This window comes from Lutra lutra, chromosome X (assembly GCF_902655055.1).
Source record: "Lutra lutra chromosome X, mLutLut1.2, whole genome shotgun sequence".
Classification (NCBI taxonomy): domain Eukaryota; kingdom Metazoa; phylum Chordata; class Mammalia; order Carnivora; family Mustelidae; genus Lutra; species Lutra lutra.
In genome coordinates this window covers 4771562-4976569 of record NC_062296.1, presented here as the reverse complement: position 1 = coordinate 4976569, position 205008 = coordinate 4771562, and the positions used below count along the sequence as shown (strand labels likewise).

Below are 205008 nucleotides of genomic sequence, written 5' to 3'. Positions count from 1 at the left end.
TTCTTGGAGTATAATTGTTCAGAGTATTCTCTAACAATCCTTTTTTATTTCTTTAACATCTGTAATACTACTCCCATTTCTATTTTTTTATTTTAGTAATTGACTCTTATTTTTTCTCTTGGTCTTACTAAACATTTATCAATATTAGTGATGTTTTCAAAGAAACAGCTTTACTTAGTGATCACCTAGTGATATGACAGACATTTCCTTAAATGTATGGAACCAAAATTAAAATCACAGTCTTCACAGGTATTCCTTTTTGTATATGTTGGACCACACTACACCACGCCCCAGAAGGTAACCTAGTATACTGTCCTCATTTACAGCCAATTTGAGAGTTCTTGTGAATACAGCAATACCTTAAACATTCATCTAGTATTATTATGGAAAAGAGTCATACTTTGCACAACAGCAGAGTTTCACAATAGGCAATTTTATGCAGTTTATTTTAGGAACAGCTTGAGAGTATCATTATTAATTGACTGATCATAATTGATCAAAGTATCAACTCATGATTTCCCATGATGTCTCACCTTTAATCTGAGAAATTGAAATCATTTCACAATTTTTTTAAGATTTTATTTATTTATTTGACAGAGAGAAATCACAAGTAGGCAGAGAGGCAGGCAGAGAGAGAGGAGGAAGCAGGCTCCCTGCTGAGCAGAAAGCCCGACGTGGGGCTCGAACCCAGGACCTGGGATCATGACCTGAGCCGAAGGCAGCGGCTTAACCCACTGAGCCACCCAGGCGCCCCTCATTTCACAATTGTAATTAAGCTTTCCAACACTCACTGGAGAATGTATATTATTATATAAATCAGTTTTAAGGATGAGAAAATATAACAAGTTCATCATCTGTTGAATCTGAGGGGCTCTGTTTTTCATGCAGCTATCCTGACCACACTCTGGGTGGAGTCTAATTTCCAGCCTTGAGGAGCTTCCCAGTGAATATTCAAACACAGAATTGAGAAAGAGAACTGAGGCACAAAAAAGCTCATATAACATGCCCTGAGCCACACAGCTAATGAAAGGTCAGGAAATAAAAACTCATCTTGGGGTCTTGCTTACTCTGTATCTCATGCTCTAGTAAGAAAGAAGTACTTTCCAGACAGATTAGAATGACCAAACTTAGTTATAGGTGGTCTCAACCCCCAAAAGCATCAAGAGTTGGATTGTTTGTCAGTTTGGACACTCAGATAACAGATACTCTTGACCTTTCAGGAGCTTCACAGAAAGGGGCCAGGTAGGCTTCTCAGAGTCCAGAGCCTAGAGGGAAAGCATAACTTTGATGAAGTTCTACGGGGTTCTGGAGCTGAACTTCTGCTTTGCAGGCCCACAAATTCTATTTTAGCTGCCCCACCAGAAATAACCAGGCCTTGGGGGATACCCAGCAGAGACAACAGGACACTGACACATAACTAACTTGTAAAGCTCCAGGTTTTTCACTGTAGAGGAGGAGGCTATAATGATCTATTTGGTGGAGGATTAGAGCCATAGATATCAGTAAAAACCCTTATTTAACTTAATACAGATATAGATGATTACATATAAAAATATTTATAGAATTATGAATACACACAGGGTAGTGAACACACATGTAATTCCTTCCTCTGTCAGTCAAGGAACCCTAGAAGCAATGACACCTCAGTCGCAATGAGCATACTTAGTACACAGATCTAGATTTCTCATACTGTTTTATAGTAAAAGGAACAAGGGGTCCACGGAGAAACTGCTGATTCTAGAACTGGGGCAGGAAATACACAAGATGAGCCTGAAGCATCTTGTAATGCCTGAAAATAAAGACGTGCTTAAGAAACAAATAAAAACAAACACAAACATTTCCAGGGATATGGCAAAGGTAATATACAGAGGGAGGTAACAGAAAGAGCTCCCAGTGGCCAAATGTGGAACAATTTAAACAACAGAAATATATGAAGCTGTGTTGGATTTTAACCCAAAGTGTACTATAAATACCCATGTGTCTATATTGAAAAGAAATATTTGACTGATTAAATACATAAACATGGGAGAATAGGCAAATCTCCAATGGAGAAAAATTCCAGTTTATGCAGATACTTCCACTTCAAGATAGAGCCTAATTCTCTAGCCCTGAAGTATGGGCCACACATGGTGACTTTCTTCTGAGGACGACAATATGAACAGGGGGCCAGAAACAGTAACGTTACAGTGGAGACACCTAATGGGCATTAACTCAGCCAGGTGATCGAGGTAAACATCCTTAGTGATAAATCATGCTAATAGCATGTGCTATTGATATGATGTCCTGACTCTACCGCCACAGTCTTTTTTCCTAACACACAACTCTAGACTAATCATGAGCAAAACATCATAAAAAATCCTGACTGAGGGACAATGTATGAATAATCTAATCATTCCTCCCCAAAACAGTCAAGCTCATCAAAAACAAAGAAACCACCCAGCCAAGGAAATATTACAAATAATATAACCTAGTACGTTGGCTGGGATCCTTGATCAGAAAACAGACACTAGGTAAACATGGCAGACCTCTGAGTAAAGTATGACTTCAGCTAATAATAAATAATGCATCAATATTAGCTCATTAATTGTAATAAACACACCATATAAATGGAGGCTGTTCATAGTGGGAAACTAGGGGAGGGGCATGTACAAACTCTGTAATACCTTTGCAAATTGTTTACAAATCTAAAATAAAATAGTTTAAAATAAATAGTTTATTGAAAATTTTAAATAAAAAGGACAAAAAGAAACTGAACAAAACATAATGGGTAGGTGGAAAAAGAAAGGAAAAAAAAAAGTAAACACAAGCACACAAAACCGGTGTGGAAAAAAACGCTGAATATTCTTTCTTTCCTCTCCTTTAACTCCCAAGCATATTATCATACACAAGTCTGGATTCTTCCGTCTCATAAACATCTCCAGAATCCACTCCTTTTCTCAAGCCCAGCCCCGCTGCCTGAACCCGGCCTCACACATGTCTTCCCTGGATTAGAGCAGGAGGCTCCCAATGATGCCAGATGTAGGCCTGCAAACACGATTTGCCCAAGAAGGGCTTTAAGACATCTGCAGTGGTGTCTGCCACAGGGAAGGTCTGGCAAGAGTCAGGAGGAACTCAACTCCTTGCAAAGAAGACTAGAACACAGAGCAAGTTTAGCTACACTTGGAGGAAAACATCAGCTCCTCAGAGCAGAAACACAATGACTGAGAGTCCTCGGGCTGGGGAGCTCCTGTCTGATTTGCCTTGCCCCGGTTAGGGTAGCTGAGGGCCTGGGTGGCATGTGCCCACGTAGCAGGCTATGGCTAAAAAACTGCATTCTAGGAATGACGCCAAGGAAATGGGTTGACGGCCTGGGGCACGTCCTAGCTGCTACACTGTTACACCCTTAGAGCTGGGCCCATCAGTTCCCCACAAAGGAACATGGGAAGGTCCTGTCGGCAGAGGAACCCCCGCTTCCATCCTGGAGAGCCCCACGGGCTCCAGTCCTGGGACTTGGGCCAAGAGCACCCAGTTCACGAGCTCAAAGAGGCTCCAGCTCACCTCAGCCTCCTCTGGGCTCCCCTGACCTCCCCTGCTCAGCCCAGGGCAGTCCAGACGGGATGCGGTGGGGGTGCTCCTCCTTCCACCTCTCCTGGGGCGGCCAAGCCTCTGTACAGCCTTCCGCATGGGAACCCGAACCCCGTCCTCCATGGCTGCTTTTGAGACTGGGGGTATCTGGGGTGAATGGGGGGGGCATCCAGGTGGCCACGCCATCCCCTGCTAAGTCTCTCCTCTGCTACAACGGCCCGACTACAGACACCAGGGTCCCAGCAGGCTCTGGGGGTGGCTGACAGGAACACACGCCCTCTCTGGCTCAGCCTCAGGAAGCAAAGCGTCAGAGTCACCTGCACAAGGCCACCAGCTTCATGAAGCAGTTGGGGTTACACAGGAGATCTCCGAAAGTAACACAGCATTGTACACGGTCTCACCCAGTCGCGGGGCGATGACGGTCATCCGCGGGCCCCGGGCGCACTCGCCACCAGGGTGTTGAGTCAGCTCTAGCGGACGCACGGGCACGCTGAGCGGGATTCGTGGCTGGGGCCTCCCGAGGGAGGATGAGTGTGAGAGGACTGGGGAGTGAGGGCTTGGCAGCGGGGAGGCAGGAGGACGAGACCCCAGACATTGCAGACCGAGGCCAGGGTCAGGACAGGCCGGGCGGTGCACGAGGCATGGGGGCTGCGGGCCGGGCCCCAGGAGGAGGACCCCCGCCCTGGTTCCCACAAGGCCCACATGCAGCTGGCTGCCCGGCTCCCAAAAGACTCATGACGGCCCCGAGGGGACCGACGGGGTAGCTCAGGGACCGGGCGGTGCAGGGGGCAGGAAGCATCCCTACAGCCCGTTTCCCGAGCGGGGGCTCCTGTGGGGAAGGACGCCCGCCCTGCACAGAGCAGTAAGGCCCACGCGTCGGGCATGACACACACGCATGAGGGTCCGTGGGTCCGACACCAGTGTCTGGCTGAGGACGCAGCGCGCTCTCTGTTCTGTGCTGTCAGGGCAAAGAACGGATCCGGGTCCCTGGGGCGCCTTCGATAGGAATGCCTGTGACAAACAGGATTCTGCCACGGGAGCCTTCCTAAGCGCAAGAGGACTGGCCACGCTGTTTCCCCCTTAGCCTGGGGGCAGGAGGAGCACAAGAGGGGCCCCAGCACTGGGCATCGCTCTGATTCACTCTTGCGGACTACGTTCTCAGCCCAAAGCGGCATTTCTACTTTTCCGAGGCAAAACCCCCTCATTTCTGGGAGCGGTTCCTGAGAAAGTCAAACTTGCCTTGAAAGTCTCCGCCTTTGGATGTGCCCAAAGACCAAGGGGCAGGGGCTTCAAGTGCGGGATCGCATCGAATGTTCACGAGTTGGCACACGCACGTACGTGGCTACCACATCTCAGCGGGGCCCATCGCCCTACTCACTCCCGAGCCCCTTTCGGCACTTCCCAGGGCCATAACCTCCAAGATCTCAGTGGGCTGAGAATGTTCGCTTTCCTCGGATGCACGGTCCGAATCCTCTCTAACCCGTGAGTCTCTGCTCCTGTCCCGCTTTGGAAGAGGCCGGAACACGTGCACGCTGGCGTCTGAGGGTCCGCAGTGCTTGGGACAGCTGTCCGGTGCTATTGTGACCGCCCCCCCACTCTCCCCCTCTCTAAATGTTCCGTTGCCCTGACAGATCACAGACGCGGGGTTCGAGTGGAACGTCAGAGAAGCGAAGCACGCCGTGCTCTCTGCCTGTGCACCTCCGGGAGGACAGATGGTGCCCAAATGGGTGAGGGTGGGGCAGGGGGTCCAGACCAGCTCCGTGCAAGGAACCCAACGGTCCCCAGGAACAGGCAGAGACCACCTCGATGCCTCTTTTCAGCTTCTCTCCCATGCAGACCTCTGAGCTTCCTTCCTTCCTTCCCACGAACACCCAGCCACTCTTCAGGACTGGCCGTGGACAGCTCCGGGGAGCCCCGATCCTTTCTCCTGGCCGAGGAGGCAGCGAGGGCTCCCCCAGTCCAGGGGGAACAGGGCTGTCCGGGACGTGCGCATTCCCCGCTGTCGTCCACAGGACGTTCGTGGAGACGGTAGGAATAAAGCCACTGAACCTTCACCGCGTTCAGATACCCTGTGACAGGGCCCGGCACGCTGTCCCTTCAGGCCACAGGACACTCACTCGGCCTTCCCCACAGCCCAATGCAAACTGCTCCCAGCATTTATCCATTTAAGACATCTCTCCCGCCCCCAAAGCACCCGATCCCCAAAGAGGGCCACTGTCACCACCCGGCTTCCCCGTGACCAGCAGCACAGAAGCGATCATGGGGCCCCTCAGGACACAGCCCTGCCACCCGGGCTGGGTCAGGGGCATTTCCAGGGCAGTGCTCGCCTCGGGAGCAACACCCCCTCACTCTGCTTCCGCTTCATCTGCAGCTCCAGGGCCCGCCTGCCCACCTTCGTGCCAGGACCGGGACTGCCACACACGGTCCCCTATGGCTGGGACGCGTCCTGCTTCTAGCGTCCTCCGCGCTCACCCGCAGGGCCTTCCAGACAGTAGAACTCAGCCCATGTCTAGGGATCGAGGAGCCAGTGAGCAGAGCTCCCTCTGTGCCGAGAGGACGCTTCTCCTCCTTTCTTGAAGAACCAAGCCAGGGCAGGAGCCCCGTGTGCGTGTGTGCCTCTGGCATTTACACCATGACCGCCGGCGGGGCGTCAGAGAGGCCAGAACCCACGCGCTTCTCTTCCCCCATTCCTGACCCCCTTCCCCTTCCCCTTCCCTTCTTTCGCCTTCCCAACCCATCCCGAGGCCCAGCCCTGTGATTCTGGCCCAGAACCCAAAAAAGGAGGCAAAGTGTCTAGGCTGGTCTCTAGGACATGGCAAAAATCCTTTGTGCTTCAAGGCATTTTATTTATTTATTCGAGAAACAGCACACAGAGAGGGAGAGGGAGAAACAGGCCCCACTGAGCAGGGAGCCCGATGTGGGGTGAGATCGCAAGATCCTGAGATCCTGGCCTGAGCTAAAGGCAGATGCTTAACCAACGGAGCCCCCCAGACGGCCCCGGGACATGACAAAACTCGTAACTCTTGAACTGGGTCAGGACAAACGCTGTGTTGGGGGATGTCACTCACACACTCAGCCGCTGAAGCCAACGAAGCCTCCTATAACAAGGAAGCCCCCTGGAGAGCTTCGCCAGGGACACCAAGCTCTGAACTTGGGAGGCATCGCAGGGAACCGCCCCCCGCACCCCCCAAAGGAGGCTCTTTGCCCTGCATTTCCCCCCAACCCTCCCTGGCCCTGCACTGCTTAGAAATCCCAGGGCTCTCTCTTCACACACACACAGGGAAGAACCAAGAAACGGCCTCACTCCGTGCCCAGCGCCCCGCAGGACAAGCTGCCGACCCCGCCGGAGCCGGGACCGCACCACAGCCGCCCCTGGGCCTCAGGCCCCCTCTTCCTCATGGCTCACAGCCTCTTCAGAGGGGGCCAGGGAGGGAACCGGCAGCCCGGGATAGACTCGCAGCAAATACTCCAGCACCTGCAACCTGCTGGTTTCCGCGTGGGCCCTGGGACCCCACAGGAACTCGTAGCGGGCAGGGTCACTGCCGGGCACCTGCCGGTACTCCAGGTACCCTTCCTGCACCCAGACATTGGTCAGGAGCTCCCGGGGCTCCCCATAGATGATGTGCTCCTCGCCGGCATACACCCCCATGACCCCCAGCGCTTCCCACACCACCTCCTCGAGGGCACGGTCGCCCTCCAGGAGGATCGCCCCCAGGAGCACCACCAGGAGGCCGGTCTTGGGCGCGCCCTGCTCAATGCTCAGCATCGCGTCGCAGGTGAGGCCCAGGACGGGGACCAGGACGTAGGAGTGCTCGCTGGGGTCCACTTCCTTCACCTCCACGCCGAACACCAGCTGCATGCACTTGGACGCCTGGCCCAGGATCCCGGGGAAGGCGTCCTGCTCATCCTCGCCGACGATCGCCAGCATCTCCGCCTGGCTGGTCGGCTCCTTGGTGAGATACTTGAGGAGCAGGAACCCCACCAGGTCAGCTGTCTTCTCCTGGAGCACGTCTGAGAGCCGAGGCTCGGCTTCTTCGGACTCCTCCCAGGTGCTGGACCCCTCCTCATCTGAGCTGCTGGAGCCCTGGTCGGGCAGGCTCCAGACAGTGGCTGCCATGGCCGCGGGCGAGGGGCAGGCCCTCTGAGGGCTCTGGGGAGGACTCGGGGTCCCCGCAGCAGACCCCTCCTCCGGGGGGCCCAGAGACAGGGCAGAGCAGGAGAGGGACGGGACGGTGGACTGGGAGGAGGCAGAGGCGGAGGAGGGAGGTAGGGCCTCCACCCCTCCAGCCCCGCACTGCTGTGCCTCCTCCAGGCCCTGGCCTGGTCCTGGTCCAGGGTCTTCCTCCAGCTTCCTCAGCTCACTCCTCTGACCCAGGGGCATGGCGTTGGTGTCGGGCTGAACCTGAACACACATGTGCGCGGCTCCTCAGGGTGCAGCCCAGCCAGCAGAGGCCCGGACGTCCCAGAGCCGACAGTGGGCTGCGTCGCCCATGGGTGCCCAGGGTTCCCCTCTGGGTTGGGATGGGCGAGCCCCTGGCTCCAGGCTCAGAGCAAGTACCTCACCTTGACCACTGGCACTCACCTGCACCGTGATCCCAGGGACTCCTGCCTCACACCGAGGGCTCAACAGCCCCTTCTCGACGACCCTGGGGGATCAAAGGAGGAGGCACCTGACGGTGCAGACTTACAGCACAGGCCCGGGGCCCAGGGCACACAGGAGGGCTGGGTTGGACTCCCTGAGTGGGCCACCCGTCCAGGCTGGGCGGTCCCCTCCTTGGCCTCTCGGGGGACTTCTTTCCCCTGCCAGGACCTAAGCCCCACCCCGCTTGGCCCAGAGGCCAAAGGGTCCCAGCAAGACCACGCAGCCCTGAGCCTCCGGGAAGGAAAGCGAGGGGGTCCACATCTGGACCGGCCTGCATTAGGTCTACAGGGCTCGTCACGGATCTCCAGGGATGGCCGAACGTCGGGTTCCGTCTATACTGGATGGGTGCGACCCGCTGTCTATACCTTGACCCCTCGGAATGCCTGGGAAAACTCCCTGTGCTGACTGGAGGCCACCTTCCTGGTGTCGAGGCCTCATCTCATGGAGAAGCCAGGAGGAAAAGCGAGGAGAAATCAGTCTGCCCACCGATGCCCCGTCTCCCCACCGACCCCCGTGTCCCCATGGCTGACAGAAGTGTGAGGGCAGGCCTGGGCCCTGGGGATCCAGTTGTGGGAGGCATCTCCTCATTTCCCACCTCCACCCGTGCCTCCTCCACTGACCAAAGTCCAGACCCTCAGGCACAGGCCCTCCCCTCCCAGAGCCCAGGGATCTGGGGACCAAGAGGGGCTGCGCCTGACAGACCCGGCCAGGGTTCTCAGGGCGGTCAGGGAGAGCTGGCCAGATTTCTGGGCCATCCCCTCCTTGTCCCAAGGGGTGGGTTGGGAGCCCTCGCTCCTGCCTCGGGGGTCCCCACATTGACTCTTGCCAGGACCAGGGCCTCCTGTGTGTCTGCCAGGTGGGCTTCCTCGGATGACCCGACTCCGACCTCTCCCAGCATGGCCCTCGCCTCCCTGAGAGCTCCCAGAGGAGGGTGAGGAGCCACCACGCCCATGTCCGAGGGTCCATCCCCCACCGTCCGCTTCCAGCAAGATCCCAAAGGGCTGGCGGTGGGGACCGACCCCTCTGTCCTGGGATGGGGATGCCCTCAGGCTCCCGGGAGGCTAATCCTCCTTCCTGCCAGGGCCGGCCCTTCCACCCAGCCCCCAACCTGAGATAGAGGCCAGGTGCCCCTCAGCCCGAGACCTCACTCCCCGAGGTCTCCCCACCTTCCAGCCCATGAGACAAGTGAGCATGCCTGCCACTTTGGGCCACCGCTGACCGATCCTCCCTGGGCTGCCAACAGGGCAAGGCCGGACTCCGGGGCACTGGCTTCTTTGCTGAGAGGGGAGGACCGGGTCCGGCCAGTCCTCCCCCAGGGTCCTCATCCTCACTCCCAGAAGGACCTGTGACCCTCCTCCCCACCCCGTGCTCCACACTCACACCCTCACGCACACAAGCCCACCACACCCCAGGCCCTGTTCCTTCTCACCACAGCCCGCAGTCTCTCACACCCGGATGTGGACATCAGGACAGGCATGTGCTCCTCCTACACTGGGGCCTCCTCTCCGAATTGAACGTGCTGGGGACCAGGATGCCTCAGTCCTCCCTCTGGTCCTCACCTTCCAACACAGCAGGCCCGCCGTCCGCCCGGGAGATCTTGAAGCCTGACGCTCCCACCCAGACCCCCGGGTCTGGGAGACTTGGTGGGAATGCAGGGCTCGCCCTATGCGGTCATCTGTCCCTGGGGCCTCCTGGGACCAAATCTGGTCTCTGTCCCCAATCCTGCAGTCCTCCTTGCAGTCCTCGCCTTTCCCCCCAGCAACACACGGCCCATCTCCCCCCTTACGCATTCTTGAGCGGCTGCTCCATCCTTGTGACCACCGGTCCTCAGAGGCCCTGAGGCTGAAGTGGCCATGCACGGCGTGGGATCGCCCACCCCAGGAGCCTCCCGTGGCTGAACCAAGGCGCGGTCCAGCGGGCTCCCTGGGGACTCCCTCAGGTCCTCTCGCCTCGAGCCCTAGCGGGTCCCGGGCCTCTCCTGTCTGCTGTCCCGGGGCCGGTGCTCCCACACCAAGGCTATCGCTCCCCTCAGCCCACTGGCTCAAGTCTGTGACCACGATGTGCAGCGGCGAAGCCCAAGATTTCCCAGGGCTGACCGCGGGGGCTGAGATGAGGCGTCCAGGTCTCTCGGGCCTTCTTCCCCTTTCCAACGGGGCTCCCTGGTGCCTATGCCTTTGTCTGCTGTACTGCCTGTGGATCGGCTCACAGACAACGGGGCATCCAGCCTCTGGGAGACCCAGGTGGGCGAGTGAGGGACACACACACACACACACACACACACATGCACATACGAACACAAATGAGGAATCCGTGTCCTACACTCAGACTTCTAGGGGCTGACTCTGGTTTGGGGTCCAGGCTCCCTCAGACCTCCCTCTGCATCCTCACCGTGAAGCCCAGCAGGACCTGGGCTGCCCCCTGCCCCTCTGAGCAACCGAGCCTTCTGCCAAGGTCCCCAGTGTCTCTGAGAGCTGGATGCGGAAGTCCGGACTCGCCACGTGCTCCCATCCCCCTCTCGGAAATTCCCCGACTCTGGGCTAGACTCCAGGCTCCCTCAGTCCTCCCTCTGCATCCTCACCGTGAAGCCCAGCAGCACCTGCCCCCACGTCTTTGCCCACCCGAGGGAGGCCCTTTTCCTTCGGCCAAGGTCCCCAGTCACTAGAGAAACCCTGATGCGCGAGTCCCACCCTAGGGGATACGAGACCCCCATCCCGCCCAAATGCCTTTCTAAACTGACCCTGGTAACAGAATGCTGTGAGGTCCCCTCTGGCCTCCCTCAGGGTTCATGCCGTGACTCCCATTCGCGCCTGAGCCCTGCCCTCTGAGGACCTGAGATCTGTGCCTTACACCAGGCCCTCCGTCACTCAGAGACCCGGATGCGGAAGTCCGGACTCGCCACGGGCTCCCATCCCCCACCACGGATCTTTCCTGACTGACTCTGGGCTGGGGTCCAGGATCCCTCAATCCTCCTACATCCTCACCATGAAACAAAGCAGGACCTGTGCCTGCCCCTCTACCCCACTGAGGGAGGCCCCGCTCCTTCTGCCAAGGCCCCCAGTGTCTCTGAGACCCGGACTCGCCAGTCCTGCCACGCTGGCCTCGTGTCGCCATCCCGCCTGGAGAACTTCCCCAACTGGCCTTGGGACCTGACATCAGTGAGGTCCCTCTGTCCTGCCTCAGGGTTCATACCTTGAATCCCATTCGTGCCTGAGCCCTCCCCTCGGACGACCTGAGATCGGCTCCTTACACCAGGCCCTTCGTCACTCAGAGACCCGGATGCGGAAGTCCGGACTCGCCACGTGCTCCCATCCCCCACCACGGACCTTCCACGACGGACTCTGAGCTGGTGTCCAGGGTCCCTCAGTCCTCCCTCTGCATGCTCACCGTGAAGCCCAGCAGGACCTGTGCCCTCCCCTCTCCTCGCCCCCCACCCAGGGAGGCCATGTTCCTTCGGCCAAGGTCCCCAGTCACTAGAGAAACCCTGATGCGCGAGTCCCACCCTAGGGGATACGAGACCCCCATCCCGCCCAAATGCCTTTCTTAACTGACCCTGGGAACCGAATGCTGTGAGGTCCCCTCTGGCCTCCCTCAGGGTTCATACCGTGACTCCCATTCACGCCTGAGCCCTCCCGCTGACGACCTGAGATCGGCTCCTTACACCAGGCCCTCCGTCACTCAGAGACCCGGATGCGGAAGTCCGGACTCGCCACGGGCTCCCATCCCCCACCACGGATCTTTCCTGACTGACTCTGGGCTGGGGTCCAGGGTCCCTCAATCCTCCTACATCCTCACCATGAAACAAAGCAGGACCTGTGCCCGCCCCTCTACCCCACTGAGGGAGGCCCCGCTCCTTCTGCCAAGGCCCCCAGTGTCTCTGAGACCCGGACTCGCCAGTCCCGCCACGCTGGCCTCGTGTCCTCATCCCGCCCGGTGCCTGCCCGGACTGATCCTGCGGCCCGACCTCAGTATCGACCCCTGTGTCCTGGGCTCCCAACTCCCTCGGTGCTGCCCGTGCTCGGGCCCGACCCCGTCCCCCCTGGACTCCCTGGGACTCCCTGGGCCGCGGTCTTCCTGACCCGGCATCCTTGCCCTCCGACCAAGCTCCTCAGCCCCCTCGGGCCCCCCAGGCACCTTTCAGCCGATGCGCCCTGTGGCCACCCTCCCCAGGGGCCCCAGGGCCGGTCCGCGGCAGGGCCCGAGGGGCTGCACCAGCTCGGGGAAGGCTGAGCCCCACCGATCTCCCTCAGGTGCCGACACCCACTCCAGGGAGGGCCTGGGCCCGTCCCTCTGGGGACCCGTGTCCCCTGCCCTGGCCCCGGCGGGAAGGGCTCAGCCCGGTGGCGGTGCCAGGGGCCCCCTGGATCCCGGGAGTCCCCCCACGTCCCCCGCTCGGGGCACCCTCAGGGCAGGGTCTACCTGCACGCCTGGCTGCCGGGCCTGGACTCCTTCCCTCCGCCAACCTGAATCCGGCTTCCCACACGCAGGGCCTCGCCTCTCTCAGGCCTCGGAGGCGGAAGTCGGCGCTCGTCACATCCGGACCCCAGAGGAAGGGGTCCCCTAGGGCTGACAGCACCTTGGGCGGCGATGGGTCCCGGGTGGGCGAGGTGGGAGCAGGGGAGCGGGGAGGAGGGTCCCTCGGTCCCCCCTGGGCGCCTCGCCTGCCCTCTGGCAGCACTGGGCCCCGCTCACCGCAGACCTGAGCCCCAGCGGGATGGTTTTCGGGGCTTGTGCCGCACCTGCTCCCGGGGCCCGGGGTGTCTCAGGGCTGCTGGCAGGGACACAGTGCGCTGGGACATGGGACCCCTCGGCCCTCACCCAGGAGGCCCTCCTCTACCCTTGTGGGACACACGCAGTCACGGGACAGATGCCTGATGTGGACCTGCAGCGCCCGTGACCGTGGGGCAGGGTCGGAGGAGAAGCGTTCCTTCCAAGGGGTCCCTTCGCCAGCGGCCAGACTTCAGCAACAGTCTGAAGATTTTATAAAAACATTTGATTTACTGACGAGGCTGAGCAGCTGCAGGAGGTTTGGGGTTCGGTCCCAGGGTTTTAGGGTTATCCACTGTTGCAGGGTCCGCTGCAGTGAGTTTTCCTTGGTCGTACTCGTTCATTGTAAGAAACACACTGGCAATAGGTACTTTTTGTACTATATATGAAATGGTATATAAGTATACACAATGTGTAGATTATATGTTTTTAAATACACATGTATGTACATATCACATAGATGTGGACATGGACGTATATATGCATGTGTGGTACTTTATGCATTTATAAATTATGTATTTATTTATCTGTAGAGTTTATATACTTTATGAAAAATATCTTCTCTTACTATATGATTTGCTTTGATATTCGCTAATGTATTTCAGGTGACTCTTTGTATTATATTTAAATCATTTTAGATGGAGCATTCCTTACCACTATGTTGATTTCAGGTCGTTATTAGCACAGAGTCTGGAATGAAATGCCTCATTCATCCCATCTTTTCTGTTTCTGGTTCTTACACCAGGGCTACTATCATGTGTGTTCTGGGATCCTGCCTCAGGTCTGGGCAGGGAAGCAGAAGCAGAAATTGAAAATTGGTCCCCCTGTCAATCCTGTCGTCTGCATTTACAAAGCCTACATTCCCTCCCCGCATCCCTGATGTTCCTGAGTCTCCAACCCAAACACAAGTACCAGTTCCTCAGTCTTCAGTTTTCCCCAGGGCTTTCTCCTATTTTATTGTTCAGACATTGTTACTCATTCTCTGTGTCTTTTTCATGACTTCAGTTTTTAAGAGTAGTTTTAGCTGCACAGAAGTGAAAAAGAAAATTCCTTTCTCATCTTATTCTGATCAAAGTTTTTTCCATTAACTAGTGTTGAATTTCTTTGGGAGGACTTTTCTGTACCCATGTGTAATCCGATATTTTTAGTTTCATTATTTTGTCAATGTAGGTAAATATAGTTGAAAGATTTTTCTTATGTTAAGACATATATTTCTGATCACTGGGCACAGCCTATTGTCTATTTAGTTCACTACTATGTTGAATATGCATACATTTACTTAGGATATTTGCTGCTATATGTGTAATTTTTGCTTAAGTGTTCTTTCAAGGTAGGTTTCTCCTCTAGCATTTACATCCAGGAGCACTAGCTTGGGGAAATGAATAGAAAAAAATTTCCCATATTTTTCTCCACTTTGAGTTTACCTAACATAAGTTCTCCCCAACCATTTGGTAGAACTAGCCTTGAAAACTGCCTTGCCCTGGAATATATGATGGTTGCTTGAGCTCATAATACGGTTTCAATTTATAATGTTCAATTAAGGTTTTCTATTTCTTTATGGAAAATTTGTCGATTTTTTTTCTAAAAACCACAATCCATTTTACTTAGGTTTTCAAACTTAATGACATGATATTTACAAATAAAAAATTTTATTACACAAAGTCTCAAACGTGTAAACAGTAGGGAATAGAATAATGAACCCCATATACCTGACACCCAGGGTCAACAGTCTTCTATACATGAGCAATCAGGCTCCAAATATACCCCCACCTACCTGGTATCTCAGATGCTAGGATATTGTAAAGTATATCCAAAATGTACCTTTTCATTACTCAGTACTTTAGTATGAATCTCACAAAGATAAGTACTCTTTTATAAAACATAAAGCCACCATGATTATCACTAAATAACTCTTTAATACAGTGAAATGGGTTTGTTTTTTGCACTTTTCAGGCAAGCATATGTTCCTTTTTAAATGTAGTTTCTTTGAATCAGTATCAAAATATGTTCTATACATTTTGATTATTCACATCCCTGATTCATTTCAAATATATAGGCTCTCCCTCATCACCTCTTGCTTGGCAAATATTTGGTTCAAAATAAAACACCCCTTGTCTTTTGTCCAGTTTCCCACTGTGTGCATTTCACTGAATGCAACTTTTCTCTCTTTGACATTATTCATTTGTCTTTCCATGTTTTCCACTTTTTTTTCCCAGTAGAGCCTCTTGGCATCTTAAACATAGTTATTTTACATCCTCTGTTAGTTCCAAAATTGTTGTCATATTTGAGTCTGTTAATTCCAACATATGTGTCATATTTGAATCTAGTTCTGATATTTGTATTGTCTGTTCAAATCATGTATTTCCTCGCCTTTTGGTCTTGTAAATTTCGGTTTAGAGTTGAATGCATTGTGTGGGGTAATAGTAACAGAGGTCATTATGTCTCATGTGTAATTTATGTTGATCTGGCTGGGAGTTGGGTGTTATTTCTTGTAGCTATAGATGCCAGAAGCTTTGATTCCTCCAGTGTCCTTGTTTTTGTTTTCCCTCTCGGATTATGACAAGTGTACAATAATAACATAAGATGATGACAATAGGGGAAACTGGATGCAAGGTATATGAGAATTCTCTTTACTATCTTTATGATAATTTTGTAAATTGAAAACTTTTTTTAAGATAAAAAATGTAATAAAAGTCATTCCTTGGACTCCATTGGAAGTAACAAATACAAACACTTCTTGCTCTAAGAATTGACCCTCCAAGGGAAAGAATTAAGGTTTTATCTTGCTTTTCTTCTACTAACTGTATTACTACATAATGCAATACCTGTAGTAAATGCAGGGGAGTTCTTACTGGAGGATTCCAGGTGAGGAAAGTGTAAGGCATGATAGGAAAAAGGAAATGACCATTTGCAAGCCCAGGAATGTAACTGATGTAGTTCATGATAACTGATGGGTGCAATCACTGGGTGAAAGTTTGATGATGTACTATACAATGCAGGCATGAGGTGTCACCGCCTGAATCCTCTGTTCAGTGACCTTCTGAGCAACAGTAGAAGAACCTGAAGTGATATGCCTTCTGTTAGAATGCCCTAGGAAGCACACAGTACTACCTAGGAGTACTTTCCTCCCAAAAAACTTGAACTTGCTTCTGGGCTCCCACTGAGGTGAGTTACAGTGACAGGAAATACAGCTCTCTGATAAAGTGACTATGCCTCTCAGTGAAGGCACAGGGTCTTTTCTGCGATAAGAGCTCTAGACATCAGCAGAAAGGTGTTTACTTTGTTCTGCACACAGTCTGCTCAAGAAAGGCACCATTTTCCTGTCTACCGCAGTGATGCCACAACAAGACAACAGCCTTGCCTATTCCAAGTCAATGGTGTCTGTCTTTTCCTTTATCCTTAAACCTGCATTTGCTCCCTATCCGCCAGGTCAAGTCAGAAACCTAGGATAAAAACCTCAATGCAACAAGTCAGTTCACAGTACCAGTGCCACTGATCTTGCTGCAAGGCTACCCTTGGGTCAGAGGATCAGGCCCTCCAAACTTGCCTCTCAAGAGCTCTGCCTCCTACTCTCTGTTGCAGAGCCCTGAGCTACTGCATGTTTTGTTCTCCACTGGGCATTTGCTTTTGTCAGGCTGCTAGTCTTCCTCTTGAGACATCTTCAAGTCTCTCCTTCAATGTCACCTTTTCCATGAGTCCTTCTATGTATACTTAATCCTAAATTGCAATCCCTCCTTCCACCCCATCCCCAACACTCCTTATTCAATTCTGTGGATTCAATTTGTTTCCATAGCATTGATCACTATTCAACCTACTTCACCTTTTACTTTGTTCCATGGTTCATTTCAACTCTACAGCTTTACACACACTAGATTATAAGCACTCCAGAGGCAGCAAATTAGTTCAATGCTGTATCCTTAAAGCCTCGAGCAGTGCCTGGCACATAGTACATGCTCACCACTTATTTTGAGAATGAATAAAGAACTTCCAGCTCTAAGGTCCTAGTATTTGGAGCCCCTCTTCCCTAAACCCTATTGGCATTTCTAACCCCCACAACTACCCAAACAGGCAAAGTTTGAATGCTTTCCACCATCCTCTAATTATTGGATCATGGACAAGGTAAGCAACTGAGCTTTCTGGGGACTCTGGAGACCCCTTGTCCCAGTCCCTGGTTGGTGCTCCTGGTATTCTGGTGAAGTCAGCATGTCAGGATTCCAAACTATGGCTGACTGCACACTCTCTCCTGCCAGCAGGTGGCTATGGCCTTCATGCCTATGCTTTTCTCCTCTTTCCTGTTGGCTCGGATCTTTAAGTTGCTACGGTCAAGGACTCATGTATCCTTGGGTTTGGGTTGAGCCACAAAAGGTTTTACAAATAGCCAGTTCACACAGCACATGCCTATTGATTCCTGGGTATGGTCTGGAGAGCACACCCATATTCACCAACGATCTTGATGAGACTTCCCTAGACAGAGTAGGAAGGGGAGTAGCCAACATAGTTTGCAAGGTTACCTTCAAACCAAAATACTCCAACCACTAGGATTTCTCCCCATCGCCAAATACAGGTGCCCTCCTTGCCTTTGCACATACTGTTCCTTGCATCTGAAGGTGCTGGAGATACAGTACTTGCAACAAGAAAGGCTTTTTCTCATTGTGCTGTCCTCCATGATAATGCCAAAGGACATCCTCATCATGAGAAGACATCAGACACACTCAGACTGAGGTACATCCTAACAAAACTGGACAAGTAGTCCTCAGAAGTGTCAATGCCATTGATATAAGCAGAACACTGGCCTCCCAGAGATGTCTACATCCTAATGCCCGGAGCTGGAATATGTTAAGTTACACATCAAAGTGGAATTAAAGTTGAAGATGGAATTAAAATTACTAATCAGTTGACCTTAATATAGGGACATTGTTCAAGATAATCCAGGTAGACCCAATGTTAATTCAACGGTCCAAATGTGGAAGAGGGAGGCTGTGTGAGAAAGACTCAACCTCCCATTGCTGGCTTTGAAGATGGAGGAAGTGTGTATGAGCCAAAGATCATGGTCACCCTCTAGAAACACCTATCTCCCCAGAGAATTCCAAAAGTATCACAACCCTGCTTATTTTAGCCCAGTGAGACTATTTTAGGACTTCTGACTTCCAGAAATGTTACAGAATACATTTGTGTTGTTCCACTAATAAATTCGTGTTGTACCACTAAGTTTATGGTGATTTGTTACATCAGCATTGGGGAAATAATACAGTTTCAATGAAACTGGAATTACTAAGAAACTATCACAGATTGGAGGACATTAAGGGGACATAACAACTGCATATAATGTGGCATCCTGGGTTGGAAAGAGAAAGCACACATCCCTGCCCCTTTGCTCCCAGGGGTCTTGGCCACTCTAAGGTCCGTCCAACTGTACCACCACTCAGGACAATTGCAGGGGCCCAAATGGAACATACACAGGGGTCTGTGGCTGAGCTACAAAGATAAGACCACCTATGAGGACAAAGTACTCCTCTCCCCAATTTCCTTCTTATAGGATCAATCATCCTCTTCACCCCAGTGAGAGAAAATGAGTGACAAGTTTGGGGAACTGGGTCCTGACAGTTGGAGAATGTTGACTATGAAGCTGGGGGGCATAGGAAGCTGCATGAGGCTGTTTCTATTTTAAAAAGCATCAGGAGCCATGGGTTTCATTACCACACCATAAGATCACAGAGCACAGTCCACCTGTTCTCATACTCAGGGACTTAAGTCATGCATGTATTCTTTTTAGGTGTGAGACTCCAGATTCTGCACCCTTAAAGTGCAAGGCAGGAGTGGGGGTGTTCAAAAATGGAGCTGCCCTATAGGAAGCTGTTTGCAGGAATTGGTGGGGTACTATCCATACTCTCTAGGGACAAGAGCTGCACCCATCAGTCTCCTGAGAACCATAACGTCCAGGGAAGCTCAGGATAGGCACCCAAGTGGCCATGCTAGAAAGGGGTATCCTCTTCCCGGGTCCCAGCTGGCAGCCCCTGTCTCCCTTGCTGCCCACACTACCCAGTCTCTCCTGAACCTTGCTTCAGTCTGGAGAGCTTGGGGGCTTTGTCCTCCTGTCTCCCCACTGCTAACCTCTCAGTCCCCAATGCTGATGTTCATAAGCAGTTACCTCCACTTGACAGTGAATGGGGGAAAATGCTCTTTCGTAATTGCTGTGGTTCAGGAAGAGACAGCATGACTTGATATAGCATCTTGGTGAGTCTCCTAGAAGTTGGTAAATAATAATAATTGCCATGTGATTGTGTGACAAATCATTATGATTATGAGTTATTTTCTAATAATTCCCTATGTAACACCAAATGTTTGATTAAACTGATGGCCTTGTGAGGGTGACTCTGAGATTTTGCTTCCTGAGGCTGAGCCAGAGAGGGCGTGTGTACTGGTCAGTCATCCCCAGAGCCAGCTGGGACCCTGGTGTCTGCAATCAGGCCTTTGGAGCAGAGGGAAGACTAGCAGATGATGGCGGTGGTCACTGGGATGCTCTCCCACACACCCCAGACACCCTCAGAGTGAAATGAGGACTTAGAAAGCAGCCGTGCTGGAGGGGGCTTCAGGTTCCCAGGCAGTAGGCTGTTCAGAGGCTCAGCCACCCCAGGAGAGGTGGAAGGAGGAGCACCCCCACCGCATCCCATCTGGACTGCCCTGGGCTGAGCAGGGGAGGGTCATGGGAGCACAGATAGGGCTGAGTTGAGCTAGAGCCTGGATGATATCATGAATTGGATGCTGTTGGCCCAAGTCCCAGGACCAGAGCCTGTGGGGCACTCCAGGATGGAAGCAGGGACACTGCATGCTGTCCTTGGAGGGAATGGACTTGAAGGTTGTGAGATGGTGTTTGATCCAGGCCATCATGGACTGCTGGGATGTAGCACTCATGATGCCCCACACACCACCATGGGGGTCCCTCAGGGAGGCATTTCCAGAGTGCAAGGTTCTCTCCAGCATTGTCTGTGCTGACACACATCACCCAGGTCCCTGGCAGTTGTGGCCACGGTGGGGCATACCAGACAGGAGATTCTCTGACCATTAGCAGGAAGATCTGATGTTCTGTAGTTGCCCTGAGCCTGCCCCTGATAGGCTGGTGTGAAGCATCTCAGCCATGGTCCTGCTTCTCTGAGAAGCTCCCATCCCCCAGCCATGACAAAGCCTGCTCTAAACTCCAGTCTCCTTGGCAAGGGGCACTTCCTGCCTGGCTCTCACCTGCCCTCGTCTGTGGCAGATGTCACTGGCAGCTGCCCTAGGGCTCTTCATGAGCAAGTATGGGGTGTGACACCAAGGGACATCCACAAGACAGCATCCAGGCAAAGTCACATTTACCTAGCACTTGGATGAAGGGTCTTCCCAAAGACCCCTCTCCCTGTGGGCAGGCAGTGAGAGTCCTTAGACCTCGTGGGTGGGTGTTTTGAACTGCTGGCCTGCTGTGTGCCTGACGTCCAGCCTGCCTGGGGAATGAGCCTGCAGCAGAACTTTGGGTCACCTAGCCACCTAGGAGAGAAAGAGACCAGACTGGACAGGTGAATGGGAGAGCAAGGGCCATGCCTGAACCCCAGAGCAGCCTTCAGTGGCCATAGTTCCAAAACTCACCTCCACGGGAAACTTTATCCTTACACCCTCTATCTTAGAGTGCACCACTACTCGTCTCCATTTCAGGATAGATAGTGATCTGATGGGGCTGGGAAAATACACATGGGCTGGTCCAATATATGGCTCTCAGTTCCCTCTTCTGTAACATAGGGAAGATAAAACAGTACAACCTCTGTGCCTTGATGTGTGATTATACTCATTTCCTGGGACTGCCTACCAAGATACCACAAAGTGGATGTGGAGGGATTTCTTCTCTCACATTTATGGATGCTCACAGTCCACAATCAAGGAGTTGGTATGGTCATGCTCCCTCTGAAGGCTCTGGAGGAGGCTCTATTCTTGTCTCTTCCAATATCTGGTATCCCCAAGTTTTCCTTGGCTCGTGGTCACATCACCCCAGTCTCTTCCTTCTCACATGGCTGTATTCCCTCTGTACCTGTGTATGTCCAGCTTTCCCTCTTCTTATGAGGACACCAGTCAGATGCATTATGGCCCACTCTAATGACCTCATCTGAACTTGAGTACATCTGCAAAGATCCTATGTCCAAAGAAGGTCACCTTCCCTGGTCCTGGGGATTAGTAGTTCAGCATAATTTTAGGGAAACTATAATTCAACCCCTAACAAAGATTATGGAAGGTGTCATCTGTCTATAAAATGACAAGCTCAAAGTAGGTAGTCAGTAAGAAGAAGCCATTATTACTAGGCATCTAAGATGTATGTTCTTTCCCACATTTTAATGTTGCTGAATCAGTTTATGTCTTACAATCCCCATGTAAATTGATCGATGCAAGGTTTTTTCCTTTGACAATCAGTTACCAATGGATGACCCATCTCAAATAGATGGTCTTGGGCAAATACGGTACAACTTATTCTATGACAAGACTCAAAAACCCTCAGCATGTCGGGGCACCTGGGTGGCTCAGTGGGTTAAAGCCTCTGCCTTTGGCTCAGGTCATGATCCCAGGGTCCTGGGATCAGGCCCCGCATCGGGTTCTCTGCTCAGCAGGGAGCCTGCTTCTACCTCTCTCTCTCTCTCTCTGTCTGCCTCTCTGCCTACTTGTAATCTCTGTCTGTCAAATAAATAAATAATAAATAAATAAATAAATAAATCTTAAAAACAAAAAAACCCTCAGCATGTCGATAACCTGGAGAATGTGGTAGGAAAAAGGGAGAATGGGAGTCCACAGATCATGCCTGCTGCTACTACAAACTGAGGAATAATAGATCATTGTTCTGGCAGATGTTGGGGGCCCAGTTTGAGGTATGGAGAAGGGAGGCCTACTTGTTAGAAGGGATCTTGGGATGGTCTGACTCCTGCATTCATTTCATGAGCTCTCCCTGAGCAAGCTTCCTCAGCTAAGTCCTCACTGCCCATTGGCCTAGGGTTGCAAGTAGGCAGGGCAGGGGAGCATGCTGTACATCAAGCCAGAGAAAACAATCATCGTAGGAGGCCACAGGATCCCAGGATAGACTGGAGACTGAAACAAAGCAATCTTCCTGTATTTGAAATGTGTGGAACAACCTCACTGAAATGTTGCATGTTGCCTGGCTCTGTATGCTGCGTTTACACACAGACTCTAGTACAGCCTCGACTGAGTCCTGTTCTGGTCTGGGGGTCATTCTGGGTAAAACATTTTTGCGATGAGCACTCAGACCCCAAACTAGAGGGCCTACCTGAGGGAAGGGTGTTCCAGAAACTCCACAGAGAATGAACATAGAGGACATTTTTCTCCTGAAAAGTCCAACTGCCTCCACTTGCTGACTTCTGCACCTTTGAAAGGGTTGTTCCCTTTGCCTGCAATCCCCTTTCTTTTCCTCCAGACTGGAAATCTTCCATGGCCTTTCAGATTCAGCTCAGCAGTTCTCCTGCTCTGGAAGCTTATCGCATACAACACTAAGTGTTAGCAGTGCTTTCCACAGTGCCCGACATTAGCTGAGGCTGACAGAGGAGTGAAGTTTGCAGACTGCCCTGGCCAGAAGGGTACATCAGGAGAAGACATGGGGAAGAAGGGGACATCTTATTAGTAAAGGCAGAGGGTCCCAGAGAAAGGTGACAGAAAGCCAATGTGCAAGCACAAAGGGCAAAAGGCAAGCAGGGAGTGGAGACACAGGAATGAGAACAGGACAGTGGGGAGGAGAGAAGGGACTTGTGTGGGCAAGTGGTTGGTGACCTCTACGTTTCTTCCTGCCTTCCCAAAAGGCCTGGCCCTTGTACCTGACCTGGGCTTTCCAGGCACATCTCATTGGAGGACAGGATCCCAGGAGTCTCCTTCCCCCACATGGGAAGCCTTCCTGGAGCCCCTGGTGACCGCATAGGTCCAGGGGGGATAGCACAGGGACACCACGATGGCTCTGTGGGCCCAGACACAGTCTGCCCCCTCCACCTTCCAAAAGGAAATAGTCCCTGCTTCCTTCACTGGGAAGCTTGCTCCAGAAAGGATGCTGACCCACTTGTCCTCAGGGAAACATCTATGGTGAAGAGAGACTCCTTCTGGGCTCTTGAAGAAGACCAGAGGCAGCTATAAATCCAAGTAGAACCATACATATTACCTTCTTGGTCTCTTCCATTGCTCCCAGCCTCCACCCCAAGCTCCTTGAGCCCCCAAATCCAGCTATGTGTTCTATTGTACCCTCATCCAGACTCCAACCACCTCCCAGGGAGATCTCAGGAACAGAAAGACTACACACTTACTCAGGTCAACTTTAAGTAGCTAGAAACAAAGGGCCCTCTCAGGAAGCAAGGGGTCCATTTCGCAAGTGGAGTCCCCAGTGATTTCTTATTGGTGGAATTCGGGGTGTGGACTTTGGGGAACTTAGAGTGGAGAATTTCAGGTTGAGAGAGGGTTAGCCTTCAGCAGGCACCTTGCATCTCCCGGCTGAAAATGTTGCCAAGCTGGTCCCCCAGGAAGTTTAGTAGACCTGCCAGCCTTCCCCAGGATTGGATCCCAGCTGTCCCTCCTTCCACGAGAGCAGTGATGAAGCTGGTCTGAGTCTTCTAATTCCATGCTCTCCCCACCCTGCTGTGGCCCAGGGGAGGAGCCCCAGTGGTGTGAGAGTTGGGCCACAGCCACTTTTATCCCCTAATCCAGGCCCTCCATGACCAAAGTGTTTGTAGGTACCAGGATTCTCTCCTTCACAGCCCTGTTCCTGAGAAGTCTTACCTCCACCCCATCATTTTGGAGACAATGTGAATTTTTAATTGGACAAGCCACCAACTTAACAGAAGGGTGTTACAAATCCAAGGTAGTCTTCAAAACCATGGTCCAGATACACACTGATGCTTCTGGGACATTGTAACATGTACCCATTCCAAAGCCACATGAGTGTGCTTTCTGGCTTATTTGGGGTCATGCTTTTTCAATCCTGAGCCATTTCATGCCTTTATATAAGGAATGTTGATAGTCTGTAGTAAGCGGGCCCTGAAATTTGGTGGCAAGTCAAAGTTGGCTAGGGGAGATGATGAGGGCATCAACCTGTGTACGGCCCAGAGTCTTTCCTCAATATCTGGGTCACTCACGCATCTGTACACGCAGGCCAGTGACGTTTTGGGCCCTTGCTCAGGGCGGGCCACTGAGTGAGGGGTCTGAGATTGGCAGGAGATTGGCAGCAGTGTCTTTTGCACTTGCTGGAGAGAGGACAAGAGGGACACCCAGATATTCTGATGTTTTTTACAGAACTTATTTATTCATTCGACAGAGAGAGAGAGAGTGAGCACAAGCAGGGCGGAGGGGCAGAGGGAGAGGGAGAAGCAGGCTCCCCTGTGAGCAGGGAGCCTGAGGCGGGCTCAATCCCAGGATCCCAGGATTATGACCTGAGCCGAAGGCAGTCAATCAACTGACTGAGCCATCCAAGTGCCCATGGATATTCTGATTTTTATTTCCATGACAGCACTGGTAGAGTACAGGGCTGGACCTCCAGTGAGGCTGAGGCAGACCAGGTACATCCACTTCATGAAGATTAGTGATACGAGGCCTTCTCTTCTATTCCCATGGACAGGTTTATAAGCTCCCCTCGGCAATCTGGCTTGTTGGAACAAAAGAATACATTGACAACCGGTTTGTGTATTGGTTTTCTGTTCCCTGGGCTGGGCATCCCTCACAACCTAGTCATGTCTGGGGGACTGTGAGCTGCAGAGCAGTGGGTCAGCTCTGGGACTCCCTGGGGCCTCACCAAAGTAGCGCCTGCCCTCAAGACTCTGGACTCTGAGCAGCCTGCCTGGTCTCTGCTGGTGAAGTTTCTGAAAAGGCAACAGTATCTCCTGTTCAAGTATCTTAACTGACAAACAATCTCAGTCTTAATGCCTGTTTATGAGGAGGTCATCAATAATGAAGATGGTGCTGGTCAGTCTGGCCACTGGCAACTACCTCTTCTTTGCAGAGTGCGGGCTGCAATTTCGGCAGGAACCCCTGCTGCCTCTTTGCTCCTGTACCTCTACCAGCTGGGTAGCTCAAGGCACATCAGACAAGCTTCTCTATGCCTCAGCTTTCTCCTGTGTATTTAAATGTTCACTGGGAAACTCCTCAGGGGTAGACACTGGACTCTACCTGGAGGATGGGCAAGGGAACTGACCAAAGACTCTGGGACGGGGTTCTGGTGTTTCAGCAGCTGACAAACCTGATTCAGGTTACTCATATTGAAAAGCAGCTCCTACAATAATATCCATTCGCCAGTGGGTTTGGGAAGCCTAATTACCACTTGTGAAATGTTTTCAGTCTCTTGGAAGAAAGGTGATACATCACGGCAAGGTATGACTATTATAATTGTGATCTTCTCAAGCTGCCCCCAGGGCTAACCCATATGAAAACTGCGATTCATGAAACTCTGTTATTGTAACAAAGTGCAACTATTACCCATAATGATACTAGACTAATGTCTAAGGTATTGCTGTGCTCATGGAAAAGTCTTAAATAAGCCGGAAGTGAGGAAGGTAGACTAGGTCACCTGCTGTGAACTTGCCCAGCTAATTCCAAGAGTAAACAGACTTTTGAGGAGGTAGGAACTGGAAAGAGCACGAGAGAGCAACTACATTCTCTGAGCACTTAGTGTGAACCAAGCAGTGTTATTTATGTACGCTCTCTTACCCAAGTTTAGGAAGTCGGTTTTATCATCTCCATTTTGCAGAGGAGAAAAATTGAGGCCAAAGATGTTGACCTGTGCAAGGGAGGTGAACCTGGCAGTTATAAGATGGCCTGGAGTGGAGGAGGAGGCCAGGTGGGAAGTGACCACAAAGTCTAGGCAGGGGCCAAGAAATCTCTGAACTCAGCAAACAGGAAGATGACTACCAGATTTCCAGTTTGGATGCCCCCATGAATAGTTGTGCTGCCAACGGAGAGGGCAACCCAGGACGGGAAGGCGGTTGGGAGGAAAGATGACTGTGGCACTAGGTTACCTGAGTGTGGGACCACCAGCACGTATCCATGTGCTGGGCTGGGCCTTGGGAGAGAAATGGAGATGCAGACTTGGGAGTCACCGACAGATCTAACAGGTGAAGTCTGGGATGAGAACGCCAAAATGCAACGAGTCACCGTGGCCACTATCCCCCTTCCCGCCCAGGCTTAGGGGAAATTTCCCGAAGGCACCGCAGGGCGAGGTGACAGATGTCCGCGAAGACCTCCCCGCGAGATTCCCGCGTGGCGCGTTTCCTTCCCGCAGGCCTGCGCCGAGGGCGCTTCCCCGCTCGGCTCTCCGCCGCCTCCTCCAGGCTCCCCATCTCTCCCAGCCTCCACGCCCCCCGCGGGCCCCAGGGAAAACCAGGGCCACGGCCTCCTCCGGTCACCACCAGCTAAGAGGGCGGCGTCGCACGCGGCTCGCAGCGCTTGCCCGGACGGCGGGGCGGGGCTCGGGCGCATGCGCCGCCGCCGTACGGAAGCCTGGAAGGAGGGGCGGGAGGCGGTGGCTCAGGTTTCTCCGGGCGGCGGCGGCGGCGGCGACGGCGGCGGTGGCGGCGGCGGCGGCGGCGGCGGCGGCGGCGGCGGCGGTGGGGACGCGGCTCGCGCCGGCACCATGAACCCGCTGTAACGCGCAGGCTGCGCGGCGCGGGGGGAGGGGGGAGGAGGAGGCCGCCGCGGCGAAGTTCTCCGCCATGAACCTGAGGGGCCTCTTCCAGGACTTCAACCCGAGGTGAGGCACCGCCGGGGGAGGCGCGGCGGGAGTGAGGCTGCGGCGGGCGGCGGGGCAGCTCCCCGTGGTGCGAGCGGCTCTCCGGGCCGTGCTTCCCGCTCCCGGTGCCTTCAGCACCCCCACCTCCGCCCTCGGCCCCGCGGGAACCCCTTTGCTTTGGGGCCAGCCCACCCTGGCTGCTGGCCCAGCGCCCCCTTCCCGCCCCCCGCCGCCTGTCCTCTGTTCCCCGCGTCGGGGCCGTTTCGCTTGACCCCACACCCCTACCCCCCGCCACACACACACCCCAGCTGTTTCCTCCGGTTCCTCTGAGCCCTTGAGGTTTTCCTTGGATGTATGCCCACCTCTAGCTTGTTTGCTGCTTTGTCGAGTGATATCTGAAACGACGCTGAATCCTCGGAGTCGGTGTCAGGGTATGGCAGTCCCTTACATAATGCCTCTGGGGGGTGAACCTGACGATTTCCCATACACGGTGTCTCCTCAGTCTTCACTGTAAGTTTATTTGCAGGAAGTAGACACTGTTGTCCTGTTTTCCAGCTGGGGAGTATCCATCCAGTGGACAGTGTGGAGAGAACACTGATTAAGGAATCAAGCGCCTGTCCTTGCACTTGCCCAAGTATTCTGTAACTCTGTTCCCTCCCCCATGCTGTGTGCGCCCTGAAGCAGAGACCATCCCCTGCACACCTCATTATCCCCAGCATCTCCCACAGCGTTTGAAACAGAGCAGGCCCTTATAAAATGTTTGTGGGACTACACAACTGTGCAGTGTTGTACTGGGGGAACCCAGTGGAGACCACTGCCTGAACTGCTTGTGGGTGATGAAGGGAAGTCTTGGGAGAGATGGAGAGAGAGTATTGGGAGTGCAGTCTCCCTGAGGACAGTGACATTTTAAGTTACAAGCCATTGAGGCTTCCTAGGTGCTCTGTTCCTCTTCTAGCACTACTGAGTTCCTTTTCTGGTCTGGAGTGCCAATGTCCCAATCATGGTGCAGTCGTTATCACTGTTGGCCTTGAAGCTGTTCTGCATCCAGGAGCGTGTTGAGAGGAGGTAAGGGAGGAGGGACTGCAGCACCTTCCTTTGCTACTCCTAGGGGGTGAGGAGTGATCTACAGGGTAGCAGGATTGGTGCTGGAGTTGGAAGGGCCTTGTGTGTCTACATTGTTTGGTGAGGGTGGTAAGAAGAAAAGTAAAATCTGAATTGTTTTGTGTCCTTGGGCCACTTGCTTATGTGTTTTATCTGTAGAATGAGTATAATCTCAGCCGGATGGGAAGCCAAATTCATGATTGATTGCATAGTGCTTTGCACATAGATGGTTCCAGGACAGTTTTGCAAGGTGACAGATAATTCAGAACCCAAGAACTGTCTCAAGTGTTCTAACTGGCTAACAGTTGCCAAGCACAGTAGTGCTGCACAGATAACATCCTTAACCATTTTCTTTTCCTGTGGCTTCTCCCCCACCCCCTAAAATTTGGTGTATGTAAACTACAATGAAATATTAGGTATCTAAACAGATTTATAGTAATTATCAATATATTTGTCAACACTTTAATTCTACTGGAATTGAAATGCATCTCTAAAGACCTTTTGTAGGGCACCAATGTCCTGATACAGTGTTGCTTCAGTAGAAGTGAGCCGTGTTGCCTCACAGTGGTGACTGCTAAGACAGTGGTCAGGTAATATTGGCAAGTCTGACTTTTTAGCTAACGATGTGTCATGTTTCGTGGGTACACCTAGTTTTTGATGTTGTTCTTTAGTCTTGTTCCATGCTGAGGAGGGCCTTCTAGACAGCTAGAGTGCAAACCAGAGGGTGTAGACAGGAAGATACCTTGTGCCAGGGCATCTAGCCTTGGTGTTGCTGCCTTTCTCTCTGCCTCTAATTTGGAACCACTTCAGTTTCTCTCTCCTACCCCAGGACCTTGGCACATGCTGTTCTCATTGCCAGGAATGTTTCCCTCTCTTCTCCTCCTGACCTAGTTAATTAACTCTTATTTATCCTTGAGATCTCAGCTCACTTGTTGCTTGCTGAGAGGAGCCTTTCTGACTTGCCTGAGCCCACTGATACCTGTTTATACAATCTCTGTAGCATGCTGAATTCTTCCATCATAGCACTTATTTGTACCCTTATATTTGTGTGTTTATTTGATTAATGCCTGTCTCCCCTACTAAACTATAAGTTCCGTGGGACCAGGGCCATGATTCTGCCCATTATGTATCTTGTGCACCTGCAATGGTACCTGACTCATTAAATATTTGTGGAATGAATGGATGGATGAATGAATGAATGACTCTCCAGAGCCTATAGGAGAAATCTAAAATGGCTTCTTCCAGTCACTGCATTCCTGATGGTCTGTGGCCTGGTCCTCTTTCTTCTCATCTTCTCTCCTTCTGAATACAGCCATTCCATTAGAGAGACAGGAAAGACCATGACACTAAGGCAGAATGTGGCTGCCTTTACTTTGTGGAGTACGTGTGTCACAAAAATAGCCACTATCATGGTTTTGTGAGTCCCAAGGCATGGGCCATAGCTCCAGCTCTCCTTTCTAACCTTTTGATCTTGGTGAGTCTAAGCCCACTGCTGTATTGCCAAAGGTTTAGAAAACTGCAATAACAGAATGATTTACAAGTGGCAGCACTCAGATGCACAGGGCTGCCAGCTGACCCTCCGCCTATTTCCATCTGGCACAGAACTGGTTGATCGTGAACTTTTTAGCGGCACAGGTTAAGACTCGCTGCAGTAGGCACACTAGACCCACCAAGTCCTTTTCTGAATGCCTGAGGCTTCCTCAAGGGAGCCTTATTCATTGAGTAGGCAACTCTCAGCAGTATACAGAACTGGCAGACTGATTCTGAGGTAGGAGGTGGGGATCTGGGAGGAGATGACATTAAGCCAGCACCCTGGTCACAGCGTGGAGCCTTGGGATTTTCTGCTAACTTGCTCCTGTTGCTGGCTTGGAGATGGCCTTCAGGCCTGGGAGCCAGGCAGTGCTGGAAGCTGTGAGAACTCTGCTAGGCCCTGATCATTTGATCATCTGCAGTGAGCACTGACAGTGAGGTACATCCCACAGGTGTGCTGGGCTGGGACGAAGGCTGAGGGATGCTGCTCTGGGTGTTCGGTCATGTGAGCATGGAGTACTAAGGAGGTCAGTAGCGTTTAGAAAGTTCCATGTGCTGCAACTTCTAAAACCATTCTACATAAGTTATCTTGTCTCTTCTTGGATTTTAGGAAAAATGGATGTGATTTCTAGTAATTATTAACAAAGGACGGCTACCTGGCCTTCACCAGTCATTTGTAAAATATTTATATTTATAGCATTCGTTCATCCAGCATTTCCTGAGTTCCTACTGTGTGCCAAGAGATGTGCTAGGTGCTCTCAGTACAAAAATAAGAGAGATATAATTCCTCTCCATGCTCAAGCCTGGCAAGAGAAGCAGAAATGGGAAGAGAAATTAAAATTCAACACAGGAAGAGACATGCCAGAGAAGGGAACTAAATGCTGTGGGAGCACAAGAGGGCAGAGCCACCAATTGTGTCAGTAGTCAGGGAAGCTTTCACAGCTCAGTCTTGAAGAATATAACTGTAGGGTTTCTCAGACGAGAGGGCAGGAAAGGGGAGTTAGGAGGGGCAGAGGATGGAGAGGCTCGGGGTTCATGAGAGAGCCCGGTGTGCTCAGACAGCGGTCAAAGGCCAGTGTGGTGGCGGTGCTGCAGGTGGCACGTGTCATATGATTTAAAAATAGTACCCGTGGTGTGAGTGATCACTGCAGATAGCATTTACGTATTACTGGGGTTTTTGTTTAAAGCCGCTCCGGGTCTAGCGGTAGTGAGTGTATGTTGGTACTGTTCAGGAACTACTCACCCACCACCTGAATGTCTGTTTATCTGTTGTTCTGTCATCTTAAGTCACCTAGAGTAAGAAAAACCTCTTGATTCTATTGAAGTTGTTACTATGTGGGTTTGACTTCTGGGGCACCTAGCATGGGTTGGGCACAGTGGCAGTGCTTTCAGCATTATCTCAGATCTTTGCAACAGCCCTGCACGTTAGATGATCAGCCTTGTTTCGCAGAGTCTCAGTGAGTTTGTGACTTCCCTGAAGTCACACAGGCGATAAGGGGCCAGGTCAGGATTCTAACATGAGTCAGCCGGCCTCCTCCTGAAGCCTGTGTTCATTCCTGCATGCCGTGGCACCTCTCGAATTTAGTGACAGGCCCACAGTGGGTCTCATATCCCAAGGAGCCTTCTGTTTATGAGTTGTGATGGCACAAAGCAAACCTTGTATCTGAGCTTACACATCCAAGTGAGTGTTATCCCTCAAAGAAGCCACTTGGGAGAAAGAGGAGTATGTGTGTACCTACTCACTGCTCAGATTCCTTGTTACTCATCTGAAGTTTCCTTTGGAGTCAGATTACAAAACATACAAGGAAATCCATCTCATTGCTTCATAATCATGGATCATTTTTGAACCCAAAGAGTGCCACCTAGTTTGATCATACATCTTATTCACTAAACTTGGCTCTGACTGACTTCAGGCCATTTCCAAAAATCGAATTCATTCTCAGTGAAGAGTTGGCATCATTGAGGATACTCAGAAGGACTGACTGCAGGCTCTCGAGGCGATTCCAGGAGGAAAGCTCCAAAGCTGGTTTGAGCGATGAAGTGGAATTAGCTCATTGCCTCCCAGGGGGACTGTTTAAAGGAGACAAGTCTCATTTGAATGCATAATTTCTGGTTTTAAAAATACCATTCCCATTACTTGATAATCACACACATATTTTTCTTGTCTGTGAGCTCTTTGAAGTCCCGGATGTTGAGGCATTCAATAAATGCGCTGAATGAGCAGATGTTGAGTACAAATAGACATGTATCATCGGAGACTCTGTTGTGAGCGAGAGACAGCGGGTGGGAAGAGTTTTAGATGGTTTCCCAGGAGTCCAGGAGTTAAGCTTCCCAGTACTGAGCTTGGGGTTTCTAATTGCCTTGCCTGATCATAGGTTGTACCTGTTCTAGAATTCAAGATGAAAGCCTTCAAATGAACTTGAGATAGGCTTTCATATCTAATGATTCGTACTTTATCAGCTATGGCCTAGTCGTAAGAAAAATGATTGCTATGTGAGATTGTTACAGCTTTTCTCTTGTAGAATATTAGTAGCAGCAAAAAATAGGTAGAATTGATCACTTACACAGAGCTTGTGCATCCCCCAGTCTTAGGGAATTAATATGTTAGCAGACTCAGGAGTAGGTAGGCTTAGGGAGAGAGTGACGCCCCCTCCCCTCACAACTGCATAGCTGAGAAACTTCCAGCCTGGCCTCATTCTGGTCCTCCTTTTTTTTTTTTTTTTTTTAAAGAATTTACTTATTTGACAGAGAGAGATCACAAGTAGGCAGAGAGGCAAGCAGAGAGAAAGAGAGAGAGAGAGAGAGGAGGAAGCAGGCTCCCTGACCAGCAGAGAGCCGGATGCGGGACTCGATCCCAGGACCCTGAGATCGTGACCTGAGCCTCAGGCAGAGGCTTAACCCACTGAGCCACCCAGGTGCCCCTCATTCTGGTCCTCCTTAAGAGTGATTGGTTTTTATTGGGCTTTTGTGCTTTCTTACACTTTCTGGTTAGATGCTCTTAAACATTTTTCATCAAAATAAAACCAGTTAAATTGCCACCAAAAGAATTTAAATTTTGTCAGTAAGGCTCTGCTCAGCGTAAGAGATAGAGCCCCTTTAACAGTCTGGGAGTGCGTCAGTTAGCAGTTGGTCCATTGGAGCCATTCTCTGAAATCATAGAGAGGTGCGAACGGGGATGTGTCACCCAGCGCGTGTGCGTGCCACACATGTGTGCACACGTGTGCATGCATGTGCATGCATGTGTACATGCCACATTTAACTGGAAAAGACTGATGGCTCCAAACAGTCCAGTTGCATTATTTTGGGGTTTTTTGTTTTTAAAGATTTTATTTATTTGAGAGAGAGAGAGACAATGAGTAGAGCTGAGGGGCAGAGGGAGAAAGAGAGAGGAGTAGACTCACTGCCGAGCAGGGAGCTGGATGTGGGGCTTGATCCCAGGATCTGGAGATCATGACCTGAGCGGAAGGCAGAAGCTAAACGCTAAACCCAGTGAGCCACCCAGTCGCCCCAAGTTACATTCTTTGGATTTGCAGAAAACAGATACTAGAACTTTTACATCAGAGTCATCTGTTTTCCTCGGTATGTTCTCTCCCTCCCTCCACCCCTTTCCCTTCCCTTCCCAGCAAAGTGGAGAGAGGGAATTTGAGCCTCAAGCAAGAACCTCTATACACATTTCAGGGAGGACACTAGCTTTATAGACTGACCCCCGTGACACTATTTCGTGATTGTGTATCAGCATTACAGATTCATAGAGTGGAATACATCCATTTTAAAGGTGTAATTGGAAAAGTGAAATCGAGGAAGTAGTGGTTGATGCCACAACATCCAGCAGAACCTCCATTTGCTGGTTTGTGGAGAATTAAGTAAAGTCTATTTTTATACTTGGACTCCGGTTTAAATGTTTCTTGAAAAGTGACTCAAAGTAGTTTAGGCTTTGACTGCAACTTTTTAAAAAATAAATTTTCTTGTCACTGTGTTATGGCTGCATCATATCCTCTGCTTGCCAGTCAGGTTTGCAATTCCCGCTTTGATATGTGGTCATCTTTTTTACTTGCCTCTCAAATGTGTTGGTGTAGTTGACATACTGTTCCTTCTCCCCCAATTACAAATGTGTGTATAAATTACATCTTCTAAAATTTCTGAGTGTATTAATTTATTTGATCAACTTTGTAGTTGTTCATTTTTCCAGAGAACCAGCTGTTGGTGTTAGTGATTGGTTCGGCTTTTGTATCTGTATTTCTGCTTCTAGTTTTACAATTTCGATATTTTGGCTCCTTTGGTATTTTTTCCTCCTAAATTTCTTAGATAGAAACTTAGTTCAGTAGTTTTCCCTTTGTCTCTTTTTTCTTTCTTTTCTTTTCTGCTTTTAGTTCCACTTTCGGAGTGGCTGTGTTTTCTCTGAGTCTTGCTTTGGCGGCGGCCTGGAAGTTTTGATATTTAGTTGCGTTTTACTAGTATTTTAAATATTCTTCAATAGTGTTCTGTTTCGTCATGATTTAGTCATTACTTAAGGAGGGAAACGAACATTTATTGAGCATTACCTGCTTGGCGCCAAGCCTTGCAATAGGGCCTTTCTGATAGGTTATTTAATTCTTACCTCAGCACCACATGGTAGAGGTAGTATTATCAGCATTTTGCTCACGAAGACCAGAAAGTTCAGAGTTGCACAAATGATCTCTTTAGCTCTGTTGCACTGCTTCACAAGCGAACATTGAGAAAGATCCATATGGTTAGGCAATGTTAAATCCATTGTTGTCAGTTTATTATGAGTTATGTAGAATTTCAGCTTCCAGTCTCTCCCAGTTACAATCTACCTTACACATTCTTCTATGCCTTCTATACCTTTCTTTTGCTCAGAAAATCTTCAGTGGCTCCCCATTGCCAATTAATAAATTCCAAGGGCTTTACCTTAATATTCGAGTCCCCCTACCTTGTTGCCGCAGCATACTTTCCCCTGAATTTGTCTGGTGCCTTTCCTCCTGTCTGCCTAGCTCCTCACACCCCAAGATTTATAGAATTCATTCTGCATGTCCCAGTCCTCTGGGGTACAACGAAGCTGTTTCATACTTTTTTTTTTTAAAGACTTTATTTATTTATTTGACAGACAGAGATCTACCAAATTACTGTACTAGTAAACTGCTTCTCTCTTCCTTACCCAAACATGATAAACCTTTGTCATCTACTTTCTTGTAGTTGCTTTGACTTGATATCGGTTGCAGATGTGACTCTTGAGTGCAACAGATTCAGATTTTATTTTTTAATCCAGTAAGTGAACTTTCTTATTATAGGTCTCTGGTAGGCAGAATAATGATCCCCCAAATATACCTACATCCTAATTCTAGGAACCTAGGAATATATTCCATTACATGGCAAAGAGGAGTTAATGTAGCAGATGGAATTAAGGTTGCTAATCAGCTGACCTGAAAATAGGGAGGTTATTCTGGATTCCCTGGCAAGACTGATAATCACAAGTCTTAAATGTAGAAGAGGGAGGGCAGAAGAGGAGATCAGAGTGAGTCTCTATAAGGAGAACTGGACTCTCCCCTACTGGCTTTGAAACTGTAGCAAGGAGCCATGAGCCAACGGACTACAAGACAGCCCCTAGAAGCTGGTCAGGCAGGGAAACAGTCTCTCCTAGAGTCTCTGGAAGGATCTCAGCTCTGGTGGCATCTTGATTTTAGTCCAGTGAGAAAACCATTTCAAACAGATGAGTGGATAAAGAAGATATGGTCTATATATACAACGGAATACTATGTGGCCATCAAAAGAAATGAAATCTTGCCATTTGCAACAACACGGATAGAACTAGAGGGTATTATGCTGAGCGAAATAAGTCAGTCAGAGAAAGACAATTATCATATGATCTCTCTGATATGAGGAATTTGAGAGGCAGGGCAGGGGGTTGTGGAGATAGGGAAGGAAAAAATGAAGATGGGATCGGGGTGGAGATAAACCATAAGAGACTCTTAATCTCATGAAACAAACTGAGGGTTGCTGGGCAGTGGGAGGGTAGGGACAGGGTGGCTGGGGGATGGACAATGGGGAGGGTATGTGTTATGGTGAATGCTGTGAAATGTGTAAGCCTGATGATTGACAGATCTGTACCCCTGGGGCAAATAATACATTATATGTTAATAAAAAAAATTGTTAATTAAAAAAAAATGATTTCAGATGTTTGATGTCTGGAACAGTAAAGGTAATGAATTTATGCTTTTTAAGCATAAAATGGTGGTAACTTTGTATGAAAGCAATAGGAGAGTAATACAAGAACATTTCATCCTATTTATAATTTTTCAACCCCAGTATTTGAAGAAGGAATTACATTTTTGTATTATTATCTGTCCTGTTCATCATGTTTCTATTTTTCGTTTTTCATGTAGTAGACCCAGAACTTTTAATTTCCTTTTAAATTACATAAAAAATTATAAAGTTACCACTTTTCCAACACTTTAAACGTTTTAGTACTTCTGTTTTCATTATATCTACTATTTTCTTCAATTAAATTAAAAAACCCTCTCCTTTAGGGAAGATCATGAATTTAGTTTAGCTCAGAGGGTTTACTCTCCCTGCACCTCATCTATTTTTTGTTTATAGTTTGAAAATCCTTTAGAAAAATTTTACCTCTATGTATTATTTAATTTACCTACGAGTCCTGTGTTTACCAGTGTCCTTGCATTTGTTAATATTCTGATGCAGTTTTTTTTTTTAATTGTCTGTTTTCAAGTCTATTGTTTCTGGTAATGATATGTGTAGCCATAGGCTTTGGTTGACAGATTGGTTCTGGTTTTCTGGTTTTCACACTAGGCATCCCCCTGGGCTTTCAGAGAGAAAAAGTTGCTTCTGCTGAATCCTTTCTCCATGGTGATCACTTCATTTCTATCAGCTTGTGAGTCCCCCTCAAGCCTTTTTCTTCTCCAGAGTCTAGTGGTGAGGTCATTGTTACCTTGGCCTCTTGAACTGGTAGCTCTCTTTGTCTTTGTAGCAGCTCATAAAAGCCTCCCTTGGTTTTGAGCATTAATCATCATAACTAACATGTATGCAGTGCAGCAGTTATCAAACCATTTTTCACAGACCCCTCGTTAGGGGCGCTTGAGAACCTTTCTAGGGCTCTGTGAGGTCACGACTGTTTTCATAACACTACGACGTTCTTTGCCTCTCTGTGTATTGCCATTTGCATTGACGGTGCAGAAGCGGTGAGGGGCCAGTGGCTGCCACCTGAGCACAGAGCAAGCCAGTAACGTGAAACTGTACTGGTAGGCACTGGATTCTTCGTTGCGGTACATTTGCAGATTAAAAAAAAAAAAAAAAGCCAGCTTCTCATAGGATGTCCTTAATAAAGCAGAAAAAAAAAGGTCTCACTAATATTGACCCTTGAGTATACATCCCTTTTAATATTCTGTGTGACAGAACGGGAAGAATGCAGAGAGGCTGTCTGCTGTGTACAGAAGTGCGGCGGTTGACTTGAGGGAGAACACTGGGGGTGGGAGGCGTGGGGCACCCGGTTGGCTCAGTCAGTAGAGCCTGCTGACTCTTGATCTCAGGGTCGTAACAAGTGCAAGCCCCACGTTGGGTGCAGAGTACTTCAGCAGCAGCAGCAACAACCAAAACCCTGCTCGTGTGCCTGGGCTGCAAGCCGCCTTTTTCATGGAACACCATTTTTACCTGGGAAGACAACTCACAGACAAGACTGTGGCTGTTTGTACTAGGGCACTTGGCAGACGTTTTTCTTGCAAATCCAAGTGAACTTTTAACTTGGAAATAACAGCACTGACACACAATAAACACAAATCTAACTTAAAATGTACGAAACTGTTGTTGGAGTGCTTTCAATGTTTTCAACAAGAAAAACAACTGATGGTGTTTTTACAAACAGTAAAATTTGAGCTTTCAAGGGAAAATAGGAATTTTTAAAAAGTTTTATCTACCCCCATGAACTTGACAGCCTCCCAATACTAACATATTTCTGAGGAAATAGGTTGTGACAGTAGCTAATTTGATTTTTTGCCTTTGTATAGTGAAATGTGTCAACATTTGGAAGATCTTTGTTACTCAGTGAACTGATACTTTTCAGTCAACCTACATGGTATTATAATTACAGAGGGATGAATAACATTCCTTTGAAGTGCCAGAGAGACCAGTGGATTTTAATGTAGCAGACAACAAAAAGTTCAGTGATAGGGTTTCAGATTCCACATCATGGTTAACCTTCAGGAAACTACCACTGGTTGACTTTTAGTACCCTGTCAAAGAAGAATATCCACCATTATCGGAAAGAGCTATCAAAATACTCAGTTCTTTTCCAACTACGAATCTCTGTGAAGCTAGATTTTCTTCATATGCTTGAACCAAAACAACATATTGCAACAGAATGAATGCAGATGTAGATATTAAAACCTGGGTGTCTTTTATGAAGCCAGACATCTAAAAAATTTTCAAAACGGTACATATTTTGGAAAATGATTTTTTCATTGAAATTACGTTGCTTATGTTAACATGTAGTGACTTTATTGTTATTTTTGAATTAATTAATAAGTATTTCAAAAATAGTTTCAGAATCTGATAAAGTGAATAATAATAGGTATAACCCATATAAACAAAACTCTTTGAGTTCCTCAGTAATTTTTAATAGTGTAAAGGAGACCTGATACAAAACATTTTGAGAACCACTAATGTAGTGCTCTGCACAAAGCACTTTCCATATTCATTATCTTGTACTCACAACCACCTTATGAGTTACATATTACCCTGATTTTATAGATGACAATACTACAACACAAAAAGGCAGTATATATATTCTAGTTAGCAACCTTTCCAAATCTGATGGTCCTCCCAGTGTGGTTTACCTTCTTGGTGGTTTGCTTCTGAGCTGACTTTTGTAAGTCCCATCTCCATACAGCCTCCCTGTTCCAATTGATGTTTCTTACATTGTTTTTCATAATGCAAGTACAGTACGTGTACTTTAAAAAAAAGTCATTCATAAGAATGTAAAGACTGTCCTTAATCCTCCCCACTGGAGATCGTTGTTAATTCTTAGCGTGTATCTCTCCAGATACTTTTCCAGGACTGTTGAATTATCATCGTAATGCTGGTATTAAAAGGACTTTGGGGTCAAATGTCAAATAGATCTTAGTGTGAATCCCAGCTCTCTGAACTGCTAGCTGCTTGGACAAGTTATTTAACATCTAAGCCTTTGTTCCTCATCCCGTAAAATGGGAATAGTGAAGGTGCCTCCTTTGCAAGGGCGGTTCTGAGGCTGAAGTGAGGTACTGCGTGGAAAGCAGCGCAGTCTTGACATGTCATAAACATCCTGCAAATGCCAGCTACTGAGGTGGTTGTGTACACACAGGTAGATCAGTACATATGCACAAATATATTGGAGTATATTTTACATGCGGTAAAATTTACCCTTTTTTAGTGCACAGCCATCTGCATTTTTTTTTAGATTTTATATATTTATTTGACACAGAGAGAGAGAGACATTGAGAGAGGGAACACAAGCAGGGGGAGTGGGAGAGGGAGAAGCAGACTTCCCGCTGAGCAGGGAGCCCAATGCTGGACTCAATCCCAGGACCCGGGGATCTTGACCTGAGCTGAAGGCACACGCTTAACGACTGAGCCACCCAGGTGCCCATCCCTCTGTGTTTTGATAAATCCATCTATCTGTGTAACCACCACCCAAACAAAGATCTAGGTATAACACAGTTCATCAGTGCCAAAACAATTCCCTCCTGTCCCTTCATAGTCCACTTTTTCCTCCCACACAACCACTGGTAACCACACTGACAGATTTTCTGTATCTACACTTTTGCCTTTTCTAGACCCTCAGCTATATGGAGTCCTACAGGATGTTGTGTTTTCAGTTTGTTATCTTACCTAGCATAGTGCATTCGAGGTTTATGCATGTTGTTGCATGCATCCCTACTTCGCTCCTTTTTTCTGCTGATTAGTATTCCATTGAACAGGTGTACCACAATTGGTTTAACTGTTCACCAACTGATGGATTTGGATTGGTGCCAGCGGCTATTACAAATAAAGCTGCTTTGAACATTTGAATATAAGTCTTTGTGTGGACATAAAGTTTTCGTTTTCTTGAGTAAATACCTAGGCATGGATTGGTGGGCCATAGAATAGCCAAAGAATGTGGCTAATACCACATTGTCTTGATTATTGTAACTTTATAATAAAGCCTTGAAAGCATGTGGTGTAGATTCTCCAACTTTGTTCTTTCTCATAGCTATGTTGCCCATTATGGGTCGTTTCATTTTCACATAACTTTTAGAATCACTATGTCAATTTCTACAGAGGGATTTTCCCTGGAATTGTGTTGAGTCTTTAGAATAATTTGATGAATGTGGTAGGCTAAGTAATGGCTGTCAAAGATAACCACTTCCTAATCCACGGAATTTGTGAATGCTACCTTCTGCAGTAAAAAGGTAAATATTAGCTTATGTCATAAAATGTGTGGTTAAGTTAAAGAGCTTGCGATGGAGACAGTATCTAGGATCATCTAGTTAGGTCCTAAATGCAATCGTGGGTTTCCATATAAGCAGAGGGCAGAAGGATGTACTGTTAACACAAGAAGGCAATGTGATGTGAGCATAGAAAAATATTTGAAGATGCTGTACTGCTGGTTTTGATGATGGAGGAAGGGGCCTAAGGAGTGCAAGGAATATAGTTATAGAAACTGAAAAAGGTAAGGAATGAATTCTCCCCCAGGTCTCCAGAGGGAGTGGGCCCTGCTGACACCTTAGTGAAAATAGTGAAATCTATTTTGGACCTCTGTCCTCCAGAATTAGAAGAGAATAAATGTCTTTTATTTTAAGCCACCAAGTTGGTGGTAATTTGTTACAGCAACCATAGGAAATCAACACAAAGAGTATGTAAATATTAACAATATTGAATTTTCTAATCTATAAACATGGTATATCTCTCCGTTTATTTAGATCTTTAATTTTTCTCAGTAGTGTTTGGTAGGTTTCAGTGTACAAGTGTTGCACATATTTTGTTACATTTATTTCAGTATTTCATATTTTGATGTTTATAAATGGCAGTTTTTTCACAAACTTTTAATTTTGGAATAATTTTAGATTTATAGGAAAGTTTCAGTAAATGATAGTTTTTTTATTTTTATTTTTTATTTTTTTTTAAAAGATTTTATTTATTTATTTGACAGACAGAAATCACAAGTAGGCAGAGAGAGAGAGGGAGAAGCAGGCTTCCCGCTGAACAGAGAGCCCGATGCGGGGCTCGATCCCAGGACCCTGGGATCATGACCTGAGCCGAAGGCAGAGGCTTTAACCCACTGAGCCACCCAGGCGCCCCTGATAGTTTTTTTTAAAAAAAAATCTGTGTCCAGTTTTTCATCGCTAGCATAAAGAAATACAGTAATTTTTTTTGTACATATATCTTGTATCCTGTAACTTTGCTAACTCACTTATTTGGTTTAGAAGTGGGTTTTTTGGGGTAGATTAGCTAGGGTTTTTTACATAGATAGTCATGTTGTCTGCAAATAATCAGATTTACTCCTTCCTTTCAATTCTTTATTGCTTTCATTTCTTTTTTGGGTGTTATTGTTAGGGCTAGGACCTCCAAAACAATGTTGAATAGATGTTATTGAAGTGGAGGTACTTGCCTTGTCTCTATAGGGAAAGTGTTTAGTCTTACACCATTAAACATTATTTTCATAGATACTCTTCTATGCCTAGTGCGTTTACAGCTTTTATTGAATGGGTAGTGAGTTAAGTTAAATGCTTTTTTTGAAACTGTTGAGATAATCATGTTTTTTTTTTCATTCTGTTATAATACAGTGAATTACATTAGTGGTTTCAAGTGTTAAGCCAAGCTTGCAATCCTGATTAAACTACACTTGGCCATTCTGTAATATCCTTTTTATATATTGCTGGATTCAACTTGATAATTTTTAAAGAGTTTTTGCATCTATATTTATGAAGAGTATTAGTTTATAGCTTTCTTTCTTGGTCAGATTTTGGTATCAGGGTAGTGCTGGCCTCATAAAATAAATTGGGAACTATCCCCCCTCTCATTTTTTTCTATAAGAATTTGTGCAGAGTTGGTACTATTTTTCAATTATGTATTTGAAAGATTTTTCAGAGCCCGACATTTTCTTCGTGAGAAGGATTTTAACTACAATTTTAATGTATTTAATAGATATGGGGATGTGAAAGTATTTCTTTTTGTGTGAAATTGGATGATGTCTTCTTTCAAGAAATTTACTTGCATACAGTTCATAATATCCCCTTCTAAACCCTGTAATGTTTGTAAGATTTGTGGTAATGTCCCTGCTTTCATTTCTGATATTGATGATTTTTGTCTACTATTTTTTTCTGGTCACTCTGGCTATAGTTTTACTACTTTTCTTGGTCTTTTCAAAGAACCAGGTTTTAGGTTCTTTTTTTCCCCCTGCACTTGTATTTATATCATTTCCTTTCTTCTGCTTACTTTTTAAAATTTCCTTCTCTTCCTAGTTTCTTTTTTTTTTTTAAGATTTTATTTATTTATTTATTTGAGAGAGGGGGAACCAGAGAGAGCACAAGCAGGGGAAGAGGGAGAGGGAGAAGCAGACTCCCTGCTGAGAAGGGATTCCCAACATGGGTTTCAATCCCAGGACCCTAGGATCATGACCTGAGTGAAAGGCAGACACCCAACCAACTGGGTCACCCAGGCGCCCCCTCTTCCTAGTTTCTTAAGGTGCATCTTAGATCATTGACTTTAGATCTTTTCTAATGTAAGCATTTGATGCTATAAAGTTCCCTTAAGTACTGCTTTAGCTGGAGCTCCATAAATTTTAGTAGGCTGTATTTCTACTTTCATTTCGTCTGGAATTTTTCAAAATCTCCTTGTGTTTTTTTTTTCTTCTACATATGGATCATTTAGAACAGTATTGTTTAATATGCAGGTATTTTGAGAATTTTCCAGATATCTCTCTGTTGTTGACATTTAGTTTAATTTCATCGTGTATGGAGATTTAATTTCTATGACTTTGATCCTTTTAAATTTGTTGAGTCTTGTTTTATGACCCAGATTTCAGTCTGTCTTGATGAGGCCTTCTCCTTCCTTGCCTCTCCTCAGCCTGCATGTGCATTTGGAAGGAATGTGTATTTTGCTGTTGGAGGAGGAATGCTTTATCAGTATCAGTTAGGCTATGTTGGTTGATAGAGTTATTACGTTCTTGTGTATCCTTAGTAATTTCTGTGTGTTCTGTCAGTTATTGAGAGGTGTTAATTTTCAATAATTGTGGATTTTTCCATTTTTCCTTAGTATTTTCTACATGTATCATGAAGTTTTGTTATTAGGTACACAAATATGTAGTTGTTAGATGCTTTTTGACAAATTGACCTCTTATCATTATGAACTGCCCCTATTTGTCACTGGTAATATTTCTTGTTCAAAAACACAACTTGTCTTATTTTGTGGCAGGCAGAGTGGGCCCCCAAAGATATCCAGGCCTTAAGCCCTGGAACCTCTGACTGTTGTATTACATGGTAGGGGGTACTTGGCAGAAGTGTCTAAGGTTATAGTACTAGTTTCTATTGTTTCCATGACAAATTAGCACAGATGTAGTGTTGTAAAACGACACAGAACTTATTATCTCACATTTCTGTGGGTCAGAAGTGTGGGTATACCAGGGCTAAGTTGAATTTTCTGCTTGGAGTCTCACAAGGCCAAAATCAAGGTGTGGGCCGGGCCGCATTCCTTTCTGGGGCTCTGGGGATTAATCTGCTCCAGACTCTTTTGGGTTGTTGTCAGAATTTAGTTCCTTATAGTTGTAGGACTAAGAACCCCATTTTTCTTGCTGGCTGTTGGCAGGAATCATTCTCAACTTCTAGAATCTGCCTGCATTCCTTGGCTCATGGCTTCCTTCCTCCGTCTTCAAAGCCAGCAAAAGCAGGTTGAATCCTTCTCATGTTTAGAATTTTTCTGACTTCCCCTTCTGCCTCATCTCTCCTCTTCTGCTGGGTCTCTCTGACTCACTTGTAGGCCTCCTTTTTCTGCCTTTAAGGATTCATATGATTACATTGGGCTCACCTGGATAATGTGGGATAATCTCCCTATTTTTAAAAAGATTTTATTTATTTTTGAGAGAGAGGCAGTGAGAAAAAGAGGGAGAGAGCACAAGCAGGGGAAGTGGCAGGCAGAGGGAGAAGGAGAAGCAGACCCCCATCAATCAGGGAGCCCGATGTGGGGCTTGATCCCAGGACCCTGGGATCTTGACCAGAGCCGAAGGCAGATGCTTAACCAACTGAGCCACCCTGACGCACTAATATCCCTATATTAAGGTGACCTGATTGGTAACCTTAATTCCAGCTACAAAGTCCTTTCATATTAGTACCTAGATTAGTGTTTGATTAACCAGGAGACAGGAATTTGGAGGAACACCTTTAGAATTCTGCCTATCACAGTTCTGCACTTGATAGGAACAGTATCCTGGATTACCCAGGTGGACCCAGTCTGTTATATGAGCTCCTCTAAGCAGAGAGCTTTCACTGGAAGCAGGAGCAATGTGGCAGAAGTCAGAAGAATTCTAAGTGTGAGAAAGATTCCATATGCTGTTGCTGGCTCTGAGATGCAAAGGCTTATGTGCAGGGATGAGAGAGGGTCTCTGGGGTCCAAGAGCAGCCGCAAGCTGACAGCGCATGAAGAAACTGAGACCTCAGTCCTACAGCCACAAGAAACCAAATTGCCGGCAACCCAAATGAACTTGGAAGCAGATTCTTCCCGGGATCCCTTGATAAGAGCCCAGCCGACTGACGTCTTGGTTTCAGCCTTATAAGCATCTGAGCAGCCAAACCAACCAAGCTTGTCTGGACTTCTGACATATACAACTGTGAGCTAATAAATTTGTGGTGATTCATTAGAGCAACAATAGAGGACTAGAACAGGTGTTAATATGCCACTCCAGCTTTCTTTTGGTTAGTGCTTGCTTGATATAACTTTTTCTCTCCTTTCAGTTTTAATCTGTGATTTTATAAATAGATGAAGTGTGTTTCTTTTTTTTTTTTTAAAGATTTTATTTATTTGACAGAGATCACAGGTAGGCAGAGAGGCAGACAGAGAGAGAGAGAGGAAGGGAAGCAAGGCTCCCTGCTGAGCAGAAAGCCCGATGCGGGACTCCATCCCAGGACCCTGGGATCATGACCCAAGCTGAAGGTAGAGGCTTTAACCCACTGAGCCATCCAGGTGCCCCAGGAAGTCCCTTTTATGTGAAATGTGAGTGTGCATGTATAATCTGTTCAGTCACAGAAAGTATAATACGGGTACTAAAATGTTACTGTATCTGAACACGGCAGATTAAAGATGCCATACTGGGGCGCCTAGGTGGCTCAGTGGGTTAAAGCCTCTGCCTTCAGTTCGGGCATGATCTCAGGGTCCTGGGATCGAGTCCTGCATTGGGCTCTCTGCTCCGCAGAGAGCCTGCTCCCCCTCTCTATCTGCCTGCCTCTCTGCCCACTTGTGAGCTCTGTCTGTCAAATAAATAAAAATCTTTAAAAAATAAATAAAAATGCTATACCTTTTAAAAAATAAAATCAAATGATTAGCTGGTGACAAAACTTGACCATATCTAAAACATGTCAGCCTTTTTCAGTATCCATGTTTTAGTACATCTAGTTCCTTCTGCTTGGAATGCTCCCTCCTCTCACAGTCTTTCTTGCCAAGCAGCTTTCCACATATCTTCTGGAACCAGCTCCAGGGGCATCACTTAACCTGCTTCTTCGAGTCCCCAGACAGAATCCAGATTTCTTCTTCTGGCTTCCCATCACACTCTATCCTTGCTCTATTCTAGCACATACCATGCTGTATTATAATTCTGTGTTTCTGTATGGCCTCCCTCCTACCAGGAAGCCCTGGAAAGCCGGGAACTTATTTTAGTCTCCTTTATGTTTCGCTAATCCCCTAACATAGTATGTCTATGACATAGAACTTTTTAATACACGATGTTGAATTAGTGACTCTTTACACATGCTCAAAAATACTGCTGTTATGACTCTCCATTTCAGTATCACATATTTGTAAAAGTGAGTCTTCTTTAATCATTTTACTTTTCTCCTAGTAAATTCCTCATCTACACCTGTCTCCTGCTGTTCTCTGTGCTGCTGGCCCTTCGTCTGGATGGCATCATTCAGTGGAGTTACTGGGCTGTCTTTGCTCCAATATGGCTGTGGAAGTTGATGGTCATCGTTGGAGCCTCAGTTGGAACCGGAGTCTGGGCACGAAATCCCCAATATCGGTAATACTGCTTTATATAACTCATTGACCTCTACCCCAAGGGAACAGTGTCTTGTTTTTCACTTTTGATTAAGTAAGGACTATTTTTTTCTGCCTATCTGTGGTTTTATAGGAACTATAATACAAGCAAACTGGGTTCTGTTCTAAGTTTTTTAAAAATTAGGGGTTTGATAAGCATTTTAAAATAAAAACAGTGTCATCTGGGGTGCTTAAGATCCTAGCCAGCCCACAAAAGCCAGTGTAATCGAAAATGCATCCAAAATATCGAACTGTTGTACCATGCTAGGCTAGGAAGCATAAAACTATCATGTTTGCAGGAGCAGTCCTATAAAACAGAAGCCTGGCTTTGGTCATCAGGGATCTGTCTGTCTCCTGTTTTGTCCTGGAATTGGGGTTCCCCTTGTCCCAATCTCCTAGTCCTGGGGTTTTAGGACTGTTAGTGGTATGTATGTTGGGGGGTAGCTTGGCCAGGAAACAGTGAGTCAGCGAGCCAGGAAAAGAGGAGGCCCAGATGCTGTGAAGGAGAACAGAGCCTTTGGGGGGGCAGGGCAGGCAGAGGGGTAAGTAAGCTTTACCTTCAACACCCCTGTGCCTTTCTTCTCAGGTGCCTCAACTCGTTCAGGTTCCTAGAGTTGGCTCAGCTCTGGAATACAGCCTAGTACTGCTGGGGCCCAAACAGTCTCTGCCCCCTCACAGAGGTTGGCACTTCAGAAAGGGAAAAGGGAACCTTGAGGGGCTGTCCTCAGCGTTCAGCAGGAAGACAGGGAGGGGAGGAGTGCCCGGTGGGCAGGCGGGACGCATGCAGCTGCTCACGTGGGAGAAGTGCAGATGTTTCAGTCTTGACTAGCTTTAAAAATAAGAGTTAGCCCATGTCACATACATAGCCAGATGCGTATCTAAGAACTTTAAAATAGTCCAACAGAGAGCCTTGGCAGATGGGGGACATTTGTGTGTAACTGTTTTAAAGTCCTTAGACTTTCCTATTTCTTTTTTAAATTACCTGTGCAGCTGACAGATCTTTTCTTTTTTATAAAATATTTTCAGATATCTAATATTTTTTGTCTCAAAGATTGAAAAGTTAAATAACTAAACCATTTAGGGTCCACTAATTGATACTGAGAACCTATTTGAGCTTTGCCATATTGGTTTAAGTTAAGATTTTTTAGAGGGAGGAAAGGTGCTGTGTGTGTGTAGTTGAATGTAGTGACTGTGGAGGTGTGGTCATTCAGCGTTGACATTCTCCGGTGGACCGTTGCTAGGTCCTGTACGGGTGACCACTGGTTTCATTTTCTCTGTGTCCTAACCTCGGATGTATTTATCATCAGGAATATACATCATAAAATGTTTATCTGTATTTTGAATGAAACACTGTAGACCTTCCAAATGCATTTTTAAGCATTTTCCTGATTAACGGCCTAATTTTTCAGTTGTTAATCTGATAAGTTCCTGCATGATACTTTAAATAGCTATTTAAACTGATTTTGTTTAAAAACAGTTTTAACTGCTCTTCCTTCTCTTTAATCTGCAGGTGTTAATTCATCTTCATGGAATAGAAAAGAAAATATAAAGATGTTCATAATTTTATCAGTATTTTTAAATAGCACCTAACAATAGTTACTATATATTCTTAAAATATAACCCACAGCTTATTTTAAAAAGCCAGTTACTTGTATAGTATTGCATGGAATGTGATTTACATGGTTTTTAATTTATTAAGAGATGAGTATCTTGAGATTTAAGGGGTATTTGTCTGTTTTTAGTAGTAGAAGCAATCAGCTCGAATCATCTTAGAAGTAGTTGAATTTAAAGATTTTATTTATTTACTTGTCAGAGAGAGAGAGGGAGAGAGAGCAAGCACAGGCAGACAGAATGGCAGGCAGAGGCAGAGGGAGAAGCAGGCTCCCTGATGAGCAAGGAGCCCGATGTGGGACTCGATCCCAGGACGCTGGGATCATGACCTGAGCTGAAGGCAGCTGCTTAACCAACTGAGCCACCCAGGCGTCCCAGAAGTAGTTGAATTTAAAGTTATGAATAAAAGCATTTATCTTGGGGTGTCTGGCTGGCTCAGTGGGTTAAGCCGCTGCCTTTGGCTCAGGTCATGATCTCAGGGACCTGGGATTGAGCCCCACATCGGGCTCTCTGCTCGGCGGGGAGCCTGCTTCCCCCCCCCCCCCCCGCCTTTCTGCCTACTGTAATCTCTGCCTGTCAAATAAATAAATAAAATCTTAAAAAAAAAAAAAAGCATTTATGTTTACTGTCAGGGAAGGAATAACTCCGGCTGTTACTTCTGAGAATGTCGTTATCCAGTTAAAACTTTGGTTTGGCTGTGATGTTCCTTTACCGTCATGTAATAATTTGGGGCATTTGAAAGATTGCCTACTAAAGATTAAGTTTAAGTTTTCTTTCTACCTAACTTCCTTTGCTTTTTGTCAAATTGATAAATATCGCTTATAGCATCAACATAAGTTGGTCTTTGCCCTGGACGACCTGCCTGTTTTGGAGATTCCGAACTGAGTATTTTTCTTCTTCTGATGTCCCTTTTCAGAGCAGAAGGAGAAACATGTGTGGAGTTTAAAGCCATGTTAATTGCCGTGGGCATCCACTTGCTCCTGTTGATGTTCGAAGTTCTGGTCTGTGACAGGATCGAGCGAGGAAGCCATTTCTGGCTGCTGGTCTTCATGCCGCTGTTCTTCGTCTCCCCGGTGTCCGTTGCAGCTTGTGTCTGGGGCTTTCGACATGACCGGTCACTGGAGGTGAGATTTCATGCATTTAAGAAGGTTTTAAAAAGTCAAATCTTTTGGTCTGTTATTGTAATGTAGATTTCTTGTCCTTCATTAGGAAGAGATAAGTCATTAACTCTAGATTATGGTGTGTAAGGAAACAGAAGCTGATGGGAATAATCATAGTTCTCTCTTTTGACTTAGAACGCAGGCTTTTCACCCAAGCCTTCAGGCTCCATCCAGCTCCGTGGTTTCCCCTAGCCACCTGTGTGGGTCAGGCTTCTCCTGAGAAATGGAGCCAATGGGAGAGGTAGGGAATGGGAGAAGGGAGGGAGAAAGGAAGAGAAAGAGGGGGAGGGAGAGCATGACTGATTACTTCTATGGAGCTTGGCTCACACACTTGTGGGGCTAACAGGTCTGAAATTCATGGGGTGGACCAGCCGGCAGGAGACACGGCCTGAGTTGGTGCTGCCGTCCTGAGACAGAGTCTCCAGGAAACCTCAGGCCCTCTAACTCATTTGATGAAACCACCCAGTACCGAGGGTGATCTTTACCGGAAGGCAGTCCTTCCACTGCAGTACCTTGACTCGTGCCTGATCCGGGAAGCGGTCCTGTGTGGGCCCAGCCAGTGGGCCCCACAGAGCCCGGGTCTGGTGCTTTGTCTGCTCTCTCATTGGCTTCAAGCCCGACACAGGGCAGACACGACTGAATACAGAAGCAGTGCTAGCAGCCCTAACACTAGGATCGGAAATGAGTGCAGGTCACATTGGCTGAGCCCTCACTGTGTGCCAGGCACCTGGCTGGTCCCTTCCCGCGCAGCAGGGCCTTCGTAGAGGGGCACCACCACCCCGCGAAGCAGGTGCAGTGGCCACCCCTGTTTTGTGACGGGGAAGGGATCTGTTCCTGGCCATTCGTTCAGGGGCAGGGCTGGGGCCAGGACCCCGCATCGGTCAACCTCACTCCAGAGCCTGCCCACCGACCCGCATGGAAACTGAGGGCCCAAAGCCCTCTACAGATGGGGCGAGGGGAGACCTGGCGCTAGGGAGGCTCTGTTCTCAGCTGGGTGAGTAACAAGCGGAGGAAGGAGAATGGCTGTGGGGCTGGAAGGCTCCCGGAAAGAGGGCGGGTGAGAGAGCAAGGCTCCGTGGGAACCCATGGGAACAGGACCCTGAGTGCCAGGACGCTTGGTCTTCACCGAGGAGAGGGCACGGGCATCAGGGTAGTGTGGCTGCTCTTCTGCCATCTGAGGGCCCACTCTCCCCTCCCTGCCCTTCCCCCAGCCTTCCATAGCCCGGCCACTTGTCTGCAAGGCTCCTCTGGCTGCTTGCCGGTGGGAGGAATGCTATCATAAAGGAGTACAGTTAAGAAAAAAGTTGTCTGGAAGATTCCCTGGGTGACGGTCAGGAGAGCGAGGTGGGGAAGCACAGAGACCCTCCTTGCCCCCTGGGCGACTTGGTACCTGTCCAGCCTCTGCCCGGTGCTCCTCCCCGCTGCAGGCAGACCCTCGCCCCTTCCTGTTCCTCGGTGCATTTGCTCCTGTGCTCATCTGGTAACTTGGGCTCTCTCTTCTGAAAGAGAAAGTAAAATGACAGCAGCAAAAGCTTCTCAGTCCTCCGTTTGGCTCTTGTGCCTTTCTCGTCGTTTAAGAAAGGCTCCCTCCAGTAGAGCGCATCTGACCTCGGGCTCCCTGATCAGCCTCCCACCCGCCGGACACTGGCCAGACCCAGCAGGCCTCTCAGTCCGTTTTCTCCAGCCACCAGCCATGCTGTGGCTTCTGACACTGCTGGGCCTTTGACTAGACTGGCACCCTCTGCTTTGGCTCTGTTGTTGCTGCTGAAGATTTTAGGCTTGGGTTTTCTGTCCTCGCTGGGCACATCTGTGAGCCACACTGCGGATGATGTCACTTACTTCCTGTCTCAGCCGCCACTTCCATGCTGTCGTCTCCCGCACGCGGTCGAACGCAGATTTCAGTGTCAGCTCCAGACCCCTTCTCCAGCGTCACCTGAATCTGTATCTCTGTGCGGGTCAAAGGCACCATTTCCACCCAGTCACCCTCACTGTTCTCCTTTATGCCCCTGTTGCTCTGCATGGTTTCTCTAGCACCTGTGCCCATGAAGCAAAACCAAGCTTCAAAAATCCTTTGCAAAAAGCTTATGTTAAACAGGATCACAGCGATCACACATTCCACACACTGTTTGGCTCAGCGTGTCTCAGTGAGGGAGGGACATGTGCTGTTGGCCTCTTGGATAGGAAACGTTTTGTTCAATGGGACTGCCTCATGCGTGGCTGGACACTTCTGCCTGACCTCTGCCGACTAAATGCTGGTGGAGGGGTTCTCCCCACAGGTGTGTGAGAGACCCAGGGGCACTGCTGCACCATTCCTAGCCTCTTCCTGGGGTGGGAGCTCTGTCGCCTAGGTCGAAAAGCTCCAAGAGAGCCATCTAAATGTAGTTGGATAGGGACCAAGGAGGAAGTTTCAGGTACATGTGAAAAAGTGGCACTTTGTTTCTTAGGATGTTAAAGTGTATGCAAGTGCTAGGACTACATTGGGCATGAAACCATCTTTTCCTCATGTGGAGTTACAAAATGTAAGCTGTTCATGTGGTCATGCTTGGTGTTCCTACCCAGAGGAAGCAACGTCATGTCAGGAGTTGAGCTCCCTCTTGGTGCTTGTGTCCCAGGAGGAAGAGCGCCACGTTTGCTAGGGGGTGGCTGGGCAATGGGCCTGCGCAGAGACATGAAGGAAGAGCGGGGCTTGCCAGGGCGCCCTCTGCAGGTGGGGACGGGGATGGTATTTTCCAGGGAGAGGGACTCATGCATACAAAGGCGTAGAAGCAGAAGAAAATCCGTGTTACGCTGAGTGAACTCTGGTGACCCCAGGTGACTGGAGCATGGTTTTGCAAGATGCAGAGACTTCTGGAAATGGATGTTGGTGACAGTCGCACACCAGTATGAATGTACTTAATGCTGCTGATCTGTCCAGCTAAAGATGGTTTAGACTGTAAGTTTTCCCCTGTATGTATTTTACCACAATAAAAAAAATTGCTAGGAGCATGAAGGGGAAAGGAGGGCTGTACAGCGGAGCTGGGCCGAGTAGGGGCCAGGTCCTCAGTCCTCAGAGCATGTGCTGAGCTGCCCCAGGGCGCCATAATGCCCTCCCAGGGCACCGTGGGATACTGGACATTTTTTGAGGGAAAAGCTATGATACCAACCGGCAGTGGGGATACCTCCAAGTGGTTTACAGTTTTATTATTCAGTCGCCCTCCATTAGTTTCGGTGACAATGGAGAAAAAGCTGGGCTGTTGCCAGTTGCTGTGAGGAGGTAGTGCTCTGCAAGAGAACTGTCTGGAGAACAGCTCCTGAGGGTGGTGGTGTCTTTTTTTTTCCCCAAAGACTTTTTATTTATTTATTTATTTATTTATTTGTCAGAGAGAGGGAGAAAGCACAAGCAGGCAGAGGCAGAGGGAGAAGCAGGCTCCCCGCTGAGCAGGGACTGGATCCGAAGACCCTGGGATCATGAACCGAGCTGAAGGCAGAGGCTTAACCCACTGAGCCACCCAGGCGTCCCAAGGGTGACGGTGTCAAGGAATGGTGCAGCACCCAACAGGCACACACGTCCTTGGAGGAATTAGGTGTGGTGATTTAGGAGTGAAATAAAAATCATACTTTTCTTTTGATTTATGGGAGTTATTATTTTTTTAGATGGCTACTTAGGGCATAAATACTAAGTTTCGATCTAATTACTTGACCCAGTGGAACTGTTAAGGATTTCTTTCAGCCCAGAGCCCTAGGGAAGAATTGCTCCCTCACAGAAATGCCCTGTGAATGGAGCACTTCAGGGAAGCTCTGGGCCAGACAAGACAGCTTCCTGTGATTGTCCGTTCACAGGCAGCGGCAACCCAGGGAAGAGCCGCGAGTGCTGCCGCCAGAAGGACGCCGGCCTGGGGTGTTTGGGAGCGGGGAGCCTTCCGGATTGGAGGCTGGGAGGCTTGTCGGGGGGCCGTTGGCGGCGTTGTGTGGGGTGGTGAGGAGAAAGGCCTGATGAGGCAGCTGTCGTTGGGGTGGTAGAGAGGACAGGACGTGGTGGCAGAGCATGCAGGAGTGGGAAAAGGAGTATAGGGTGCTCCCGGCCGTGTGGCTTGGGTCCTGGGCTGCCACGGTGCCTGACAGCAAGGCGGGAGGCTCTGAAGGGAGGGGGACAGGGTAAAGGTGCGAGAGGCTGATGGACTCAGTCTGGGACCGGCTCTGGCGGATGCACATCTAGCAGAGCTGGGTCTGGGCCACCGCGGGAAGGCTGGGTCAGAGACAGAGATGGCTGGAGCAGCCCGGAGGAGGTCACCCGAGCCCAGGGCTGTGGATGCAGGGCGACCAAGTGAAGGCCTGTGTGTTTGCATCCGTGTCTCTCTAGTGGGGACAGAAGACCAAGTTGAAGGCTCTGGGGGGCCTCGGGGTTCAAGGAGAGGAGGAGACTGAAGAGGAGCCTCAAGAGCAGCAGGAGGCAGCAAGACCGGGTGGGGCTCCTGGCAAGAGATGCCGCGTGGGTGCCCCGTAGGGTGGTCTGTGCCGTAGAGGTTACTGTCGACCTTGACAGAGCAGTTGCTAGTGGTCGGGGCTGGAGGCCAGATCAGGGTGTTGGGAGCTCGGAATGCCAGGGGAGGCCACAGGGGCTGGTGCGTCCACGCTGTGTCGCGGAGCTTGATGGCAACAGAGTGCTAGGGCCGGGAGGGGCCGTCGGCTCCAGCAAGGGATGGGCTTATTTGGTCTTGGGGTTCTTTTGTGTTTAATGGGAATGAGCTGAACTTGTTTCTGTGCTTCTGGGAGGGATCAGTGGAACAGGAGGGGTTAACGATGCAGTAAAGAATCCATAATTGCTGTCTTGATGGGACACGGTCCTCGGGTCCTCGAGGAGCCAGAGAGGAAGGCGTGGAGAGCTGAGCCCTGGGTGCGAGGAAGAAGCGCAGGTCCGGAACAGGGATGGCTGTGGGGGGGCAGGCGGGGCGCTGCGGCCACTGATCGCCTCTGCCGGCCACTGATCGCCTCTGCCGGCCGCCCGGGAACAAGGTTACTGTTCGGGAGAGCGCGAGGGGCAGGGCGGCCGCGAGGCAGAGGGATGAGGCAGGAGACCTGCTGGCAGGCTTCTTGCTGCCGCTGCGTCCCTTCGCTCCTCTGGTGTGGAAAATCAGGAAGTCCCAGTATAGCTTCATAGGACTTTTACCATATTATAATTTGCATTGCCTCTTAGTGTGTGAGCCAAATAATTGCAGTATTGAATACAACTTTGACTTTGTTTAACTGATTCTTCTCTTCATTTTTAGTTAGAAATACTGTGTTCTGTCAACATCCTGCAGTTTATATTCATTGCCTTAAGACTGGACAAGATCATCCACTGGCCCTGGCTTGTATGTAACTTTTTCAATCCTTAAATAAACTTTTCTTTTTTTAATTATAAAAGTAATTTGTGTTCATTGTAGAAAAGTTGGAAAAGACAGGCTTGGGTAACAGAATGATAATTCCCCATGACCCACGGGGAGGGAGCGCGGCTAGTGTGCGGGGTTCCCTGTGCCAGACGTTACCGCTTCTGGAGGGCGGCTGAGCCCGCGCCGTGCGTGCACGGCTATGGGTGCTGCTCTCTCATCCTGACTCATCCTGAGCAGCTTCCCCCCCGGCAAACAAAAGGTCCTTATAAGCATAACTTTTAAGGTTTAATTGATGCAATATTTTTCCAATGCATTTACCAAGCCGTCCCCTTCCAAATATTGAAGTTGATACTAGTGTAATTATAAATCATGATGTAACATATGTTTTTGTGCCTAAAAATCTTTGCCTGATTTTTTTCATTGTTTTCTTAGGAAAGTCTCCAGAGACAGTATTACTGGGCCAGAGGGTGGGAACTTCTTGAGATTTTGAAAGACAGACTGCACTCCCAACTTGCTTTCTGAAACAGTTGTGCTACTCTACCCTCATGCAGAGGGCGAGGTCTAAGTCCTGCTCAGAGCCTGTGGCTTCAGTTCCTGGGCGTTTGGTTGAAATTGGCTGCGTAGATGGATAGAGGGGGGTGGTGGCTAGAGGGATGTACATGGCAGGCTGTGGCCAGAGAAGCCAGCAGCACTTGCACTCCCGCCACAAATGCCTAGAAGGCAGGTGAGAACCAACACAGAGGAGGTGCGTGGGCTCTCAGGGGGGTTGTGTTGCGGTTTGGGCCCCCCCCCCTGCTGCTTGATATGTACTTTTACATATAAGACATTTTCTGTTATGAACATGGTTTACCGTTAAAAAAAAGTACCAAGTATAGCAAAAAGAGAAGATATTCATTTGGTGACGGGGAAGAAAATAAAGGAACATAGTCACCACCATAATCAATGAAGGCAGAACTCATCGCCTCTTCCCAAAGTCTTTGATAAAACAGCCATAATACAAAATGTTTGGGTACCTGCCCTCCATCTTTAGGGTGCTATATCTGGAGAGGGGTAATTGGGTACAGCATTTTCTGTTGTCATGTGAAGGAAACTAATCTGAGTAAGACCAGCATTTTAGTATAAGGCGCAATCAGAAAAAAAAGGTGAGGAATTATGAATGTTTTCTGCAGGTGAGCGGAGAGATTTTTCCAGCCCCAGTCCTGGGCAGGCCCCAGCAGATGGAACAGTCTGGTGGCATGCTTCCGGCAGTGAGCAGGAGAGAGCGAGGGAGGCCACTCTGATCGGTGGTGGGGGTGGGGGGTGCTAAGTGAGCGCTGCTAAATGAGGGGCACAGGGAAGAGACCCTCTATAGACTGTACAGCAAGACCTACCATCGGGAACTCCAGGCTACTTAGGAGGTTTAACAAGCACACACCAACTCAAGTCATAGGTCTCAAAACAAAATAGAAAACCAAAGAACTGGCTGAAGAAAACATAGGAGAAAATCTTTGGGAACCTGGAGTTAGATGAGGAATCCCTACAAGTGGCACTAACAATAAGGTCCATAAAAGAAGCTTAGAATTGAAATGAGAAGAATGAAAAGACAGGCCACAGAGTAAGAGAAAATATTCGCAAAGCACATGTCCAAACGAGGACTTGTATCCAAAACATCTGAACTCTCAAAAAACAAACAACCTAATTTTAAAATTGACGGAAGACTTGAAAAGACAATTCACAAAGAGGATATACATATGGCAAATAAGCGCACGGACAGGGCATCATTACCCAGTAGGGAAAGGCAAATCAAGGTCAAGATGAGGTCCTGCGAGATGCTCATCAGAAGCAGAGCTTACACAGGATGCAGGGCACAGAGGAGGGTGGGAAGGGATGGGGACACTCACGCATCGCTGGTGGGGAGGCCGAGTTGGAGAGGCACTTGGAGAAATAGTTTGGCCATTTCATGTGAAGTTAAGCACAGAGTGGACATAGGATTTCGCAGTGCCGGTCCGGGGTGTATCCCCTAGAGGAATGACGCTGTCCGGCCACATGAAAACCCACGCCTGAGTGTTGGTGGCAGCTTTAGTTGGGACAGCCAAAAGCAGGAAAGCACCCAGATTTCCTTCCGCGGGTACTGGACACACAGGCAGTGGTGCCCCCACCCTCTGGAACGTGGTGGCAGGCCGTAAAGAGAAGCAGCCTGTGGTCACGCGCAGCAAGGGGAGGAACGTCACAGGCCCTGTGGACAGGAGCAGGCCGCCTCGGGAGGCAGCGCTGTGCGATCCTCTGGGGACAACACAGCGTAGTGAGAGGCGTCAGTGGGTGCCAGGCGTTGGGGGTGGGGTGAGGGGATGATGCCGTGTCGGACGGCACAAGGGAGTCCTGTGGGTGAAGCGGCTGTCCTGTGTCCTGCCTGGGGACACACAGCTCTGCACATGCGTGTGTGAAAGGTCATAGACATGTGCACCAAGAGAAGAGTCAGCTTACTGTTAGATAACGAGACAGAGGGGTGCCGGACAGACCCATGGGGCAGCCCAAGAGGGAGAAAGATTACACAGGGGAGCCAGGGAGGCCCCAGGGCGTCTCCGGTGTGCTCATGTGGGGGCAAAGCAAGGTGTTTCTGGTGCGACAGCAGCAGGTGTGGAAGTCGCCCAGGCGCCGTGGCTGGGACCGGGCGGCAGAGCCCTCAGAGTGTCCATGCGCGTGTGAGTGGAGGGCAGCCTCGGCCGGGGTGGCCAATAGCCGCCGAGAGGGGATATCAGGGTGAGGTGGGGTGAGTGCGCGGGGTGGGGGGCAGGCCGCCCTGTTTCCCTTGGGGTAGAGCCAGGTGCAGGCTGAGTGAGGTCCTGTCCTAGGAGGACAGCTGCCAGGCTCGTCATCCTGAGAGTGGCCCACAGCAGAGCATGTCCCGGAGCAGGTGGTGGCCCCAGGCCATCCTTGGTGCTGTCCTGAGGGCTGTGGGGCAGCGGTCCTCGTTCGCACCGTCACCGTCTTAACTGCAGCATCTGCCGAGGGCGTGGCTGTGCCTGCCTTCAGGTGCTGGGCGCAGAACATTCAGACTTGGTTCTCTCCTCCTTCCCTCAGGTCGTGTGTGTCCCTCTGTGGATTCTCATGTCCTTTCTGTGCCTGGTGGTCCTCTATTACATCGTGTGGTCTGTCCTGTTCCTGCGCTCCATGGATGTGATTGCAGAACAGCGAAGGACGCACATAACAATGGCACTGAGCTGGATGACCATCGTCGTGCCTCTCCTTACTTTTGAGGTGAGCTTCCGGCAGCAGAGGTCTTCAGGCCCTGAAGCCCACCCTACCCCGCGACGGCCTTCCGAGGGCCTGGGAGCCACAGCACGGGAGAGGGTGGAGGGGTGGAGGGGGTGGGGGAGAATTAGAGCGGCCTGCGTTTCGGGCGGGGTGAGAAGTAGTCCTGTAGCCGGCGTGCGGCGTGCAGCGGCGTGTGTGGGCGGGTTTGCCTCTGGGAGGAGGGACTTGCTGGGTTCTCGTATTGAGTTCCCTTAGAGGCGGACTTAGAGGCCGTCATGGTTGCCTCTAGAAGGAACCCCACCCAGCAGGAGCTTCCCGTAACAGTCCTGGTGTTGGAAACTTCCCGAGTGCACAGATTTTGCTTCATCCTGAAGTGGGATAAGTTTGTCTTGTGCTTCCCCCCAGAATAGAGGGTTTCTCTCATCTCCTGTGGAACTGACCTTTCCTCTCATGAGACCCGACGAGGGAAGGGTGGACTAGCCTCCGACGGTGTCCGTCCTCAGATGCCTTATCAACAAAACCTCAACTATTTCTCTTTCTTTAGATCCTGTTGGTTCACAAACTGGACGGCCACAACGCGTTCTCTTGTATCCCAATATTTGTCCCTCTCTGGCTTTCCTTGATCACTCTGATGGCAACCACATTTGGACAGAAGGGAGGAAACCACTGTACGTACTCAGCACTTCAGAAGCCCTTGACCTGTGTGTGTGTGTCTGTGTATCTGTGTGTGTCTGTGTGCCTGTGGCCCCAGTCTATGACAGGATGAGCCTGAGGGTCCCAGTTAAGGATGTTGCCCAAGGAAGGCCTGGAACCTTCTAAGGGAGGGGTGAGCTGTCAACCTCGCTCTCCCTGCCCTGCACTGTGACCTCCCTAGTAGTGTACTCTGCCATCTGAGGTAGGGCTGACCGTGGCAGGTAGCTGCCCAGACCTGTCCCCCCTGCTGCAGAGTGAGGGTCAGGACACCTGCTTCCTGGGGTCTCCCAAGGACTAGATAAGCATCCACATTGCCCACCAAACCCCAGGAGTGCTCTTACGGTCTGCGTCCTGCTGGCTCTCCCCAGGGACATTGTTGACATCACTATGGCTTGTCAGTGGTGCCCTGCTTGCCCTCTCTTCTCTTCACCTGCGTGACGGCATATTCCGTTTTGAAGCGATCTTTCCTTCCTCACTAGACTGTAAGCTCCTTTGCAGGTAGCCCAAGCGTGCCATTCTGGAAGCCAGGGAGCTGGAGGGGGGTTGTGCCCTGGGAGAGCCGGCACTGAGCTGATGGTCCTGTGGTAGAGCAGGAGCTTTGCAGGGCCCGTGAGCTCGGGCCGCCTGCAGGCCTGGACCAGCGCGCCTGCCGGCCGCTGACGGGAGCCCTTTTTTGGCTGCCATTCTTGCCATTCTTTGTCCTGTGGGAGCGTGTCCAGTGGGGAGACGACGGGACGCTGATGTGGTTTGCTGCTGCAGGCATCCATCCGAGACGCACTGGAGCCATCCCACCACCGGAGCCCCCGTCAGAGGGCACCCCTCCCCGATCTCTGGCAAGGTCACAGTGCTCCCTGGGGTCGCGGCCCATGCGGGAAGCCCACTCAGAGAGCCAGGGAGCCACAGGCCTTTCTTCTTCCCTCAGTGGGTATCAGGCTTCGCTCGATCTTCATTGCTAAGGCAGCAGGAGAAAGCGTTACGTTGTACGAGCAAAACTTCACACTCAGGAAAGGAAAGTGACAGGAGAGTCGGTGGAGGCCAGTGTTTGAAAAAGTGCATCCTTCCTTTTCAGGGTGGTTTGGTATTCGCAAGGATTTCTGTCAGTTTCTGCTTGAAATCTTCCCATTTTTGAGAGAATATGGAAACATTTCCTACGACCTCCATCATGAAGATAATGAGGAAACTGAAGAAACTCCAGTTCCAGAACCTCCTAAAATTGCTCCAATGTTTCGGAAGAAGACCAGGGTGGTCATCACCCAGAGCCCTGGGAAGTATGTCCTCCCACCTCCCAAATTAAATATTGAAATGCCAGATTAGACACACTCCCTCGAACAGAATGCAAGTGGACCGGGACGCACGCTGTCTTCTACCCTCCTCTGCCTCTCTGTTTACCCCACCCAGAACTGGAACTGGAGCGGGGGCTCCAGGGACTTCCATCTCATGCCTTGTTTGCACTCAATGCCTACCAGTGACTCACCATGACGGGACGCACACAGGGCAGGGGACGGGCGTGTGCAGTGTGGGCTGGGGGGGGGATTGTCAGCGGCTATGGGTGTGATGGAGGGACCACAGGTGAGAAGGAGAAAGTGATCCCCTCTGGGCAGGTGCCTCAGGAGCTGGCTTGGCTCTGTTACGGATGGCTGATGAGGCCAGAGAAGGAACTGGTTTTCAAAGTGCTAAAATTCCCATCAAAAGTGTTCTTTGAAAATGTTTCTTTAAACCAGGCTGGCCTCACCACATAGCTTCGCGTCTGCCATTGGGGTGCAGTCAGTGGGCGCTGTCTCGGAAGCTCCGGGGCCCCTTGCGCCCGCACCGCCCTTTCTGTGTAGCTCCTGCGGGGGGCGCTTTCTCCCTAGGCAGCGCCCACAGCAGTTTTTAATGGCCCCATTGCTGAGCCCTTTCTAATGGAGTGACTCCGTGCCTGTATAGTATTTATACAAATATTTTAGCATTGTAATATACCGTGTCAAATCCTAGTTCTGTACAGTATATTCTGTTAAAGTATTTTTTTACGAGCTTGTATTGGAGACATAAGGTGTTCTGTTGCGGAAGTAGAAGTTGCTGGCACACCTGTCCCGCGGGGGGCGCGATGCCATCAGGGCACATCACCATTTCCCCCGTGAGATCCGTACAGTAGCTGCTGCCACCGGAACAGCCACAAAAAGCAAGAAGTGGTCTGGGCTTTGCCTATGTCCTGGGAGTACCGGCTGTCAGACAACAATCGCGCGTGACCTGAAACTAGAAATGCGGGACAGAGTGGCTGAGACGGGGAACAGCCACTGGAAGGGGGAATTATTAAGGTCTGAGGCCTTGTGTCTGCCCTTGACAGAAGCCCTTCCTGCTGGTCCCAGACATTTCCTGAAGAGAACAACGGCTCCCAGAGTGGCGAGGTTGCGGGGCGAGCCCTGACGCAAGGCAGAAGCAAGCAGCCCTCCAGGCTAAGAGCCTTCGGGGAGAACAAGCAGCCCTTTGTTCCGGGAGGGAAAAGGAGCACCAACATGCTCACCCAGGACGGGAGGGAAGGGTTTGACATGTGCAGCTGCTGCCGTGGCTGAACCGGGCTCAACGGGTGTCCAGCACACACGCGTGCGTGAGACCACCTGGCACGGGCTCCCGCAAGCCTGTGGTCTCTGCGGTAGAGGGAACGCTCGGGATGGCGAAGCATTACCTGCTTGGTGTGGAACAAATGTAGCGCAATCCACTATTTTTCCTCCCTGCAGCTGTTCAATAAACTGGTTCCTCCTTTTCCATGGTACCGTGTGCATCTGACTTTAGATGTGGTTCAGGCCACAGGGATGCTCTCAGCCCACAGGGAAATATCCTCTAGCGGCTAAGGGGGGCCGGGGTGCATGGGGGCGGGTGAACATCTCTAATGCACGTGCAGGGACAGCCTGAACACGGAGCATGTGGAGGGAAAGACGGACGCCCTGGAGCCTCGACCAGTGGCCTGGGACACCCCTGCCGACACAGCGACAGCTCAGGAGCCTCACCACACTACTCTTGAGCCCCAGGCCAGTCTGAACCCGTGACGGGCCCTTGTCGTGGTCCCGAGGCAGCGCCCGGTTATGAGAGCCGCTGGTGCTGCTCCCGCCTACATCGGTTGCCCTGGGACCTCTGTCTAGCGGCCCCGGCTGTCTCGGCATTTTCCCGGGCACTCAGCTCGGGTGGCATTTCAGCCCGCGGTTTGTACCTGCTGGGGATGGAGTGAGGCCCCGCGGGGAGCCCCAGGCCACAGACTCTATGTCCTACTTGCTGCTAAACAAAATAGCCTCCAGTCTGGCGGTGTCTCTGCTGCGTGGAAATCTCTGGAAACTCACTGAGTTCCACGCCCACAATCGAGTTGGGGAGGGAGTGCTTGCGGGGAGGTGGGCCTGCACGTGGGGAGAATGTGCTAGAAGGCTTCTCTGCATGGCCCCCTCTTCTGGATCCTCCAGGCCCCAGAGCCCAGAGAAGGATCCCGGAGTTCAAACCCTGGCCACCAACCAGGACGGGTGTCCCTGCCATCGTCAGTGGAGGAAAGAAAAGGAAGCCAGCCGGTGTGAAGCCAGCAGCCCCGGGCCTGCCCCACAGTCTGCCTGGGAGGTGGTGGCAGGGTGCAGAGGGGGGCACGTGCAGGCTGAGGAGAGGCAAGGAAGGAGAAGGCCGCCTCCTCCTCCCCTCCTCCTCCTCCTTCTCCCACCACCACTGCCCTCCTCCTCTTCCTCCTCCTCCTCCATCTGCAGGGTGGTGGTGGGACACCTGGCTAACCTGTTCACCTAAGCAGCCATCGGCCATGTGGCCTCTGGGGACCCACAGCGTGGGTGGACTAGGAGGGTCTCCGAGGAGGACCTCAGCACCCTGTTGGGATGATGCTAAAAGGCCCGCGTGGCCCGCACCCTTGACCGTGGACGCCCGCCCCAGCCTCTGCTCCCTGCTTGAAAGCGTGCGTCCCGTTAGGGACTCTCGAGACCCACGGGCCCGGAGAATGACCTCTGACCTCTTGAAGGACGCAGGCCAGTGGAGGTCAGCCGGCACCCGGGGAGATAGGTGCGGGATGGAAGGACAGTTTGGGGTTGGCCCCGGATGTTGGGTGCGTTACTTTAAAGCCATAGACGAGGGTCCCCTTGCCCAGGGAAGGACCGGGTGTGACCAGAAGGTTGGCGTGCCGACAGGTCACTCGTGTGGCTGGCCCTTTATCAGGTCACTGGCTGGCTGGCTTGTGATGTCACCCCCCAAGTAACCGGAGCCCCTTTGTGATGTCCCCGGGCCACCCTGTTATCAAGGGGTGCGGCCGGCCACGCCGCACTCGCAGGTCTACAGGAAGGAGGGACGTGCCGGAGCAGAGTATGGCCAGCAAGGAGAAGCGGGGTCCGCTGGGCCCGGCGCGGGGCTTGGGGCCGCCGCCCTCCCCTCCAGAAGCTGGGGCTCCTGCCGCCGCCGTGGGCTCGGAGAGCAGCGCTCCTCCAGCACAGCCTCCCCTCACCCTGGTGCAGCCGGTGTCCCCTGGGGACCCCGGCTTCAGGCTGCTGCTGGAGGAAAACGCTTTCCAGGCCTTGACCCAAGAGCCTCTGCTCAAAAGGCCACGCACCTCCCAGGACGCCCTGTCGGTGGGAGAAGGCAGCCTCCTCTGCCTGCCCTTTCCCAAGAAGCTGTGGGCCATCGTCAACAGCACCCAGTTTGCGTCCATTTGGTGGGCCAAGGATGGCACCTGCATAGGCATCAACGAGAAGCTGTTTCAGAAGGAGGTTTTGGAGAGGGAGGGTCCGGACAAAGTGTTCGAAACGGACTGTATGAAGAGTTTCGTCCGCCAGCTCAACCTGTATGGATTCAGCAAACTGCGCCGGGACGTCCACACATCCATCTGCCTTACCAGCTTTCTCACCGGAGGGGCCCCTGTCCACGTCCTGGGCAAGGTAACGGGGACCGAGCCGCCAGGCTCTGGGGTGCTGGGGTTGGGGCGGGGGGGGGAGGGAGCCCCCGGGGCCGCCTCCTGGGCATCGGGGGCCCGGGTCTCCCTCTGGGCGATGGGGTCGGCGACCGAGACCCACTGTGGGGAAAGTGCCCAGGATGGCGCCAAGGGTGTCGGGGGTGCCTTCTTCAAGGACCCGCGCGATGGGCGCGCTGCCGACCCGGGCGGACACTCAGCTGGGGGCGGCGGCACTGGGAAGTGGTAAGAGAGTAGACGCTCAGAGCTCTCCTCACAAGGGAGAAACGGTCTTCTCCTTTTTTTCCCCTTCTTCCTTCTGCGACCCTCCCCTCAGCCCCCGGCTTTTCCCGTTTCTCTAGGTTTGTGTCTTTTGGTTGGGTGTGTCTGTGAGGCGATGGGCATCCGGGGATGGCCACACGTGAGGGAAGTCGTTGCTCTGGGCACCCCCAACAACGGCGTGCTGCCTGCCCGGCCCGTGCCCGAAACCTCTGCAAACACTGGATCCTCCCGCCCTGCTGCTCGGGGGGTGGGGGAACCCCACGTCACCAGGGGCTGTGAGCGTGCCCACGCGGGGCTCCCGCGGCTCTCAGCCATCGCCGAGGCGGGTGGACGGACCCCCTTCGTGAACTAGCGGTGTCCCTGGGCGTCTGGGGGCTGTGCTGCCCCAATGCCCTTTGGAAGCCTGTGGAGGGCTGAGCGAGTGGGCGTGCTTCGCAAGCCCAGCGGGCCCCTGGACGCCCAGAGCCGGGGACTCCCAGCCAGGGCGCGCTTCTGCGGCCAGCGGACCTTGGCTCAGACAGCCGCCCAGTCTCCCGCCCCCGTCTGCCAATTCTGAGCCTCCCTCCCTTGGACTCCAGGCCCCCCTCCTTTGGACGTGGATGCTGACCCAGTAGGCCCCTTGGAGCCTTGGTCGCAGGGGCCGTGGGTGTCCTCAGTGAGCGAGGGCGGACGATGGGAAAGCGAGCACACGGCTTCCTGCCCGGACCGGGACCTTCCCCCAAGAGGCCTCGGGCCTACGGCTGCCTCCGACCGCAGAGCGGCCCCGATCCGGCTGCCGCTTGCGATCAACTCTGTTGTGACACGGACTCTCTTGTCCTCTTTCCGTTTTGCCCCGCAGTTACAGTTCTACAGGAGCCCCTTCTTCAAGAGAGACTGTCCTCACCTGCTCCTGAGGATGAAGAGGAGAGTGGCCGTGAAATCCACAGTAAGGCAGATGGAAAGCGAGCCCGAGCCCGACACCCTGGGCGTCCCCCCGGCGGCACCGAGGCCCGGCCTGCGACACGAGGGAGTCCTGTCCCCTGCCGGGGACCCGCCGGAGCCAGAGAGCAGCCCACAGGGCGAGGGCCCCACCATCCGGGTCGGGAGCGAGTCGGCCCCTCCGGCCATTCTTGGCGCGGCGGCCAGGACCACCGTGCCCGACACCCACGCCGCAGCAGGCCGGCCCGTGGACGGCCAGCCCCAGGGTGCCCAGGCGCCCATGCCCCTCGCGCCGGACGTGGCCCAGCCCTCGGCCTTCCCCTGGGTCTGTGTCACCCTGCCTCCCGCGCAGATACACCCTTACGCGTCGGTGCTGGGCCTCGCCCCCGGGCCCCCCGTGCTCCTCCCCGTGCCCACCGTGCAGCTCCCCGTGGCTGGGCTGCTGCCGCTCTACCACCCCTGGGTGCCCGGCGTGGCCGCTGTGCCTGGTGTGGCTGCCGGACCCGTCACCCCCGTGACCGTGACACCTCACCCCCCGAGCCCCTTCCACTGCTGTCCCGACTGCCGCTGTTTCCCCGAGTACCTGCCACGGGCCGCTTGGCCCCCCGATTACCCCCCCTAGGCACACCACCGCAGCCAGGGGCCGTCTGGTTGTCGGAAATCAGGCAGGTTAATAAAATGTGTCAGAAAGGGAGCCCCTTTCTGATGAACCCCCGTGCTCTTGGCCTCTGCGATGTTTCTTTCTTAGCAGCGGGCTAGGCCTCAGCTTTCTGCTTGCGCGGTCAAGAATTTGGCACGACACCACTCCCGGTGGATGCAGGGGCCCAGGAGACCCTCGGTCAGGCCCCTCGGGGTTTCCGCCTCCGCTCCTGAGGAAGGCCTCCGTGTGGCGGCGCCTGAGGGGTCCGAGAAGCTGGCATCGGGGGCCGAGGGCTCACCACGGCAGGGTTTTCCTGGCCGGGCAGGCGCCCTTCCCTGTCGTGCCGGGGCCCTTGTATGACAGGACCTTCCCTTGACCCACGAGGAGAGGTCAGGTCGCACCTCGTAGGAGGGGGAAAAGGTGGCCCTACCGTCCTCCAGCACCCAGAGGTGGGTGGGGACAGTCGCCGCCGGGTCCTACGGGTTTGCAGCGCAGAGGCTGCCTGCCGGTGTCTGGAGGACAGGATGCATGGGTGGCTCTTCCCGCCCCTGTCAGAGGAGCTGGTGACTTCTCCCCTTTGTTCCCAATCCCCCTCTTTCTCTTCTGAACTCAACATGTCGAGCGCATCATGCTCCGACTTGGGAGGAAACAACCTCTGGCTCCTGGGGTGTGCAGTGCCTCGAGAACGCGCACACTGCACCCCGAGCCTCCTCAAAGACTGATTGTCTCAAGGGGCACAGGCAACGAGCACCCAGGCTCCCACCATGGCCTTCACGGGCCATAGACCATACCAGATGGGCTCTGGAACCAGGCAGCGGGAGAGAGGGGGGAAAGCAACCATCCCCAGAACCGAGAGACACCGCTGCCCTTAATTTTTCCACTGGGCAGGAGTAGGGAGTCCCCCCGAGCAGGGGGAAGAGCCCACAAGCGAATGGACACATGGCAACGGCAAACAGGGGCCCCCGTCACCCCGAGGCTAGCGCGCCCCTGACCGCGGCCCGTCTAGCCTGTCCCAGGCTGCTCCCTTGGGAACTGACGCTCACCAGTGGGTCCTCACCCCCTTCCAGAGAGTCCTTAACCTGGGAACGCCTTAGCTCTTGGCAGGCGCACTTGTCTCTTCATCCCTGCCTTGGACTCGCACGTGCCTCCGGATCCCGAACCACACAGCGTTCTGAACCCCACCCCCCTAAAAAACCTCCACCCGCGGGAAGCCTGATGACATGCACGTCTCCACAGAAAGGGGCCGAAGGGCCCAATGGTCACCTGGGTCATCTGCTCTTCAGACAGGGCGTGGTTGCATGGGCACAACCTAGACGTCATGACCTCGGGGCCAGACCCATCCCACACTTCTTCCCACCGCTCAGTCCTGCTTGCGTACCAACCCTAATAGCCTCTGCTGAGGGAACCTGGCTGGCCCGGAGCCCTCCTGGGCTGGGCTCCTGCTGAGCACTCTGAGCTCACCGGGGAGGGAACTGAGCATGAAAGCGTCCCGCGGGCTGAGCCGAGGCGGCCAAATAGGTCTTGGAGGCAACCGGGGCTCGGGGGGAACAGGAGAGGCCGTGCTGCATGTTACTCTCTTTTCTTTTAAGATTTTGTTTCTTAGAGGGAGAGCAAGCCAGAGCTGGGGAAGGAGCAGAAGGGGAGGCAGAGCGAGGGGACGGAACCTCAAGCAGACTCCATTCTGAGCGGGGAGCCCGACCCAGGCAGATGCCAGGACCCTGCGATCATGCCCGCAGCTGAAACCCGGAGTCAGACGCTCGATCCACCACCGAGGCCCCCAGGCGCCCTTGGCTCTTCCTTTGGTTCCCAGGATACCCTCCTAGGTGAGGCCATCTGGGAAGGTGGAAGGGCAGGTTGAACAGCAAGGGTGGCCTAGGGAGGGCCGTGGGCAGTGTGCTGCAAAGTTCGAGAGCCGGGACGTTTGATACCCACGTGGGAGAGCCGGGAGATTTTGGCGGCGGTGGACTCTCTTCCCGCCAAGCGTTGCCCAAGCCGCCTCCATGCTGGGCTGCGGCCAGGTCTGTTCCTCAGTGGGCCCTCACCGTCTCCGCTAGGCTCCCTTTCTCTCTGTCCCTTCTTTGCAGAAGGGGCCAAGCGGTGACAGAGGGGAGGGGAGGGGAGGGGAGCCGGAGCCTTTCACCCCCTGAATGGCCACCCCAAGGAAACAGAAGCGCCGTCATCGTCGGTCCTCGGGCGCGTGTCCCGTGGAAGCACGCACGGCCTCTTCTGGGTGCCCTTGAGGGCTTGGGGAGGATTGTGGCCACGCCTGTCACAAGACTCACCATAGGAAACACGAATCCCCAGTGCCATAGAGACCGACTAGGTATTCTGGGCCATAGCCCCAAAGGAGGGCATGGCCTATCACGTGCTTCTGGGACAGCACATGAAGCGGTGACCCGCGACAGGGCTTTCTGAGAGAGCAGCCAAGAGCTGAGAACTCGTGCCCCAGCAAAGCATTCGAAATCGCAGCCCAGTGCCCAAGAAGAGCAGTTCTCACCCAGGGCGACCCCTCACACCAGGGCGATCCCTTCACTGGGGACACGTGACAAAGGCTGGAGAGATTCCTGTGGTCCCCACTGGGGAGCGGGGCGGGGGTGGGGAGGGGATGCTCCTGTCACCCGGAGGGCAGAGGTCAGGGATGCGGCAGAACGGCCTGCAGTGGCTGGCACAGCCCCCCCGCCGCCAGCACAAAGGAGGACCCGCCCCCCCCCCCCCCCCCCCGTGCCCATAGTTCCCTGGAGCACAGACTCTGGCCCTGAGTGTGCCCCCCCCCCCCCAACTCTCCCCCAATGGCCTCCTGCTTCCACTAGATACCTTGAGGCTCAGGACCTCAGTCTGCAAGGCAGGATTCAGAGCAAGGACTTGCCCCTCCCCTTCCCCAAAACACAGGCCACTGAAAAGGTCAGCTGCACCTGATGACAGCTCAGGTTAAAGTGTGCAGAGTGCAGGTCGCCATGACGACTTAATGGATGCCACCCTTAGGAAAGCCCTGTCCAAGGCCTACCAGGTGCCTCCCAAGCAGGAGGCCGCTATTGCCAGGTGGGGGCGCCCTGCAGCTCTTGGGAGCCCACTGCATCCCACAGGCCAGGGAACCCTGGGTTTCTGTCCTCTTGGCTACATGGCCGAGGTTCGCGGTTCATACTCTGACATTCTTCGAGTTTCGTACTCTGACATTCCTCCTTCTTCAGCTACGTTTCAAAGCTGCATTTGCAAGTGTCAAGCCGTGTCAGCCTCGTGGACCCAGGGGGCTTAGCCTGTTGTGAGGGACACTGGCCGGGCCTTCGGCACAGAGCCCTCGGTGGAGGACAGCCGCCGAGGATTGGCGTGAACCTTTCCAAGCAAAGACAGGGCAATGAATCCTGCTCTACAGACCGGCAGGTAAGGCTGACGAGAGGCCACAGTCAGAGTCTCGTCCACACCAGCTGCACGACCAGGGGCTCGGGCGTGATGACAAGACGCAGAGACGGGCCCCGGGTTCCAGCCCTCGGCCCCGGGGCAGAACCTCAGAAATGGGCAGGGCGGGTCTGCGTTGTCTCCGATGGATCCCGCACACAGGCCCTCAGAGGTCCGGGCCCACTGTGCTGCCCCGCCCCCCGGTCCGGCCCTGGGACCTTTTATGCACCCTCACCCACCTGGCCCAGGGGCCTCTTTCCCCCCGGAGCGGTCCTGGCAAGGAAGCCCAATCTGCTCTTGGGGAGCCCCGCTACTTCCCCAGGACCTCTGACCTCCGAGAGGGCACTGGGGACCAGCTAGGGGAGTGGGGACCCAGGCCGCCGGGAGGCTGGGACCCACGGGGCTCGTCACGGATCTGGCCCCGGAGGCAGCCCCAACCTCCCAGGAGCCTCCCTGTGGATGGGCACGGGGCAGCCAGGAGCCCACCTCCTCGGTCTCCTGCCTTCTCTATCGGGAGAGCCTGACAAACGGGGACCCGGCGCCAGGATGCTCGCCTGTCCTTACACCCCCCTCCCCCACGACTGAGACCACCTCCAGCCATCATGGACAAGAGGGGCCAGGAAAACCCTCTGTCCAGACCATTAGGAGACAAGCGCTCAGGCGACCCAGCCTTTCCTTCTTCCCGAGAGCAGCGAGAGAGGCAAGGAGCCACTGGGAGCACCTGGGCCACCTCTGGGTGTGCTCTTGGGTCCAGAGGCCTGGACCACCGTTCCCCTCACTGACCACCCCGTCTGTCACCTATCAGGGACCCTGTTCCTGCCCCCGTGCCTGTGAGGGGCCCGAGCCAGGTGGAATGCACTGGGGAGACGGGAACGGGCAGTAGGTTACGGAGTGCCCACGTGTGGGAGCGCGGGTGGACTTGAGCTTCTGGGGAGAGCAGGCCTCTGATTCTGCCCCCAAGAGGGGCCTTCTGTCCGGCCACCTGGAGCTGATGCCCTCAGCCTCTCCACTCCTTCGCAGACAGCAAATGGCCGTGCCCGCACTGGCGCTCTCGGGTCCAGCAGAAGCCAGTAACCACGGAGAGTGCCGCGCCGAAGCCAGTGCTGGGGAAGTCTCGCATGGGCGCTTGCGGAAATGTGGCCCAGCTGTTGCGGCCTTTAAGTAGGAGCGAGGGTCCTCGTGCGCTCACTCCTGGATGGTGGGGGCCCCACTCATTAAAAAAAAAAAAAAGAACAAAAAACGCTCCCTTTGCCTGGGGTGACGACCCTTGAGGGATCCCCTCAGCAGCCACCTGATCAGGAGACAGGCCCGCGTGTCGCCCGGATGATCGCCCCAGGGTGCCAGGCCTTTCTGTCAGCTGCTGTCCCACTTCACTTGGGGGCCGCGGTTTTCACGCAAGATGGAACGAGGCCCCCGGGCACTCAGTGGGGGTGCCATCAGTGGGAGGGACGGAAGGGTGTGTCCACTTCCAAATTCATCCGAGCCGCGCTGACCGCCCCCATGTGGCCGTATGTGGACGAAGGGCCCTTAGGGGGATCATGAAGGGTAAACGGGGTCCTAAGGGTCATAAGCCCTCACCTGATGGCCCTAGTGTCCTTGTCAGAAGAGGAAGACACGGCGGAGGTCCCTCTCTCTCTCTCTGACCCGCCCCGCCGGGGAACAGAGAAGAGGCCATGGGAGGGGTGGGGGGCACAGTGAGAAGACGGCCTTCTCCAAGCCAGGAAGAGAGGCTCTCTGTCACCGGAAACCCAATTTTGCGACCCCTGGGTCTTGGACGACTAGCTTCCAGAACTGCGAGAAGCCGAATGCCTGCTGGGGAAGCCGCCCAGGAGGCTGCATTCCGTGAAGTGGCCCGAGCTGGCGGACACAGCCCGCTCTCAGTGAAGGAAAAGAATGGGCAGCCGCCGCTCAGGAAGGAAGACTCCAGCGGCCCTTGAAGACCAGGGGACCTAAGGGCAGCCACGGGGAACCCCCCAAGCACAGACTAAATACCCTTCTCCGGGGTACTTTCTCCAGAAAGCCTACGTGCCTGACCACAGCCCGTCCCTCGAGAACCTAAAAGGCTGACACCCAACAAGGTATGTCCTCCGGCCAAAACGGAAGGAGAGCCGTCCTCCATCCCGGAGCGCGGGGTGGGAAACTCGCAAACAGATGGAGGTCAGGCAGCGCATCCCCAGAGAACCGTGTCCGTCGGCCACGCCTGCCACATCCACAGACCACGCACTGCGTGGCTTGCACGACAGACGCCGATTCCCTCCCGGTTCTGAAGACAGGGAGTCCAAGATGAAGGTGCTGGCAGGCGTGGGCTCTTCTGACAGCCTCTCTCCTCCGCGTGCAGGTGGCCGCCCTCTCGCTGCCTCTTGCCACGGTCACCCCCGCGTGCAGGCAAGCCCCGCCCCTGCTGTCTCCTTTGCTGCGTCCTCCTCCACTCCTTTCCCGAGGACACCAGCCATATTGAAGGGAGCTCATTTTCGCCGGCTTCCTTTGAACTCCGTCGCCACTTAAAAGGCCCTGTCTCCAGCAACAGTCACACTCTGAGGGCCTGGGAGCACGGGGGCCCCCGATGAGTGTGGGGCAGACAGCAATTCGGGCCGTAACCATCACCACCGAATCACACCGGGAAACAGGAGGAGGCTGGAAAATTCTTTCACATGCACAAGCGCTAGAGACTCGGCGCCAAAGCTCATGGGATGGGGCCGAAGAGCCCCGAGAAACTCACAGTGGGAAACGCCCACGTGAAAACCAACCAGCCAACAGGCCGAGAGCCCCGACACCTAACCTGCCACATCAGCACGCTGGCCAAAGAGCAAAGGGAACCCAGAGCAAGCACCAGGAAGACAGCAAGAGAGAACAGAGTGCGAGGAGATGAAGTAGGGAAGAGAGATACGACCGGGGCCCCGCCGGCTCAGTCGGCGGAGTATGTGACTGTTGATCTCGGAGCTGTGAGTTCCAGCCCCACTCTGGGGGTAGAGACTACTTACAAATAAAATCCCGCCGAGGAAAAAGGCGAGCAGTAGAGAAAATCGATGCAAACAAAAGTCAGTTCTTTGAAAAGATGAAGAGAAGTGTCCAACCTGTAGCTTGACCCACCGAGAGAAAAAGACAGAGGATTCCAGTTACTGCAGGTCATTCTTAAAGGCTGCTTACCGTCTGATTCCAGGTCCACGGCGTCTGGGCAAGGCAAACTTAGAGAACTGGTTCAAAAGATCGGCGGTTGCCACGGGCTCGGGAGACGGGAGGAAGGACCGACTAGGTGGAGGCAGGGCACATTTTAGGACAGTGACAGCATTCTGCGTACTACTGGCCCCGTGACTGGATGGATGGTATGATGCTTTTGTCAAACCCACTGAACTTTACAGCACAAGGGTGTGCCTTCCTGTATGCCAAGTACACACAGGCACAAAATCACACAGCGGCCCGTGGAATCCCAGGGAGGAATGCAGCCTGTCCGAGGAATCCGGCTCTGGCAAGTGTATGACAAAGGCATGAAACGCCCTTCCTGGACGGGGCCTGGGAAGGTGCTACCTACATTGCTCTGGAAGCGAGGGCGTCGGTAGGACTCAAGGCCCAGGGAACGACATGACCCCCGCGTTCTTAGTTCACGGAGCTGTTTCCCGAGGCCGTGTCCCCAGGTTAATCTCCTGACACTCCTACCAAAGTCCACCTGAGCCCTAGGCCAATGGATGGCCACTGGGCGGAGCCATTCTCTCCCTGTGGGAAGGGATGTTTACTTCTAAAGGAGGGCAGGAGGCTCGAATGACCCAGGAGGTACTAGATGAGCGTTGGAGTCAGGAGCATGAGGCCACGTTTAGCTCCCCATAGAGCAGATGATCACACATGGAAACGTTCGTAGACACACGCGTACAGGGGCGTGAGTACACCTGGACGCTTCCTCGCTCCGTCGGCAGAGAGGGCCTATACCTAATAATAGCCCGACAGCTCGGGCCCAGCCGGCATGCCGATCTGGGTTTCTAAATCCCTTCCTCAAGGAAAGGAAGCCGGGCTCCTTAGGCGCACGGATGACTCCAGGACAGGGGCCGGAAATGTGCAGCCTGAGCGACGAACAAAAGCTCAGTCTTTGTGCTACGTGTCTGTCCTTTACTCCCACATGGCTACCACACTCACACCATTTGTGACACTTCTGGGGGCTCCCCCCACCCCACAGCAAGCAGTCTGCCGCACCAGCTGGGTGTCCTGACTCAATTATTGATGCCCTCCCGACCCTCTCTACCCGCAGACAGCACCGGATCCCGCGGGGTCAGGGCTCAGTCCCGCAGGACAGCCCCCCACCTTAGATGCCAGTCGCACAGGTCCCCACGTTACCCACAGCTCGGAGTGGGCTACACATCGGGGGGTTCCCTGGGCCTTCCCACCGTGGAGTCGACAGTTTGCTACAACAGCTCACAGAACTCAGGGAGACACGTGTGTTCATCACCGTGTTAAAGGGCAGGAACGGCCCGATGAAGGCATCCATCAGGGGAGGTCTGGGAGGGACCCGGGCACAGGATCATCATTGGTCCCCGTGGCTTGGGTGGCACCACTCTCCCGGAACGTTGGTGTGTTCACCCGCCGGGAAGCTCCCCCAGCCCCTGGGCTGTTTTTTTTTTTTTTTTTTTTTTTAAAGATTTTATTTATTTATTTGACAGAGAGAAATCACAAGCAGGCAGAGAGGCAGGCAGAGAGAGAGGAGGAAGCAGGCTCCCTGCTGAGCAGAAAGCCCGATGTGGGGCTCGAACCCAGGACCTGGGATCATGACCTGAGCCGAAGGCAGCGGCTTAACCCACTGAGCCACCCAGGCGCCCCAACCCCTGGGCTGTTTTATGGAGGCTTCCTCACAGTCAGGCACGACTGATTCTTAACGCCAGGTCCGGCCCCCGGGACTCCCCGCTCTGCAGAATGGGGCGGCAGGGATGAACCCTCCAAGCTTCTAATCATGGCTTGGCCTCTCGGGTGAGCTGTCGCCACCTCCAGGGCCACCCAGGAGCCCAGCTAGGGTCATCTGGTTAGAACATCTTTTGCTCTTACCTCTCGGGAAATGACAAGGGTTTTATTTAGGAGCCCCGTGTCAAACACGGGATCAGAGACTACGTGTTAGGAGAAGCGATCCTCCCAGCAGCCCTGTTTACAAGGGATTTAGGAGCCCCATGTCAGGAACCGGAGCCAGAGACCTGTATGATAGAGAGAGAGAGAGAGAGAGAGAGATAGCGAAAATATAGAGATATAGATGTAGAAGTACAGAAATCAGTATCTTATTAGGTCACAAGGAGCCTGGAGCATCTCAAAGTGCCAGAAAGTAAGGACACGCTAAAAATAAAATAAAATAAAAACGAAACAAAGCCACTCTCTACCTCAAAGGGACTCGGAAGCTGACTGAGACCCCTTCAGACGACCAACGCTAGAACAATGTGAGCGACCAAATCGAGCAAAACTGGGATGTGACCCAAACGATAGAATAAAACATCCTCGAGTCCCTAGTGAGAAAAATACAGGATGGGATGGTGAAGGGACAAATGCACGAGAGTGGACAAGCCTCCCGCAGGCGAGTCCCAAGCTACCAAAGTAGATACCGCTCCCCCAGAGAGGAGGAGCGCAGCCCGGCTCCCCAGAGGGCGGGGCTGGGCACAGTGACCTCCCCCCAACAGCATCATGCGGAACAGGCAAACGACAGGGTCCCTTTCCACTGGGGACCCTGACGGCCTCTACCTCAGCCGCATGCTCAGGGTCAGCATCCACAGTGACTACCCGTACTCCTCGTCCGGAGACACCCTCCAGAGGATGGGGTGAGCATCTCTTTACTCTGTGGTCTTCCTCTCAGAAACCTGTAGCCGGGTCTCTGCCGGAGAAATCTATCCAACAAACCCCAGTTGAGGGACGTCCTACCGTGGGTCTGACCAGGACCTCTCCTAAAGCTCACGGCCATCGACAACAAAGTCGGGGAACTCCCAAAGCCAGGAGGAGTCCTCGGAAGACAGGACAACTCAGTGGGGGATGGGGCCTCGTGGGAGGACAAGATCCCACTCGCACGCGGATGGAGGAGCCGTGGCCCACCGAAGGCTGCTCTGGGTTCAGGCACTGGCCGCTGCTCTGCCACGCCCCTTCCCAGTCCCGTCCCCTTCCCTCCCAGCCGACGGGCCGGTCCAACGGTGTCCAGCGGGCTCACTCCCCTGGGCAGGCTACACATCAGACACGCAGTGGGCCGGCAGTTCAAACACCCTCCCACCGGGGCTAACGACTGTCACGGCCTGCCCAAGGGTGAGTGTCCGGGGGACCCTCTGCCCAGATCCTCTGTCCGGGGGCTCGGGAAATGCAGCATTGCCTTTCACACTGTCTTGCGGCTGTCCCTTGGTCTCCCACCCTGCCTCCCGCCACTGGCCCAGCCGTTGCCCTGTGCTCAGCCCTAGCTCGGGCCCGGTACAGGCAGAGAGGCCCCAGGCTTGCCCGTGAAGGTGCCAGGACCGGGGACAGCAATATTTGTCCCAGAGGATGGGAGGTAGGGTGGAGCCAGCCTGAAGGTCAGACCCCAGGCAAGGCGGTGGGGTTTCAGGAAGGCATGGCTGTGCCCCGGCAACGGGGGCTTCTGAGAGATGCAGGACCGTGGTTGAGACACCTCACACCAGCCCCTCCTGGGAACGGGTCAGGCCATCTAGAGATCATCACGTCGTCCGGCCAACGGGCAAGTGGGCCGGTCCCTGCCCTGCCCAGCCCTGGCCACAGGTGCCGGGGACCCGGGTGACGTGTGTTAACGTCGACACGATTGAGAGAGCCTGGCACCCCTGAAATGCCTTCCTGAGGGATGCTCGTGGTGGAGCTGGGAGAGTCCCGAGTGGGGCAGCAAAGCAGTCCAGGACGGTCTGGATCAAACACCATCCCACGGCCCCCAAGTCCGTTCCCTCCGAGGAGGGCACGCAGTATCCCTGCTTCCATCCTGGAGTGCCCCACGGGCTCCAGTCCTGGGACTTGGGCCAAGAGCACCCAGTTCACGAGCTCAAAGAGGCTCCAGCTCACCTCAGCCTCCTCTGGGCTCCCCTGACCTCCCCTGCTCAGCCCAGGGCAGTCCAGACGGGATGCGGTGGGGGTGCTCCTCCTTCCACCTCTCCTGGGGCGGCCAAGCCTCTGTACAGCCTTCCGCATGGGAACCCGAACCCCGTCCTCCATGGCTGCTTTTGAGACTGGGGGTATCTGGGGTGAATGGGGGGGGCATCCAGGTGGCCACGCCATCCCCTGCTAAGTCTCTCCTCTGCTACAACGGCCCGACTACAGACACCAGGGTCCCAGCAGGCTCTGGGGGTGGCTGACAGGAACACACGCCCTCTCTGGCTCAGCCTCAGGAAGCAAAGCGTCAGAGTCACCTGCACAAGGCCACCAGCTTCATGAAGCAGTTGGGGTTACACAGGAGATCTCCGAAAGTAACACAGCATTGTACACGGTCTCACCCAGTCGCGGGGCGATGACGGTCATCCGCGGGCCCCGGGCGCACTCGCCACCAGGGTGTTGAGTCAGCTCTAGCGGACGCACGGGCACGCTGAGCGGGATTCGTGGCTGGGGCCTCCCGAGGGAGGATGAGTGTGAGAGGACTGGGGAGTGAGGGCTTGGCAGCGGGGAGGCAGGAGGACGAGACCCCAGACATTGCAGACCGAGGCCAGGGTCAGGACAGGCCGGGCGGTGCACGAGGCATGGGGGCTGCGGGCCGGGCCCCAGGAGGAGGACCCCCGCCCTGGTTCCCACAAGGCCCACATGCAGCTGGCTGCCCGGCTCCCAAAAGACTCATGACGGCCCCGAGGGGACCGACGGGGTAGCTCAGGGACCGGGCGGTGCAGGGGGCAGGAAGCATCCCTACAGCCCGTTTCCCGAGCGGGGGCTCCTGTGGGGAAGGACGCCCGCCCTGCACAGAGCAGTAAGGCCCACGCGTCGGGCATGACACACACGCATGAGGGTCCGTGGGTCCGACACCAGTGTCTGGCTGAGGACGCAGCGCGCTCTCTGTTCTGTGCTGTCAGGGCAAAGAACGGATCCGGGTCCCTGGGGCGCCTTCGATAGGAATGCCTGTGACAAACAGGATTCTGCCACGGGAGCCTTCCTAAGCGCAAGAGGACTGGCCACGCTGTTTCCCCCTTAGCCTGGGGGCAGGAGGAGCACAAGAGGGGCCCCAGCACTGGGCATCGCTCTGATTCACTCTTGCGGACTACGTTCTCAGCCCAAAGCGGCATTTCTACTTTTCCGAGGCAAAACCCCCTCATTTCTGGGAGCGGTTCCTGAGAAAGTCAAACTTGCCTTGAAAGTCTCCGCCTTTGGATGTGCCCAAAGACCAAGGGGCAGGGGCTTCAAGTGCGGGATCGCATCGAATGTTCACGAGTTGGCACACGCACGTACGTGGCTACCACATCTCAGCGGGGCCCATCGCCCTACTCACTCCCGAGCCCCTTTCGGCACTTCCCAGGGCCATAACCTCCAAGATCTCAGTGGGCTGAGAATGTTCGCTTTCCTCGGATGCACGGTCCGAATCCTCTCTAACCCGTGAGTCTCTGCTCCTGTCCCGCTTTGGAAGAGGCCGGAACACGTGCACGCTGGCGTCTGAGGGTCCGCAGTGCTTGGGACAGCTGTCCGGTGCTATTGTGACCGCCCCCCCACTCTCCCCCTCTCTAAATGTTCCGTTGCCCTGACAGATCACAGACGCGGGGTTCGAGTGGAACGTCAGAGAAGCGAAGCACGCCGTGCTCTCTGCCTGTGCACCTCCGGGAGGACAGATGGTGCCCAAATGGGTGAGGGTGGGGCAGGGGGTCCAGACCAGCTCCGTGCAAGGAACCCAACGGTCCCCAGGAACAGGCAGAGACCACCTCGATGCCTCTTTTCAGCTTCTCTCCCATGCAGACCTCTGAGCTTCCTTCCTTCCTTCCCACGAACACCCAGCCACTCTTCAGGACTGGCCGTGGACAGCTCCGGGGAGCCCCGATCCTTTCTCCTGGCCGAGGAGGCAGCGAGGGCTCCCCCAGTCCAGGGGGAACAGGGCTGTCCGGGACGTGCGCATTCCCCGCTGTCGTCCACAGGACGTTCGTGGAGACGGTAGGAATAAAGCCACTGAACCTTCACCGCGTTCAGATACCCTGTGACAGGGCCCGGCACGCTGTCCCTTCAGGCCACAGGACACTCACTCGGCCTTCCCCACAGCCCAATGCAAACTGCTCCCAGCATTTATCCATTTAAGACATCTCTCCCGCCCCCAAAGCACCCGATCCCCAAAGAGGGCCACTGTCACCACCCGGCTTCCCCGTGACCAGCAGCACAGAAGCGATCATGGGGCCCCTCAGGACACAGCCCTGCCACCCGGGCTGGGTCAGGGGCATTTCCAGGGCAGTGCTCGCCTCGGGAGCAACACCCCCTCACTCTGCTTCCGCTTCATCTGCAGCTCCAGGGCCCGCCTGCCCACCTTCGTGCCAGGACCGGGACTGCCACACACGGTCCCCTATGGCTGGGACGCGTCCTGCTTCTAGCGTCCTCCGCGCTCACCCGCAGGGCCTTCCAGACAGTAGAACTCAGCCCATGTCTAGGGATCGAGGAGCCAGTGAGCAGAGCTCCCTCTGTGCCGAGAGGACGCTTCTCCTCCTTTCTTGAAGAACCAAGCCAGGGCAGGAGCCCCGTGTGCGTGTGTGCCTCTGGCATTTACACCATGACCGCCGGCGGGGCGTCAGAGAGGCCAGAACCCACGCGCTTCTCTTCCCCCATTCCTGACCCCCTTCCCCTTCCCCTTCCCTTCTTTCGCCTTCCCAACCCATCCCGAGGCCCAGCCCTGTGATTCTGGCCCAGAACCCAAAAAAGGAGGCAAAGTGTCTAGGCTGGTCTCTAGGACATGGCAAAAATCCTTTGTGCTTCAAGGCATTTTATTTATTTATTCGAGAAACAGCACACAGAGAGGGAGAGGGAGAAACAGGCCCCACTGAGCAGGGAGCCCGATGTGGGGTGAGATCGCAAGATCCTGAGATCCTGGCCTGAGCTAAAGGCAGATGCTTAACCAACGGAGCCCCCCAGACGGCCCCGGGACATGACAAAACTCGTAACTCTTGAACTGGGTCAGGACAAACGCTGTGTTGGGGGATGTCACTCACACACTCAGCCGCTGAAGCCAACGAAGCCTCCTATAACAAGGAAGCCCCCTGGAGAGCTTCGCCAGGGACACCAAGCTCTGAACTTGGGAGGCATCGCAGGGAACCGCCCCCCGCACCCCCCAAAGGAGGCTCTTTGCCCTGCATTTCCCCCCAACCCTCCCTGGCCCTGCACTGCTGAGAAATCCCAGGGCTCTCTCTTCACACACACACAGGGAAGAACCAAGAAACGGCCTCACTCCGTGCCCAGCGCCCCGCAGGACAAGCTGCCGACCCCGCCGGAGCCGGGACCGCACCACAGCCGCCCCTGGGCCTCAGGCCCCCTCTTCCTCATGGCTCACAGCCTCTTCAGAGGGGGCCAGGGAGGGAACCGGCAGCCCGGGATAGACTCGCAGCAAATACTCCAGCACCTGCAACCTGCTGGTTTCCGCGTGGGCCCTGGGACCCCACAGGAACTCGTAGCGGGCAGGGTCACTGCCGGGCACCTGCCGGTACTCCAGGTACCCTTCCTGCACCCAGACATTGGTCAGGAGCTCCCGGGGCTCCCCATAGATGATGTGCTCCTCGCCGGCATACACCCCCATGACCCCCAGCGCTTCCCACACCACCTCCTCGAGGGCACGGTCGCCCTCCAGGAGGATCGCCCCCAGGAGCACCACCAGGAGGCCGGTCTTGGGCGCGCCCTGCTCAATGCTCAGCATCGCGTCGCAGGTGAGGCCCAGGACGGGGACCAGGACGTAGGAGTGCTCGCTGGGGTCCACTTCCTTCACCTCCACGCCGAACACCAGCTGCATGCACTTGGACGCCTGGCCCAGGATCCCGGGGAAGGCGTCCTGCTCATCCTCGCCGACGATCGCCAGCATCTCCGCCTGGCTGGTCGGCTCCTTGGTGAGATACTTGAGGAGCAGGAACCCCACCAGGTCAGCTGTCTTCTCCTGGAGCACGTCTGAGAGCCGAGGCTCGGCTTCTTCGGACTCCTCCCAGGTGCTGGACCCCTCCTCATCTGAGCTGCTGGAGCCCTGGTCGGGCAGGCTCCAGACAGTGGCTGCCATGGCCGCGGGCGAGGGGCAGGCCCTCTGAGGGCTCTGGGGAGGACTCGGGGTCCCCGCAGCAGACCCCTCCTCCGGGGGGCCCAGAGACAGGGCAGAGCAGGAGAGGGACGGGACGGTGGACTGGGAGGAGGCAGAGGCGGAGGAGGGAGGTAGGGCCTCCACCCCTCCAGCCCCGCACTGCTGTGCCTCCTCCAGGCCCTGGCCTGGTCCTGGTCCAGGGTCTTCCTCCAGCTTCCACAGCTCACTCCTCTGACCCAGGGGCATGGCGTTGGTGTCGGGCTGAACCTGAACACACATGTGCGCGGCTCCTCAGGGTGCAGCCCAGCCAGCAGAGGCCCGGACGTCCCAGAGCCGACAGTGGGCTGCGTCGCCCATGGGTGCCCAGGGTTCCCCTCTGGGTTGGGATGGGCGAGCCCCTGGCTCCAGGCTCAGAGCAAGTACCTCACCTTGACCACTGGCACTCACCTGCACCGTGATCCCAGGGACTCCTGCCTCACACCGAGGGCTCAACAGCCCCTTCTCGACGACCCTGGGGGATCAAAGGAGGAGGCACCTGACGGTGCAGACTTACAGCACAGGCCCGGGGCCCAGGGCACACAGGAGGGCTGGGTTGGACTCCCTGAGTGGGCCACCCGTCCAGGCTGGGCGGTCCCCTCCTTGGCCTCTCGGGGGACTTCTTTCCCCTGCCAGGACCTAAGCCCCACCCCGCTTGGCCCAGAGGCCAAAGGGTCCCAGCAAGACCACGCAGCCCTGAGCCTCCGGGAAGGAAAGCGAGGGGGTCCACATCTGGACCGGCCTGCCATAGGTCTACAGGGCTCGTCACGGATCTCCAGGGATGGCCGAACGTCGGGTTCCGTCTATACTGGATGGGTGCGACCCGCTGTCTATACCTTGACCCCTCGGAATGCCTGGGAAAACTCCCTGTGCTGACTGGAGGCCACCTTCCTGGTGTCGAGGCCTCATCTCATGGAGAAGCCAGGAGGAAAAGCGAGGAGAAATCAGTCTGCCCACCGATGCCCCGTCTCCCCACCGACCCCCGTGTCCCCATGGCTGACAGAAGTGTGAGGGCAGGCCTGGGCCCTGGGGATCCAGTTGTGGGAGGCATCTCCTCATTTCCCACCTCCACCCGTGCCTCCTCCACTGACCAAAGTCCAGACCCTCAGGCACAGGCCCTCCCCTCCCAGAGCCCAGGGATCTGGGGACCAAGAGGGGCTGCGCCTGGCAGACCCGGCCAGGGTTCTCAGGGCGGTCAGGGAGAGCTGGCCAGATTTCTGGGCCATCCCCTCCTTGTCCCAAGGGGTGGGTTGGGAGCCCTCGCTCCTGCCTCGGGGGTCCCCACATTGACTCTTGCCAGGACCAGGGCCTCCTGTGTGTCTGCCAGGTGGGCTTCCTCGGATGACCCGACTCCGACCTCTCCCAGCATGGCCCTCGCCTCCCTGAGAGCTCCCAGAGGAGGGTGAGGAGCCACCACGCCCATGTCCGAGGGTCCATCCCCCACCGTCCGCTTCCAGCAAGATCCCAAAGGGCTGGCGGTGGGGACCGACCCCTCTGTCCTGGGATGGGGATGCCCTCAGGCTCCCGGGAGGCTAATCCTCCTTCCTGCCAGGGCCGGCCCTTCCACCCAGCCCCCAACCTGAGATAGAGGCCAGGTGCCCCTCAGCCCGAGACCTCACTCCCCGAGGTCTCCCCACCTTCCAGCCCATGAGACAAGTGAGCATGCCTGCCACTTTGGGCCACCGCTGACCGATCCTCCCTGGGCTGCCAACAGGGCAAGGCCGGACTCCGGGGCACTGGCTTCTTTGCTGAGAGGGGAGGACCGGGTCCGGCCAGTCCTCCCCCAGGGTCCTCATCCTCACTCCCAGAAGGACCTGTGACCCTCCTCCCCACCCCGTGCTCCACACTCACACCCTCACGCACACAAGCCCACCACACCCCAGGCCCTGTTCCTTCTCACCACAGCCCGCAGTCTCTCACACCCGGATGTGGACATCAGGACAGGCATGTGCTCCTCCTACACTGGGGCCTCCTCTCCGAATTGAACGTGCTGGGGACCAGGATGCCTCAGTCCTCCCTCTGGTCCTCACCTTCCAACACAGCAGGCCCGCCGTCCGCCCGGGAGATCTTGAAGCCTGACGCTCCCACCCAGACCCCCGGGTCTGGGAGACTTGGTGGGAATGCAGGGCTCGCCCTATGCGGTCATCTGTCCCTGGGGCCTCCTGGGACCAAATCTGGTCTCTGTCCCCAATCCTGCAGTCCTCCTTGCAGTCCTCGCCTTTCCCCCCAGCAACACACGGCCCATCTCCCCCCTTACGCATTCTTGAGCGGCTGCTCCATCCTTGTGACCACCGGTCCTCAGAGGCCCTGAGGCTGAAGTGGCCATGCACGGCGTGGGATCGCCCACCCCAGGAGCCTCCCGTGGCTGAACCAAGGCGCGGTCCAGCGGGCTCCCTGGGGACTCCCTCAGGTCCTCTCGCCTCGAGCCCTAGCGGGTCCCGGGCCTCTCCTGTCTGCTGTCCCGGGGCCGGTGCTCCCACACCAAGGCTATCGCTCCCCTCAGCCCACTGGCTCAAGTCTGTGACCACGATGTGCAGCGGCGAAGCCCAAGATTTCCCAGGGCTGACCGCGGGGGCTGAGATGAGGCGTCCAGGTCTCTCGGGCCTTCTTCCCCTTTCCAACGGGGCTCCCTGGTGCCTATGCCTTTGTCTGCTGTACTGCCTGTGGATCGGCTCACAGACAACGGGGCATCCAGCCTCTGGGAGACCCAGGTGGGCGAGTGAGGGACACACACACACACACACACACACACATGCACATACGAACACAAATGAGGAATCCGTGTCCTACACTCAGACTTCTAGGGGCTGACTCTGGTTTGGGGTCCAGGCTCCCTCAGACCTCCCTCTGCATCCTCACCGTGAAGCCCAGCAGGACCTGGGCTGCCCCCTGCCCCTCTGAGCAACCGAGCCTTCTGCCAAGGTCCCCAGTGTCTCTGAGAGCTGGATGCGGAAGTCCGGACTCGCCACGTGCTCCCATCCCCCTCTCGGAAATTCCCCGACTCTGGGCTAGACTCCAGGCTCCCTCAGTCCTCCCTCTGTATCCTCACCGTGAAGCCCAGCAGCACCTGCCCCCACGTCTTTGCCCACCCGAGGGAGGCCCTTTTCCTTCGGCCAAGGTCCCCAGTCACTAGAGAAACCCTGATGCGCGAGTCCCACCCTAGGGGATACGAGACCCCCATCCCGCCCAAATGCCTTTCTAAACTGACCCTGGGAACCGAATGCTGTGAGGTCCCCTCTGGCCTCCCTCAGGGTTCATGCCGTGACTCCCATTCGCGCCTGAGCCCTGCCCTCTGAGGACCTGAGATCTGTGCCTTACACCAGGCCCTCCGTCACTCAGAGACCCGGATGCGGAAGTCCGGACTCGCCACGGGCGGGCTCCCATCCCCCATCACGGATCTTTCCTGACTGACTCTGGGCTGGGGTCCAGGGTCCCTCAATCCTCCTACATCCTCACCATGAAACAAAGCAGGACCTGTGCCTGCCCCTCTACCCCACTGAGGGAGGCCCCGCTCCTTCTGCCAAGGCCCCCAGTGTCTCTGAGACCCGGACTCGCCAGTCCCGCCACGCTGGCCTCGTGTCCCCATCCCGCCTGGAGAACTTCCCCAACTGGCCTTGGGACCTGACATCAGTGAGGTCCCTCTGTCCTGCCTCAGGGTTCATACCTTGAATCCCATTCACGCCTGAGCCCTCCCGCTGACGACCTCAGATCGGCTCCTTACACCAGGCCCTCCGTCACTCAGAGACCCGGATGCGGAAGTCCGGACTCGCCACGGGCTCCCATCCCCCACCACGGATCTTTCCTGACTGACTCTGGGCTGGGGTCCAGGGTCCCTCAATCCTCCTACATCCTCACCATGAAACAAAGCAGGACCTGTGCCCGCCCCTCTACCCCACTGAGGGAGGCCCCGCTCCTTCTGCCAAGGCCCCCAGTGTCTCTGAGACCCGGACTCGCCAGTCCCGCCACGCTGGCCTCGTGTCCCCATCCCGCCTGGAGAACTTCCCCAACTGGCCTTGGGACCTGACATCAGTGAGGTCCCTCTGTCCTGCCTCAGGGTTCATACCTTGAATCCCATTCGTGCCTGAGCCCTCCCCTCGGACGACCTGAGATCGGCTCCTTACACCAGGCCCTTCGTCACTCAGAGACCCGGATGCGGAAGTCCGGACTCGCCACGTGCTCCCATCCCCCACCACGGACCTTCCACGACGGACTCTGAGCTGGTGTCCAGGGTCCCTCAGTCCTCCCTCTGCATGCTCACCGTGAAGCCCAGCAGGACCTGTGCCCTCCCCTCTCCTCGCCCCCCACCCAGGGAGGCCATGTTCCTTCGGCCAAGGTCCCCAGTCACTAGAGAAACCCTGATGCGCGAGTCCCACCCTAGGGGATACGAGACCCCCATCCCGCCCAAATGCCTTTCTTAACTGACCCTGGGAACCGAATGCTGTGAGGTCCCCTCTGGCCTCCCTCAGGGTTCATACCGTGACTCCCATTCACGCCTGAGCCCTCCCGCTGACGACCTGAGATCGGCTCCTTACACCAGGCCCTCCGTCACTCAGAGACCCGGATGCGGAAGTCCGGACTCGCCACGGGCTCCCATCCCCCACCACGGATCTTTCCTGACTGACTCTGGGCTGGGGTCCAGGGTCCCTCAATCCTCCTACATCCTCACCATGAAACAAAGCAGGACCTGTGCCCGCCCCTCTACCCCACTGAGGGAGGCCCCGCTCCTTCTGCCAAGGCCCCCAGTGTCTCTGAGACCCGGACTCGCCAGTCCCGCCACGCTGGCCTCGTGTCCTCATCCCGCCCGGTGCCTGCCCGGACTGATCCTGCGGCCCGACCTCAGTATCGACCCCTGTGTCCTGGGCTCCCAACTCCCTCGGTGCTGCCCGTGCTCGGGCCCGACCCCGTCCCCCCTGGACTCCCTGGGACTCCCTGGGCCGCGGTCTTCCTGACCCGGCATCCTTGCCCTCCGACCAAGCTCCTCAGCCCCCTCGGGCCCCCCAGGCACCTTTCAGCCGATGCGCCCTGTGGCCACCCTCCCCAGGGGCCCCAGGGCCGGTCCGCGGCAGGGCCCGAGGGGCTGCACCAGCTCGGGGAAGGCTGAGCCCCACCGATCTCCCTCAGGTGCCGACACCCACTCCAGGGAGGGCCTGGGCCCGTCCCTCTGGGGACCCGTGTCCCCTGCCCTGGCCCCGGCGGGAAGGGCTCAGCCCGGTGGCGGTGCCAGGGGCCCCCTGGATCCCGGGAGTCCCCCCACGTCCCCCGCTCGGGGCACCCTCAGGGCAGGGTCTACCTGCACGCCTGGCTGCCGGGCCTGGGCTCCTTCCCTCCGCCAACCTGAATCCGGCTTCCCACACGCAGGGCCTCGCCTCTCTCAGGCCTCGGAGGCGGAAGTCGGCGCTCGTCACATCCGGACCCCAGAGGAAGGGGTCCCCTAGGGCTGACAGCACCTCGGGCGGCGATGGGTCCCAAGTCGGAATCGTGGGGGAGGGGAGGGATTGTGGGCTGGGAGTGCGTGGGGAGCTCCCCTAACCACCTCCCTTGGACTCTAGCAGGCGGGGTTGGGGTCCCGTCCCAGCCCCCCGCTGATCCTGGGCTTGCGCCCCTCCCCTTCTAGACTCCCCCATCCTCCCCCCACCGTTCCCTAGTATGGAGGCACAGTGTGGAGTCTGGGCACTGTCACCACCCAGCTTCCCGGGGACCAGCAGCACTGCAGCAATCACGGGGCCCCTCTGGTTACCCCAGCCACCTGGGCCTGGCCGGGGGCGTTTCCAGGGCAGTGCTCCTCCCAGGACCCGCACCCCTTCTTCCTTCTTCTGCTTCTTCTGCACCTCTCAGGGCACCCCTACCCACCTTCCCAACAGGACCGGGGCTGCTAGACACAGTCTCCAGTGGCTGGGACACGTCCTGCTTCTCCTAGTGTCCTCTCGGCTCACCCACAGGGCCTTCCAGAGAGCAGACCTCAGCGCCTGTCTGGGTATCCAGGAAGCAGTGAGCAGGGCTTTGTCTGTGCAGAGAGGACGTTTCCCCTCCTTTCTTGAAGAATCAAGCCAAGGCGGGAGCACCCGTGTGTGTGCCTCTGGCATTTGTACAATGATGGCCAGTGAAGCATCAGAAACAAGAGCCCACACACTTTTCTTTCTCCAGTTCCAGACCCCTGCCCCTGCCTGCTCTCTTCCTTAAGCTTTCCAACCCATCTTGAGGCCAATGCCCTGTGATTTCCGTCCAGAGCCCAAACAAGGAGGCAAGGTGCCCCAGCTTGTATAGTGTTTGTGTTATAAAGGTATATACATGGAGATTGTGTGTGTGTGTGTGTCTGTGTGCGCGCGCGCGTGTGTGTGCGTGCACATGTGCGAGGAGATTATCCTTTTTTGTATTCTCGTGCTTTAACTAGCTCACTTGTACATATACTCTCCCACTGTTGCCCTTCAGCAACAGTCACTTCTCTTGTGACAGACCAAATGCCGGGGGTGATGTGGAGCAGCAGAAATTCTCACCCTTACTTACTGGGATGAAAATTGTTCGACCAGGTTTAAGACACTGACGTTGTTTCTTACACATATAGACATATTCTGCGGTATCATCCAGCAGCCATAGGAGTATTTCCCCAAAGAAGTTGAAAACTATGTCCACACAAGAACCTACGCATCGATGTTTATAACTGCCTTTCTCATAATTTCCTAAATACGGATGCAACGAAGATGTCTTTTAGTAGGTTGATGGATACACTCTAGGACATCCAGATAATGGAATATTAGGGGCCACTCAAAAGAAATGAGGTATCAAGCCATGAAAAGATATGGAGAAAACTGAGATGCCTATTGCAAAGTGAAATGGTCGATGTGGAAAGGCTCCATTTTGTATGTTTCCAATTCAATGACATTCTATAAGGGGACATTTATGGGACAGGAAAGCGATCGCTGGTTGCCCGGGGCTGTGTGGGGAGGAATAAATAGGCAGAGTCGTGAATATGCTCTGTGTGGTACTGTCCTGATGGATACATGTCATCCCACTTTAGTGCAAACCCACAGAAAACGAAAAGCAGATGTGAACATTAGTGGTACTTTGGCTATGGGGATACTTTGGTACTTTGGATGGTGGGCTTTGGATGACTATGATGAGTCACGGACCTTCCTCAGGGATGACCACTGTTTCACTCTGGTGGGGGATGTTGATATTATGGGAGTCTCCATAGGTGTGCGGCAGTGGATCAGTGGGAAATCTGTGTACTTTCCTCTCTGTCTCTGTGCACCTAAATGTGTTCTACAAAATGTAAACTCCCTTATTTTTTTTTTAATTTTTAGAAAAGATCTTATTTATTTATTTGACAGAGAGAGGGAGAGAGACCACAAGAAGGCAGAGAGGCAGGCAGAGAGAGGGGGGAAGCGGGCTCCCTGCTCAGCAGAGAGCCCGAGGCGGGGCTGGATCCCAGGACCCTGAGATCATGACCTCCGCTGAAGGCAGAGGCTTAACCCACTGAGCCACCCAGGCGCCCCACAAAATGTAAGTCCTTTAAAAGACATACAATGTGAACAGCAATACCTGAACAAGAGAATAGGAGAAAGCCCTAGGGTGACACTTCGGAGTGCTGTCGGGCCGGGGACGTGGGGAGTAGCAGGGATGTCAAGAGGGAATGTAGACTGCCTGGATGCCAGTGAAAGCATGGGTAGTGGGAACGATTTTCAACTTCTGCCCCTGCTTCCTTGCAGAAATCTGATGCAGGACCTCAGAGGATACGTGCCAGTAGCTCTGGGGAAGTATGAGGACAGCAGAGAAAACGGCATTGACAGAGGCAGATGGGTCTGGATTCTGGGCTTTAGCTATCTAAAATCAGCTTAAGAGGTGAGGACAGCCTTTTCAAAAAATTGCTGGAAGAGGATATAAAGACTAGACCAGAAATAGATGTGAGTATCAAAACAAATGACATATAGTAGAAGTTAAGGTCTTTCATAAAAGACATATACACACAGTCTACACATATATACATACATACCTATAAAAATGCATCTATAGCAAGAACATACGTGCATACATGTCTGTCGATGTCCATACATATGTGATATATACATGCATGTGGACCTAAACACATACAACGTACAGCCAGCCTATATAAACATATGTAGAACACACACTGGGGAGAGGCGGACAGTGTGTTTCTTACGATGAACGAGCACGACCAAGGAAAACTCACTGCAGCGGACCCTGCAACAGTGGATAACCCTAAAACCCTGGGACCGAACCCCAAACCTCCTGCAGCTGCTCAGCCTCGTCAGTAAATCAAATGTTTTTATAAAATCTTCAGACTGTTGCTGAAGTCTGGCCGCTGGCGAAGGGACCCCTTGGAAGGAACGCTTCTCCTCCGACCCTGCCCCACGGTCACGGGCGCTGCAGGTCCACATCAGGCATCTGTCCCGTGACTGCGTGTGTCCCACAAGGGTAGAGGAGGGCCTCCTGGGTGAGGGCCGAGGGGTCCCATGTCCCAGCGCACTGTGTCCCTGCCAGCAGCCCTGAGACACCCCGGGCCCCGGGAGCAGGTGCGGCACAAGCCCCGAAAACCATCCCGCTGGGGCTCAGGTCTGCGGTGAGCGGGGCCCAGTGCTGCCAGAGGGCAGGCGAGGCGCCCAGGGGGGACCGAGGGACCCTCCTCCCCGCTCCCCTGCTCCCACCTCGCCCACCCGGGACCCATCGCCGCCCAAGGTGCTGTCAGCCCTAGGGGACCCCTTCCTCTGGGGTCCGGATGTGACGAGCGCCGACTTCCGCCTCCGAGGCCTGAGAGAGGCGAGGCCCTGCGTGTGGGAAGCCGGATTCAGGTTGGCGGAGGGAAGGAGTCCAGGCCCGGCAGCCAGGCGTGCAGGTAGACCCTGCCCTGAGGGTGCCCCGAGCGGGGGACGTGGGGGGACTCCCGGGATCCAGGGGGCCCCTGGCACCGCCACCGGGCTGAGCCCTTCCCGCCGGGGCCAGGGCAGGGGACACGGGTCCCCAGAGGGACGGGCCCAGGCCCTCCCTGGAGTGGGTGTCGGCACCTGAGGGAGATCGGTGGGGCTCAGCCTTCCCCGAGCTGGTGCAGCCCCTCGGGCCCTGCCGCGGACCGGCCCTGGGGCCCCTGGGGAGGGTGGCCACAGGGCGCATCGGCTGAAAGGTGCCTGGGGGGCCCGAGGGGGCTGAGGAGCTTGGTCGGAGGGCAAGGATGCCGGGTCAGGAAGACCGCGGCCCAGGGAGTCCCAGGGAGTCCAGGGGGGACGGGGTCGGGCCCGAGCACGGGCAGCACCGAGGGAGTTGGGAGCCCAGGACACAGGGGTCGATACTGAGGTCGGGCCGCAGGATCAGTCCGGGCAGGCACCGGGCGGGATGAGGACACGAGGCCAGCGTGGCGGGACTGGCGAGTCCGGGTCTCAGAGACACTGGGGGCCTTGGCAGAAGGAGCGGGGCCTCCCTCAGTGGGGTAGAGGGGCGGGCACAGGTCCTGCTTTGTTTCATGGTGAGGATGTAGGAGGATTGAGGGACCCTGGACCCCAGCCCAGAGTCAGTCAGGAAAGATCCGTGGTGGGGGATGGGAGCCCGTGGCGAGTCCGGACTTCCGCATCCGGGTCTCTGAGTGACGGAGGGCCTGGTGTAAGGAGCCGATCTCAGGTCGTCAGCGGGAGGGCTCAGGCGTGAATGGGAGTCACGGTATGAACCCTGAGGGAGGCCAGAGGGGACCGCACCGACATCGGCTCCCAAGGCCATTCCGGGAAGTCCCTTGGGCGGGATGGGGACAAGTGGTCCGGTGGCCTGACTGGAGCCTCCGGGCCTCCAGAGAGAATGGGAGCCTTGGTGGAGGGACAGGGCCTCCCTCAGGCGGGCAGAGGGGCGGGCGCAGGTCGTGCTGGGCTTCATGGTGAGGATGTAGGAGGACTGAGGGACCCAGGACCCCAGCCCAGAGTCAGTCAGGGAAGGTCCGTGGTGGGGGGATGGGAGCACGTGGCGATTCTGGACTTCCGCATCCGGGTCTCTCAGGGATAAAGGGCCTGGTGTAAGGAGCCGATCTCAGGTCGTCCGAGGGGAGATCTCAGGGGCGATTGCGAGCCACGGTATGAACCTTGAGGCAGGACAGAGGCGACCTCTGAGCATTCGGGCCCCCGGGTCAGTTTAGAAAGGCATCTGGGCGGGATGGGGTCCGTATCCCCTAGGGTGGGACTCGCGTATCCGGGTTTCTCTAGTGACTGGGGACCTTGGCAGAAGGAAAAGGGCCTCCCTCTGGCGGGCAGAGGGGAGGGCACAGGTCATGCTGGGCTTCATGCTGGGCTTCACGGTGGACTCTGGACCCCAGCGCAGAGTCCGTCCAGAAGGTCCGTGAGGGGGGGTGGGGAGACGTGGCGAATCGGGAATTCTGCATCCGGGTCTCTGAGAGACTGAGGGCCTGATGGACGGAGCAGGGCCACCCTCAGGTGGGCAGAGGGGTTGGTCCCGGCGAGTCTGGGAGGAACGACCAGGCATGAAACATGAGGGATGACAGAGGAGACTCTGGCAGAAGCCCCCCTCTGATGTCAGTCTAGGGAGGCCCCCCTGGGCGGGGAGGGGACTGAAGCCCAGTGCCGTCCGATTCCCCCATCCTGGTCTCTGGAAAGATTGGGGGCCTTGGTGGAAGGAGGAGGGCCTCGGTCAGGTGGGTAGAGAGGGCCCAGGCAGTAACCCGAGTCAAGGTATGAACTCTGAGGAGGACAGAGGAGGCCTCGCAGGGGTTGGGCCATAGTGTCAGTCCAGGAGGATCCCTGGGGGTCATGGGACTGCATAGCGAGACCGGACCTCAGATTCTGGGTCTCAGAGGGTCAGGAGGCCTAGTGTAAGGAGCAGGGCTTCAGTTCAGCAGGGGGAGGGCCCGGGTTCTGTCAGGATTCAAGGTGAGCACTAGAGGGAGGACCGAGGGCCCCCAGACCCAGTAGGGAATCAGTCCTGGGAGGCCCCTGAGCAGGAGGAGGTAAGTGGCATGTCCAGAATTCCACATCCGGGTCTCAGAGAGGCTCGGGGTCGGGGTGAGAGGCACAGCCTCAGGTCAGCAGCAGGGAAGGCTCAGACCCTGCTGGAGTCAAGGTGAGGACCCTCAGGGAGAAGTGAGGAGACCCTGGACCCCAGAACAGAGTCATTGAAGGAGGCCCTTGAGCAGCTGTCTGCCTGAGTCGCACCCCCACATTTGGCCGTGGATCTCAGGGATGTGCGGGGAGGTCAGAGAGGAAAGGACTCCGGACAGCGGAGGGCATGGCCCCAGGTCCTGCTGGAGTCCAGAAGGGATGCAGGCTGAGAGTTGAGGTCCTTAGAGCCTAAAACAGAAGGTGATTTTGTTGCCCTTGGGCTCCTTCTTAGATGTCCCCCAAGGTGGGGGGGAACAGCTAAAGTGTTTCCTGACTTTTAAAGTGTTTCACCCAGGGTCTGGGGGAAGGGAGAGGCTTGGTCTGAAGAGTGTGGCCTCAGGTCAGCAGAGGGGGGAGCCCCAAGACCCCGAGGGAGGACTGAGCAGACCCCTACCCAGACATAGGGGTTCCAAATGAATGGGTGCCCCGAGGGTCAGTCCTGCGAGGCCAGGCCGGGTGTCGCAAAAATGAGGATCCTGGTTTCCCCTCTGGGTCTCAGCGGGATGGGGGACTTGGCCTGCAAGGTGCCTCCTGAGGTTAAGAGAAGGGATACTTCCAGGTCCTGCTGAAAGTAAACATGAGCACTTTCAGGACAGAGAGTGGACTCCCGCCCCAGGACAGAGGGGCCAGCCCCCGATCTCAGCTCTTTATGAATGGGGTGCGGTACAGGGGGGAGGGGGTGGAGTGCTGCCTCCTCACCCTCCTCTGGGAGCTCTCAGGGAGGCGAGGGCCATGCTAGGAGAGGTCGGAGTCGGGTCATCCGAGGAAGCCCACCTGGCAGACACACAGGAGGCCCTGGTCCTGGCAAGAGTCAATGTGGGGACCCCCGAGGCAGGAGCGAGGGCTCCCAACCCACCCCTTGGGACAAGGAGGGGATGGCCCAGAAATCTGGCCAGCTCTCCCTGACCGCCCTGAGAACCCTGGCCGGGTCTGTCAGGCGCAGCCCCTCTTGGTCCCCAGATCCCTGGGCTCTGGGAGGGGAGTGCCTGTGTCTGAGGGTCTGTACTCAGGTCAGTGGAGGAGGCAGGGACCCAGGTGAGAAATGAGGAGATGCCTCCCACAACTGGATCCCCAGGGCCCAGGCCTGCCCTCACACTTCTGTCAGCCATGGGGACACGGGGGATCAGTGGGCAGACTGATTTCTCCTCGCTTTTCCTTTTGGCTTCTCCGTGAGATAAGGCCTTGACACCAGGAGGGTGGCCTCCAGTCAACACAGGGAGTTTTCCCAGGCCTTCCTGGGGTCAAGGTATAGACAAAGAGGCAGACCCATCCCGCATAGACGGAACCCCACATTTGGCCATCCCTGGAGATCCGTGACGAGCCCTGTAGACCTAATGCAGGCCGGTCCAGATGTGGACCCCCTCGCTTTCCTTCCCGGAGGCTCAGGGCTGCGTGGTCTTGCTGGGACCCTTTGGCCTCTGGGCCAAGCGGGGTGGGGCTTAGGTCCTGGCAGGGGAAAGAAGTCCCCCGAGAGGCCAAGGAGGGGACCGCCCAGCCTGGACGGGTGGCCCACTCAGGGAGTCCAACCCAGCCCTCCTGTGTGCCCTGGGCCCCGGGGCTGTGCTCTAAGTCTGTACCCTGAGGTGCCTCCTCCTTCTCTCCTCCAGGGGCTTCTAGAACGGGGCGTGGAGGTCTCGGTCTGAGGCAGGAGTCCGTGAGTTCACAGCGCAGGTGAGTGCCAGTGGTCAAGTTGTGGTACTTGCTTGGAACCTGGAGCCAGGGCCTTGCCCATCCCAAACCTGAGGGGACCCCTGGACACCCACGGCCCTCTGTCAGCTCTGGGACGTCGGGCCCCTGCTGGCTGGGCTGAACCCCATGAGCCGCCCACATGTGTCTTCAGGTCCTGAGGGCTGGGCTCTGCAGGGCGTATCCTCTGGGTGAGAAGAGAAGGAGGCAGCCCTAGTGGAATCAGAAGGCGCCCCTTGAGGATGCTGAGGGGGTTCCCCGCCCAGGCCGAGTGCGTCCCACTGTCCCGACCTACACGTCCTCAGAGAGCACAGGCAGGAGAGGCTGCACGTGGAGCACCCCTCCCTCCTGCTCGGGGCTGAGAGATTCTGTTCCGGGGGCTGACTTCAGGGCCACAGAGGGAGCCCTACCTGGTCAACAGAGAAGGGAGTTCAAAGAATGGCCAGGACTCAAAAGGAGCCTTTGGGAGGCTGGAGGGTATGAAGGTTCCCCCCACATCAAAAGAGAAGGGGCCTTAGAGAGTGCAGCTTCCCTGTTCTCAGCAGGGCCCTCTGCCAGGGAGGGCCTAGCAGGGACGGCTGGATGTGGCACGCCCCACCTGTGCCCCACGGTTGGGGCTGGGGGATGTCAGGGACGTGAGGCCCTTGGTCTGTGGGAAATGTCAGGGCAGCGGAGGGAGGATCCCAGGATCACCCAGGCAGTAATGTGAGGACCCCGAAGGAGGACGGCCCTTACCCCACCCCCATTTCAGGGAAGAAAGGACAGCACAGAGTCCAGCTCGGCCTTGCTGTCGGTCCTGGAAGGAACAGTGAGCGGTGGCGCTAAGCGGCATGCTCACGTGTCCCATGGGCAGGGAGGTGGGGAGTCCTCCGGGAGGTGAGGTCCTGGGCTGAGAGGCACAAGGCCTCTAACTCAGGATGGGGCTGGGAGGAAGGGCAGGTCCGGGCAGGAGGAAAGAGTAACCTCCTCGGAGATTGAGGGAATCCCCACCGCGGGACAGGGCACCGGGCCCCCCTTTAGCCCTGGGGGGTGGCCTGGGGGTGGTATAGGTGCATTTTGGTACCAGCCGTTGCACGGAGGGGGTTCCCTGTGACAGCGAACCTCGTACACCCACAAAGAGTCCAGGAATTCAGCATACCTGCGACACTCTCCATCCAGAGACAGCTTCAGAGTCCACAGAGCAGGAGCTCAGGCCTACAAGAGTGTCCCACCCTTCAGGGGTCACTGGGCAAGCCCCGGGTTGCTCTGGGCGCTTGTGACCAAGGGGCTCTAAGGCACAGGCTCCCGGAGTCCGTCCTCCGCTTCCCCGCATGGGTTGGAGCAGCTCCAGGCGCTCAGGCACACAAGCCCCTCACCGGACCCCCGGCTGACTGTACAAGGCCATAGCTCAGGAACACCAGACCCGAGAGCCGCGGAGGCCACAGGCGGTGGGCAGGGGTGCGTGCACAGTGTCCATCCCTTTGGGTGCGCCTCTCCGCCTGCATCTCCATGTCCCCACCTGAAATCTCTCGAGCCCGTACCTCGGGGGTTTCATGGAGGCTCCCTCACTCAATCTCCAGCCCCCTCAGCCCTCCCCCGCGGTCTGGGGGTCCGGGGCCGAAAGCTCCCACCCTCCAGTCACCTGGCCCGTTCTCCTGGCAGCCAGGCCCCCGCCTCGGTGCTGCCCAGAGTCACCTGGTGGACCTAACAAAAGTCACCTTCCTCACTCCCCACACTTTGGAATTACGAGGGTTTGAGAGCAGAGAGCCAGGAAGTGCAGACAAAGAGCAAATCTTCATCTGCTTGTATATCACAGTGTCCAAGGTGCCTTTTCCGGCTCTCTGGGGCTCTCACGGAGGTGAGGACCATGCTCTGAGAGGACGCCATCTGGTCATCTGGGGAAGCCCACCTGGGTGTCAGGAGTCCCAGTTGACGACCCTGAGGCAAGAGAGAGTGGACCCCAATTGCCAGAACAAGGAGGGAACCCCAGAGAACCCCAGGCAACCCTGGGCTGCCCCTACTGCCAGCTCTGGGAACTCTGGGCATGGCCGGTCAGGCCGAGCCCCTTCTTATTCCCAGATCCCTGCTCTCAGGGAGTCATGGGCCTTGGTCTGATGGTCTGGACTCAGGTCAGCTGAGGCAGGATCGTGGGCCCTGGCAGGAGTCAAGGACCCAGCAGCCTCCCCTTCCAGGGAGCTAGGAGGCCCCGGGTGGGTGCGGTCAGATGTGGACACACTCACTTGCTTCTGTTCGGTCTCGGGGCTCTGTGGTCTTGTTCTGAGACTGGGGCTTCAGGCCAGCAGAGGGGTGGGCCCAGGCCCTGCCAGTGCAAAGGTAAGTCCCCTGAGGGAGCAGGGACCACCACCCTCTGGATGTGGGGACCTCGCAGCGTCAGACCCGCTCTCCTGTCTGCCCTGGGGGCCCTGGGCGCCCTGGGCTGTATTCCCAGTCTGCACCCTGAGGTGCCTCCCCCCCCCCCCCACAGGGGACTCGGGAGCTGGGAGGTGAAGCCCTGGGTCTGAGGATCAGAGGAGAGGAGAGGAGAGGAGAGAGAGAGAGCAGAGGAGAGAGAGAGAGAGCAGAGGAGACCCTGGACTTCCCTCCTTCAGTTTTGAAGGGGACGGGCTGCCCCGGAGGAGAGACCCCGTGCGAGCCCCGAGAGGGCCAGTACGGAGAAGACTCGGAGTCCCCTTCGTCAAGGCGGCTGAGGGCACCTTCCTCAGCTGAGGCCCTTCACACCCCCCCCTCTCCCAGGCCCTTGAGTCGCTTCGCCCAGTCCTGCCCACACCTGGGGCTGCTGCCAGACACAAGTCATCATGCCTGTGGGCGGGAGGAATGAGCTCCGGAAATTGGAGGAGGCTCCTCAGGACCCCAGAGAGGCCCAGCGCCTGGCAGATGCGCAGCTGTATGAGGCTTCGGGGTTTGCAGAGGCCCTGTCTCTCTCCTCCTCCCCCTCCTCCACCTCCTCCTCCCCCTCCTCCTCCCCCTCCTCCTCCTCCTCTTCCTCTTCCTCCTCCTCCTCCAGTTTCTCCTCCTTCTTCTCCTCTTGTTCCTCCCACTTATCCTCCACTTCCTCCTCCTCTTCCTCCTCTTACTTTGTCCTGTTCCCTAATACCCCGGAGGAGGAGTCCGCTTCTGGAGGCCCGAGTCCTCCCCAGAGCCCTCAGAGGGCCTTCCCCAACCCCAGTGCCATGGCAGCCTCTCCCTGGAGCCTGTCTGAAGATAGCTCCAGCTCTGCGATGGAGGAGGGGTCTGGCACTGGGGGGGAGCCGGGGGTGGCCGAGTCCGTGCACCACGCTGCACTCCACGTGAGGGCGGTCAGCCTGGTGGGGTTCCTGCTCCAAAAGTTTTGCACCAAACAGCCGACCAGCCAGGCGGAGATGCTGGCGATCGTCGGCGAGGATGAGCAGGACGCCTTCCCCGGGATCCTGGGCCAGGCGTCCGAGTGCATGCGGCTGGTGTTCGGCGTGGAGGTGAAGGAAGTGGACCCCAGCGAGCACTCCTACGTCCTGGTCCCCGTCCTGGGCCTCACCTGCGACGCGATGCTGAGCGGTGAGCAGGGCCCGCCCAAGACCGGCCTCCTGGTGGTGCTCCTGGGGGCGATCCTCCTGGAGGGCGACCGTGCCCTCGAGGAGGTGGTGTGGGAAGCGCTGGGGGTCATGGGGGTGTATGCCGGCGAGGAGCACATCATCTATGGGGAGCCCCGGGAGCTCCTGACCAATGTCTGGGTGCAGGAAGGGTACCTGGAGTACCGGCAGGTGCCCGGCAGTGACCCTGCCCGCTACGAGTTCCTGTGGGGTCCCAGGGCCCACGCGGAAACCAGCAGGTTGCAGGTGCTGGAGTATTTGCTGCGAGTCTATCCCGGGCTGCCGGTTCCCTCCCTGGCCCCCTCTGAAGAGGCTGTGAGCCATGAGGAAGAGGGGGCCAGAGGCCCAGGGGCGGCTGTGGTGCGGTCCCGGCTCCGGCGGGGTCGGCAGCTTGTCCTGCGGGGCACGGAGTGAGGCCGTTTCTTGGTTCTTCCCTGTTTCTGTGTTTTTGTGTGTGTGTGTGCGTGTGTGTGTGTGCGTGAACGCCTGTGCCTGCGGGTGTAGAAAGATCCCTGCCATTCTAAGCAGTGCAGGGTCAGAGGGGGTTGAGGGAAAATGCAGGGCAAAGGGCCTCCTTTGGGGGGTGCGGGGGGCGGTTCCCTGCGATGCCTCCCAAGTTCAGAGCTTGGTGTCCCTGGCGAAGCTCTCCAGTGGGCTTCCTTGTTATAGGAGGCTTCGTTGGCTTCAGCGGCTGAGTGTGTGAGTGACATCCCCCCCACAGCGTTTGTCCTGACCCAGTTCAAGAGTTATGAGTTTTGTCAGTTTTGTCATTTCCTGGAAACCGGCGGACCCGCTGTCTCCTTGTTTGGGCTCCAGTTCAAAATCACAACGCATTTGGAGGGATGGATTGAAAAGTCGAAAGAAACGAGGAGCGACGTGATGGGGCCAGGAACTAGAGAAATAAAAGGAAAGTTTGTTCTTGCTTCTGATGCCTTTCTGTCTATCATTGTGTACATGCCAGAGGCACACACGCGGGGGCTCCTGCCCTGGCTTGGTTCTTCCAGAATGGAGGAGAAATGTCCTCTCAGCACAGAGGGAGCCCTGCTCGCTGGCTCCTTGATTGCCAGACACACACTGAGCTCTCCTTTCTGGAAGGCCCTGTGGATGAGCAGGGAGGACACTAGGAGAAGCAGGACACGTCGCAGCCACAGAAGTCTGTGTCGAGCAGCCCCAGTCCTAGTGGGAAGCTGGGGAGGGGTGCCCTGAGAACTGCAGAAGAAGTGGAAAAAGGAAGGCGGGGTGCAGCTCTCGCGGCGAGCACCGCAGTAGAAATGCCATGAGCCCAGGTGGCTGGGGCGTCTGGTCCCCATGATTACTTCTGGTCCCAGGTGATTGCCAGTTAGCTGTGCTGTGACCGTGGTCCTACATGGAGAAGGGGTGCCTTCGGTGTGGGGGTAAGTCTGGAATGGAGAATTGGCTCTGAGAATACACACTGGATCCTGCAGAAGCCCGAGCACACTCTCGTGACAGGAAGGAAGGGTGTTTGCTGCCTTCCACCTGCATCAGAAATTTCGAGCACAAGAAAGAGTTCTGTGGCCTTTTCGACGTTGGATCTGTGGAGAAATCGGAACCCTTGTACACTCTTGTGGGAATGGAACCTGGTAGCAGCTGCTGTGGGAAAGCATGGGGGCAGGGCCACCAAAAAGCAGAAATGGAAATTTCTGTATGGGCCAGCAATCCCAATTCTGAGTGTACAGTCAAGGACTTGAAAGCTGGGTCTCAAAACTCCTTTGTGGGCCCAAGGTCACAGCAGCAGGATTCAGAGAGTGTGGAATGTAGGTGTGATACCGTGATTCATAAGGAAGATCTAGGGTTGGTCACTCAATGACCACAGTACATATCTCATTTCTATTTGGTCTTGGTCCCGAGCCCTGACTCTGAGTTCCCCAAACCCTCGTAATTCCAAAGTGTGGGGAGTGAGGAAGGTGACTTTTGTTAGGTCCACCAGGTGACTCTGGGCAGCACCGAGGCGGGGGCCTGGCTGCCAGGAGAACGGGCCAGGTGACTGGAGGGTGGGAGCTTTCGGTCCCCGGTCCCCCTGACCGCGGGGGAGGGCTGAGGGGGCTGGAGATTGAGTGAGGGAGCCTCCATGAAACCCCCGAGGTACGGGCTCGAGAGATTTCAGGTGGGGACATGGAGATGCAGGCGGAGAGGCGCACCCAGAGGGATGGACACTGTGCACGCACCCCTGCCCACCGCCTGTGGCCTCCGCGGCTCTCGGGTCTGGTGTTCCTGAGCTATGGCCTTGTACAGTCAGCCGGGGGTCCGGTGAGGGGCTTGTGTGCTTGAGCGCCTGGAGCTGCTCCAACCCATGCGGGGAAGTGGAGGCCGGGCTCCGGGAGCCTGTGCCTTAGAGCCCCTTGGTCACAAGCGCCCAGAGCAACCTGGGGCTTGGGACTGGTAGCAGTGGGGCTGGACCACCTGGTGGGCCGGAGCCCTGACCCTGTGGGATGTGTCGCGGTCTCCGGTTGGAGAATGGTAGAAGTGAGGTGACTTGGGGCTGTGCTGCTGGAGGTTCCCCCTCCCCCCTTGCCTCCCCTCACCCCCGACCCTGTCACACTGCTGTCTGGCTGCTCCCAGGCTTGGCGGTCGGTTTGAATTGCCCGCCCTGTGGCAGCTCTGGGGGCAGCACACGAGCATCTCTTGGGAGGGGACAAGGCTTCCAGGAGCACTTCTGGAACCCCAGGATCACAGAGCCCTACCCCCGCCCCACATGTCCTGGGTGTGGGGCTTGCCTTTCCTCCAGATAAACAAATCAGTGTGTCGTTCAGTGATCAAACTGCGTTGTTTCCCTCACCCCCTCTTCTCTCCCAGGCCCTTTTGTCTGGAGGCTCCTATGTGGCGGGCACGAAAGCATTTTCACAGACCAGCATCGTCATAGAAGGGAACCAGAAAGACTCGTCACTGTCCGGGGGTGGTGGGGATGACGTCCTGAATTTCCAACAGCTTTTGCGACGGGTGCACATCGCTTCTCCCGTGAGGGGGAGAGGAAAGAGCAATGCCTTCCCGGGAAGGCTGGCTGAACACCCTCACAGCCTGGTGGGTGCAGCAGGGGAAGCAGGAGGGACCCAGGCAAGCAGTGTTTGTCGCAGACTGCAACCAGCCGGGCTAGGCCTGCCGATGAGGCCAACGCAGAGGGGGCTGTGTTGGATCAGTGCAGGGCGTGTGGAGGCCTCAGGGTCCCGGTGATGGGCCTTCTGGGGCCGTGGGGCCTCCCGGGGGGGCGCTGAGTTAGGAGGGCACTCGCTGGTCTGCGTCCGGGATGCCACGCCCACAGGCAGCAATGGTGCCCTTGCAGGAGAGAACCGGCCCTCTACCCTGAACATCTGGGAGGGACCCTCACGGTCTGCGAACGCACCCAAGATATTTGGACAGATCTGGGCCTCGCAGAGGGCTGTCCCACATCTGCAAGGATCCCAGAGCTCAAGATCTGTCCCTGGCGCTTAGCTTGCTGTCCTCTCCGCACAGCTGATGATGAGGCTGAGGCTGCACAGGGCCGCCCCCAGTGCACGCGTTCAGGTTCGGCTGGGCGTTCCAGCCCGCCCACGAGGCTTTGTGAGTCCCGGGTCTGACAGAGTCAGTGGCTTTCCTGCGCCAAGTCAAGGCACGCCTCGAGCAGAGGCCTTTTTCGCTTCGCCATGCTTAGAGACGCCCTAGCTGACAGCTAGAAACCCTCCACCTCATCTTGGATCCACAGCAGCCGCTAAGGTTCAGACCTGTGATCTCCCAGGAGCTCAGGAGCAAACTGCAGGGGCCTCCAGGGACTGGGGGCTGACCCAGGAAGAGGACAAGGCCAGGAGAGGCAGCAGCACACAGCAGGCTGTCCTGGGTGGCGTGGGCACGGAGTCGTATTATAGGGGAGCCCCCCACAGCGTGAGACTGGCCAGGCCCTTATGGTCAGGGGGGCACGATGCAGGGTGGAGTGCTCCATGCTCAGCGAGTCCCCGCTCCCCCAAATACATCTGTGGAAATCCTGAGCACCAAAGATGATGGCTTTGGAGGTGGGGCCTGGGGGAGGTGTTTAGGTCCTGAGGGTGGAAGCCTCGTGGATGGGAATAGCACCTGGTAAAAGAGGCCCCAGAAGGTTCCCCAGCCCCTTCCACCATGATAGGATGCGGCGAGAAGGTGGGTGCTGCGAACCAGGAGGAGGGTTCTCACTCCTCCTTGCTGGCCCCTTGTTGGCCCCTTGCACTTCCAGCCTCCAGCGCCGGGAGAGAGAGCGATGTCCCGCATCCCTGGGCCACTCTGGCCACGGCGTTTTGCTGCTCTGGCCCCATGGGTTAATGGACAAAGGCCAGGGAAGGGACTGCTTGGGCAGGGGACTCAGCTCAGCAGCTCAGGGACTGGCTTGGGGTGTGAGAACCACAAAGCTCTATCTCCTGTATTCTTAGCAGACGGGGTGAGGTTTGCCGGGGTGTGGCCGACAGGCTGGCTCCAGAAGGCCAACCGCTCCCCTAAGCTACACTTGGAAGAGCTGCCAATGTGAAAGAAAATCAGAGCTGGGTGCTGGGGGCTGTCTGAGCCGACGGGGGCAGTCCGCTCTGGTGAAATCCAGCGCCTAGGGGCCCGTGCACAAAGGACCTGTTTGGCTCACTTCGGGAACACAGCCTGAACCCTGCTTTTCCAGTCTCTAGATGTCTCTGTCTCTCTGCAGGCTGCCTCTCCCTCCCACACGGGCCTCCCTGTCCAGAGGCTCCAGTAGCAGGAAGCACCGGGAGATGGGTTCAGTTTCCAGGCATCAGAGTTCACAGCAGAGACAGACCAGTGGAGTGACTTTAACACCACGAGTCCCAGTGGGAGAAGGTCCCTGAGAGAGATGTGTCTGATACTGCAGAAAAGGAAGCCAGTGGAAATTGGGAGAGTCCGGGCCCCTGTGTACAGCAAGGCAGGACGGCTGGGAACCAAGCCTGGACATGGGTCCTTTTTTTTTTTTTTTTTTTTTTTTTTTTTTTAAGATTTTATTTATTTATTTGACACAGAGAGAGATCACAAGTAGGCAGAAAGGCAGGCAGAGAGAGAGGGGTAAGCAGGCTCCTTGCTGAGCAGAGAGCTCGATGTGGGGCTCGATCCTGGAACCCTAAGATCATGACCTGAGCCGAAGGCAGAGGCTTAACCCACTGAGCCACCCAGGTGCCCCAACATGTGGGTCCTTTAGAAAGGCACGTTTTATACCACGGCCCTGTGGATATGCTTCCCAGTGTCCCCTGAGCCTTGGACAAGGACAGAAATGTGACAGCACCAGACCAGACAGCCTCCTTTGCTGCTTGTCCCCACAGGGGACCAGTGGCTTCGTGGCTTCAGGACAGGCAGAAGGGACCGGCTCCACTTCCTCAAGTGAAAGCTGGGCTTGACTCCACCTTCCACGGCCTCGGCTGGGCCTTTCACGACAACTTCTCGAGGGACTGTGGTCCAGAGTAAACGGCCCAGACACCACGGAGTGATGGGCACGGCCACTGTGAGGCAGGTGTCCTCCTCGAGGGCTCCTACTGCCCTTTTAAAACGCACAGCTTTTTTTTCCAGCTGCTGCTGGGGGCACACAGAACTTTTGGGAACCAGGTTCACATGGTGGTCACTGCTGTCTTCCAGGACCTCCTTCCTTGTCTGGATGGGGAGACAGGAGCTCCTCGACTGGGATTGTGTGGGAGCTGGGCTGGACATGGGAGCCCCAGGAGAGGGGCCCTAAGGGGGCCCAGGCCCCGGAGGAAGGCCTTCTGGAGGCAGCAGCCCTGGAGCAGGAACAAAGGAGGGGGCAGCACGGCACCAGAGTGAAGATTAAGAACAGAGCTGTCCCGGGGGCTAGAGAACACAAATGCCCCAAGCTACCGTCCCAACCTCTCATCTTGTGGTGAAGAGGACTTTTCATTTAGGTTTTGTCCCACCCCACAGCCAGACTCTCCTCTATTTTCAGATACTGTGTATTGGCTTCCTCTGGTCACGTCTAGCTAAACAAGTTGAAATTTTCCTTGGGAGGGAGTCTGTATAGAGTAGGCCCTTTGAAAAGTAACCCCAGAGCCAACACCATCACTCAGTGGATCGGTCATCCAGGTAACGACGAGGTAGGAGAGGAACACCGGAGTCGGGTGGGGGTGGGCTCGGGGCAAGGGGAGCAGGGCTGGCATGGGAGTGGGCCCGTGAAATGCTTTGTTTCAACTGAACAGAATATATGCTGAACCCCAAAGTCAAGTCATTAAAAGGGGAAGTGCCAAAGGAGATCTAGCTGGGAAGCGGGAGGCCAGAAATCTGGGAGAGCCGGAGCCACAGCACTCTGCTGAGGAAAAGAGATCGGGCATTCGAGGCAGCCTCAAGGGAGGCTGCGTCCACCTGTCTGTGCTAGGAGCTTTGCCAAGGGCGAACACAAGTGTCCCCAACGTGGGAGAGTTTCTACAGGGAACAAATGGGAACTAGGGACAATCCCATCGTGATATGGAGAGGGACGGGATCTGGGGACAAGCAGAGCTCGACAGGAGACCCTCAAGCAGGGTGGAGGCAGTAGCCGTTCACAGACGGCGCTGGCGCTGTGGGTAACAGTGTGTCTGAGGCGCTGCGGGTGACGCCGAGCTTGAGGAACAGGAGGGACGCGCTCACCCTGCCGAGCTCAGCCCTACTCTGGGAACACTGGATCCAGGGGCGAGAAAAAAGGACTCTTTGTTCAGGCCCATCTGAGCAGGACCACCTGACCAACAGAAGCAGGTGGAAGAGACCAAAGCAGGAAGTGGGGGGACAGGCCGAAGAGGGGGGGCTGCCAACTGAGACCAGGCCAGCTAGACCGCTAAGGACTGCCGTCTTCTGAGAGCTACAGCCCCCCAAGGGCCCATCTGACTGGGATGGACGTGGTGGTAGTCAAGCCAGGACTAACCAGGGCCTGGCCCTTGAGCTAAGCCGAGAGGCCGACAACAGGTCTCCCCCGTCCTCAGGGAGTGGGAGTGGACCTAGAATCATGGCTTCTCTACCCATCCAGCGCCTGGCCCCGGGAAACAGTGTGCCTGGCTGTAGCCAGGAGCCTTTCTGGAGAACTCAAACCATGCTTCTGTATACTCGTAGAAAAGAGAGAAGCTGGGGGCCTGTACCCGTCCCTCCCCCACACTTGGCCAAGGCTCCCTCTCCAGACCAGCTCGGAGCCACCTTTGTGACATCACATGACAGATAAGGAGGGCGATGACCCGGGCACCCGGTTGCCCCACTACGCAATTCTAGAATTCCGTGAACAGTATATATTGGGCATCCTGTCTTGGCTGGAGGCATTTCTGACTCGAGAGTCTAGGAAGACGGCCTCAGGGTGAAAATGCTCTTGATCTAGACTAGCTCCATGGCTAGTCAGAGTAACGACGACACATACCAAGTCATGCTGGCTCCTCCCGGTGATGGGGAGTCGGCAGGAGAGGTCCCGTCCAGGTCCTCCCTGCACCTCAATTTGGATTCCAGGAATTTGGAGAGGCATGAGGATCCAGCCGTGAGCCGAGATCCAGGCCCCCAAGACAACCCACAGCCACCGGCCCCAAACCACGGTGCCTACAACGTGGGAGAAAACATTTTCGGGCTCTCCTTCCCAAGAAGGCTCTGGAGGATCGTGGAGGACAACACCTTCACGTCCGTGTGCTGGAATGAAGACGGCGACACTGTGATCATCGATGAAGACCTTTTCCAGAGGGAGATTCTCCACCGGAGGGGCCCAGAGAGAATCTTTGAAACTGACAGCTTGAAGGGGTTCATCCGCCTAATGAACCTGTACGGGTTCAGCAAAATACGCCCAAACAACCCTTCGGTTCATGCCCCAGGGAACAGGAAAACGATGGTAACGTAGAAAGTTCTTGCGTTTCCCATGTTTTCTGTCCTTCTAACACCTTCCGGGTAGACCCAGATGAACAATCTGGTGAAAGGATTTCATTTCTTATTAATATTTCAATTAACATATTTCTCTATGCCTAAACAGAGGCCAGGGAACGTCACGCAGGTATGTGAACACCTTAACCTATGCATTCTGTGTCGTTCATGAGCTCAGGGTCTAGGGCATAGTGAAGCTCACAGGCAGCCTCTTTTCTCCCTAGTAGAACTAGACCATTAAGGCTGCCCTGGGCGGGGGGAGGGCAGGGAGTAGCTGTGGTGGTGGTGGTGGGGGTAGATGGGGCGAGAGTGGTGGTGGCAGTGGTGGGGGGCGGTGGCGGCAGCGATGGAGGCGGTGGTTGCAGCGATGGTGGGGGTGGTGGGGACAGTGGTGGTGGTGGGGGTAGAGGGGGCGAGAGTGGTGGTGGCAGTGGTGGGGGACGGTGGTGGCAGCGATGGAGGCGGTGGTTGCGGCGATGCTCGCGGTGGTCGGGGTGGGGGCAGTGATGGCAGTAGGGACAGTGGTGGCCGTGGTGGTGGCGACGGCGGGGGCAGCAGGGGACACGGCTCTTTCCTTCCAGAATGTCTAAAATGATGAATCTCATTTCAGCTCTACCGCAACTCCCGCTTTCAGCGAGACAGGCCAGGGCTGCTGGAGAATATCCAGAGAAAAAGTGACCTGAGAACTGTCACCGGGTGGCCAGGGAGCGCCGCAACACCGTCAAAGAGAAAGAAGCCCGTAGTACCTACAAGACGGTCCCCACGAATCCATCACAAGGAATCCACCAAGGAGGACAAGGCGGCCCCCAAAGAAGGCCCAAATGTTCCGGGACCCAGTGGCACCGGGTCCTTTACCTTCTCTGGTATCTGGTCCCTGAGCAGCGCGGTGGGGTATGACACGGAGAATCCTGCCTCCAGGGAGCAGGGCGGCCCATGTGGGGAGGGCACCTCCGGGAATGACACAGTTGCGCCCCCGGCTACCACCGGAAGGGAGGGTGCGGGGGAGCTGCCCACCGCCCCCGCACTCTACCCAGATTACGGGTCAGTGATGTCGCTGTACAACACCTGCTATTCCATCCTGCTGGCTGCCCTTTCGGTCATGTCCCCAGACGAGGTCCCCAGTGAGAACGAGAACGAGGAGGAGGAGGGCTCCTCAGATTACAGGTGTGCCCTCTGTGAACATTTCAAGGACAATCCAGGTCCCTAAGCTCACAGGCCACTGGTGACAAGTAACAATCACTACTGTATAACCGTGAACCTGTTTTTGGCTTTAATAAAGAAAAGCAAAACTCTGCAGGAGTAAATAAACAGTCAAACGACAACGGCGAGTCTGTGTTCTTTTTAACCTGTGATACTACACACGCCTCATCGGATCACCCTGGGGAGGCTAGGAATCCTGGCCCGGGACAGGTTTTGGTGCCGGTGGGTCCCCTTTCCTCTGAAGCAGCAGCACTATCACACACTCAGCCCAGGAGCTGGCTACGAGTGTTGAGGAAGGCCCAGGAAGATCTGGTCCAGAGCCTTGCAGGCCAGTCAGGAGAAGACAGCAGGCCTCACCCCTGACCTTGGTGGTGTCCCCTTACAGCGTTCATGTAGTTTGAAACAGGAGGGGCTTTCCTCACGGGTCCCCTCGTGATGCCGGCAAGTTTCTGATCAGCAGCCGAGTGCGAGTGCCAGAGGCCTTCCAAAGAGGCCCACCTCAGAGCAGGGACATAGGACGCCGTTAGCCTAGCTCAGAAGAGACAGACCTTTCCAGTCAATGGCCGGAGGGGGGCAAGGGTGGCCCGGCATCCCCAGAGATAACAACTACTAGAAACTCTGCAAGGAACACGGAAAAAGCAACAACAAAAGGTTCGCCACAAAAGAACCACCACCGCTCAATCACTTCCCCACCGGGGCTGTATTGAGGGTCCTCTTCTTGCACACGAAGTAGCCGTGCCATGTGTGGAACACGCGTGCTTCATGGGCCAAGGGTCGCTGTTACAACAGAGCAACAGTCATCTGAGAGGACAGACGGGTGCTCTGTTTCTCAGTCCGATGTCCTCGTCACCGTGAATGGGGCCGACGTGGCTGGCCACTCCCGGGCCTGCCTTCCACAGCAGTCCCTGGATGCTGTTCAAGCCCTCTCTGACTTTTGACCAGAACCGAGAAGCGGGGAGACACTAACTAGTTCTCTTAAAACCTATTTCTTTGTACAATCCAAATTAGTCGAGGTGCAAACGCCTTTATGGCAGCTTTCCCTTTCTCCTGAAGGTCAGGGTCCTTGAGGCTGTTGAGGAGCCCAGAGGGGCAGCCCCCAAGGAAAGTCCGGCCGAGCTGTCCCCGCACGGGAGTGCAGAAATCGGGGTCCACGAACAGCACGCAGCCGTAGCGGCCTCCGCAGCGGGGCCGAGCCAGACCACGCTGCTGTCCCCGTCTGACGCTCAGCTCCCGGGGCAGGACGCAGCGCTCCTCCCTAAGGCTGCCCACTCCTCAGGCCTCCCGCCCCGAGGGGATCAGGTGCTCTGGGATGTCCACCTGGAAGATGTCCTTCCCGCCTTTCCTGGGGATGGGCTCCAGCAACCACCTGGGGTTCGAAAGCACGGTGAGGTACTTCTGCTTCAGGCTGCTCAGGACAGCTTGATTTTCCAGTTCCACGACCTCCTCAGAAGCTAAGTCTTCTGGGCACAGCAAAGTTTCCCCAACGTCAATAAGCCCTATGTGCAAAGAGAAGCACACGGTGGTTTTTCCTCCCGAAACCGAGGCCCACCTATTGCAGAACACAGCTATCGATCGCTCCAAGCACCAGAGACTAAGGGAGTCTCACCGAGGGGACACGGAATATGCTGGGCCCCTCTGACTGAGCATTTGCAACAGGGCCAAACTCTGTTCAGGGAATTCTGGGTGAGGCCGAGGGAGGGAGAGAAAGGAAGTGGAGGGCCTTGTCCTCAATGACCACACCCAAATATTGGGCAGGTCCCTGCCCAACTGCTTAGGGCAGCAGGCAGAGATCAGAAGGGCTCCAGACGCCAGGAGGAACAGTCCGTCAGGTCCCCAAGCACTTCGGCAGGTGGCAGGTGCAGCAGTGGGACCTGACCCCTCCAGGGAACTTATCCAGGATGCAGGGACCATGGGGCTGGGGCATCGCCCGCAAAGCCAGGCAACAGCCTGAGTCTGGAGGCTACCCCAAACCACTCCAGGCCCTGTGGTCTCTGCCTCCCAGGGTCTCTGCCACGTGTACGTGCGTGCACACACAGACACACGCACTCGTGCACAAATACAAGGGTGTACACATACATACCCACAGGCAAATGCCACGTGGAGTCTGGGAACCTGTCCCTGCCTCCAAGATCAAGAACGGAACCGAGGCCCAGAGTGGATGCAGGCTTCCCCCGAGGTGGTGGGTCCCCCGCGACCCCCAGCCCCCGAGCCCAGGGTCCCCGGCTGCCCCTCTGAAGGGTGTGTTGCTTAAAGAAACCACGGCCCAGGCACCCAGCAGTTCTAAAGAAAACAAGCCACCAAACCCGGAGCCAGACGCTGGGGGGCAGCCCTCGGAGATGGCCCAGCAGCCTCTGGACTACGGTCACTTGCCTGCTATCACACCGCGGCCATACTTCTCCCCTTCCCGAAGCAAGGCCTGAATCTGAGCGGGGCTCATCCCAAGCCTCTCGGCCAGCAGCTTCCTCCACGCGCCGTCTTCCCAGTCCCTGTGGGCAATGTGGATGGCGATGGTACAGTTCCGGTGGCCGCTCAGCAGAGGACGCCAACGCGTCTCCACGGTCTTGACCCCATTTAAGACAAAACCAGCGTAAGGCTGCCGGAAGGAGAGGCAGCCGAACTTCATCTCCCTACAGCTCCGGGGCCTCACCTGGCCTGTGGAAACACGGAACCACACACGTCAATGAGCATCACGCCCGGCGCTCCCAGCTCATGACCCGCAGGCAAGACCTCTCCCCAGTGTCCCACGGGTCGCCCTGGGACCCCACCGACCTGGTGGGGGAGCAGAGAGCCTTGGCTCCTTCCTTCTACCACTACACGGTCAGCTGACGGGCCCAAAGGAAGGGGCCGGTGCTCAAGACGACCTGTCCATCGGACGGAGTCTCTGGTGAGCTCGCGCAGGAGGGTGGAGACGGCTAGACAAAGGCATGGCCAGGACAGCATGTGGTCAGTGCCACAACAGAGGCCACTGAGCCCCAGGAGAGCACACGTGGGGAGGCCCCTGGGTTTGCCACACCTGTGTAGCCCTCACCACAAGGACAAAGACTGCCCCCAACCCGCCCCCCTCCCCCAGCCCACACAGGCCTCGGGCTCCTGAGGCCTTCTCGGAATCTCTGCACAGCAGAGGTGCCCAGAACACTAGTCTACACTTGCGGCCTCTGCCCCTTCGCCATGCACCACCCCCCACGTTCCAGGAACACACGGGCCACCAGAGGCACCAGTGACCCGCCTCGTGTCTGTTCTGTCCTCATCTAAGTCGTGGCCCGACAGCCCGGTGCCCTTAACCACCCCTCCCTCCCTTCTTCTCAGACTGGCACACTACAGGCTCGCCTGACCCGTCCCCCTTCACACGGGCCACTCCCGCTTCGTCTCCACCTTCCAGAGCCAGTAGCCTCAGGTCCCCAACCACCGCCACCCTCAAATCCACTTCCGTTCCACCTCTGCAAGTGGTTTCACCATCAATGTGTCTTGTCGTTCCAGTCCCCGACCCAGCAGCTGCCCGGGCTCCCTTTCCTGCGCCGGGCACTCACATCACACGGGCGCCGCTCCCCCAACCTTCTCAGAGCCTGACCCCTCTCCATCGTCGCCACGGCCACCATCCTAGTCCAAGTCTCCCCAGGATCCGCTGCCCTCTCGGGCGGTCTCCCGATCATCCTCAGACTCGCCGTGGGCGCGCAGCACGCTAGTGTCCGCACCGTGGACAGAGCGGTTCTGGTACAGGAGTGACCCATCCTGTCACTCCCCTGCCAGAACCTTCGAGGGGCCGCCTGTCCCATCCAGGACAGATCCACACTTCTCGCCAGGGCCTCAAGGCCCCACGTGATCTTCACCCCAACCCCCTGCTATCTGCTCCCTTCTCCCCTCTACTCACCACCCTGCAGCCACAAAGGCCTTCCTTCCATCCCTGGAGCAGGCCCAGTGCATCCCTCCCTCAGGGCCTTTATACGTCCTTATGGGTTGCTCATCACGTCCCCGCCAAATTCGCACGTTGGAAGCCTCAATCCCCAGTCCCTCAGAACGTAACCTTCCATATAAAGAAAAGGTCTTTACAGACCCTTTGAGTTCAAATGAGCTCAGCTCGGCAGACCCTCACCCAGTATGACTGGTGTCCTTATAAAAGGGTGAAGTTCAGGGACAGGCATGTGAAGAGGCAGGCAGCGATCCTACCAGCTAGGGGAGGCCAAAGATGGCCAGGAAACCACGAGAAGCTGCAGGGGAGGGACGGAACACATTCTCTCCCAGCTCTCAGAAGAGGCGAAAATAGCTGACGCCTAGAGCTCGAACTTCCAGCCCCCAGAAACGGGAGACCATTCCTTTCTGCTCTTTAAGCCACCCAGTCTGTGGGAGTCTGCTCCCACCACCGCGGCAAACTAATTCAGAGGTAGGTGTAAGCTCCGTCCCGGACATCTCTGCAGGGCGCGCAATGATTTCTCCAGCCGGGGCACATCCAGCACATTCCTCCATGCCTGGACATCGTCATCTATCACCTTCTTCACTGCCTGTGTGGCTTCCCGTTGCTGGCTGTCCCTCCATCTGCTGACTCTTCCCTTACTGATGGAGACTCCCAGGCTGCCGTGTACTTTCTGCCACCACAGAGGACGTCACAACGGACACTCGCGGGCAGAGGACCTGTTTAGAAGGTGGCCAGGGTCACGGCATGCGCACCTGAGATGCTGATGTACGGGCCGGCGGACCACCTTCCCCAAAGGCTCCCCTGTGTACGCCCCACCAACCACGGGCAAGGGTTCCACGTCCTCCCTCCTCCACTGTCAGCCCTGAGCACCGTCACCCTGTTCCAGCTCTGCCAACCCGACGGGTGACAGAGGGTCGCCCTGTTCATTGGGTCCGGATTAATTCACGAGGGAGGCTGGATGTCCCCCTCTGGCCTGGCCCTTTCTCTTTCTTCTACGAGGGTCGATAACCAGACTGCAGGTTTGCCTCGTGTCTGCCATTCAGTTTCTTGGCCAACCCTTTTGTCATGGGGGGCCACAAAACCACAAGGAGAACGGAACAGTGTGGACGGAGCCCCTCGAGGGATGGAACGGTAAGGGTGTCCTCCTGCCCCACCCCGCAGAGTACCTGCTTTGTGGTCTGAGCAGGAAACGCTGTTCCACTTGTCTGGGCTTCGTCACCTGCACAAGGACTGGGGTGGGTGGCGGGGAGAAGACAAAGTCATTAGGTAGAAAAGGACAATGTTGGCGAATGTGCCAGAACGGGTTTTCTGCTCAGCAGGGTTGGGGGACCACTGGGACTCCGGAGGGCCCCTGGCATGGGAAACACCTCCCTCAAGGTTTGGTTCTGCTCATCACGTTGACGCCCCAGCCAGCAGCAGCAGAGAAGATCCTCTCCTGGAAGCAGATCGTGTCCTTCCAGCCTAGCAGACCCCTTATCCGACAGGAGACAGATGACCCCACCCCCTCACACTGTCTCAGGGGAAGGATCTGGGGACCCTACAATCCCGTTCCCCTCAATAAAATCCCGAGTCGGCCCCAGCGGGAGGAGTGCCACAGGCTACACCGCACAGCTGCACAGCCGGGGAACCTCAGGTAGGTCACAGCCCAGGGCCCAAGGGAGGCAGGGAGGGACACAGTGAGGGGGGGGGGGGCGGCTGGTGATGGGAGGACCGGCATGCTCCTGCTGCTACGCGCACAGGCCGTCGCTGGTACGGGCACTTCGAAGGATGGCGGGCGTTGTGACAGTGGCGGGAGGAGGGGACAGGGAAGGGTGGCCTGGGCAGCTCTGTGCATGCTCCCAGACCCGCCCGGCCCGGCCCGGCCCGGCCCGGCCCGGGAAACCCCAGCCCAGAGGTACCGTCCCGCGGGGGGCCGAGCCGGCCTCAGCAGCACCGGCTTCCCGGCTCCCTTGCTGGCGGGCGGGGCCGGGCACGGAGGCGCCGGCACCCTTCGGCTGACCCGGCTGCGGCCACTGGGCGAGATCGGCCGCTTCCGAGGGACCCACCGACGCCACCAGCGCCAGGACCACCGCCTCCCACGCGCCGGCGAGGAGACGACGCGGGCCGCGGAGGGAGGACAGAGTGCTGCGCCCGCATCGTGGCTCTCGGGCCGTCGCCGCGGCCACCCCGAGGCCATCGGCGCGGCCCGGCCCTGGGGACCGCTGACAGGCTCGCTCAGGCGCCCGCGGTCCCTCACCTGACAGGCTCGCTCAGGCGCCCGCGGTCCCTCACCTGACAGGCTCGCTCAGGCGCCGGCGCCCCTTCTCTGAGGCGCGTGCGCAGGCCCGAACCCACGTACGCACACGGAGGGGCCGAACAGGCCCGTGCGCAAGCGCGGAGGCCCGCAGCCAAGCCGTTACGTACAGACGCACTCATGTGCGCAAGCACAGAGCCGCGCCAGCCCCTGCCGCTAGGAGACGTGTTTGGACTCACCGCGCCGCGACTCGCGGGGGACGCTCCCGCTCGGTGGGGAGGTAGGCACCGGCGGCTGGAGCGGAGCCGGAAGTGAGAAAAGAAATGGGGGCGCGGCGAGAAGGGGCGGGGTGGGCGCGGTGGGGACGGGCCAGTGGGGCGGGACTACGGGAGGCGGGGCTGGGGGAGGGTTCGGGCGGGCGGCCTGTGGGAAGGAGCTGGGGGAGGAGCTGTGAGGCAGGTTTCGGGGAGTAGCTGGGGCGCCCCTGCAAGAGGAGTGCGCTCCCCCTGTGCGAAGGAGTTGCGGGGGGAGCTAGGGCACTGAGCGGGAAGGAGCAGAACTGAGCTGGGGGGGAATTTGGCGGAGGAGGAGCTGTGCGAAGAGCAGGGTGGGCCTGAGGAGGTGTAGCCGGCGGAGGTGCAGGGGGGATCTAGGGAGCGCTGGGGAAGCGGAGCGTGGGGAGGCGCCACAGGAGAAGCTGGGGGACCACCGGGGATGGAGACCTGGGGAGTAGCGGGGCGGAGCTGAGTGGAGGAGCTGGAGAGGGGCGGGTGGAGCTGAGGAAAGTGGGAAGGCTGAGCTGGGGTGCAGCGGGATTACGTCGGGGAGGTGGAATCGGACGTGGAGCCTTGGGAGGAGTTGGGGGACCACTGTGGGTGAGGACCTGCGGAGTTGTAGGGCAGGGAGGGGGACCCCGGAAAGGCGAAACGGGGGGAGGAGTGGGGCGTGGCTGGTGGACCGCTAGGAGGAAGAGCTGCGGTCGAGCGGGGCGGAGCTGGGAAGGGGCAGGGAGGGACTGGCGGACAGGTTTGTGAAGGAGCGGCCAAAGGGGTGTGGGGCTGGGCGAAAACTGGGAGGAGGAGCTGTGGAGGGGCCAGGCGGGGTTCCGGCGGAGCAGAGCGGTGTCTGAGAAAGCTGGGAGGAGGAGCTGGGGACGAGCGGGGCAGGGCTGGTGGGTAGCTGCGAGGAACAGGCTGGGGCTGGGGAGGGGTAGCGCCGGTTGCGGGATCGCTGGGAGGAGGAGCTGGGGCAGGGCTAGGGTGGAGTGTGGCGGGCCTGGGGACCCCGGACCGCAGGTATTGGGGGGAGGAGCGGGGCGAGCTGGGGAGGAGCTGGGTGGGACTGGTGGTATAGCTGGGAGGAGGAGCTGCAGGGGAGCGATGCCGGGTTGGGGAAGCGCTGGGTGGACAGCTGGGAGGCGGAGCCGGGGTGGGGCTGGGCGGGCTGGTGGGGTGGTTGGGAGGTGGGGCCGGGGCGGAGCAGATCAGGACTGGTGGGGGGTGACTGGGAGGCGAGGCCGGGGCGGTGCTGGGGCAGGACTGGTGGAGTGGTTGGGAGGCGGAGCCGGGGCAGAGCTGGGCGGGACTGGTGGGGTGGTTGGGGGCGGAGCCGGGGCGGAGCAGATCAGGACTGATGGTGGCGGCTGGGAGTCGTGGCCGGGGCGGGGCAGGGCGGGACTGGCGGGGTGGCCGGGAGGCGTGGCTGGGGCGGAGCAGGGCGGGAACGGGTGGGGAGGTTGGGAGGCGGAGCCGGGGCGGTGCTGGGGCAGGACTGGTGGAGTGGTTGGGAGGCGGAGCCGGGGCGGAGCAGGGCGTGACTGGTGGGGTGGTTGGGAGGAGGAGCCGGGGCGTTGCTGGGGCAGGACTGGTGAAGACGTTGGGAGGCGGAGCCGGGGCAGCGTTGGGTGGTACTGGTGGGGCTTTCAGGAGGCGGAGCCGGGCCGGAGCTGGCAGAAGTGGGGAGTGGAACCCAGGGAAGGGCTCGGGGGCGGGGCAAGGGCGTCTCAGTGGTGGAGGCCAGGCAGTTCCCTTCTGCCTCAGGGGACTTAGGCGTCCGGGTGGCACCGGATGGGTAGGCAGCAAAGTGGCAGCCCCAGGGTTCTCAGCGACCTCGGGTGACTCTCAGAGTGGACCCCGGAGAACACGGAGGCGGGGAGAGGGCGGCACCTGTAGGTTGAGTCCTGCACCTGGACTCTGAAGGCTCTGGACAGGCTCTCCTTCCAAGCCACCCTGGGGTGGTCAGCGGGGTCCTGAGGGACGGTCTTTAGATGAACGTTTTTTGCAGGTGAGAAGAGAAATGCCTCCTCTGTTTCCTGCTGCCCGTCAGACCTGACGTGTGCCAGACAAAGCCAACTTCTGTTTCCTATCCTTTACCTCTCAGTCAGGGGCTGGACACACTTCAGTGTCACTGAGCTTTGCTCCTGGGGTCCCCTTACCCTCACCCTGCTTCCGCATTTGCTTGGTGACCAAGTCCTGTCCCTGCCTCCCACATGTCTGATCAGGATAAATTCTCCTCTTCCTGCCCCCACTGCTACCTCCTCAGTTCAGGCCTGTGGTCTGGGTCTGGTGGCTTTTACCCGAGTTTCCCCACCGGCCTGGATGCCTCTTGTTTTTCCTCCTTTTGGGGGGTTACTTTTCCAAAATATTCAGGTCACCCTTGGTTCGTTGGGGTGGCCTGCAAGTGAGCCTCTCCTGCACATCTTTTACAAAGAGCAGGAATTTCTTTTTCCTCAGCTACCCTCTCCCTCTCAGTTCCCCACCCCTACTCATGGAACAAAATCAGCAGTGAGAAGTAGATAGACTGCAGATAGAATCCTTAAGGAAACAAAGTTTCTGGAAGAATGTCTTGTACCTCTGGCTTTTCCTGAGTTCTTGCGTAGTTGGGGACATTGCCCACAGGATCCAGGCAGATTTCTAACCCCTCTCTGACCCCTGTGTGACCCCAGCCTGCCCATTAATTTAACAGTGCTTCCTAAAACACAGCTTTGCCCAGGAGTTGCCTAGCTCCTGATGCTTAGCATTCAAGTGCCTGAGCATCTCTGTCCTCAGTTTGCCCATGTGCTGAATGAGGATAATAAACAGTCCTCTCGAGGGGTTGCTATGAGCACTGAATGGGCCCAGCTTAACCATCATGCTAATCTCCATGAGGCCGTACTCATAACATGGCCTTGTTCAAGTCAGTCCTCCTGTCTCTTTGGGCATACCTGCCCTTCCAGTGTCATTGCCTGGACTCTCCCCCGTTCCCAGCACTCAGTGCCTCTGCCTTCCACACTGTTCTCTCATGGCAAATACCCTCCCTCACTTCCTGTGGTCTCATGAAGCCTCCCCTAACTGTCTGAGCCTGGTTTCAGGGCCTGGTCCTCCTTACTGACAGCTTTCCAGAACCTTTCCAGAACCTTGCCTGTACTGCTTTTGTGCAAGTTTACCTTAGGCCATTTCTGTTCTGCGTGTGTGTGTGTGTGTGTGTGTGTGTGTTGGTGTGTGTGTGTGCCCAGTCACTACAGCTAGACTGGGATTGCTCTGCAAACAAGGACCCTGTCCACTTCACCTTTGTACTATCCCCAGAGCCTGCCTCTGCCGGCGGAGACACTCCATAGGTGCTGACTGATGATGGCGATAAACTGTTCAGTTCAAGTTGTCCAGGATTCATCGGCTCTCCACCATGATGAGCTATTGTGCCATGCTGGGCTTGGTGGATGAGTGACATAGGCCCTGCCTTGGACTCAGTACGTGCTAGTTGGATAAGAAAGGCAAGTATGTGAGTAACTCTCATTTGAGGCGGGACCAGACATCATCCACAGAGAGAACTATCTGTGAAGTGCTGTGAGGCCTCAGGGGAGGCCAGTATGCTCCTCACTGGGAGATCAGGAAGTTTTCAGAGGCAGCCTGGATCTGAGCTGTATATTGAAGAATAGGCAAGGTTTTGAAGGTGGTGATTCGGGAGTCCAGTCCTGAGAAGTCCACTTCAGACTGGAAAGACAGGAGATCAGAGGCGATAAAGAATAGCACAGGCAAAGCAGTGGGTGAACGTGCTTCCGTCTTCTTACTTCCTTTAGTCCTTGAATCAACCTGGAGAGCTCGGTGTTGTTAGATCCTCTTGACAGATGAGGAAACCAAGAGCTCAGAGACCAAGGGACTTGGCTAAGATCTCACTTGGCTGAGGGTCGGGGAGAGTTGGGATTTGAACTCAGGATCGGCCCACCTAGAGTCGCTGTGGCCGCCAGACAGGTTGGGAGCCCAGGAAATGCACTCTGAGCCTCGTGCCAAGGCTGTCACCCTGTGCCGTGAGTTATGCTTCTAAAGGGTGTGGCTGGCCCCAGACCTGAGTGTGTTCTCATTACCCATCTGTGAGGTGAGGGGCTTGCCTCTGACTGCTTCAGCTCTTTCTAGCTACAGTGTGATTCAGGGGCTTTGAATTGTGTTGTTTGCCTGTGAACTGGTCTGCTCCTTTCAGACTGCAGGAGGGACTGTGGCACTTGAATCAAAATAGTACGTATTTCACAGGATATGCTTTATGATGGCTGTCAAAGAGTCAGTTCTGTTTACTCAACTGCGGCTGGTGCTCTCTGGACTATAAGGAGAAGCTGAATCAAAAGGGAGATGAAGAGCCTGTTGTGTTACACAGCTGCCCGAAGGCAGCATCCTGAAATTCTCATTCCCAGTACTCCAGTTGAGAGGTGTCAAATCAGGCATATATGTTTATTTTTACACTCGACTATTTTGCTGATGGATTCTCCAGAATGACCCAGGGTACCATAGTTTCTGTCACAAGTCTGTTGCTTGCTTCTAGGGATCTGTGTGGTCCAGGGCCATGTGACTTTAAAAACTATACACCCTTATACTTTAACATCCGTTCTTTCCGTATGCCTCATCCTGCTGGGATGGAGCAGCATTGGTGTGGAGATGAGGGAGTGCTGATGTCATCTGTAGCCATAGCAGATCTTCTGTCTCAGACATTTTGATGCTTGTTTCTGTCCTCTTCCCCTTCCTTCTCCCATCCTAGTAAAACTACTCATTGGGGCACATCCTGTTTGTACAATAACTGTTACTCATCTCGAATTAATCCCAAAGTAGTACCATCAATTTCCCCTTGAAATACCAACAAGACTTCTGCTTTAAACTGTTCATACATGTGCTCGCTTCGGCAGCACATATAATAAACTGTTCATACATGAGGGGGAGAGGAGTCGGGGTGAGGTGGCGTGTTCTGAGTGCTCACTCCCCATGCTGAGACGTCCTTTGTTGCGGCTGCTGGGCTGCTGTCCCTGCTGGGGTCCAGCCGAGCCGGCCTTCTTTGCACGGTCTGCAGGTGACAGCTTGCTTGCCTGTGGGTCCCCATGTTCCATTCTGGCCCAGGAAGAGATCCTCTCCAGGCCCTTTGCCTCATCCCCATACCACACTGGATTCTCCCTGGGCTCCTGGGATGACATTATCATCCTTTTCACTTTAGAGATGAGGCACCTGAGATTCGGAGAGAGGAAGTGATTTGCTGCAGGTTGCATAGTAAGTGACCAAGAGGGGACTCGAGCCATCCCGCCTCCAGCTGTGGTGACTGGCTCCCAGTACCCACAGAGGTTTGGAGGTGGCATATGCTGCCTGGAAGGCCCTTTGGAGCCTGAGCAGCATTTGATGATGTGAGTGGTACAGTTTGGGAATTCAGTCTCAACCCATTCAGGAGGTTGTCTCTCTCAGCTACCTCTTGAGTTCTTGGACTGCTTGATTCGGTTCTGGCCCTGCCCAGCACAGCTGCTCTCGGCCTGTGGTTCAGGAAGCCCCACTCCAAACCAGCTCTTCCACTCCCCTCCGTGTCTACCCCCGATCATACAACAGAAGCACGCTCTGCAGTCGGCATATTTGTGTTGGGTTCCAGCTCAGGCTGTCTTCCCATTGCCAGCTTTTGCGCTTGTCCCTCGTTCCCAGGCACTTGGGCATACTGGTTGCCAGCAGTTCATCCTGATTTCCTTAGCCTTGCTTATGCTCACACATCCTGCTCCCTTCTGCCCCATGATCTGGGGCCCGAGCCTTTTCTGTGTTTGATTTCTCTTCTGTAACTCTCTGCACCTAGACACAGAGGCCCAGTGAAGCTAATGAAGTTTAAGACTCAGCTTCAGGATCGCTCGCTTGCCCAGGCCTGGAAGAGGCCCTGGCATTATGGGTTATGCTAGTCCTATGGCTTGTAAAGTCCACGAGAAATGTCGTAGCTGGAGTTGCTCAGAGGTGCTGCTCCTTCCATTCAACTGTCTCCCTTCCTCTTGCTCTGGTGGTGGCGGTGCAGGGCCATGGGCATACTGGGAGTCTGGCCCAGGAGATGCTAAATTGGGATATACTTGGTTTGGATTGAGAGAGTCCTGTCTCAGGGGCTCACAACCAGTTCCATACATGTCTGAGTTACTGCTGGCCGCCCTGTGTTGAAATAGCTTCCAGGAATACTGCTGCTTTCTGTGCCATTGCTCCCAGCCCTGGGACAAGAGGTGTGAGGTGGAGGAGGACATTGTGATGTCGCGCCTCATAGCACACAGCGCTGGAAGTGTGCTGGCAGCAGAGGAGAACCAGGGTCCACGAGGTACAGAGCCAGAAGCCAGTCTGCGGGAAAACCCTCCAATCGCAAATCAGATGCGGAAAATCGGCAAACACAAGTTCTGTCCTGCCAGGAATATTCTCAGTGTGTAGCACATGCAATCATAAGCACAGCACGCATTCATATTAACGTGCGGAGGGGGTTGTGTGAAGTGGCATTTTCCAGAATTCTTGTGACTGTGGGGCACACGCCTGCATCAGAGCTACCAATGCTGAGTAGCACGCCAATAAGAGTTAATGTAGCTGGCTTGAGACTGCTGTGTTTTCAAAAGGTCCTCTTGCAAGACTGGCCCTTGGCTGGCCTCTGGGGACTTGGCTCACAGAGGGCGTCCAACAACAGTAGACTGGTAAGAGGGCTCACGGTGTGCAGACTGTTTATACAAACAATGTGGTTTATGCTGAACACCTGCTTCCCTTCTGGGAACCTGAAATTTTGGTGCACATTAGGCAGAGCATTCCTATGTGACCAGGCCTGAATAAATTTCTTGGGCACCGAGTTTGGGCTTCCCTGGGCAGAAACATCACACTCATGTCACCGCACGTTCATTGCTGAAAGAAGGCTGTGCTCTTTGTGGCCTCTCATGGAAGGGAGAGAGGATAAGGGGTCTGCACAGGGGTTCCTCCAGGCTCTCCCCGCGTCTTTTCCTCTTACAATCTGCCTGTGTGTCCTTACTACTTTGCTATAATTCTTTTTAGGTGTGAGTACAACTATGTGCTAAGTCCCGTGAGTCTCCCACTACAATAAACTAGGAAAGTAGGAATAATAGGTTGCAGAAGTATGTGAGGCAATTATTTAATAAAAGCATACTTTTGTTATGTCATTTTTTCCCTGAATTTTGAGATGTGTCTAATGTTTGTTGACATTTTCCGGCTTGTATTCTATTGCATTTCTTCCCTCATTTGAAATACTCACTTTTGTTATCAACTTTGTATTGATATTTTTGTATTCTTATCCTTGGAGAGGGCCCCAAATGTTAGAAGCTTCAGATTCCACCAAACCTGGATCTGCCTCTGTCGTGGATCCAAGACTTGTGGCCTCTTGTTGACTTTGTTACTGTCACCCCATATTTCACAGGTGGGAAAATTAAAACTGAAAGGGGAAAGTCGAGCTTACTTGGCAAAACTGGGAAAGACTTCAGGTCTTCCAGCTCCCAATTTAATGTTCTTGTCCCTCCATTCAATAAGGCGTTTTGATGATTTGTCTGGAAACAATGGTCAGGGTACACTGGACACTGGACACAGACTGGATGTCACTCGGAAGAGTGAACTTCTAGTCCCTTCTTTCAGTAGATGGGTAATGTTGAATGAGTCCTTCCCTTCCTGGGACATATTTTTTTGCTTTTGGAAAGCAAAGGGACCGGACTAGATGCTCTTTCAGGTAGGTCTTTCTCTGATGTTCCCCAAGTTTGTCATTCTAGAAATGCTGGAATCACACAATCACAGTTGAAACCATTTATCTTCTTGTCCTTGGGTCTTCTCTGTCTTTAAAACAAAAAAAATACCTGCCTCTCCCAGTTGTCATGGAACCCCTGGTACCATTCACAGTAGAGCAGGTGATCAAAAGTTGCTTCCATCCTTTTGTCCAGTCAGGAACAAAGGTTGTCATATGTGATTCTTACTCCTTCCCTTTGGAATCAGAGAATTTTTGATCAGCAAACCCAAATTTTAAGAAAGAAAGAAAATGAAACACATATTCTGCTTTTAAAACTTTTTACAATGGAAATACAATTTGCAAACAGAAAAAACACACAAATATTAAGTGACTAGATTAATGGATATTCACAAAGTTAACACACCAGTAATCTGCATTTATATTAAGAGATAGAACATTGCTAATACTCCGTTGTGATCCCCTCCAAGTTACTCCTTCTGCCCAAAGGTAACTACTGTTCTGACCCATGACATCTTTGATTATTCATCCGTGTTGTCATATGAGCAGTATTTCCTTTATTCTCCTCACCATACAGGATTCCGTTTTATGACTATACTCTGATTTGTCTATTCCAATGTTTGTGGACATTGGCGGGGTTTCCAGGTCTTTGTTGTTACAAATAAAGCTGCTATGAATATCCTTGTGTTTACTTTCTTTGGGAAATACATGCTTCTGTTGCATATATGTCTAGAGGTCTAGCTGATGATTTATAGGATGTGCACATGTTTCACTTAAGCAGATATGGCCAAATAGCTTTCCAAAGTGGTTGTAGTGATTTCCTCTCCCACCAGCAGGGTGTGAGTGCCAGTTTGTGTCCTTCCTTGATTGCACACGCCGACATTTAGGTGGGTTACAGTTAGGTCTTATTTCAGTTTATTTGTTTACATCGAGCAAACTTCTGTAGTGTGCAATTTCATGACATGGGACTAAAGCACAGAGCTGTGTATCCATTACTACTGTCAAGATAGGGAAGAGTTCCCCCTCCCCCCACCCCATCACCATCAGCCCGTGCAAAGGGCCTGGAGCCTCCTCTTTGTATTCAACCCTTCCCCCACTCTCAGACCCTGGCAGCCACAGGTCTGATCTCCATCCCTACAACTCTACTTTTCCAGATTGTTGAGTGAATGGAATCACGTGGTATGTAGTCTTTTGGGTCTGGCTTCTTTTACTTAGCAAACTGTCTTTGAGTTTCCTCCTTGTGGTGGGTGTGCATTGGTAGTTCACTCCTTTTTATTGCTGTGTAGCCATCCATCATATGGAGGCATTGCGTTTTTTTATCTGGTCACGTTTGGTTTGTTTCCAGTTTTTGTCTATTATGAATAAAGTTGTTATAAATATCTGTACAGAGGTTTTTGTGTGAACAAAATTTTCGTTTCTCCTGAGTAAATATCCCAGGGTGGGGCTTGCTGGGTTGCATAGTAAATGAATCTTTACCTTTATGGGCCTCTGCCAAACTTTTACAGAGTGGTTGTACCATCTTGCATTCCCACCGACAGTGTGTGAACATTCCAATTGTTCCACATCCACATCTTTGTCAGCATCTGGTATTGCTAGGTTAAAAAAAAAATGTTTTTAGCTATTCTGAGGTATGTAGTGATATCTCATTCTGGTTTTAATTTGCATTTCACTGATGATTAATAATGTTGAGCATCTTTCCATATGCTCATTTGCCATCCGTATAACTTATTCAGTGAATTTTCTGTTTAGATCTTTTGCCCATTTAAAAAATTGGGGGGCTTGTTTACTTACTCATTTAGTTTTTTTATTTTGAAATAATTACAGATTCAGAGGAAGTTGTGAAAAAATATATAGTTAGGTTCTGTGCACCCCCAAACATCTCACTAACTTAGAGTATGGTGTTAAGGCCAGGAAATTGACATTGATACAATCTGTGGAGCTTATTCAAATTTTTACCAGTTATACCTGCACACCTCTGTGTGTATGTGTGTGTGCGTAATTCTGTGCAGTTTGATCATATGTGTAACTTCATGTAACTTCCACCACCATCATCCTCATACCTCATTGTTCCCCTTTATAGCCCACCCACTTCCCACTCCACATCCCTTAACCCATGACGACCACTATTTTATTCTCCGTGTCTATCACTTCGTTATTTCCAAAGCATTACATATATGGACTCCTACTTTACAGTATGTAACCTTATGATAATGGCTTTTGTTTTTCACTCAGCATGATTCCCTGCAGGTTCATTCGAGTTGCTGCCATGTATCAATAATTCACTTATTTTTATTGCTGGATAATATTTCATAGTACTGATGTATAACAATTCAACCATTCACACATTTCATAAGTTTCCAGTTCGGGGCTATTATGAATAAAGCTGCCATAAACATTCACGTACAGGTTTCTGCACTAACGTAAGTTGTCATTTCTCTGCAATAGATGCTCAAGAGTGCGATTGCGGGGTCAGCTGGGAAATCCATTTTTAGTATTTAAATAACTGCCAAAATGCTTTCCAGAGTGGCTGTACCATTTCATATTTCTACCATCAGGGTATACTGATCTATTTTCCCGGCATCCTCACCAACAATTTTGTGTCACAATTTATTACTTTATCCACTTGCATGGGCTTGTAGCAATATCTCATTGTGCTTATAATTTGCATTTACTTGATCGCTAATGATGTTGAATATCTTTTCATGTGCTCATTTGCCTCTGTGTATCCTCTTCAGTTAAATGTCTCTTCATAGCTTTTGCCCATCTTCTAATGGGATTGTGGTTTTGATGTTGAGTTTTGAGAGTTCTTTATATACTCCAGATACAAGTCCTTATTCCTTCATGGGATATAGAATTTTCAGACCTTTCTTCCAGTCTATAATTTGTCTTTTCATCTCTGCAGGATCTTTCACAGATCAAAAGTTTAGAGATTTGATGAGGTGCAGTTTATCAGTTTTTACTTCTACATGTCATGCTTTCAATCAATCAGGCATCTTGCGTAGATCTATTTCTGTGTTCTCTATTGTCTTCCACTGATCTGTGTGTCTGTGTTTCTTCCAGTACATACTTTATTATTACTGTTATTGAATTTGGAGCATTCTTTATATATTTTGGATATAAGTTCTTCAGATATGTGACTTACAAATATTTTTTCCCAGTCTGTCATTAGTCTTTTCATTCTCTTAACAATGTATTTTACCTTTTAAAAAAAAAATATTTATTTATTTTAGAGAAAGCAGTGGGGGAAGGGCAGAGGGAGAGGGAGAGAGAGTTTCAAGCAGACTCCATGCTGAGCACAGAACCTGACATGAGGCTCGGTCTCATGATCCTGACATCACGACCTCAGCTGAAACCAAGAGCTAGATGCTTAACCAACTGAGCCATCTGTGAGCCCTTCCTTTACCTTTTTTTTTTTTTAAAGATTTTATTTATTTATTTGACAGACAGAGATCACAAGTAGGCAGAGAGGCAGGCAGAGAGAGAGGAAGGGAAGCAGGCTCCCTGCTGAGCAGAGAGCCCGATGCGGGACTCAATCCCAGGACCCAGAGATCATGACCTGAGCCGAAGGCAGCGGCTTAACCCACTGAGCCACCCAGGCACCCTCCTTTACCTTTTTTAAAATTGATATCCAGCATGGCCTAAGACCATATTTTTAGTGATTGCTATTACTTAAAATTCATTTTTTAATGGCCCACAAAATAGTTGATCTTTATGAATGTTACATGTGCAATTGAAAATGGTGTGCTGGGGTCACCTGTTTTTGGGTGGTTTAGTCCGTTAAGCATCTGCCTTCGGCTCAGGTCATTATCTTGGGGTCCTGGGATGAGGCCGTGCGTTGGACTTTCTGCTCAGCAGGGTGTCTGCTTCTCCCTCTCCCCCTGCCTCCCCCCCACATTTGTGTGCTCACTCTCTCTCTCACTCTCAAATAAATAAATAAAATCTTTTTTTTTTAAAGAAAATACTGCTGGGTGGAATCTTATACATCATTTAGATCAGATTGTTTGATAGTGCTGTCTAGGTAATCTGAAACCTTACTAATTTTTGCCTACATGTTCTGTCGGTTTCTGAGAGTTGTGTGGAAGTCTCCAACTATGATTGTGTATTTGTCTTTTTTCCTTTTTAATAGTGTCATCTTTAGTGTATTCTTAAACTCTGTTAAATGCACACATATTTATGATTTTTATCTTACTGGAAAGTTGACCTCTTTATTGTCTAATGTTAGTCTTTATTTCTGATAGTATTCTTTGTTCTGAAGTTTTTGTCTGATGTTACTATAGCTACTCTGCAATATTTTGCTACTATTTTTTCTTTCTAGTTATCTTTTAGATCAATTAAATGTAAGAAAAACCTATTTTACCTTCACTTATTTCTTTTTAACACTCTTGTTGGTGAAGATCCGTATTTCAGACTAATGTATTATTTCAGCTTGAAAATTTCTTTAAAATTTTTTGTAGAGTAGGACTATTGGCTCTGATTTCCATCATTATTTTTGCTTTTCTGAGAAAGTTGTTGTGTCTCCAGCATTTAAAAATTAACCTTAAGGATATATAATTTACACACTGTATAATTCACCCTGTTAATATACACTTCAGTGACATTTAGTGAATTTACAAAGTTGGGTAACTATCACCAAAATCCACTTTTAGGACATTGCTCTCACTCCCAAAGATCCCTCATACCATGTCAATCATCCACCCCCAACCCCAGGCAACCACTAATCTGCTTTCTTCTCCCTTCCAGTTATATTGAGATGAAAGTGACATACATCGCTGTATAAGTTTAAGGTATACAGAAATCTGCTTTCTATTCTTATAGATTTGCCTTCTTTGGAATTTTCATATAAATTGAATCATACAGTACTGAGTCTTTTGCATCTGTCTTCTTTCACTTAGCATAATGTTTTTGAGGTTCATCTATATTGTAGCAGGTGTCAGTGTTTTGTTCCTTTGTATTGCTTAATAGTATTCCCTTGTATAGAAGTAATAGATTTGTTTACTAATTGATGGACATTTGAATTGTTTCCATTTTTTGGTTTTATGAATAATGCTATTATGAACATTTGCTTACAAGTCTTTGTGTGGACATATGTTTTCATTTTACTTCTTACCTAGAGTGTCATTGCTGGTTCACATGGTAAATTTATGTCTAATTGAAAAATTTCTTCAAAAGAATATTTTTCAACTTCAGTAAGTTAAACTATTTTTCGAAGAGATTGAATATACTACTTAAGAGATATTTGAATAACACTATTCTATATTTTGTTCAAGGTGATGATGTTTTTAAATGAAACTACTCCTGTGTCATGAGATTATTACACCTTTTACATCAGAACTAAAGTGCACTATGTTTTACATTTTAAGGAAATAACTGCCAGACTTTTCCAAAGTGACTGAACCAGTTTACATTGGCACCAGTGATGTTGATTTTTAAAGATATTTTTTTCTGGGTATAGAATTCTGACTCGCATGGTTTCTGATAGGAAATCTGGTGATTCTTATCTTTTTTTAAAAAAAAATCCATGTAATGTTTCTTTTTTCTCTGGCTGCTTTCAAGATTTCTCTTAGTTTGTTTGTTTGTTTCTTTCTTTTTTCCAGCAGTTTGACTATGATATGCCAAGGGGTGGCTCTGAGCTTGTATCTGTGGTTTGTTGTCATTTAATTTGGGGAAATTCTCACCTATTATGACTTCATAAGAAATTTTTTTAAATAAATAAGTTCCCATTCCCCCTGCCTTCCTTCTGGGATTATAGTTACACTCATATTAGACTGTTTTATATTATCTTGGGTATTCTTTTCTGTTTTTATTTCAATTTTTCTCTGTGTATTTCAATGTGAGTAATTTCTCTTGACTGATCTTCAAGTTCACTGATTCTTTTCTTGGCTGAGTTGACATTGGCAGTGAGCCCACTGAACATATTACTTATCTTCACTACTATGTTCTTCATTTCTAGCATTCCCATTGTTTTTTTTTTTTTTCTTAGACTTCGTTTTTCCCTGCTGCAGTTGCCTTCTGTTCATGCATGGTTATCTACCTTTCCCATTAGAGCTTTTAACATGTAATCATAATTAAAGTTCCTTGTCTGATAGCCTCAGTGTCTATGTCATATCAGATTCTGGTTCTGATGATTGCTTTTTTTCTCAAGAGTATGATTTTTCTTGCCTTTCTGTGTGTCTTAATTTTTTGTTTGTTTGTTTGAAGCCAAACATCTTGTGTAGGACAGTAGAGACTAATAGAGACTGAGGTAAATAGTTCTTATGCCTAGAAATGGAAACACATTTCCTTCTGCTAGATCTTTAGAACAGAGTTTTGAGTACCCCCCCCTTATTAAGAATTGGATTAGATTTGAGGTTGTTCTCACTGTGCCTATTCTTGGTGCACCACAGATTTCAAATTCCTGTAGCGATTCCTTCTGCTTGGGGGAAGTAAGTGTTGGTTTTCCAGAAGGCTGTTTTGTCAACACTGAGTTTTAGGTCTCCCCTTCACACTGTTTGAGATCTCTCTGCATGCTGTTCTTCCTCCTCTGTCCTTTTCCCAGCAGTTTCAGAATTCAGTAAATATCCTGAGGGAAAGCCTAAGAAACTCTTTCAGCGATAGGATACATTCCCCTTTTGCTTGTCTTTCAGCCCATATGCTGAGTCCTGGGATTTCTGGAACTTCTGATCTCCTATGGCTGAGGAGGGAAGGACAGTGAAGACTTCAGAAACTCAGAGCTATGCTGTGTGTTTTGTTTTGCCTAGTTTTGGATTTGGGTAAGTGGTAGCCTCCTGCTGGGATGTCTAGTCAGTTCTGAAGGTGGGTTTGGCTTAATCTAGACCATCTTCTCTAAACACAGGGAAATGCCTTGGGGAGACCAAGTGCTAGTGCATCCCTCAAGGTTTTCTTTGGGTCTTTGAGATGGTTCTTCCTCTGAAAGGTCAAAATCACCTATGATTCTGATGAGGGCTATAGGCACCTAGTGACCTAAGCTGTTACTCAGCAAGATGGGGAAGAAGAAATACTTCAGAAGCAGGAGGGACTGTTCTGGCACTTTTAGGTTGTCTAAGGGACTAATTTATGCTGACCTTTTTTTCTTATGCAAAAAAATAGTCATAGACTCTGAAAGGGTGTTTTAATCTTATTATTTGAGATCATACACAGGTGTTGTTTGACATTATTCTCATGTGAGGTTACCAAGTGCTACCTTCTTAGCAGCAGACCTATGTAAAGTTAACATAAACCTTTGTTCTTTGCCAAAAGGCCACAGCAAATGATCTCTGGAGGCCTTTTCTGGCTGTAAGACAGGTCTTCAATTCTTGGATGCCTTCTTGTAATCCTTCTGGAATGACTTGGACTCTTTTCCAGTCTACTTGGGATAGGTTTCTTGTGCAGCCTGGAGAGAGCAGTAAATAGCCTGCATGGTCTGTCACCCTCCCTTTGGTCTAAGACTCTCTGGTGACTTGTAGGACTCTTATTTATGGTTATAGTTATATTCTAACACTGGAATTCTCCACAGACTGCTGCTCGGAGAAGTTCAGTGTCTCTGAGACAGTTTCGGTGAAAGAATTCTATCAAAAAGAATTTGCTGAATTGTGATTGCAAACAAAATAGCTTTGTGGGGACAAAATGTACTCCTCACAAGGGAGCCTTATGTTTATTTTCCAGCCTCTCCTCCCAGTGCTTCACTTCTGATCTCTCTGCAGAAAGAAACATTTCAACAGAGAATCCGCCCCCCGCCCCCCCCCATGGAAACTGAGACAATTATCTTCCCAAAGTCCTGAACTCCCCTTCCTACTTCTGAAGGAACCCCTCTGTTCACAGCTGCTAAAGCTAGCCCGAAGTCCGGTTCCTTCCCCAGGCAGTTCTTTTTGGATGTTGGATGCACACCTTTCTAAGCATTGTGGTCTCCAAATGTAAGTTTAATAGCATAAATGTCTTTCTGTAGCCTGGAAGAACTTTATACCTTTGTGTTATTGAAGAACTTTATACCTTTGTGCCTCATATTTTGCTGGAGCCATTTAGAAATTTTACTATCCTAAGGGGATTTGGGAATCATAGCTACATCCGTTTTATCTGCGTTGTATATGGCTCCCTCATTCTGGGGAAACAAAGTTCTTCATATATAACACACATGCATGGTCTCATAACACCCAGGCTGAGAGACTTGGGAGGGAGTAGGAGCTCGTTCTCATTCTGTAGGTAGCAATGGTAAAACATGGAGAGGCAAACATATTTGCCAAGATGCTGATTCTGAGCTCCATTTTTGGGACATTCCAGGGTGTTTCACAGGATCTCAAAACGCCTCACAAAATCATTCTAAAATTCTCAAAGCCAAATTCATCTTAATTGACTTCAGTTTTTTTGATGTTACAGCATTTTGGGGTTGGGGTAGTTAAGTTTAAAAAAAAACACAAGTCAAATCATCGAAATGCCAAAACTCAAGAAACATTTGGGAAGCAGTGGACTAGTCCATAAATACCAGAATTGGCATAAAATAAGCCAGGTCAGGTACTAAGAGGTATAAATTCTTGACTCATCTTCCATGAATCTGTATTTAAATACATATCTTGTGTGATGGTATTTCTGAAGATACTTCTCTTCTGGGCATGCTTTCTGCAGTACTTGGGGATGATCCCAATGACCTTTTGGGGTGATCTGATTTTTTTTTTTTTTTCACTGCTAGAAGGGTGAAAAATATATATTGATACACTTGAACAATGAGCAATTTAGTTTGGCTGGAGCATAGGCTTATGTTGGGAGAATTACAGAAACATGTTTGGAAAGGTAGGTTGGGGCCACATTTTTGAGGGCCTTGGATACTAACCGAGGTGTTTCAACTCTCTTTGATAGTCAGTTTGCAGGCATTGAAGGTTTTTGAACAAGGGTTGTTGGAGAAATATGGAATGGCTAGAGTTAGACTGTAAGGATATTAATAAGGCTGAAATGTGTAGGTTTGGCCCACATTGAGATAAGTGAAGACAGATCAATAAGAAACTTACAACAGTTTTGGTATGAAGGTATTAATTAATAAATTAATTTTATTTACTATTTTTATTTTAAAATTATTAAATTAAATTATTTTATTTATTAAATTATTAAATTAATAATTATTAAAGGTGTTAAGGAAGTTGTCCAATTTGATTGTGAGCTCTTATTGCACTGGTGTTTAAAAACAGGTGAAGTTGGGCGCCTGGGTGGCTCAGTGGGTTAAGCCGCTGCCTTCGGCTCAGGTCATGATCTCAGGGTCCTGGGATCGAGTCCCGCATCGGGCTCTCTGCTCAGCAGGGAGCCTGCTTCCCCCTCTCTCTCTCTCTCTCTCTCTGCCTGCCTCTCTGTCTACTTGTGATCTCTCTCTGTCAAATAAACAAATAAAATCTTAAAAAAAAAAAAATAAAAAAATAAAAACAGGTGAAGTGTTACCTCTTGAATTCTGCAGACTTTCTAGTCTAAGATTTCTTCTGGCTCTGAAGTTCCATGAAGCTCCAAGTCCACACTGACCATCTTTGGTTTATTAGTTGAAGGAGGGGACATCACATAGACAAGTCTGAGGTGCTTAACCCATGCTTTCAACTTGTCACCTGTGAGCTTGAGCAATGGGGCCTCATTTCATTCTGATGTTAGAGGACATGGAGGAATTTCCCTGCACTCAGTGTGACAGCCGCTATTTGGCTTGTATTTGAAGGGACAAATACAAGGGTAGTGCAATTTTGACCTGGGTTTTTCTAGTCATTGGTTTGGGATGCCCAGCAAATACATAATGGAAAATTTGCTTTAATGAAAAAAGGTTATTTTTCTGTACCTTTCATTATATGAACTTTTAGCAAAGGAGACTTGTCTCTTTACATAGTTTGATGATCAACAAATTCTGTCATCTTCCCACTAAGTAAGAGAAATAGTACAGAAAACAATGGTAGAATAATTTTATAGTTATGGGAGTACCATAGCATCCACAGGAACCTTGGCACTTAGAGTCTGATGTAAGCCGTTGGTGATGAGATGGGATCTGTCCTGTCAACTCTGAAGCAAAGAAAACCTCTTACGTCACAGTTAAGTTGGTATATTGATGCAACATTGATTTTGCTGCTGCCGTGTCATTACACAGACTGTTCATCTGGTCTGCACTGTTCCACTTATTGTGACGATCTGTATATTTTTATTTCAAAGATCTGAACCATTTGATTTCGATGTTGACCTGCTTTCATCACTGCCCATGCCCATCCTGTTCCACTAGGTGGCACTCTTACCCATGAGACTACTGCAGCCGGGCCTGCTGCCTGAAGCCGCCTGGCCCGTGGGCTGGGCTGTGCATTCCTGTGCGGATGAAATGCTTGTGGGTTGCCTTGTTCCTCTACTCCCATCAGCACCAAGATGCTATTCCATACCTGCCTGCCTCTCCAAGTCTTATAAATGTTAACTGAGTACCTACTCTGTGCCAGGGGCTATGGTAGGCACAGAGACAAGATTTGAGCTACACCATTGCCGGGGCCCTCCAGGAGCTCAGAGCCTGGGGACAGGGTGCGGGGTGGGGGTGGGCATAAGAGCTAGAGTAGAGGGCCATGGTAGGGGAGAGAATGCTTCTCACTGGAGGCTCTGTGTGACCAGAGGCTAGTGGTCTTTGGCCCTGATTTGTGGGACTTGTTGGCATAGGTTGAGGGGCTCCGTGGCATGCACTGGAAGGGAGAGACAAGCACTGTTGCATTATTTTACTGGCAATGCCCCTGTTCAACCCCAGAGGCCAAGGGTGAAAAGAAGAGGCCGCGAATGCTCCCTCCCAACCCAGGAACAGACTGGGCTCTCCCACAGTCTCCGAGACACGTGATCAAACGTGATCCCACTGCTCCAGAACCAATGAGTGCAAATGTCTATGGCGTTCTCATTTGGTTTCATTTGGTAGATAATTTTTTTATTTTTGGGAAGTTAAATGGAAAATCACATCCACAACAGTAGCCACCGCTCATGTTCCTACCAACAAGAATTCATCATTTTTAACATCTTGATACATTGATTTCTAACGTTTTCCTGTGTTTATACTTTTTAAAAATTATGTAGACAACATATTAATTCTCATTTGTTTTAATCTATGTTCTTCCCATTCATACAGGATCAGTTTTTGGGTTCAGTTTTGGGGTACCAGTGTGCCCTGACATCAGTGCCTCTCAGCATGATGCCAGCAAAGAGAATTGTTCTACCTTTTCTTTCTCCTTGCACCTCAAATGCAAACTTACTTTTTTTTTCTGGAGTTTAAAATCACAATGTAGAAAGTGTGTCAAATGCACAACGATGAAAATAAACCATCTGTGGTTCTACCTCTTGGAGAGAGTCATAGCTGAAGTTCATGTTGGTACACTTCCTTCTAGCCTTTTTTCTACATAGTTCTTTAGAAAATTAGCTGTGTGTTGTATTTAATATTTTTTAAAGATGTTATTTATTTTTCAGGGAGAGAGGGAGGAGCACACAAACAGAGAGAGCAGCAGGCAGGGCAAGGAGCCTGTTGTGGGACTTGATCCCAGGACCCTGGGATCATGACTTGAACTGAAGGCAGATGCTTAAGCAACTGAGCCATCCAGGCATCCCGGTATTTAGTGTGTTAAAATGTGCCTTTTCACTGAATTGCTTATGTGTTTAAATATTCTTCTATCTTATGACTTTCAGTAGCTGCTCATTATTCCGTCCTATAGGGATATCATATGTGATAAGTACTATTGCTAGACATTTAGTTGGTCTCCTCTTTTTTGCAATGATAATACTGTATGGTCTTATACATAAATCTTTACATGGATGTGTGATCATCAGGATAAATTTTTAGAAGTGGAACTTCTGAGTTGAGTATGAACATTAGAAGGCACTCTTTCATTGTATTTTTCTATAGCAAAGTAATATGTTTATCAAAGACCATGTAGAAAGCACAGATCTACAAAATGGAGAATGTAAAGTCACCCGTATTCTTATCACTCAGAGGTAATCACTATTAACCTTTTGTCACAACTGTTCAGTCTTCTTTTCCCTGTATTCTACATACTCTTCTATAAGTTTTTTTTTTTTTACTTCATATATTCTGAACATTCTTTTAGGTTCATTATTCTTCTACATTTTCAGTGGTTATATAGCATTTTGTTGTGCGGAAATACCCGTTTATTTGACCAACTGGCTACTGTTGGGCATTTAGGAAGAGAAATGTTTTCCCCTCCTGTAAAGAAAAGGCAACGATGAGTATTCTGTGGCCAAGTCTGTGCAGAAATCTTTGATTGCTTCCTCTGAATAAACTCCTAGATATGCAGTTGTTCCTTCCTACATGTATGCACATTTGCAAGCTTTTGATGGATGCTCTCATCTTACAGGCACATTATGGGGATGCCCCTTTGTCCCTTCTGTCTGAAATCTTGATTATCGCTGATGGGGTTTTTGACAATCTGATTGCAAAGAATTAGTGCCTTATTTTAAGATCTGTATTGGCTTGATTGCTAGTGAAGCTGAACTTTTTTTCTTTTCTCTACCCTTTTGCCCATCTTGCTGTTCTGGTATAGATATTTTTCTTATTTACTGAAGAGATTTTAAAAATAAATTTAAAATATTAATTCTTAGTCATTCATGCAGGTTTTCTCCTCTGGCTAGCTGTTGTGATGAACTATATGTCTAGAGTTTTTGATGCTAAACTGCAATTCTGGAATAATCCCCTTTTGCTTGTGTTGGTGTATTCTTGTCCTGCTGGGTTTGGTTTGCTGGTATTTTATTTAGGATTTTTGCGTCTCTGTAACTGGTGTTAGTCTTCAGTTTTCTTCCTCTGCGGGTTTGTGTGTGTGTTCTCCCAAGTTTTGTGGATAGGCTAACTTTAGTTTTATAAAATGAATGGGACTTATTTCTTTCTTTTTCTCTATACCAGGAGCTACTTTCAGAGCATGGAAATTATTGGTTCCTCGTCAGACAGAAAGAACTTGCTTGTGAAACTGTCTAGGCGTTGTAATAACCATCGGAGGAAATGGCTTTGAACAGCGTTAGTTTGCCCCATGTTTTCTACTTCTTTGTGAGTCTGATTTGCTGTTTCCTAGGAGATCATCCATTTTGAGATTTTGAAATTTATTAGCATTTTTCAAGCTTTCTTGACCTATAATCCCCATGCCATACAATTCACCCATTTAAGCCATTTCTAGTATATTCACAGAGTTTACAACCATCACTACAATCGCCACAATAAATTTTAGAACATTAAAAAAAAGAAAAAACAAAGAAACCCCGTAGCCATGAGCAGTCATTCTCCATTTACCCTTCCTCCCCCTCCAGGCTTAGACAACCACTAACCTGTTCTCTGTCTCTGCAGAAGTGCATGCTCCGAACCTTTCATATAAACAGAATAAACCAATAATTTGTGGTCTTTTGTGACTGGCTTTTCTCATTTAGCATCATGTTTCCAAGGTTCGTCCCATTGTAACATGTGCTAGTACTTCATTCTCTCTTTGTGTTTTGTTTTAAAATTAATAGACCTTTATTTTTTAGAACAGTTTTAGGTTTATAGAAGATTGAGCAGATAGTGTAGAGTTCCCATAAACTTCCCTGACCATAGTTTTCCCCACTAACATCTTGGACCGGTGTGATAGTGTTTGTTATAACTAATGAGCCAGTATTGATTTAATATTGTTAACTCATAACGTATCAGTGATATATTAATATATAGTAAGTTCAGAGCTGGCATTAAGGTTCACTGTGTTGTACAATTCTGTGGGTTTTGACAAAAGCATAATGCATGTCTACCATTGTAGTGTCCTAGAGAATAGTTCCACGGATAGTTGGAGCATGGGGAACTTTTAGTGTTGCCCTTCCCTCCTCTGCCAGAACTTCTAGCGACCACTCATCTTTGCACAGTCTCCAAGGTTTTGCCTTTTCCAGAATGTCATGTAGTTGGAATCATACAGTAGGGAGTCTTTCCAGATTGGTTTCTTTCACTTGGTAGTACGTGTTTAAGGTTCCTCCATGGCTTTTCATGGCTTGATGGCTCGTTCCTTTTTAGGGCTGAATAATATTCCATTGTCTGGGTGTACCCTAGTTAATTTTATCGATTCCTGTACTGAAGGACATCATGCTTGCTTCCAGGCTTTGGCTACTATGAATAAAGCTGCTCTCATTATCTATGTGCAGGTTTTTGTGTAGACCTAAGTTTTCAACAGTTAAAGATAAAAAGCAAGGAGCATAATTGTTAGGTCATATGGCAAGTGTATGCCTTCTTTTGTAGGAAACTGCTGAACTGTCTTCCACAGTGAATGCACCACTTTTCATTCCCTCTAAGTAATGAGTGAGAGTTCCTGTTGCTCAACATCCTTGCTAGCATTTGATGTCATCAGTTATTTGGATTTTAACCATTCCAATAGGTACATAGTAGTATCTCGTCATTGTTTTAATTTGCAATTCACTAATGATGTATAATATGGAGCATCTTGCCATCTGTGTCTTCTTTGTGAGGTTTTTGTTCAGATCCTTTGCCTATTTTTAAATTGGATTTTTCTTTATTGTTAAGTTTTAAGGATTCTTTGTATATTTTAGATATAAGTCCTTTATCAGATAGTTATTTTGCAAATATTTCTCCCAGCCTGTAGCTTCTTTTTTCATTCTCTTACCAATGCCTTTCACAAAGCACAATTAAAAACAAACTTTTTAAAAGGTTTTATTTTTTTAAATTTTTTTCTTGATTTTCTCTTTTTTTTAATTTTTTATTTCTTTTCAGTGTAACAGTATTCATTGTTTTTGCACCACACCCAGTGCTCCATGCAATCCATGCCCTCTAATACCCACCACCTGGTTTTATTTTTAAGCAATTCTGTGCACACCATGGGGCTTGAACTTAACCCCGAGATCAAGAGTTGCATGCTCCACTGACTGAGTCAGCCAGGTGCCCCACAATTAAAAAAATTGTTTTTAATAAAGTCCAATTCCCTTTTATGGCTAAATAATATTCCATTGTACGGATACACTATATTTTGTTTATCTGTTTATCAGTTGATGGACACTTGGGTTGTTTCCTTTCGGTCATTATGAATAATGCTGCTATGAACATTTGTGTACAAGTTTTTGTTTGGACATATGCTTTTATTTCTCTTGGGTGGATACCTAGGAGTGGAATTGCTGGGTCATACAACTATTCTATGTTTAACTTTTTGTGAAACTGCTAAACTGTTTTCCCTGGAAACTGCCTTTTTTGAAGCAGCTGCACCATTTTCCATTCCCACTGGCAAGGTAGGAGGGTTCCATTTTCTCCATATCCTCAGCAACACCGGTTATTGTCAGTCTTTTTGATTACAGCCACTGTAGTAGGTGTAGATTGGTGTCTCTCTGTGTTTAGTTTGCATTCCCCTAATGACTCAATGTTGAACATATTTTCATATGCTTATTGGCCATTCACATATCTTCTTTCCCTCTTCACCTTTGATATTCTCTTCCATGGGAATTTCATGGATTCCACTAATATCTTCAGACAGATGATTTCCAAATACTTACTTCCAACTCTGACCTTTCTCCTGAGATTGTCTCAGATTCCCTTCTCCTTACTAGACACTAAGGTCCTGATTGCATCTCTAAATTAGTATATCCCAACTGAAACTCATCAGCTTTCTTCCCAAGCTTGGGAATCCAATTCTTCCTGTGTGCTTGATTCTGTTAATTATACCATTATTCCTCTAATGACCCAGACTTGAAACTTGGCATCATATCTGCATATAAGAGAAATTGGATAAGGAAGAGTTGATTCATTACCAAGTTCTGTGTTGCTTTCCTAAATATTTTTTTAGAGGCAAGCAGAGAGAGAGAGAGAGAAGGAAGCAGAGAGAGAGAGAGAGAGAGAGAAGGAAGCAGGCTCCCTGCCTAGCAGAGAGCCTGATGTGGGGCTCGATCCCAGGACCCTGAGATCATGATCTGAGCTGAAGGCAGAGGCTTAACCCACTGAGCCACCCAGGCAGCCCTTTCCTAAATATTTTGCATCTGTTTTCTCCTTACTTTTGACTTCTTGATCTCTGTTCCTTTTTGACTTTCTCAATCCCTTACTCTCCTCTTCTCTTTCTCTGATCATTTGATCTCAGGTTATTTTTGCCTGTCCCTTGAATGACCCGCCCCTTTCTTGGCAATCCTCATTTGCGATCATGTATACTTTCTGGCTTGGTTATTTTAATGTCATCCAAGATTAAAACTATCATTCACCCACTTGTAACTCCCAAATATATATATTTCTAGTCCTGGAATATCTTGAGAACTTCAGACATATTCATCCACCTATCTGCAGGACGTTGCTACTGCACAGACTTTTCAAACTGTTTAATCTGAGCTATTACCATCTCAACTGCCCCCAGATTTGTTCCACCTCTCATATTTCCAGTTGACTGCAGCACCAGCCATTGAATGTTCTTAGGACAGAATCTGGCCGTCATTCTCCTCTTTCTCTCTCCCCGATGCCAAACATTCACAAGTCTAATCTGCAGTTTTTATCCCCATGCTACTTCTTTGTTCCAGCTTTTATCATCTCTCATTTAGATTATTTTAGTGATCTTCAGTCTGGTCTTCCTGTGTCTAGTTTCTCACCATGCCCCTGCAGCCCTTTCTACGCTGACCACTGACACAAAGTGATTCTCCAAACTGAAAACTTAGCTATGCCATTGCATTGCAAATAACAAAAACAAAGACGACAGTAAACAATAACAAAATAAAAAGAAGAAAATATTTATAGTCTCCTTGGTGGTGCCTCACTTTTCCAAAAGAGTATATATAGCTCAAGCTCCTTAGCCTGGCATATTGTCAGGCTTCCTACCTACTCCTTTAGTTTCATTTTTCCTTACTCTCCTACCCCCATCTTATCTTAGTTTCCAGCAATACTCTGGACATTTAACACATTCCCTCTGCTCAGACTCCCTTGCCTGCCTTGTCTGCCTTTGTTCTTTGTTCTTCAAAGCTCTGTCCGGGTATCCCCCACTCTGGAAAGCCTTTTTCCAGCACAATGAACTACACCCAGCTCTGAGATTCTTCTGTACTTCACACAATGTCATACTATAAGTAGCTCTTTTGTTTATGTGTCTGTCTTCCCTTCTGGGCTGTGGGCTCTCCAAGGACAGATTGTGGCTATTTTTCCAGCTATATAATAAGTGATCAGTAAATATTTATTGAATGAATGATTAAGATGTTCTGTGGGCTGGATTGTGGTCCCTGAAGTCTAACTGTACATGGCATTGAGTGTGAAATAATATGATAACAGAGATTTCGGATCTTTTATTTTCAATCCTAGTTGACAAGCTCAAACCTTGTGCTTTCTTGGAGATAGGCATGATCACCTGGCTGGTATTAGAGGGGACGATTGATAAGAATCTGTTTCACTGAATGTGGACTTGATACTTTCTAGGAGCTCTGTACATGAAAGAAGTACCCCTTTTTGCTCTCAGCGCCACTCCTGACAGCTCCCCCAACTCTAAGACTTACTTCTGGAGCAATGAGAGATCAGATCCCTTAGGGGGATGGGCATTTTTATGCCCCATGGTGTCATCTCTAGGGCTTGTGGTTCTAAGAAGCAATCTATGGACTGGGACCTCCCTCTAGAGGATGAACAACTTGGCGGGAGAGAGTAGTAGCTTAGAACATGTCCAAGAACGTCTAGTCCCAGGGCTTTGGGGAGTTTATGGTCCCCTCTGGGCCTGCGGAATATAAGCCCTCAGGGGCAACAGTGCAGTTTGGTAGAGAATAGCCCAGAGCTAATCTGGGCTCAGATTCCTCAGGGTCAGCACATCAGTGTGGTTTCCGTGGGCTCTGTGTGGGACTGAACTTTAAGACTGCTACTCCTGGGACTGAGATCCCCAGGAAAATCTCAGGGAACTGATTACTCACCTGAATAGATAGGCTTCAGGAAGACCTGGAAGAGTCAGGTTGTTGAGCCCAGTCTAGCCTGCTGCATTGGCTTTTATACCCTTTACTATGGAAACCTGAGCACAGGAAGACAGAAGTCAATGGTGGGAGGGGGGTGTGGATTGTGGCTCGGCGAGTTTTTCTTTTTCAGTAATGTTCGGTTGTAAAGTCTGTGTCCTTGGGAGATTAGCCCTGCCCCTGCTAAAGTGGGTTCTCACTATGCAGACCTCCTCCGGTGGACCTCCAATCCCAGTTAGGCCAGTGTACTTCCTTCTGGACTAAGTGGCTTTCTTACCTGATACCTTGATGAGCCTAATAGGGATTAATACTTAGTAGACTTTGGTTTTATGGAATGAGATTATTATTTCTGGTCCAGAGAGACTAAGGGAAAACTAAAATTGTAGAAATATCTTCGCAATACTGTGTAACAGTTTATAGAAACACTTCACATACATTAATTGATTCATTCAGGCATCACACAGTCCTGTACTTGGCTCTTAGTAGACATTCACATGTTTGGCATATGAATGAGCATGGAGATTTATTATCCCACTGTACAGATGTGGGAACTGAGACCCAAGCCTGTGAATTGAGTTTCCTAAAATCCAACTCTAGAGTAAGTCAGTGTAAAGCCTTGAACTTGAAATCAGGTTCATTGCATGTCAACATTTAGTAAGCACCTGTTATGTGATTGCCAGTGATGAATCAGCATGTTCCTTAGTTCCTTAGTTTTGAGGAGCTTATAGGCTTGTCAAGGATCCAGACAAATGGGGAAATAATTTCAGCACTAATGTGCTGAGTGTTATGATAGAGAACTCTGTGTAATGCTGTGGGGTGACAGAGGAGGGGGGCTGCCTAGTCCAGTCTAATGAGGTTATGAGAGGCTTCTTGAAGAAATTACACCTCAGTTAAAATTTGAAAGGCCAATAGAGGTTGGTCAAAGGTAGACAGAACATTCTAGGCTGAGAGGTCATCATCAGTGCAGGCGCAGAATTGCCATCCAGCATGGTATGTTTTGGGATGGCTGGAGTGTTCCTTCCCAAGGGGGAAGTTGTAGGAATAGTGACTAGACAGGTAGCCAACAATCAGGCCATTGAGGATGTTAACATTGCCTGGTACACCATTAGTTCCCAACCATTGCTGACTCACTCAAATCACCCAGGGCACTTAAAAAATAGAAAGATGTCCCATCCACATGCCCAGTGATTTTCTTGATCAGCTGGGTTTGGCATTCACCTCTGGAGGCAACAGGAAGCCATTGAAAGGTTGGTAGCAGGAGAGGACATAGATTGTCATATTGGATCGCTCTGGTGGTGATCTACATGGAGGCAGGTAGATTTGCCCAGTAGCATGTGGAATTTGTCTGAGATTTCATGGTGGTTGGAATAAGTCAGTAGCAATGGGGATGGAGAAGAAGAAGCAGATGAAACCAGATTTCAAAGTGGTGGAATCCTTATGATGTTTTGGGGAGAGAGGTGTCCAGGATAATTTTCCAGGTTTCTGGCATGGTTTCCTGGGTAGAGGGTAGTACTTCTGACCAAGATCAGAAATGGTGTGTGGACAGAGAATGGGGGGATAATGGATAAATTCAACATGGTACCTGTTGTATCTGAGGTTTTGTGGGACATCCAGATGGGAGGGTGGCTGTTTTGTTCTGGAGCTCAAGGTGAATGCCTGGGCTGGAGATACAGACCTGGACCTCTCCCTATGGGGGGTTTAAAGTCATGGGAGTAGCAGAAATCTCTCAGGGGGAGTGTGTGGAGAGTGCATCTTCAATGATTCTATCCCTTTTTGTCTTCAGGGGTTATTCTCATGGAAAAACAGAAGCTTTTTGTGTGTTTGTATTGAATGTTGCAGTCAGGCAAGGTGGGGTAGTGAAAATGGTATCAAAGGTGAAGTTAGGGAACCTGCGTTGAAGCCCCACCTCTGCTACTTTGCCACCTTCAACCCTGAGCGGGAACCAAACCTCGTAACCTCCACGTCTTCATCTGTAAGGCAAGGGTAGTAGGAGTATCTGCCTTGCAGAGTTACTGGGAAGATCCAGTGAGAACATGTTTGTGAAAAATACCATGTACAGAACCATAAAAAACCTCAGTTTCCCTCCCCCAAGAAACTTGGGCCAATATATGGGAGGTACAGGGCGGCATATTTTGACCTCGCGTAAAGAAAGACTGTCTAATGCCCCTGAGCTGTTGAATGATGGGAAGAGTTTTGGGAGAGGGGAAGGTCTGAGACTCTTGGGGTCTTTAAGCAGAAGCTAGGTTTCTGGGCTTCTGCTGAGAGTTTTGTTGCCAGGGGTAGAGTCATCCTGGATGACCTCTGAGCTCTCTTTCGTGGCTTACGTAATGTTTGAGTTCTTCGGACACTTCTTATTTTTTTAAGATTTATTTATTTATTAGAGAGAGAGAGAATGAGAGAAGAGAATGAGCAGGAGGACCAGAGGGAAAGGGAGAAGAAGAGAGAACCCGAAGCAGGCTCTGTGTGGAGCCCAAAGCAGGGCTCTGTTCAAACCCTGAGCTCACCACCTGAGCAGAAACTAAGAGTTAGACGCTTAATACACAGTACCACTCAGGCACCCCAGGACACTTCTTTGCCCTTTCTCTGAGAATTTTTACACTACTTAGATTTTTTTTTAAATTGTAAAAGCAATATAGGTGCATGGTTATTTCTTTCTCTTTAAAATCTCTTAAAGCCCTAGGCATTTTGGTTCCTAAGTGGTGTCTAGGTTTATGTAACCCTAATAACTAGGCAGTCTGCTTCATATCTTACTGCATGGGGCATTTATAGATGTTTTTATTCTAAATGCTCTAATGCTCTTTAATGACGATTCAGTGGATGCTGGAAAGTGTCTGTGGGTGCAGTTAAGGTCTCTCTCACACAGATGGGCAGTGGAGGGGGGTAGGGTGGGGGTGGGGAAGGAAAGCTGGACATTCTGATGTCTGGACAATTCTGAGTTATGGTTTACTTTAAAATGATTGATTTTTATTATTTACAAGCAGAAATGATATTATAAACAGCTAACAATATTGTCAAGTAGATGTCTTGCTAGAGTATGCAACAATGAGTAGGTAAAGATCATTTGAAATTAGCACACTAATTATTTCTATGCAAATGAGTGTTGTCAGAGAGCTTGGAAACAGGTTGTTCTCTGAACTGGGTTAAACATCCCCTAAGAGCTCATGTTTATACTCCTAATTTACTCAGAAACCTGTTGCTTGTGTTTCTTAAATAGAGGAAGGGTAAAATATGCCAGCCCATGATTTAATTATCACAAATTTAGCAGTAGTTTGAATTGAATTATATTTTTATGTATTTATTTTATTGCCAATTACTAATGTAACACATTTGCTAAAAGGAGGCCTAATTTGCTTGCTGACTTTCTGTACACAGAGATTGTGTCTCTAAATGGAAGATGTCCACCTATGCTGTTTGATGAGGAATTATCTTTATGATAATTTAGATGACTTCCTGGCTCTTATTTATTTATTTATATATTTTTAAGTATGGTCTATGGCCAACGTGGGGCTTGAATTCACAGCCCTGAGATTGAGAGTTGCACGTTCTGCCGACGGAGCTGGGCAGGTTCCCCACTTCTTGGTTCTTTTAAAAACATCACCAGAACAGTACCTCACAAATATTCTAGCTGGGAAAAAGTTGCTTTAAACCATATAGAGGTGAACAACTTTGAAAAGCAGAGAATATAAGAATACAGACTCAGCCCTAATTGTGGGAGCAGCTTACTTTAATCTTTTCGTTCAGTAGGCCCTTCACGATCTCAGAAGGCCCCGGGTAGCTTTTGATTATCCTTTTTCATTGCAGGTAGTGATGCCAAGGGGTGGCCGAGTGAAGCTTCTAGTAGATATCTTGAAAAAGTGAATGCTTAAATACTCCTGCCTTCTGCACCTCACTCCCTGCCCCTGGTCTTCGTCCACAGGAACTGGTAGATCATGAAAGAGGGTCTGTTACAAGTCTAGGTGGGGTCTCAGTAGGGGTGCAGGATATAAGGACAGGGAATATGGTTGGGATGGCCGTTGGGAAGAAGGGAGAAAGAGAACCTACGAACAAGCCTAAGCAGGAAGCTGAGAATGGTTGTCATGAGCTAGACCACAGGAAGATTTGTCAGAATCGAGGGTAATAGATACATGGAATGATGGGCACATAGTCCAAGTTTAAGCTAGTCAAACCCTGGTTGGGCCATGGTGTTCCTGCAGGATTTAAGCTTTGGTCTGACTGCAGAGGGAAGCTGAGCAGCTCCACAATCAGGCTGTTCTGTGGAAGCTTCGGAGTTTATATTCATCTATAACCTCATAGATATCTCTTTGTACCAGTAAATTACTCCCTACAACTCACTGCTTGTACATTTATTTTCTAGCAGGCTGACTTTAGGAGGTGATGTGTAGTGTGTTCGAAAGAGCCCTGCCAGGAGGGACCAAAACTCTTGGTTTTTAGCCAGTGCTCTTAGACAAGTCATCTAAACTCACAGAGCCTCAGTTTCTCTGCTCATAAAATGAGAATTGAGATGATAAAGATGTTTGGTTCATCTCTCAGTTGTGAGTTCTAAAGCACATGGAGCACTGGGTGTGGTGAAAAAACAATGAATACTGTTATGCTGAAAATAAATTTAAAAAAAAGAAAGAAAAAAAGAATTCTGTGGCCTTTGGGATTTGACTTGTTTGACTTGAGGGAAAGAAATATAGCCTCAGCACCACATTTGAGCTAAACCTATGAAAAGCCCCAGTGTCAAATTCAAACTACAAATAGATCCTTTCCCTTTCTTTTTTTTTGCCAGAGCCAGGGGTGTTGACGATAGTCTGTGCTCTGTTGGGCCATTTAAACATTTGTGGAAATGGCACAAGCCAAAGCGACGAGGTTTGAACAGTTGTGCTCCTCGGCCTCTGCGGGTGCAATAGACCAGAGGCTGCTGTGTTCCAGGGACTCCGATGGGGCTGCTACCCCCTAGTGATGCACACACCACCAGCAAGCCGGAGAACTTGGGTCACTTGCCAAAATTGCACCTCGCTCATTTGCTGACGGCCGTAGTAAGATGGACTGCCCGTCAGTCCTGCCGGGCTGAGACCAGAGACATAGGGGCTGCCAGTGGACTTTAAAATGTTAATTTAAAAATAGTCCTTAATTATAAGAAATAGCCTTAATTATAGCTTACCACAGTCAGGCCGTGCAATTCTGAGTAGTTTCACAAACGAGGAAGTAAGCGAATAGTTGGTAAATGCTGGTGCGTTCTTCATTTGCATGCTGTCCCACACCCAAATGTAATACTGCAACACCACAATTTTCAGACAAATTACCAGTGCAACAAATTAGCACAATTTGTTAATTTCCTCTTTAATTGGACTACAAAGAGTAGTGTTTCTGTCTTTTGCCCTTTTTGACGTAGAGGCTCGTCTTAAAAGCAGCAAGACTTTTAATGTAGCTAAATCTCTGTCTATAACAAATAGAGCTTCTTTTCATTTTCCTTACCCAGCCGGCTAAGATTTATACATTAATTATTCAACTGATGCATCTTAAACATCCTAGTTAAAGTACACAGTGCTGGCCAGGAATTGTTCAACCCCCAGCACACTTTTGTTTGCCTTCAAGGAATAAATACTTAGAACTGTAAATGGGTAAACTCAGTCTTTCCGTGTGGTGAGGTCAACAGAACTTAGAGTGAATATACAAAGGATAGAGAACTAATTATTACTGAGATTCAGGTAAGTGATTTCTTAGGCATTTTAGCTGTCATGCTGTGGAATAATTGCAAACCCACCAGGAAGGAATTGCAAAACACAACCTACTTATCCTTTCCCCAATGGCTACATAGAATTTTTTTTTTCTGTTTTGCAGTTTATGCCAACCCTCTCTTTAATCATTAAAAGGAATGTTATTTTAAGTATTGCTTCCTGAGTAACAGTGTTTGACTGAGATCCTACAGAACGGTGACTTTGCCCAGAGTGTGACTTCAGTGTGCTGGCGAGATTTGAAGCAATCGGAGCTATTAGTAATGGAATGCAGAGCTCTGTAGCAATTTTGCTTAAGTTCTGTTCACGTTAATATTCCATCTGACTCATGTAACCATTACTATCCAGTCCCATCAGTGACAACGAAAAATTGTTAAACACCATTTCATAGGCATCAAGTGTTTTGGCTTTGGTATAATTTTATAATCATGCCTTTATTGCAGCATTTTAATACTACCATTTCAATATCAGTAACAGCAGCAGCAAATATTGTAAGCATACCACAGAACCCCCCGTTAGTAGGTATCCCAGCTTGGTGACTACATTCCTTCCTGCTTCTGGGTCTTTGCATATTCTGTTTTTCGTCCAGTTATGCCCTTCAAGTCTTGGTTTAAAGGCCTTTTCAGGAGACCCCCCGCTTCCACCCTCTGGTATTCTTGATCACTGTACCCATTTGCTTCCTTCATAATATTTGTCACAATTTAAAATGATACTTATATCTTTTTCTTGTTAATTGTCTCCCCTGCTAGTCTATAAGCTATACAAGGACAGAGACCATGTCTGTTTTTATTCATCTGTGTGTTTCCTTGCCTAGCAAAGTAAGTACGGTCTCTAAATATTTTGGTGAATAAATGAGGCAGTGTGGCAGACATGCAATGAGACAGGAGCCTTGTGTGCCGAGGACCTCCAAATTAATCTCATGGTTGCATGTGCTCCTGCCTAGGCCTGTGGGACTTGCAACTGGTATGTCCACATGCGGGCTAGACATTTCCACCTGATGGTCCACATGCATTCCCCAGTCAATATTCCAACCTTTAATTCGTTAGCCTACCTCTCAAATCTCTTTTTCCTTCTCAGTTATCACTTGAATAATGGCACTGTCGTGTGTGTCATCACCCAGGTAAGACATTTGGCCTTCATTTTCCCCTTTCTCTTCAACTCCAGCACCCAGTCCTGTTAGTGTGTCTTCCTGAATACTGCTCGGATCTGTCCTCTCCTTTCCACCTCCATTGCCATGACTTTGGTTCAGGTCCCCATCATCTCTGATGTAGACTAGTGCCAATGCTTTCTGGTGGTCTCTCTGCTTCCTCGGCCTTATACCCTCAAGAGCACCTCCCTCTCCACCAAAAGTCAAACACTATTCTCTCTCCTTCTATCTAGAAGTCAGAAAGGACTGGCAAGGCACATAAGTAGCTGGAACCTTACTGAGTAAGAGATATTCAAAGATTGCAGACATATGATTTCTTCAAGATTAATTTCCTTTTTGTTTTTCTGCTACAGATCCAATGGAATAAGCTATTAAAATGCTTTGAGTTTCGGAACAAAAGCACAGAACTGTGCCAGCAGAACAACATAAAGGTTTCCTTTCTTTCTTTTCCTCCAGCATCTATCCATGATGGATGACATGACCATGAATCTTTGCTTAAATATGGACTCCTGAAATATCATAAAATCCCAGAGCATCAGAGCTGGACAAAGGCCATCTGGATCTTTTGTCTGAGGCTCAGAGAAGACAAGGACCTTATTTAAGGTCACACAGTGAGTTAGCTGCAGAATTAGGACTCAGGTTCTGTTCTGTATTCCTCAGGTAATCATGAGTCTTCACTCGGATGCATTATTTAAACAGTTGGCAGCTCTAAGACCCGCACCTCAGACCGCTGTGGCATGACTGCCTTCCTTCATTGGACTTCTTTTTCTTATTTTGCTTTGCTTGTGCCTGAGTGCTGATCAGTGAGATTAGGAAAAAGTCTGACCTTTATAAGTGACATGTACTTCATCAGTGATTTCCAAAGGGGATACTTTGGAGTACTAGAGGTTTCTTGGAGCTTCCCTGGGGGCCTCTGTGTATAGCAGTCAGTGGGTCCCAAGGAAACTGGTACTGCCTGCCAACCCCCATCTCATACTCCACAGGAAGTTTTGTTTTCATTTGTGTTATATGGGCCCACACTACCACTGGATTTAAGTGATTCCATGTTGAAAAAGTTTTGAAAACTGTACTTCAGGAATGCACTTGGTAGTTTGCTCCCCTAGCTGAATATTCCAATTAAACAATATTTCTGTGGTTTTGTGTCTATTTTTGCTTTTACCCTTCTCTTTACAATGATAAAAGGCAGGAAAAAACTTCAGGCTTGCTCATGTGGATATGGTAATTTGAATGTTGATTGTCCCAAACTAGTTAGTGGACCAGTGACTGAGGCTGGGGCTTCATGACCTCTCAGCTATGAGTTAGACCATACAAGCACATGGGTCAGGCCCGCCTAGTGTCCTGCTTTCCCCTTTAGGCCAGGGAGTGCATGGGATTACTTGGTAGAAGGTATATTGTCATGAAGAATCTTGTATCTCTTCTCCAGCTTTCTTGAATTCTGTGTCTCTAGTCTTTGATACTGACCAGTGCTGAGCAAGATGGAATGTATGATTCTGAGAGCCAGATGTGGTGGCAGGGGAGTAAAACACTGTGTGAATGTCCATGGAAGGGAAAGTTGATATTGAAAGTTGATGTGTGTCATTGTGCAGGGTCCCAGAGGGTAGTCTTCCAGTTTTTGTCATGGGAGGTGATGATGGAAGGGATTCGGGGCTTTGAAGGAGGGACAAACAGTATTTCCCACTTGACCATTTTCCTTTGGTTTCCAGAAATGGTTGACATACTCTTGATACTTCTAGACATGATGAAAGACAAGGCCACTCCTAACTTTGGTGGGCCTGGGACGGGGTGCAAAATGCATACTGACAGCCAGCTTCCCCTTCTCTCCAACCTCTTGGCTTGGTCCTTACCTTGAGGGGCCTTCTGCACATGCCTATAGACACAAGCCTTGCTCCACAAAGTCCCAGTCTAGAGCATCAGCATTGCCTCAGAACTTGTTAGAACTACAGACTCTCAGGGCCCACTCTAGGCCTACTTAACCTGGATTACCTGGAATTTTTTTTTTTTTTTGAGAGAGAGAGAGAGAGGAAGAAAACATGGAGGTGGGGTGGGGGAGGGGCTGAGGGAGAGGGAGAAAGGGAATCTTAAGCAGGCTTCATGCTCAGCACAGAGCCCAACAGGGGGCTTGATCTCACAACCCTGAGATCATGACTGGAGCTGAAATCAAGAGTTGGATGCTTAACTGACTGAGACCCCCAAATGCCCCGTAACCAGGATCTGGATTTTAATAAGATTCCAGGTGATTCACAGTCACATTCAAGTTTGGGAAGTATCATTATAGCCCACATGTTCAAATTCCAATGTTACTGGGTTGAAGGGCAACAGCTGTCTCATGGCTACCCCTCCAATGCCTTAGGCCTAGAGATGTGCCCATCCTTGGAAAGACAGAGCTAGGGAAGAGGATGGCACGGGCCATGACACAGGCTTGGGCATATGGCCAGGGAGTTCAAGGTCTTGTATATTCTGAGATTATACTGTAGAAGAGGGAAGCATAGAGTTGGAGTAGGCAAGTCCCTTGGCCCCATGGACTCCTTGCTCTGTGGGGAGTGGTATGGTTAAAGCAGAGCCAGAGGAAGGCCCTTTAAATTGTGATGCCTAGGCCAGGGACTGGCTATCCCAGTCTCAGAGTGATACTGTTGACAGGTGTTCTAAATGTCTATGTGGATGGGGGTTGGGTGGGGGTGGATCATTGCTCTTTGAGGTCCTAGGTGGCTGTCAGTGCTTTGGTGGCTCTTTAGGGTATGGGGAAAAGTAGCAATGGGGCCATTACTGCCTTAAGAAGGAATCAAAATGAACTATTGCAAGCAAACTCTTTAGTAGCAAGGGAGCCCCATTCATTGACTTGCCTAAGGAAGGCATGCAGCAAAGATGCTTCCCGTAGTGCCCAGTGACAGTTCGACTCGACCCACTGGCAGCCTGCAGCAGGAGGCAGTTGGGTGTGGATGTGAAGGGCTTTGAACAGCTGCCTTCAAACGTAAGACAGAGGCCGTTTTCCTCGATGAATTAAGAGCAGCGGCTGGTGTGGTTGAGATGCGGGGGCTGGTGGAGGAGATGAAAGGAGGAGATGTCCACTGCCACCTGGACAATGCCATGTTTGTGAGACAGAGGCAGGTCTGAAGTGAAGTCACAACTCAGCTTCTTCAGCTGCAAATGGACCAACAGTCCTTGCCCTGCCTACCTTGCTGAGATGTCAGGCAGGTCTGGCCTGAGAATGGATACAGAAATGCCTTGTAGTTGTCAGGTGGGGTATACATGAAGAAAATGGTACTCATCCTGCCATTTGCTGTCTTTCCTTTGGGAGAATGCCTTCAGCTACCCACGAGTTTTGGATTTAGACTGTCCACCCTTTAGCAGTGCACAGGGCTCTGTGCAAAGCCATCTCTGCCCCTCTGCCTGGTGCCTTCCAGCCCCTTCCAAGCAGATACACTACTGTGATTCTCATTTTTTGAGTTCCACAGTGGGGGAGGGGGATTTTATATTGGCAAACATTTCTGAAGAGACAAATAATTGCCTCTGGAAAGAGAATACTTTTCTCTTCCAAAAATTCACATTTGCTGGTTTAAATTGATGTGACTTTATTTTTTGGCGAGCACTCTGCAGTGTTCCACTGAGCGGTAATTATTCCTTTGGTGTTGCAGGAGTTTGCTGAGAGAAGGGAACTAAATCTAAAAGAGTGAATCCATCTGGTACATATGTTGAAGATTTCTCTGAGGCCACTGACACTGAAATGTTAATGCTAGAATTTTTTATCTATTGGTATCATTTAGGTATTGATAAAATGTGATTTAATGCCCTAGGTCATTGAATCAAAGGCTGAATTCCATTCCTTTACATGGCACTGGATGCCCCACACGATGGAGGACCATCTTGGCAGAGCACAATGGTAAGGTAGACCCTGCATTCCAGTCCTGCTACCTGACTGTCAGATTGTGGTTGCCCCACGCCTGATCTGGGTAGGTACCCAAACATCAGCAGCCTGAAGACTCAGTGACTCCCAGTACTTGTAGCATCAGGAACAACACTGGCAGGATAGAAGGCATGGCACCCCCCAGCCAGTAGGTGATATCTGGATTAGTTTGATACCTCAAGTATTAAGTGCCCCTGGGAAGAGCCCCTGAGTCCCACGGGAGCTCATGAATCTGCAGCCTTCCTGTTGACTTGATAGTGTGGGTGAAACTGGGATGTGCTCCAGGAACCCACCGAAGGCTGTCCTCCTTGGTTGGGGCTCTGACATCCAGCCTAGGCTTGGCTGGGCCTTTCCCTGGGGTTCTGGGCTCCGTCTGTCTGCCAGCTAGGGTCTAACCCAAATAAAACCCTGTGGAAATCTGGGGCTCCCACCTGCCTGGTGATTAGTGTTGCCGCTGCTGCAGGGTCTCTCCTAACAAGACTGCGTTCTGAAATGACTAGCTTTTGTTTGTCATTTTTTTTTTTTTAATCGTTGTAACTTGGCCAGTAAGCCATACTGGGGACAACTCTGTGGTCTTCCACATTCTGAGTCTGTTTAATCTGTGCTCATTCTCCTTCTCCTGCTCTCTTGGCATTGCTCTTTGGAGTCGTCACTATCACTATGAAAGTTCTGCTATAAAACATGGGAAATGGTCTCCTTTATCCCATAGTCAGGTTACATATCCATGGAAAGCTGTGGGCATCTTGAACCTCACTTGGATTTGAACCCATATGGAGTTCCTGCCTCCTCTCTCGAGGAAGCATCAACTGAAGAAGCCACAGGGGATTTGCCAGCCTCCTATGAAATAAAATGCTACGTGGTAACAAACAGCTGACTGTCAGGATTCATTAGCAAAATCTGGATGTTGTAGCCTTTTGACAATTTTCTCTTTCCTCTGTGGTCCAGTGTGAGATAGACTCTTGGGGGTGAATTGTCACTGGGAGAAATTCAGAGCGCCATGTGTCGCTGGCACATGGCCAAGGAGAAGCCAATGAATGGGTTACCACCATTTCCCCCAAAAGCTGTTAGAGAAGGTTATCGATTATTTTCTAAATACCTTCTAACCTTCAGCACAGGCTACTGTGGTTATTAAAGAGACACCATCATGTGTCTTTTTAAAATAGTTGTCTCCTTTTTGTTTTCCTAATAGTCACTACGCCCAGGTCCCTCTTTGGAACCCAAAGGTGATGTTTCTTTCTTTACCCACAGATTTTATCCTTGCCCTTCTGGCAAATGGACTTGAATTGCTCCTGCTTCTGGCAGCTGGTTTTACTTCAAGGTCCTTGGGAAGGCCAGACAAGTGCCTTGACACAAATCAGTGGTGACCACTGTCAGCCCGCTGGCCCTCTCTCCACACTTATCTCTACCCCTGCCTCCCATCCCTTTCCACAGAGGCTTACAGGTGGTATTTTTCTTCCAGGACAACAGACTTGTGGGTAAAAATTATGTCTAAAGGTACAAATCAGCAAACTCTGGTGACGTATAAGTAGGGCAGCGTTTGACCTATGCAATAAATAGCACTCCGTCATTTGTATATTACCCACAGTGTATCTAATTTAAAAGTTCTTAATCACATTTGTGGTGCTTAGAGCCCCAAACCAATTCGGGGGGTTTGGAGAAGCTGTTGTGGCATTTCTGCCCCATGGATATAGTAAATGTTACTGTTCGGTCTTTTAGTTTACTCCTAGTCCATCCTTCAGTGTTGCTGTGTACCACCTGGACTCCTGGGCCACCCTTTTGCATTGAGTGGGGAGAGTATACTTTGTTTTTGCTTATTCTGCATCAATTTCAACTCAATGAGCATCACAGATCCACTAATTAAGATCTATGCCTATGTTCTCCTGCCACATTTTTAATTTCTCAATGCCTGGGTGAGAAACAGAATCCTATCCAGAGTTGTCTTTGCTCCACACTGACAACATATGGAGGGTCCAGAAACATACATTATACCTTGTTTTGGGGTTGGAAGACTTCTGTGGGCTCCTCATGCCTTCTGGCCACACTGAAGTAGTATTTTGAGAAGTAAAGTTTTCCCTTGTTTGTCTAGGCTCTAGAGGAGCCTTCATATTGACCTTTTTGAAGCATCCTGTGGACTAGTATGTTTCAGTTGGTACATTTGTTACTTTAAGAAATTGGCAAATTGTTTGTGGTACCTGTTAAGATTTTTTTTTAGCACATATTTATTGAGTACCTTTTGTTGCCTAGGAGCTATGCTGAGTGCTAGGAAAGCATAGACAAGGCATACCCTGTCCCTGCTCTTGGGTTGTCTCACAGTCTAGTAAGAGAGGAAGGCACATCAACAAATAACTGTAACACTGGCTAGAAAATTCCAGATCAGGCACTGGCATGAGCAGAGGTTGAAGGCAGGAAAATACACAACTGGCTTGGGGAATCACAAGCAGTGTAGTAGAGTGAAGTGTGGTGTGTGTGTTGGCAGGAAGCTACTGGAGAAAAAGACTGGGAGGGGGATGTGGGTCAGATTTTTAAGAACTGAGATTTTTAGCTCTCTGAAGATGATTTGAGTATCCCTTGAATTCAAGAGGTTGGATCCATGGTAACAATTCTGTTGATATTCCTAGAACTTCTGTTTAGTTTTGCAGAAGGTGGAAGACAAAGCTATTAAAAAAACGAAACTATGATCCTCAGCCCTAGGGACCTTGTAAATCAGAGGTTTGAGCATCCTGTATGGCTTGGAACTAGAGCTCTGCACTAATCTGAAATGTATGTGATCTATCTTTGGCCTAGGGAAGGGAGATATTTGGTTTGGAGGAAAGGTTGGGAAGGAAGGATGGCAAAGCCGGATAGTTTTGCACCTACTGCCCGGTCAGAAATTTGCAGTTTGATTTCATTACTGTCTTTGAAGTATTGTCGCGTCCCAGAACATACAGAGGTCCGTATTTAAAACTAAGTGTGAATACTTCACATCCAATTCAGATATAAAGGAGCAAGCAATTTGACTCATGTAGGTGGTTCTACTTCACAAGTAGCCACGATCAAATGAGCAGCCAAAGATCAAGCCATTTAAGAACGCGTTGGGCATGGGAGTCTGCGGCTGCTGTTCACAGTACACCCTGACCCAGGCATAGGTCCAAAGCCATAAGCACTGTTCTTATTGCTGACACCATCTTCCAAATGGGTGCCGTGCTCAAACAGGGAGTATGTTTGGGCTGCTGCGGAGACAAGCGCTGGGGACACAGCGTTTGCTGGAGGTCCTCTCTCCTGTTTCGGTAGTGCTTTTTGGGTTGATGAAATGCCCATTATTCCTATTGCTTCATCTTTGTATTAGTTGGCTGTGAACCCTTCCTGGGCTGCTGTCTCTCTCGCTGAAAGAAGCACAGCACAAATTCCTCCAGACATAAACAGAGAAACTCTCAGGAAGAAAAAGCTCTGCAAGGAGATGTCAGGGTCTACTTGGACAGGTGTCCTGTGGTCACCGAGCTGCCTCTGAGAAACCCCTTTCTACTCCTCCCTGGAAGAAATGAATACTTTCTGGAATTTAGCAATGATGGTTTTATAATACCATGTCCCAGTCCTTCATGCAGCATGATTCTGAGTATTCCTGATCACTCAGTATAAAAATTCTTAAAACAAACATCAAACAAACAAACAAAAAACACCACAAACAAAACCAACTCTTCATTCATCTGTTTTGTTTTTATCATCAGTGCTTTGGGAATTATGATCCTGGAGGTGAAAGTCCTACAAAATGTTTAGAGTTGATCTTTAATCTGAAGGAACCTGTCTGAAGGGTCACATGGTAGTTGAGTTTCTCTATTAAAAACAGTGTTTTCCTCACTGCGAATCCTGAGCACTGGCAAGGAAATTCATATTACAGCGTTGCTGCTACCTGTATCTTATTCCTTATACTGGATCCCCACTAGAATGCATATATATATATATATATATATATATATATATATATATATGTGTGTGTGTGTGTATATATGTGCTTATTTTATATATTTTAATATATATTAAATATATTTAAAATTATTTTAAACCATCATACATATATATATGTATATATACATATATATATATATATATATATATATTTTAAATCAGGCTTATAACAACAGCAAGAACAAAACAATCAGGTCAGCACTGCTCCCTCTCAAGCCTGTTCCTCTGGAACAACCACTTTTTAATGGTTTTAGCTATTGCTTTTGATATTTACCTTTGTATTTTATATAATATGGTCATACTGCTATTACTTGATTCATCAATTTAGGTATTGTTTCTTGACTTCCTGTGATGGTAGATGGGATCTGGCTATCTTACAGCCTATTATCAATGAGGCTTGGCTAGTTTATGCTGCAGACAGACCACTCCTAATTACCAGTTGACCTTACACAACTAATGTTTATTTCTTGCTCATGCTACATGTTCAGCCCATGTGGGTAGGGAGACTCTGGCTCATGTTGACCCTCCAGGCTGATGGAGGCTCCATCACAACACCTGATTCTGTGATCTCTGCCAAATGGGCAGATGATAGGGGGATTGTATCCTGGCTCTCAAAGCTTCTGCCCAATATGGTACAAATCAGTTTCACTCGTATTTTATTGATCAAAGCGCATCATGTGGCCACACTTAATCTGAAAGGAGGCCAGGGAGTGCAGTCCTACCAGGGGCCTGGTAGGAGATGCCTTAAAGTATTTAGGAACACTGCTAATGACTGCCACATAGCCTCGGCCATGTTCCCATGTTCCCTATTGCCCTCATGTAAGTAAATCACATATTTTTTTCAAAATGGAAGTTCAGTGTTTGTATCATTATAGGTTGGTAAATATCATACACTGGCAAGCCAATGTGTTATGTGTACATGTCATTTTAAAAATAATATTTTGTTTCCCCAGAGTCAATAATTGCCTGATTTTTTATTTGCCTACTATTCTTTGTATTGATTCCTTATTTTTTTCTACAACATTTGTCAGACTTGTCAAACAGTTTTCTGTGTTGTTTTCTAAATACGAAAAACTATCAGATAACCTATAAATTTGTTTTTTTCCTGCAGTCTTCTCATGTCCTGATCCAGTCTGGGATAGTTGCTCTCCAGGTTTGCTGATTAGATATCATCCTGGGACTTCTGTTGTCAGTTTCCTTATTTAGAGTCCTAGATTTCTGGGGTCCATGTCTCCTCTTTTCTGGTTTACTCACTTATTTTGTTGGAGCACATGCTGTAGTGGATTCCTAAGTAAAGGTGTATGGTAAGTGTACCAGTCAGCTGTTTTGGTAGGTTGTAAATATTCTAAAACCTCCCTGGCTTATACAGCAAGCTTTCTTTCTTGCTCATGTCCTATGTCCTGTAGGCATCAGCTACAGCTCTAGCTAGGTCTTTTTCATTCTGGGACCCAGGCTGAATAGGAAGACCCCTTTTGGGAAGAGCATTTCTCATGGCAGAGGAAAGAAGAATCCCAATGAAATTAGTGATGACTCTTAAAGCTTCTGCTTAGATGTGGCATGCATCACTTTTGTTCCCCTTTCATTGGCCAGAACAAATCTTACGGCTCAGCCTGATACTAAGGAGCAGGAAGTGTAAGGCAAAATTGTACAATTCAGTATAGGAAGTAGATAGTGTGGCCATACATACAAATATACGCTGATCCCCATCCCCACCCCTGGAATTTTGAAGGCCCTGCTCCATCATCTCCTAGTTTTCAGTGTTATTGAATAGTCTGATGCTGATCTGATTCCCATTCATCTGTAGGAGACTTTTCTTCCTTTACTTTGGAAGCTTTTAGGATTTCCCTTTAACCCCCACTATTCGGAATTTTAATGATGATTTCAGCTGGTGTGGATCTTTGTGCATTCATTTTGCTGGTCCTTCCTTGGGTCTTTTCAGTGTGGAAATGTATATCCTTAGTTTCTGGGGAATTTTCTTATTTAATCATTTCCCCTCTGTTTCTTCATTCTGAAGTTCCAGTTACTTGGATGTTAGACCTCCTTGAATGTTCCTCTACTTTTCTTAGCTTTTTTTTCTCTTGGTCTTTCTGTTCTACTTTTGTGAAGACAAGTATTTTAATCTTCCTCTTCCCCCGTTTCACATTTTGATGATCGAATTTTCAGTTTTCATTAATTTCCTTGTTTTCTGTCTCTCCCTTTTTCATACTGGCCTGTTCTTGCTTATGGATATATATTTTTTCTCTTATCTCTCTGAAGAATGTGTGTGTGTTTGTGTGTATTACATATTGTAAAATATATGTGAGGTTTCCTTCTGTTCTTGTATCATTTGTGTTTTCTCTGGGTTCCTTTTCCCAATTTTTTGAAGCCTCTCTCATGTTAGAGGCTGTCCCCAAATGTCTTGTGACACTTGGCTGTTGATTCATATTTAAGAGTGGAGCCCTCGGGCGCCTGGGTGGCTCAGTGGGTTAAGGCCTCTGCCTTCGGCTCAGGTCATGGTCCCAGAGTCCTGGGATCGAGGCCCGCATCGGGCTCTCTGCTCAGCGGGGAGCCTGCCTCCTCCTCTCTCTCTGCCTGCCTCTCTGCCTACTTGTGATCTATCTCTCTGTCAAATAAATAAATAAAATCTTAAAAAAAAAAAAAAAGAGTGGAGTCCTCAAAAGCTGATTGGGAGTGTCGGATGGAAAGGCAGAGCTTGTCACCTGGTGGGCTTCACGACAGAGCGATCGGCCGCAGTTGATTTTTTGATGGAGGACATCCAAATGCCAGTATGTAGAGGAATTTCCTCTAGTGACCGTCACTCATGGAAACCTTTAGTCTACCTGCAGGTATTTTGGGATTGGAAGTAGGCCGGCTAGGTTCCTGCCATTCCATATATTCCTGCCATTCACTTGATCCCTCTCTTTTCTTTTAGGTGCTTCAACCCACCCTATACTTTACCTGATATTCCTAGTGCCCTGGTTGAGTCTGATTCATTGTCTTCAAAACTATATCTCTTGTGTCCTGGGGTTGAAAGTAACGGAAGAAGTAGTTACTTGGCTAGCTGCATGGACGAAGGGAATGTGGGAGCCCACTGACCCTAACTCCTGTGGTACCTGGTATTTCTAAGCCCTAAGCTTCTCTAGGATTCTTTGGGGGGCAGTTGGCTCACTTTTTATTGGCATTTCCTTCTGCAGGCACTTAGATTTTAGTTTTGTCTACTGTTCTAAATTGATATACCTTCCCTTAAAAAAATCTGTGGATAGTTCTCATCTACTAAATCTCCTTTCCTATTCTTCAATCTGGATGAAACTTTGCCTCTTCCTCTCTTCTCTCATTGTTTTTGTTTCATTTTATTGTTTTATTTGTTTCATTTTAAGTCCTTTATTGTTGTTTAAATGGGGCTTCCTGAGAGGGAGAAAGAATGAATGAGTATCACTTGTGGTCAACCTGCCATATTTAACCAGAAGTCAAGCTGTGGAAGAATTTTAAAATGTAGTTTTGTTTACCTCCTGCTGAACTAAACATGGCCTTAAAATACACCCTTGATCTCCTAAATGAAAATAGCATTATACTTGGATAGGTGACATGTTTTCACTACCAAACTTTAAAGATGAAACTTAAATATTGATGGAAATTAAAATGTCTCGCACTGAGCATGGTAAGTGAGTAAATGAATGAATTATTGAAGAAAAAGGAAAGATACTGTAATGGCTAGTCTTGGTTTAATACTTCAGATCCCCCTCTTTACCCTTCCCTACCTTGCTCTGGGGCCCTGGAAACTGGCTTCGATGGACCAAGTCACCCAGGCTCCCTCATCCTCCAGTTTCTGATGGGTTTGGCCAGTGGGGGAAGGAAGAGGATCAGAAAGTCAGGAAGAAAGGGCTGTCTGGGCATTTCTTTCTCTATCTCCCTGTCTTTCAGGTCATAAATGGCAGGGATCGTGTCCCTCTACCTGTGTCATACCTTCTGTTGGGTTGTCCCTTTTGGACAGCCTCAACTTTTACCAGGCCCTACTCTACTTCTCATTTCAGGCCCAAGGATGGTATCAGCTTCTTGCTTTTGGCCCAGGCCTGCTGCACAGTCCCTTGTCGGTCCCCTTCACTCTGCCCAAACCTTTAGTTACATCTTTATAATGTGCTCTCTGTTGCCTGCCAAGACCCTGGATGACATAAGCCCTCTAGTAGGGCTATCTTGTCATCATTTAGGTACTTGTGGACAAAGTACTCCACTTGATGGGCCACATTTCTTTCTGTCTGAAAAGTGCTGAGGTGGAAAATGGTGGTCTAGTCTCTGGTCTGAGAGCCCCTTCTGGTTCTGACATCCACACTTCTATATGAGGGAGCCCTGGTCCATAGTAAGCTCTAGCTCCAGTTCTCTCCTTCTGACTGTATGGGCAGTAGCCATTCTGAGTGGCAGATGATCACCAAATAATCGCTTTCTTCTTTTGGGAGGGAGTTTGCTGGAGTGAAAGAATATAGACTTTAGAGTCAGACCAGGGTTCAGAATCAGGCTCTGCCACTTTCTTACTAAGTGACCTTGAGTACATTACTAAACCTGTCTAAGTGTCAGGTTCTTCATCTTAAGATGAGAGAATATGGTAGACACTGTTAGTTACTTATCTAATAGGCATCTCCTTCTTTGTTAAAAAATGCTGATTTCCATCGGGCACATAGCTGAACTTTTAGTTGGATGTTTGATACTTGCAGCTGGTGGTAGATTTCACTAGTGTTTACTAACATCTGCTTCTGTCCTTCTGCAAACATGAAAGACTAACTTCCAAGTCCTCTTGTAGTTAGTTGGGGCTTTGTGATGAAGTCTGGCTAATGAACCGTGAGGGAAAATGACCCGTGTTGCTTCACGGCTGGAGCTGAGAAGAGCAAGTATGCAGTCTCACGTCTCTCCTGTCCCTGCTGGCAGCTAGCAGTAGCCTTCCCGGCAGAGCCTCAATCAGCCAGGGTCACTCAGTGACTGTGGGGAGCACAGATGCTCCTCATCTTGCAGAGAACAGGTAGCACAAGTGAGAAGTAAACTGGTGTTTTTGTTAAGCCAGTGGTGTTAGGTGAATTTGTCACTGAATACACAGCTGAAAGCATCCTTGTAGGCAAAAGACATTATTTTCCTTGAAGAGTTGTATGGGTCGGACTTCCTGGATTTGATTCCTAATTCTGTGACATATAACTAGTATGACCTTGGTCAAGTTACTTAACCTTTGATGAAGTCCCAAAAGTTCATTTTCACTTTTGTTTCCTTTGCCTTTGGAGACATGTCTTGAAGTTGCTGCAACTGATGTCGAAGACGTTACTGTCTATGTTCTCCTCTAGCATTTTGATAGATTCCTGCCTCACATTTTGATCTTTTATCCATTTTGAGTTTATCTTTGTGTGTGGTGTAAGAGAATGATCAAGTTTCATTCTCCTATACATAGCTATCCAATTTTCCCAGCACCATTTATTGGAGAGACTGTCTTTTTTCCACTGGATGTTTTTTCCTGCTTTGTCAAAGATTATTTGACCATAGAGTTGCAGGTCCATATCTGGGCTCTCTACTCTGTTCCACTGGTCTATGTGTCAGACAGTACCATGTTGTGTTGGTGATCACAGCTTTGTAGTAAAGCTTGAAATCAGGCAACGTGATGCCACCAGCTTTATTTTTATTTTTCAACATTTTGTTAGCAATTCAGGGTCTTTTCTGGCTCCATACAATTTTAGGATTGTTTGTTCCAGCTCTTTGAAAAATGCTGGTGAAATTTTGATCTGGATGGCATTGAAAGTATAGATTGCTCTGGGCTGTATAGACATTTTAACAATGTTTATTCTTCCAATCCATGAGCATGGAATACTTTTCCATCTTTTTTTGTCTTCTTCAATTTCTTTCATGAGTGTTCTGTAGTTCCTCAAGTATAGATCCTTTACCTCTTTGGTTAGGTTTATTCCCAGGTATCTTATGGTTCTTGGTGCTATGGTACATGAAATAGATTCTCTAATTTCCCCTTCTATATTTTCATTGTTAGTGTATAAGAAAGCAACTGATTTCTGTACATTGCTTTTGTATCCTGCCACATTACAGAATTGCTGTGTGAGTTCTAGTAGTTTGGGGGTGGAGTCTTTTGGGTTTTCCATATAAAGTGCCATGTCATCTGTGAAGAGAGAAAGGTTGACTTCTTCTTTGCCGATTTGAATACTTTTTACTTCTTTTTGTTGTCTGATTGCTGTTGCTAGGACTTCTAGTACTATGTTGAACAATAGTGGTAAAAGTGAGCATCATTGTCATGTTCCTGATCTCAAAGGGAAGGCTGTCAGTTTTTCCCCATTGAGAATGATATTCACTGTGGGTTTTTCATAGATAGATTTCATCAAGATAAAAAGCTTCTGTACAGCAAAGGAAACAGTCAACAAAACAAAGAGGTAATCCATGGAATGGGAGAAGATATTCACAAATGACAATACAAAGGGCTGATATACAAGATCTATAAAGAACTCATCAAACTTAACACACAAAAAACAGATAAGCACATCAAAAAATGGGCAGAAGACATGAACAGACATTTCTCTAAAGAAGACAAACAAATGGCTACAGACACATGAAAAAGTGTTCATCATCATCAGACATCAGGGAAATTCAAATCAAAACCACATTGAGATACCACTTTACACCTGCTAGAATGGCCAAAATTAACAAGACAAGAAACAACAAGTGTTGGAGAGGATGTGGAGAAAGGGGAACCCTCTTACACTGTTGGTGGGAATGCAAGTTGGTGCAGCCAGTCTGGAAAACAGTGTGGAGATTCACTAAGAAATTAAAAATAGAGCTCCCCTATGACCCTGCAATTGCACTACTGGGTATTTACCCCAAAGATACAGATGTAGTAAAAAGAAGGGCCATCTGTACCCCAGTGTTCATAGCAGCAATGACCACAGTCGCCAAACTGTGGAAAGAACCAAGATGCCCTTTAACAGATGAATGGATAGAGAAGATATGGTCCATATATACAATGGAATATTATGCCTCCATCAGAAAGGATGAATACCCCACTTTTGTATCAACATGGATGGCACTGGAAGAGATTATGCTGAGTGAAATAAGTCAAGCAGAGAGAGTCAATTAACATAGGGTTTCACTTACTATGGAGCATAAGGAATAACATGGAGGACATGGGGAGATGGAGAGGAGAAGGGAGTTGGGGGAAATCGGTGGGGGAGATGAACCATGAGAGACTTCGGATGCTGAGAAGCAAACTGAGGGTTTTGGAAGGGGAGAGGGGTGGAGGGTTAGGTGAGCCTAGTGGTGGGTATTAAGGAGGGCACATATTGCATGGAGCACTGGGTGTGGTGCATAAACAATGAATCTTGGAACACTGAAAAAATGAAATTTAAAATAAGTTATTTAACCTTTGTATGCCTTGGCTGCCTCATCTGTAGCACAAGGTTAATAATTCCTCTTTCCTCGTGGAATCTGTATTGAAGAAATTATTATGCATGAAACACAATATGGCCTGGCTGACGGAAAGTTCCATGCAGTGCTTGCTGGTGGAGAGCACAGATTTCGGAGTGTTGTGCACTGTGCCTGGCTCTCATCAACAGCTGGCACTGGTACCTCTATTGCTGTTGTAAGGATTAGAATAACCTACATGAGGTCCTGGCATTTTGTGAGCATTTCTTACAAGGTCTCCAATATTTGGTGATTGGGCTTTTGTACTTATGCCCTGGATAGAGGCCCCTAGTCTGTTGCTTCTCTTAGAATGATAGAAGTGTTATTCTCTAAGACTTCCTTTCCACATAGTAGGTAGTTAAATATGTGGATCTCAAAGGATGTTTCTGAATACAAAGTAAAGAAGACATTGAAGTGGCAGCAATACCTTAATTAAGCAGGAAAGGTACTCATCAGAACGGGTGCTGTCTGTAAGTTTAAAGGCAAAGCAGCCACACTCATGAGAATCTGTGCCTGGATAATGAATATTTGACTGCATGTGTCATTTAGAGTCTTTAAACACTGTATGTCTGTGTTCTTTATTTTGTAGATGATAGAACTGATCCCAGGCAGGGGAAGGGGCTGGTCTGGGATGACAGTCAGTCAATAGCATGGGCAGGACTAGAGCCCAGGTTTCTGGACTCCCAAGAGCACTGCTAGGTAGAAAAAGTGATGTTTGGTCTTTTAACAGTTGTGCCATTTGGAAACTAACATTGGACTTGATGAGAAAATTAAAGTAAATCTGCTTCCTACTCTGCCCTCTGCCTAGCTCATCATCTGTTTTGTTGGTGTTGGTTAGCTCATGCCTTTGAATACATCAGAAGTGGCTTGAATTTGTCTTTCCTTTGCTGTCTATTCATTGGCTGCAAGAGTGTCCTGTCCATTCTGGCTTTTGCATGGGCTGCCCAGAAGCACCACGGGCTTTGCTTCTTAGCCAACTAGAGGGAGGCAGAAATGAAAGAGGCTTGCCACTGTGTTTCCTTTGTATGCGTTTCCTTGGACACAAACACAGGAGAGGAGTTTCTACAGAGCAGCTAGTCTCCTACCCATTTTGGATTTTGCTGGGGCAGGTAGTTGAACTCTTTAAGGAAGTCTGGATTTTCTCTGTCTCAGGAAATTACTGATACCATCAGAGCCAGAAGGAGGTGAGTAAAATGGAAAAGAAAATTTGTAAGAGTCATGCCAAGATTCAGATTTCCAACCCCACCCAATTCTCCCCCAGCTCTCCTTTCAGCTGTGACTTGCTTCCCAGGAAGCAGAAAACAATAGTCTACTGATTGAATTTCAGTCTAAACTCTAGGCAATTAAAGGTGAGGGCAGTAAAACCTAGTTACATTTACAATCAAAGTCCATATATCTCCATTGGGAGGCAGAGTCTTTGCGTATACTTTGCAAGGTGGGTCTGATTCTGAAGCCGAATTTGGAAGTGTATTTGTTTTTGTAACTATTCTTTTGCTTAAAGTTCTAGGCGGTCTTTTTGGAGTTAATCACTTCTAGAAAAGTACAGAGGTCTTACAGTAAAGAAAAGGAAAAGCATATTAACTGTAATTGGACTGGATCCATATCATGAGAGCTGGGAAAATCTGAGATCTTGGGATAAAGGGAAAGCCAGTGGATAGCTGGATTTTATGGTAGGAAACATGGGTTAAAGACTCAGTTGTTCTGTTCTGATCCCTGCTCCCCACCCCACAGGAGAATTTAAATTTTGTCTACCTGCTCCCCACTCCACAGGAGAATTTAAATTTTGTCTACCTGCTTAGCTTTCCAGAGTAGATACTGCGTTGTTTAGAGAAATAGACTCATTTATCGGAAGTTCTCTCTGTGTGTAACACTGTCACTTGTGAGTCATCTTTATCTTTCTCTGCTGGCCCTTTCTCCTATCCTTCTCTCTCGCATTCATTCCTTTGGTCAGTAAATATGTACTAGAGGTCAACTGTGGGCCAAACATGGCCCAGCCCCATGGGTATAATGGTAACTAAGATAGTTTTCCTCTGTATTGCTGTGCAATAAACCACCCTCAAAATTTAGTGGCTTGATGCAACAGCCATCTTTCCATATTTCATAATTCAGGAATTTGGGTAGGGCACAGCTGGGAGATACTTGTCACTGAGAGAGATCACTCAGCAGTATTCAGCTGGTCTGGTGGGCCCACCACAGCCTCACTCATATGTTTGCTGCCTTGGCAGGAATGGCTGAAGGACTAGGCTCAGCTGGCCCTGTCAACCAGAGCACCTACATGTGGCCTTACCAACAGAATGGTCTCAGGGTGATTGGAGTTCTTTGGTGGCACTGCAGGGCTCCAAGAACTAGTATTCTAGTGACTAAGGTGGAAGATGTGTGGCCTTTTATGATCCAGCCTCCGATGTCCCTGAATGTCACTTCCTCTGCATTCTCTTGTTCAAGCAAGACAGCAAAGGTCAACCCAGATTCAAAGTGAGGTGGTTAGATTCCACTTCTTAGTGAAAGAAATCACAATGACTTGGCAGCCATCTTTAACATCACGGACAGAACTGCTCTCCCTGAAGGGATTTATGTATCTTTGGAGCTGGAAGCAGACTTGCCAACAAATAATCCAGAGACCCAGGCCGCCTTGAGGAAATGACTAGAAAGTCTATTGAGTTGTATAGTGAATACCCTTTCATGAGTAAACAGCAGAGGGTCTGGTGTTGTTCCCTTGTGCTCTCCTGGAAGCTTCCTATGACCACACCAATAATCTCTTGCTCAGCATTCCACATCACACCAGCAAACAACCAAGTCTGTTGGCTAACACATACTCACAAGGAACAGTGCCCTGCCATGTGTCTGATCACAGCTGCTTCCATCATTCTGATTGGCTAAACCATAAGAGACTCTTAACTCTAGGGAACAAACTGAGGGTTGCTGGAGGGGAGGTGGGCAGGAGGATGGAGTAACTGGGTGATGGGCATCGAGGCGGGAACTTGATGTAATGAGCACTGGGTGTTATATGCAACTGATGAATCACGAAAGTCTACCCCTGAAACTGATAAGACACTGTATGTTAACTAGAATTTAAGTAAAATAAAATTAAAATTAAAAAATCCAATTGTTTGATTGAACAGAGGATTTACTAAGTAATTACTAACTAGGTATGTCCGGTCAGAATATTGGCATTGTTGTTCCATCTACTGGGACAGTTCCCCCTCTTCTTTATTTTGCTAATTTTTACTTTTTCTTTAGAATTCATTGTGAGGACTCTCTCTTCCAGGAAAACTTTTCCTGACCACCATCATCCCAACTGGACTCAAATGTCTTCCTTCAGACTCCCTTAGCCATCCCTTCCCCTAGCCTATCTCCATCATTACTATACTTACTGTATTTTATTGTAATCCTTGATTATTAACTTTGCTACTGCCCCCCCAAACAGAGATGTATTGTAATGCAGCAGACATGCTTAGAATGGGAATGTCAGCTAAATATCAGGTCTTCTCTGAGGGAGCTACAGATACTGGGGTGATTCAGACTGATATAGTCACCCCCTGCATACACGGGGCTCCCAGGTAAAGGCAGATATTGAAAGCATCATCACAAATGCATTGAGTGTTCCCCAAAACGCCCAACTCTGGGTCACACAAGTAATGATAGGGACTGTTCCATTGACCCTGTTGTTGCTATGAGGCCTGGCATAGAATAGAAAATAGTACCTTAGTAAATGTTTATTAAGTGCATGAGTGAGTGTTATTGGTACATTAGTTAAATATGTAGATAAAGTTATATGAGCATAGTGTCATTTTTCTTATTGTTAGAACCCCCCCTAAGATTTTCCCAGGCTGGGCCACGATTCCTTTCTTTAAGAAACAGTGGGGACAGAGCCAACGTCTGGGCCTAGTCCAGCCCCTTTCCTGCCAGCCAGATTATGCTTGCCTCTGCACATCCCTGGCTCAGTCTGAAGTCTGGGGCTGCAGTGTGGTACTCCTTACACCAAGGTTTGGTTTTATTCCTTGTGAACCTTGTTAACTTAACTTTAGTTATCATGACCCTGTTGATGGATGAACCTTAGTTGACTGCTGCCCATGTCTTATCCCTTGGAATAATTCGTGGTAGCCCTTGACAGGGGACCATATGATCTAAACCTGTTCTGAACAGACACACTTGCCCTCTACCACCTTCTGGTGGACTTAGATGAAACTGTGTTGATCTTTTCTGGGAGGCTTTCCTTCCAGAATTGGCTTTCCCTGCTAAGAATATGACATCTAGATCCAGGTTCTTAGAATAAAAAAGGCACAGTTTTTGGAATCAGACATAATCAGCTTTGAAGAGACTCTTCTACTTGCTAGTTATATCCCTCTGAGCCTAATTTTGTCATCTGTAAAAATGGGGTAGTGTTGTTTTAAGTGTAGTCTGCCATGTAATTGCTGAGAAAATGGTAGTTCCCTCCCATGTTCTATCATGGTGTATTGACTTTTGCATTCAAAGCAGACATTACTGACACCTTTCCCTTCAATATGTCATTTATTTTAGGACATTTTCCTAGATGGTGATGCTGATTTTCTTCTAGGGCCAGTCTTGACCACACCATTACCAGAGTTTCTGAACTCTGGTCACATGGTATACACTGTATTTGTCACCAAGATGGGATTGAGTCATCATGTAGACATAAGTGGCCATCACCTTAAAGACCCATTGTTACAATAGATTTTTAGAAAATTTTATCAGATCTTTTGCAAGAACATATGCTTAATGTACACTAAGGAACCCAAATATCAAGTGGTCCATATTAGGGTTTTCCAGAGAAACAGAAGCAATAGGAGAAATTCCACTATCTGCCATCTGCAAGCCAGAGACCTGCTCAAGCCAGTAGTATAGTTTGAAGACCTCTGAACCAGAAAGCCAATGGTATGGATTCCAGTCTGAGTCTAAAGGGCTGAAAACCAGGAGTGTCAAAAGCAGAAGACTGATGTCCTAGCTCCGTTAGTCATACAGAGATCAAATTCAAGGTTCCTCTGCCCTTTTATTGTATTTAGGGCCTCAATGGATTGGATGATGCCCATCCACCTTGGGAAACACCATTTGCTTTACTCAGTCTACCAATTCAAATGCTAATCTCTCCCAGAAACACCCTCATAGACACACCCAGAAATAATGTTTTCTTTGTTTTTTTGTTTTTTTGTTTTTTTAAGATTTTATTTATTTGAGAGAGAGAGTATGAGAAGGGGGAGGGTCAGAGGGAGAAGCAGACTCCCTGCCAAGCAGGGAGCCCGATGTGGGACTCGATCCCAGGACTCCAGGATCATGACCTGAGCCGACGGCAGTCGCTTAACCAACTGAGCCACCCAGGCGCCCCAGAAATAATGTTTAATCCGATATCTGGTTATCCCATGGCCCAGTCAGTCTGACACATAAAATTAACCATCACACTGCCAAAAAACCTTGCTTGCTACCTGCCTCACCTTTTGCCCAGCCAGGTATCCCCAGTTACACCTGTAGGCATTCAAATCAAGCTTGCTTAGAATTAATTTTCAGTAACATATGTAGGGGATAAATACAGGTATCTGCAATTTGGGCAGGATCAGGGTCAAGGCCTTAGGTCAGGACAGCCTTGCTGGTCTTCTGGCCCTTGAGTGTCTTGTGCTATTCCTGCAGCATTTTCACTATTCACAATTGCTGATTTGTCTCCTTTTTATATGCACTTTTTGGGGGGTAAAATAAGACACACATAATAAAAATGCAAATAAAATAAGTATTCAGTGAAATGCAAGCCGTCCTCTCCTAGATGATCCTGTGTCCCCTGGTTGCCTCCTCCAGATGTAATTGCTACAACCTTGTGGCTCCCTCTAGAGTGAGTCTGTATACTCATAAGTATAAATGTAATACTTGTGTGGTCTTAGGGCTTCCCATCTGGCTCTGCCCACCAGTCTGTGTGTCCTTTTGTGTTCTGGTCATTTCTCTGGAACAAGCCTTCTCTGCTTCCCTGTCGTGACTTCATCATTCTCTACTTTTCACCTGCTCTCTACCTGCTGCCCTGACCTGCTAAGACCTTGATCTGGAAGAGGAAGAAGTAGAATATATCATTTAGAAAGACAAAAGCATTTCTAGTTTCTATTTCCATTCTATATTGTCTAACCCTGCAAAATTAAATTACGCCTGTTCATCTGCTACTGACTCGCTGTATTCCATGAGAAAGCCATTTGCATTTTTCTTCACAACAACATCTTTCTCTTCAGGATGCTGTGGCAACTAATGTTTTAAAATTCTCAGAAAAAGTCATAATAATAAAACCTTCCCATCATAAGCATCTAAAAATTGAATTGAGACCAAAGCATAGAGAAGTATTATTAAAGAAGCTAAATAGTTTACAAACTCAGCAATGCCACATTGAAGATTGAATCCAGTAGGTTGGGAATTCATTTAGGGCACATTTGCATTCTGTGTTTCCAGACATGGCCACATACACAGTTCACCAAATGCATCTCCCCAAAGTAAGATACAGTGCGGTATTTAGAAAATGGTAGCATCACACAGATAGAGGAACAACTGATTCTGGGGAGGTGATAAAAGCCTACAGAACATTGGGCTAGACTTTGAAGGATGAATGGGAGCTTTTCAGTTGGACAGGAGCGGAGAAGGGCATTCTAAGCGGAGTGAAAAATATGAGAAGAGTGCAGAATCGCAAAAGGTTCCTGGGATATCCTGACAATGGGGACAGTCCATTTTGACTAAGGCATGGAATGTGTAGCTGGAAAGACAAGCTAAAGACAGGCTTTAGAAGACTTACATTCTATGCTGAGAAATTTTGATATTTTTTTACGAAATAATAGGAGGGCACTGGAAAGTTCAATAAAGAAGTGATGTTACCAAATGTTTATTTTAGGTTATTCTGTCAGCGGCGTGCAAATTGGATGGAGGGAGAGACACTGGAAGCTGGAATACCAGTTAACGGCTGTTTCATTAGTCCCAAATGAGAAAGGATAGGGGCTTGAACTAGGGCAAGAACAATGGGGAGAGGGAGAAAGGATACCATTTAGATGACCTGTCTGACTGATGAGTATTTGGGGTGGGTAGGGAGGGAGAGTGGAGGAAATGAGAGGATGGAGGAGGGGGAGTGAGGGTGGAAATGAGCCATAGAATTTCAGAGTTGGAAGGGGCCTCAAATATCAGCTAGCCTAGGCTAAGTACGTTTGAATGCATCCCTATAAGTGGTATTCTAGCCTGTTCTTTGAGTACCTCCAGTGTCAAAGTGCTCATTTTATCTCAAGGCAGCCTACTTCATCTTCAGGTTGCTCTATTAGAAAGATAGGCTTCTTTAGGCTGTGCCAAAATCTATCAACTGGTGTCTCCTACTGCTCAGTCCTAGATTAAAGTCCTTAGGGCCACACAGGCCAAGGCGAATCCTTTGTCAATGTGAAAGCTCTTTACATACTTAAAAGCGGATTTCTTATGCTGCTATGTATTCTCCTGTCTACAGTAAACATTTAGTGTTCCTTCAGCTGATCATCAAATTACATTGTTTCCTATCCGTCTGTCATCTGTGAGGGCACAAAAGACTTCCTATGGAGTAAAATGTGTCACTTCCTTTTCTTGTGGCTCTTTATTGGTTTAGACAAATCGATGTATATGAAAGGAACCTCAAAATAAAAGCAACCTGCAGGGTGCCTGGGTGGCTCAAATGGTTAAGCGTCCGACTCTTCATTTCAGCTCAGATCATGATCTCAGGTTCTTGAGACTAAGCCCTGGCTCAGACTCCATGCTGTGTGGAGTCTGCTTGGAATTCTTTCTCTCCCTTGCCCTCTGCCCTTCCCCCACCCCACAGCGCTTGCATGCATGTGTGTGCATGTGCACATTCGTGCTCTCTTTAAAAAAAAAAGCAACTTAGAAAGGAATCTTGTGGAAGTATTTGAGAATGAGATAGTAAAGACCAGTTTGATAACAGAATTTTAGAAGCTTAAGCCCTGAATCAATGAAGACTGGTAGTGATACCATTAACATGGATGTCAGAGAACTGGAGATGATTTGCAGAATGACAGTGTTAGGAAACCATACATTCTGGGGTAGGAGAAGCCTTTAGAGATCAGCTGGTATAAGTTCATCATTCTACAGATGGGAAGATTGAGGTTCAAAGAAGCAAGGGACATGCCCAGTGCCCCACAGCTAATAAGTGGCAGCGCAAAAACTAACCTAGGTCTCCTGATTCCCAGTTCAGCGCTTTTCTCCTACACTAGGTGTTTCCTTAAGTTGGGACACAAGTAAGAGCCAGCTTGAAAAGGATACCCTTTGATTACCTTCTCTCTGATCACTATCGGCAAATTCTAATTCACTCTGAAATATATTTCAAATGGTATGGAGTTATATGAGAAAGTATTTAAGACTCTTGAATTGCTCTCCAAAGCACCCCTGCCATATTCACCAAAGACAGCAGTTCATGTTATTTGGCCTTTTGAATGGACATGGATATCAGTGAGGATAAGTCCCCAGTATTGCAAGGAGTCTGTCTACTGAATGTCTAAATGATATGGGAATGTTGATAAGACATTTAGAAATAGAAATGGGAATACTAGCCAATAATGCATATTATTATGTGATGAAACACTGATGCCAGGTAATCATATTATTGAAAAATCAGTATAAATAGAAATTCAGAATGGTAGAATTCCTCCTGACATGTGAGCAGTGTACATGAGTTTTCAAGTGTTGGAAATGGGAGCTATTGCTAAGATTCTGGGGTATTGGAAACATGAAACATGACCTGAAGGCATTCTGGATACTTTCTATTAAAAAAAAAAAAAAAAAAGAATGCCAGTTTCTGCCGATCTCCAGATTTCACATTTATGTAGCCCCCAAAAGGTTACAGTAGCAGACCTCCCTTGAATCTAGATCCATCTCTAGCTGAGGGCTTCCCGGTGGAAACCATAGCAACTGAGATGAGCCACTGGCCTTCTGTGAAGATGATCCAGGCCTGGTGCTGCCTCCAGGAAGGATGTCCAGAGCATTGTGAAGATTTACCAGTGTGGCCAGATAAAAGTCTTCCAGCTTAAAGGCAGAGTCACTTATCATCATTGTCTGCCAGCCTGGAATAAATGAATGTGGCACAGTGTGTGAGCTCTATAGTCATTTTACGAGAAACCAATACATTTTAGTCAGTCAGGGGTGCATCTGCTCCCAAATGGTCAGAGAAAGGAGGGATCATTTTGATAACATGCTTCTGTCAGGGATATGCTATATATAGTCTATCAGAAATTCTTTACTAGGAAGTATCCATGACCAATTTGCTTAGATATCAATGGAACAATCTCAGTAGGTGTGTATGAATGATTTTTTAGAAAACCCCACTTAAACTCAAATACAGATTGTATTTTCCAGAAAATGTGTGCCTATAAAACATATCAAATTTGGAGAATATGAACATTTAAAAGGATTATAGGAAACCTGCTAAATGCCCTTAAAAATGGGCCTAGTTGTACATTCCAATCCTATAAGATAGCCTGCCATTAAAAATCTATACCATAATTTATATGATACCGCTTTTATTGTCACAACTTTGGAAATGCTCTGTCATATATATTTATAATGGTCCATAAATGTTCAAGATAACATTTGGAGACCAAGTCACTATTCACAGTAAAGGAAATAGAGGGGTTAGAACCCATTTAATGAGCTCCGTGTCTTGACTTGAGAAACCTGCCTTAGAAACATCTCTTGAAAAGCAAGCAAAAGAAGCCCTCAAATAATAGGAGTTCAAAATACAACTTCAAAAATGAGAAGGTATGGAGCCTAAAGTGAGCATTCCATTTGAAAGCCTGCATTTTGTCCAAAGAGTCCAAGAACCCGCAAAGGCTGTGTTTGTAGATGGAATTGACACTCAAGCATCCAGCTACAATAGGCATCAAAATTCTGAGTGAGAAAATGATAGTTTTAGCATATGAACATATCCTGATGACATAACTCCCAGTCATAGACCTGGAGCTGCCTGCATCATCAAGTCAATACCTTGGGACTCATGGCCACAGTTATAGTGGTATTAGTTGGAGAGTCAGTCTGTTGTTTAGCCCAGACTAGCTAAGCGGCTTTGCCCTTGGGAGGGGATGGGAGACAAAATGACCGTTTTGCTCCCATTTTCCTTGTCCTATGTTAGAAACAAAGCACAAAGTGGGCTGTGATTAGTGTTAGCTTTGCTCACAGATGCTGAACTCTGATTTAACCAGATGCTATAACTATAGCAACAGGGAAATATTGGAATTTTGAGTTTAACATCCTAGTGAAATTTACTAAATATAGCACACTTTGTGGTGGGGTGCCTATTGCAGGTATTTCCTTTATTTTTCAAATAACAAAGACAGTCGGGAAGTTCCAAAGAACTTTGGAAGGAAAGTTAATTTATCATTAATGATGGCTGCTGAAGTTTCCCAACTCCATGATCTACATCTATAAATGTGTGTTTTGAAGCCAAATGAGATAAACTACCTTGATTGTCCAAGGCATGGATGGAAATTGGGCTATCATAAAGCTGTTTTCAGATTTGCATAGGTGTTGGAATATTCATCTTGGGGTTTAGTGGAAAGAATCTTTGGTTGAGAGTAAGAACACCTAAGTCCCAGACTTTGTTACCAAATCATTATGTGATCTTGGACAGGTCTCTAAAGGGACATTGGGTCTCATGTTCTCCACTTTTCAGTGCTTGGGAGCTGAACTCTTCCAGCTCTCCCATTCTAGGATTCTGGAACATTTAGGGTTATGTTTCTCCCTGCTTTGGCTCTGGAGATACTTACTGGTATCTTGTGGAATGAGAAAGAAAGACCCACATCCCAGAAATGAATCAGAGAGGTGGTGACATGTACAACTCTGGCTTCCTTACAGGTTTCCTTCTGGTTAGGAAGGTTCTCTCTAAATAAACTCCACAAGCCCTCTAAGGGGACTGATTTTTGGCTTCATGTTTCCTCAGTCCTCCTTTACCCACAGATGGGCCTAGGTGGCCTCCAGATAGAGGCCATCATCGCACTCCACTCCATTTAGCAAGGCTCTGGACCCCATCCTGTCCATAGTCAAGGAGATTTAAAGTGTCCAGGTCACTGAGGCAGGGTGGCTGTGTATTCCTCTCAGATTCTGTGCCTTGATCCTAATAAATAAATTATTGATACTTTCCTATGACCAACCCCTTGCCTTATTCCATGTCTGTTACCATCTCTCTTTTACCAGAGAACTTGAGTCCCTCCCTACCTTAGCTTCATACTTATGTCATCCTTTGAAGACTGGAATTCTTTTGCTATTTTCAGTCTTCTTCAGCTTGGCCACTGCCAGAACTGTCTGGATTTGCCCATCAGCCTATCTGCAGAGGTCTCTGTCTATGACTTGTACCTGAGAGTCCATGATGCCTTCTAGCCTACTGTCCAGCATAACCCCTTGTTGCTTACTGCTGGCCTTCACTAAAGCTCCTGCTGCCTTGCCTGGACCTATGTCTACTGTTTATTACCAGACCTTCTTAAGATATGTTCTATTTGCTTTGTGGGGACATTGCTGTGGGACTCACTTCTGGGGCTCCCTGACACTGATTATTAGCCTCTACTTTTCATATCTCACTGGAGACCCCACCCTCAAAGCCTTCCTGGGCCTGCCTGGTCTCTGGGTTCTGGAGTTCCATTGGGCTGGTCTATCCCAACCCCAGCCAGTTTCCAGTCATTACTTACAAAGTCTATATGTCATTTCTTGGGCCACATTGCCCTATCTGGGCCCATTCCTCAGTACACAAAGCCAAGTTCCATTCCTCAGGATGGAAGCTACCATGTCCAGACTCACCCACTCTGTTCCAGTTAACAAACAGCCTCGCAAAACTTTGAGGTCAATGACTTTGTAGGCTAAATCCAAGTTAAAAATTCTAAGATGAACAATGAAAAGAATTTCTGTATCTCTGCAGCCTACAGTAGGGAGAGGGGGTACTGTTTGGAATTTTTGAGCCAGCAAGAGGTCATTAGTTAAAAGGTGAAAAATGCCTTTATGATCTTTTTAGAAGTAAAGTTGCATGTGAGTCTAAGGTGGCATTGTTATTATTATAAATAGCCTGGTAGTATTCAGTTCCTTGCAAAGTTGCTTCTAGCCTAATGAAATAACCCAGAGTCCTGGCCCCAATAGCAGGGATATATGTATTGGTTAGCTATGTACCCTTGTGCTGAGGACTTAATCTTTCTGAACCTCAAGTTTATCATCTACCAAATGAGGCTTTGTGGAGATAGTATCTCTGCTTATTTATAAGCTCTCAAGGTAGTATCAAGAATACCAATTAGTGAATAGTGGATGTGAAAGTGTTTTAAGAACTGTGATGCATCATACAGATTACCTGGTCTTGTTTCCCAGATAGGTGGGGGCCACAGATATGGAACCTCTTGTCTAGTATTGGTGGACAGCAAAGATTGGGATCGGTGCCCTGAGGGAATAGCAGATCAGGAATAAGGCATATGGCCTGACATGGAGCCAGATGAAACTAGGGAGACAGTACACAAAGCCAAGTGTTTTGGGGAGCCAGCAGAGCTGATGCATGGGGAGTTTAAAGGAGAGGAATTTCCTGAGTGGAGAGGAATTTCCTGAGCTAGAATTAAGAGCTACTGACTTCTTTTTGTTTGGTGCCTGCTGTTGCTGATCTAACAGCTGAGATTGAAGCTATTTTGGAAGAAGTTAATAGGGTAGAGGAAGAGCAGACCAAATGTGAGGGACTATTCTTACAAGTACTGGCAGGATTTAGGGGCCAGCACAAAGGGTACAAGGCCAGTATCAGCTAGCTCAAGGTAAACCCAGTTTAAAGGAGAATAGTCAGTAGCCTAGGTAAGCAGCCACAGCAAGCCATATTTGGACACTGTAATGATAATTTTATGTGTCAGCCTGGCTAGGCTATGGTGTCCAGTTGTTTGGTCAAACACTGGTCTAGACATTGCTATGAAGGTATTGTTTTAGATGTGATTAACATTTACATCAGTTGACTTTGAGGAAAGCAAATTACCCTCCATAATGTGAGTGGGCCTCATCTAATCAGTTGAAAACCTTAAACTCAAAGACCAGGGTTTCCCAAAGAGGAAGGAATTTTGGCCTCAAAACTATCACATGGAAACCCTTCCTGAGTTTCCAACCTGCCGGGCCTGCCCTGAAGATGTTGGATTCAAGACCACAGCATCAGCTCTTACCTGAATTGTAGCCTGTGCTACAAATTTCAGACTTGTCAGCCCCCACGATTACATGAACCAATTCCTTAAAATAAATCTCTCTCCCTTGCCCTCTCTCTCTTTCTCTCATGCCACTATATATATAGTATACATAATGGTATGTGTACATGTTTTTCTATATACATGTATATATCTATATATGTATATTCTATATGTATGTGTGTATACACATCGATGTCTGCATCTACATCTATATTCATCCTTTTGGTTCTGGTCCTCTGGAGGACCCTGACTGAAACAGATACCATGAAGATGGCAGCATAGCTTAGAGCAGAGACAACTGAAGCATCATGGAGGGCCTGGAATGAGTTGTTATAAGTTCTTTTCCTGAAGTTGTCTGTCAGTTACACAGTATTAACTGAGTCTCTACTGTGTCTACAAAGTGAGCATCTTTTGTGCCATAGAGGTTGGCTGGTACAATGCCTATCAACTCAGATCCCTGAAAGGTCAACCCAGAACCTGAGTGAAAGGCCCTCACTTTTTTGTCAAAGAAGCTTTATTCCTGAGGAGAGCACTGAAGGCTGCTCATCCTCCACTGGGGGATCTGACTAGAGAGGGCCTCCAGCTCTGTTATATTGATAATGGGGTTACAAAGGACTTCTATGGGTCCTCTCATTCAGACTTAATAGAGTCAATGCCATATAAAATTAGTGCTTATTTGGTCTAGCTCCTCATTGCACAGATGGAGAGTGTAAGCCTAAGAGGGGAAGAGCCTTTTCCCCAGGCCACACAGCAAGTTGATGGCACAGCCAGGCCTAGCATTTAGAGCTCTAGACAATAACTAAGGAAGAAAAGAAAGGAGAAGGAAAGAGAAAGGTTGTTTGATAGAGAAGTCTGGATTCCCATTGTGCTTTTTCTGTGGGCCACTTGGTGAGTAATTGTCCAAAATTTAGGCGGCATCCTATTTTTCACAGCTTGATAGAAAGAAGGGGAAAAAAGAAGAGTCTGAAAAGTAAAGTGAAATAAAATAGAAAACATATTTATAAGGGCCCTCACTGCTAAATCACAAAATTGAAGATGACCGGTATAAATGGGTTTCATTGAAGACCAAATTAGCTTTCCCATGGGCTTCACTAATGGCAAGAAAGCTACTGTACTCAAGACAAGTACCTTACTGCACTGGCCCAAAGAATCTTTTCCCTTGTTAAATGTATATTTTGATTGCTGCTGGATCAGTGCTCCCTATTTCTCTCTACATTTGCTCAGGAATTTGTTTATCTTCCACGAGCATACTAAATTGAATTGATCAATGAAAATGACATATGTATTCATTTGTTCTAACTTGACTCTGATGGCTTCATCCATTCAAGTTTCAGTGAAATTATAATTCTTAAGGAGGGCATGTATTGCATGGAGCACTGGGTGTGGTGCATAAACAATGAATTTTGGAACACAGAAAATAAAATAAAATAAAATAAAATTTAAATATATATATATATATATATATATATAAATTAAAAAACGTGCTGGCAATTCATAATTACTTTGGAATGCATCAAGATGAATCAGTAAAGGTGACTGTCTTTCCTTTGCATTGAGTATCACTGGTTTGTGCCTCTGTTTTCCAGTTAGGATTTATTAGTGTTAATCTTTATACATCATTCAAAGTGTTAGGATTTATATGGCAGAATATAGTCTGCACAAGGCCTTCTAGGAGAGTGGATGACCTAATAGGGTTTTCCATCTTTAATTTCTACTGTTCTTTGTAGAAATACATTTCATAATAAACTTTCATATGTGGGAAAGCAGTGTTCAAATAGCATATATTATTGCCAATATGGGATGTTTTGCTACACTTTCTGTGGAGTCCCTCAGCTCTTCACTGAAATGCATCCTCATGGCAAAGCATCTTTTGTGGCCAGGAGGATATTAACCTCTGTTCTGCCCCTTCCCTGTTTGCAGTACAGCACAGCTTTGATCACCTCCTTCAAGAACCTTTTGTTACACCCTCTCCTGGATCTGCAGACAGTATTTACAAAAAGCACATTGGAATCTTGGCCAACAGGAGCCACCGGGGGTGGGGGGGGGGGAGGTATTCATCAGCTCTTTCATTTGGTGGCTTTTCTTCTGTTTTACTCCTTTGAGGTAGTGAAACCTGCTCCAGGTTGCTTCTGTGAGCTCTGTATTCTCCCCTTTTCTCTTCTCTTTATCTCCTTTTCTCCCATCTCACAGATCAACTGATGGGGGCGATTGAGTAACTGATATCAATTCATTCAAACATTTATTAAGTCCTACTATGTGCAGAACAGCATGTAATATTTTGAGTTTTTCAAGGTACTCTTCTCCAATGGTAGTGTTCCTTTTTAAATTATAAAAGCAATACATATTCATAGTAAAAATACAAACACTATAGAAGGGTGTAAAATGAAAAGAAGGGCGCCTTCAAGGTCCTAGTTTCATTCCTTTGGCATAATCATCAGCAATAAATTCTTATTTGTCCTTCCAGAACTTTTCTATGGATATAAAAGTGTATAATATATATATCCAGATATGTCCAGATATATATAGATATAGAGATATATATATATATAAGCATACATTTTTTTTTCAGGAAACACTGATTGGAGCATGTTAGCAACAGTTTTGTAAGTCCACTTCTGTGTACATCTTGGTCTGCTTTCCATGTTAGCACACGCAGTCCTGCTGATTCCCTTTAAGGCTGCATGGTTGAAACATAACTTTAGGCAAGTCCTGAGGTTTTGATGAATTTTCGACAGAGTGCACTAAAGATGGCCAATGTTGAATGTATAAACTCAGTTTTCATTCACTCTGCCTTCTCTGTACTTGGAGGCATTAGCCATTCTGGATACTGACACTTGAGGATTCCAGTGGCTTGCAAATGTTTTGAGGAAATCAAAAATAGCTTGATCAGTTTTCCTCCCCACACATCATGCATCTATTCTGGCCTTGGACCACACTCAAGGTAGCTCCCAAACCAGTCTCTAGAGCTTATCCCAATACTTGATGACAGCTTCTTTTCTCCCTTTCGTGAGTTTTCTCCTTTGGCTGCAGCCTATAATTTCTGCTCTGGCCTTACTGGCTACAGACTTCTTGCTTCTTTAGCCATGTCTGTACTCATGAGTTTTCATGTGCCCATGTGCGATGTGCCTCCTCCCTCAAAGGCCTGCTAATTCTAGCTCACCCCTATTTGATCCTTGATTGTACATTAGACATGTGTGCCTCACTTCCTTTAATCACCTCAGCAAACCCATGAGGGCTCTGTGGTATAATTATCCCTCAATGGTAGATGAGGCACAGAAAGGCTAAGGACATTGTCCAAGGTCACACGACTAGTAGGTGGAAGAGCTAGAATTTGAACCTGGGTTTATCTGATCCTAGAAGCCGTGCTTTTAACCAGCACATGGACTGCCTCCCTTAAGTCAGCAAGTGTTTCCTAGCTAGCCAATCATACAGAGCAGCCTTCGCCTTTCTGTCAACCTGTGGTTCTCTCAGGGCAAGCCACAACAGCAGCTCCCTAAGTATATGCTACATCCAGGCTCTGTGCAAGAAGGTGGTGCTGAGCTCTCTCAAGCTGGAAGAGCATTTTCTTACAAACTAAACCATGAGAGAGATCTTGGGTGGGAAAAAGTGCTTCCTGCTTATAATGTATGCTGAAGAGGGATTCCCACATTATGAAGCCTCACAGTTTTTCCTGTGTGATATTGTTATAAGACCTCAGGCTGAATTGGTAGCTGTTGGGCATTTTTGTTTAATGTCTTCCGGCTCCACTTCAGTTACAGACATAGGCTTGCAACTCCTACTTTGACCCCAAATCCCAATATACAAAGAGGAAGAGTCTTTTAGTTTTCAAATCAGTTTCCCTATCAATGCTGCCCACCTTGGGTGTTGCCTCTTTGAGTTCAGATTTGAATTCAGAAGGTACATGGCAACTAGGAGAGGATTTCTGTTCTGGACTCCTTTTGGTGGTCTCCATTCCTGATTCTCCAAGTGCCTTTCTCTCAAACTTTTGGGAATTTAGAATCTGGGTATGGTCATGGCCCAGACACTGAACTGAGCATTTCTACATTCCATGAAATCCAAAAGAAAGGTAATTCTAGATGTCAGGTAAATGCCTTCTATTTCTTCACTATCTGGTAGAAGTTAAATGGCAGGAAGAGTGTTTCCAGGTTTTTAGTTTTATTTTATTCACAGCACTGGAAAATAAACCTTAAAATCTGCAAAGAGAAAAACCAAACCAATAGCAATTGCTCTGGAATTGTGGGATTTTTCAATAATAAATATCTAGATGGTGTGTTTATTTCAGTTCCAATCCAATTCAGTTCAACAAATATTTGTGGAATGCCTGCTGTGAAAAAGATAAAGAATGAATAAGACATGGCTCTCACCCTACAGGAGTTCATAGTCTAACAGGGAATCAACATGTACACTGTTAATTGTTATGCATGGAAGACAATAATAAAGGTACATACAGAAGTTTAAATAAGGTGCTATGGGAGTATTAGAGGAAAGAAAAGTTTAGGTAGGGAATCTGGAAAGATTATGTTTGGAAAAAGAAGCTTTCAAGCTTGGTCTTAAAGGATTGGTGAGACTATTATAGGAAGACATTGAGGTGAAAGATCATTTAGGCCAAGGAACCACATACCTCACAGGTGTGAAAGCCCAGGGAATAGCGATTGGCCTGGTAGGCTGGAGAGAAGTATGAAATAAAACTGGAGAGGTGAGTCTGCCCCAGTTTATGAGAGCCCTGATACTAGGCTAAGCGTTTGGACTTGTTCTGCAGACTAAAAAAGTCTTGGGTTACCACCCCCTCCCTCAATCATAAAGGAATCTTTTCCCTATTATCACAGCCTCTGGGTATCTTTGTTATAATTATAGTCCTATGTATTTGATGAAGATTCTCTACATGAGAAATAGTTGACTTTAGAAAACACACCACATGGGATTGATTTAAACAGCTCCAACATATCAATAATGCATTTAATTTATTTTTCTCCCCAGTAGTATATGTAACTACATGTACTTTGATTATATTGACTAAAATTACAATCCATGTTGATATAACCGAAGGATGGTTATCCTTAATCTGGGTGGTGTTGTGTTTGAAATTTATCCTACTCTGTCGTTGGTTCCACTCACTTTGGTTTCACTCACCAGTTCTAGCTACACCATCAGATTTTTCTTTTTACTAGCTCTATTTATTGTCTTTTTCTGGTGTTCCTATTAGAATGTCAGATTAAATTATATCAGAGGGTTCTCTCTCTAAGATATGTTCACTTTGCTTCATCCTCTTTTACCATTCGCTCTTCATCCTATCACAAACAGGAATTAGCTTCGTTTGGCATGATTTGTGTTTGAAGAATCCATATTGACTACTGTTTATCACTTGGGTTTCCCCTAGGTACTCATAAATGACTGCCTTAATAATTGTCCTCACAGCTTACCAGATATTGAAATTAAATTTATGAGTTTAATTCTCTGAGTTCCCTGGGGATTTTTTTTTTTAAAAGAAAAATGGAACAAGGCAGTTTCATGACTCACTGCAACTCTAACATAATAAACCAGTGTGAGAAAGAAAAACATTTTGCAGGGAAACAAATTTCAATTTTCGCCTTCCAAATGATTATTATAAAAATTAACAAATAATAAGATTTTTCTGAAATAGTAAAACATCCTGTGTCCTTTAAAACTATTTATTTATTGCACTCACACATATTTTTAAGGACTATAACAGATGCCTAGAAAATGTTAATCCACTAGTTTATAGTCCTCACTTTGTGCTGGCAACTGGAAATTTGGTCTTTTTATATTCAAATTGTTGCACACTTGAAAAATAGCCCAATAATGGCACGTTTTAAAAGGTTATTTTGTAAGTACTGTTGGTCGGACATATGCTAAAGTACTGTTTCGGGTTGCTAAGGCAACCTGCTTGCCACAATTGTGGTTAACTATTTACAATTTAACAATAATGTACTGACCTGAGTCTTACCTTCAAAGGATGTAGTGCAGGTGCCCTGTGGGTAGGCTTTAGGTGGACTATAGCTGCCTCTTAATTTTTGCAAATGATTGGCCAGGGATGGAGGCACATTTGGTAGCAAACAGTCAGATGTCTTAAAAAGGATGAATATATAGAACATTGAACAATACCAAGAGCTTTGGTGAAGTGTAATAGATTTCTATAGTTGCCCAGCCAAGAATCTGCTTGCAACTGAGCTAGGGATATGTGGAATGACTTGTTTACATTAGTCATGGAAGAGAAGTAATTGATTTTCTTTGATTGAAGCAGTTGGGATGCAGGGAATGAACAACATGCTGATAGTACAGTCCCTTTTCTTAATGTTCCATTGGAAGGTGGTAAGACATCTTTTCCTTTCTGAGCCAGTACCATCCGCTTTCCAGTGATTGGTCTAGAGGTAAATGATATTTAAAAGCTCTTTTGTTGTGTAATCTTTTTCATTAGGAATGGTGGATAATCTGAAAGCTGTATCAGCTTTGGGGCCTGCCATCACTATAATACATAGGTTTTTGACTTATGTGAATGTTTTTATTTCAAAGACTGTCATCCGGGGTCATATAGCAACTGAACAATGAGAAAATGCCCCCATTTTATAATCCTGATCTGAGATAATATTTAGGGTGAGAGAACACGGTTATCTACCAACCTGATTGCAAATCTGGCACACCATGGCCTCACTCTTTGGCAGTATACTCCTGGAAGGGCAAGCCTGTGGTGAGCTCCTTAGAGTTTGTTAGTGGGAGGAAGCCTTTGGTTTCAGAAGAAAGTATTTCGGTGGCATTTTAAGAAGTCTTTTCATTTTCAAGAGAGTAGAAAGGTCTGCCTCTGAGCCTGTGGTACGATCTTTTCTCCAGATGAACACAATGACTGTCTGTCTCACATTTTTTTCTGATATTTGTTCTGCAAATCAGCTGCATGAGCCCCTGCCACTTTCCTGAATAAGCTTCCAGGCATTACCTGCATGCTGTGTTCCTGTGGAGGGATGGCAGTAATCTCTGCTAAGATAAACTGAAGCTTCTGTGGATAAAACGTAAATGCAGTGAAGTGTGTGTGGCTGTAAGATTTAATGCCTCTACAGGTAATTTTTTTGGAGGGGGGAATCTGGCATTTAATCAAATCCAGAGTCATTATGTAAATTTAATCACCTTGCAACACACTAGTAATTTTATTATCTCCTTTTCATTTGACAGTGCTTAGATGCAAGTTGAGCTTGGAATTCCAGAGGTAGAACATTGTTGATTAGAGGCATATGAAAGAAAGTGTACTGTGGAAATGAGATTAAAAAAAAAAAAAACAAAAACACAAACCTTTATTCTTGCTATTGATTGTCATCTTTGTATGTGTACAGGTGTCCAACAAAGGGTTTCTAGAATAAAGTGCACCTGCTTAAGGTTTTCCACCTTTCTTAAATCCCTAGTGAATTGCAAAGAGCATGTTTTAAATGGACTATGTTAAATCTACTCTTGCCAAATGGAAAACTGACCTTTACACTGGATGAGATATGGTTCAAATTCTCACTAACATAGGGGTCTCCTTTACCTTGCACAGCCCATTTTGGCTTGATCTAAAATGATATCTGATGTTGGATTATTTATGTTATAAGGTCTATTTAAACTTGAAAACAGTATTTCCATTCATCAACACCAGATTTAATAGGTATTTAAAAGTCGCAATGGGAATGATGATCCTGGATATATGAATTATCCATTGCTACATCACTGTTTATACTATGAGGCTGAGGAAGAAAAAATCTGGTCAACTTGGATGTCCCAAAAGGCACTTGGGCTTTTTGACACTGTGATTCACACTAATGATCATGTCTTAATAAAAGTAATAAAGTTAAGTACTTTACCTGAAATCTAAAACATGAAACTAGAAAGGAGGCAAGGAGGAAGATAATGTGTTAAACTGACCTTGCTAAGGCAGAAGAAATGGCATTTTGGATATCTTTTCCTGCTTCCATTTCTCTATTTTACTTTCCCTATTTTCTCTTACCTCCCAGTCTGAAAGAAGTTTGAGAATATCTGTTCTCTTTCAAAGACTCCATGAGCTTCCCCAACCATACATTGGAACATGGAGGCCCCTGGTCAGCCAAGAAGTCTTTCCTTTAATCACCTGATGTCTTGCCTGCCATATCTTACAGTCATGGAAGCCTCCAACTTAGGCAAATACCCCTAATTTGGGCTCAATTCAGATTACCAGGCTTCCCATACCTAGAGTGCTACTTATTCCAGCAAAAACCTTTTTCTTTATAAAAACCCTTACTAACTTCATGAATCATAACATTGTATCATAATGGGAAATCAAAATGGTATAATCTTGGATTAAGATCGAAGTGCCTTATTATCCAGTTTCCCATCTAACTTAGTATTTGTTCTCTGTTTACTATTGGTGCCTCAGTCTTCTAATCCTAAAATGGGGATAATAATTACTACCTCCCGTTAAGGGTTGGTATAAGGAATCAGTGAGACACTGGATGTGGAAGTAGCTAGAGGCCAAGAGCACATTCTCAGTGAGAGCAAGTTGAACCAGATAATGTTATGGATGGGGTATGAAGGGTCGATTTTAGAAAGTTCTGTATATATTAGATACAGGTCCTTTGTTAGGTACATGGTTCGAACATATTTTCTCACAGTCTGTAGCTTGTCTTTCTATTCTCTGTACAATTTCTTTCACAGAACAAAACTTAAAGTTTTATGAAGTCCAATTTTATCAACTTTTTTGTATAGGTCATGCTTTTGGTATCATATCTAAGAACTCCACCTAACTCCAGGTCATAAAGATTTTCACCTGAGTTTTTTTTTCCTAAAAATTTTATAGTTTTATGTTTACATTTGGATCACTTATCAATCTTGTTAATTTTTGTATGAGTTTTGAAGTTTAGGTCAAGGCTTGCCTATGGGTATAGAATTGTTTCAGCACCATTTATTGAAAATGATACCTTTTCTTCATTGGATTGCTTTTGTACCTTTGTCTAAAATCAATTGGCCATATTTATGTGAATCTATTTCTGGACTCTGTTTCACTGATCTGTGGTTTCTTCCCTTTGCTGATACCATACTGTGTTGATTAGTGCAGATTTATAGTAAGTCTTCTTTTTTGAGTTTTTATTTAAATTCTAATTAGCTAACATATAGTATAACATTAGTTTCAGGTGTACAATATAGTGATTCGGCTCTTCCATACATCACTCAGTGCTCATCAAAATAAGTATACTCCTTAAACCCCATCATCTAGTTCACCCATCTCCCCCCACCTACCTCTCTGCTGGTAACCATCAGTTTGTTTTCTACAGTTAAGAGTCTGTTCCTTGGCTTGCCTCTCTCTCTCTCTTTTCCTCTTTGCTCATCTGTTTTGTTTCTTAAATTCCACATATAAGTGAAATCATATGGTACTTGTCTTTCTCTGACTGACTTATTTCACTTACCATAATACGCTCTAGCTCCATCCACATCATTGCAAATGTCAAGATTTTATTCTTCTCAATGGCTGAGTGATATTTCATTGTGTAGATATATACTACATGTTCTTTATCCATTCATCAGTCAATGCACATTTAGGCTCTTTCCATTACTTGGCTATTGTTGATAACTGCTATAAACATTGGGGTGTATGTGCCCCTTTGAATCTGTATTTTTGTATCCTTTGGGTAAATAGCTAATAGTGTAATTGCTGATAATAGGGTAGTTCTATTTTTAACTTTTTAAGGAACCCCGTACTGTTTTCCAGAATGATTGCACCAGCTTGCACTGTAGGAGGGTTTCCTTTTTTCCACATTGTCATCAACACCTGTTGTTTCTTCTGTTCTTGATTTTAGCAATTCTGACAGTTGTGAGGTGGTATCTCACTATGGTTTTGATTTGCATTTCCCTGATGATCAGTAATGTTGAGCATCTTTTGGTGTGTCTGATGGCCATCTGTATGTCTTCTTTGGAAAAATGTCAATTCCTGTCTTCTGCCCATTTTAAATTGGATTATTTGTTTTTTGGCTATTGGGTTTGTTAAGTTCTTATAGACTTTGGATACTAACCCTTTACCAGATATGTCATTTGCAAATATCTTCTACCATTCCTTAGGTTGCCTTTTATTTTGTTGATTGTTTCCTTTGCTGAGCAGAAGCGCTTTGCTTGTTTGTTTGTTTGTTTTTAAAGCAGGCTCCATGCCCAACATGGGGCTTGAACTCACAACCCTGAAATCAAGACCTGAGATCAAAAGTTGGAAGCTCTACTGACAGATACCTAGGCACCCTTGTGCAGAAGTTTTTACTTTGATGAAGTCCCAATAGTTTATTTTAGATATATAGTAAATCCTAAAATCAGATAGTGTTATTCCTCCAACTGTATCCTTTTTTGAAAAATTGTTTTAGCTCTTTTTGTTCCTTTGCTTTTCAAATAAATTTTACAGTTCATTTACCTGAAAATTTAGGAAAAAGTTCTGTTGGGATATTGATTGGAATTGTATTATATCTATAGATCAGTTTAGGAAGAATTGACATTTATATTATGTTGTTTCTTCCAATCCATGAACACAGTATATCTCTGTGTATTTAGATCTTTTTATTTTTTTAATTTTAATTTTTAACTTTTTTATTTTTTCAAAATTTTAAAAAAGGTTTTGTTTATCTAGAAACAGAGAGAGAGAAAGAGAGAGAGCATGAGTGGGGGGCAGGGCAGAGGATGGGGGAGAGCGAGCATCCTAAGGAGACTCTGTGCTGAGCATGGAGCTTGATGTGGAACTCAGTGTCATGACTCTGAGACCATGACCTGAGTTGAAATCAAGAGTTGTACACTCAACTGACTGGCCACCCAAATGTACCAAAATTATATATATTTTTTACTCTACTTTCTGAGCAAAAACAGTTTATTTTATTTACTTTTTAACTGGGCTCCCTGCCAAGCACAGAACCCAACATGAGTTGAAATCAGGAGTTGGATGCTTAACTGACTAAGCCACCGAGGTGCCCCTTAGATCTTTTTAAATCTTTGTTTTCTTTCATCACTGTTTTATGGTTTTGAGCATGCAAAATCTGTATATATTTTGTTAAATCTATACCAAAGCATTTCATTTTATTTGAGCTACTATAATGGTGTGTAGGCATAGATATATACATAAATATATGTTTATATATTTATATATATAAAACATATATATCTTAATATACTAAAATATATAATTAAATTTAATTAATATAATTAATATATATAAAATATATGTATATATTTATATACATAAGTATATGTTTAATATATGTTATATATATTTATATATAAATATATATATTTAGTTTCCAGTGGTACATTAGGAGTACACAGAAATATGACTGATTTTTCCATGTTGAATTTGTATCCTACCACCTTAGTAAACTCATGTATTGTTTGTTGGATTTTTTATTTTTTTTTTTTTGTAGATTCCTTGGGATTTTCTGTATAGGAAGTTATGGTGCCTGTGAATAGAATTTTATTTCTTTCTTTCCAATATTTATGCCTTTTGTTTATTTTTCTTGCCTTATTGCTTGACTAACACTTCCAATATGATGTTGAATTGGTAGTGAGAGAGGAAGTTTTGCATTGGCCAGTCTTAGGGAGAGAATATTTAGTCTTTTGCTATTAAGTTTGTTGTTATCTGTAGGTTTTTTGGAGACACTCTTTATCAGGTTGAGGAAGTTTCCTTCTAGTCCTACTTGCTGAGAATTTTTATCATTACTTTATGTTGATTTTTATCAAATGCTTTTTCTGCATCAATTTTATTTATTTATTATTTATTTATTTATTATTTAAAGTTTTTATTCTTTAGGCTGTTAATATTGTAGATTACATTGACTAATTTTTCTATTATTGAACAAACTTTATAATCCATGATAAACCTCACTTGATTGTACCATATTTTTTCTTTATATATTGCTGGATTTTATATGATATTTGTTGAGGATTTCTATGCCCATATTCATGAGGGATATTGGTCTATAGTTTACTTTTTTAGAATTGTTTTGTCTGATTTTGGTATCAGTGTTAGGTTTGCCACTTTCTATAAGTTGGGAAACCTCCTTTTCTATTTTTTGGAAGAGATTTTGTAGAACTGGTATTATTTCTGCTTTAAATTTTGTATAAAATTTGCTGGTGATATCATCTGAGCCTGAAGATTTATTTTTCAGAAGGTTTCAACTAAAATTGAATTTACGTAATGATTATAGGACTGTTCAGTGCATCTGTTTCATCTTGGATGAGTTTTGGTAGTTTGCAATATATAAGGACTCGTTGCCTTTTTGTTCTTTACAATAATTCTGTGAAGTAGGCAAGACAGGTAGTCTTAACTCACTGCTCAAATCAGTTCATAGTTCATAACAGAAGGTAAGTTAATATTGGTAGGATGAATTGTTAAATGAATTCTACTTTGCAAATGGTGAAACAACTTGCTGAAAATTATTAGCTCTTAAGAGGCAATGCTTGGACTAAAATCTAAAAAGTAGACTAGCTTTTGAAGAAGAAGGGAATGAGAGAAAGCAGCTAATTTGGCATCTGTTTTATGACAGACACTGCTGGATGCTTTCATATAATTTGTCTCATTTAAATTCTGACAGTTGGGGCGCCTGAGTGGCTCAGTGGGTTAAGCCTCTGCCTTCGGCTCGGGTCATGATCTCAGGGTCCTGGGATCGAGCCCCGCATCGGGCTTTCTGCTAGGCAGGGAGCCTGCTTCCGCCTCTCTCTCTCTCTCTCTCTGCCTGCCTCTCTGCCTACTTCTGATCTCTCTCTCTGTCAAATAAATAAAAAATAAATCTTTAAAAAAAAAATAAATAAATTCTGACAGTTATCTTGTGATATAGACATTGCTATCTCCATTTTAATATTGTAGGGGGGTTAAGGCTCTGTATTAGTCAGGGTCCTAACAGGAAACATATGATGTGCTCAAAGTAGGAGAGTTTAAGGAGGGTTTAGTAAAGGGACAATTCACAAGGTATAGTCATGGTTGTAGGGCAACCATAGGGGCTAATGAAACACTGGAACTAGTACATTGGGTCTGTTACCACCAGCCCCCGACCTAGGCCCAAAAGGATTATGGAAAGGAGTATCTCGAAAGAGAACATATATAAGGAGAGACCTCTAGAGCAGGTAGCACTGAAATGAGCAATGGTCTTCTGTCAAATAGCCAGTTCCCCACAGGGAGGAAACTAGAAGGAAGCTACAGTCGTCTTCTAATCTTTGATCACTGTCCAGTGTTCTTTTTGGCCAAGCTGAATCAACCAGAAGCCAGCAGCCAGTGAAGCCTATTGATATAATCCATACCAGACAGTTTCCTGGTGAGAAAAGCTTTTCTAGGGGACAAAGAAGTACAGTAACTTGTGCGAGGTCACAGGGCAACCTGGTAAGAGGCAGGTTTAGGATTCAAATTCCAGAGCTCCAGTTCTTCACACTGAACTTGTCCATCTTTCCCCAGGAGACTTACTTTTAGGGCCAAAGTGTCAGAAAGGGCCTGTGATAAATCCCCCAACATGTATATGTTCTTGTTTTACTTTTTTTTTGTCCTGCAATGTAAATGTAATTACTATGGTATAATAAAGTGACATTAGGATGTTGGAGAAAGGTTAGAAAGAGAACACTAGGAGGTGAAAGGAGTTCGGCCTGAGTAAGAAGCTAAGAAAGGTGATGGAAGTTGTGGGAGAGAATGTAAGAACTGAGCCACAAGGAGGCCTGAGGCAAGCAGGCTCCAAATATTGAGTGAGTATTTGCTGTGTGCCAAGTACAGAAGTTGGCAGAAGGTAGAAAGTTCTAAAAGGAACCAAGTTTGAAAAAAATGGAAAGTAGCTCCTTGAGGAGCTTGTGTCATGCTGGGGAGCTAGAAGTGAGGATTTGTGCATTCTGACTCTAGAATTCAGCTGATAAGCACTAGATCCAAGCCCAGATGGCTGTCTGGAGTAGCCTCCATTGTCTCTGCTATGATCCTGGCCAGCTGGTGGGTAAAATCAGTAAAAATAGAAGGAGCTGAGAGGTGGCCTTCATGACTTAACCAGCACCTGCAATTTGCGTAGATCTATATAACTTGTATATTAAAAGTCTTCACATTGGGCAAGGAAGGCCAACTTGCAACCAGCAGGTACTGAGGTAGAGCTTTGGGCTCTAACAGTGAGAGAGAAATGAGAGACTCTTCAAAATTGAGGGCTTGAACTCCCTGCTTCCTTATTGTGATTTTTACGATGACAGCCTCAGGCAGTGACGCCCAGTCTGGTCTCCTCCTTTTAGCTTCTGTTGGATTGGTGTCTCCATCCCTGGTTTTCTGTGGGGTCTCTGGTAGTCTGGGACCTGGTTTAAGCAAGACTACCTTGACCATCAGTTCTTGCAATATGTAGCTCAATTGTTCTCGCTGGCTGAACATTAGGATCACCAGGGGCAAACACAGCTTCATAGGCAGTGACCAATGCAGTATACAGGGTCCTATGCTCAGAAGAGGGCTCTATGCTGGGGTTTAATGCTCTTATTGACATTTGAAATTCTTAATAATTTTATCTTTGAATGTTATATATTTTGTATGTGAAGGCCAGTGGGACAACAGAGCATGCACTGCGGTCTTGGAACCTTGATTCACATACAGTTCCATTCCCCACTACCTTCCCATATCTTCAAGATGCATTCTTGATTGCCACTCCTTTGATTCCTGGTACCCTGGGCCCCCTTATATTTGCCCATCCATGTCCATCCATTCCCAGCAGGAGCCTAGAGGTGGGGAGAGTCAAAGTAAAGTGTATGTATTCTGCAGTCCTGCAGGGTGGGGCATGACAATAACCATCCTTGCATGTACCAGGTACATTCCGTGGGCAACTCGGTGGTGGTGAGCCTCTTACCTGTCTCTGAGTCAGGTACCTAGTGCATCCTTGCACAGAGGTTGTAATACCCTTAAGAGTTGCCTATATGCTCTTGGCTGGGGTAGCAGACTCACAGGAAGGGAGATGCCTGTCAAAATTTCCCTGCCCTTTCATAAAGCACAGCATGTCAATCTAGCAGGTGGTGGAAGGGGGGACCCAACAGTTGTCAAACCCTGCCCCACACATACATGGCACAAGTCATGGGGTAGGTTTCCCAGTTGCCTGTAAGGGTCTATGCTTGCCCCATGAGAATCTGTATGTCTCGGAGAGGCCTATTCCTTTGGGCCTATTCCATATCTGGGTGACCATCCCTTCTTCCTTCCAACTTACCAGATCTGACCTGTGTCTCTTTTCTGGCCAACTCAAGGCACCTTCTAGGGATAATGTATGAAATACAAATTGTATGATTTTAGTGATCTGTACATGAGTTAAATGGTCTGATATTTTTACCTAAAACTGGCATCGCATAATAAAAAGATGGACAGTAAAATATATGTTAATAATTTAAAATTATACTTTTTCTTAGCTTAGGGTGACATTCAATTACAAATAGAAAATACCATGACAAACTGAATGAGAGACTGCAGAAAAAAATAAAAATCTTTATATTTTAGTACCTTTAATAACACATTTTTCTTGCTCTTTGAACAAGGAGTTCCATATTTTCATTTTGTACTGGGCCCTACAAGTTATGTATCTGGTCTTGCCTGGGTGTATATTTAAAACATATGGATGCAGCCAACTTAACTGATATTGGATAGAGCTCTTAAGCATTTTTATTTTTTTTAAGATTTTATTTACTTATTTGACAGACAGAGATCACAAGTAGGCAGAGAGGCAGGCAGAGAGAGAGAGATGGGGAAGCAGACTCCCCGCTGAGCAGAGAGCCCGATGTGGGGCTTGATCCCAGGACCCTGGGATCATGACCTGAGCTGAAGGCAGAAGCTTTAACCTACTGAGCCACCCAGGCGCCCCATAAGCATTTGTATTTTTAAAGACACCTCAAAGAGTCTGCCATAGAAACAAATTTACAAATAAGCAAGGAGGGAAAGCTAGAATAAACCCTGTGGTACTAGATTAAAGTCAGAGATACCCATATAAAAAATCTTATATAAACATATCTATACATACACATATATAAATATATATACATGTAAAGATAGATACAAAAACAACCATCAATATGTACGCATACATGAATTATTTTACTTGCATATGTTTCCTAGCTCTGTCCACTGACAGGGCCTAGAAGCAGCAACATTCAAGTAGAATTGAGCTCACCTAGGATCACATTTTGTTTTCTAAATGCCATTCCCAGATAAAAAGAACTAAGCCTGATAATAATTTTGGAGGGTGAGATATTAGTATAGTTTCAAAGTATTACCCCCCAAATATTTATTAATTATTATGGTGGTTTTAACATGTGTCGAGAAATTTTTTGATGCTCTTCCCTTCTGGAAGTGGAGATTAATTCCCCTCCATTGAGTGTGGGCTGGCCTTAGTAATTCAGTTCTAACAAAGTATGGAAAGGGAAATATAATAGTCTTACCATTTACTATTTATATTTTCTAGTTAATATATAAATAAGTTGAAAGTAAAAATAGAAAAAATATGCCATGCAAATATTCAAAAATAAAGTGGGAATGGCTATATTATCAGATAAAGTAGACTTCAGAAAAAAGAAAATGATCCCCCCACTTTTTGTCCTTCCTTCTCTGGTTTTAATTGAGATTTTATGTAATTCCATTTTATCTTCTCTATTAGATTGTCAGTTATACTTTTTAAAAAATTTTTGGTGGTTGCCCTAGAGTTTTCAATATACATTTTTAACTAAGAGTCCATCTTCAAATAACACTATACCACTTTACCTGTAGTGTAGGTGCATTATAACAGAGAGCTATCGAATTTTCTCTCCCATCCCTTGTGACCTTGCTGTAATTTATTTCACTTATCTATATGCTATAGTCAATCAATATATTGTTATTATTATTACTTAGTTATATTTTAGATCAATTAAGAATTAGAAAAATAAAACGTTTTAATTTACCTTCCTTTATCCCTTCTCTGACACTTTTCCTTTTTTTATATGAGTCTGAGTTTCTGATCTGTATCATTTTCCTTCCCCCTGTTGAACTTCTTTTTACATTTTGTGCAGGGCAAGTCTGTTTTCATTTCCCTCAATTTTTGTTTTTCTGAAAAAGACTTTGTTTCTCTTTCACTTCTGAAGGGTAATTTTGCTGGCTATAGGATCTGGGTTGATGGGTTTTTCTTTGAACACTTCAAATATTTCACTCCACTCTCTTCTGGTTTTCATGATTTCTGACAAGAAGTCTGATGCACTTCTTAGGCTTGTTCCTTTATAAGGCATTCCTCCCCACTCTGTCTTCTTTAAAGCTGTTTTGTCTTTATCTTTCTGCAGTTGGTTAGAGAAGCCTGGAGCGAGAGCAATGCTTCCCCCAGATGGAATAAGGTGCTGGCAGTTTATTTCCCTGTAGAGTTATGGAGACACTTTAAGCATATAGCACAATGATTCCTCTTCCCCTCCCCCTACCAGATCCACTAGAGGATCGTATCCAGATCTTTACTATGGGAACTTATGGATTTCCTGAAATTTTGGGGTGCTCCTGTGCCTACAAGCCTCAAAAGTTTCTCATTCTCATAGTAGTCCACACTCAGCCTCCAGTGATTTTTCAAAACATCATTTTTGGTATTCCTACCAGTTTATAATTCCAAAATCTTCTTTTGTAGGTAAGTAAATTGCAGCTGGATGTTCTTGACTCTCCAGATTTTGGGGTGATGGTTTTCCCTGAAACCTTATTTCTTTGATGGGTCCAAGAAGAGTCACTGAATTTTCAGTTTGTCCAGTTCTTCTAGTAGGAATGGAAGTGTTGACTTCCAAGCTCTTATTAGAGATGAAATCAGAATGTTTCAAAATTTATATGAAAATATCCAAGTCCCAGAGTAGCTAAACAGTTTTGAAAAATAAGAATAAAGCGGGAGGAGTCAGTCTAGACTGGTTATTAAAGACTTATTATTTAGCTATATTAATCAAGACAGTGTGGTTTGACAGAGGGATGGACACATAGATCAACGGAATAGTACAAAGAACCCAGAAGTAGATTCACACTATATGCCCAACTGATTTTTAACAAAGTTGCAAAAGCAATTCAATGAAGGATAGTCTTTTCAAGAAATGATGTGGGAGGGGCACCTGGGTGGCTCAGTGGGTTAAGCCGCTGCCTTTGGCTCAGGTCATGATCCCAGGTCCTGGGTTCAAGCCCCACATCGGGCTTTCTGCTCAGCAGGGAGCCTGCTTCCTCCTCTCTCTCTGCCTGCCTCTCTGCCTACTTGTGATTTCTCTCTGTCAAATAAATAAATAAAATCTTTAAAAAAAAAAAAAAAGAAATGATGTGGGGATAATTGAACGTGCATAGGCAGAACAAAACAAAAAAAACCAAAAACCAAAAAAAGCCTTGATCTAAACCTCACACCCTATGCTGGCATAATCCCGAAATGGATCATGTAAGTTTGCAAAATGTAAAACTATAAATCGTTCAGAAAACAAACATAGGAGAAAATCTTTTGGATCTAAGACTAGGCAAAGATTTATTTAGACTTTTATATAGTGAAAAAATTAATAAATTAGAACTCATCAAAGTTAAAATCTTTTGCTCTGTAAAAGTCCTTGTAAAAGAGGATGAAAATACAAATGATAAACTGGGAAAACTACTTGCAAATCACATATCTGACAATAAAGAGCTCTCAAAACTCAGTAGAATAAAAAACAATCCCTTTAGAAAATAAGTAAAAAATAGCAACAGACATTTCACTGAAGAGGATATGTAGGGGCGCCTGGGTGGTTCAGTGGGTTAAGCCTCTGCTTTCACTTAGGCCATGGTCTCAGGGTCCTGGGATCAAGTCCCCCATCAGGCTCTCTGCTCAGCAGGGAGCCTGCTTCCCTCTCTCTGTGCCTGCTTCTCTGCCTACTTGTGATCTCTCCCTGTCAAATAAATGAGTAAAATCTTTTAAAAAAAGATGATATGTAAATGGCAGATATGTACATGAAAAGAATTTCAATATCACTAGCCATTACAGAAATGCAAGTTAGTACCATGATGTGATATCACTATACATCTATTCAAATAGCTAAAATAAAAATAGTGATTAATACCAAATGCTGGCAAGAATGTAGAGAAACTGGATTTCTCATACATTGCTGGAGGAAAAATGAAATGGCACATCTACTGTGGAAGATGGTTTAGTGGTTTATTATAAAGCTAAGCATAAACTTACCATACAACTCAGCAATCACACACCTGGGCATGTATTCCAGAGAAATGAAAATTTCTATCCATACAAAAACCTGTACACGGATGTTCATAAGAGAGCTAATTGCAATAATCAAAAACTGGAGAGAACCCAAATGTTCTTTTGGTGAATAATAGGTGAATGATTAAACAAACTGGTATATCCATACCCTGGAATACTCCTCAGCAATGAAAAGCATGAACTACAGATACACACAACTTTGATGGATATTATGGGCATCATGCTGAGTGAAGAAAGCCAATCTCAAAAGGTCACATACTGATCGATTCTATTTATATAATTTCAAAAATGATGAGGTTAAAAAGCTGAACAGATTAGTGGTGTCCAGGGGCTAGGGATATTGAGAGATGGGTTATGAGGAAGATCACTATGGTGGTGGAATTGTTCTGTTTCTGGATTGTGATGGTGGTTACAAGAATATACACATGTACCTTTGGGGGAAACTGGGTGAGGGATGCACAAGACCTCGTTGTACTACATTTTCACCTTCATATGCATCTGTAATTGTATCAGCAAAATAGTTTTTTTTTTAAATAGTTTTTTAAAAAAATAATAGTTTTTTAAAAAAATAGTGGAAAGACCTAAAAGATTTCTCTTTAAGCAAGTGATCAAGGCTGACATCACCAGGATATCATCTTGATATCATGTTGATATCATGTACCTCCTGATGACATATGATGAGAAAGGCACTATGCTATCCTTCTCCAAAATATATAATCCCAATTTAATCATGAGAAACTATCAGATAAACCCAAATTGGGGGACATTTTGCAAAGTAATCTTTAAAATTATCAAAGTCATGAAAAATAAGGAAACATTGAGAAATTTACATAGATTGAAGGCAACTAGGAAGTTATGATGACTAAGTGCAACATAGTATTCTGGATTCAATCCTGGAACAAACAAAAAGGACATTAGTGGAAAAACTTGTGAAGCACATTATAGAAAATAACTGATCAGTGCTCTTCAATGTGTCAAGGTTGTGAGTACATGGAAGGACTGATGAACTGTCCTAGATCGGAGAAGAGACATAATGACTAAATGCAATGTAGTATCCTGAATCAGATTCTGGAACAAAAAATGGACATTAGTGGAAAACTGATGAAATCCACATAAAATCTGCAGCTATATTAATAGTATTGTACCAAGTTTAATTTCTTAGTTTTGGTAACTATACTGTAGTTATATAAGATTTTGACACAGGGAATGCTGGATGTGTGACAGCTGTCTGTTCAGTTTTTACAACTTTTATATAATTTTTAAATTATTTAAAAATAGACTTAAAAAATAACACCTCCCCAGGAGATTCTAATGTGTAGCCAGGGCTGAGTACTGTTGCTAACGCATCCTTTAGGTCCTGCCTCATGAGTTTCCACTGTGTTCTCCTACTCTCTCCTTCCCTTCCTCCATCAAAATTCCCCTGTTCTGGAGATATTTATTCTCAACTGGCTGCTGGCCTAAATAGGATGAGGCAAGTAAAATGTTACCGCTACCCTAGTAGTTCATTCCAAAGTTACTAGCATGGGCACTATCCTATCTGTTGTAGCCTGGTTGCTGTTACATAGTAGGAATTTCCACCTTAGAGGTTCATTCCTTTGCATAAAGTATCATTAGATCATCATTTTTCAAGCAGCACTGTGGATGTTGAAACATGATTCCAATAAGAATTATAAGTCAAATGAATTGGTGTATGAGGGCTTTTTCTGTACACCGCAAAACACTGGGCATCCGTGGATGAGAAAGCTAAATTTGTCTAGGGTCCCCCACAATTCATTTTAACTGTGTAAACAGAGAAGGCCAGGCCTTGGTTGGAGGCAGGAGGCTGGCATTGTGGGTGGTTAGAGCCAGGTGCTTCATGACAGTGAAAAGCAAGGACAGCTGCAGAGGGTGATGCTCCAGTCTTAGAGAACTGTCTTAGGTAGAGATAGTCAACATCTTGGATTGCAAACTCCTGTTGCTATGACAGCTTCCAAGAGCACACTCAGTTCATCAGAGCCTGGGGCTTATTCAGTTGGCTCCACCCTCTTCCTGGAGTGCTGTGTTTATTAAGAGGGCCCTGCCCTTTATTTTGCTAGGATTAGTCATTATGGGTTGGTGAACTGCCCTTTCCCCCCCTCCACCCCAGCTTTTCATCTGCACCCTAGAAGGGAGGGCTGTGTCTTTGGGCCTGCTGAGAGTCCTTCAAGAGAGCTGATCTGAGAGAAAATTAAGAACAGCTGGGGGTAGACACAATGACATCATATGCCTCTAGCATAAAAGGCAGCTCAGAAACTCAGATTCAAAAAGGAGAGAAAAATAATGGGAATTGGAGAAAGGGGCTGAGACTTGGGAACTATGCAAAGGCTGATTACTGGGGAAGATAAGAGAAAAGATTAAGCTGGGAGCACAAGAACTAGCTGAGACACTGGAACTTTTAGTAGGGACCTATTAATCTAGATTTAGTGTTTGGAGTCTATAGATTTAACAGCTAAAAGCTAAACAAGGACAGATTGGTAAAAAGCTGTGAAAATGCCCTGAGGCAGCTTATACTTAGGACTAAAGTTAACAAAGGAAATGGTTAGACTGAGCTTTATTACAGAGTAAGTTACGAATTGGACCCTTTGCATAAAGACATCTTTCTCTATTGTTTTATATGAGATTGCATAGTTTATATGTAAAAGTATACTTATTTACTTTTTTGTTCTAAAGATTCCTGTACATAAAATACTGTGTCGATGTAGAGTGATATATCCTGATGAAAGTAAATGATAAACTTGTACGCTTGAAGGGACATTAGAGATGATGTTTCAAACATGCTTTTATACATGAAGAAAATGAAGCCTAGAGTGTTAGGTCATGTGTCCAAGATCATACAGCTATTGTGTGACAGAATTGTGGTTGGAACTTAGGTCTACCAATTCCCAGGCAAGTGCTGTTTTCACCACACATCTATTTTTCTTAGTTTAGCCATGCCCAAAGAGAGTCCCAACTTCTGTACGAGTGACTACCAGTGGCTATCACAGGTAAGAAGCAGACCACCTGGGATGAACCAAACTGCCTCTGCAGAATTTTTGCTGAATCCTTAACATATTAAGCATGATGTAAAAAAGTCACAATGAAAAAATACTAAGATAGCAGTTATTTTATTACATCCTTTTCTCTATGTGCCATCCTTAAACATAATGATGTTGCTCTGTTTAGCAGTTTTTAAAACATTTTATTATCATGTTTAAACAGCAATATCTAGCAATACATAGTTATGTTGTCTGATTAAAGCAACCACACACAGAACTGATACTTACACTTTAAGCTGTACAATCATGGGCAGTCACTACCACTTGGTGATACCTTATTTTAATTGCAAGTATTTTTCTTTGATATGTGAATAAACCTTTGGAAGGGTGACTTCCTTCTATCTTCTACCCTGAATAAGAGTAAAGTTTCTGTTATGAGTCTGAGACAGTTATAACCCAGGTAGTCTGCTCAATCAGAAAACTGCTGTTGTAACCTTAAAAATTACTGAGCACTGGACCTCTTAAATAATATGTCTTATGGAATAGACATGATAGTATGTCTATTCCAAAAGGAAGACAACTTAACAGACCCTACCAGACAGAGAAGAATTAATGAACTGTCAAAACAATAATTGAAATAAAACTAGAATATCATTGAAGAGCCAAGGAACATATTGATAACATGAAATAGGAATAAATAGTTACCAAGAAGCATTCAGAAATACAAGCTGTGAAAAATATTATTAGTTGAATTAAAGATCTTGGTTGAGGGGTGAGGTTAATAACAACGTGGATGCAGATGAAATTAATGAGCTGAATGACCAGACTGAAATATTTCCTAGAAGACATCAGAAAGGGAGAAATAGTTGAAAAATACTTTTTAAAAGTTTTAGACATACAGAGAATGGAAGGAGAAGTGTCAAGTCAGTATAATAAGAGCCCAAGGTGAGAAAAAAAAAAAAGTGGAAGAGAGGTAAGTGAGGAAATAAAGTCTTAATAAAATATGGATGACTGCACTTTAAAAGGATTCAGATTTTTCCAAACAGGATATATAAGATAAACATTATATCTAAACACATTATATTAAAATTTAAAAACATCAAAGATGAATAGAAGGCTTCTCAGAAAGAAAAAGCGGATCATTTACAAAGGCGCAAAATCCTATTGAAGTCTCCATACTCAAAATACAGGAAGAAAGTGAAGTGCTAATCTCAAACTATTGAGAGGGAAAAAAACTTGTAACCTAGAATTTTATACCCAGCTAGACATCTTTTAAATATAAGTTTGAAATATTCTCAGGCATTCAAGGCCTCAAAAATTTATCACACAAAGACTTTCTTTAATAAGTCCAGTAAAATAATACATCCAATAAGTATAAATGGATGAACTTTCTCAGATGCCTTTTACAAATGTTCCTTTAATTTATCAGATGTATCAACACTTGCTTACTTTGGTGGGATATCCAGTATTGAGTTCTTTGAAGGGAACCAGTGTCTGGAGTCTATGCTATTTTGTAGGAACCTTGAGGGGCTCGTTTCTGCTTTTGCTAGTCTTTTCTTTTCTGTTAATCTTACAAAGTACCTGAGGACACAATCTACTCCCAGGAGTACTTATTACAGTGCCCTTTACATGGTAGGTATTCATTAGATGTCTGTGCCAGGGAGGAAGAGAAAAAGAGAGGGAGGGAGGGAGTTCTAAGGCTGGAACATGAAGCTACAATTCCTTGCATTCAAGAAGATAGCTGTTCTCTCCTGTTTTTGTGACCTCTTAATGTGTGTCAGTATTTTGTGCTGCAGTGGAACACATTTATCATTTTAAGTTCAACTTCAAGTGACTCAAAGATAATTGAGCATTATTAATTTCACTACCAAATTATTAAAGGCAACCTGCTTATTTTGAGTCCTTCTATGACCCTCAAACCCCTGAGTCATTAATGATGGAAAGCATGCCAGTGGACATTCCCAAGTCAGGAATAAGAAGCGAAAGTAATCCACAAGGGTTGTATTTTGTCTGGAATTTGTCAATACATCTCCACAGAGCTGGTGAAAATCTCTCTTCAGTGAGGTGGTTCTTTTTGCTCTTCTGTGACTGTATAGCAAGTACCCACTGAGACAGTATGGGTAATTCACACCTCTTGGCATCCAAACCCTAAAACTTTAGTCTTGAATCAGACATCTTTGCTTCTCAGGGAAGAGTTGGTGTGTGGGTAGTGTTACACACTTCTCTTTCCTTTGAAATTATTTGTTGGTGTTTGGAGGCAGACAGAGTAAGAGGCACCAGGGATGACGGGGCACCAGAGTTATTCCTTTATACCCTTCTTTCAGGAAGATGTCATCTTTTCCACTCATCTAAAAAGCATTTGTGTATGTTTAAGATAGTTGCCTGTGAACAATTTTCAAACTTTTCATAGTAATTATTTTGTTACAAATCCCAAAGAAAATTTGTTGGACAGAACAGAAAAATGACAAGAGCAGACTCTGAAAACACATATATGACCAGGCACATCTTGGAGGCCACATTATCATTGGCAGCAACTGCCAGCAGACTTCCACCCCACTATCCTCTGCTCTTTGCTTTCTCACTCATGATTCAGTTCTTGGTCATGTGTTTTTGAGATTGAGTTGAGGTTGTTAGCAGAAAATCTGGCATCTGAAATTAATTGAGTTGTTGCTCAGGTACTTGGAGTTCTTACTAAAAATTCTATGAAATCATATAACATTTGGGCACTATGTGGATTTAATTTAGTAAATAGTCACAAAGCACCTTCTCAGTGCAGGCTCGGCTCTAGACAGTGCCCAGATATACTTATCAGTATAAAGGAGGTGCCAGAGGAGGAGTACAAATGAACTAGAGTTTTGAAGCAGGGATAGAATATATCCTGGTGGAACAAAAGGAAAGACTTCTTGAGAAGGTGGCCTTGGGGACTGGCATTAAATGACAGAATTTCTACAGGTAGAGGCATTCCAAGAAACAAGAACAGCTTAAGTAACAAGGTGAGAAATCATAGGATCCATTTAGGACTAGTCATAGTCCCCATGTATTGAGTCATTATTCTGTGCCATGCAAAATATTAAGTGCTTTGCATGCATTCTCTTGTTTTATTGCCACTCATGGCAATCTCATTAGTTATAGACAGTATCATCCCTACTATACTAATCAGGAGACTAAGGCTTACAGCAATTAAGTAACTTGGTCACCTGCTTAGAGATGGCAGAACAGTAATTCAAAGCAGCTCTGTTGGGGGTCCAAAGCCTGCCTGCCTTCTTTCCTTCCTTCCTTCCTTCCTTCCTTCCTCCAGTTTTATTGAGATATATATTTTATTGAGATATATGACACTGTATTAGTTTAAGGTGTACAACCTGGTGATTTGATATAAGCATATACTGTAAAATAATTACCACAGTAAGTTTGGTTAACCTCCATCAATTTACCATTAAGCTCTATGTATCAGAAATAAACATAACTGGAAAGAAGGATTAGGACCATGCTGTGGAGAATCTTAGACGTTAAGTGAAGGATCCTAAAGTTAAGGTGGCAGATTGTAAAGTTAAAAAGAAAGGGATTTCCCTGTAATAAGAAATGAGTGATTAGTAAGGGATCAGCAGATTAGAGACCAATGAACAGTTCCAAAACTTCTTTCCTCATCTGTTCTGTCCCTTCTGGTTGGAGAATGATCCGAGTAGGAAAGAGACCTCTCTGTTCCTTTTAGGCTCTTGTGTAGAATTTCTACTTTTGGGGTGTCCTTTTTATTCCATCCAGTTTTTTGCCACTGCACACAGTCTTACCCTAGGAAGGGAGGGTCAGAATCTAAACTTTGTCTAACTGGAAAATTGGATTGCTTAAATTTCAGTTCCCATTGTGTGATCTTGGATAGCTGAAGCCCCTCTTATCTTTTTGACTAATTCTTTAGGTTAGTTCAGGTCTTTTATTTTTTATGTACTTATTTTTAAAGATTTTACTTATTTATTTGAGAGAGAGCAAGAGAGAGCATGAGTGGGAGTGAGGGGCAGAAGGAGAAGCTGACTCCCTGCTTAGAGCCCAATGCGGGGGCCCAATCCCAGAACAGGATCATGACTTGAGCTGAAGGCAGACACCTAACTGACTGAGCCACCCAGGTTCCCCTGTTTGGGTCTTTTATGTAGCTTCTCTTCAGTCATAAAAGAGGATTCAATAATTGCTTATCATTAGCAGGAACTGCCAGCAGACATCTGGCATCTGGAATTAATTGAGTTTTTGTAATTTTCCTTTGAAGTCTCATCCAGAAACTGGAAGGCCCTCTTGCCCTCACTTGGTAGTTAGTGAAAACTACCAAGTAGTAGTAGTAAAAAAAACCTCTTTTACCAACCTTGGTTTGGGATCCAGAAGAAGCAGCACCTTAAGGTCTTTAGAACCTCTAAACTGCAATCCAGTTTTTGACTTTCCACATAAAAAATACCTAAGGAGCCCTTAATGAATTTGGTGTTAGTTCAGGCAGAAACTTTTAAAAAGATTTTATTTTGAAGCAATTTTAGACTTGCAAAAAAGTTGCAAAAATAGTACATAGAATTCACTTCATGCAGCCTCACCAAATGTTAACACCTTACATAATCATAGTAAAACTTCTAAACAAGGAAATTAACACTGATAAAATTTGATGAATTACTTTACACATGTTATCCAAATTTTGCCAGTTGTCCTAATGTCCTTTTTCTTTTGGGGGATATAATCTACCATCCCACTCCATCTGGAACATTTCCTCAGTCTTTTTTTGTCTTTCATGCCCTTGACACTTTTTTAAGTACTCATCAGCTATTTTGTAGATTGTCTTTCAATTTGTATTTATCTGATATTTTCATATCATTATGTTGAATTTATGCTTTTCTGACAAGAACACCACAGAAGTATATCTGCTCTTAGTGCATCATACCAGGAGGTTCATTTTATCTATGTGTCTCATTATTGGTAACATTAACATTGATTATTTGGTTAAGTGGGTGTCTGCCAGGTTTTTCCACCTTGAAGTTGCTATTTTCTTCTCTATAATTAATAAGAATCTTGTGGTGGTGGGGCACCTGTTGGCCTCAATCAGTAGAGCATGCCGCTCTTGATCTCAGAGTTGGGTGTTCAAGCCCCACACTGAGTGTATATAATTTACTTTAAAAAAAGAATCTTTTGGATAGATACTTTGAGACTATGCAAACATTCTATTTATCATTATAATTTTGCCCACTAATTTTTGCGTCTCTCCATTTGTCTTAAACACTGTGAGTTCATACTGATACCTCAAATTCCAACCTAACAGTACAGGCCTCACTCTGACCTATCTCCTTTCCTTATTTTTAACTCCTCTCTCCAACAATGAGAAAGCTGACATTCATTATCTACAATATATTCACATATTTGATCAACCCTAACTATAGTACTCTTGCTTTTCTTTTCACTCTCTTCATGCCCACCCCCGTAGGTAAACGAACTCATTCATTTCTGCTTTATCATTTCTGTATTTCTTTTTGCACAAATGAGCAGATGCATGTACATTTTTTATATACCATTCTTTTCTACATGAAGGATATAATACTATAGAAACTCTTTTACAGTTTACTTTTTCTCACTTAACAGTATATCCTAGAAATCACTCCATGTCAGTTCACAGAGGTCTTCCTTATTCTTTTATGCCTTAGAACTCCATTGTGTAGATATACCATAGCTTATGAAAACATCCTCCTATGTACGGGCATTGAGTTTTTTTTCAATATCTTGAAATAATAAACAATGCTGCAATAAAAAAAACCTGGTACATATATATTTTTGTATTGTCAGAGATGTATCTTCATGGTTAATTCTTAGAAGTACGATTCTGGGTCAAAAGGTAAATACATGTTAGTTTTGTTAGCCAATGGCAAATTCATCCAGGAGAACTATACCAATAATGTGCATTCCCACCAGCAGTGTTGGAGAGTGCCTATTTCTCTGCAGTCTCACAAATAAAATGTGTTGTCATTCTTTTACAGTATCATCAGTCTGATAAGAAATAGTACCTTGACATTGTTTTCATTTATATTTCTCTAATTTTCAGTGAGGTGGAGCATCTTTTCACATGTTAAGGGAGGGATATCTAGATAGATAGATAATTTGTGAATTATGTGTTTTTTGCCTCTACTCCCCTTTTTCAACCAGTTTTTGGTCCTTTGTTCAATGTTTGAGTGTTCTTCATATTTTAGGAAACTAGCATTTTATGATATGTGCTATAAATATTTTCTCCCAGTTTATCAATTGTCCTTTTACTTTTTTTTCATGTTTTTGTTGTGTAGAGATTATTTGCTTTTTTTGAGAGTAGAAAACCAATGGGGAAATGAATCATTCTTTCTTTGTTTTACTTTATTTAATTTTTTGAATTTAAATTCAGTTAATTAATGTATAGTATATTATTAGTTTGAGAGGTAGAGTTCAGTGATTCATCAGTTCTACATAACACCCAGTGCTCATTACATCCCATGCCCTCCTTAACGTCCATCACCCAGTTACCCCATTCCCCCAACACCCTCCCCTCCAGCAAACCCTTAGTTTGTTTCCTATGATTAAGAGTCTCTTATGATTTATGTCCCTCTCTGATTTTGTCTTGTTTTATTTTTCTCTCCCTTCCCCTATGCTCCTCTATTTTGTTTCTTAAGTTCTACATATGAGTGAAATCATATAATTGTCTTTCTCTGATTGACTTACTTCATTTAGCGTAATACACCCTAGTTCCAACAACATCATTGCAAATAGCAAGGTTTCATTTTCTGATGGCTGAGTAATATTCCAGTGTGTGTGTGTGTGTGTGTGTGTGTGTGTGTGTGTGTGTGTGACATCTGCTGCTGATGGACATCTGAGCTCTTTCCATAGTTTGGCTATTGTGGACATTGCTGCTATAAACATTCAGTTGCAGGTGGCCCTTTGGATCACTACATTTGTATCTTTAGGGTAAATACCCAGTAGTGCAATTGCTGGGTCATAAGGTAGTTCTATTTTCAACTTTTTGAGGAGCCTCCATGCTGTTTTCCAAAGTGGCTGTACCAGCTTGCATTACCACCAATAGTGGAAGAGAATTGCCCTTTCTCCACATCCTTGCCAACATTTGTCATTTCCTGACTTATTAATTTTAGCCATTCTGACCAGTGTGAGGTAATATCTCATTGTGGTTTTGTTTGTATTTCCCTGATGTCAAGTGATGTTGAGCATTTTTTCATGTGTCTGTTGGCCATTTGAATGTCTTCTTTGAAGAAATGTCTGTTCATGACTTCTGCCCATTTTTTGATTGGATTATGTGTCCTTTTTAAAAAAAAAAGATTTTGTTTATTTATTTGACAGACAGAGATCACAAATAGGCAGAGAGAGAGGAAGGGAAGCAGGCTCCCTGCTGAGCAGAGAGCCCGATGTGGGACTCAATCCCAGAACCCTGGGATCATGACCTGAGCCGAAGGCAGAGGCTTTAACCCACTGAGCCACCCAGGCGCCCCTGGATTATGTGTCCTTTAGGTATTGAGTTTGTAAATTCTTTATAGATTTTGGATACTAGCCCTTTTTCTGATAAGACATTTGCAAATATCTTCTCCCATTCTGTCAGTTGTGTTTTTTTGGCTTTGTCAACTGTTTCCTTTGCTATGCAAAAGCTTTTTATCTTGATGAAGTCCCAATAGTTCACTTTTGCTTTTGTTTCCCTTCAGAGATGTGTCTAGCAAGAAGTTACTGTGGCTGAGGTCGAAGAGGTTGCTGCTTGTGTTCTCCTCAAGGATTTTGTTGGATTCCTATCTCACATTTAGGTCTTTCATCTGTTTTGAGTTTATTTTTGTGAATGGTGTAAGGAAATGGTCCAGTTTCATTCTTCTGCATGTGGCTGTCCAATTTTTCCAAACACCATTTGTTGAAGAGACTATCTTTTTTCCACTGGATATTCTTTCCTGCTTTGTCAAAGATTAGTTGGCCATAGAGTTGAGGGTCCATTTCTGGGCTCTCTATTCTGTTCCATTGATCTAGGTGTCTGTTTTTTTGCCAGTACTATACTGTCTTGATGATGACAGCTTTGTAATAGAGCTTGAAGTCCGGAATTGTGATGCCACCAGGTTTGGTTTTCTTTTTCACCATTCCTCTGGCTATTTGAGGTCTTTTCCATACAAATTTTAGGATTATTTGTTCCAGCTCTGTGAAAAAAGTTGATATTTTGATTGCATTGAATGTGTAGATTGCTTTAGGTAGCATAGACATTTGAACAATATTTGTTCCTCCAATCCATGAGCATGGAATGTTTATCCATTTCTTTGTGTCTTCCCCAATTTCTTGAGTATTCTATAGTTTTCAAAGTATAGATCCGTTGCCTCTTTGATTAGGTCTATTCCTAGGTATTTTATGGTTTTGGGTGTAATTGTAAATGGGGTTGACTCCTTAATTTCTCTTTCTTCTTTCTCATTGTTAGTGTATAGAAATACAACTGATTTCTGTGCATTGATTTTATATCCTTTTACTTTGCTGAATTCCTGTATGAGTTCTGGTAGTTTTGGGGTGGAGTCTTCTGGGTTTTCCACATAAAGTACCATGTCATCTGTGAAGAGTGAGAGTTTGACTTCTTTGCTGATTCAGGTGCCTTTCTTTCTGTTGTCTGATTGCTGAGTCTAGGACTTCTAGTACTAGGTTGAACAGTAGTGGTGAGAGTGGACATCCCTGTTGTATTCTTGACCTTAGGGGAAAAGCTCTCAGTTTTTCCCCATTGAGAATGATACTTGCTGTAGGCTTTTCTTGTATGGCTTTTATGATCTTGAGGTATGTTCCCTCTATCCCCACGCTGTAAAGAGTTTTAATCAAGAAAAGATGCTGTACTTTGTCAAATGCTTTTTCTGCATCTATTGAGAGGATCATATGATTCTTGTCCTTTCTTTTATTAATGTAGTATATCACATTGATTGATTTGTGAATGTTGAGCTACCCTTGCAGCCCAGGAATAAATCCCACCTGGTCATGGTGAATAGTCCTTTTAATATACTGTTCTACTATTGACTATAGTATCTTGGTGAGAATTTTTGCATCCATGTCCATCAGGGATATTGGTCTGCAATTCTTCTTTTGGTAGGGTCTTTGTCTGGTTTTCGGATAAAGGTAATGTTGGCCTCATAATGAGGTTTGGAAGTTTTCCTTCCATTTCTGTTTTTTGAAACAGCTTCAGAAGAATAGGTATTAATTCTTTAAATATTTGATAAAAATCCCCTGGGAAGCCATCCAGCCCTGGACTCTTGTTTTTTGGGAAATTTTGGTTACTGCTTCAATTTTCTTGCTGTTTATGGGTCTGTTCAGGTTTTTGCTTCCTTTCTGTCTCAGTTTTTGGTGGTTTATATGTTTCTAGGAATGCATCCATTTCTTGCAGATTGCCTAATTTGTTGGCATATAGTTGCTCATAATATGTTCTCAGTATCATTTAAATAAGATGATGTTTATACCCAGTATCTTTCATTGCCTAGCATTGCATGGCAAGTTCCATACAACTAGGAATTTCCACAAGATGCAGAATGTTCAAGAACTGGAATAGTCAGGAGATGGGGCTATGTACGGTAGGCCAGAAGAAGATGGTACTTTGGAGACTTTTGGGAGATTAAGAAAAGCTCACTTTTGGTATGCTTGACCCTTACATTCCTGTAGTTTGCCCAAGTACTATTGTTGGTTAGCTTTCTTTTCCTTTAAAAGCACTGTTTTGGGGTATATTGGGACCAGGAGCTTCTGCAAATGGACTGCCTAGAAAGGAAATAACCCACCATTATGGGAGGAGATTCAGTTTTGTACTTACTACCTTTGGGAAAACTCAGGATGCAGTAACTGCATAGACATACTAATCACTCCAATACCAAAACTTCCACAATGCCATGGGTTTATTGATGTTTTTTGTTTTCTGTATTTATGATGCTTTGATGTTTTGGGCACTTATGGACCCAGTGAGGGACTATCCCTTCCCAAATTAGCTAAATTTAGAGATAAACAACTTGTCAACAAACAACAGCACATTATTGATATGCAGAGAAACTAATTCTGAGTTCATACCCTACCCTTCTCCTTTTATCAGGCTTCTACAGCCCAGGACACTATTCCTCTGCCCTAAATCACCCCAGGGCTAGGTACTAGCTGACTAGGGAACACCCCTGTAGCCCAGAGCCTTTCAACATTATTCCAACTATTCAGTCCTAAACCTATTCCTAAACCCGCTGTGCTGCTTGTTTTCCCTGTTTCCTCTCTCAGAAAACCATAATAAGGGCTTTTGCCCACGCTTTCCTCTCCTTTTTGCCTCCTGACCAACTCTTGTGCTTCCCTGTGCAGCCCTGCATGATGTGGTATGTCCCCTTCTTGGAAACTGTGAGTAACAAAATATATTTTCAATGGCAGTTGTGTCCTGATCTCACTATACCTGAATAATAATAAAACATACATCTTGAAACACCATAAGAATGCAATTGACCAAACCCAGAATGTAGGAAATTTTATAGGACAAATTGCTTAAAGTTTTACTAATTTAATTTGTTAAAATATAACTTTCATTATTGTTGTGATTTTGTACTCTTTGATTACTGTGAGACTGATTTTTCCATTCTGGTTTAGTAGTTGATTATTTTCCTGTGAAGAAGTAAATTGTGTATTTTTGTCCTTTGACCATTTTATTCAGAATGTGTTATAAAGTGAGCTTGATCAAAATGGTTCACAGATATAATGGTAAAATGTAAGATATAAAACTTTAAAAGGAAAGCATAGGAAAGAAATGTCCAGATCAGGGGCTCGGTGAAAAATTCTTAAACTTGATACCAAAAGCATGATCTACAAAAGAAAACATTTATAAATTGTAACTTATCAAACTTAACTTTTTTAAAAAATTAAAATATAAAACTTCTGCTCTGCAAAAAAACAATGCTAAGAGAATAACAGACAGTCTGCAGACTGGGAGAAAATATTTGCAAACTACATATACAACAAAGGACTAGTATCTGTATAAAGAACCATCAAAACTCAACAGAAAAAAAAAAACAAATAACACAACTGGAAAATGGGCAAAATATATGAAGAGACATTTCACTGAAGCAGATCCACAGATGGCAAATAAACACATGAAAATATATTCAACATCAATCGGTATCAGGAAATGCGAATTAAAACCACAATGAGATATCACTACACATCTTTCAGAATGGCTAAGATAAAAAAAATATACTGATAACATCAAATGCTAGTTAGGACATGGAGAA

General features: G+C 48.6%; 6 protein-coding genes and 1 long non-coding RNA gene across 38 annotated transcripts; 4 read left to right on the top strand and 3 right to left on the bottom strand.

Moving 5' to 3' along the window:
• Nucleotides 1-6833: 6833 nt before the first annotated feature.
• LOC125091660 (melanoma-associated antigen 8-like) lies at nt 6834-12652 on the bottom strand. Of its 3 annotated transcripts, none has more exons than XM_047715407.1 (3): nt 12623-12652; nt 8128-8210; nt 6834-7966 (listed from the first exon to the last, which is right to left on the bottom strand). In XM_047715407.1, exon 3 carries the CDS (start codon nt 7943-7945, stop codon nt 6944-6946), a length of 1002 nt encoding a protein of 333 aa, XP_047571363.1. In that variant the 5' UTR covers nt 7946-7966; nt 8128-8210; nt 12623-12652; the 3' UTR covers nt 6834-6943. The 3 variants fall into 3 exon arrangements, with proteins under 3 accessions (XP_047571363.1, XP_047571362.1, XP_047571364.1); XM_047715406.1 differs by lacking the exon at nt 12623-12652 and adding an exon at nt 11756-11820 and having other exon boundaries at nt 8147-8210; XM_047715408.1 differs by lacking the exon at nt 12623-12652 and adding an exon at nt 11396-11418.
• A 13847-nt stretch (nt 12653-26499) lies between these two features.
• LOC125091820 (transmembrane protein 185A) lies at nt 26500-64504 on the top strand. 7 transcript variants are annotated; one of them, XM_047715830.1, is made up of 9 exons: nt 26515-26711; nt 27646-27755; nt 45391-45567; nt 48112-48319; nt 53602-53685; nt 56764-56940; nt 57482-57605; nt 58700-58898; nt 60512-62101. In XM_047715830.1, the coding sequence occupies exons 2-9, from the start codon at nt 27691-27693 to the stop codon at nt 60654-60656; spliced, it is 1179 nt and encodes a 392-aa protein (XP_047571786.1). In that variant the 5' UTR covers nt 26515-26711; nt 27646-27690; the 3' UTR covers nt 60657-62101. The 7 variants fall into 7 exon arrangements, with proteins under 7 accessions (XP_047571783.1, XP_047571781.1, XP_047571782.1 ...); XM_047715825.1 differs by lacking the exons at nt 58700-58898; nt 60512-62101 and adding an exon at nt 63651-64504 and having other exon boundaries at nt 26504-26711; XM_047715827.1 differs by lacking the exons at nt 53602-53685; nt 58700-58898; nt 60512-62101 and adding an exon at nt 63651-64504 and having other exon boundaries at nt 26500-26711.
• Nucleotides 64505-78068: 13564 nt separating this feature from the next.
• On the bottom strand, nt 78069-84349 carry LOC125091691 (melanoma-associated antigen 8-like). Of its 9 annotated transcripts, none has more exons than XM_047715494.1 (3): nt 84257-84349; nt 79378-79441; nt 78069-79197 (listed from the first exon to the last, which is right to left on the bottom strand). In XM_047715494.1, the coding sequence occupies exon 3, from the start codon at nt 79174-79176 to the stop codon at nt 78175-78177; it is 1002 nt and encodes a 333-aa protein (XP_047571450.1). In that variant the 5' UTR covers nt 79177-79197; nt 79378-79441; nt 84257-84349; the 3' UTR covers nt 78069-78174. The 9 variants fall into 9 exon arrangements, with proteins under 9 accessions (XP_047571450.1, XP_047571443.1, XP_047571446.1 ...); XM_047715487.1 differs by having other exon boundaries at nt 79359-79441; nt 84257-84339; XM_047715490.1 differs by having other exon boundaries at nt 79384-79441; nt 84257-84326.
• A 3381-nt stretch (nt 84350-87730) lies between these two features.
• LOC125091690 (melanoma-associated antigen 8-like) lies at nt 87731-97317 on the top strand. Of its 3 annotated transcripts, XM_047715484.1 has the most exons (5): nt 87731-87817; nt 91679-91742; nt 94491-94709; nt 94746-95288; nt 96045-97317. In XM_047715484.1, exons 3-5 carry the CDS (start codon nt 94553-94555, stop codon nt 96527-96529), a joined length of 1185 nt encoding a protein of 394 aa, XP_047571440.1. In that variant the 5' UTR covers nt 87731-87817; nt 91679-91742; nt 94491-94552; the 3' UTR covers nt 96530-97317. The 3 variants fall into 3 exon arrangements, with proteins under 3 accessions (XP_047571440.1, XP_047571437.1, XP_047571439.1); XM_047715481.1 differs by having other exon boundaries at nt 94491-95288; XM_047715483.1 differs by lacking the exon at nt 96045-97317 and having other exon boundaries at nt 87755-87817; nt 94491-96033.
• EOLA2 (endothelium and lymphocyte associated ASCH domain 2) lies at nt 93731-110751 on the bottom strand. 14 transcript variants are annotated; one of them, XM_047715498.1, is made up of 8 exons: nt 110526-110663; nt 109421-109484; nt 108435-109311; nt 107114-107256; nt 106992-106996; nt 106715-106830; nt 105662-105840; nt 103509-103796 (listed from the first exon to the last, which is right to left on the bottom strand). In XM_047715498.1, exons 3-8 carry the CDS (start codon nt 108481-108483, stop codon nt 103746-103748), a joined length of 543 nt encoding a protein of 180 aa, XP_047571454.1. In that variant the 5' UTR covers nt 108484-109311; nt 109421-109484; nt 110526-110663; the 3' UTR covers nt 103509-103745. The 14 variants fall into 14 exon arrangements, 11 of the variants coding, with proteins under 11 accessions (XP_047571452.1, XP_047571454.1, XP_047571455.1 ...); XM_047715499.1 differs by having other exon boundaries at nt 108435-109014; XM_047715497.1 differs by lacking the exon at nt 110526-110663 and having other exon boundaries at nt 109421-110444.
• LOC125091692 (heat shock transcription factor, X-linked member 3-like) lies at nt 102630-104351 on the top strand. Its single transcript, XM_047715495.1, has 2 exons — nt 102630-103115; nt 103755-104351. The coding sequence occupies exons 1-2, from the start codon at nt 102630-102632 to the stop codon at nt 104349-104351; spliced, it is 1083 nt and encodes a 360-aa protein (XP_047571451.1).
• Nucleotides 110752-125073: 14322 nt separating the features above from the next.
• Nucleotides 125074-147910, top strand: LOC125091694 (uncharacterized). The gene is made up of 5 exons (XR_007124736.1): nt 125074-125201; nt 126094-126341; nt 143635-143838; nt 146970-147055; nt 147789-147910. It is a non-coding gene; the product is annotated as an uncharacterized LOC125091694 (long non-coding RNA).
• The last annotated feature ends 57098 nt before the right edge of the window (nt 147911-205008 follow it).

Excerpts from the sequence above, each read along its gene's own strand:
- LOC125091660 (XM_047715406.1), bottom strand. The coding sequence starts at position 11,805 with ATGAACCCTGAGGGAGGCCAGAGGGGACCTCACAGCATTCGGTTCCCA. Across the intron at positions 8,211-11,755 it reads CACAGCATTCGGTTCCCAGG|GGTCGTCGAGAAGGGGCTGT; the intron begins GTCAGTTAAGAA and ends TTGATCCCCCAG. Across the intron at positions 7,967-8,146 it reads TCCCTGGGATCACGGTGCAG|GTTCAGCCCGACACCAACGC; the intron begins GTGAGTGCCAGT and ends ATGTGTGTTCAG.
- LOC125091820 (XM_047715825.1), top strand. The coding sequence starts at position 27,691 with ATGGTGCAGTCGTTATCACTGTTGGCCTTGAAGCTGTTCTGCATCCAG. Across the intron at positions 48,320-53,601 it reads GACATGACCGGTCACTGGAG|TTAGAAATACTGTGTTCTGT; the intron begins GTGAGATTTCAT and ends CTTCATTTTTAG. Across the intron at positions 57,606-63,650 it reads ACAGAAGGGAGGAAACCACT|TTACAGTTCTACAGGAGCCC; the intron begins GTACGTACTCAG and ends TTTGCCCCGCAG.
- LOC125091691 (XM_047715485.1), bottom strand. The coding sequence starts at position 83,439 with ATGAACCCTGAGGGAGGCCAGAGGGGACCTCACAGCATTCGGTTCCCA. Across the intron at positions 79,442-83,389 it reads CACAGCATTCGGTTCCCAGG|GGTCGTCGAGAAGGGGCTGT; the intron begins GTCAGTTAAGAA and ends TTGATCCCCCAG. Across the intron at positions 79,198-79,383 it reads CAGGAGTCCCTGGGATCACG|GTTCAGCCCGACACCAACGC; the intron begins GTGCAGGTGAGT and ends ATGTGTGTTCAG.
- LOC125091690 (XM_047715481.1), top strand. The coding sequence starts at position 94,553 with ATGCCTGTGGGCGGGAGGAATGAGCTCCGGAAATTGGAGGAGGCTCCT. Across the intron at positions 95,289-96,044 it reads CTGCGACGCGATGCTGAGCG|CGTTTGTCCTGACCCAGTTC; the intron begins GTGAGCAGGGCC and ends TCCCCCCCACAG.
- LOC125091692 (XM_047715495.1), top strand. The coding sequence starts at position 102,630 with ATGGCTAGTCAGAGTAACGACGACACATACCAAGTCATGCTGGCTCCT. Across the intron at positions 103,116-103,754 it reads CAGGGAACAGGAAAACGATG|CTCTACCGCAACTCCCGCTT; the intron begins GTAACGTAGAAA and ends ATCTCATTTCAG.
- EOLA2 (XM_047715496.1), bottom strand. The coding sequence starts at position 110,669 with ATGAGTGCGTCTGTACGTAACGGCTTGGCTGCGGGCCTCCGCGCTTGC. Across the intron at positions 110,491-110,525 it reads CGCCTGAGCGAGCCTGTCAG|GTGAGGGACCGCGGGCGCCT; the intron begins GTGAGGGACCGC and ends CGAGCCTGTCAG.